This window comes from Geotrypetes seraphini, chromosome 13 (assembly GCF_902459505.1).
Source record: "Geotrypetes seraphini chromosome 13, aGeoSer1.1, whole genome shotgun sequence".
Lineage (NCBI taxonomy): Eukaryota > Metazoa > Chordata > Amphibia > Gymnophiona > Dermophiidae > Geotrypetes > Geotrypetes seraphini.
The window spans coordinates 17,760,687-18,007,362 of record NC_047096.1 but is presented as its reverse complement, the minus strand read 5'-3'; the positions used below and the strand labels follow the sequence as shown (position 1 = coordinate 18,007,362).

Sequence of the window (246,676 nt, the reverse complement as noted above, 5' to 3'; positions counted from 1 at the left end):
TGTGCAGATGAGGGCAGAGCATAGGCATTGGTGGAATGAGGCATTATGACATCACAATCTGAGCTCTAGAATGTTGCTACTTAGGATTTTAAAGTGTTTGAGGCTTGTGCAGATGAGGACAGAGCTTAGGCATTGGTGGAATGAGGCATTATGACATCACAATCTGAGCTCTAGAATGTTGCTCCTTAAGATTTTAAAGTGTTTTGAGGCTTGTGCAGATGAGGACAGAGCATAGGCATTGGTGGAATGAGGCATTATGACATCACAATCTGAGCTCTAGAATGTTGTCACTTATGATTTTAAAGTGTTTGAGGCTTGTGCAGATGAGGGCAGAGCATAGGCATTGGTGGAATGAGGCATTATGACATCACAATCTGAGCTCTAGAATGTTGCTACTTATGATTTTAAAGTGTTTGAGGTTTGTGCAGATGAGGACGGAGCTTAGGCATTGGTGGAATGAGGCATTATGACATCACAATCGGAGCTCTAGAATGTTGCTACTTATGATTTTAAAATATTTGAGGCTTGGGCAGATGAGGACAGAGCTTTGGCATTGGTGGAATGAGGCATTATGACATCACAATCGGAGCTCTAGAATGTTGCTACTTATGATCTTAAAGTGTTTGAGGTTTGTGCAGATGAGGACGGAGCTTAGGCATTGGTGGAATGAGGCATTATGACATCACAATCGGAGCTCTAGAATGTTGCTACTTATGATTTTAAAATATTTGAGGCTTGGGCAGATGAGTACAGAGCTTATGCATTGGTGGAATGAGGCATTACGACATCACAATCTGAGCTCTACAATGTTGCTACTTATGATTTTAAAGTGTTTGAGGCTTGTACAGATGAGGACAGAGCTTAGGCATTGGTGGAATGAGGCATTATGACATCACATTCTGAGCTCTAGAATGCTGCTACTTATGATCTTAAAGTGTTTGAGGCTTATGCAGATGAGGGCAGAGCTGGCAGGAAAAGAACTTGAGGGGAAAATCTGTCCCCGTGTCATTCTCTAGCTTCAACGCCTTGCTTTCCTGAAATGCGAAGCACATCAGTGCTGTCCAGTTATGCTAAGCAAACAAAAATCAGAACACTGACCCAGAATAGTTTTAAAACCACCAACTGATCAGTCCCGTCAAGAGGTTGTTGTTTTTAGCATCAAAGAAAAAAATTTACAAAGGGAAGCAAGAGAAAGATGGGCCACCTGAAGGGAAGAGGGAGCTAGAGCCAGACTGGGTAAAACGCAGATTCTACGACCCTTGTGGATCTTAACCACACAGCCTTAGGGATGAGCAGGATTCGTGAGGTGCAAGGGAGTTAAAAACAAGGTTCTCTGCAAACCTCATGTCACAGCCGCTTTAGATCTGCAGGATTCACGGGGCCTCCAGGGAGAAGGCATTTGGGACATGGGGGTGCAGAAAAGCTGGGCACAACAAAAGGGAGAACTAGGGTGAGACTCCAGTACCAGCAATCCCAACCACCCCCACTCACCCCCTGTATCCTCATCCATGAGGTCTGCACTCTGCAGGAGGTACAAGGGGTCAGCAGCCCATGGCCACTTTCTTTTTAAGGCCATTCAGTTTCAGTTCTGTGAGGTTCACAAAATCCTCTTTTTAACATCTACCCTTGTTGGCTTCTTTGCTGTTGATGGTTGGGAGTGGTGGTACTGGGGGCAAGGGTGTATAATTCTGTGTTGGCTCTACAGCATGCTGTTGTGGAGACAACCTCGCTATTGGGTGTGGATAGAATTATGAGATTTGCAAAATGTTGTTTTGTTGTACCCAGCTTTTCTGCACCCCAGCATCTCAAACGCCTTCTACGGAGGCCCCATGGATGACCTCACAGATCTTGCTCACCCCCGAGATGAGCAATTTTTAAGGGCGTGCAGTTAAGATCCACAAGGTCTGTGTTTTACCCAGTCCCAAAGGAGAAGGTCAACCTGACACAAAAATGAAATGCCCAGAATAGACAAACACATTTCACATTGCTAATGTCTGAATTATGCTAACAAATAAAAATATGTTTGTTCTATAGATCCACAGTTGCACTATATGTGCAATTCGGTTTATTGGCGTTTCCAATTTAGCTTTATCTGCAATTTCTAATTTGCTGCCCTTACTCTTAATTTTTTTTTGGGGGGGGTGTCTGTGTTTTGCATATGTGACTGAGGTGAGTTGATTCTGCTGGCATAAAATTTCAATATAGGAATCTTATAGTAATATATTAATTCAATAACATAATAGCCTTATACTCTTGGACTCTTAAGCCAGAGATGATAAATTACAAACCTAAAAACAAGACAAAGACTGAGATGCAACAGTCACAAGTAGACTACCAATGCAGAATCTAGTCCAAAAGAAACTACAACACAGGGAAGCTATTCATCACATGGTCTCCAGCTATAGAAATGCACAGCTGACAGAAGCCAGAACAGAGTTGAGAGACCCAGTTCTAAGGTTGAACCCACATTGTGATCAGGCACTACTGATGCAGTCTGAGCCCTGCTCCAAGTGACTCAGCCTCTCCTGTAGCAGAATCTCAGCTGCCTCCAACTTTAACCCTGTCCCTGCTGCAGGGGGAGAGGCAACCTGATCAGCCGCCACAGTTTTTTCAGTCATGGAAATCCAAATTATCCACTAAAAATCATAATCATGCAAAAGTCATAAAGATGGCTAAAGTGTTGGGGGAGTTTCAGAATTTTAAACTTATCTGCTTCTCTCCCATTCTACCGTCTGCATGAGTTAGCCGGTTCTGTCAGAAACACCAACAGCTAATGAGGGTTAGAATAGTGGTTCCCAACCCTGTCCTGGAGGACCACCAGGCCAATCAGGTTTTTAGGCAAGCCCTAATGAATATGCCTGGAGCAGATTTGCATGCTTGTAACCATATCACCCCTTACTATAGAAAACTGCACTGGTTGCCAATAGAAGCGAGAGTCATCTTCAAATTCGCCTGTCTCTGCTTCAAAACCTTATCTGGCTTGTCACCGATATATCTGTCCCACCACTTCGTATTCCCTGGAACCACTCGCACGCGTAATGCCAACCTGTTTACCTACCCTTCCCCAAAGGGATGCACCTACAAAAGATTCCTCAATAGAGCTCTTGCATACCAAGCCGGCAGATGGTCAAACTGCCTGACCACCCTCATCTCATCTGCCCCATCTTACTCATCCTTCAGGAAATCTCTCAAATCTTTCCTCTACGACAAATTTCTTGAACCCCCCTCATCACCAAATAATCAAATACTTCCATCCTGTAATTGATACTGGTTGTCTTCTCGACATTCATCACCCTGCATTGGTTTTGAACACTGCTTTATTCATTATAAGCCTCTCGCACTGCCTCTCCACTATATTATCTCTGCTGTATATGTACAGTCTCCTGCATGTTAAATCTACATTGTTCTTCGCTGTATAAACATCTTTTACTAAATTATGTATAGTCCTCATTGTATCTTCGCTGTAAACGTACAGTCTCTTACACTGTAAACCGCTCTGAACTATTTGTGGTACTGCGGTATATAAAATAAAGTTATTATTATTATTATTATATGCAAATCTCACTCATGCATATTCATTAGGGCTAGCCTGAAAACCCAATTGGCCTGGTGGTCCTCCAGGACAGGGTTGGGAACCACTGGGTTAGAACAAACCAGTGGGAAGGGTGAATGGGGAAAGCGCCGGGATGCTGGACAGAATCCAGGGGTCTCAAAGTCCCTCCTTGAGGGCCGCAATCCAGTCGGGTTTTCAGGATTTCCCCAATGAATATGCATGAGATCTGTGTGCATGCACTGCTTTCAATGCATATTCATTGGGAAAATCCTGAAAACCCGACTGGATTGCGGCCCTCAAGGAGGGACTTTGAGACCCCTGGAAAAGGCTATACACGGATGTGAGATACAGCTCAGACTAGTTTCCATGTAATGTATCCTTAACACTTGCCTAATATTTAATACAACATGAAAGAATAATTGTCAGCAGCAAAGTTTTCACCCACAATTATCCTTACCTTTATCATCACCGAAGCTATGTAAGGCTTAACTCACTGCAACTTATATGTAGAGCTGCCAAGTTATCTAGTTCCAAGAGAGACTTTGTGGCCAGCCCTGGTTTTAAACTTACATCTCAAAGCAGTGTGGTAGTTGTAATCCCTATTCGACCCATTGTAATCATTGCTGAATCAAGATTAAAATCCAGGAGTGTCCTAAAATCTCCCTCCTGGAACTAGGAACCATGGAAGCTCTGCATCTGACCCCCCATACATGAACACAAGAAACTAACCACAGAATCCCCAATTTCTATTAGTGACTTTTTACATAGTTGTTTAATGTTAAAATATTTTATAAAGTCCAAATAAAATTACTATTACTCTGGAATTTTATTTCTCTTCTAGTTACTAAAATTCCTGGTGTCTGGAGCACCTCCAAACATTTCTTACTCATCTGCAGCAATGCTGCTGTACTCAACAGCCAAAAGATCCATTTTACTTCAATGTAAGAAAAGAATACTTTGTTGGTTTCATTTAATTTCCCCTTCCAACGGGACCAAAAGGCATAGAGGTGTTACAAGATATAGCACACTCTACATATAGAGCAATTCACTGTGTGTAAATGATACTTTTTAACCTCCTATAAAAATACACAAGTCTAATTTATGGACTACTAGTCATTCTTGGCTCTGCGCTGGCAGAAATGCAGTGAAAATACCGTGGTAGACCAGGGTGGATACTGAAGCAAGGACAAGGTCAATTAAATTTAGAAAATATGGCAGAGCAGGAAAAACAGTAACTCAGAGATTCAGAAGATATGATAGCTCATTTCTACGGCAAGTGTATGCTTCAGAATGTGGTGGTAGATGGTAGGGTAGAAATGAGGCAGCAGAAATCAACAGCACACAAGAATTTCACATTATTTTTCAGTCCGATTTCTTCTCATTCATACTCCTGTAAACAGCATGCTCTTTAAAAACAGCACTGACTCTTGAATACATATTACCACCCAATACTAGGGCTTAACAAGGCTTTTCAGAGTTTTTCAGTAGATGAATGTGCATATAAGCTACAGACTGATAATTCTTCTGTGGCTAAAGTCATGTTTCATCTGTGCATTTTTAATTCAGCTTACACAGCAATTGAGGAAATGACCTACTAAGCAACACCCCCAACTGAGATTCAAGCCTTCCATCACACAACCTAACCCAGAAGTGACTACAGCAAGGCTATAGGTCCTACTTATTTCAGACCAAATAGTTCAGAGGGACAGATAAACAGTCAATATTTTAGAGGTTATTTTTTTTTTAAAAAAAGGCCTTGCAGGAATTCCTTCCTCTTCCCTTTGTGACATATTATACAGGCACTGTGTTAATGCTGTTAGATGAACTTCCCATGACAAATCCTTCCATTTTTGCACCCAGACAAAAATAAGGGCTCAAGAAGATTGTCAGATCTTTGGAGCTGCTGCACACAGAAAGATGTCACGGATAAAAAGCTCAAGGCAAGGAACAGGTCACTAGAAAAAAAAAAAAAAAGTGTACAAATTGTCTATAAAAAGTCTCTGGCTTTGGTTTATATGCCGATGGCTTGAAGCACTCTTCTCTCATTTTCATTCAGATGCCCTGAGAAAACTGCAAAGCATGGCTGTTGTGCAAACTGGCATAGGAAGTTTGTCAGGTATACCTGTAAAGAAAGCACAAGTCCTGAATTAGCAAAGAACGCTGAGCCACATCCAGACACAACAGGAAAGGCCCACAGACAGTAACCATGACTGCCTAAGGGTTCATAGACAACGGCGCGAAAACAAAAGCACGCGCCGACAATTGAACGCAGCGCGCGCCGCTCTAAATTACAGTTTTTAGGGGCTCCGACGGGGGGTTTTGTTGGGGAACCCCCCCCAGTTTACTTAATAGACATCACGCCGGCGTTATGGGGGGTTTGGGGGGTTGTAACCCTCCACATTTTACTGTAAACTAAACTTTTTCCCTAAAAACAGGGAAAAAGTGAAGTTTTCAGTAAAATGTGGGGGGGTTAGAACCCCCCACACCCCCCACAACGCGGCACGATGTCTATTAAGTAAAGTGGGGGGGGTTCCCCCCCCACACCCCCCCGTTGGAGCGCTAAAAACAGTAATTTAGAGTGGCGCGGCGGCGCGCACTGCGCTCAATTGTCTGGGCGCGCCTTTGTCCCGGCGCGCTTTTGACCTGACACCCTGCCTAAGCCTAAGAGAGAACCGCATGCAAATCTGGCACTAACTTTGTCAAGACCATGATTACAAACAGTACCCCCAACTGACGCCAATTAGAACATGCAACGCTGATCCCTCAGCTCCATAGCAAAGTTATCCCATACCGGTAAACCTCCATGAAGAGCACACTTCTCCCTCTGTATTCGCAGTTTCGATTATTCGCTGTTTTTAGCTTGGTGGCTCCTCCCCCTCCAAAATTACCTCAGCTTACATAGAGAAATCACTGATTCCCAGCACTTTCTTCACCGTGTTTTGCCTCTCCTTCAGGAACAGGCCAGGTCTCCTACCATGTTATTCACGGTTTCAATAGAAAACAGCAAATAAAATGAAAAAGTTGTTTGCAGTTTTTCTGTATTTGCAGTTCTGTTAATCCCCTATCACAGCGAATACAGAGGGAGAAGTGTAGTCTAATGGTTAGCACAGCGGGCTGCTAAGAACAGGTTCAATTCCCACTGTGGCTCCTTGTGATCCTGAGCAAGTCACTTAACTCTCCATTACCCCAGATACAAATGGAAGATTAGGTTCTTACCTGGATAATCTTTCTGTTAATACACGTAAGAGGCTGTACTGTAGGTGAATATCCTCTGGTTGTGAACTGTTGCAGAAGGATGTCAATCACATCTTTCAGCTCCTCCTCCTCCACCAGTAGAGTATAGTGCCCTCTTCAGTTAGACCCTGACTGAGTAACGCCATATGAACTGGTAGCTTGGAACCTTACTAGATTTGCATACCATGGCTGACAAGGCCAATCTGGGGCTACTAGGATCACAAGTCCAGGTGAGTAACAATTCTGCAAATGACCTGGCCCATCATGGTCCACACTGGAAACACAAAGCAGCTTCTCTTCTAGCCAGGGCTGAACCAATGCCTCAAAGCCTACACTTCCTGGTTCATTTCTTTGGCTGTAGAAACAATTTGCCTTCTTGCTTTTGGCTGAAGCCATCAAGTCCATCGCCGGACTTCCTCAGCATTGCACAATGAGGTTGAATGTTTTTTGGGATAGAGACCATTCTGCAGGGTGTAGAGTTTACCAACTGAGAAAGTCGGTTGTACATTTACCACTCCTGCTACATGGGCTGCAGAGAGCGCCTGAAGGTAAGCCTTCACAGACTTGAACATTTGTGCCTCCAGCAGTAACTGAGCATTCTTGTTGCCCCTTTGTCTGTTCACCTATGCTACCATGGTGGTATTATCCAAGAACACCCATCTGCCTTATCTTGCAGGTCTTTTTCCAGCACCTTTAATGCTAGCTAATCACCCACAGTTCCAGAAGATTTATAGACCATTTTTTCTGATGGAGAAATCATTGATACTGCAGCAGACACCTGCCGCATTGGGCCCCCCAGCCTGCCAAGATCACCCATGAAGAGGAGCACCCTTCGACAAGAAGTCTACCTGGAGCCACCAGTGCAAGCTGTTCCTCGCTTCCAATGTTCAGGGAAGCTGCATTTGGAGGGAATGATACTGCAGGGACTATTAGAAGAAAAGAGAATCTTGTACGCCCTCGCCCAGGGAACCATATCAAGGGTGGCTGCCATTGAGCCCAGGAACTGATGGTAATGCTGGGAAGCGAGATCTTTCATCACTAGGAAATCTGCAATCTGGTTCCTGAGCTTCTGTTTGTGTGGCTTGGGAAGAAATATACGGCCCTTTGCCATGTCGAAGCAGACTCCAAAATACTCCAAGCTTTGGGTCGTCTCTCTAGATGACACTTCTTGAAGTTGACTAACTAGATCAAATCCTGTATGAGGTTTTCCATTTGCTGCACAGCTAGCTCACCCTCCAACTTTGACGGGGCTCTGATCAGCCAATCGTCCCAAGTATGGGTGTACCTGTATTCTCATCCTGCATTCTCATTCATCATCAAGCCGCTGCCAACCTGAAGGGTAGGACTGCAAACTGGAAATGCCTTTGCAGGACATAGAATCTCATGTATTTCCTGTGGGGTGGAAAAGCAAAGTCGCTTATCTATAATGGAGGTTCTCCATAGAAAGCAGGGGAATGTAGCCACACTTTTTGAAGTCCTCAGACTAATCCTGTGTGTTGGTGCTCTCCCTTATCAATAGTAAGTCTTTGGGCTTACTGGGCATGTGCAGGGATTCCCGCCTTCAGTAGCCCCTTTCCTCTCCAGCTCAGTTTTGTCTCTAGCTGATAAAGATATTATAGTGGAGATGGCAGGAGGGTAAGTGTGGCTGCATTCCCTTACTGTCTCCAGAGAGACCCCACTACAGGTAAGCAACTTCACTTTCACTGGAGACAAGTAGGGGAAATGCAATCACACTTGTTGGTGAGTCCTTAGCTACTGTCAGCAGTTGGGGGAGTGTCCAAACCATGTCTTGTGCTGTGCCCTTGTCCAATCAGAAATTCTTAGTGAAAGTGTGAACAGAGGACCAGGTCAGAGTTTGCAGATGTCCTGTATCAGGATTGAATGGTTTGCATTGAAGATGTGATTGAGCGTAATCCGTGTGCGCTTATTGTGCCAGGATGTAGTTGACTTGCTCTTGGTGAAGCAGAAATCGATGCAACATGAAATCTATCTGGAGCCCATTGGCTCATGTCTTCTGGACATATAACAAATTCAATGAGTAATTCTTGTTCTAGATATTAGCCATTCTCATTGTTTTAGGCGATGGCTTCATCCATATCTTTAGTGCTGCCATAGAGTAGGCTTATTCTTAGTCATCCTGGGAATTTCGATTTGCTGATGCTGCAGTTCGCTCCTCCTTTGTTTGTTTTTTTTTTGTCCTGCCCTATCTGGGGCACTGGGTTGCTACATCTCAGCCTATGGTTGAGGCACGTGTCATGAGTATATGATGAGATAGGGAAGGGAAGGAGAAGTATTTTCCATATATGTGAGAGAGGCTGGGATCAGTGAATTGAATGTAACATGAGGTTACATGGAAACATGATGGCAGATAAAGGCCAAATGGCCCAACTGCTGGTCATGGTGAGCTATCACCCATCAGTGAACTGTGATGGTCTGGAGAGGTGCTAAAGAAGTTTAAACTAAGCGCCACACGGACATACCTAAGTCTATGAATGGTGGAGACAGAAAATATATCATTGTATCACAATAAGTATGCATTTTTCAACTTTTTTAAATTTTATTTTAAAACTTAAATGGAAAACATCTGGCCTTATCACCAGGAGGCAGATAGGACTCAATGTTCCAGTGGGGACCAGGAAGGCCCTCTGGCTTACTTCAACTAGCCATGGAGGGATCCCAACCAGGGAAACAGCCCTGCTCAAGGCTGGCCCACCTCCATCACAACTAGAGCCTGCAGGTTGATACTTAGGGAATTTTGCCCCAGTAGGCAGCTTAGCAATGGTAGCAGTTCGCAGACCAACATTTTAGAAGCAAACATGCCAGTCTCAACTAAGCCCCAGGGGGCTGCTCCAGAAATCCTGCAGCACCAATCCAGCATGTGCCACCATCTGCTGAAGGCAGATACAGGCAAGTTCCAGGGTTGCAGCACTCCTTATAACTGTGATGGCATCACTTAAAATGTTGTGTTTTCTTGCCATCTTCTGGCAGAGTGACGTACCCCCCGAACATCTGGACTTACTCTAGCAGGATAAGGAAAGACCAAAAGAAGCAATAGGAAACTAGTAGGACAAAAATAACCATTCTATGTAAAAATTCCCAACATGACCAGCACATTACCTGCAAATCTATTTGATATAAAGGATCTTTCAGTGCATCTGGATCATCCTCATCATCCTCTTCATAATAATCATCATCTGTCATAAAAAATGATAGGCATTATAAGGCATAGTAGATGACGACAAACTAAATTAGCCCATAGAGTTTACCTGAACAGAATTGGAGCACACCAGAACACAGCGAAGGAGAATGAAGCACCCTATGATCTCTTACTATTTAGAATGGTTTCTTTTCATTTCCTCTAGGGAAGTTATGTTATGCGAGTCTTATATCCCGCTGAATCCTGGGCGGGTTATAAGCAGCATATTGCTACATAGAATTTTGTATAGAGTTAAACATGTTACAAAAGATTATGCATGCTGTTAAGAATTATATATGCTACATGTTTATCATCAAATTGTGCACAAGTCTGATAGCAGCCGACCATTAACACTGTCTGGGCGACTTATTTTGGGTGACTTCTTTATTAGTCTGAGTCTCATGAAACATTTACAAAGCTGATTTAACAGAATACCAGCAACTACCCCCTGTGGCAATATCTCTTTTTCATTTTAAAAATTCTATACTTACTATTGTAATATTGGTAGCTGAATTTGTTTGGCTGAAAGAAATTTCAGAAGTCCAGACCTCTAGGCATACCTTTGATATTCATATGGGTTTGTTTTCTGTAACCTTACTTCATTGCAGTCTTTTGATTAAAGGATGCATTAATTGTGACTGGCATTGGTTTTTGGTCTAGATAGATTCCCTATAACCTAATATAAATAGTACACAATATGGGCTCAAGTCCAAAGGTTTCAGGGCTTGAATCTCTGGAATAATCCTCTCTACCCTCATAAAGAAAGTTCCAGCAGCAACACCTCCTTATGGAAAACCCATCACTCAAATGTTACTAGACTTTTTCTTTGTGTTTCTGCCCCCCTCCCCCCGGCCAAGTGGCATCGTATAGAACTTATTCTTACCATACTTATTCGTAGCAAGGATATCCGACAAAAGTTGTCCTGCTAAACCTTCATCTTCTTCATCCTCATCTTCCCACATGTCATTGGATTCATCTACATAAAAGAAAACCAATGGCAGAGTATGAAGCCAGTGGGGCTTGTAACTAATCCCAAAAGGCCACATGTCATTTAATACATTTGCAAATTTTCAACATGCCTACCTCCTTTCAAGCATATGGTTTTTTATTTTATAGCCATCAGTGTACAATAATTCATATAAGTGCTGGATCTCTGAGTGTAAACAAAAGGATTAAGTGATTTGCTCAATGTTTCGGTCATATAGCAATAGTTGTGTTAAGGAAAATCAGAAGGGATTTTCAAGGTCGACAGCATGTTTGGGGCAGGTTTCTCACACAAGATATTGGTTTTCTTTAAAATAAAACGAAAGATGGCTTAGTCCCATGACAGAGGAGACAAACTCAATTTACCTGTTCTGTATTACTACCAAACACTATGAGGTATTGTGCTTGAGCCTACAGATGAGAGGAAAAGACAGCAGCCACTGCTTACTGCAGTGCCTCTTAGATGGTCAAAGAATTTTTATGTATGTTGCTTGGAAATTTGATAAGCGGGTAAACAAATTTTTAATAAACTTGAATGATGCTAAGGATAATTCCTGAATGATATTTCCTTTCAGCCTTTGGACCAGCAGGGGTGTCTGTGTTCAGAAGTCTGAAAGAATATATGAAACAAAAAAAGCTTTAAAAAAAAATGCTTTAACTAAAAATGAGGTTAATACCATGACTCCAGTCTGTTGCAGCCTGGCGAGCTGAATTGGCTTCCATTACGTTGGAAAGTTCATTGATTATCAACTTATAGATCTTCACTAGTAAAGGAATGTTTGTCCAACGCTCAGGATCTAATAGATAAGAGGAAGGGAGAGGTGAGAAGGAATCAAAGCATCCTACGTGCATTACACAAAATCAATGTGCAAACGTTTGAAAAATCTGTCACCAATGAACATAGAGTCTCGATCACTAAAGCGATTTTCCTGCAGCCTTCAAGTTCACATTTAACGGTAACAATACCGGTATTTCTTCTTACTTCCACCTCAATTTGTCATGTACTGTCTTCTCTGATAAGAAGGCTGATATGACATCAGTTTGAAAATGGATGTGCTATGTAGTTTCAAATGGTTCTAATCTAAGTGATTAATCTCCACCAAAGGAGCTTTGATCATCTCAATGCAACACTGCCATTTTCCAACATAAATATATCAGCTCAAGGAACAGATATGTTTTGTATTCCAATTTTCCTGTCCAAGAATGCAAAGTGATTTACCTGCAATGGACACTTTCTGAAGACAGCAGTTTACCAAACAAAATGAGGATGAAATTTCCAGAGTTTTACTGCATATGCACAGACTTCCCACAAGGCTGCTCTTGGCTCCTGCACAGCCAAGCTTACAGAAGGCAGAAAACATGAGTAGGACAGCAAGTTATACGACTGGTGAACTGATGTCTTCAGAGAACATTAGTTATAAGTAAGCAACTTGCTTTCTAGCAAAACAAACAGGCTTCCCGTGTCAAATAAATGGGCTAAGTGTCTCCAGTCTGGAAGGGGAGAACACAATCACAAAAGGTAGTATTTTTTTTTGTATAAACCTCTTTCTTTATTATTTTAGCAACACTGGTAATTGAGAAGGAACCCCAAATAATAGATTTAGAGCTCAACTCGTTTCTCGGGACCACATATTGACAAGGCCTTTGAAGACAACCAGTTCAAACTGCTGCACTGTGGAAGTTTCATATATGTAAAGACACTTCACTTTTTACCAGAAAGCTCTGGACATATTCCACACACTATCATATGTGGTCATGTGACTGACTTGTGTAAAATGGTGAACCTACTTGTCCTCAGACAATTGTACTTATCTGTATAGGTATGATCAAGACACTCTAGCAAGCACAAAGCTTTCATCTTCACAGAATGGCATCTTACCTAGTGAACATAATATTTCTCAAAAAATAAATTAATTCCACTTTATTTAAGAATGATTGCAGTGGATAGAGATAAAGGATAAACTGGGTTGAATGCTGTCTCAGGTCTTATGTCCCTTGGATTAGCTGGGGGAAGGGGCAGTCTATCATGCACCAGTACTACCTGTCAGGCTTTGAGCACATGATTGCAAGATACCAGAATAAGCCCTAGTGCATGGCTACTGGCCAAGGACTATCAAAGCAACAACTGGGAGGGGCCCTGAAGAGGGAGAAAAATAATCCTTTAGTGCTTGTGAATTAAGGCTCATAGTGCTAGATAATAGGACTGGTTTTAATGAGCTGAAGACCAAAAAGTAGCAGGAAACCGCCATGTCATAAAAACAATGGGCTTGATGCTCAGCAGTAGTTATCCAGATAACAGTGGCCAATGGGCGGCTTAAACCCAGATATTCAATGCCAATGGAAAGATTATGTTCCTACCTTGTTAATTTTCTTTCTAGAAGATAGGAACATCAGTCTCGAAACAGTGGGTTTATGCACCTTCACCCATAGGGTGTGTGTAGAGAGCCTCATTTGCATTTTTCCACTCTGCTTCCCTTTTCCCTGGCCTTTCCTGTACTCTTCAGTTCGTGTCAAAGTAGATGGTCAGCCCTGGAGAATTAAACATAAGAGGAAGTATGGGGACTCAAACTCCTCTTACTGACCTACAAATGCACTCACGCCAGTTGCCCCTTACTATCTTTCTTCATTTATTTTCCCCTTTGTTCCCCCCCCCCCCCCGAGCTCTGCTGGATAAGTCCCTCCTAACTGTGCCCTTCTCTTCAACTGCCAAACTCCAGACTCCATCCCTTCTACCTTGCTGCACCGTATGCTTGAACAAGCTGCCCGAATCCCTACGGCGGGCTCCATCTCTGGCAGTGTTCAAGGCCCAGTTAAAAGTTCACCTCTTTGAGAGTGCTTTCGACTCCTAACTCCTCTCATCTTGGGTTCTGCATCCCCAACCCTATGTCATGTTTGTCTGTCCATTTTAGATTGTAAACTCTTCCGAGCAGGGACCGTCTATAAATGTTAAAATGTACAGCACTGCATATGCCTTTCAGTGCTATATAAAAGTGATTAGTAGTAGTAGAAGACTCTCCCTGAGAAACAAGTCTGTTTTGCTCATAACACAAAACAACTTTGAGGGAGCCTACTGCTAGGCCTTTTTTCCAGTCCTTCTTGAAGAAATGCTAGCACCACTGCAATCAGGGTTGTAACCAGATCCTCGTTCTGTTGCACATACCAGCTCTGGAAACTCTTTCAGGACTTCGCATAGGCTGACAGCGTTGTGTGCAACAGTAAGACCAAAATGCTTCAGATGTTCCAGGGCAATAAGGCCCGGTGTTAGCAATCCTAGATGACAAGGTAGCCCAAGATCCGCATACCAAGCCAAGGCTTCAAATTGTCTCTTATGGACAAAATCCAAAATGTGATCCTGCATATCCTTTAACACAACGCCCCCTTCACTGGGGAGGGAGGTATGCTTGGTAACTTGTGCCACTAGGGAATCCACCTTAGACAAGATAAGCTGTTGAAATTCAGTGTTTATGAGATACAGCTTTGTCATGGCCTTTGCTACCCAGAGGGAACCCTTTGGAGCATTCCAATGATCTGTGAGCATCCTAATTTTATCTGGGTGGAAGGGCTTTAGTGCTGCTCATAAGCGAACACTGAACCATAGAAGACTGGGGCTGCTCTATCTTTAATTCTAAGAGATTCGGTGATTACCGCTAAGAGCACCAAGGGCTTAAAAAACCTGCAAACTGTCAGGTCCTCTCCAAGATCCAGGGCCACTATCTAGTTGGACTCTGATATTTCTCAGCGAGAAGCTATAGTGCCTGCTAATAAGGACCCCGATTGGGAGAGTAACAGCATAGAAATCAAATTCTCCTCCTCCCAGTCAGACTGGCCCCCCCTGTATTTCGAGCACGGCTTTGCTGCAGGGCACATGTGTTCTGTGCAGGAGAAATCCCTGGAACAATAGTTGTCAACCCCCCCCCCCCCAGGGGGTTAATGCAGCCACTGAAATTCAAGTACACTTCGTACATCTTACTAATAAATTCCAGAGCAAAACCCTGATCAGGATGCTCTGAGGGACCCTGCATGCTCTTCTGTGTCGTCTCCTGGGGTTTCCCGGGAAAAGCGCAGCTGCATTTCGCTGCGGCTGCACTGTCAGCATTTTTCAGTTCAGACCAGGATTTCTGATCTGGGATCCAGACTATCTAGGATCACAAACCACCAGAGTGACTAGGGGAGGCTAAGCCCGTGGCTCCCCACCCACCCACGGCAGGACTGAGACCTCAACCCCTACTGAAACTTGCATGCCAGGGGGAGGAAAAGCAGTCGGCCCCAATCCTGGGCTCAAAACCACTGTGGACAGAACCTGGAGGCAAGCAAGCCTTGCTCCCAAGGGACCGGTTCTCGAGTTCCCGGACAGTTAGTGCTGGCTGGCCAAGTGGGTGCTCTGCAAAGCAGTCTGCCCCTTGGCTACAGACTCTTAACCTGAAAGATTGTGTTCTCCCACAATCAGAGATGTCCTAAAACCAGAAACTTCTAAGCAGCACTAAAAAGCCTCTTGATTGGATGATAAAACCCCCAAAAAAGAAATAAACATGAGCCGAACAGACAGGCTCCTACCACCTCACATGTAGAGAAAATAACTGAGGAGTATAGGATAGCCTAGGGAGAAGGGAGGTGAAGCAGAAAAATGCAAATGAGGCTATCTAGACACAACCCGCAGGTCATGGTGCATAAACCTACTAGTTCAAGACTGACTTTCCTATTGAACTAGAAATTTAAGGCACCAGTTGCTGCCACTGAAGATCCAAACAGAATTTTAAAAACCACGGTCAGCATTTGAAGCAGTGCTGATCACGGTGTTTAAATACCAGTGCAAGAGGCATAAGCAAATGGTGAGATGCACAAAAACAATGTGCGTCTGAGCCCGACACCAGTGACAGTGGGAGAATGCTTCATAATGCAAACACTCAAGCCCCTGTACTCTAAATTGCACTCACTTTTCGCCGTTTTAGATCGTGTGCGGATCCCCTCATCCATATTAAATATTTCTTCTCCCTTCACTTTAATGCTGTGTAGACGCTTATCATCTGCACTGATGCCATGCTGGAGAAGCTTGCAGAGTGCCACAGAGCTGCAAGAGGGTGCAAAATGAGATTCCTGATAAGATGGTCTCAGTTTTAAAAACTAGACTTCAAAGCTTGCTTACAGCGATGAACAGCATGGACATGCAAGGATTATTTGCTTATATCCTAAACCTTTTACGAGAAAAGGCTGTAAGGAGGAAGAGGAATGGGCACACCTTTTCCCTCATCGCCCCTTAACCAGTACCTGAGGAAAGCTCCTTTAGTCTCCACTATCATTAGTCACTTATCCAAAACTTGCACTCTTCTTCCTAAGCTCACTTCTTTGCATCCGCAGAATACCTTCCCACATACTAGTTATGCAATGCCTCATTTCCAGCAATTCAAGATAGCACTATGTTAGCTATTGTCTACTTTTATTTACAAAATTACATAAGAACATAAGAATTGCCATGCTGGGACAGACTGAAGGTCCATCAAACTCAGTATCCTGTTTCCAACAATGGCCAACCCGTGTCCCAAGTACCTAGCTAGATCCCAAGTAGTGATTTTATGCTGCTTAGCCTAGGAATAAGCAGTGGATTTCCCCAAGCCAACTCAATAATGGTCTCAGTGACATAGCAGGGGTTAGAGGCGCCTGGGCCCCTCCACCATCCTCTTCTCTGCACCCCTCAACTCCTTCCCCCTTTCCGCGCGTGCACACTCCTTCTCTACCCTATACCTCTTAACTTCCCCGATGTGAGCGGCATCACCAACTCTCTGCCCGCGTCAGCTCTCCCTCTGATGTCACTTCCCAGGTGCGAGACCCAGAAGTGATGTCAGAGGGAGAGCCGATGCTGGCACGAGCAACAGGTTGGAGTTGCTGCTCACACCGGTAAAGAGACAGAGATAGGGAAGAGAAGGTGGGCGCAGCGGGGGGGAGGAGTGGGAAGGAGTGAGGGGGTGGAGGAGGGATGCAGGCGCTGTTACCAAGACGGCGCCTGGGGCAGTCTGCTCCACCTCCCCTTACTATGTCACTGAATAGCCTATGGACTTCTCTTTTAGGAAATTATCCAAACCTTTTTTAAACCCCCCCAGACATGTCTATGCTAACACTATCTTAAGTGTTACAACTACTACTTAAATAGCCCATGTGAGATGCAGGTTCTAGAAACATAATTCCTTATGTGGCGACCCAGATTTTCATTTGTAAGACTGGGAAGCCCAGTAATCAAATGCTAGGGAGTACAAATACCTGACTTTGCCTTCATACTGTCCATAGAATAAATGCTGCCGGTTCATCCACTCGGCCATGACAAACTCTAGGGCAGGTTTGCCAGTGGGTCCCGGGAGACTGCAGAGAAATTCTAATAGTGGCTCCAGCTGAGAGTGAACCAAGTGAGCAAACACCATGATCAAAGACTACAAGAGAAAAACAAAGCATGCATGCAGCTTTTAAATAAGTTCTTTCAACACATAACCAGATATCAAACACCCTTCTTGTTTTTGTGGCCCAAGTTTCTTTCTGCTCATTTGGCTTCCATATTATCAAAACTGACCTCTGTTAGACTATGGCACTACAAGGCTTCACTCATGAAGACCCAGAGTTTTCCTCTATCTTAAAATTTCTTACATTCAGCTGGGTACAACAATTGTCCTTGGTTCAAGGGTTTCATCTGAAAGTCAGTCAATGGGAATAGTTAAGTCTGGCCATTGGGATGTTGCCCTCCTAAGAGCCATGACAGTTTCATCTTTTGACTCTCTAGCTGTATTAAAAACAAGAAGAGGTGCTAATTAAATAGAATGTATGTGATAATTCTAGGAGCTAATCTTAACAGCCAGACCCTGCAGTGGGGTAACCTAGGCTCTTTTTCCAAAGGAATACTCTATGCCTAGGACTTGCTTCTGGTCAGGCATTGGCCACCATACAACAGATGACAGCATCGTGAACAGCAGATAGAAGGCAATCAGCCATTATTCATTTTGCAGGTCTTTAACAGGCTCTCCCATACAATATAATGGAATCAAGATCTCCAGCATGTGTAAGTAAAGGGAAATGCACCATTGATGTAAGCTGTTGCTACTCTGGATAGCCTAAAAACAATGAAATGCTAAAAAGCCAGTTCTTTTGTTATTGCTGCAAGTTATTTCAGTGTACTTTTTTTTAAAAGGGTTCTGGTCCCCTCTGGTTCTGCTGCAGACCAATACATACACTAGAGAGAAATAAATTCCTAGTTAGTAAGTTATAAAACTCACCATCCTGTTTTGCTGCATATTCCCCAGCAGAGAAAAGCCCATCAGTTCAGACTGCATGCACAGTTTGCTATAATTTAGCTGAAATGATCCCTGTACCTGCATTACACTTAATGTCTCTGCTTGCTGCATTTTGCTGAGGATAGCTCGCAATATCTGGTCCAGGTTGTCTCCAAGTTCTCTTCCGGCTTTGGAAATCAGCGTGGATACAAGCCTACCAACAAAGGCAGCTGTAAATTCTGATGTTCGGGGGTCCAGCAACTGACTGACCACCTGCATCACATACCAGAGCCCATTGTGGCCTTGCTCATCATGCCACTGTGCAATCTGCTCCAGTGCCACCGAGACATAAGCTCGCAAACACTCACCACCGTTCTGAAAATAAGAAAACAAAACAACAACTTTGAAACAGAGTTATTTTTTTCTCCTTTGTCCCCTATTTTTCTCCTTGTTCGTCATGCTTTCCCCGGGTCACATACCTAGACCACTCAGAGGGACCTGGACCAGGCTGAGGTAAAGTTTCAATGCTGCTTGCTGGCTGCCAGGGGCAAACACACTACCAACTGTTGTCTTACTTCCTTCCCCGGTCTTAAGTAGACCACCTAGCATGCCCAATACCAAACCACCCAAACCAATGGGGAAGCTGAACCCGGATCCTATGCACTAAATTATAGGTCCAGTCTAGCATTCATGTTCAGGTATTGTTTTTAGTAATGAAAACTGAAGAGCTCTATATATCTATAGACCACAACTATATGATGGTATATTGGGGGTGGGAAGATAGATCCTAGAATGTTGCATATTTTCTATTTATTGCCCAGTGACAATTGGAATAATAAAAAGATATCGGTGTGATAAATCCAGGTTACCCAGCGAACAGTGGTGACTGATTATGTATAACAGTGTCTCTCAAACTGTGGTGTGCCTTGAAAAGATTCTGGGTGTGCCACGAGAGATTCCAGAATTTTACTTTATTTTTTTATAATTCATTTCAGGGGAAGATCATGTGATGAGCTGAGCAAGGCAGGTTGCTTTCTGTCTGGAAAACCAAAAGAAATCTACCAGAAGAGGGAGAGCAGAGAGATATAAACAAAGGCAGCTGTGGAACTAATGATCTTGATCAAAACCTTTATGCAGACAGACAATCTTGATATCCAAGGTGCAGTTCATAAAATCCAATAAAAATACACAGTAGATGGATTGTGGTATAGAGCCGACATGGTCCATGTTTTAGTCAGGAGTGACCTTCTTCCGGGGTCTGGTACTCTATAAACCACAAGGAATGAGCAAACGAATTACTGTGTATAGATGAACGTTGCCAGTCAAGTGATGTCATCTTGTCAGTAGTCCACTTGACTCAATACCAGGGATTGTACCAACAGTCTGAACGAAGGAACGTCAAAATACGCTCTAATAGTAATAAAGTATGGAAGCCCTTCTGTACCAAGGAATTGACCTGGTTCTTCATGGTCAGATTCTAAGATCACTCCTAGAATTTTAATTGTAGATTGAACAGAATAAGCTATAGTATTCAATGTCAATGATGTCTTAGTGCAATTTTGACATGGAGATGCATAAAAAAATTTAGCCTCCACCTTTCAATTATCTCAAAGACTTCAGCTATGACATGGCTGATAACAGAAATTGAAAATGAAGTAGGGATCAAGATGGTTATGTCATCAACAACTTAATCCCTAAATGGGATCCCTAGAACCGAGAGAGGACAAATATAGGTTAAAAAGTAAGGAGGAAAGTGGGAAACCCTGAGGGACCCCGCAAGGGTTACTCCAACTGCTAGAATATGTTTTGTTAAAATGTACTTGATAAGTATGCAATGATAAAAATCTTCGGAATCAATTAGAAACTTTATCATGAATGCCAATGACATCTATATACATTAAAATACTTGGGTATCCAGACTGGTTCACTGAACTTTATTGGGTGAATGTGCAGCCCCTTCTACAGGACATTTCTCATAAACTGGTATTGTGGCAACCACTTTCCCCTTTCATTGTTAGGATGAATCCATCTGTACAATATGATGATAGGTCCGGGATGGTTGTACAAATTTCAAATGTTACCTTGGTGTCTGACAGGGACCAGGCATTCTTTCACAGATTGCTCCAGAAATTCCTGTGGCGTGGTAAAAAAACTAGGCTGACTGTTCAAAGCGATGTTACCCAGGGATAAAGGGAAGGGGAGGGGGGGGAGAGCCGGGCTTATTGAACATTAGACATCTACTGATAGCTAGTCACATGAGACATATAAATGACTGATATTGTAATTCTACTAGGTTTTCTCTCACTGCTTTGGAAACGCAGTTACATTCCTCATTACATTTTAGTGCACGTTTGCATGCACTTCCAGCTCAGCTGTCTTTGCGCCTTAAAGACTGTATTTTGGTATGCCCACTATGTAGCACCTGGTGATGAACTTGCCAATACCTGCAGTTGTCACCCCAAATAACTCCTTTCCTCTCTGTAAGGAATAACCTGGACCTTTTGTCGGGCACTGACAATAAGAGCTTTCTGGCCTGGGAGTGCAAGGGCATTTGTTACCTCTTCCATGTTTTAACCTCAGAGGGAACTCTCAAATCTTTTGCAGAACTACTACAGGACTTTCATCTCAGAACTACAGATATTTTTGCCTACCAACAGCTATGGCACTACTTGAGCTCACTGCCGAAGGAACATTTGACAGAGGAGAAACAGGAGTGTTTGTCATCCTTTTATTCTTTTGGTCCACTAAATAAAGTACCTCTTCGTCGCCACCACTCTGCCATCCGGAAGACGGCACCCTCAATCTCTTATCAGCTGCTGGCAGAGACCTGGTCTGAAGACTTGCAACTTGCCATCTTAAGAGCCTCTCTTGAGATCCTATGTTATGTATTCATGCATTATCCCGGATGGTTCCCTGCTGTGGGAAATTCAATACAAATTATTCTTGCAACTGTATATATCACTGCGCCAAGCATATGTGGCTTCTTTTAGACCTTGTGACTCCTGTCCCAAAATGTCAAATGACAGCAATGGAAATGTAAACTGGTGGAGTCCCCTGCTCTCCTGTTTGGGGCTCCTGGAGGAACACAGCCTATCTAAAGGCTTGCAAAGGCTCCTTCACAAAGCTTTGGCAGTAGGGAAAAAAGTGATCCTGCTCACCCAATTGGCTCCTGATGAACCACTGTGGAGTGTTTGGCATACCCACATGATATCGCTATTGATACTGGAGCGGCAGGGTATTCAATCCTTATCCTCCTCTAAAGGACAACTGTTTCAACAGACTTGGGAACCTTTTTGGGACTCCATGCCACATGTAGCACGAAGCAGGGTTCTGAACTTTCTTTAACCTTGGTCTGTTGTCATTGTTTTGCTGTATATTTCCAGGGGTATGTGCAGAACCAGTCTTCAGGAGGTGGGTTTGGGAGGTTTAAAAATTGTAGAAATGTTGGTCTTGAAAATTAAAGTTGTGCCACACTTACTCCTCCTTGTGTTGGTACTGGTGGTTGTGGTCAACCCTCTTGTCTATCTTTGACTGCTGTTGTGACTTCTCATTTCTAATAAACATGATTGAAACATAAAAATTCCATTCATAAGTATTCACTGGAATAGAAGACATGTACATCTATTATGAGCAAAGACAGCTGAGCTGGAAGTGTATGCAAACGCACACTAAAGTGTAATGAGGAATGTAACTGCGTCGCCGCAGCAGTGAGAGAAAACACTGCCTCGTCCCTGAGTCCAAGACACCAAGGTAACATTTAAAATTTATACAACCATCCCGGAACTATCATCATATTGTACAGATGGACTCATAAGGGGGTATAAGGATACCACTGCCCAGACAAGCATCATTCTTTGACGTGATTGGTCCTTGAAAATTAACAGCAAGTAATTTTTATTTTTTATGCAGTAGTTATCCTAACTTGGGCAACAAAGCAATCAAGGCTTTGTTACCGTTTGAATCTTCTTATCTTTGCAAACTTGGATTTTCAGCTCTGAAGGAAATTAAATTGAAAGTGCAAAAGATGTGCTTGTTTTTCAGTGCAAATTAACTCAAAACGTGGCTCGATGGTATACAAGCAAACACACGTTTTGAGTTAATTTGCACTCAAAAACAAGCACATCTTTCGCAATTCTATTCTATCTAATTTAGTTTCACCATTGTTACAATTACCCATATATAGCTTAAAGAACTTCAAATAAATAATTCTCAAATTTAATTTTTTGTTGGTTGGCATCCCAAGTCCTCTAAATTTTCTTCACACTTCTATCTCTAACCCTCTGTTGTAGTTCCTATTTCTTCTACTGTAAACCGCGCCGAGCTCTACGAACGTGGAGATGATGCGGTATACAAACCTAAGGATTAGATTAGATTAGATTAGGTTTTGCAATTTTATAATTTCAATTATAATGTGCTCTGCTTAGTGCGCCACAAAAATCATTTGCACTATTTAGTATGCTGGAGCTAAAAAAAAAGTTTGAGAGACACTGGTATAACACATGGCTCTAAATAACCTAGAAGTGTCCTCTGGATGGGTACAAAAGGTTCTGCAGTGCAGTACAACTTCTGACAAGGAAGAAGAGAAAGAGGAAGAATATGACTAGCTATTCCTCTGCCATGCTCGGTCAGAAGAACCATCAGGTTTTATATGGACAGCTGAGTGTCACAAGATGCATAAATTTTGTCTAAAAACAAAAATGAGTCATTTGTCAGAGCACCGGTATAAGTTCAAAGTAAAAGCCTTCAAGCAACAGTTTCTGAAAGCACCGTACAACGGAGAGTTTGGGGGTGGAAAGAAGAGTAAAGATTTACCACTCTCTTCATTATCAGGCGACAAATGCTGGAGCTAATTTTATTCCACTCTCTCAGAGCAAACCTGGGTAAGAAACACTACACTGTGTTATCTCTGTTTTATTTACCAACAGACCAAGTTTCCAAGTTTATTTCATATTTGATATACTGCAATGGTGAATGCATCTATGCGGTTTACAATAAAAACATTTTAAAACAGCATGAGAAATGAAATGACATAATGACAATTAAAAGAAAGATGAGAGACGAGCATTAAAATAGAATTTAAATTTAAATTCTATTTTAATTAAAAAAGTAAAATTTGTGTTTCTAATTACTTAGCAAAAATCAGAGTTCTGTCTATGACTACATAGTTGAGAGCTTTTAAGCAAAGGCCTCTAAGAATAGGAATGATTTCAAGAGGAGTTTGAATTGTTTAAGATTAGTTTCTGATCAGATGTGATCAGGAAGGGAGTTCCACAATTGTGGACCATTAACCGAAAAAATACATTCTCTAGTAGACAGCATAAGCACATTCCTAAATGCAGAATCCTTCAACTGCTTAGGAATGATAGGTGATATGGATTGCCCAACACTCCTCAGCTACATTATTACTGCAGTATCACACTTTTATATTCAACTCTCAAACTAATCTAGTTTTAAGTTTTGGAAACAGATCAATGTCCCTTAGCCCTTCCTCAGTCTACCTAACATCCATAAACCCTAGAGACACACAAACATTTTTACATTTTCATGCAAAGCCATCTCCAGTTACTCTTGGATTATTTGCTCCATTAGATGTTTTTGCATGCTGTTTCTTTTGTTTACCTGCATGGTAGCATTGTCATCTGTGTGTAGTGTGCACTGTGCCACAGCAGGGAACGCCTGGCAGATGAGAAGCTCTGACAAGGGAGGTTTTGTGTTCCGTACCACTGTGGTCAATATATCAATGGACGTCTGAAAAGAAGCAAAGCAAACAGGTCAGATTTATCTTGTTCTCTCTCGTCTTCCCTGCTCTATTAGCATCGCATTACCTCATTTGGACACTGTGTCAACTGGATACGTGGAAAGACACCCACAATTCTCTCCATTCATTAAAGGCTTATAGTATTAGGAAGTAAATATTCTCAGTTCTGGCTAAAATGTACCTGACAGGTAGTTCTTGAAACATCATTTACAATTATATCAGTTGACTGTCTGCTTTGTGACTAACAAAACTTGTTTGTTCAGTTCACTGATTCCTATCTTGGAGCTGTAAAGACTTGGTAATAAGAGGAAACAAACCAAATCCCATGAGAAATTTCACTATGGTGCAGCTTCCTCAGAACAGTATAAATCTCTTGCTGGCCAAGTTGTTGCCCCCTCAGTATTCTAGGAATGGCGATGCAAAGCCAATTCACATTATATTCCAGCATCCAAACAAGGAAAACAGTCCCAACAGTGAAAGATCCCTCCTATTAGGCAGAAAACTGAGCACAGGTGCAAACAAAATCATACTAGCAATTAGGAAACTTGCTCCCTCCCAGGATTAGGGAAGGACAGTATGCACTGCAGCCACACATCCCCACAAGAACTGGAAAGGGGGCTGGGAGAGGGACCCTTGGGAGAGGGACCCAGCACCACTGAGTTTAGCCTAGGCCAGGGTAGGCAATTCCGGTCCTCGAGAGCCGGAGTCAGATCAGGTTTTCAGGATATCCACAATAAAAATGCATGAGATAGATTTGCATCTCAAGGAGGCATTGCATGCAAATCCATCTCATACATATTCATGGTGGAGATCCTGAAAACCTGACCTGGCTTTGACTTTCGAGGACCGGAATTGCCTAACCCTGGCCTAGGTTCTCGGGACCTGCCTCTGCCAATCCTAGTTCTTAAATCTGTTCCCAAGGGTGGATATAAATCAGCCCTAAAAATAAATGCTGCCTATAGCATTGTCTGGGAACCTGGGTCTACAGCTTTCCAGGGGAACAAGAGAAATACTGCGGAGCTGAAGGCAGTACCAACCCTCTATATAGGGAAAGAAGTCAGCTATGAGCTGTTTTTCACTGGTTCCATCTGCTGACAGGGGGACATAAACTATTCATCTGGACTGGCATGGATGATAAAGGTGGTCTTTTTTCAACCTAATCAACTCTGAATGTAACAGCTTGATAGAATGTTCTGAATATGTTATACATATATCTATCTATATTTAGGAGACAAATGAAAACATACTTGTTCTTAAAGTACATAGGTAACTGATTCGCAGAATATCTCTCTCAATACCAGACCTCCAGATCTGCTAAACAATAGACACTAACTATGTCAATTCTATTCAATTTGTAACATTCTCTATAATCATTGTAAACCACATAGAACTTCACGGTCCTGCTATATATAAACCGTTATTATTATTATTATCTATATAGCTACCTGGAATTTTATTTCTCTGGTCTGTATTGTACTTACAGCACACAATCCTGATGGAATCTTATCAGCAGGGGCTTGCATGATGCTGACCAGAGTTGGTATTAACCTCATCTGCATGGGGCCCTGACATGCTTCTATTTGCGCCAACTCCTTAAAGATGTCCTGAGCAAGAGAAGCAATGACAGGGTCTGCAAAAAAGGAACAGACAGCAAGCTATAGAAAGTAGCACTGTTTTTGCTTACATGTACACAAAATGAGGGGACAAAAGCATGTTATCCCACATGCCTAGGTTAACCCAAAAGGTATCCAATGCTTTAGGTGAACCTTTAGCTACAGCCCCTGGGGTAATCCAGCATCCTCATGCCCTTTCATATATCCCCAAGGTGTCCTTCATTTCTTTACTGCATCTATAGTGTCCAACATCCTCCCTTCCCCATTCCCCCAACTTGAAGTGTTCAACATCTCCTCTTCCTACAATCACCCAAGTGTTCAGCATCTCCTCCTCCCCTCCCTCTGCTAGGCTCTGGTTGATGTAGAGGCTGTTGCCAGGGCCTGCAATATCAAACCAGGCTCAGCATGGCAGGAATAGAGTCTTGAGTATTTGCACATGCCCTGTGGAGCCTGCAGATACTCAAAGCCCTGCACGAGCCACAACAAATCTTGTTTGGTCACCGACTACAATGTCAGTGCTGCCTTCAAAATTAGTCACCCTAGGGTGGGCCAGCCTTGCAGGTGCCAATGCCCAAAGAAAAAAGGAAATGATGCTTTGCTCCAATGTCAAGTGATGATTTTAAACTATACCAAAAGAAAATCATGTGAAAATAATATCTAACCCCCTCCACCACCTCCATTACATTTAAAGAAGAACAGATAGAAGCTCAGGATGTGATCACAAGTGCTGCCGTTATGCATCTACAAAGAAACAAACATATCTGTTCTCAGAATTTTAATATGGATTACATTATCTATTTAGCATGTAAAAAACCATTTTCTTTTTACAATAAAGTCATTAAAGACCTAAATTATGTTTTAGAAACAGTCTTCATAAACAGAAACCTAATTAAATAATGACTATTCTTATATTTATAATTTGAAGAAAACATAATAATCATGAACCAAACACATTTCAGCGAATTTGCATTTAGACGAGGCAGGCAGAAACCAAGTTGCCTACCTCTTGGGTGTTCTCTTCACATAGGACAAATCACCAGTCACAAATATGAGCAATGGGATTGAAGCCCAATGCTGATCCAGCAAACAGCTTTTTATTAATACTTATGAATATGCATAGCAAAAATCTGCATTCTGCCTCAATTCAGTCATTTTTATAAGGTGGAATTGGACATTCCCTTGGCTTCTGAGCAAGAAGAGAGGCAGTAAGCTTGTGTTTGGTAAACTTTAGCTCTCCTTCAATGAATAAACATTCAAAGACCACTAAATCATAAGACCCTAAGGAAGATGGCAATGCACAAGCACAGGAGGCAAAATGTAGAAATTAAAACATTAAGCAGAAAGGAGAAATTAGGTTCTTACCTGCTAATTTACTTTCTTTTAGCTTCTCTAGACCAGTAGAGGTTAATCTTTACGAATGGGTATATATCCAATCTTGACCAGCAGGTGGAGACTGAAACAAAACTGTGGGACAGTATATACTATACTCCCTTCTCTATTTCCCTCAGTCTGCCGAATAGCCAAGCAGAACCAAGAACTGGAAAACAGAAAGAAAACAATACTCCGAACAGGAGTAACAATTAACATACCCAAGTGCTGTTGGAAAATGCAGAGGAGAAATACCCGAAGGAAAATGTCCCCACAGCTCGCCAGCTAAGCCAGCCGAGCCACAGCCGCTGTTCTTTAATTCTCCCCGGCCCTAGAAAAATACTAGAACCCGCAGCAAAAAACAAAAATTGCCCGCGAAACAGCCCCAACAACAACAACAACAGACAGGGTGGGGACCTCTACTGGTCTGGAGAAGCTAAAAGAAAGTAAATTAGCAGGTAAGAACCTAATTTCTCCTTCTTTAGCACTCTCCAGACCAGTAGAGGTTAATCTTTACGAATGGGACGTACCAAAGCAGTCCCTCTCACGGGCGGGACCCCCGAAGGGCCGATACCAGAACACGCTCACCGAACACCGCGTCCCGACGCGCCTGAACATCTACCCGATAATGTCTAACAAATGAATGCAAGGAGGACCAAACCGCAGCCTTACAAATATCCACTGGAGGCAAGAGCGACGACTCAGCCCAAGAAGCCGCCTGACCCCGAGTGGAATGAGCCTTGAGAAACTCCGGAACAGGCTTCTGTCTCAGAAGATAAGCGGAAGCAATCGTCTCCTCGATCCAGCGCGCAATAGTAGCCTTAGAAGCGCCAGCCCCCAACAAGGACCCGCCAGAAGGACAAAGAGATGATCGGATTTCCGGAACTCCCGGGTCCGCTGCACATAAGAGCGGAGGACCCCACCGACATCCAACTTGCGCAGCTGCCGTTGTTCAGAAGAGCCCTCTCGACCACCCAAGACTGGGAGGACCACCGATTGATTGACATGAAAAGGAGAAACTACTTTCGGCAGAAAGGAAGGAACAGGCCGCAAGACAATCCGCTCCCTAGAAAATTCCAAGAAGGGAGCCCTACAAGAGAAAGCCTGTAGCTCAGAAACACGCCTAGCGGAAGTAATGGCCACCAAAAAGACCACCTTCAGAGTAAGGTCCTTCAAAGAACAGCCATCCAACGGCTCGAAAGGCGGGCACACCAAAACAGAGAGAACCAGATTGAGATCCCAAGAGGGAACCGAGGGCCGTAGGGGAGGCCTGAGCAACTTGGCCGCCCGCAAAAAGCGAATCACATCAGGAATGGCCGACAAACGCTGACCTGTCACCAACCCTCAAAAAGCCGACAGGGCCGCAAGTTGAACCTGGAGAGAAGACCAAGCCAGGCCTCTATCCAGGCCATCCTGCAAGAACTCTAGAATGTTAGGCAGGGAAGCGCGAAAAGAGACCACTCCCCGCGCCCGGCACCATCCCTCAAAAAGACGCCAAACCCGCACATAAGCCCGAGAGGTAGAAAGCCTCCGGGACCCCAAGAGTGTAGAGATCACCTTATCTGAATATCCCTTCTTACTAAGGCGACCCCTTTCAAGAGCCAAGCCGTAAGACAAAAGGGAGACGGGTCGAACATGGGAATGGGACCCTGCGTCAGAAGATCGTCCAAGAGAGGCAGAGGAAGAGGATCCGCCACCATATGCCTCACCAGATCCGCATACCATGGACGTCGAGGCCAATCCGGAGCCACCAGAACCACCAGCCCCGGATGGTGAACAATGCGAAGAAGTACTCTGCCCACTAATGGCCAAGGAGGGAACACATACAACAGCCCCTCCGTCGGCCACGGTTGGACCAGAGCATCCAGACCCTCGGCCAGATCGTCCCTGCGACGACTGAAGAAGCAGGGCACTTTGGCGTTGCCACTCGTGGCCATCAGGTCCATCAGGGGCTGCCCCCAAGTCTGCACTATCAACTGAAACGCCACGGCGCCGAGACACCACTCTCCTGGATCCAGGAAGTGACGACTGAGGAAGTCCGCCTGAACATTTTCTACCCCGGCTATGTGAGAGGCCGAGAGGTCCAGAAGATGGGACTCCGCCCAAACCATGAGCCGAGCCGCCTCCTGCGCCACCTGAGTGCTCTTGGTGCCCCCCTGACGACTGACATAAGCCACCGCCGTGGCATTGTCCGACAGGACTCTGACCGACTTGCCCAACAAAAGGGAGTGGAAAGCTAACAGCGCCAGCCGGACCGCTCTGGTCTCCAACACGTTGATCGACCAGGAGGCCTCCTCCGTGGACCAGGTGCCCTGAGCTGAGTGACCCAAACACTGAGCCCCCCAACCGAGGAGACTCGCATCCGTAAGGAGCACCGTCCACTGCGGGAGATCTAGACCCACCCCCTGAACCAGGTGAGGGGTCCGGAGCCACCAGCGCAGACTGCAGCGCGCCATGCCTCACAGGGGAACAGGAACATCCAAACCGTGCCTCTGGGGAGACCACCTCCGGAGCAGAGCATACTGAAGAGGACGCATGTGGGCCCGCGCCCACCTCACCACATCCAGGGACGCCGCCATCGACCCCAAGACTTGGAGGAAATCTCGCGCCCGAGGACACCGGGACGCCACAAGCAGGCGAATCTGAGATTGCAATTTGCTCACCCGGGCCTCTGGAAGGAAGACCTTCCCCAAGGAGGTGTCGAACAGAACCCCAAGGTACTCCAGACGCTGAGCCGGGACCAACCGACTCTTGGAAAGGTTGACCACCCAGCCCAGCGACCGGAGAAACTCCACCACCCGAGCCGTAACCCAGGAGCTCTCCTGCAATGACTTTGCCCAAATCAACCAGTCGTCCAGGTAGGGGTGTACCAGGATGCCCTCCGACCGCAAGGCTGCCGCGACGACCACCATCACCTTGGTGAACGTCCGGGGAGCGGTGGCCAGACCAAAGGGAAGCGCACAGAACTGATAGTGCCGACCCAAGATCGCAAAGCGAAGGAAGCGCTGGTGAGAGGCCCGAATGGGAACATGCAAGTAGGCCTCCGTCAGATCGAGAGAAGTGAGAAACTCCCCCGGCTGAACCGCCAGAATGACCGACCGCAGAGTTTCCATGCGGAAAGAAGGAATCTTGAGAGCCCTGTTGACCCCTTTCAAATCCAGGATGGGCCGAAAGGTCCCCTCCTTCTTGGGCACCACAAAGTAAATGGAGTACCTGCCTGTGCCCCACTCCGGAGGGGGCACTGGAACAACTGCCTTGAGATCTAGCAAGCGCTGAAGGGTCTGGCGAAAAGCCTGCGTCTTCCAAGGAGTCTGACATGGAGAGGCGAGGAAAAGGTCCGGCAGAGAGCGGGCGAACTCCAGGGCATAACCGTCCCGCACCACCTCCAGGACCCACTGATCGGACATGATCTCGGCCCATTTGGGGAAAAATTCGCGCAGCCGGGCCCCCACCGGAACCAAAGGGGGCGCCGGCAAGGAGTCATTGTGCAGGACGGGAAGCGGGGGAACCGGCGGAGGGATTCCCTGCCCCCCGACGGGCCCCCCGAAAGGGCTGCATGCGCTGGAAGAACCGACCCCAGGAAAACCCTGGAGCCGGGAAAGAAGCAGCCCCACGCCCAGGGCGATACTTGCGAAACTCCCGCAAACGCCCCCGGGCAGCGCCACCCCGAGACGCAGGGCGGGCACGGTCCTCAGGCAGACGGGGCACCTTTGAGTCCGTCAGAGTCTGAATCAACTTATCCAATTCCTCCCCAAACAAAAAGGATCCCCGAAAGGGAAATTTAGTAAGCTTAGCTTTGGACGCAGCATCCGCCGCCCAAGCGCGCAGCCACAAAATACACCGCGCGGCCACACCAAAGGCCATAGACTTAGCCGAGATCCGCACCAAGTCATACAGAGCATCTGAGAGGAACGAGGCAGCCATCTCAATCTTCGCCACCTCCTGATCCACCAGAGACCAGTCATCAGACTCCCGATCCAGGACACACTCAGCCCACTGAAACACGGCGCGAGCAACCAGCCCCCCACAAATAGCCGACTGGACCCCAAAGGCAGAGACCTGAAAATTTTGCTTAAGGATGTTCTCCAACTTGCGCTCCTCCGAGTCCCGCAAGGCAGAACCGCCCTCAACAGGCACGGTATGCCGCTTAGAAATCGCCGAGACCACTGCGTCTACGACTGGCGATGCTAAAGTAACCCGATCCCCCTCTGGGATGGGATACAAACGAGCCATGCTGCGCGCCAAATGAAACGGCGCCTCCGGCGTTTTCCACTGTTCCAGTATAATATCCCGAATATCCTGATGCATAGGAAAAGAGTGGGAAACGGAACGGATCCCTCGTAGCAGAGGGTCCCCCACACGCGGAGTCTCCGGCGGCGCATCCTCAAAACGCAACACCGAAGAAACCTGTTGAATCAGGTCCGGCAGCTCATCTCTCTGAAAAAGGCGCACCACTGACGCCTCTTCGCCGGAGGACGGGAAACCCGACAACCCGCCGCCAGCGGCCGTCCCCTCGAGAGGGTCCTGGAAATCCTCAGAAAAGTCCAGGTCCTCATCCAGACCGACACGCTCCTCCGACCATAAATCCTCATCCCACGACACCCGCGGACGCTTGGACAAGGGAGGAGGAGGAGGGGACGCCACAACAGACGAGAGAGGCAAAGCCGCAGGGAGAGCGGAGGAAACCCCACTCCCCGAAACCCCCTGAGCGCAACCGGGACCCCCAGCCACCTGAAAATAGGCTCTGCACAAGGAAAAAAATAAATCAGGAGAAAAACCCCCCGAGGGTCCCAAGGGACTCCCTGCCACAGCAGGGGACCCAGCAGAAACCTGCCCCTGTTTTTCCAATACAGGGGGAAGGTCACCCGAGGTGGAAGACAAAATGGAGGGGCCAGACTGAGAAGATGGCGACTTTCCCGCCAAAAATGCTCCCTCCATAGCCTGTAGCGGCTGAGAAGCCTGAACAGTCCCAGCCGCCAAAACAGGCAAGTCGGCATCAGCTGTCAAAATATCAGCTGAGAGGGAATCCCCAACAACCCGACCATCGGCGGCTCGGGGAATCCCTCCGTGGGCGGTTGGGGAAGACCGGGCTTCCCCACTGCTCCCAGCCGACTCGCGAGGCACCATCGGCGGGGAGCTCTGGGCGCCTGCAGCCGCTGCCGACGGAGCTCCTCCACCGCACCGGCCTGAACACCGCTTGCACAGGCCGGCCGCGAGTGCCTCGCGCCTGGAGCACAATGAGCACTTTTTCCCTTTAGAAGTGCTCATTGCTCCATACGCGACCTAGCTATAAAAAAGTGCCGGTTAGATGAAAAAATACAGTAAAATACAGTTTTCTTAAAGGGAAACAACCCTCCAGACCAGCACTACCTCAGGATTTATTTTTTTTTTACAGAACAGACTCCACAGGCTCTCGAAGCAATATGCCTTGCTTGATTTAGGGGGCAAGGCTTACTGCTGAGGCTCCTCTAAAAAAATGTGGGGAGGTGGAGGAAGTGGATGAGGGACCCCGCTCGAGACCCGCCGGGTTTGACACCCCCGAGGTCGGACGAACCCCCAAACAGGGTCCGCCCAAGCTCCGTCCGGCCAAAAACAGGGACTATAAACCCCCTAAACAAATTCCAACAGCCCTACCAAGGGAGATGGGTACAGATCACATCAACACCTGCTGGAGACTGAAAGAAGACTGAGAGAAATAGAGAAGGGAGTATAGTATATACTGTCCCACAGTTTTGTTTCAGTCTCCACCTGCTGGTCATGATTGGATATATACCCATTCGTAAAGATTAACCTCTACTGGTCTGGAGAGTGCTAAAGAATACAAAATGGTTTTTAAGGCTCCATGGGAGGTCTAAAAATGGCCCAATTTGGGTTGGAAAACATAGCATGGGATAGACGTTTGCTGGAAAATAAATGTAGTGGAATAAGGAATCAAACACGATGGAGTGGATAAGTCCAAACAAAGACTGGTTAACTCTGAGTATGTAACAAAATTCAACGAACATGGACTCAAATACTCAGAGTTAACCAGTCTTTATTTGGACTTATCCACTCCATCGTGTTTGAATATTGATCTTGTGGATTTGACTCTCCAGTGTTTTCCTGTGGAATAAGGAATAAAATTATGTAAAAAGAAGAATAGAAAAAAAATGTACAAAACTTTGGGATCATACCATTACTGTATTTGAGGAAGATTGCAATGGTGAAAGGACATATCTTGTTTTCTGCATTCGCCGTGAATGTCTGATCCACCGTGCACACGATGCAGAGTGTCTCCATGACCAAGTTCAGAACCTCGGAGGTAAACTGAGCTGCTAGATGGATCAGTCCATCCAGAATGCTGGGGAGGAACGGCTGCAACACGTGTGTGCTTTCCGAGATTTTCAGCTGGTCACAATAACTGGAGAGAACAGAAAGGACAAGCAGAAAATTCTGTGAAGATACTTACTGGGAAGAAACAGGGAGCTAGGAGAGAGGGAAATGCCTGAAACCACACATGGTGAAATCAAATACCAAGTACTAGAGAGATCCATCCCATTTTTGTGCAATTGGAAAATGAGATCACTTCAACAGGAGGAGTGAACAACAGTACACAGGTACTTTATTGTACCAAATAATTTTTTTTAAATAAAAGTATGCACATCCTTCCCTTTTCAAAACTACACTTGGAAATTTATTCACATTTGCCTAGTTTTTAACATGCATAAATTTTATGGGCTCATTTATGTGTATACTTGAGGAAATTTTGGCCTTACCTGGTAAACTCTTTCCTTGGGTGTCTTACCAGACTAGTCCAGAACCAATGGGTTATGCCCGTTAACCAGCAAATGGAGAGCAAGACTAATTACTTGTGAACTCTGCCCTATAAAGGGCAAAGTCCTTCTGTAACAATTAACGGTAGACAAAAACCCTCTGAATTTCTATCAGATGAGAAGAATCCAGGACTCCAGCTGAAATCACTACAGCAGCCCAAAACATCCTTCTTCTTTGTCATAAACCTGCCCCCCCCCCCCCCAAACAGAATAACTACAAACTAGGGAGAGATTCTGGGCTAGTCTGGTAAGACTCGAAGAGCAAACTTTTAGCAGGTTAAGACCAAAAATGTTCCTCTCTCATCGTTCCTATCAAACCTGTCCAGAATCAACAAAATGTAACAAAGAACCTCTCAACTGCAGTTGGCACATTCCAATGGGGCTTCCATCTGCTGCACAATTTCTTGCACTTGAAAACTTGCCGTTCAGGCACACCCATTTGCTGCTGCAAACTTCACTACCAGCACTGTTCCTGGCCTAAAAAGACTACTGGCCATAAGAATGAGCTGCTCACCAAAGCTCCCTTCAGATACACTAGGCTTAGCACCAGATGGAGTCTACCCCCACCCCCACCTGCTACTTACTGCAACACCCACATTTAGCCACTTTTGTTTTAATGTAGCTATGGGGTGGGGGCAAAAGGCAAGAAGCATAACCTTGTGTTGGGGGGGGGGGGAAGAAGGGAGGGAAAGATACCCAAACGCCTCTGGATATCCTTACTATAGAATGACATGGGGACATGGACCCTCGGTAAACCACAGGAAAACCCAGCAAATTTACTGCCAGTGCGACAGATCAGCCCCTCTATGCCTCCCTTCCCGCGCCCAACTTCCTGTTTTCTTTACGTCAGAAGGGGGGGACTCGGCCAAAGGAGTGTGTGAGAGAGTGTGTGTGTGTGTGTGTGTGTGTGTGGTGCTAGAGGGCTGGACCCATATGGGGGGGGGGGAGGGAGAGGTGCTGGAACCATGTGTATTGGGGGGGGGGGAGTTCAGTACTGGAAGTAAGGGAGAGAGGTGCTGGAACCTTGCGGGGGGTGGGAGGAGAAGTTCGGTGCTTGAACCTTGAAGGGGGGGCTGGTGTGGAAACTGTAAAAAAAACCAACCAAACAACCCACTAGCTTGTACTCTGAATTAACAATTGTTTATTAATATATCGATATATGAGGACATATACATCTTAAAAGGCAGACATAGTATGCTCTAAATTCTAAACAAAAACCTGCCCCTTATGTAGGAAATGTGACATTTTAGCTAACAAAGGGCTCACATAAATGCGTAAAAGATTTATTATCATGAGTGCATAGGTTATTCTACTAATAACTTCATATATATGGTTTATATCTTTGCGATACACTCCATTACACATTTTTTGTTAGTGCTAAAATTGGTTAACTGTTCAATACATGAATGCCCTACTAAGTTGTCCTTTCAGTCAAGCAACTTATGTCCTTGTCATTCACATTAAAGACATGAATTATGCTACATCTGGAAAAAAAAAGGTTAACCAGATGCTTACAATGTTAAAGAAACCTAATCTATCACTAGCCCTACGTTAGTAAGTATATTTCTAAGTTACCAATTTTATTTTTTATCAATTTCATTTTTTTTCCCACACTAGTGCTGGAGGGACGGGAGAGGTGCCGGACCCATGTGGTAGGGAGACTGGAGCCAGAGGGAAGGGATAGAGATGTTGGGCCCAGGAGAGGGGTTGAAGCAAGTAGAGCTGTTGAATCCATGGGAGGGGTGCCAAGGGAAGGGAGAAAGGTGGTGGACCTGCAAGGTGGAGGAGAGAAGGGAAGGGAAAGAAATGATGAACCAAGGGGATTAAGGAAGAGGGAGTGAAATATTGAACATAGCAGAAGATGGAAAGAGAGAGGGTGAGACTGACACACATTGGTGTAAGGGAGTAAAAGAGGGGAGAAGCTAGACAGGGAGATATACAAAAAGAGGGGAGATAATGGGCAGGGATTGGGAGCATATGGACAGGGATATAAAGTGGAATGCTTCATGGGGGCTATTTGGACAAAGAAGGGCAATCCCAGACATGGGAGGGAATATGGACACAGAGGGAAGATGGCTAGACATGAGGGGGGGGGGTAGAATAGAACGCAGAAGTGAGATGCTAAACTTAGGGGGGCATAGGGACATAGAGGAATGATACTAGACACAGGGGGAGGGGATAGGGATATGATGAAGACAGAGAGATGGGTAAAGGGGAAATACTAGAAAGGGAAATATAGGAGACATAGAGAAAGGAGATGCTGAACATGGGGAAAAATACATACAGATAGATGGAAGGATGGTGAGAATGGAGAAAGAAGAAATGTCAAATGGGCAGGAGATCCTGGTGAGTGAGTTAAGAGAAGACAGAAGAAAACAGCTTGAGCTTGAGACCAACATGATTTTAAAGAATAAAAACATGATTTAAAAAAATAAAAATATAAAAAGGTTGCAGATCATTCAAAATTCTGTGGTACGGTTGATCTTTGGATTGAAAAGATCTGATTACATATCGCAGTATTATTACACACTACATTGGTTGACAATAGAGGCAAGAGTGGTTTTCAAGTTCGCTTGTATCTGCTTTAAGGCTTTGAATGGACTTTTACCCAGCTACCTTGTCGATCACTTTAATTTTGCCGATAGGAAATATCTACGCAAAGTATGATTTTTTTGACTTTCCATCAGTAAAAGGATGTGTTTATAAACTATTCTTTAGCAAAATTTTGGCATATCAGGCAGCAATGTGGGATAAACAAGTTGGTACCTATATATCTATTTCTACTTCTTATCTGGTTTTCAGAAAATTGTTGAAAACATACTTGTTTGGCAAATATTTTGACTAATCTACTGTGAATGGTCAGTACTTTCTTAGTTTGTTAACAGCACAGAATCACAAGGTAGCTGCAGTATATAAGAATCTGTTATGTTATGAGACAACAAAAGGTATTTTCTATTTTGTGATTAGACTATATCAGATTTGAAATGTGTATCCTGCCAGAGCTGGTGTTAAGACATAACTGGGGACCACAAAGCCCGCTAACAGGCTGTACCTTCTTCAACTTCCAGTAGGCTTAGTTAGGGTTTTCTCTGGCCAGGGGGAAGTTACCCTAATTGCACTCCCCTAGCACTATTCCTGCCATGTGTGATCTTTGTTTTGCACAATATAGGAAGAAATGGATCTATTTCTTTGGTGTTTACTACATGCAAAGGTGTGGCTTCTTGGGATTTTGGTTTAATTTACTCCATGTTTATCATTTTTGGTCAGCTATTATGAATTTGGCATTTGTGTGTGTGTGATAGAGGTATTCTGTTAGCATGATTTTTGTATGTAGCATTCTGTGGTAATTTGGCTTGCTCAGTTTTCTCGAAAATGGAGGGGATATTTGTGACAGGGGAGTAGGGATGGGGGTTTTGCTGATCCCTGTTCTAAATTATTTGTGATTTATATAATGATAGTTGTGCAGAATATGGTTTCTTTCTATACTTTAATAATATGATTTCAATATAAAATCATAACTATTCGAAGCTTGTGCGGATGGGATCAAACAGAGTTGAAGAAAAACACTGTCCCTGTGACATTCTCTAATCCTTATCCTGTCGAAGGAAGTTCTACTGGGTGACTCAGGAGCAACACCACACCTATCCAATACTAAATTACGCAGTACAACTGAGAGTCACAAGTTAATAAGCATAACCTATTGGTTTTGGACTGGTAATGACAATGAGTATGGTAAGCACATACATCTGAAAATGTGCTTACCATACTCATTGTCATTACCAGTCCAAAACCAATAGGTTATGCTTATTAACTTGTGACTCTCAGTTGTACTGCGTAATTTAGTATTGGATAGGTGTGGTGTTGCCCCAAGGAAACCTCAACACAGTATGGGTAATATTTTATAAAAAGCCCATATGAAGAACTTTATGTACATACTGTCTATATATTTTATAACTATTTACCTGCATACACCTTTTATTTCAACAAAGATAAAAACTAATCTTTAAGATTCATGCAAAGTGTGTATGTATGTGAGAGAGATATTGGCACTTTCTCTACTCTGGAATATGTTAGAGCAGTGGTCTCAAACCCACGGTCCGGGGGCCACATGCGGCCCGCCAGGTACTATTTTGAGGCCCTCGGTATGTTTATCATAATCACAAAAGTAAAATAAAACAGTTTCTTGATCATATGTCTTTTTAGCTATAAATGACAATATTATTATTAAGACTTAGCCAAAAGGAAAGATTTATACACTATAAAGAGTTTTACTCCATGCAAAATTGTCATTTCTTTAACAAGACATTAACTATTTTTTTCTGAGGCCCTCCAAGTACCTACAAATCCAAAATGTGGACCTGCAAAGGGTTTGAGTTTGAGACCACTGGATTAGAGGCAGTTAGAAGGTAACCAAGAAGTATCTACACAAGCTTTATTCACAATGTTCATAAGGGGGGCTGGCGACCAGCAGTAATACCAACTAAACAAATGTTACAATGGCTTCAGCTGGAATCAAAGTAAACAGCTAATTCTTCTCCAGCTGCCACCAAAGCACTTGCCTCCTTACAGCAGCCTTATAGCTCCTCAATTTGACATACATCCCCCTAAAAAAGCAGCTATGAAGGGAAAGGGGATGGGATTTGATATACTGCCTTCTTGTGGTTACAATTAAAGTGGTTTACATATTATATTGTACCTGGGGCAATGGAGGGTTAAGTAACTTGCGCAGAGTCACAGGGAGCTGCAGTGAGAATCGAACCCAATTTCCCTGGTTCACTTGCCACTACACTAACCACTAGGCTACTCCTCCACTATAACTTTAATAACTTCAATCTGAGAGCTCCAACTTGCTCCCTTATCTGCAAACAGATGTAGTTCTTTAAAAGATGGAATGGAGAAATTAGGGTCTTACCTGCTCATTTTCTTTCTTTTAGTCCTTCCAGACCAGCACAGAAATCGATGGGGTAATAGCTCACCACGACCAGCAGGTGGAGACTGAGACACAAACGTTTGGCTAAAGTATAAGTGGGCTGTGCAGTCCTAACTACAATCAGTCTGCTCTCAGTCTCCAGCAGGTGGGAGTGGTAAGCCTGCACAGTCTTTTCCTGGTTTAGTGTAGGGCTGTTGGATGTTAAGTAAATTGACTTTCTTGTTCCCGTTTGTGGTGCCAGATTGAGCTTGGGGGACCCTTGCGGGGGTCCGTTTGACCTCAGAGGTCAAGTTCCTCTCCCCATTTCCCCCACCTTCCAAATTATTTTTTCTATAGAGGTGCCTCAGCTGTAAGCCTTGCCACCACTACCAGCAAGGCATATAGCTTTGAGAGCTAGTGTGGTCTGTTCGATTTAAAGTTGTATTGGGGGGGGGGGGGGAAAAAAAGTCCTAAGGTAAACTGACTGTTATTGTTAACCAGCACTTGTATTTTTTTCTTGTAGCGGTTTTCGCAATGAGCACTTTTAAAGGGAAAAGTGTTCATTGTGTTACAGGTGCACAAAGTGCACCAGCCGGCGCATAGAGGAATCCCTGCCAACTTCGGGTGCTGGCAAGCAGGGTTCACCTTCGCCAGTGCATGGCAAGTCAGCAGCAGGCAGTGGGGAAGCCCAGCCTTCCCCTACCGCCCACACAGGGATTTCCCCAGCTGCTGACAGTCAGGGAAATAAGGTTTCCCTTACCACCGATAGTGCTGGGGATTTTTTTTGCAGCTGCTGGCTTATCTGCTTTAGTGACTGAGTCTGTTCAGGCCTCTTTGCCACTGCAGGCCTCGGAGGAGTCTTTTGGTGGGAAGTTCTGCCATCTTGTCTGCAGCCTCAGGTGACCTCCCCTGTCTTAGATAGACAGGAGGTTTCTGCTGGGTCTGCTGCCTTGGCAGTGAGTCCTGCTTTGCTGCCCGGGGGGGGGGGGGGTTTCCCTACATTTTGCTTAGCCTTGTGCAAGGTTTATTTGCAGGTGGCTGGTGATCCTGTTTCTTCCCCAGGTGTCTCGGGTTTTTCAGGGGGGGGGCTTTTGCCTTCCACATCTTCTCCCATTTGGCCCACTTCAATGTCAGCCCCGGATAGCGCCCCCCCCCCCCCCCCCCGGTCTTCATCAAAGCAGTTACGGGTCTCGTGGGATGAGGATTTTTTGTTTGGGGAGGCATTTTCTCCTGATGAGGACTTGAACCCTTTGTTGTGCCCCCACGATCCTCTCAGAGGGACAGATGCTGCTGGCATGTGTTTTTCAGGGCCGCCAGCTGGCGAGGATATATTGGATTGTGCACATTTTCCAGCGGGAAGAGCTATTACCCCATCAGTTTCTGTGCCTTTCTGGAGGAACAATAAGTAAAAAAAACTTTTTTTCAACCAGATTGCTATTTTCAGTACTCCTGCTAACCCACAGTTCCTTGGTGCCATAGCCCTAGAAATGGGTTTTGATGGCTAGTTTGGTATCGCTTACCCTACAGCAGAGTTCTCAACCCAATCCTCAGGACACACCCAGCCAGACAGGTTTTCAGGACACCCACAATGAGAAATTTCAGCATACAATTGAAGCAGTACATGCAAACTTCTCTCATGCATATTCATCATTGATATACTACAAACCAGACTGGCTTGGTGTGTCTTGAAGATTGGGTTGAGAACTCCTGCCCTAGAGGGAGAAAAGCATGAAGGGTAAAGAACACACTCGGGTTTTAAAATGAAATCCCATCTACCAGTCCAGCTCTGTCTTTTCCTCATTGGAAAAGAGTGGGACACTTTTTAAAGGATGTTTCAGAAGGCAGTTTTGAAAGTCCATGTCAATGCATATAGCTGTGCTTGTGAAAAGCACACACATTGTAACCATTTCTCGTTATTGGTAGAACAGATACAGCAGTGCAAACTTCCCGCCACAAGGTCTCAATACAGAACAAGTTCCTATACACACATACATACCCCACTAGTGCAGGGCTCGACAAATCCCAGGCGCCAGGTCACCATGGCACCTAGAAATTGCATCCTAGAGCCCAGGATTTCAAACCTCCAAAATATATTTTTCTTACTTCCGCAGGGCTGCCTCAAACCACTTCTCTTGGCCACATAGTACAGAGGACTTGAGAAGTCTCATGGGACTTGAAACTGCAAGACTTACCCGACTTTCTCCATCGTGCAGCTCAAGTTTATGCAGAGCCCAATGCCGTGCAGGGCTAAGGGAAACAATCTGAGGCACTGTGAACAAGGCAGGAGCTGGAGGTGGTTGGGAGAAGGACATGAGAAACAGAATGAAGGCTGTTGGGGGGGGATATGAGAGAGAAACTGATGGAGATGCAGGCTATGGTAAGTGAAAAAAAAGAGACAATTGCCTCTTTGCTTCACCTGTCTCGAGGGTGTGCCACACAGCTGATAGCATGCTTTGGGAAGGGAGACTATTGGCTCTGCAGTTAGCAAAAAGGCATCTTAAGGAACTGATTTACTAAAATGTTTTTTGCCCACAGGCACCAAATAGGAAAAAAAAAAATCTAACAGAACTACTGCTAATCTGGGAGGGGATTCCAAAACTTCACTGGAGACAATATTGGAAGGGTAGGAAAGGAGAAAGGTCTTAAGATTCTGGCTTCTAAATTTAATGAAAATGTGTTGAGGCCTGAACTAATAAACAAGTACAAGACCACAGAAGATCATTGGTTTTTTTTTCATCTGTCCCACTATTGAACAGTAAAGGTTAAGCCTCTTACCCCCAGATAGCTCGGACTGCAGAGATGCGCACAGAAGGGGGCTGAGTCTCATGCAGGCCACTAACTGTAGCCTGTAGAAACTGCTGAATGAGTTCTGGAGACATTGCAACCGTGAAGCGACTGGCAGCCCATAAAGCTCGGCCCAGCAGGAAGGGAGACACTGCAGCAGAGAACAGGACCATATCTTAAATCCAAAAAGCTAACATTTAACAGCTTCAAAACAAAAGCACACAATTACACATTTAGACCTGTAGGTTAGCCGACAATATCCTGCCTGCAAAAAAGTGAGGATGATCAAAATTAAAATCTTCAATATTACATATTTGGTTATGGACCTTCAATAAAAGGAAGTGTTTCTGTCAGAATTGGTTGTGTATCCATTAAAACACTGACCTGGTTCATCTAACTTTGATCATCCTTACTGTTTTGCCGTTTATCTATCCTTTCTTGTAAAGATCCTGTTCTTTGTTTTTACAAAAGGAGTGCCACAGGTCAACATCTACCAGGCATAAAGCGAGGGAAATAAGCTCACCCTTCCTCCCCCACAAGTATATCACATGCTGAAAAACATAGGGCCACAATGGATCATCTCTCCATAGCATAAAGATATTAACCAAGACTAGATGTATCAGGTACTGTTGAAAGGTTATACTCCTACAGCGGTGGTCTTCATTGCAAGGCCCATGAGCCAATCCCTCCGAGACTATGATGAAGCCCACGGAACCTGTGCAGATGATCTTCCCCTCCCCTCCCCCATCAGGATCTGGCACTTTCTGTTTCCAGCACTACAATTCTTGCATCCTTCAGGAAGTATGAATGAAGTAAACATGATGCTTTCAGCGGCCTTGGAAGCTTTCCCTCTACTACTGCTTTCTACCGCAGGGACAGGAAGCTATAGCGGGGGGGGGCTGCTGAAGGCAGCGTGTTTACTTCATTCACACTGCCCCCAGCCCAAAGAGTATAAGACTGCAGCACTGGAAATAAAAAGTGCCAGATCCCAAAGAGGAGAGGAGGGAAAGGGTAAGAAGATGCCACACCTCTGTGGGAAGAAAGATGGGAAGGAAAGGGGAAGGGCAGAGAGAGGGAGGAGATGGTGCACATGGATGGAGAAGGAGGGCAAAACATGGAAACGTAGACAGATTGAGAAGGAAGCAGAAAAATGGAAGAAAGTTGAATGTTAAAAATCAATGCCAAAGATTGATGTAGTCAAAGAATACTACCCTAGTTGTGCATTAAAAATTATTTAGCAATGCTATACATATGTGAAGATTAGCTCAGAGACATGGAGGGGTACCACGGAAGGAAAACCCCCCTAAACCACCTCACCACCCAATCATTGCTAAATCTTCCATACTTTTAAGCATAAATTGGTGCCAAATTAATACCGAATTGGTGCAATGGAATTCAAAAATTCTTAACTTATTGAACTACTTAAAGAGAATAAAGTAAAATTTTTTTAGCTAAAGCTTAGTTTCTTGGTTTCACTCCCTATATTGATATTAGTAGTATATTTATACCTTTTCCCTGCACATGTTTTGACTAAAGATGGATGTAGGGCAGAAAGTGAAAGAGCGAAAAACAGCAAGTGGATAAGGTCCAGCCAGAGACTGGGAATAGATGATTAGAAAAATAAAATCACCAGACAACAAAGGTAGGAAAATGATTTTTATGTTCAATTCAGTGATTGAAATGTCAGTTCTGAGAATTTATATCTGCTGTCTATATTTTGCACTGCTCAGGAATAAATGAATTTGTTTCTATTTCTCATGGATTTAATTTATGTATATTAGTACTTTTCATTTGTGGTCCTATATTTGCACAGAGTTTATCTGTGTTTTACATTGTATGACTAAGGCAAGGTATTCTAGTAGGAATGGATGTCGAGAAGCATTGGCACGATGGCCCCAAATAGGAAGCTATGTGTCAGCTCTCCTTCAGTCCTTTTGGACCCAAAACAGCCCTTGCTTAAAAATTAGCAAAGACTGCTGTCCTACAGGGCAGGGTATGGCCCTGAACCCACTTTCTCCTCCTTTCAATTTCATTTCCGACTTCCTCAGTTTCTTATCACATATCTTCACTTACATACTTTTAGCCAGTATCTCTCATCGTCCTCTTGTCTCTCCCCCATTTTATTTCCATTTAAGCTTAACAAATATATTATATATAAAACATTTCAAATATTTTTAAACCAAGAAGGCTAACAGGTCTATATTTAGGCAAAAATAAAGTAACCAAGTGAAAAAGTATAGTGGGTCTCCAAGGATGGGTTGGCATCTAAATAAAACTTTAGGTACCAACCCATCCTGGGAGGCCTACTATGCTTTTTTTCACTTGGACTCTTTCCTCTCCTGTTTGATTAAGTAATCCCATATGACCAAGAATCAAAACAGAGCAAGCTGGTTCCTGCATGATGATCCAATGGAACTGCTGTGCATGGCCAAGCAAGATCCTTGGGTTGAATCATAACTTGCCAGCTTCTTGAACCAGCCAGGGCTGGAGATGCTGCAAACATACTGTTCTCTGGGAGTCTGTGAACATAAGACCCCAGCCTCTATGCAGAAGCAATGCCTATTAATTAACTAAAGTTACACTTGTGCCACAATCTAGAGAAAAATAACATGTGTGCCATTCAGCTATTAAAACTAGGGCTAGACAGGAAAGGATTTTTTAAAAATAGGAAACCCCCAAGTAACTCTAAATTAGAGCCCGACCAAATTTCAGTTTCAGCATTGAAAAAAACCTGAAATCTGGGTTCAGGTTTCAGCCAAAACAACCCCCCACTCTACCAATCACTGTCCACCTGGCACCCCCACTCACTACCTTTAAACTGCCTGGTGGTTTAGCGGGCTTTCAGATCCAATCTTTCTTGCCCACTGTGGGTTTCGCAGCCAAAAATGCTATGGGAGGTTCCAGTGGCCATCATCAATATTACTTACAAAAATGTTAAAAAGAATAGGCCCAAGAACCGAACCTTGAGGCATACCACTGGTAATATCCCTTTCCTCAAAGAAATATTCATTGAACACTATCCTTTATCACCTTCCACTCAAGCAGTTCCTGACCCATACCGAGGGTACCAGTGTGGAACACTGTCAAAGGCTTTACTAAAATGTACTGCACTCCCTCTATCCAATTCTTTGGTCATCCAATCAAATAAACTGATCAGATTTGTCTAACAAGAGCTGCCTCTAGTGAATCCACATTGCCTCAGGTTCTGTAATCCACTGGATTCCAGAAACTTCACTATTCTGTATTTTAAAAGCACTTTCATTAATTTACTTACCACAGACTTACCAGCCTGTACTGTGTGCAATTCTGATCACCGTATCTCTAAAAAGATATAGCAGAATTAGAAAAGGTACAAAAAAGAGCGACTAAAATGATAAAAGGGATGGGCCTATTTCCCTATGAGGAAAGGCTAAAGCAGCTAGGGCTCTTCAGCTTGGAGAAGAGATGGCTCAGGAGTGATATGATAGAGGTCTATAAAATACTGAGTGGAGTGGAAAGGGTAGATGTGAATCGCTTGTCTACTATTTCCAAAAATACTAGGACTAGTGGGCATGTGATGAAGCCAAGTAGTAGATGTAAAACAAACTGGAGAAAATATTTCTTCACACAATATGTAGTTAAACTCTGGAATTCATTGCCAGAGAACGTGATGAAATCAGTTAGCTTAGCATGGATTAAAAAAGGTTTGGATAATTTCCTAAAAGAGTTGAGATGGTTTGGGAAAATCCATTGCTTATTCCTAGGATAAGCAACACAAAATCTGTTTTACTACTTGGTATCTTGCTAGGATCTTGGGACCTGGTTTGGCCACTATTGGAAACAGGATACTGGGTTTGATGGACCTTCGGTCTGTCCCATTATGGCCATTCTTATGTACTTCTTCCTTACTTCCACTTTTGTGGAGAGGGACCACATCTGCCCTTCTCCAGTCCTCTGGTGACACTCCTGATTCTAGAGAAGCATTGAAAAGGTCAGCCAGCAGTGCCACCGTAATGTCCCTAAGTTCCTTCAGTACCCTCGGATGTACACCATCCGGCCCCATCGCTTTGTCCACCATTAGTTTAGCAAGCTCCTCACGAACACAATCCTCTCAAAAACGATCAGGGTCTACCACACCTCCATCCCTATTTGTGTTTGTCTTCTCAGTCCCGCTCCCTGCACTTCAGCCAAGAACACAAATATTTGTTAAGCATTTCAGCCTTATCTTTATCAACATCTACATATTTCTCCCTTCACCTTTTGAGTCTCACAATGCCACTTTTGCACTTCCTCCTATCACTAGTACAGTATACCTAAAAAATGTATTGCTCCCCCATTTTACCATGCTAATTTTTCTTCCATTTACATCTTTGCTTTCCTGACTACTCGACCAGCCTCTCAATTTTTCCAGATATTTTTGCCTGTCTTCCTCTTTCTGCAATCTTTTATAGTTTATCAGCTAACCTCTTTTTCTTTATCTTTTCAGCTACTACGTTTGAGAATCAAAGCAGCCTTTTTTTTTTTCCAATTCTTTATTATTTTCAATACTTACAATAAGTGTCACAGTAAATACAAACATTTTATATCCAAATTCCACGCTTAATAGTCTTATAATATCCATTTCAGAATTATATCCCCCTCCCCCTAAACAATTACAATATCTATACATAAATATCTATAATTACCCCATATCAATTATTCAAAATTCCCACCCACCCCCACCTCCCCCCATCCGAATGTGCATATTTAAAGGGAAAACACTATTTAAACGTTACAATATTTTGCTAATGGCTCCCAAATCTCCTAAAACCTCTTAAAATTTCCTTTCTGACTGGCCATTGTCCTTTCCATTTTGTACATATGACATAATGAATTCCACCAAAAATCATTTCCTGTCCGTCTTTTATTTTCCTTTCCTTACAAAATGGTTTGTTGCCCTTACAATAGCTTCTTTCAATTTTGACCATAACTTTCCTACTTCTTCCAAATGTTCCCATCCAGACAATTCCTTGATGTAATCCCTCATCTGAACAAAGTTAGTTGTTTTTTTTATAGCATAGAACAGGGGTGCCCACACTTTTTGGGCTTGCGAGCTACTTTTAAAATGACCAAGTCAAAATAATCTATCAACAATAAAATTTAAAAAAAACACAATGCACACTGTACGCTGAGAAAATGTTAATTATCATTCCTATTCCGGGGTTTTTTCAAAGAGGTCAAGGCAGTAACAACCATACAAAAATAGACAAATATACCTCCCTCCCTTTTTACTAAACCACAATAGCAGTTTTTTAGCGCAGGGAGCTTCACTGAATGCCCAGCGCTGCTCTCATGCTCCTAGGCTCCCTGCGCTAAAAACCTCTATTGCGGTTTAGTAAAAGGGGGCCATAGTGCAAAATATAGACAGCAGATATAAATTCAGACATATTTTGATCACTAAATTTAAAATAAAATCATTTTTCCTACCTTGTCTGGTGATTTCATGAGTCTCTGGTTGCACTTTCTTCTGACTGTGCATCCAATCTTTCTTCCCTTTCAGCCTGTATGCTTCCTCTCCTCCAGACCTCATTCCCTCCCCCAACTTTTTCTTCCTCTCTCCCTTCCCTTTCTTTCTCCCTGCCTTCCTTTCTTTTTTTTTCTCTCTTCATGCCCCCTTTCTTTTTTTCTGTTTCCCTTCTTTCCTTCTGTTTCCCTGCCTGCCCTCTTTCTTTCTTTCTCCCTGCCCTCCCCCAAACCACTGCCACTAGGCAGTGACAGGGCACAGGGCAGGCAGGCAGGCAGGCCTAGTGACAGGCAGGTTGGCCCCATACCCCTCACGTACCCTAAACCATCCCCCATACCCCCCAGTACCTTAAATCATCCCCCTACGCACCCCCCAGTACCTTTTTTAATCAAACCCCCTGTACTTTATAAAATCCCTCCTTCCCTCCCTAGACGGCTAACCTGGTATTTTAAACATCTCCCCACCCTCAGTACCTTTTAAAATCCCTCCCTCCCTCCCTTGATGGCTATCCTGGTATTTTAACATCCCCTCACCCCCCAGTACCTTGATGCAATCCTGGCGGTCCAGCGCTGCATCGGCCGCCTTCCCTGCTGGACAGCCGCCTAAGTCCTCATCTGCCACGGCAGTAATAGGCAGGTGTGAGCCCCGAGCGCGCCTGCCTGGTCTCGTGCCGCCCGAATTGTGTCAGCTCGGCAGGCTCCCCCATCTGCGCCGGAAGTGAAAGTCAGACGCGAGCCCCGAGCGCGCCTGCCTGGTCCCGCGCCGCCGCTTGAATGGTGCCATCAACTCCTGCGAGTCTCGCGAGAACCAACAGCACCATTTGGGCAGCGGCACAGGACCAGGCAGGCATGAGCCCCGAGCGCGGACTGGGGGAAAGGAAGGGCAGGAGGACCCGGACCAGGCCGGCTGTGCACCCCTCCAAGCCGTGCACCCGGGGCGGACCACCCCCCCTTGGTACGCCACCGACCTTCACCCCGCCCTGCCAGCACTCTGATTGGCAGGCGTTCTTCAAGAGGCGGGCCAGTCAGGAGGAGAAAAAAGAGAAGGGAAGAAGGGAACCCGCTCTGCGATCGACTGGGGTCGCCTGAGCGAGCGACCTGTCGATCGCGATCGACGTATTGGGCACCCCTGCACTATATCTTTCTTGAGATAAGGAGACCAGAATTGAACGCAATACTTCAAATGAGGTTGCACCATGGAGCGATACAGGGGCATTATGACATTCTTAGTCTTGTTAACCATCCCTTTTTTAATAATTCCCAGCATCCTGTTTGCTTTTTTGGCCACCACCACACATTGGGCGGAAGGTTTTATCGTATTGTCTACAGCAGGGGTGCCCACACTTTTTTGATTCGCGAGCTACTTTTAAAATGACCAAGTCAAAATGATCTACCAACAATAAAATTTAAAAATAACACAACCCACACTGTACGCATAGAATTGTTAATTATCATTCCTATTCCGGGTTTTTTTTCAAAGAGGTCAAAGCAGATGACTCTATGCACTGTCACCTCAGTAACAACCATACAAAAATAGACAAATACCCACCCCCTCCCTTTTTACTAAACCACAATAGCATTTTTTAGCGCAGGGAGCTGCGCTGAATGCCCAGCGCTGCTCTCGACACTCATAGGCTCCCTGCGCTAAAAACCACTATTGCGGTTTAGTAAAAGGGGACCATATTGTAAAATATAGACAGCAGATATAAATTCAGACACATTTTGATCACTAAATTTAAAATAAAATCATTTTTCCTACCTTGTCTGGTGATTTCATGAGTCTCTGGTTGCACTTTCTTCTTCTGACTGTGCATCCAATCTTTCTTTCAGCCTATATGCTTCCTCTCCTCCAGACCTCATTCCCTCCCCCAACTTTTTCTTCCTCTCTCCCTGACCTTTCTTTCTTTCTCTCTTCATGCCCCCTTTCTTTTTTTCTGTTTCTCTTCTTTCCTTCTGTTTCCCTGCCTGCCCCCTTTCTTTCTTTCTCCCTGCCCTTCCCCAAGCCACTGCCACTGCCGCTGCCATCGGGGAACAGGACCCAAACGCCACCAATGGATAACAGGCCCCAAAGCTGATGCCAACGCCACCCCATGCTCTCTCTGCTTCGGGCTGATCAATCTTCCTCTCCTCGACGTCAATTCTGCCTTCGGAGAGGAAGTTCCGCCCAGCCAGGCAGCGATTGGCTGGCCCGAACTTCCTCTCCGACGGCAGAATTGACGTCAGGGAGAGGAAGATTGATCAGCCCGATAGATCGCCAAGGCAAAGTGAGTCCTGGATGATCGACTCACTTTGCCTTGGCGAGCTACCGGTCGATCGCGATCGACCTATTGGGCACCCCTGGTCTAGAACCTTTACTTTTGAATGAACCCTCTCTACACTTGTCTCAATATTAAACTACACTATGCGATGATCACTGGATGCCAGATGATCACCCACTGTAACATCAGAAACACTTTCCCCATTTGTAAATACTAAATCCAGTATGGCCCCATCCCGTGTGAGTTCCATTACCAACTGCTGGAACACAGTTCTCCTTGTAGAGAATCCCTTCTAGAAGACCCTGCAATAGAGATCCCCCAATCAACATCTGGCATGTTAAAATCACCTATTAGGTAACACTTCCCTTTTTACAGCTATATTCTGAATGTCTACTATTAAATCTCTGTCCACTTCTCCACTTCTGTCTGTGAAGGAGGCCTGTATACCATACTAATGTAAATATATTTTCCATTCCCTCTTTCCAGTTTGACCCACAGTGCCTCTTTCTTACCCTATAGATCCTTCAATTCTGTGGCTTTAATATGATCTTTAACATATAATGCCACTCCCCATCTTTTTCTTCCCACCTTTGTTTTTCCTGAGCAGTTATAGCCTGGTATAACTATAACCCAGTCATGGTTTTCAGTGAACCACGTCTCTGTGATCGCCAATAAATCCAACTCAGCCTCTTCCATCACAGTCTCTAGATCCAGAACCTTGTTTCCCATACTTCAAATATTAGTAACTACTGTATATACTCAAATATATGCTGACCCGAATATAAACCGAGGTAATCTTTCTCCACCCAAAAATGAGGAAAAAAGGTTGGCTTGAATATAAATCAGGAATATAAATATAAATATTCCACTGCCCTGCCAGGGTCTGCACCTAGCCCCCCTTCCTCCCTACCAGGCTCTGCACCCTGTCCCTCCTCACTTCCTGCCCTGCCAGGCTCTGCACCCTGACCCTCCCCCTCCCTACCCTGTACGACTCAGCACATCATCCCTATCCCTCCTTACCCTCTAGAGCTCTGCACCCTGTCCACCTTCCACCCTTCCTATCCTGTACGGCTCTGCACCGTCCCCCTCCCTCCCTCCCCATGCCTTGCATGCCTCCTCTGGGCCTGCCATAAGACTTGGTGGTCCAGCAGTGGGCCAGGACAGGAGGGATCTCTCCCACCTCCTGTCCCAGCCGACTGTGACAACTTTTAACTCTCTCCCGCCTCCCCGTGTACCTTTCAATTCCCTGGTGGTCCAGCAGTGAACCAGGGCAGGAACGATTTTCTTGCACTCCTGGTTTGTGCAAAGCCGCTCTATGAATGGCTGCTGCGAGTTCTCATGGTCTTGCAGTTGATGCGAGAACTCGCGGCAGCCATTCAGAGTGGCTCTGCCTGAGGGAGGAGTTCAGGAAGATCGCTCCTGCCTTGGTTCACCATTGGACCACCAGGGAATTGAAAGGTACATGGGGAAGGAGGTAAAAGTTGTCACAGTCAGCCGGGACAGGAGGGATCCCTCCTGTCCTGGTCTCTATTGCTGGATCACCAGGTCTTACGGCGGGCCTGCGGAGGCTTGCAACAAGTCTGGGAAGGGGATGGGTAGGCGCTGACCCAAATATAAGCCAAGACCCCCTATTTTTGGCCCAAAAGTCAGCTTATATTCGAGTATATATGGGACTGCTTTCCAGACATTGTCCCCTTTTCCCATTTCTGTAGAGGTATTTAGTGATTTCACTTACCTGAGAGCTTATACTCACCTGAGGGCTTTGATCACCCTGCCCCAACGATTCTAGTTTAAAGCCCTCTTCAACAGGTTAGCCAGTGCTGAAGACACCCCTTCTTTGATAAATGTACACCATTCCTGCTCAGCAGCCCTTAGAAAATCATCCCATAGTCCAGGAAGCCAAAACGCTCTCGACGACACGCAGCCACGCATTCATCACCAGGAAGCAAGTTTCTCTGCCTAGGCTTTTACCCTCAACAAGGAGGATCAATGAGAATACCACCTGCGCACCAGACTGCTTCACCTTCTCTCTGAGTCACGAAGTCACAAATGTGAAGGGAAAAAGGGATGGGGTGGTGGGGGGGGGGACGGGACTGGGAGAAGCTGCCTGCACTAAAGAGATCAGGTTGTTTCTAAGGCAAAGTTAGATTTTGTTTTTGTTTATTTTAAATTTTAAAGAGCCCCTTATTCCAAGCAACAGAATCCCCTAGCAATCACCAGGTAACCCTCAAACACACCCTCCTGGTCAGGCCTCTCACCAGGCACTGTGACCTAGAAAATTGGCCAAAGAAATCTACCAGGAGGGAAAAGGAAATCAATCCAATGGACTGTTGCCCAGAAATCTCCAAGTTCTGATTCAGGCCCAGCGGTGAAAACAGTGTCTGAACACTATACTCCCTAACCTGTCTCTGCCCACTGCACCATTTAATAGAGAAAAACTGATAATTTAAAAAAAACAAAAAAACCCCAAACCTTCCTTTTTACAGATGCATACACCTGATCTCTCTATTATAGAACATACACAGTCTATCCCTTGTGTGTTATGCCCACCACTCCGCTTTTCTTTCAAAATCAAAGTTCTACCCTCTTTCCCCTCATCTATCCTGGCACTTTTAATATTCTCCCTCATTGTTTTCTATAGTATATTCTATTTTAGACTATACATCACATTGATGTGTGGGGTAGAAAGCTTTTAAGTAAACTTGAAATTTCATAAGCAGGAGGCTAAACCAGCACCCTGTGAGAGGAGTGAAGTCTACCCTGAGCTTTTTACTGTCTCCACCAGCTGGCAGGGGCATATAACCCATTTCTCTGCACTGGTTTGGCATGGATAAGGAAATTGCTCCTTTACAGGGCAAATTTCTAAAACACTCTTGCTGATACAGTCTGTAGTTTTCTAAAAGAAAGTATGGACACCCTTCTTTTGTGAAAGCTGCTTCAGTGAAAATACTTATGATATTTTCACCTGCTTTCTCTGCAGTTACTTGTAACTGACATGTAATAACCGTTCACCTTGATGCCTCACCTACACTAACACTGTCCCAGGAAAAACCTCCATACAATATGGGGAAAGTATGTGCAATCTCCCATCACATTTGTACTTTTAGCTGTGTATATGGGGGGTGGAGGTAAAGCAAGTTTTCAAAAATGGATCCTTTTTCTTTAACATAAAATGCTGTAACTTGAGCCAGTGCTCATCTCCCCTCCCCCCCACAGGGAAAAAAAAAGAATCAAAGCTCAGCATAACACTAACCCCTACCAGAGAAAATACCTGACAGATTGAGGTCTGCAAGGATAACATTGGTCAGGAATCCATGCATATCAAACTGGATCCTGCCGGTCTTCACATTGTCTGTAATTACAGATTTCACTGATCCTAGAGCCAGCATACCAGCTTCATGAATCTTCCACCTGCACAACAAAGAGAAATATTAGCTTCTTTCCAACTTGATCCACTAATTTTCTTGTTAAAATATTGTCAAGACAAAATGGACAATATTTTAACCAGGAAAATAAATCCTTGCCCCTTCTATTCTTTTGGATCGTGGCGCTTTATTCTATAAATCAAACTATTTTGATGGACGTTAACATGTTTTTATAGAATGTTCAGTGTTTTAAGACAACTGTTAACTGACATGAATGTACAGAGCTATTCTTCCCTTTTGACACATTTCTTTCCTTTTTCCTGCCACAGGAAAACTCATTCTCCTGCCCACCCCACCCCTTGCTCACAAAGGTTTGCGATATTGCTATAAGTGTCCCCAACCACATTATTTATTCAGCCTCTGACTGTACAAATGGTGTGCCCGTCAACAGTGTGGACAAATGGCTAAACCAGCAAACTGTCATCAGATATGAGAAGACTCCCTTCTGCCACTGACAGCAAACCCAAGACACCTCAATTCTAAATGTTATCACTGCCACTGAAGCTGGGTAACTTTAGGACTACCACCAATTTACCTCAATGATCCTGACCAATAACAGAAATGCTCCTTCCTTCCTCTGGAAGTGTAAAGGCAGTGCAGGTCCTGGAAATGTGCTGCCAGGCACCCACCCCTGCGGTATCAAGCTATACAGAGAATGTACTGTAACTGTACTTGCTGTGACCATGTACCTTTATAGTGTACCTCTTACTTTCAGCTCATTTCTTTCTTACCAGTGTTCGGATCCATGGTTTTTGGATTGCTCAGCTTCTTGCAAGTGTCTAGTGGCTGCTGCAGCCAAAGCAGCTGCACTCTCATTCTGGAATTCAGCAGCTACAGCCTGGAAAACAGCAAGAAGAAAAAAAAAAAAAACAACCTTCTCTCACTTGCTTTCTAACAATGAGTAGTTCATACACAGGGATGTAGAGTCCATCACATCTAGGAGGGCTCAGGATAAAAGCACTTGGGTACAGAGATCATAACTTCTAACACTGCTTCAAGTGATGGGCAAGGACACAGAATGCTACACATCCTTGGTCTCTAATCTAGAGCCACTGCAACTACTAAAAGCCTACAATAAAATAACCCTTGGCATCTGACCTGTATTCACCCTACTCTAAGATGTAGATCATCCTAGGCACCACCAATGAGTTGTGAGAGTTCCAACTCCAAGTCCAACCCACTTTCTGTCATCAAGTTTCACATACATTGGCAGTTTCAGAAAGTAAATGATGCACCTATTGAGTGCAATGAGCTACTGGACATCCATCAGTGAGAAAGGAGTATGTGGATAAAATGCTACACCACCACATACAAGACATGAATGCAAGCAACAAGAGGCCTCCAACTACTAGGGATCACTCTTGCTCTGAAGACCCACTAGATCACAAGGAGGTTTACAGGTAGGCCAGGGAGGGCCTTTGGGTGGCCCATCACAAGGTGGGCTGCAGCATTCCGCACTGACTCTTTGATAAGTGATAAACATAGGAAAGAATAATCTAAACTATAGACACAACACAGGAAAACTATCTTGGGGCTGTTCTTGTTTGTATCAAATAATGGCATAACCCCCTCCCCCCTTCATTACTGAGCCTGTGCACCTCACGAAGGCCTCCTCACCAGCAGCAGGTCCTGAGCTGCAATCCGCACCGTATAAGAAAAGGTATCATCATCTTCATCCTCAACAAATTGCTGGGGATTGGCAGTCCAAACTTTTATCTGAGGAGGGATACAGATTTAGACGTCAATTAAAATTTTTATTGAGAACAGAAAAAACAAACACATTACTTGTCATTAACATGGTGGGTCTCCCCTCCCATACAACATTCTTTACCCACAGTTGGCAGAATACCACCTCTAAATCCATCCATTCTCCTTTCCCCTGCCCTCTACCCACTGGCTTGAGCACTCTCTCACCAAACAAGCAGAAAGCCTTCCCTGCCCACCCCTAAACCCTCAGTACTACAACCCACCTTCATCAGTGTTCCCCTCCAGATATCTCACCAGAAAAAAATACTGCACTCAATGCCTCAGAAGAGGCTTCCCAGGATGGTTCTGAACATTATTAAGAAACAAGATCTTGCATCTCCTACTGTTCCTCTAACTCCATAACTGCCACCCAACACATCAATTCATTAGAGCCACAATTACAGTCCCTCTAGCTCCTTTCTCCTTAGGTAAAAATATCTGATAATGAAAGACACAATGGGGCTCATAATCTAAACTTAAATATGTCTAAAAACCACACCCAAATAGACACTTGGACGATCTAAATGACAGGTTGTCCAAGTGCCGATAATCAAAACGGCTTTTTAGACGTATCCAGGGCTGATAGGGGCAGTTTTGGAGGAGTGGTGTAGGCGGGATATGGGTTGACCTGGACCAGGGGTGTCAAAGTCCCTCCTCGAGGGCCGCAATCCAGTTGGGTTTTCAGGAATTCCTCAATGAATATGCATGAGATCTATTAGCATACAATGAAAACAGTGATTGCAAATAGATCTCATGCATATTCATTGGGGAAATCCTGAAAACACGACTGGATTGCGGCCCTCGAGGAGGGACTTTGACACCCTTGACCTAGACTTAGTCATAATAAAGTTCTTCCCTTTGTATTCTTTCTGTATACATTTTTGTTTTTCTGTGAACCGCATAGAACTTAACGGTTTTGCAGTATAATCCCCACAGGCTCCCTGCAAGTTTGGAGGGGATCCCTGCTCAATCCCTGAGGACCTGGAGGAGATCCTCATAGGATTCCCACTGTCTCCATTCCTGTGCAGCTCTCTAAGAAGCCAATCAGGGGAGATGGGAGGGATGTGAGAATATCTGCCTGCTGTCCCTGGTAATACCTGTTATGGTAAGTAACTCTGCTTTATCCTAGGACAAGCAGGCAGCATATTCTCACATGTGGGACTCCCTAGCTTACTGCAGTGGTATAGAGGGAGAGTTGGCCATTAAGAAGAAAATAAATTCTGTAATACTGCTTGGCCAAAATGACCATCTCGTCTTGAATAGGATTCTAGACAGTAGTTAGATGTGAATGTGTGAATTGAGGACCAAGTAGCTGTTTTGCAAATTTCATCAATGGGAGTGGAAAGTGGCACATAAGGCATTATTTGAGTTATATCTCTCTAATCTAGTGTTATTTTACACACCTAGTCACTCGTTGAAATCTTTAAATAACAATAGAGTAGCTGTTCCCCATATCTCAAAGGCTCACCTTGCCTCAATCAGAAATGGTGCATTTTTCTACTTGGTTCCAATATTGTGGAACATTTTACCAGTAGAGTTAAGGAAGGAAGAATCATTTCAAAATTTTAAGAGACATCTAAAAGCACATTTTTTTTCAAATGGCTCTCCTGAATTGAATAATGGAATAGGGACCGCAATCTGCCTTAATTTGTATTAATTTGTACCGATTCGTGCTGATTTAGGTTTATTTATTTCATATAACAGTTTTAGAAATGTTAATTTCTTTGATGATCTCAAGCTCTGCCAGTGACGGATCTGTGAATTGTGCTATGCTGGGAGTTGCATGAAGACCTGCACTAAAATATGACTGTTTGCTATCAGGCCACTTCAGAGACTTTTCTATCTCTTAAATTTGTTTTATTTTATTTTTAATTTTTTTATCTTCTTTCATTATTTCTATTTTCTATCTCTTTGATTTTTGATCTTGGAAATGTATTATATGTTGTTATAACATATTTTTAGTTTATCAGGTACTTTAGCTAGATTGTGAGCCTTCGGGACAGATAAGGTAGTTTTTTCTCAAGTAACTAATTTCATTTTAGTTTGATACATTGTAAACCGCTTAAGTCAGTAAAATGCAGGAGCGGTAGATCAAATCTTAAATAAACATAAAAGTAAGAAAGCTACTGATGTTGCCATAGCTCGGACTTTGTCTGTTACACGACCCTCAAGCTGCAGCCCAGCCTAAGCATAACAGAAATAAATATAGGCTGCTAGCCATGTGGAAATAGTTCTTTTGATTACAGGCTTCCCCAGTCTGTTAGGATCAAAGGAGATGAACAGTTGAGTGAAGTCCTGTGTGGCTTAGTTTGTTGTATGTAGTAAGTCAAGGATATTTACAGTCCGTGTGAAGAGCTGTTTCTACAGGATGAGCATGAGTCTTTGGGAAGAAAACTGGTAGCACAATGGATTGACTGAATGAAATTCCATGACCACTTTCGGGAGGAATTTAGGATGGGTCCGGATAACCACCTTATCATGATGGAATACTGTGAATGGTGGGTCCAACACCAATGCTTGGAGTTCACTCACTCAACAAGCAGAAGGTGAGAGAAATTAAGATGACCAACTTTCCAAGTGAGAAACTTGAGGTGAGTAGAAGCATTGGTTCAAATGGTGGTTTCATCATAGCGGCTAGGACTATATTAAGATCCCAGACAACTGGAGGTGGCTTGAGTGGAGGTTTGGAATTGAAAAGTCCCTTCATAAACATGGAAACAAGAGGATGAGAGGCCACAGATTTATTGTTGACAGGAACGTGGAAAGAATTAATAGCACCGAGGTGAATCCTGACCAAAGTGGTTTATATTCCAGAATTAGAAAGATGGAGAAGATAATCCAATACTAAAGACAGAGAAGATGGAGCATCAAGTATTGAAACATGTCATATTTAAATTAGTCTGTTTCCCTTTGATCATTGTAATACAATATTTTAACATTTTGTACATTGCTTAGAATTTTGAATAAGCGATTAATCAAATACATAATAAACTTGAAACTTGACATGTCCACTTCTGTTGATAACATTGCCGAGTAGAAGGTTTTCTGGAAAGAGCTGTAATGGCTTGCACTGCATCAGTGAAAAATGTTGCATAATACTTTGGAGTTGAGAATCTGATGAGTTTGTGACCCTTGCACATATATGGCCTTGAGAACTATGTTTTGAGCAATCGCCCAGTTCCAAATGTGTTCGGCTTCTTGACAGAGAGGGAGAGAGCCCGTTCCTCCTTGCTTGCTGATATAATACAACACTACTTGATTGTCTGTTTGAACCAGGAGGACTTAATCTGAAATATTGCTCTGAAAGATTTGTAGAACATTTTGAATTGCTCTCAGCTCTAATAAGTTGATGTTTAATGTTTTCTCTTGAGCAGACCAGCGACCTTGTGTGCGGCTGGAAGAATCCCAGTGTGGGCAGCGAGGAAAGCCCGGGCTTCCCCGCTGTAGGTGTGAGAGGCACTCGCGAAGGGGATCCCTGGGCGCCAGCACCCGAAGCCGACGAAGATTCCTCTTCGCAGCGGCCTGTACACCGTGAGCACAGGCTGGCCACATCAACCTCGCATCTGGAGCACTTTTTCCCTTTAAAAGTGTTCATTGCGCAATACATGACCAAGCTAAAGGAAAAAGTGCCGGTTAGCAATAAAAAGCAATAACAATGAACTGAAGGCTCCCTTCAGACCGGCACTGCCTCAGGATTTTATTTTTTCCTGAACAGACTCCACCGGCTCTCTAAGCCATATGCCTTGTTGGTATCGGTGGCAAGGCTTACAGCCAAGGCACCTATAGAAAAATTTGGGGGAGGTAGAGGAAAGGGGGGGAGGGACTCAACTCATGACCCACTGAGCGTGACACCCCCGAAAGGATCCCCCCCAAGCTCAGTCTGGCACCAGACAGGGACAAGGAGCACTACACAAATTTCAACAGCCCTACACTGACCAAGGGAAGACTGGTACAGTTTACCAAACCTGCTGGAGACTGAGAACAAACTGGTTATATAGAGAGAAGCATAGCTATTAGTATTACAGCCAAAAGTTTTGTCTCAGTCTCCACCTGCTGGTTATGGTGAGCTATTACCCATCAGTGAACTGGTCTGGAGGAACTAAAAAAGCCCCTTGTCAAGGCCAGCCTAAGCTACCACCACTGAGATCAGAGCAGAAAATGGCTCCTCATTCTCCTTAATGCACCAGAGCTGAAATGTTTCCCATGCCTAACTTAAGAGTAAGCTTGTTGGCCCTGAGCAGAGTAGCAAAGACTACCTCTGAAGTATCCCTTGTGCTAATGCTGCGTGCTCAAAAGCCATGCTTTAAGAACAAAGTGATCTGAATCTTCTATAACAATGGTCCCTGAGAAAGACTCCTTCCGGCTCACCTTCAGAAGGAAAAGGGGACAGCAGAGCCCACTAGTGAAGGAGGAGGGATTCAAAAATTCTTTGGCATTTCTGGGACATAAGACTATGGGCTTTGATGGCAACTTCCAACTACTGGAGTTGCCGTCAAAGCCCATTCTAGCCTATTCAAATTATCAGATGAAATGTTTTTATGCTGCTATCCTACTAATCCAAACAGCTAGCCTATGCGCTTCCACTTATCCCAAACAAATCACTGAATCTGTGCTCTCTCTCCTCTAACTACCAAATCCAGGAACCCGTGTTTTTTCCCTTCTATATCTCACCATCAGCTGAAGTGTGGATCCATTATCTCAATGCTTATTTAACCTGCTCATCCTACAGAAATGAACTGTGTAGCATTCCAGCCATCCTCATTTGAGAGGTAAATGAGTGAGAGAGAACTTGGTGACTAAGTGCGAGGGAGCGAGTGTAGAAAGGTAAACAGCAAGAAGACAGTGAACTTGGGAGTGCCTGTTATGTGCAGGAGCTGGTAGGAGAGAAAAGGGACCTTGAACTGCAAAAGTTAGCAGCCCTGCTCCACATGCCAGCATGAACAGCAGATACCTACCAGCCACACAAAACTCTACCATTTTAAACAAGTACAGATATAGCATCAGAAAAATACTACACCTGTTCCTCTGTGATCTGCATATACAGGATAATGTAGTAGATCAGTTCAGGCAGTGCCTTTCTTACAGTGCTTTTAAATTTGTTGTTTTCTAGCAGCGTGTGAACAAACTCGAAGATACTGAACACTAAGTTTTCAAAGCCAAGCACTTCACCTAGAAATGATTAAAAAAAATAATGAAGAAAAAAAAGTACAGCTGGATCTGTTCAGGCAGTATAGAAATAAATTTCAAGTAAGCAGTTTTACCAAATACATAAAGGAAAAGGGATAGGATTTGATAGACCTCCTTTTTGTGGTCACAATCAAAGCAGTTTCCATATGACATACAGATACTTATTTTGTACCCGAGACAATGGAGGGTTAAGTGATTTGCCCTAAGTCCAAAGGAGCTACAGTGGGAATCAAACCTGATTTCCCTGGTTCTTAGGCTGCTACACTAACGATTAGGCACAAACTAGATGTCAGCAGGCTGGTTTTTCAGATACAGTAACCTACATCAGGATTATTTTGTTATCATCAGCTTGCCCACTCTCTGTATCACAGCGCAGGATAGCAAGTGTAGCTTTTGAAATCAGAGACACCGGCAGGCTCAGGGATTGTCACGGGTAGCAGAAGGCTATGCAGAATCCACAGTTGCTCTAGAACAGTGGTGTCCAACCTTTTGGCTTCACTGGGCCGCATTGGCCGAAAAATGCTCCAGTAAGACACAGGAGGGAGCTGGCAAGACGGTAAACACCCAGGGGCAGCAAAGGAAAACACTGCATCGCCCTCGACCGGGGCCACACAAAATACTTCACCGGGCCGCAAGTTGGACACCCTTGCTCTAGAAGCTTTTGACACTGTAATTTAGCACTGAATGGGAACAAAGGAAGGTTCTTGCAGAGGTCCTGATGGCAACAGAGGAAAAGTGCAGGCTTAGTAACTTAGTGCACTTGGTGAGTGCAATTTCTAAGCTCTAAATAGTGTCTTTAAACTTAAAAGTGGTACAAGATGCTATACAAGACCAGCATTTGGACCAAAGAAGACACCAACTACCATTAAAAGATAAACTTTTTTTTTTTTTAGCAATTTAAGTGAATAATATTTTCTGCCCACAGCAACAGACTGCATCGATGCGGGAAGTGTTGATTCCCAAGTGTTATTTTGATTCTGCTAGGGACACTGAGGTTGGTTTGTCACTTATGAAACAGGGGCCAATGAGTGTTTTATAGAGCAAGTCATGATTAGCCACCAAAGAGCATTACTTTCACTGCAACATGTGCTCTTGGATACCACAAATACATAAGAAATTATTTATCTTCTGAAAATCCTTATACACTTGTGTAATTTATAAAACTTTTGATACCTGGCTTTGTAAATTTCCCAAGACTACACCCTCTTAGGAGTTATCATCTATTTTCACATTTATTTTGTTCTCGGCGTTGCTTGCTTTAGTACCATTTATATACATCAGCAAATGTACAGTAATCAGAAATTCAGCTTCAGAATATTTAACCCTCCATCAAATGGCATAATTTAAAATAAATATATAAAACTTCCCCCTCCCTATTCGTGGTTTCGATTATCTGTGATTTTTTTTTTTTTTGGGGGGGGGGGAGGAAAGCATAGTTTAAGACCTTTCCCCACCTTCAGCATTTCACAGATTACTCCTTACCTGGTGGTCTAGCGGGCTTTTGAGGAAGGAGTGATCTTCCTACGCTCCTGCCCCGTGTAGATCGCCAATAGGAAATGGCTGCCGTGAGCGCCCGTTGTAGTCTCGAGAGACTACAGGAACTCATGGCAGTCATTTTGGCGATCTGCACGGGGCAGGAGCATAGGAAGTTCGCTCCTGCCCCGAAAGCCCGCTAGACCACCAGGTAAGGCCGGGATGCCGGGGGGAAGGCGGAAGGTAGGCGGGTCAGAGAAGGTCAAGAAGTTATTTGCGGTTGTTCACACTTCGCAGTCTGGCTCTGCCCCTATCCCCCGCGAATACTAAGGGAGACGTGTATAAAATATATAAATAAATATAAAATATATAATTAATAATAAATAAATATAAAATATATAATTAGAGCTGATTTGCAGTTTCTCTATGAATCCTGCTAAGGTCATTCTTAATTAGGTCGTGGGTGTAGGTTTGGATTTTTATTCCTAGATTGGTTATGTTTGTATCTGGGTTGAGGTTTTATTCTTTTTTTCTTGCTTGGTATGTCATTAAAGTCCTCAAAAAACCCCAAAAACAAACCCCAACTAACCCACACATGCACAAGGATGGAAGACAACAGAATCAAGAACTCACCATCAGAATCTACAGGATCTTCTACCTCCTCTGTATCATTTACTTCCGTCCTCACGTAGGTGCAGAAATATGTTAAGGAAAATTACAGCTTACAGCTTTCCTCTGTTATTTAAACTTTCCTGTTATTCAAACAGCTTTCCTCTGTTATTCAAACTTTCCTGTTATTCAAACAGCTTTCCTCTGTTATTTAAACTTGATTAATCAAAGCATATCAATTTATTGTTTCACAGTTCTGACATGAAAAATAATTTAGGCTAAAGTGAAGCAGATCCCACCGTTTTCACAGCAAGTCTTTCAGAGCTAAGGAATGATGCAACCATTTCTGCTGATGAACTGAAGAAAACAAGAGAAGAATTTGATAGTATTTCTCCTTGGAAAAGATTGCAGGAATGAAAAACTAAGGACTTATGTCCACCTTTATATTTAGGGCTACCGTGCTACTGAACTGACTAAAGATTTAGGGGTTTCTTCCCTGAGCTGCCTTCTGAATTACTACATTTAACTAACAATTAGGAGAGATCATATGTGCCACTGACCTTTTTTCATCCTAATTTATACACAGCTTGAGCCAAAGAAAAGAAATAGATGTTTACTAGATAACCACTGGAAACCCCCCCCAAAAAAAAAAAAAAAAAAAACACACTTGTCATTAAAAGGATATAAGGCCGCACTTTCTGTTAGTGTGTTCCACACAATGGGCAGAATCTGCTGCATGGAAGAAACCATATGCTTGGGGAAATTCTTCACTAAAGCTGTTACTGCCTGAAAAAGGAGGCATATGAATGAGGAGTAAAAGAACAGATTAATGCATGAGAAACACAAGCAACTACAAGAACAATACAAGAGAGAACACTGGGGCTCAGATTCTCGAACTGGCGCCGATAGGGGCCCATACCGCCGTTAAAAATGCCATCCAAATGGCGTCTTTAACTGAGATTTGGGGCTCATACCGGCATCTAGAAAATTGGCGCTGATCGTGCCTATGTAGGTGCTCTAAGCCGCCTAAGTAGGCATTGCCAACACCAGAAGTGGCGTTAGGGCAGCCTAAAGTGCCTAAATAGGTGCAATCCACGCAAAGATAGGCACCGGAAATGTAGGCCTGGAAAACCTTGGCTTACATTTCTGGTGCCTATCTTTCGTGTAAACGCGATTCCAAAACCAGCACCGAAGCGTGATTGAAACAACCGACGGACATTTTTTAAGGTGGCCACCGATACTGGCGCGTGCTTTTCGTTCAAGAATCTGAGCCTCGGTGTTGTTTCTAGCCCTCATTCAGTGCATGAATATCGCCTTTGAGATCAGGCAAAGCTCCTTCAAAATGGTGTTCAGCAGACAAAATCTCATCGGTCTACTCATCTAATAGCTAACTTCTTTCTTCAAGTTTCCTGAGAGGGTGGGGAAGCTGTACCAAGTACCTTTCATGATTCAATTATATTAATGAATCCAATATGCACAACTAACTCTATTGTATTTCTAAAGTGCATCATAAAGCCAGCATTTACCTTTAAGACTTCCATTTTAAGTCCGCTGTCTGAAGTAGGGCCATCTGGCATCTGCAGCGCCTGAACAAAGGCATCTGTGAACTGCTGGACCACAGGGAAAATCAGGGCTTTAGCTGCACCCTAGAGAAAATCCAGATAAAAGATGCAATTTTCTGAAGTTTTGCTTATTTACTTATTTGGTTTTATATCCTGCCCTCCCAGAGGAGCTCAGAACGGGTTACAAGTTTACATACATATCTATATGTTTTTATACAGGGTGTTGGCAAACATGATATGGCAGGACATCATCTGATAAGAGATGGCAAAACAGTTAAAGCATGGTAAGATATAACATAACATGGCATAGCTAGTATTGTATATACAAGCACAGCAGAAAATAAAAATCACATTTGTATACCACAAAACCTTACAGTTCTATACAGTTTAACAAACTAAGAAGACTGAACAATCTCAGTGATTAACAAGTCAATTCTCCAGGAATTTTGCAAATAAACTAGATGTTAACAATTTTCTAAGAGGAAGAAAGAGATAATAGCCTGCGAAACTCTGTATCCCAACTGGCTGCTTGGTAAGACAGTAATCTTTGTAAAAATCTCTTATATGACCAACCATGAGCAGAAGGGAAAGCAAACAATGGCAACCAATGAAGCTCTTTATAAGATGTAACATGATCTGTTTTCTTCAAATTAAAAATTAAATGCACATCAGTATTTTGTACAAATATGTAATCTGAATAAGTAAAGTTACTTTGTGACAGGATTTCTCCATCGACAGCAAGATGAACCAGTCATACAATCCTTCCCACCTCTGCCTTATGGTTGAAGCATTTCACAGCTATACAACAGAGGAAAGGAGCAGTGGACACAAAAGCAGGGGCACTCACACACAGATGGCCCATTCACAGCATTCATGATCTCCTCCTCTCCCTAAGTGATTCCATGTGCCTATTCTATGCTTTCTTAAAATCAGACACAGTCTGTCTCCACCACCTCTACGGGGAGACTATTACGTGTATCTACCACCCTTTTTGTAAAAAAAATTTCCTTAGATTATTCCTGAGACTAGCACCTCTTAATCTCATTTTATGCCCTCTCACTCTGGAGTTTCCTTTCCAGGCTCTTATGGGCTCTGAGAGAGCTGACCTAAGCTGGTACTGTTTGATAACATCTATATCAGGGGTTCCCAGGCCAGTCAGGTTTTCAGGCTAGCCCTAATGAATATGCATGAGAGAGATTTGTATATAATGGAAGTGACAGGCATGCAAATCTGCTCCATGCATATTCATTAGGGCTATCCTGAAAACCCGATTGGCCTGAGGGTCCTCCAAGACAGGGTTGGGAACCACTGATCTATATGCAGATGATTATATCCTGCTTATCCATGGAGAAATTGTTTTGTTTTTCACTTAAATTAGGCTACAGGAAGAAAGGACAGACAATACGAGAACCGCTTTTGCAGAATTAGCTTGCCTGCTATTTTTCTTTGCTCTGACCAGACACCCCTCTTGTCAGCAGATAGACAGAGCTATAGACTCAATGATGTCATCTATAAGTATAAGGTCCAGTCACTAAACAGTCAGTATTTCAATAACAAAGCAAAAGGTTAACCATTCCCCCATAACAAGGGAACAAACTAACCGAAAAACCATTAAAGCTAAAATGAACTACTGTACACACTATAGCAACTAGAAACAAGCCCTCTCCATTTGCGAGAGAGACAATTTCATTCTTCGCTCTTGCTCTTCTTCCCAGACAAAAAAGGGCAGCTTCTGGACTGGTTTAGAAAACCAAAAGTAAAGAAAACTATTTATTTTATTTATTTATTTAAAAAATTTATATACCGCATACAACTATGCAGTTTCCATATCACATACATAAAATCTTGTTTCCCTACAATTATCACATATAACATAGACATGTCTAAACAACAACATTAATCATTTATGCATCCTTCCAGACCAGTCCAGATGTGGGGAAAGTACCAAAGCTGTGCCAACTGAGGGAGGGACTCGGACAAAGCCTGCCAACATTCTAGTTCCAAAGAATACTTCCCAGCAGTCTTGCATATCCAGCCTACAATGATGACCAAATAGCTGCCCTACAAATTTCCTATGGTAAAACAAGACTATGCTCCACCAAAGAAGCTTGACTTCTCGACAAATGTGCTTTCAACCATGCACAATGTAAGCTGAGGATATAGTTTCCTTAACCAACAGGCCACTGTTGCCCCAGAAGCTGCTTCTCCTCTCCTAGTCCACTGAACAGCACAGCCTATTAGACTGGTATTCTTCTGTTGTCTTCAGAAAACAGTGCAGCATGCACTGAACATCTAAGCAATGATGTTTTTCCCTGCAGCCTGATTCCCTGAAAACTGGAAGATACTCTGATTAACATGATGCGTGGAGGGAGAAATAAAAGGATTATCCTAACCACCATGCCTTCCTTAGATATTATTAAAAAAGGCTTTCTACAAGACAGCATTCTGAAACCTGTCAATGAGAACAAATAATCACTATGAAGGTTGTCTTGAGAGTGACATCCTTCAACAAAAGCTCCCTAAGGCTCTCAAGGCATTTGAATCAAAATCGAAAGAAAATTCAAATCATTTTTCTATCTTAGTTCAATCAATTATATTATCTCGTCTTGATTACTGTAATGCTATCTACTTCGGCATTACAAAAATTTGACTTCATAGATTACAATTAATTCAGAATACTGCTGGGAAGCTGATCTTTGGAAAACGTAAATTTGACCATGTGACCCCTTTGCTTCAGAATCTTAATTGGCTCCCGGTTTATTTTAGAATTCAATTTAAATGCGCTTGTATTTCTTTTAAAATTCTACATGGTATCTTTAATCCTCTTATTCCTTTATTTTGGAATGGAATGTTTACTGATTCTCCTTTGCAAGAGGTGTCCAACAATTTAAACTCTCCCTTCCTTCTAAAAAAGGGATTAAAGGAGTCAAGATCTTCAGTCAATCTTTGGTCTTTAAACTCTCTCAACTCTGAATGATCTCCCCTTTTTTTTTAAGGAGTTCCAGTTCATTTCAATTTTTCCGTAAATCTTTAAAAACTACTCTATTTGCCAAACATTTTGAAATTTTGCTATTATCTTCTATTGATCATTTGTAAATCATTCCCTGTTATTTAATGGCTGTAAACCGAGTCGAGCCTTCTCAGAATGATGACTCGGTATACAAAGTTAAGCTTTAGTTTAGTTAGCTTAGTTTAGGCACCACTATGTGTTTCAAACCACAGAGAAAACACACCAAATCAGCCCCAGAATCTAGGGAACTAGGTTAGATTCCCACTGCAGCTCCTTGTGACTCTAAGCAAGTCATTTAACCCTCCATTGCCCCAAGTACAAAATAAGCACCTATATATAATATGGAAACTGCTTTGATCGTAACCAAGTATGCTTTAAGCTGCTTCTTTTTAAACCCAGTCAACTCCTTGTCATTGAGTCGATAGTTCTCATCTCCATCTGCTGGTAAGACAGCACATACTCATGGGTCTGGACTGGTCTGGAGGAGTGCCAAAGAGTTCTCCATTTCTATTTTTATCCTGTTAAGGGCAGCGACCACTTTTCTAGCGAAAAGATAACAAACAGGGAGTTGGTAACTCAATGTTAAAGTAACGCTCTATACCCAATTAACATTCACACCATGTTTCACTTAACTACATATTGACAATTTCCATCTCTAACAGGCATTTCCAAAAATCCTTCATCAGAATATCCTCCTCTTCATCTGGGTGACTGTATTGACAGATCACTATTATTCTTACCTTCTCAACCTCTTCCATATTACAGACCATATGAGCACAGGTGGTGAAAATTTCTACTGCACGTGACCGTGTACGAATGCCATATACCTAAGGGAGAAATAAAAAATCATCTTTCTGCCAACATTCACAGCTACACTGTCTGTAACAAAGTTCTCACATTGCAGCCCAATTTGCTTTGGATTGGTCCACCACTGTGGTGAAGGTGGTGAGCAAGGGGACTACATTTTTGAAATAAGTTTAATAGCTTTTTTGCAAATTTTACAAAAATTGTTCTTTCCAGCTATACTATATTCATATGGTGCTATCCTTATGGAGTGCAGCAGTATAATGAGAAATGGTTAGCTGGGGTTTAGAAACAGCCTTTTAACACAGAATATTTCAATATCATTTACAGTGGTACCTCGGAATACGAGTGCACTGGTTTGCGAGAGTTTTGCAAGACAAGCAAAACATTCGCAAAATCGGAGCCTCGGAAACCGAGCATGGCTCGATTTACAAGCGCTCCCCCCCCCCGCGATCTGGCACCCTCCCCCCTGTGATCCGGCCCCCCCCCCGTGATCTGGCACCCCCCCCCCCCCGCCGCTGCTTACTGTCATCTGGGCACCGGCATGTCCTGTGCGTTGGAGCCGGTGCCCGAAGATCGGCCTCCTCTTCTTGCTGGGCCTTGAGCATCTGCGCATGCTCAAGGCCCAGCAAGAAGAGGAGGCCAATCTTCGGGCACCGACACTAACGCACAGGACATGCAGGTGCCCAGATGACAGTAAGCAGCAGCGGGGGGGGGGGGGGGTGCCCAATCGCGGTGGGGGGTGCTGGATCGTAGGGGGGGCCTTCGGGGGGGGCAATGCCGGTTCTCGTGGGGGGGGGATAGAGCAGCGCCGCTGGCCTCGGGGGGTGGGAACGTATCAAAGCAAGTTTCCATTATTTCCTATGGGGAAACTCACTTTGATAAACGAGCATTTTGGATTACGAGCATACTCCTGGAACGGACTATGCTCGTAATCCAAGGTACCACTGTATACCTATGATCATTGTCATAGCATATGCAAATTTAATAATGCCTTTAAAGTGACACTTGGACTATTACATTACATTAGAGATTTCTATTCCGCCATTGCTTTGCGGTTCAAGGCGGATTACAAAAGAATTACAAAAGTGAATTACATGAAGATATCTGGTAATTTCTAGAGGAGATAAAGAGTAGATGAGGTTGTTTTGGGGAATCGGGAAGGTATTGGGAAGTGGTATTGGGAGGTGGGAAGGAGCTAGCGTTATTAAGTCATTTGCAGGAATTTCTTGAGCAATACTGCCACTGTCCTTGTTTGATGAATGGAAGGAACAAGGTGAAGCTTAAGTGGATAGGGCTAGTGATAGGCCCAGCAGAGAATAAGTGAAGACGCCCTCTCCTCCCCCATCAGAGAAAATATATATATGAAAGATTTGCGAGAGCAGGGTTTTGCTACACTGTAAAATGTTAAGTCATGAAAATAAAATTAAATCCTTTGGAGTGTTAGGCTTGACTGTCTCCAAGAATGAAATGTTATGTTTATAATTTTCATTGCTATGTTCCTCGATAAGAAACTAGTGCTGACTGAAAACTGCTTGGACATTAGCAGAAACCTTGGAATTAAAGAGGGTAAACGTTATTAAGCTATGTAGAAACAGAATGACCTTTAGATGCAGAGTGAAATATGCAGGATTAAATATTATTTATTATGTGATGCACTAGCGATGACTCTTATGCATCTTACATCATCACATCTGATCACATCTAAATTCTGGTGCCTATGTTTTGGTTTTGTCCTCCATGGTAATGGGTTTTTGTTGACATGAAAATAGCCTGACTAAAGGCAATGAGAATTAATTTTGTATTGTATCAGATCAGATGTTTATTGATAACTGCTTGTGTAATTTTGATCTAAATCCTAATAAAAAGGCATGAGGTTTGCAGAGAATCTTCAAGACAGATCTGAGAATTCAGTTGCACTTAAACTAACCATTTTCTGCCTTCAGAAAGCCTTTGTGATTACAGTACTCCCCCGAAATTTGCAGGGGTTCCGTTCCAGGAACACCCGCAAATTTTGAAAAACCATGCATGTGGTTTAAGGGGCTGTTCGAAGGCAGGAGAGGGCAGCTGGGGTGCCGGAGGGTGCTGAAAATCATTTGCGGTATTTTCTGACCGCCTCTTCCTGGTACTAAAGTCAGGCTACACCAAATTATTTGTTTCAATTTCTATCCCATCCTCCCAGTAGCTCAGAACGGGTTACAAGCCAACATTCACAATGGAAAACATTTTGAACAGTACAAGACTATACAGCAACTTAAGTACAGGAGAGTGCAGAAAGGAGGGAGAATATAAGGGGGTCAAGGGGTAGTTTGCAGTTAGAATTTCAGTTGAAGAGGAGGGTCTTTACTGCTTTCAGGAAGGTCAGAGAGTTCTGATTTGTGGGGGGAGTTGGTTCCAGAGATGGGGGATGAAGTGGCTGTAGGAGAATTTGCGGGCGGTTTCTGACAGTAGAGACCTTCCTGGGAGGATGCATAGGCGCTTCTCTGTTTCAGAGCGGAGGAGGCGGGTGGGGGTGTACAGGGTTAGCTTGGATCCTATGTATGCTGGGGTGGTGGTGTAGATTCTTTTATGTGCTATCACCAAGTCCTTGCAAGCACAGCGTTGGTTGATCGGGAGCCAGTGCTCTGCACGGAGGGCTGAGGAGATAGAGTCATGGCAGTTGAGGTTGTATAGGAGGCGGATTGCTGCGTTTTGTACGCGCTGGAGGCGTTTGAGATCTTTTTTGGCCATTCCATTAAATAGGGAGTTACAGTAATCCACCCTGGAGAGAACATAGGCGTAGAGGAGTTGGGCTAGGTCAGGTTTGGAGATATAAGGTTTGATTCTTCTTAGTTGGCGGAGGTAGTAGAAGGAGGTATTTGAGATATGTGGGTGGATAGGGACAGGTGGCCGTCTAATGCTACTCCTAGGCTGCGGACCTGATCTGCTGCTGTTAGTGAGGTGGAATCCCAAGATAGAGTTGAGCGTGTGTATTTGGTACTTTTTTTTTATAATCCATAAGAGTTCGGTTTTGGAGGCATTCAGCTGTAGTTTGTTAGCCAGATAGCGTGTCAAAGCAGCTCCTGATGGTGTAACCATAACTTTAGTACAAGGAAGTGGCGATCGGAAAATACTACGAATTAATACTGTATTTACATCGATCCTTATGTGTATGTGAAGATTTTTCTCTCCCTTAGCAAGGAAAACAAGGACTCTGGGTTGTTTGTGTTGGTGCAGGGATCACGGAACTGACAGCTAGGAACTCTCAAGCTTTCTTTTCTGCATAGTAGGAAATAGCTTCTCCTATGTACCTCAGCCATTGTAAAAATCTTGTACATCTCAGGGAGAATAACTGGAGCAACAAGTGGCATCTGTGTGTCTGTCACCTCACGGGTAAACTCTGAAAGAGAAGAAATTGTAACAGTGATGGGGCAAAATTATCTAGCAATGTGGCTAAATTGCTCATGGATTTTATATAAAAATAAATAAAAGGTCTATCTGTTAATAATTAAATAGTCAAGATCTCAAAATAGAAAAATGCATAAAATGTTTTATTATAATGAAAGAAACTAAATTGCCAGAAGCCACCTCTACTTGTAGAAAAAGGACCATCAGTCACATATTAATGATCTGTCTTGCCTTTTTAGATTGTAAGCTCTTTTGGGCAGGAACCATCTCCTTTATGACCATGCACATTGCTGCATACTGCATACATCTCCTAGACATCTCTAGAAATAATTAATAGTAGTAGCAGCAATGATGGCTAACTAACAAATGCCTCAACACCGAGAGCATACAATAAAGGGGACATTATTATACAATTTGAATTTCAGACAGTACTTCAAAACATGGACTATGTCAGGGGAAATCATCAAGCACTGAGAGACTTGAAAAAGGTTTTGTTCTGAGGACTGGAGTGTTTGAAGATTTGTATTAGCATCAGAGACAAACTACTGTGGAGCTCCTCATTACAGATAAGTGTCACTGTCTATTTATATTTGGATGTTGGTGAAAACTGGGCAATACAATTAGAATATACAGGATAAACCACACTTTTTTTTAATATATAAAAAAATAGGATTTTGTCACAGAGTATGGAGGTTAATTGGATCAAATGATGTCCTCCTTTATGAATGCTTATGCTGCCTTATCATTAATAATGCTTAACTGATTTATTTATTCATTCATTATTTTCTTTTTAGCCCGTTCTCTCCAAACAGCCCAGAACGGGTTACAAGTTTACATACATAATATAAGTTAGCAATATGTTAGTTGAGTAAGGACTACAAATAAGGATAAGACGTATAATACAATATAGGCACAGTATGAGTTAGCGATAAAGACCGGTAGACTTTATAAACAAAGTAATACGTTAATCCTCCAGATATGAACTAAAAAATATATAACAGTAAATGACGGCAGAAAAAGACCCTCACGGTCAATCCAGTCTGCCCAACAAGGCAAGGCTCTGGTCACCATGTTGGGCAGACTGGTTGGACCATGAAGATCTTTTTCTGCTGTCTTTTACTGGGTTATGAACTAAAAAAGAAAAAATAAATAAAATATTTGGATGATTATCTTATTCATTACCTTGTTTATACAGTCCATGGACTGTCAGTTACATATTGTTAATGGCAAGGCGGCTAACTAAGGAGAAGCTGTTCAACTCCTCAATTATGTTTATAATGAAAACGCAGCATCATAAAATGCTTACTAATATAATACTTATACCTACTTTATAGTATTCCTCTCTGAGTCGATGAAATAATTTGGTTAGTGGGAACTTCACCTAATCTCCGCTTTCTTCTATCTCTAGTGTTGGGTTTTCAAGTTTATTTAAATTTACATAGAAACATGATGGCAGTTAAAGGCCAAGATCTCACGTGTCCCAAGCCCACATAAATTCAAAAACAGTCTGTCTCCACCACCTCTTCCGGGCGACTGTTCCATGCATTTACCACCCTTTCAGTAAAAAAGTATTTCCTTAGATTACTCTCTTAACTTCATCCTATGCACCCTCACATCACAGAGTTTCCTTTCAAATGAAAGAGACTTGACTCATGCGCATTTACATTATGTAGGTATTTAAATGTCTCTATTATATCTCCCCCTCTCTTGTCTTTCCTCCAAAGTATACAGATTGAGATCTTTAAGTCTGTCCCCATATGCCTCATGACGAAGACCATGCACCATTTTAATAGCCTTCCTCTGGACTGACTCTATCCTTTTTATATCTGTCTAAAAGAGGTCTCACCAAAGTCTTATACAAGGGCATAAATATCTCCTACTGGCCATACCTCCCCCTATGCAACCTAGCATCCTATTAGCTTTCGTCATCACCTTTTCAACCTTATCACAAGGCAAGTAAAATATAAAATTTTAAAATCAAAGGGGTGACATGACTTAGGACAAACAATGACAATACAAACTGATACATGTGGAGAGGGGGAAGAAATACAATTTATAATAGGAAAGAAAACCAATGAAAGGCAAGTACAGTGGGAGGGATTTGCTTTTCCTTCAATGTTATTCTTTGCAAGTAGGAGAGTTATAAAATCGTAGGCATCTTTAAATAAGAATGTTTTTAATTTGATTTAAATTTGTCAGTAGCAGTTTCTTCCCGCAGGCGGTGTGGTAGTGAATTCCAAAGAGTTGGCGCTGTCACTGCACAGATCTTTTTTCTGGTGGTGTCATAGAAGAGAAATGTTGGTATTTCAGTTTAAACTTTGCATTCTCTGTAGCTAATGATTCATAGTTAGCATGCTGAATTCCGCCAATAGGCATCATTCAAGCATGAGTGAACTGCATCTGAGCAACAACCATTGCTAAAATTTCAGCATGTTTATTATTCTTCGTTACACATCATATATATCAATGTCAAAAGACAGTCAGTCAGAAGGATCAGAAGCAAGCTACTATTACTTATTCCTACAATGCCACTAATATATACAGTACACTAATACAACTAATACACAGGAGACTCAGGACTGACATCTAGCAGCAGACTTCTGCTTTTTGGGCAACAAACTGACAAGTGTTGCTGAGGCAGCGGGCATGGTCTCAAATTGGAGAGAGGGAGAAAGAGCGCACTCCATCAACACACCAGTGACACATGCTGGTTAGCTCAAGAGATACTGTACTTGCTCTGGGTTCAAAAGGGAGTCATGGTACATACCCTTCAGCCATGAAGCTGGGCTTTGAACTGAAACTCTAAGATGTGTACAAGTGATAGCCCAACACTAGAGATGGAGGAAAACAGGGATTAGATGAAGTTCCCACTAACCACATTATTTCACTCAGAGTCAGAGGGGGATACTATAAAGTAGGTATAAGTTTTATATTAGTAAGCACTGTATAATGCTATATTTCCATTAAAAACATTATGGCGGGGGAGAACGTCTCCTTTATTCAAGACCAATGGAAATATATGTTATCCTTCATCACAAATGGACGCAGCATACAAAATAATGGAGAATTAGAATTAAAATAATACCCCATGGATTTAAAGGCATTTACTTAATCTTGGGAGTTCTAGCATAATATGCCAAACATTCACAAAGAGCAAAACTGTTTGGGACTATAAAAGCAGGACCATTTCCAAATATCTAGAAAATGTACCTGTCAGCACTCTCATGGCTCCATGAACTGCATTTAGGTCTCCGCTGACCAGCATCTCCATCAACAGATTGAAGAGCTGAGGCCAGGCCTCAGGCCAGTCCCAATGTGCAATAGCCGAAACTGCATAGGCCACGCTGGAACGCACCTTGCTAATACTTTCCCTCAGTCCATTTGGTAGAAGATGCCTAATGACTGCTTTTGCCTGTAAAGAAAAAAAAAAAAATGAAGCACATTTCTCCAAGGTAAAAAGAACAAATACTCTAATTCAACCCAGTCCTCGGGGACCACCTGGCCAGTCGGGTTTTCAGGATATCCACAATGAATATGGATGACAGAGACTTTGAAAACCCGACTGGCCAGGTGGTCCCTGAGGACGGATGAATATCACTGTTATAGACTATACTAACTTTCATCTACCAAGCAACTTATTTCTGAAGATATCTGCGCTACAATCAAGGCCCACGTTTTACACATCGAAAAGGTGCCTAACTCCCCTAACCAACCGTCCCAGGCAGGCGGGGAAAACATAAAGTTCCCAGCTACAAAACACCAACTGCCCTCCAAAGAAAGGATTATGAAGGATCATGAAGTGTGCAGAAAACAATGATTCCAAAGGCTTTTCGCATCTAATATAATAAAATGGTAAGCCGCGCATGCACATTTCCTAAGTGTGTGCCGGTTTTCCGTGAGCTGTAGCAACACATAGGAAGTGCGCATGCGCGGCTTATAATTCTTTTGAAAGACACGGCGGTGGCTACTCTCACGATCCCCGCCTGCGTCGGAAGTCCCCCCGCCGCAGGGGATCATGAGAGGAGATGGGGATCATGAGAGGAGCCACCGCCGCGTCTTTCAACTAAAAAAAAAACAAAAAACAAGGCGGATGTCGGCCCGATGGCTGGAGTTCACCGCTGAGTCCGGTGAGGAGTGCTTCCCTCAACAGGAACCGTCGGGTCTAATTCAAATACTCCCGGCAGGTCGGGAGGGGGCGGAGCAGGCTCGCACGCCTGGCAGGGACCGGACAGGAACTAGACTCCCTGCAGGAGCCAGCCTGATGACTGGAGATCACCGGACTGGACAGGGGGAGCAGGTAAGGGGGTGCTGCAGTACAGGAGGAGCAGGGAAGAGGTGATTCTGCACAGGGGGGGGAGATAACAGGAAGGGAGGCCTACTGCTGGATAGGGGAAGCAGAGAAGAGGTGCTGCTAGACAGGGGGGGGAGGAGGGGGGGGGGGAGGTAAAAGGAAGGGAGAAGGGCTCCTGCAAAGGAGAAGAGCTACTGCTGGATATGGGGAGCTGGAAATGGGGTGATGCTGAACAGGGGGAGATAAAAGGAGAAGGGCTACTGCTATATAGGGGGAGCAGGGAATGGGTAGGGGTGCTGCTGGACAGGGAGGAGGTAAAAGTAAGGGAGAAGGGCTGCTAGCACCCGTTAATGTAACGGGCTAAACAACTAGTTATTAATAACTGCATATGTTAGATTTTTCTGATAATCACTACAATAAAACATCCAGATTGGGAAAAACGTACAAATATCAATTGCTCTATTTTAGCTCAAATACTTACTCCCATGAGCGTACTTAAGGCAATGGGAGATAAGTGATTTGCCCAAGGTCACAAAGAATATCAGTGGGTATAAAGAGATTTGAACCTGAGTTACCCCCTCTTTTTCTTTTTTAAATATATAGAGGATCAGTTCTAACCTGTAAAAGAAGGGGGCAGTTTTTGAATGTGGGAAGTTTGTGGGGTTGGGAAAGTAGAGAACAGGAAAGGCAGGGCTGAAAAAGAAAAATTTCCTAACTGCTATGTTTCACTGTATACAAGTCTTGAGTCAAGAATATAAGTTCCAGGTTCTGTAGCATCTTTCGCCAACAGAAAAAGGCTGGGACTTTTTTTAGATAGGGAAACTTATTTATTTCAGGTATTCTGGTTTGATTTGGTCTATTTTCAAACTTATTACTTTACCTGTTTTCCTCACATGCCAAATTTCACCACATTCTGTTAAATGTTATTGAAGATATGTGGGCACTATGGGCATGCCCAGCTGCTATTAATAATTAGAACTGGAAAATAAATGCATGCAAGGATTAACATTAAAATCATTTGGGTAAATGAGACAGGTAAATTGTGGAACTGTCTATAAAAGGTTATTTTAAATTGGCTATGATGGAATCAAACTGAATAAAAATATAAAGGTTTTTGTAAGCTGAAGTTCTCAGAAAGAAAAAATAGCTCAGTTAGAGAGGGAAAAACATGCTAACATGCGCAAGGTTAAGACAAAGAAAAAGCTTGTGTTAAGAACTTTCAGGGGTTAATTTGTGGTTGATATAGGAAAGGTGAAATCATGAAAATCCATTGTTTATTTATAGCTGCAGAGGATGTATGGAACAAGGCATGATAGGGTTCCCAGAAAAGCGAAAACCAGGCTTGCACAGAAATGATGTATGGTCCCAGAGGTCAACACGTACAGAAGTCATAAGGATAGAAAAGTGAAATATTGCCACCTTCTGGGTTTAAAACTAGGCTTAACATTGGCAAATTTAGGTTTTACGTGTACACTTATGTAATGTATTCATGGGAAGAAGTCATGTGATCAATGTGCCATGGTATTCAAACATATGGTAATTATTACAATGATGTCACATACATTACAAATATCTTTTGTCTTGTATTTCTCCATTGGACAGAAAAATGGGTAATGTGCATGTCTCTCACCAGACATGAAAGGCATTAATAAATATGAATTTGATTATTAAGACGATTTCCTTGTCTGCTTTATTTGAATTTACAGAATGGAATCCCTTGTCCAGTCATATTGGGAGAGGGAGCCCATTCTGGTAATTCTTTTGGCCCCTCTGTTCAAGTCTTCCAGCCTGGCTTGAACAAGAGCTATTTTGTCCTGACATAGGATGGACAGATGAGCAGACATTGCCAACTCCTTGTATATTTTTTTCTAAAATCTATTAGATTTGAAAAAATGTGCAAACAAAGCAAAGTATTTAAAAAAAAAAGTCTAACCCAACATGACTATGACTGATAAAAATGGAACTCTTACCCTCTCTGTTGTCTCTGGGGGTCTGAACTTTTCTGCCTGAGAGTACCAATGAGTTTCCACATACTGTTTCAATATGACAGATGCCAGCTGTAAAACAATGTAGGTCCACATGAAAAGTGACTCTCAGAATGGCTGACAAACCTCTGGGAAAGAGTCAACAGTAAATTCAGTACATGTTTCATGGCTATAAAGACAATAAGCTGCACTAAATAAAACTACAAACTATCAAGCTGTTCTGAATTATAAAATCTTTTTTTTCCCATAACCAAGCACATTGTCCTTATCTGTTCTAGCATGATTTTGCAACAAAATTACCATATATACTCAAATATAAACAGATTTTGCGACCAAAAACACATTAAAAAATTGTATCTCCTTCCCCCCTCCCCCCATGGTGTCCAGTAAGTCCTCCCTTGCCCTCCTCCTTGCTTCAGAGGGTGGCAGTCCTTAAGCAAGTGTAGATGCACAAGGCCCTGCACTGGCTGACCCCGGAGAAGGAGGTAAGGGGAGAAATGCTTGAATATAAACCCTCTGCTTATATCAGAATTAACATGCTTTCACCCCCACCTTAGAAGAAAAAGGTTATCTTGGTTTGTATTTGAGTATATACTTTAAATATCACAGAGCTTCTGACTTGAAGAACAATTAAATTTTGCAAACCAAAAAGCCACCATAAAAACTGAATCACTTCTCTCCCCGCAAAGGCCTCCACGCTCAGCACAATAATGTTAATGAGACAGACCTTAAGTCGAACCCTCCGAAATTACAAAGAAAAACCTGGACTTATATCATGTATTTTGGGCATTTGCGGGGTGTCTTCAGATTCTGTACTTGCTCTTTGTAACTTGATTCCTTTAACTCTATGCTTCGAACGCTCTTGGATGAAATTTAAGGTGGCCCTTAAAACAATTCTCTTCACCTGGGCTTTTGGTGGCCTGGGTTAGTGTGGCTGACATGTAACCTAGAGTTCGCTGCTCTACACTTCCTTTTCCCCACACTATCTTTCCCCTGTTTTGCTTTTTTTATTCTATTATGGAGTTCTATTTCTGATTTTATTATTATTGTTATACCACCTTTCTAGATGAGCCAACAAGGCAGTTATCAGATCAAGAAAAACATAAGACATGAGGGGCAAGATGAACTAAAGAGGATCGGTAAGACCGTGTGGGTCTGCTCTGATCCAATTTTTGGCCGATTCAAAAAGAGCTATTGATGCACTAAAAAGTTTGCATGCAAATGATTTGCACGGAGGTTCGTCATAATCCCCAACTCTCCCATCCAATTAATTGCTTTGACAGCAACTCTCACACATGCGCAGAACCGGCAAGGGAAGGGGAAGTCCTGAAAGCCACCTCCTGCCACTCAGCTGGGCAGGAAACTTTTTTTAAAAAAACAGGCACAGATGCTGTGCATATTATACGTGCACAATATCTGCCCCATTAGGAAAAAAAAAACTTTCCCCTGCTGATAACAGCTCTCCCCGATGACTGCCGACAAACGCGGCACAGGGAATCCCCCATACCAAAAAAGGCAGGAGGGATGCCCACTCCTTCCTGCCAGGCCTCCCACTCTGCGGCAGCGAAATGGCAGGAGGGATGCCCATTCCCTCCTGCTACTGAAGGCCCACCCCTACGCCAGACACCCCCCCCCCAAACAACCCCTACCCTCCCTCCTTTCCCCCTCCAAAAAAAGGCAGGAGGAATAGCCACTCCCTCTTGCCATCAGAGATCCCCTGAACCTCCCCCCCCCATCCCTTTCAAGGAAGTTGGGAGCAGGAGAGATACTAAGTCCCTCCTACTCTGAGGCCTGCCTGTCCAAAATGGTGGGCCTTTCCCTCTCCGGTGCATTATGTGATGCACAGGGATAGGCCTAAGGCCCTGATTGGCTGAGACACCAAAAGCCTTAGGCTCCTCCCTCTGTATCCCAGGATGCAAGGGAGAGAGTCTAAGGCCCTGATTAGCTCAGTCAAGCCAACCAGGATACAGAGGGAAGAGCCTAAGGCCCTGGTTGGCTTATATACTTAAGATTTCTCCCAAGGGGGATACCACCGCCACTATAACCTACCAAATGGTCTCCATGCAGAAGTGCAGCACCTTCACAGCCACACTGACTGACGAGGTCTAGAATCAGTCTGAAGTTACAGGGAAATACTTTTAAAACCAATAGGAGGAAAAAAATTTTCACTCAGAGAATAGTTAAGCTCTTGAACACTTTGCCAGAGGTTGTGGTAAGAGTGGATAGCGTAGCTGGTTTTAAGAAAGGTTTGGACAATTTCCTGGAAGAAAAGTCTATAGTCTCATTGAGAAAGACATAGGGGAAGCCACTACTTGCCCTGGATTGGTAGCAAGGAATATTGCTACTCCTTGAGTTTTGGTCAGGTACTAGTGACCTGGATTGGCCACCGTGAGAAAGAGCTACTGGACTCGATGAACCATTGGTCTGACCCAGTAAGCCTATTCTTATGTTCTTAGCATTAAATTTGTATACTAGCCACAAAGGATTTTTGCATTATAGTATTATACAACACTTCATCATTGTTTTTTGATAGAAAGGGGACTCGAGAAACACACTATAAAAACTATTTGTTGCTTCAATGTTCAGTTCTTTTAACCTCCTCACTGGAACCTTTACTGCTAAGAGCAGGAGCTATCACTATTGCTGTTAGACACCATGATGTGCTGCCCCTTCTGGTATAGTTTAAGGGCACCCAAGACTGCCATCTGAAGAAACAACAACTGGTGTTAAGCTGCGACATCAAAAAATCATGCGATGGTGCTAAGAACTAAAGGAGAACTTTGCATGCAGCACAAAACTTAGGTAAGACGCAGAAAATAAGTTGGATAAGGATCATGAACTACAGGTTTGGTTCACAGTCATTCGCGCGCGGGACAAAGCCGCGCCGACATTTTAGCCCAGACAATTGGGCGCAAGACTTCAGCGCGTCGCCGGAAAAGTTCAAAGAGCTCCGACGGAGTGTGCGAGGGGGGGGGAACCCCACCAGTTTACTTAATAGTGTTCACGCTGCCGTTGGGGGGGGGGTTGGAACCCCCCCATTATAGAGGAAACAACTTTTTCCTGATTTTTTAGGAAAAACTTAAGTCTTCTGTATAATGGGGGGGGGTTGCACCCCCCACAACGGCAGCGCGAACACTATTAAGTAAACTGGTGTGGTTCCCCCCACCCCCACCCCCCGTCGGAGCTCTTTAAAATTAACTTTTACAGTGTTGCGCACAATTGTCTGGGCTGAAATGTTGGCGCGGCTTTGTCCGGCACGCTTTTGTCCCATCACCGCAGGTTTGACACTCTTGAGGTAGGGCATTAACCCAGAGATCATGACACTAGCCTCACCCTTCAATTAATCTTACAGGATTAGATAAAAGTTGAAAGACCACTTCATATCCAATGAAGAAAACAGAGCATAAAATGATATGAGAAGAGTTGAAGAAAACATGAATGTATTAGATCTACCAGCAGCTCATGCTCTTGCTTAATACATTTCACTGCAGATACTGAAGGATTACTGTGTACCATTTTATATGAAAACATGTTTGCAATCATCTTTTTCAGTGATATTCCTGGCAGACTCACCTGACGAATGGCCAAAGCTCCCTGGGGATCTACTGTCAGCTCTGCTAAATGAACACCAAACTCTAAAAAAATAGCAAAACTTGAGTGAAGCATTTGAAATTAGAGGTTAAATGCTGCATACTGTATTATATTTCCAAGATATCGGTGTTACGAGCTTCCATTTTTTCAGCTAGGTCTTGTATTTCTTTTTAACATTTTAGATTTGTTTTTCCTATAAAAAACTGAAAGTTGCCAGTTGTCATCTTTTGCTACTATATTTGACCTTTTCTAACACATCCTTTGTTTCCTTCAGTTTTATATTGTTTATAAACCACTTTGATGATATCTATTGTGAAAAAAAAAAAAAAAGCAAGCACGGGTAAGTTCCTAGGGCATCTAGAAGTTTCACCCCAGGTACATTTTGCTCCTGGGATCTTTCGCCCCCAAACATTTCACCCCCAGTGTTCACTGCTATACTAAATTGCAACATCATAATCATTACTGACCTCGAGACTAAGACGGGAGCTCAAGGCAGTCATTTCCTATTAGCAATCTACACGGGGCAGGAGCGTAGGGAGATCGCTCCTGCCCCGAAAGCCCACTAGACCACCAGGTAAGGCTGGGAGGCGGGGAAGGTCCGAAATGAAACTCCCCCCCCCAAAAAAAAAAAAAATATCGTGAATAACCGAATCCGCGGATGCTGAAACCACGGATTCGGAGGGGGAAGTGTAACTCAGTTAAATAACTGATAGCAAAAGTATCACAACATCCCGGACCCCTGAGGAAGGAATGTTTTCCAAAACACGGACTGTGTCGGGTTCTGTCTCTTCATATATGAGAACCACTACATTGTATCTTTACCAATAAGAGACTTTGTGCCTTGTTCATCTGAACATGCCATTGTAATCTTCATTCACCTGATCCACAATTTTTGACCCATTCATAAGATCACGCTATGGGAATTGGGCAGACATTGTTATAGAATAGTGCGTAGCAAGATGGGTGTGCAAAACACTGGTGCCAATTGCTGCTAATTAGCACCCAATTTATCAGCACTAATTGGTTCATTAGCCAATTAAGTTGGGCACACATCTTGAACTGGTGTCCAAATATCAGCAGCTTATATAGAATCTGGATATCTGTGGATAAAGACTACTGTTTCCATCTTTGCAGAAGACAAATTGGCATTCAACAGGGGGAATAAACTTAGTAATCAGTTGTGTGCTGTATTCAATGGACCTTAACGCCATTAAAACTATGTTACTGATCTCTATGTCCTCACCTGAACAAAGGCTGTTAGTTTTGAAAACTTTTTTCTCAAAAATAAAATGGTGCCTTTCTGTGGTCAGACAATATCAGTGTTCCTTGATATTTCTAGACCTACCCAATTGAGATGGAAGGCTTTCCTTCGCTTGAAAGCAAAACTTTTTTCTGTTGGGTGGGACTTTTTTTAAGTCCCCTTGCTAATGTCTAGTTACTTACGAGAACAAATTTTATATATTCTTAGATTCAACTCACTTAGAGCTCCTTTTACAAAGCTGTGGTAAAAGTTTCTACCGTGGGCCGGTGAGATAAATGCCCCGACATTCATAGGAATTCTAGAGCATTGGAGCATTTACCTCTCTAGCCCACAGTAGAAACCTCTATCACAGCTTTATAAAAGCCAGCATTAGAAAGCTTTCTTCGGGGCAAAAGTGTATATTTTTTTTCTTTTTTCAGGTTCTATTGGTATTGGGGATAAAAAGAATGTATGTTTCCTGCTAAATGTAAATTATTTTAATTTATTACCTTTGATTAGGTCTGATTTTTTTCTCTATAATGTGGCTTGTTTATTTAATGTGTTAAAGAAATTTATTAATTAGATCTCAAATGGTTTGCCTAACCATGAAAGACCAAGTAGATTCCTTAATCAGAAAGGGATTTTTCACTCTCTGGAAACTCAGCTCCCTTAAAGCTTATTTTGTTACATCGGTTTTTTAGAATCCTAGTCCAATCCCTCGTACTAAGCCTGCTTGACTGCTGTAACATCGCCTATTTGGCAATTTCCCCAAAAAATATGCGACGCCTACAACTGTTGCAGAATGCGGCAGTCAGACTAATCTTTGGACTAAAAAAATTTGACCACGTGACACCCTACTACCGGCAGCTACATTGGCTGCCGATGAAGGCACGCGTAAAGTTCAAATTTGCCTGTTTCTGCTTTAAAGCATTACACGGACTTGCCCCCAAATACATTACTGACCTTTTCTCCTTCTCAACCAACAGACACAAGAGAAGTTCACATTCCAACTTCGTTTCCCCCCCAGTGAGAGGTTGCAAACTGAAAAAACACCATGAATTCCTTCTCTCACACCAAGCAGCATCATGGGGTAAAGACCTAGAACAATTACTTTCGCCCTCTACTTATGAGAAATTTAGGAAACGTCTAAAAACACACCTGTTCCTAAAACATCTTGACAACTGATCTACTTATCTCTTTCCTCTCAATAGCGACCTACTGTCCTTTTGATCACTTTTCTCCTCAACAATGAATTTCCTGTCTAATTACTTCTCTTTCTTCTTCCCCTCTTGAAGTCAGTCAATTTGTACCTTTGCTTAATCTTTTGTAAACCGCATAGAACTTCACGGTATTGCGGTATATAAGCTGTTATTATTATTATTTGTTATATAGAATTATGAAAACTTAAGTTACAAAAAAAATAAAGCAACCCAACAACTTATTCATGAATGACCCAGAAAGAGGAAAGCAATATAGCATATTGTTGAGGGTACCACATGATGCAGATATAAAGATTAGGTTCTTACTTCGATAATCTTCTTTCTTGTATATGTGTCTAGTAGTCCTGAATGTTATAGTTATGCATCTGAACCCACAAGTTGCTTGCAGAATGCTGTCAATCATCTGTGGATTGACACCTCCTTCCCAGGAAGTTGCTCCTGCCCCCTCAGTTTGTACAAAAACAATCAAGCAACACTGTAATAACAGACATAACTGGAAGGAGGGAAACAGGGGAAAAAAAATCTATAACACTACAATTCTGTTCTGCCTTCCAGAGGCTTCTCTATTGCTAGCCGAATGGCTCTGAGTTCTTTTGCTGAGACAGGAACCAATGACCCTGAACTGGGTGTCCATTGCAATAAACTCCCCCAAACTGTAAAGGAGGAAAGGTGGTGAGGCATGTCATTTGCGAGAGAAGCTGTTTAAAGCCACCACCACAGGCTGTTCCTTGCTTCCAGTAACCACAGAAATGGTTGCTGAAGCAAGTCCGTCAGAGGAGACCAGTGAGAGAGGAGAGATTCTTGGAGAAGTCTCATGTGCGCTCTCGCCCAAGGGACCACCTCTATGGCTGTCATCCTCAACCCCAGGACCAACAGATAATGCTACCCCTTAGGACTCTATTAGGTATGAAATCTGCTTCTGAAGCTTCAGTCTGTGTGGCTCTGGCATATCCTAACGGGAGATCCCCCGTGCCACCACCTCCGTCACACTGAGGACCCTCAGCAGTTCAAACAGGCATTCCACATAAGGCTCACAAAATCTGAGGTGAAGCCTTGTATTGGGGATTTCAAGGACCCCAGCAGGTCCTTCTTGACTCCATAGCAACCACGCATCTGCGCATAGACATTGCATCTTCAGAGGGCTCTGATAAGGGTCTCTTCCCTTGGGATTGCACCTACAGCCCTGTAGGATCAGAGGAAGCCAAGGCTCCTGTCCCCCCTCCCAGAAGCTCAAACGCACACAGGATATGGACACTCCTTGGCTTATCATCCAGTGCAAACTTGGCATGATACAAGGATAGAAAGGCCTATGGTCATCCCTATTAATTTTAAGTAGAATCAAGGGGTTTTGAGGCTTTAGAAGAAAAAAAAAAAAAAAAAGACAGTTTAAAATCCAAGAAGGCTTCTGCCAGCAAAATTATGCCAAAAACAGCCTGTGGGGACTTCCCTGAGGTACAAAACATGCAGGGAAAGGTTTTAGAGGTGGGGGCCTTGGCTCTGGCTGCAGAACCTTCAAATTTCACTTTTGGAAACAAACACCCCACCCCTCAAGCTTAGGAGTGCATCTGAGTCCAATGAAGAAGAACTCTGCCTCACAGGTTCATGGGAAAAACTTGGTCTTCGGGCTGCCAATCCAACCTATGTCAGACTGCACCTCAATCCCCAGAAAGCCTCACGCTGCAAAGGGGGAGAGGACCATGCAGCCGGCCTACTATTAATCTCAGTCAAGCCGGGAAGGAGCCAAATAGCCTGCGCTCAAACTCCTGATAAATCAGGGATGCGAAAGCTACACAGGGGGCAGCCCCTGATCTCCACAAAATACAAAAGCAGATTGGCTAGCTAGGTGTCCCAACGGCTGATCCAGCTAGAAGACTTCCACAGTGTGAGTTTGCATCTTCTCCCAGGCAGAGGTCCAAAAAAGTGGGAACCTTTGAGCACCAAGCTTCCAACCAAAAACACACACACAAAAAAAAATAACCCAAAATAATCAAACTGCAGAGCAGAAACACTTCTGAGGGGGCAGGAGCAGCTTCCTGGGAAGGAGGCAGCGTTCAAAGATGATCAATAGTATTCTGCAAGCAAATTGCGGGTTCAGATCCATAACCCTAATGTTCAGGACTACTAGATATATTGCAGTGATCAGATGCACTGTTCAGAGCACAACCCTACAAATGGATCTGAGCCAGGTTTCTGGCATTGCTTGCCTCTCTCTATCCCCTAGTCCTGTTTTCTCCATGAAAAAGTGTCTGCACCCTGTTTCATACACTGGCCTGGTACTGCCCATCTTTTTCTGTGGCCCTTCTGTATCTGATGGACGCAGTAGTGCTTTCGGTTGGCAGTACAGTTATATTTGGCAGCAATTTTTAGGACTTCCCTTCTTTTTTCTGTAATGTAATAACTCCCCTGTTCCTTTCCACTAATGGTTAGTATGGCAGCCTGGGAAATGGGGGAACCTGATTCAGTTCCTACTGTGAGTCACCTGGCTCTCCACTACCACAGATATAAAATAAGTACCTATATACAATCAAAGTGGCTTACATATTATAACCATAGAAAGACAGTATATCAAATCCCATCCCCTATCCTTACTGCTATGATACTAAAACTAAAAGGCACCATTATCAAATAGGCACCATTGGAAACTTTATAATATGGGCTCTACATCAGGCCACTAGGCACCTTAAGGAGTATAACTCTAGCCAGTCCAGGGGCTGTGAACTCTGCTTCTGCATTATCTCCAGCAGACCTAAGGTGAAGAAAGCCACCTGAGAATCAACTAACAACTCCGCACATAGAAACATGATGGCAGATAAAGGCCAAATGGCCCATCTAGTCTGCCCATCAGCATGTAACCATTAACTCTTTCTCTCTTCAAGAGATCCCACAGGCACATGACAGTTCACACTACAGCACTTCATGAGTTCCTATGACAGACATGCATCTTTCGTAATCTAAACAGTACTTATGCCTTGTTTCCAATAAGTATATAAAGATGCTTTTGAAACCAAAACAGAAGTTGCTAAGTTTGCTCATTTGGATGGCTTAACTGTGAAATATCTTTTTTTTTTGTCAACAACTGAGAAAACATGAAGGAAAATTGCATCTCATGCTCACATTAGTAGAAACCTTATGAATCCATCAATTTTACTACCTAAGGGATAACGGGATCCATTTAGTAGGGATGCCTATTTTTGTGTGTGTGTGTGATTTCTTTAGACAATGTAATATCATGCTGAAGATGGGTGCACATTACACACCACAACACTGTCTGGAAGGGGGGCTGCATGTTTTGCAATTCTACCACACACAGGCCCACCCCTAGATAGAGGGGATGGGGGAGGCTGTGAATATTACATCCTTATGAATGTGCACTCTGCAGGTACTTCTCATCCCCAGAATGATAATAAACATTCTGCAGCTCCCATAAAAGAAAGGGGGATGGGGGAGAGTTCAGGTTACAATTCCCTCTTCCATCCACTCCCATAATAATTAAAGTACCTCCTATGCAAGTAACCTCTCCCCCCCCCCCCCCAAACGAAGCAATGCACATTCTACAGCAGGGATCTCAAAGTCCCTCCTTGAGGGCCGCAATCCAGTCGGGTTTTCAGGATTTTCCCAATGAATATGCATTGAAAGCAGTGCATGCACATAGGATCTCATGCATATTCATTGGGGAAATCCTGTAAACCCGACTGGATTGCGGCCCTCAAGGAGGGACTTTGAGACCCCTGTTCTACAACCTCCCTCAGTCACGAGAGGAAAGGGCACACAGCAGGACTGCCAAGGAGAAAGACACTTGACAGTCCATTGGGGGGGGGGGGGAAGCTGGTACTCTCTAGTCTGCCCTATACAGCAGCTCATACCCTCTGAAAAACGAATGAGGTCCGATGGTCCGCAGCCCTCCCCACTTCCCCAGCCGCTCTGGGCGGGGCCTCACTGGACTTCTATGCCGCTCAACGCCCGGTGCTCACCTTCCGTCACCTCGAGCACCTTCACCTGCTCTTCAGCCGCCGCCCGCACCTCCTGCACCGGGGACAGGATCCCGGTCAGCGTCTCCACCAGCGCTTCTTTCAGCCCCTGCTGCACGGGGCCCACGCTGTTCATACCGGCCACCCGTGGAGCGACCCGGCGACGGGAGGAAAAGAAGGCAAGGGAGGGGGAGGGGAAGAAAAACCCAAAGCCGCCGCCTATAGGAACCAGCTGGGCCGAGCCAGCCGACAGGACCGGCGTGAGAGACACACGGCAGAGAAAAGGAGGCGGGGCCGGCGGCCTCACGCACGGCACGCACAGGCGGAGAGCCCGCCAAAGGCGGCCGCACGCGCTCCGGCGAGAGGCCACAGCGCCGCCTGGCGCCTGCGTCCGTCAGTGTGGCGAGAGGGCTAGTTCGGCGGCCCCCCCCCTGGGGAAAGAGGGAGGGGGGAAACGGGTCCTTTCCGCGCATGCGTACCAGCTGCTTCCGGTTGTGAACGTTTCGCGCTGCCGGGCTCTCTTTTGACTGCGGACAAGGCTATGTAGAAAGCGAAGCGCTGTCCATCCCTGTAACAGGCCACGGGAGAGGATGGGCCTTAATCCATTGATTTGGAGCAGTTTGTCTTTAGATGAACCGAGCAACCACGGGACAGCTTCAATCGCCTCATGGAGGAAATGTGTCTGATGACAGCGCCTTTACAGCATTGCGGACGGAAGGTTTAATCCAGGGGTGTCCAATGTCGGTCCTCGAGGGCCGCAATCCAGTCGGGTTTTCAGGATTTCCCCAATGAATATGCATGAGATCTATTAGCATACAATGAAAGCAGTGCATGCAAATAGATCTCATGAATATTCATTGGGGAAATCTTGAAAACCCGACTGGACTGCGGCCCTCGAGGACCGACATTGGACACCCCTGTTTAATCGCTCTGTAAAAAAAAAAAAAAAAAAAAGCCAGGAAACGATCCTACACAGGTAGGCTCTTACCAGCCTACCTAGTTATTAAATCAAAGATGTTAAGTTGCTGGCTTCTATTTTGGTGACTCAGCTGAATCACTTTTTGCCTATTCTTCTTGGGGCTGATCAAGTGGGGTTCATTCCTCATTGCTATGCCTCAAACTTACTCAAGGCGTTGACGGCCATTCACGACTGCAGAGGGAAGGGCGGTACATCAGCTATTTCGAGCCTTGATATGGAGAAAGCTTTTGATAGTATATCATGGTAGTACTTGTTTTGGGTTCTCTCTGCATTTGGTTTGAATGGGCATTTTGTTTAGTGGATTGTTGGCCTCTACACCAACCCGCAGGCCCGCTTAATTATCAATGACAGCCTATCAGAGCCTTTTGATCTTTGCAGGGGAACTTGCCAGGGATGCCCGTTGTCTCCACTTTTGTTTGCCACGGAACCCTTAGCTATAAAGATCCGTACTAATGATGCCTTGCGGGGGATACGGATCGGGAGTGCTGAATGCCATCTTACATTGTTTGCAGATGATATTTTGCTTTTTTGGGATCAAGCCCCCACCTACCTACCACTTGCTTGAAGTCTGGTTCTAGAGTTTAGTACCATCTCGGGTCTTCGAATAAACTGAGCAATCAGAGTTGTTGCCTCTGGCTGGGAGCAGTGGCATGATACTCTTTAAATCCGTCCGGCATGTATAGAAGCAATATTATTGCTAATATTGAGAAAATTAAGGCCCTATGCAATGCTTGAAAAGACCTTCTCCTGTCCCTGCTAGGCAGTGTTGCCCTAGTTAAAATGATACTGTTACCTAAATTATTGTATCATCTACAGACCGTGCCATTTTGGCTGCTAAAGCAGGATGAATTCAAGGTTCAAGACACTGCTCTGTGCGGATTAGTTATCATGTTAATTTTTGCAAAGCGGGACACTGGGCTAGGTTTGCTTGATTTGCAAGCGTACAATGTGGCAGCATTCATACATTTTATCCATGAGGGGGTGACTGGTATGGCTCAGTTTTCTCCTTCAGGGTGGCTGACAGGCTGGTGCGCCCCCTTTACCTTTTTGAATCTACTGCATTCGCCTCGAGGTTCAGGAGGCTAGCTAATATCCAAACTTCGGTTTCTGCAACCATTTTGGGCCGCATGGCGGTGGTAGCATAAGGTTCCCCTTTTTTTGCAATTGCAGGGTAATCCTAGGGCCAGTCCCTTTGCGGAGTGGGCTTGTCAGGGGGCTGTCACACTTTATGATATGGTATCCATAGGCTCGGGAACTTTCCAGCCCTTTTCTTATTTCAAAGAGCAGTGGGGGATCCTTAACAACCAATTTTGTGCTTGCTTGCAGGCAAGACATTACTATATGACATTGCAGCAGCACCATGGAGATTTGTGGACTTGTGGATGGCTATTTATTCCAGCTATCACCCAGAGCTCTCTTTCTTTATGGTAGGAAGTGGTTCGCACCCTGGCTCCCAGTAGGCATTTAGCTACCATTCAGGAAAAGTGGAATAGAGATCTTCATGCCCATTATACACCGGCTGCCTTCTTGACACTTTTGTACATTACATGAGTTTGTTAAATATGCAGCTCTACAGGAAGTCCAAGTCAAGCTTTTTACATAGGGCATATATCACCAGAGAGAGGGGTGCCAGAATATGACTGTGGGACAACCTGCAATGAAGTAAATGTAAGCAGTCCCCAGGCTCTCTTTTGCACTCCTTTATGGAATGCCCCACTCTGACCCTATGGAACTGCTCTTTCATGCAACTTCAATTGGTGTTCCAGCGGGAGTTAGAGTGGGATTATTCCACTTTGTTGTTGGGGGATCAAACCCTTTTGGAGCAGGGCGTTTCGAACTTTATTGTTATAAACATACCACGAATCCTGAAGTCAAGGCTTATATAGCTTTGTGGAAAGTGTTCTTTCATCTTCCTTTAGTCTCTTGATGTGTGTGTGTGTGGGGGGGGGGGGGAACTGTCTGTTCTATGGGTGAGTGTTGAATGAGTGTTGTGTTGTGTTGTTCTGTTTGGGTTTCGTGAAAAGAGGGGTCTGGGAGAACGGGACATTATCTCTATGCCCTTGTTTCAGGATATGTGCAGTGATATTTTTGCTTGCCAGTGGGCTTTTCTACCAGCAAGTTTTGATGTTGCCTCTTTTGCTGTTATGTTAACTGTTATTTACCTTTTTGTACCTTTGGTGTAAGGACATTCTATGGTATTGCTGTTTCTGTTTCCCGTTGCCTCCTTAATAAAGATGATTACAAAAAAAAAAGGAGCTATGTTGTCAAATATTTATCTGTGCATTCCACGAGAGCTTCTTCATCACAGCCCCCAATGATATACCAAAGCATGCATCAATGATCTGAGTGGTATATTTGGATTCAACACAAACAGTTGTATTAGAAATATGACTCTTAACTTGGTTGAGCAACTATCCTTTCCACAATCTGAACCCAAAGTTGACCTTTTGGCACTGTCTTGCATGGAATGAAAAAAGTGGCCCCAATAACGAGGCCCCTAACTTTAGAAGAAGTTGAGATCCAGCTTTGAGACTTTGCACTTATGTCCTATTGTACTTCCACTAAAAATTTCATCAGATGGTCAGGTGGGGAGGCCTAGACCATTTGACCCAGTAGTAAAGACACTAAAACTGATAGTTATCAGGCTCTGACATAAAAAAAGATGGTGCTATGATATATCAACAAACCCAATGGCTGAGGGAGATGTTTTCCCTTCAGTGCTTTCAATGATTTGAAATGTCCTGTCTGGCACTTCTCTTGAAAAGGTTTTAGGTCCTAATAAGTGCTGACTTATTAATATATTGCAGGTTTATCAAAGGTATAAACATCTCAACCCAGGGCATACCCAGTTAGTCAGGTTATCAGCATTCACTGCCTTTTTGGTATATAAATCTCTCATTACAGATATCTTAAAACATCCATCTGGCTGAGTGTGCCCCAAGGATGGGGTTGAGAATCACTGGTATAAATGGACAGGATGGTAAATATCTAACAAGCAAGAAAAAAGTCTTTAATGTAACCAAAGGTTTATTCCACAATATAAACTGCAACATTTGATACAAGCTACCCTTCAAAACAAAAATTAAAAAAAAAATAGAAAAGGAGAAAGCCAAATACAGCTGTGGCATTTACTTTACAGAGCTCTGTCTGCTACATCACCAGCTCATTAGTGAGACTAGAGCCTAAAACATTTTGTTCTGTACAGGAACCCATGCGAATGCATCAACGCTGTTCAGAATATGCTGCCAGCCACTGAAACCAGACACAGAGCACTTATTACTCGATAAATAAACCTAACCTACAAAAAAAAAAAAAAAATTCCCAAAAAACAAAGTGAAAAATGGATTTCTTTTCTCCAAAAAAGTTTTTTTTAAAGACACTATTACTAAATAGAAGAATTCCTCACATGAAAATTTTGCAGAAATTCTTGGTGCTGCCTTGCTTTAGGCTTTACTGAGGTGCTGGTGAAATCCCAGACTGAGGTATGAAGAGTTAACTCTGTACATCAAAAGGTGTATAATTTAATGTTTACTAAAACCAATAAACCTCCCCACCCCCAAGCAAAGACGTGTGTGTCAAACCTCACACCACCACAAACAGCTCTTAAGAAAAAAGTACAAAATATGTTCAAAAATTGTTTCTTTTTTTTCTTGCTGCTTACTAAGCGTTCTGGAAAATGATCCCTTGAAGAGAGAAGTAGCACCATTTGCAAACTGGCTCCATATACCAGTCTTGTGATTTCAGAAAAGGAAAAAAAAAAAGTTAGGGAAATCGTCTCTGCGCAAGTCAGGCACAGGATCATTTCCAGCTCCGTGTGTCCCTTACAGCACAACTGATACAAATATAATCTTCTTTTTCAGCCATTTCTGGAGTAACTCCAACACAGACTTGATGAAACCACTGGTTGCAACTTCCATCACATTGGACCCAATACACCTACCATTCAAAAAGAGAAAAAATATTCAGTTCCAGAAAAACTGTATAAATACTGTATATCATTCTTAGTCATTCTACAAAAATTAGATGTTTGTGCTCTATATATGCAATTGGTAAACATCATTGGGCTGCTTGCAGTCAGTATCAATTTGCTCTGCTGTTAGCAAAGATATCATTTAGGGTTGACATGGGGGGGGGGCACTGCTAGATTTTGCGGGTACTAAAGCTGCCTTTACACTCGCTACCAGTGACTTCCTTACCCATTGTCACCCCAAACTACACTAATGGCTGTCACCCCAAAAAATGGTTTGTTCAACTCTGGCTTTGTTTACTCTGGTTATTAAAGAAAATCTGTTTAGCATCTAATTTCTTCTGCATACAGAACACAAATTCAGTTTCACAAAATGTTATTGCTCAGTAGCTTAGTAGTAAAAATTGATGATTAGGCAGATAAGAAAAAAAAACTTAAAAGCCATACTATAGAACCTATCTAAGAGTAATTCTCTTAAAGGGACATCTATATGGCATCATGGAAACTTACTTTCTGCAATCTACAGTTGGTATTTAAACATATTTTGTCCTCTGGGCAGAACCCATCAACATTGAATTGGTTTACTAACAAATGATTGGCAGATAAACTCCCAAATGCTCCATCCAGTCTGTCCAATTTAGTTTCAACCTCTTGGGACATCGCATATAAAATGTTATAAAGGCATTCAAATACCAGCTCCCTTCTTACCAATGGTTTTCATCAGACCTTTTCATGTCGCTCGTCTGATACAATTGTACTTCTGCTCTGTATAGGTTATTCACAGGTTTCTTAAGGGAGAGACTATAAAACTCTCAGCAGGGCCAAATGTACTAAAAATTGTATAACACGATTAATGCGCTAAATATTTAATGGCTTTGAAAAATTTTAATCGCGATTAACGCGATTACCTGCTCCTATAATGCCACGCTACTTCTCCGGGTTGACATCAGCATGCTGCCTGCTGGCTCTGTCAGAAAGAGAAAGTTTTGTGCCAAGTGAATGTGTGCTTTGTCCCTGTATCTCATGATAGTGCTCTGTGATTGGAAGCTGGGCGGGCAAATATGATGCGGGCTGCGAGTCACGTGTCAATCCTAGTTGCATGCACATAGCTGGCCTCACTGAGCAGTTTTCCACTGTTACAGTGCTGTGCCTGGGCTTCGAGCAGCAGGTCCTGGTCTGGGTCCATGAGCGCATTCTACTTGTGTTTCTTTTGTGCTTTTACCTCAAGAAGGAAAGATAGATGCGAGTCTGGGGAAGGAGTGCAGCGCGCTTGGGGGGGGTATAGGAGGCTGTTCCAGACCATCATCAACATGAAGGTAAGCAGAGCTCTGAAGCCTTTTGCCCAACCTCTCTGGAAGTGCTTAAGCTTTGTTGCCCTGGGTCCAAAACTTAGCATCTAAGCACAAGACAGAGAGGGACCATGCAAAAATGAATGTAAGCCACTTGGGAGTAACACAGGAGGCTCTGACCCCTTCTAAAGGCTTAAGATTAGGGTTGTGCTGCTGATCATGAGTTTGGGGTCCAAGTTCAGGTTACACATACTGGTGTTTTTGAGCAGGTACTTTTGTTTTAAGTTTTTTGTTTGTTTTAAGTTTTTTATTCATTTTTCATATAACAACAAGTGTACAATCTAAATTCATACATATTCATTAAGTCTGTTTTGGGTTTACGGGGGAAAGGACTCAGAATTTGGATCATGAAAGCTTGCATAGTGGGAAAGAAAAGTATTCTTCAATATTGGATGCAACCTATTGCTCCCTCTTTTTTGCATTGGTGGAATAAGTTACATGATCTTCTGTTGATGGAACTTAATGAGTTACGCCAGACAAACGAACGGATAGATTTTTGTCAGTTTGGGGGGTTTACATACATTTGCTCCATCCTTGAATCTGTGGGCACATTTTGAATCAGATAGGGGATCCTGCGTTCTCTGTACTGTAGGTCTGCAGAATTTTAAAAAAAAATTTTAACTTTTTTTTGCTCTACACCATCATTGATGTATGTATTTAGCTTTATCCATTCATCCTACTGGGACTATAGGGTTGGGTGGGTGGAGAAGAGTCTTCTTGGGGAGGGTTTAGGAGGGTTCTGTTTTTTGGAATTGGGCTATTAGAGCACCTTTGGTACATGAACATCTTGGTGAATGTATTTTTGAGTTCTTTGTACATCTGGATGACCTTGTTGCTTTTTTTCTGTACTTGTACTGTTTTTTGTGGTCATCAATAAAATAGTTCAATGATAAAATATCTATCACTACCACATAATGGGATTGTGATTAAATATTTTAATCTTCCTGCATCCCTAATAAAAAAGTTAGAAATATTTTAGCACAAGCATTATTCATTACTTTTTATGGATGTCTTAGATTACCATTTTTATGTTAATGGCCTTTTTACACATTTCAAATGCATTGGCCCCAAATATGATTATGTGTCATTATAGCTGTATTATTCCCTAAATTTTGTTAATACTTATTGGGTATGAAGTTTATCTGTAGAAAGATCTGGTCAATTGGCATTCAAAGGAAAGGCTAATCATGTGAATAACGGATAACAATGACACAGTATAAAATATTATTCAGACCTCATCTCCTTCAGGCTGTAGACAGCTCTCAGCTGGACAAATTGCATCATCATCTTCAGAGTCCTCTGGATCAGAAAAGGACATATCTGAGGAAAGGGAGTGACACTCAGTGAGGTACTGCGCTTCAGAGCCTCGCTCTCTCTCACTGGAGGCCTGTACCTCTGTGTTTCGCTCTCGTACCAGCTTACTACCACTGAAATCTTTTAAACAATTCACTTTAATTTTCTTCTTTTTAGGGGCAGCCAACTTCCACACTCTCTGCTTTTCACAAAAGATTCCCTCCTTCTCATGGCGTCGCTTTAGTTTTCTCTCTGAGTTGCCAGTCCCCTCTTTCTTACTCTTGCAGCACTCATTCTGTCAAATGAGAAAAAATATGTAAGATCAAGTAGAAATACTAAATTACAGCTATCAAAAATTTTAAATACAGGTAGTCCCAGGGGTAAAAATGAGTTCTGTTTTTTTAAACCGTTCTTAAGTTGAATTTGTATGTAACTCGGATCCTGTACAGTACACAGTCTATAAAGAAACAAAATAAATAAAGTACTCAAAATAAAGTACTCTGACGTCAGAGGGAAGGCTTCCGAGTCATCCGCGGGCTGTATGCAGGAGCCGCTGCTCATGGCTTTGCAAAGAGAAGTACGGCTGGGAGGAGGGAGCTGGCCAGAGGAGGTAAACACCCGCGGGAGGGAGGCACAAATTTGGAACACAGAACGGAGGGAAGGTGGAGAGGTGCGTTGGGACACAGAATGGAAGAGGTATGGTTGCATTTGGACAGGGAGGGAGGGAGGAAGAGGGGGGTGCAGTGGCACAGGAAGGGAGAGGCAGGAAACTGGTTCCTAAGTACAAGTCTGATATAAGTTGAACATTCTTAACCTGGGGACTGCCTGTAATGAAACTAGAGTAAAAAAGAGAACATATTATACATCCGAGAAAGCCAATGTTACAAGATGGAGATAAATGCGCTATTATATTATTAATTCAGGTATCTGCACATGAGCAAGTTCAATGGTTTTGAAATAAAATAATTGACAGAATTATAGTTTTATATGACTAGCACAAAATTAGAAAAATTATTTTAAAAATTAGAAATGTGGAGGCTTTTTTGGAGATTGAGGAACGAGAAATGGAACCAGAGAAAGAAAAGACAAATTATACTCCTCTGGAGTCAGCCCAGCCTGGGCATAATTGAAGGAAAATGCAATCTACTAACCAATTAGAAATAAAGCATTTACTGACCGCAGCCCCCATACTGTTTGGGTAAATAGAAAAATCTGGATGGACTTTTTATGAGCTTCAGTCTGCTCCAGATTGAAGGCCAAAGCTCTCTTGCAGTACAAAGTGTACACTGTACTGTCACCATTGTGGGAATGAGGTTTTGGAGAAAATGCTGGTAGAATAATTGACTGGTTAAGAGGGAAATCTGACTCTACCTTAGGAAGAAAATTAAAATGGAGTATACAGGATTGTTTGTTAGGTGCTATCAACTTATGTTCGAATCCTAGCAATTTGCTGAAAATCATCAAGTTTTTGTGGCAGAATACAGAAGTAGATTGCTGGGCCTCTCTTTTATGCAGTATAAATTAAATGTTGCCATTGTTGCATCAAATGTGATCCTCTGCCTCCAACACTGTCCATCTGCTTCTGCCCAGATGGGTGGCACGTCGTTAGTCTGACATCTCTGCTGAAACCTGTCCCCCTTGAGAGGCTTAGCTTTCAGCTTCACAGATGCATGCAAGCCCCAGTGGTAAGACAAGCCCAAGTACCATTACTCTGTTGGAAAAACTTAGTATAAGGTGGATCAGTTATTAGGGCCTGGAGTTCACCAACTGTCATCAAAAATAGGACTTTCCAGGTCAGGTACTTAATGGCATAGCTCAAAAAGAGTCTTGTTAAAATAACATTGATGTCCCATGACATGACTTGATGGAAGGCTTCAACAGAAGCAAGCCCTGTATAAAGTGATCTTAAGGCTGAGCAGAGATGGGTTTGATAGGGACAGACCCCAAGCTCTGAAGGTAGTACACAGCAGGTTGACTCTACAAATCCACTTGAAGCTTGTCTTGTGGAGCAGTGTCCTTTCTCAGACAGGGAACCCTCCAAAGGGTCTCCAGGCACTAGGGTCACCAAAAAATGAACTTTAAGAGACAAAAATAAAAAAGGAAGCAGAGCAGATCAGAAAGACTTATGAATGATTCGCTTACAGAAATAAAAACAGCAGGGGGCTCTGTGTTCCTCTCCCAAGTAGGAGAAGCAGAGGAGAGAAAAAAAGTGTTGGATTTCTGCAACACCCAGTTTATGGATTGGAAAGAAAGACCTGTTGTAATGACTCCGGAGTGGATGTAACAGAATCACTCAATACAGCCTATCAAGCAACTTGTTTACACATTGTATCTAAACAGATTTTTGCTCTAATACCTCGCCTTGACAGCGACTCCAATCTTGAGAGTGCTCTCTAGCCACAGGCTTCTCACTTCTTGAACCCACAGAGAGACTTCGTTCTGTATGGTGGAATAAGGCTTGCTTTGTAAACAGAATCTGATAAAGCTCTTGGATTTCAGGCAAAGAGACCTGCAGCAACTGGGCTTCCATTAACAAGTCATCCAGCTCAGCACTCAAACCTAAAAATGGAAAGAACTTTTTACTGTCCAACTTCTGTTGTTCTTTGCTAACTAATCAGGTCAACCAGTATTTCATTCAAATCACAAAACTTATGTGGGGAATTAAGGAAAAACTGTCTACTATATGTACTTAAAAGTAACAAATCTACTTCAAATACATTGCAGTCTTTATATGTTTCATAGTTATGTTGATTTTAATATCTAGTCCACCTGACCAGAGGGGTTTTTCTCACAAGACATATAAATAAAATGCTATTTTATATTAAACATCTGATATGACTAATAAACATGATGGCTCCTTCCATGTCAACTGTACTATACTTGAGAACAATCCCAATTAAACATGATAAAACAATATTAAAAGTTAAAGATTTCTGGATTAGCAATGGAAGGGAAGACTTCCAATTTAATTGTAAACTAAGATAAGAAAACAGTCTATCCCCAGTGGTTCTCAAACCTGTCCTGGGAGTCCCCCCAGCCAGGTCAGGTTTTGAGGATATCCCTAGTGAATATAGAGACAGATTTGTATACATGTCACTTCCATTATATGCAAATCTCTCTCATGCATATTCATTAGTAATATCCTTAAAAACCTGACTGGCTGGGGGTTCTCCAGGACAGGTTTGAGAACTATTGGTCTATCCCCCAAAGGGTCACCTCGGCAGCATCAGCACCCTGTTCAAAGAATTTGGGGCTAGATTCACTAACCTGCCCGATCGTGTCCAATCCGTATCCGATCCATGGCAGGCCGACTGATCCACAACGGGTCCTTATTCAAATGGGGGCGATCGGAAGAACATTGACCACATGGATCGCTGAAGACGCATGCGCAGACCATCTTCTTTGCCTGTAGATGGTCTGCGCATTTGCTTTCCCTCCATAGCAACTTTTCTTTTTTAATGCTTTTACCCTTGGTCCAGGCATTTTATGTGGAGCGGGGACGTTGAGTTTGATTTGTCCTCGGTACCAGGCAATGATTCAGGCGCCCAGGCTGTGACAGCAAGACTAGGCTGCGGTCAGTCCATAGCGAGCCCCGCCAGGAGGAAAGCGCCGGTTGGAGCAAAGGTGAAGAGGACCATGCCAAAGGAGACCGAAATGAAGCCCTTGCTGCCCCAACTCTCCTGCTCTCTGCCACCCTTCCCTGCAGTGCAGCCCTGCTTTAAACCCGCAGGTTAAAACCACAGGCTTGAACTGCGGGGAAGGGCGGCAAGAGCAGGAAAGTCAGGGCGCTGATTCCTTTCAGGATAGAGAGCAGAGAGGTGGGGTGGCAGAGAGTAGGGTTTTTAGGGTGGCAGAGAGCAGGAAAAGACGTGAGCGATTGGTCCTCAGCAGTCGCTTCTTTTTTGATCAGTCAGCCCAGTCAGTGTTCCTTAAATTGTTTAGTGAATCGCTGCCTTCCTACATTTGCATGCCATTTCCCTCATTTGCATGCGCGGATTGGGTCGGGTGCAGAAAGGATCAGCCAGAAAGTTAGTGAATCGGGTTGGGGGTCGCAAAGTGATCAGGACATGATCGGTGTTCTTAGTGAATCTAGCCCTTGGTCCTTTTAGAACATGACAAAAGTTTGGTTTACAGATAATCATGGGAATTCTTTTCATCTGATAATCATATATCACAGAGGAGTTGTTGTAAATCCCACTGAGGGATTTTCTCAACAGCCACAGTGAAATCCCAACAATTTTGATGAGATTACAGCATAACTTCATGACTCATTTCATTGTATATTTTGTCTCTCACTTTACAAGGAGGTGCTAAAAAGTTTTCAGCCCAACCAACTTCCTAAATTCTGAGCATTATTTTGCCATTAGCTGAAAAGAGTGTTATTTTATTTGGTAAAGTGACATTTTCAGAATTGCAATGCTGTGTTTTGACATTGTTTTTGATCATTGAACCATTTCAACGAAAAGTGTGGAACTCCAAGCTGCCATAAGCTTCCTAGAACTGCAGAAGAAAACTCCAAAGAAAATCCATGAATTTATGAAGCAAACATTGAGTGACAAATGGCCATCATACCACACAGTGAGGAAGTGATGTGTAAACTTTCAAGGTGGAGGTTGAGACCAAAAGATGCAGCAAGGTCTGGTAGGCCTCAAACGGTGTTCAACTCCTGAAGATGTTGAGCATGCCCATGACCTGATTTTGGCAGATTGGCAAATATTGGCTAAAACAATTGCTGAAATGCTACAGATATCCAGGGAACGTATTTGGTATATAATCCATGAGCAGCTGGCTATGCAGAAGCTGCCAGCCAAGAGAAAAAGGGAAGACTGAATGCATAGAAGAATGAATATATTAGAAATCTCGTGTCCAAGCACAGAACAAGTGGCCAACATATTTCTAACTGCCAGCTCTTTTTTTCCCCCCGATCAGGGTGCACAATAAATCTAATGAATTGTAGTACACAATTTCTAAAAGAAGGATTTTTTAGTCATTGAAAAATATATGCATCCTACAGTATTAAAAACAAAGAGACAAATCCAAACAGGAGAGCACATCCCTGTTTTTGGACATAGGGTAATTTTCAGAGACTGCAAATTGACTTCCAGTTGATGGTTTCCAAAGCTTAGAGTTCAAACCTTGAGAACTATGAATTTATGGGAAATAATTAGAATACTAGTGGTGAAAATAAATAAAAATACAAACCATGTAGGGGGATGCAATTTTGTCCTAGAGATAAGGGAGCCTGGATAGAAGTGGTTCTGTTATCCCACACATGAGGCAAACTGAATGATACAGCTACACCTGCTTGTGATACCTGTTTGAAGAAAAAATAAATCATAAAATTAATGTTTCCTGTAACAGTTATATACTATGTAGTGTTTGTTACAAGGTGCTGAAAAGTCTTTGCAACAAAAGATTATGCCCAGTGCCTCCTGCTTGCAGGCCCGCCCCTCCAAATTGGTGGGCCTTCCCCTTCCTGGTGCATCCTGGGATACAGAGGAGCCTAAGGCCCTCCCCTGGGAGTGGGCATCTCTCATGAATTTTTTTTTAATGTACGGGGGGGGGGGGGGGGTTCCTTGTGACAGGGTGGTGATTCCCTCCTGCCTCTATTTTTGTTTGGTGGGGGGGGGAGAAGTTCAACTTTTTTTTTATGGACCAGATATTGTGCGTGCATTACACACACATATCTGTGCCCATATAAAAAAATGACCTGGGTTTTTATTTTGGGTCGGTATTAGTGATCCAATCATGACATCGCAATGTTAGGTCATCGATCGGATGGCTTGTTTTAATATTAGCAACCTCATTTTAATAGTTATGAGGTAATTTGCATGCCAGATTCAGAGAATGTACAAACACACGGAAAAGCACGTGGTGGACCATTTTGTACATCGGGTCAGCAGATTAGGTCTGTCGCTAAACCAGTCAAACTGGTTTAGCGATGACCATTAGACAGTTAGAGAGTTTTGTGCATCCAATCCTAGGAGTTAAGGTGGGAAAGTGTTCAGCTTCAAAGGAATCTTGTCATTGCTTTTTATCCATGTGAGCAGTGTTTATTAGCTCTTTGACATTTGAATTGTATGAATATAATAAATGGAAGACCTTTGGTAATCTTTTTTCTGTTAATCCACGGAAGAGTCCGTACAATAGGTGTTCCCGTACCCATGAACCGGGTCTTGCATAAAGCCACACACTTTGTTTCAGGTTCCTTCCACATAACAGAGGAACATAGAACCCCCCCTATAGTTGAGTCTAAAAGCAATCGAACATCACTGGAACAAAGCATACACTGAAGGGGGAATGAGAACTTCTCCACAAACATAACACTATTTTAGTCTGCTCTGCAAGAGCCACTGCACGCGTCCCTGCAAACAAGTACAGCTGAAGGCAGGAAGGAGCAGGCTTCGGCGGAGGGGGACCTGTTTATAAATGGAATCCCTGGCAGCAGCAAACACATTGGGTGCAAGGGTGGGGGACTGTTCAACGTGATAGGGAGGGGGGGTGGTTGCTGGACTTGCGAGGGAGTGCTGCTGCTGCACACGCGATCACGAGGGGGGCTGCTGGACATGCAATTGTGAGGGGCTTGCTGACCAAGAAGGGTAAGAAGGGAGACAACTCGCAGCAGATCCTTTACTTTGGGGACAAGGCCATTCACCACTCCACAGGGTGGTGAATGGCTTTGTCCCCGTATCCATGGCAACCAGTTGATTTTTTTTTCCCCTGTTCCAGTGGGTTACTCACAGCTACCATGAGTAACAGTCACAAAGTCATTCTCTATCTTGACCAAAAGGTCCAGAAGGGATGCATTCTTAAGTGGCTCAAAAGGATCTTCAGCAAGCCCATTCAACACAACATTTAGATTCCATGTAGAAAAAGGCTGTCGCAGGGGTGGCTGCAAGTGAAGCATCCCCATGAGAAATCTAGTCACATCTGGATTAGCTGTAAGCAAACTGGAACCACTGCGCACCCTAAAATAAGAAAGGCCTGCTACCTGTACCTTGAGGGACCAGGCCTTTTTCTAGACCGGCCTGCAGGAAGACTTAGCCCACCAAAATAGGAGCACGTAATGGCTCCAACTAGTCTCTGGCACACCACTGCTGGAAACCACCATAGTAGAGGGCTTCTTGAACCTCAAAAGAGTAGCAATGACTATGTCAGAGAAGCCCCTTTGAAGCAAGCTGGACAAATTCTGGGAAAAATCCACACATGGGGACCAAAACTGATCCCTTACGGATTCTGAACAAGGCTTTTCAGAGGTCCCTGGACTCTGCACACTTGCGTTTTGCGCCATCTCCAAAACAGGTACCGGGCAGGATTTTCTGGCCAATTCCCATGCCCACATCGGTTCCTTAGCCCTAGAGGACCTGGAGAGTGGAAACCCCAAAGCTCCCACTGAAATAGGGGGTTTGGAGGTGGGAAACCTGAACCCAACCCCCAGAAACGCTCAAAAATAACTTTTTTAGAGCATTCCCCCAAATTTTCCCATAGGAAATAATGGGATGTACTCACAGTCTCTTCAATGCCTGCCTGTCAGCTCTCTCTCTGCAGATGAAGTGAAGAGAAAGGGATTTCTGCCTCAGAATCTCACCAAACAGTCCAATCTTCAGAATCTTCGGGCTGCCAGTTGGACAGACCCCGACCGAAACCTCCACCCCCTCAGAACCTTAATGCACAAAGGTGGGCAGGAGAAAGCAGCCTGTGCGCCCTGATACCCTGAGGGCTTTTACTCAGGGCACATGCAGCATGCACTTAAGACTCTGAAAAGTTCAGAAGGCAAGTTTGCTCCCAGAGGAATGGACCCCGAGCTCTGAGGTGGCACACAGCAAGCTGGCTCAACAAGTCCACCCATGGCTTGCCCTGTGAAACTGCAGTCTGGTTCTGTGGGAAACTGCTTTCTTACCCAGGCAGAGAACTCCTGAATAAGGGGTCTCAAGGCACCAAAGCCACAGAAAGGGTTGAACTTACGACGAAAGTAAGAAAAAACTAAGCAGAGCAAATCAGAAACACTTCTGCGTGGTTTGATTGCAGAAAAAACAAAACTATAGGGGGCTCTGTGTTCCTCTGCTATGTAGAAGGAGCCGAAAACATAATGTGGCTTTCTGTAAGACCCGGTTCGTGGGTATGGATTGAACATCTATCATACAGACTCTGGAGTGGATGTAACAAATGCATTTACCATAAAATGTCTTCTATAAAACAGGGTCAATTAAAATTAATTGTGTTAAAAAAATCTTGGAGATAATGTATTTGATATACTACATAAAAGTGAAAATACGGCCATTTTTAGTACCAAAATTGCCCTTGGCCATGAGAAAAGCTTATACGTGTATATATGAGATTTGTTAGAATGTTTGCTTTATTTACACCACTAGGAACTGTTTTGATTTCTAATTATACATAAAAAAGGTATCCTTCACTCAGATGCCTCCATTACCTTCTTAAGATGCTCTTACACATACAGTCAAGTTACTGATTTTATAATCAACCAATAGGTTTTAATGTTTTTTAAATGGATGTTTTACTGTAATCTGCCTAAGTTTAATATTGTGCATGGAAGTTTTTGAGAGACTGTCAATTACATTAATCTCAATTGGCTTCTTTTGGTATTAGCTCTCAAAGCAAAATATATCCAGCCCATATGTTCTCATTGCTACATTAGCATGTATTATAGGGTACTTACATACAGGAACTGCATGGGAATATAAGGCAGAAGCCAAAAAAATAATATCAAAGTCAACACAAGCTTCTGGAGCATGCACATAGCACGTGTATACTAGGGAACTAATGATTTAAACATTTTATATAAGATTATTAAAGGCAGTTCTTGATGCCATAGTAGTATATCAAGAACAATAAATCAAATCAAATTGTCTATTTTTGGTCTACTCCAGGGTGGCACACAATTTTAATAAAAAGAGAGGCAGCCATGGTATAGACTGAATTGTATATTTGTAAGGATGTTCTGAGGAGAAATGCATATAACATGACTGAACTATAACCTTTAGTGGGACTAGATGTTAAAACATGCAGCAGTCAATATCAGAGTTTATAGTGGAGAAAACCACAGGCACAGTGGAATATCATTTTGACTTGCCTCCCCCAATTCACTGGTTGACACCCTTGTGCCTACCAAATACTATTTTATAATGATGCCACTGGAGAAAACCCAAGAAGTTTCAATGTAGTAAATGTTTAGCATTGTTTCTCTTCCAGCCCCTCTGGCTCTATATAAGAACAAGCAAAGCATACCTTAAAACAAGGCTCAACAAATCCGGGCATCAGGTCACCATGATAACTAAAAATTACATACTGATGCCTGGGATTTCATGTCCCTTGATTTTTTTTGCTTTTTATTTTGTTTAGCACCACTGCAACAAATACTGCAATTTCAGTTCTCTTTCTTTGCTTGAGCCGCCCAGTGCAAGAAGGTCAGGATAGAGAATGACACGGGGATAAATTTTTCCCCGTCCCCACGGGAACTCATAGTTCTGTCCTGACCTGGCGAGTTATTTTCCTGTCCCTGCTCCATTCCTGCAAGCTCTGCACAAGCCCCAAATGCTTTAAAATCATTAGTGCTTGAGGTTTGTGTGGTTAAAAGGCTGAGCTTACAGGAATAGGACAGGGACAGCAACAGAACTCACGGGGTGGGATGGGGAAATTGAGTTCCTGCAGGGACGGAGACAAATTTGTCCCCATGTCATTCTCTAGTTCACGAGTCTCATAGGACAAACCTACCTGTACCACGCAGCTCAGGTTTACATGAGAGCTGAATCACGGCAGGGAGCTAGGAAGTAGCACGTGAGGTAAGAGGAATAAGCAAAGGCTTAGGTGGGGGCAGGTCTTCGCAAGAGAGAGAAACTGAGTGAAGGCTTGAAGGCAGACATGTGAAAGAAAGAGAGACTAGTGGGGATCCAGGCTATGGTGACACATGAAACAAAGAGGCAATTGCCATTTCATTGACCTAGAGCAGCATTTCTCAAGTTGGTCCTGGAATATCCTCTTGCCAGTCAGGCTTTCAGGATATCCAGAATGAATAGGCATGAGATTGATTTGCATACATTGCCTCTTGTAAGCAAATCTTTTCCATGCACATTCATTGTGGATATCCTGAAAACTTGACTGGCAAGGGGATACTCCAGGATCCACTTAAGAAACACTGATCTAGAGGATGGTGTCACACAGTTGATAGCATGCTTTGAGAAGGGAGACTACTGGCTTTTGTCAGTGATTTGCAGACACACCATAAGGAACTGATTTATCAAAGTTTTCTTCTGTCTCTTAGCTCTAGTGCAATGTACTTCTTACTTCTGTAAAAGATTTGGACCTCATTTAGAATATTGTGTACAATTCTGGAGATCATACCTTCAAAAAGAGATAAAAAGGATGGAGTCGGTCCAGAGGAAGGCTATTAAAATGGTGCGTGGTCTTTGTCATAAGGCGTATGGGGACAGACTTAAAGATCTCAGTATGTATACTTGGAGGAAAGACAGGAGAAGTGCGATATGATAGAGACATTTAAATATCTACATGGCGTAAATGTGCATGAAGTGAGTCTCTTTCATTTGAAAGGAAGCTCTGGAATGAGATGGCATGGGTTGAAGTTAAAAGGAGTAATCTAATGAAATACTTTTTTTAATAGAAAGGGTGGTAAATGTGTGGAACAGTCTCCTGGAGGAAGTAGTGGAGACAGACTGTCTGAATTCAAGAAGGCATGGGATAGGCATGTGGGATCTCTTAGAGAGAGAAAGAAATAATGGTTACTGCGGTTGGACAAACTAGATGGGCCTTTATCTGCCATCATATTTCTTTGTGTCTAACTTAATAAAATAAGCTTCTATTCTTTGTGGAATTCAGTAAAGCTATTCTAAAATTTGTGATCTGTTTAATCAAACATTTTACAGCAACTATTACAAAAATTTAAAAATAACTTTTCATTTAAAAAGAGCCTCACAGAGTTGTTCCATATCAGGACAAATATTCTTACCTTGCTCGTCTCTGGTAACATGCCTACTGTGACTTGCCATCTGTTGTACAACTGGCCTGACCCTGTTCTGTTCTGTATAAGTTTTAAATTCCCTGAAGAAAGCATTTGTTGGGCTCTGTGCTGCCAGTTCACAGTTCGTTCTATCATGTACCGTAAAGCATCTCCCTGAGGGAGTCTGACACGTAGGCGCTGCAGTGAAGCCAGCAGTGGAAGTATCTTCTCTAATGGAGGTTTATCTGATCTATGGCATTGTGGACAAAGCCACACCAACAACCCCTGCTGTGCACTGGGGCCCGATACACAGCTTGTATGAAAGCATTCTCTGCAGAGTTCACATTGTATCATGGAGGAAGTGGGGCCTCTTTGGCAGATGCAAACTTTCCATTCACTGTCCTCCTCTCCAGACGACAATTTTCCTTCATTAGCTGCTCTCAGGGAATGTAGGGCTTCCATCTCCTTCATTCGGGCTTCACTAAGTGTTGCCATCTGCAAGGCAGCAGTTAGGAAAATAAGACAAAACCTAAGAATCCAACAGTAAGCATAAGACAGTTGGGAGTTTTGATGACAGTCAATAGGGAAACAAGTAAAGTTGCTTACATGTTCTTTGTACAGGAACAGCAGAATTAAAAAAAAAGACACACAAGTGGGTGGCATCATTGCCTAGCACCAGAACAGAACAGCATTTTCGGAACACCTATCATCTCAATGATCTCCAGCTTAATACAGCTCTTGGGGAGGTAGGAGGGCTTGATACGCCTGATTAATCCTGCTTTCTTTGCTGACATGCAGAATTTAAATCAAGCATATAAATGGATGACTCCTAAATTGGGCAGTTCTATTATAGATAACTACTGCACTGCTAAAGAGTAGCCTATTTATAAGACTTATAGTCCACTTAAAAACTAAGTGGATTACAACCATACATACAAATAAACCTTATATAGACATGTATGTGAGGGCTGCACAGATCATCAGGAAGGCAGGTTGGTCAGTACTACTTGACTGGAATGCACTCTGAGGACTGGTCCAGTAAAGATATGAAACAAGGACCAAGCAGCAGCTTTGCAGATGCTTTACAGTAAGACTGATCTGAAGAGCTACTGTAGTTGCAGTGGCTCTAACTTAACAAGGTTTAGATTCCACAATTTAAGGAAAGAACATCTATATTTGGTAAACCATATAAAAACTTGGGAACATGTAGCCAATCGGATATAAACAATTAGGATATTTTGGTAAATTTCAGAAAATATGGAGACCATTAATAGACTATTGTAATGAATGATAATTTTTCCCAAAGTAAGATATTTGATAGAAGGGAAAAGGGTGGGTATTATTTTTATTTATCTCATAATGCATATGAATATGTAAATAGCCTCACTGTATTTGTATGAAATTCTGTTACAGGAGGGGATGGGAAGGGAGGGTTTCTATTTAATAATAATTGTTCAGATATCAGGTGTAATACATAATATTCAAGATATTATAGAATATAAGTATGTAATGAAATGTTATATGTAATGTGTTATATGAGAGGTGTTGGGTTTTTTTTTATATCTCTTTATTCATTATAAATTTTCAAACAAGTGTACAATAATTCAATTCATAATATACATTTCCACTTGAAATTATTACAAATTTCACACAAAAAGAATTATCTCCCTCAACCCCATACAGATATCTTTATAAATATCTGACATTTTTAAACCCCCCCACCCACCACATATACATAATAAATGTTATATGAGAGTTAATCAAGTGTGTATAAGTTCATATGATTTTATCTAATACACTTGTTGTAATATGTAAAAATGAATAAAGAATTTTTTTTAAAACCCCAATTAGGACATCAATATTCAAAACAGCACATGTTAAGAACTGCTACTGCTTACCTGTAACCAAGATTTTCTGTAGACAACAGGGGAATGCAACCACCTTCCATGGCGATATCTGATGGAGCCCTGTGTGCCAGAGATGTCCTCCAGCATCTCTTGCCCTTCAGTCTTCCTTGTCCATGAGATGTGTCAAGAGCTCTCCTCTGCATCCTCAGACACTTCTTCTAATTTATTCTAACTCATACGGGGGAGCAGGAAAGAGGTGCTGCTGGACAGGGGGGGGGGAGATTAAAAAAAGGCAGAAGGGCTGCTGCTGGATAAAGGGAGCAGTGAAGGGGTGGTGGTGGACACAGGGAAGGTAAAAGGAAGGGAGAATGGGTGGACAGCTGAGGAAAAAGAAAGACAGAAATACAGAAAGCGGCTAAGGAGAAAGAGAGAGAAAGAAATAAAGACAGACACACACACATATATTCTAGTACCCGTTAATGTAGCGGGCTATAAGACTAGTTAGACTAGTATAACCCTGCTGGAGAGAGTGCAGAGGCGAGCCACGAAGCTAGTAAAAGGCATGGAGAATTTGAGCTACAAAGAACGCCTCGGAAAACTGGGACTGTTCACCCTCGAGAAGAGAAGACTGCGAGGGGATATGATAGAGACTTTTAAAATACTAAAAGGATTTGATAAAATAGAGCAAGAAACATCATTATTCACATTGTCAAATGTGACTCGGACAAGAGAAGGATCAGAAGGTATAGGATTCTTCTGCTGAGAATTTTGGCAAAAACATCATCTGAATGGTTGGAAATATCCAAATCAGACTTCTCAAAGTACTCCCCGGTAGGTGAATCAGGGAGTATGGGTTGAAAGGAGTGCCAACTGTGCATCAAGGTCAATGGTCTGACCCAGAACTCCCCTGCTGAAGACGATGCATGCATCGAGTTTAGTCAATGTCAAGCAGAGGTACATGACCTTGTCCTTGATTGATGCTTTGATGAATCCTTGGGCTGAGTTGAGGCAGGCATGGAAGCCTTAAAGCTTGTAAAGATTGTGTCTGCAGTAGCCCAGAAAGCTCTTGTCTAAGCATAGCCCGGATCTTCTCCTGGAGAGATAGTGCCGGTACTGGAACAAATATCAGCATGGAAGTAGTCTGCTTGTCTAGATGTCAGAGCATGGGAGACCTCGATGTTGAGGCATGCCTACAAGGAGACATCAGCTGGATGGAAGGAGAGCAGCCTCCAGTGCTTCAATGCTTACTATGCAATGAAATTGATGCAGTTGATGCTTGGGAGGATGCAGTGCCACACTAGAAGAGAAGGCATATGTTTATACCTCTTAGCTTTCTTACATGCTGCGTAACTCGATGCATTGATGAAGATGATGTAGAATCTTACCTCTGTAAGGAGCCTAATGCCTGATGCTTGGCAATGCCAATGCCTGAGTCATAAGATGAGTGTTGGGTTACAAATCCCCTGCCATGCTCGATGCTGATGTAGTACCGAAACATTTTTCAAACTGAAGTTTTTGGGCTTTCAATGACCTCTTTTGCATGTGGGAGCAGAGGATACAGGAAATGTCTCAGTATTCAGAACCTAGATGCTGGACACACCAATTATATGGATCAGAGCCTGAAATAGTCTGATTACATTGAGAAAGTTTCTTAAAGCCACTCTGTATCCTCTTTGATATGGAGAGGAAGCAATCAACGCTAAGTCCAAGGGCTCAATGGTCTGGAGAACTTGAGTAACTAGAATGCCGAAAACGGGAGATACTCCCATGAGGAAAAACGGGCTTGGAGTGGCTCGAAGGTAAAAAAAAAAAGTTGATAAATGAACCAAAGTTGGGTAAAATACTGAAACAGGATAAAAAGAACAAATTATGAGGAAAACAATGAAAAATAAGCACAGGAAGGCATAAAAAAATAGTAAAACTTTGATGTGCTGAAGAAAAGATTGAAGACACAACTTCTCAGTTCAGCAGAAAATAAAGAACCGATGGTCTCATGAAATGACATCAGGATTTAAAGTGACACTGCACTTGGAAGTGTCCATACCAGGTTCTGTGGCTGATATCACCATATAAGAGAATATTATACCCACTTGTCTTTGGAAAAAATCGCATTACAATGGCACCAGTAATAGTATATAATAACTTCGTTCATAAGTTTATTTATTCATATCAAATTAATGACACTCTTGGGAGTGTGTCTAAATTGATTTAAGTGGTTTCAATACTTACTGCAGCTGCTGTGTCTTTGCTCTCTGATAATGCCTTTTCCAGATCATTCAAACTCTCCAACTTGGCAACCCTCTTCTTCCCATTTGGTATGAGTGGTTCTTTTAATTTCTTCTGTTTCCTTTTCAGTCCCATGGCACCAGTATCACATCTCGGGCACAACATCTACATACCATTAAAAAAGAATTGCATCAAAGCATAGGGAGCGACACTGCTTATTAGAGCAGCCATGAGCAAAATGGCTAAAAATCTATGGTCTGTGTCTGACAATATTAAATCATCATTCTAATATTCAGGGAAAAATCAATACAGCAGGATTAAATGCTTTTTCTGTCCTTTCCAACTACAGTGGCAGGTGAATGCTTGAAGAGACTGATTTAACTCTTCTTGGGGAGTGAGAAAAAAAAAAAAGTTTTGCATTGAAATCTTGTCTCAGAATTTATCTTCAAGAAACCTTCCCATGACCTACCCTGTGGCTCAAAGTCTACTTCACATCATTGCCTGAATGAATATATACTACTATTCTTTTCTACCTCAATCATAAACCTGGTTGAGTAGATTATTTCCCATTGATTCTACTGGTTCTTATTTTGTATACCTCACATGTATTAAGATAAAAATCCAGCTATAGGGGGGCCCACAGTTTACTAGGGGCCTCCACCCAGTGTATGACCAGGATGTGACCTCAGAAGGAGGAAGCTCAGGCCAGTGCTAGCAGCAGGCAGGAGATGCTGTTTGTGGCCGGTGAAGATTTTAGGAGGTATGTGGTAGGGAGTGGCTGTTAGCACGGTGGGGTAGTGTGTGTAGGGAGAACTTGCCCAGGCCACTGTAAACTGCAGATAATAGCATTCACAATTATCTGCTGTTTCATGTATCCACAGTAGGTCTTGGAACCTATTACCTGCAGATATGGGGGCCCGCCCTACTGTACATAGCTTTCTAACTAGAAACTAATCAAATCTCAACATTTCTATTCTGTTTTACCAAATTGGCTCTAGGCGGATTACAGTATGAACAAGTCTAGGACATACCCCATAGATAACAATACAGCAGTACTATCAACCCATATCTCTTAATCATTAAACTCCTGCCTACTTATTCATTAGATAGTGTGCAAAAAGATAACCCTTAACTGCCTTCCTAAATGCATAATAGCATTTAATATCTCAAATTTTAAGTGTGCAACTTATTCTTTAAGTCAGGCCACTTCCTATTAAGGACCTCCACCTAGAAGCAATTTTTCAACATGTTAATACAGAGAGCATGTTAAATCTGATTTCCTGCATAATGAAATATTTAACAATCAGATTAATTCATGAAGAAGCAAAAATAGAATTCATCCTTATTACAGACCTCTGGAATGGGTTAAAGGTCATACCTCTAGCAGGGAGAATGGTGAGTTTTTTGTCTGGAAAGTGTTTGCTGCACACTCCTTCCATGCTTGTACCTCAGACACTAGTGACTCCAGCCTAGAAAGGGGGTCGAGGTGAACAGGGATAGAACGACCTCTTGATACAATCTCCATAAGGTTGTCTAACACAGGAACACGTCCACCAGCCTGAGAATGGAAAAACAGTATTTCTAAACTACAAGAAGAATGCAAATTGATCTTCCTAATGTCATTATCTACATGTAATGATTCTGATCAAAATGGTACTCTTTGTACACCCATTTCTAAATTTTGGTGACAAAAGGGCAGTGTTATTGGAAAGAAAATGATTAGCTAGCAAAATCCTCGCTCAGAAAAATAATGCATTTCTAATATTTCCAGATTTTTCACTTGACAGGTATAAAGGATGATGAAGAATGGAAATGGAATCCAGGTAGCCTGCTTTATTACAGAAAATGTATATGCAATGTATTTCAGACCTAGTAAATTTAGAAGCTGTTTAGTATCTGCATTATAGAGCTGTCCGATTAAGGAAAAAAATTTGATTTGATTTTGTCAACTGAAATCAGTTTTTCAATTTGATATGATTCTATTTGCTTTCTATGATATAGCTTTAAAATTATTGGGGGGTGGTTATTTTGCCCTCTCCAACTCCAAGGCAGCACTGCCAAGAGTAAACAAAACAAACACTGTCTAACACTAGCTCTGGCAGGATACACATTTCAAATCTGATTTATTGTAATTACAAAATTTTTTCCTATCTTTTGTCTAGTCATTTTATTATTCAAATCATGTTGGTCCCAAGCTCTGGTTTCTGTTTGACTTCTGTTAATGCATTTGCCAAGGTCTCCTTCCCATTTGACATTTTCTTCTTTCTCCGTGCTCACCATCTCTGTACCTTCCCTTCTCTTTCTCCCTGCACCATCCAAAGGTCCAACACCCTCTCTCCCTTCCTGTCTAGCTCCAGCCTCCAGTCCCGTGTCTCTCTCCCTTCCCTCTAGCACCCACTCAAAGTAGATGGAGGAATTGGCTCAGGAGGGTTTGAGGCTGGACGAAAGGGCACCAGAGAGGGGCTGGAGCTGAAGGTAAGGGCATGAGAGGTGCTTGATCTATGAAGTGGAGGGATGGAACTTAAGGGAAGGGAGAGAGCTACAGGACCTTCAGGAGGGGGAGCTGGAAGGAAGGGGGAGAGGAGCTACACCTGTGGAAGTGGGGGGGCTGCTGGAGGGAAGAGAAGGAAAAAGGAGATGCTATACTAAGTGAATGAAGGAATAGGGAATGAAATACTGAACACAATAGAAAGAGGGAGAGACACAGGGAGGTATCAGAAACAGAGGAGAAATAATGGGCATGGAGAGGAGAAAAGGAACAGGGATACAGAGGGAGATGCTGCATGGGAATGGTACATGGATAGAGAGGGGCAATGCCAAACATGGGAAGGGGGTATATGGAAACAGAGGGAAAATGCTAGATATGAGAGAGAATAGGAGTACAGAAGGGAGATAAGTAATGCAGGATGTAGAATAGTGATGATAAATACAGGGAGATGGACACAGGAGAGATGCTGGATTATTAAAGTATAACATTGTGTCCCTTTCAGTAAAGGTCACAAAACATGAGAGAAAAATGGCCAAACAATCCCCAAACCTGTAGAGATTCCACTTCCTGTAGCCAGTCTCTGGCCTTCTGGACAGCCTCTTTCAGAGCAATTCCATTTGGAAGATATGCAGGGATATTCTCCATCTCTTTTATTGCTGATAACAGTGCATTTAACAAATGTCGAGGTCTGTAAGAAACAGTACAAGCTGACTGACTTGCATGGCAAGACAAAAAAACAAAAACCAACCAAACAAGAACTGTAGGAAAAAATGCAAAGCAGAAAGCAAAATCAGAACTGCAGTATAATGTACAAGGTGCAGGAATTTAATTTAAAAAATCCTAAAAACATGTATAACATACATAAAATATAATAAAAATCCAAAAGCTGGTCCTAGTATTCATGTGGACCGGACCCAACACGGTCCGTGTTTTGAAGAAACACTTCTTCCTCAGGAGTCCTGGATGATGGTATGTGGACTATCAAAAAGCCAGATTGGAAGAAACAAAATCGAACGGAACAGGCATTCAATTCTCCTGTGTAGGCACTAGTGCTGCCCGATTCAGAGAAAAAAAATTTTGATTCGATTCACTCAGCTCCCCCGCTGATTCTCAGTTCCCCCCTGCTGATTCTCAGCCCCCCCTGTCGATTCTTAGCCCTCCCGCCGATTCTCAGCCCCCATGCCGGTTCAGTTACTTACTCGACTGGATGTAGAATCGTGGGAAAGAGATGAGAAATGCGGAGACAGAGCCAGCAAAAAATACCCTTTGCTTCCAAGGTCTGCTGCAAGAGGTCTGCTCGCTCCCCCCTTGACACTCCCACGTCCTTTGTTTCTTCTGATGTAACTTCCGGTTTCGCAAAACCAGAAGTTACATTAGATGGAAATGAGTCCGGCGGCCGGCAGTGAAAAAAGAATGAACTTGAATCGGAGCTGAATCGGTGAGTCCGTTTTTTTTACAAAAAACGAATCGATTCAAATCGATTCACCTGATTCAAATCGGTGAACCGATTCGAATCGTGAATCGGGCAGCACTAGTAGGCACTGCTCAATTACATCCATTTATGATGTACTCCCCCTGCCCCACATGTTCAAATCACTTGTGATAAGAGAAAATATCTGAAATCTTTAGATATTTCTTGAGCTCCTCCCTTGACCCCCAGCCATCATAGATTTAAGACAGATAACCAGCTTTAGTTGCATGAAAGCAATAGAAAATATCAAGTGATACAGAATCCAAAATTTGTCTGTACCAATGTAAGAAAACCAGTAAAACAGCACATTATAAAGGGAAAAGGGGAATCCTTAACAAGAGGAAAGAAAGCCAAGACAGTATCCAACTGCACTGATCACATATTTCTAACAGTATGTTGTCATACTGTGTGGCAATGATAAGGAATGGGGTTGTTCTTTTACCTGGCCTTGATAAGACTTCTGGCTTTATCATCCCAGTGTTCTGACACTGTGAGGAGCTCTTGTAGTCTTGCCATGGCTTTCTCAACTGCCGCATGAGGAGCCAGTCCCACACCCAAATCTATTAGCCTTCTCATATCATCCAGAGTCAGAGAGTTTGAATCAAAGCAAGCCTGCTGGGCATCTTCCAACCATCGGGCCTGCTCCAATCGCACTCGCAGATCAGCCAGCTGTGGAAGATCAATGTCAAACTCAAAACTGACATCTAAGAGCTCCTGCAGCTCTGAGGCCTGCGGAATTTCCTCACATAGGACTTTCTTGCTATGCTGCTGAAAATCCTCCACACGGTTCAGGAGAGCCTGAAATAACACAAGTAGCTGTATTGAGAGATATATGTAATCATTCTTACAGCAATCAGCCTACCCAGACCTTCAACTTTGATGGCTTGTGCTGGGCTAGAATTTTAGAACCTCAAATACTGATCCTACAAACTGATAATATGATAACTCTTCTAGGGTGACCCACTGTTAGTCTTCGTAATCCAGTGATACCAACTAAATAGAAGCTATAAAAACTATAAGAACATACATAGTTCTTTTCCAATTAGGCCCTCTTCATAAATTGTACTGAATCAGCAGCTGTGTTATCTATGACAGATGCTGTAGAACTACAAAATGCTGAGTGATATCTAGATTAAAGATCAGTACAGTAAGAAACACCAGCTGGCAGTGACCACTTTCACATTTATACCTTATCTATAGACTCTAAACATATAAAATATTTGAGCAATAAAGTAAAATTACTTACCTGGTGTTCCCCAAGGATGGCAGGACACACACTCACTTATGGGAGACATCATCTGACAAAGCCTGGTGCAGAACAACTTCCTAGCTTCTTTCCAGAAGCGTTTGGATACACGCATACATGCTGCTGAACAAGACCAAGCTAATAGAATACAACTCCTAGAGGAGGTGGGTGGATATGTGAGCATGTGTTTTGCTGTCCTCAGAGAACGCTTGCTATAGGCTGATAACTTAATTTTCTCCAAGAACAAGCAGGGCAGCATTTCTTACATGCAAGAACCCCTAGCTACCACACCTACAAGCAAAAAAAGAGAACAAAAAAAAAACCTGCAGCATTTTAAACTTTTTTTTTTATTATTTGTTTGTTCAGCTTTGAACAGAAACAAAAGGGCCTAGGTGGGACAGATGTGAATTCTAGATCCCAAATAGAATCTGACTAATCAACTGTCAAAATCAACAATCTTGCTCATGGCAGTAGTGAGATCTGAATGTGTGGACTGATGACCCTGTTGCAGCTCTGAAAATTTCTATGGAGGCTGACCTCAGGTGGGCTACCAACTCAGCCATGGCCCTGACATTATGAACTGTGACATGACCCTCAAGAGTCAGCCTGGCCTGGGTATACACAAAGGAGATGTAGTCTGCTAGTCAGTTGGATATGGAATGTTTACTGGTGACTGCCCCATCCTTTAATATCAGAAGAAAAAAGCTGGGTGGAGTATTTATGGGCAGCAGTAAAAGATAGGAGCTCAGCAGTTGGTCACAGAAAGTATTGTGGCCAAATCAAAAGACTGGGCCCAATCCTTAGAGGGGGAGCTACCCTCTAGTCTAGGCAGATACTTCTTGGATACCAGCAATGCCAATACCTCAGTGCTCCTGGTCCCATGATTTGATGGAGAGCACTTCTTATGCTTCTTGGCCTCCGCCCCAATGCATGGCATTGGAGTACATTGGCACCAAAGATGACATCAAAGCCTTATATGTCCTCAGTGCAGGGTGCAGTGATGTTCAGACCTGATGCTCGAAATCAATGCAGGCAGAGATCTCCTCGGTGCTAATGCAACTCTAAGGGCCACAAAGACAGATGTTTCAGATGAACCAGACCTGTGGACATCCAATACATTTCTGTGCTGTTCTTACAAGTTAATGGTTCTTTTTACAAATGTCAGTTTACACGAAACAAAACTTAAATGTGCTGAAAAATCTAAAGCAAATTAAAAGGAATACTAGTCCTTAGCACCACTTACAAAATAAAGGAAAAAAAAGAAAACGCTCTCAACTAGAGGGCATGAGAGAGCTGAGAGAGAAAAGAGTATGTCTTCACTGCACTGTGGATGAAGAAAGACTGCCTGGTCCCAGGAGGCAGTGGCAGGAGGGAAGACACATGTAAATGCACAATGTTGTTCCAAACTTCAGGAAAAAAGCTGAAAATTCTCTGCACTGAGCTTTGTTGGATGATGTCACCATGTCAGAGATTCTGTTCTGCTTGTCCTTGAAGAAATAAGCTTTCAGAAAGCAGAATACATATTTCCAAGATCCATTGTATAAATCTGTTTTTAGAAGCTGCTCTGGAACTAGAATGTAATTATGCAGCAGCTCTTTTCTAATGAAGAGATATCAGAATCAGCTAAATTAAAGCAGCTAGTAAAATCAAATTAGTACATAACTGCTACAGTCAAACTAAAACATCAGGTGTTGATTTAACTTATTCTATAAAATGCTGTTTACCTAAATTTTACATGTCAACTGCTCATTACATAGTTTATTCTCTCTTCATGGATTCTTCTCTCTCCAAACCATTCATAACCAATGTGTAGTCTAACCAATCAAGAATTAAAGACGCACCTTCCTATGCTTTTGACCACTGCAAAACCAAGCACCTTAATATAACATTTATATTTAGCTCACACTTTTCCAAGTTCTCACAAATCTTCACAAGCCTGGTGACATGAAAAAGTAGCTCTGTAGGGAGTACTGAGCAATACAACATTTTCTGTCAAGTTAGCTGGGTGGTCAGCAAAATCAGATGGGGTAATGCATCCAGTCAAAAGATCCTGGAAAGAACACTGTGTTTATTTAAAAGTTCAAGATGTGTTACATGCATGTTCAATAGGACATTTTTCCGTCCCCAGAAGGCTACAATCTAAGTCTGTGTATAATAAGGCGATCAAGGATTGAGTCTCTTGCCCAAGGTCAAAAAGAAGCAGCAGTAGGATTTGAATGTAATCTCTGTTGTTCTCAGCCCACTGCTCTAACCATTAGATAGCTGCCTCTCCTCTACTTTAAGCCTATCAAAAATCCAGATCTTCATATTGCTTTTTATTTTGTTTTTTAATAAATGCAGAATATGAAATGATATTCCCTCTCATTGTTGCTTTAAAAGCATCCCATAAAATCTCTGGGGTTTTGATTAAAATTAGAAGAATTTTGGAGAAAAGGGGAAGATATTTTATTATTTAAGAATTGTTGAATGTAATTACAAGTGAAATATGAAGATTGTTTTATTATGTATAAATCACTTGTTGTAAGAGTTTAAAATGAATAAAGAATTAAAAAAAAAAAAAAAAGCCTATCAAAAATATTGTATAGGTTTTTTTAATGGCAAAACAATTAAAGAAAGAATCCCACTCTCCAACCTGATGTTGAAGGTGGCTATAAGGAAGACTGAAAGCAACTGTCAAAGGAGGGAGTCTGGGAGTTTGAGCTCTAGGAAGCTAGGCCCAACTTAGCTCAGCCCCAGCGATTTCACCCACTTGTCCATGGACAACAGAATCCAATATACATATACAACTATCCTTTCTCCCAGCTGCATCATATTACTGAATCCAGATTCATCAATAATTTTTTGATTTTTTTTCAAATAATACAGAACAGATAATACAAATGTGGCATATGCCAATGCAAAGAATATGCTTTGAAATTTGAAGCTTGTTTTGCTTCTTTGGACTTTCCATTCCATAAGCTTCCACATTGTCTAACCTTCTTTCATCTAACACAAAAGTCTTGGTTAAAAGGTCCAGAATTTGGCAAAAGCCAGTTGACATGAACTTTTAATGTTTTATGGCTGAAATAAATCTGTTGGTCATCTTTACTCAAGCAAAAACCTGACTCTAACCATGACAACTGCCTGTAGTAAGGACATTACCTCCTCATTAATAAGGCTGAGTAAGCATATTACCTTCAGTAATGGTGTCTGATTGATCACGCAGGGTAGTGCATATAACTGCTTCACAAAAGATCGAAGTTCATTCACAGTCAACTGATTCTGGGACTTTCCTCCTCCTGATCGATATCTAGAATGGTAGGGAAAGGAATAAAAATGTTTTGGAAGACCAGACATCAGATGATAAGTGAATGATTATGGCAGGTGACAGGCCAACTTTACAAGTTCATACAAATATCTAAGTATTTCATTTGCATTAAAAATCCAGTCAAATAGTATGTTTACAAAACAAACATTTACTTAAAAAAATGGCCTCTCCTCTATAACTTTGCACCCTTAAAAACATGTCATATGGCATGCTACCACCTTTTGTCATAATGTTAATAGAACAGAATATAATTTTTTTTTAATAAATACAACATTTTAAAATAGTCATGTGTCATTGGCAAGCTCAATTTTATAAAATATTGCCATCCATGCAGGTAAATGTACATTTATGTGTGTGAATAGTAGCAGTATGCTAAGCACTGTTTTGCAAGCTATACATCCAGGTGGCTTAGTGTACAAATGCAGGGGGCATTTACATTGGGAAGGGTATGAAATGTCACAGGTGGGTCTAACTTAAAGGAATACATTGAAGTTACTTATCTGTAAGCAGGTATTCTCCAAGGACAGAGGCCTCATTCTCATAGCTGGGTGACATCATCTGATGGAGCCCAGCATAGTGGTAACTAGCAATTTATGCAGAAGCTTCTAGCAATGCCATACTGTGCATGTATAGGTGCCTTACCACGTGAGCACAGGGCCCTCAGTCCTATTACACAATTACAGAATGTAACTCCAAGAGGAGATGGAAGGGCATGTGAGAACATTGGCCTGATGTCCTCTTAAGAATACCTGCTACAGATAAGTAACTTTGCTTTCTCTAAGGACAAGCGAGCCTCATCATCTCACAGCTGGGAATTCCTAGCTACCACAATCACCGAAAATAAGTCTAGGACAAAAGGGACTTGAAACATCAAGACCTGTACAGAATTAACCTGAGAAATAAACAAAGATGCAGCCTGGAACAGAAGAAAAAAAAAGTGGGCCTCGGAGGGAGGGAGACACCAACCAAATTCTGCAGAACTGTCTAACCGAACCAGCTGTCACACAGAGAATTTTATCCTAGGCAGTAGTGGGATGTAAATGTGTGGACCGATGACCACGTTTCAACCTTGCATATCTCCATTAGGGAAGCTGATCTAAAGTGGACGACTGATGTCACCATGGATATGACATTATGAGCTTTGACATCACCCTAAGAGTCAGCCCTGCCTGGATATAAGTAAAGGAGATGCAATTAGAAATTGTGCATTTGCCAATGGCTATCCCTAACTGGTTTGGGTCAAAAGAAACAAAAAGCTGGGTGGACTGACTATGGGTTTTAGTCTGCTCCAGATAGAAAGCTAAGGCTCACTTGCAGTAGCTTTTTGCCAAGATGAATGTAAAGTTTTGGGGAAAATGTTGGCAGAACTATTAACTGATTACTTTAAGAAGGAACACTGGAAGTGTGCAGAGAACCACTTTGTTATGATGAAGTTTAGAATAAGGTGGGTAATCTACTAGAGCCTGAAGCGACCGCCATATGAAATATCACTTTCCAGGTCAAAAACGTCAGGTAACAGGAATCAAGTGGCTCAAAAGGAGCTTTCATCAGCTGGGTGAGAACTATGTTGAGATCCTATGACACAGTAGGTAGTTTGATAGGGGGATTTAGTCAATAACAAACCCCTCATGAAGTGAACAACCAGAGATGGTACCTGAAAATGGTAAGCACTAATTATACCAAAGTGACCTCCTACAGCATTTGTTTTCAAGCCAGACTCGGAGAAGTGCAGGAGGTATTCAAGCAGTTTTTGTGTAGGACATGAAAGAGGATCTAAGACCCTACCCTCATACCAGACAGCAAATCTCTTCCTTCTGAAAGAGTAGCACCTCTTAGTGAAGTCTTTCCTTAAAGCAAGCAAGATTCGGGAGATACCCTCAGGTAGGCCCAGAGATTCAAATTCTACACTCTCAACACTGGGGCCACTGGAGGTAGAAATGCAGAAGGGATCCCTCGATCTGCATGATGAGGGTCAGAAAACAGTCCAATCGCTATGGGTTTTTGAAGGATAGTCCAGAAGAGGGGGCCAGATCTGCTTCGGCCAATATGATACAATTAGGATCATGGTTCCTCAATCTCACTAGAGTTTCAGCAAGATCTTCTCTATGAGAGGTATTGGTGGATGCACATACAGAAGAATCCATCCCTCAGTTTAGAAGGAAATACCCAATGCTGGTCTGCTGTGTGATTTGAGTTTGGAACAGAACTGGGGGACCGTGTTGGGTGGCAAAAAGATCTGAAAATGGGACACCCTCTCAGTGGAAGATTTTGTGGGCTATACCCATGTTGAGCAACAACTTGTGTAGTTGCAAAACCCTGTTCAGTTTGTCTGCCAGGCTGCTGTCCTTGCCTGCAAGGTAAGTGGCACGAAGGACCATCCTGTGAGAGCCACTGTACACAATCTCTGAAAGCCTTTAGAGCAGGGGTGCCCAAATGGTCGATCACAATCGACCAGTAGATCGCAAGGCAACGTGAGTCGATCGCGTTGCCTTTGCGTTCTTGTTCTTCCTGCCTCCCTGAGCCAGGCCAGACATGTACAAGTGCCGTGCGCACAAATTTTCCCCTCCGACTTCTGGGCCAGCCAATCACTAAAAACTGCTATCGCCATTTAGTAAAAAGGGAGCGGTATATTTGTCTATTTTTGTATAGTTTTTACTGAGGTGATGACATTGCATATTTTAAAGTCATATGCCTTAACCTCTGGAAAATAACCCCGAATACAAATGATAATTAACATTTTCTCTGCGTACAGTGTGCTTTGTGTTTTTTTAAATTTTATTGTTTGTAGATAATTTTGACTTGGTCATTTTAAAAGTAGCTCGCAAGCCAAAAAAGTGTGGGTACCCCTGCTTTAGAGCATTTCAAACAGACTTTAGCTCCAGGAGACTGATGTGAAGATCTGTTCTTGAGATGACCATTTTCTCCTGTTTGAAGCCCATCTACATGGCCTCCCCATCCCAATTTGGATGCATCTGTCATTATCACCTTGTGACTGGATAGAGTGTTCCACCAGTGAAGATTTTGTCTCAGCTCTGGCGTCACCTGGATGATATGTGCTAAGTTTCCAGTGGCTTGAGACCATTGGGACGCTAGGGTGCACTGGGATTCTCTTGCTGAACAGGAAGTAGATAGGACTTGGGGTAGTATATCATGATCCCTAGTAGCTCCAGCATTCAAACAGTTCTGCGCATGGAGTCTAAAGAATGATTTTGATTAACCAATCGTCCAGTTAGGGAAACACATACATCCACAGTCTGCATAGAAAGAGAGCCTGGTATAGTGGTTAGAGCTACAGCCTCAGCATCTAACTTAAATGGGGACAGCCAAAACCATCTCCTTCACAAAACCAGTGAGAGAGACTCTTCTCTCTTGAGGTGGTGAAGGACCAGAAAAGACTCCACATGACTCCTCTGAGAAGTAATGTGGATTCCTCATCTGAGTTCCATGAATGGTTCCAGTCAGACTCCTCTTCCAAATCTGAATAAAATGAGAAGCCTCGGCCTGGCTCAGCTCAGCGGGTCGATACTACTACTTATCAAGGTGGTACTGTATGTGTCAACGCCAACACCAGCACCCCTTCAAGGCACCAATGTCAATGATCTATCTACAGGCCTCTTATGAATTTCAGGGGGGGAAGTAAGAACTGAGCCTCAACTGATGCAAGTGCTCTTGATGCCTAAAGTAGGTTGCAGTTGAAGGATCTGTGTTAGCTCTTCTTTAACCACTCATCAGAGACAGGTATTGGCAAAGGCTGGGAAGCCAGTAGAGGAACAGCCTGAGAAAGTGTCAGTGTCAAATCTTTATTTTAAATATATCTTAATCTGGCTGCCTGGAGACTTGCACATTAGCACCTCCACTAAAGAAGGAGAGCTATCCTCTCAATGCCAATGCTTCTCAAATATCCGTTTCCGATGCCTCAATGCTCACAGCACTGTGTGTCGAGAAGGACAGATGCTTGTGCTTCTTGGGCTTCCCCTGACACTCAGAATTATGGTCTTTTGGTAACAAAGAGGATGATGTTGGACTTGAATGCATCCTTGGTGTTGGGTTTGATCCTAACTGGTCCCGGGGCTGACTAACAGCATCCAATGTTGAGTGAAGTTGAGACCTCCTTGATGCCGTTGCACTTCCAGTGTTTCCAAATGTCTGGGCAGTCATCGATGCCAAAATCAACAGACCAAACTTCAAAGAGCCAGCCAGCTTCTCATGTTGTACCTGCCGCATGCTCTGTACCCTCAACTGCATCCGCAAACAGAGAGAACAAAGAATTAGGATCATGATCAGGCCCAAGGAAAAAGATACACCAATTGTGTGAGTCTGTCACCAAAATCACCCAATAGCATTAGGCACATCTCTTGAAACCACTGGAGGTCTTCAACATCAAAAAAAGTATTAAGGCTAAATTAAATTCCTCAATTTTGTAGCAAAAATGGGCATGCTAAAATTGAGGACAAGGCTCCAGCCAAGTATAGACCCAATACTGCAAAAAAGAAAGGAATCTTGAAAAAGCCACAAAACTAGAGAAATACATGGGTTAAGTATAAAAACAGAATTGAAAACAAAAATAAAGGAAAAGGAAGGCACAAATACACATGTGAAAAAATGTTGAGGTGAGAGAACCACCAGATACATTCTCTCTGCTCCACAGAAAAAAGACTGAGGGTCCTTTGCTTCATGCATAGATAGTTATCTCCATGCCAGGCTCTGTCAGAAGATGGCAACCAGCTGTGAGAATATGAGGGCTGCTTGTCCTCAGAGAATTTAAGTTACACACATAAATGCCACAGTTAAGTGCACTTGTTTATGTTAGCCTGGTATAAATGAGCATGTCTACATTTAGGCACTACAATACCAGGTTACACTAATATTCTATAGAACACTTAATGCATGTTATTTATTCTTATAGAATAGGCTCACTAGTCTCACTATTTGGATGCCTAATATGTGGCACCTTCTTATAAAATTCCCTCCAAATTGTTCAGCAGTGTTCACAGATTTGTAAGAATCAGATATGGGCTGTGAGGAGAATGCTTTTGCTGTGGTCTCTGGTACTGATTTGAGACTGCCAGTGACCAAGATGAAAGGCTCAGTAATGCTCCAATTTCCTTGAACCATACAGTTCACCGCCACCCCAACAAGAAAAAAAAAGGGCAGGTCAAGGCAATGCAGATGTCTCCTTCAACTTCATTCTACACCTAAAGCAGATTAAATAAGAATGACCCCAAATTCTCTCCCCAGAATATGCTCAAGCTTCCTCTTGAAATATAGGTCAAATGTGCTAATTACCTAGTTTGTCTCTTGCCGTTCAGCAGCTGCTGTGCAACTGATGCACATTTTTCTGCATCTTGAGTAACTAAACGGAGATGGCGCAACAGATCATTCTCAGGAAACTTCTTCATTTCTGACTCTTCTACCAGGAGTTTGAAACTAGAAAGGCCTATTGCATTCCAAGAGAAAAAAAAACACAGAAAAAGGTTAAATTCTGCCCAACTCTAAGAAAGCTGAAATCCAGTTCACCACGACTATGCTATTTATGTCTTTGCATACTCACTGCAGGATCATAAAGCCATTTATTAGGCTAATATGTGAGTGAACAGCCTGACATCACACGTAACATGTGTACATTAAAAAGCAGGGTTGACAATATTAGAAAGGTTCTGGGACTTTGGGTGATCAATCAAAAGCAGGATTCCCCAAGGTATGAAGAATGGGAGGGGTTAATAAGACTGTATGTACCCTGTACTTCCTAGCCCAGACATCTACTGCATCATTACATTACATTAGTGTCTTCTATTCCGCCAATATTTTTCGAGTCAAATGGCTTGTCTTCTTTTCCTGCCCTTTTGCATCTTCTTTTCATGCCCTTCTGCTCCCAGCACACCACATGTAAGCTGACGTCGGAGGCAAGGCTTCAGATCAGCCACGTGGAGCGAGCAGGGCCCGCTGCCCTGTGAATAAGTGCAGTACTCGGGAGAGGTAAAGTCTTGCGGGAGCCTCGGAGGTGGACAGAAATGGCAGGGCCCATTGCCCTGCGAAGAAGTGCAGCACTCGGGAGACAGGAGGGGGGCAGAAAAGGCAGGGACCGCTGCCCTGCGAAGAAGTGCAGCTCAGTCAGTCGGGAGAAACAGGGCTGTTTTGCGTTGTGTATTCAGACCCCATATCTGGTAAGTGATCGTTTAAATGAATTTGGGGGGCTTTCCTTTAGGCTTTGTCCTTTCAAAGTTTATTGTACTTTCTCTTGATTTTTGCTTTTCGGCATTGGAGGCGGGGGAGGGTTAGCTTTCTTTAGATGGCCCATTCCGTATTTTCTGTGTGTGTTTTATTGACTTCTGACCATATGCATATCATAGTGTACTGTTATCTAGTTTTTTTTAAAGGGAAATCAGCATTTAAGAATTATTTTTGTTAGTGTGTGTATCAAAATGCAGGACTATACAAGTGCAGAATGGAAATGAGTCAACTGATGGGTCTGAAGTAATAGACAGAAGGTAAACAAAATACAATGTAAAAGGGAGAATTGGGTGTGAGTGTGTCAATGAGAGGGAAAGAGAGATGGTATACACGGGGAATGGAAGAAAGAAAAGCCTCCATAGACTCCAACTAATCCAGAATACCGCTGCTAAGCTTATCTTCTCAAAAAGTAAATTTGATCATGTCTCACCTCTCCTGTCCAAGCTCTACTGGCTTCCTGTAATCTCCAGGGTCCACTTTAAATGTGCCTGCCTAACCTTCAAGATCCTACACGGAATCCTTCCTCCTTTTATTCCATTATCCTGGAATTCCTCAAATCCAAATTCCACCAGATCCGCCCAAAAACTAAAATTATCCTTCCCCTCTTTAAAAGGCATATCCCATGTTGGTAAACTAGGGTCTTCCCTCCCCTTCAGAATCACGGAGCTCTGGAATAATCTTAGCTCCCCACTTCGTAACTTGAGCTCCCTTCAACTATTCCGTAAGCATCTGAAAACTTGGCTGTTCTCTAAAATGTAATTTTTCTTTCCCTCTCTGATATACTAAGCCCTCTAACCTCTCTTCATACTTTTTCTATAATTCCATTGGAGTTCCATTCTTTCCCAATTCCTGTAAACCGTGCCGAGCTCCACATTGTGGAGATGATGCGATATATAAACCCAAGGTTTAGTTTAGGAGAATTTTTGGTCATAGGGAGTGAGTGAGGTACAGATGATAGGGAAGAAAAGGATGAGAGGGAGAAATGTTGTGGTGGAAAGGGGACAGTAGGACAGATTGAAAGGGATGCAAGAGGGAGGAATGTTGGACATAGTGGTGAAGGGAATGGAGGGAGAGATGTGGCATGGTGCTGGAGAGGGGTGATAGAAGGAGAAATGTTGGGCAGGGGTGAAAGATGCTGCACATGGTCTGGGGGATGAGAAAGGGATAAATACTAGACCATGGTAGGAGGAACCAATGGACAGCAACAGAAGAATTTACAGAAAATAGGAAAGTGGAAAAAAAGAAACCGGGACCAACTTGATGGAAAAATAAGTTTCCAGAACACAAAGGTAAAAAACGGAATTTATTGACTAAAATATGTTAGTTTTGGGAAATGTATATGGCAGATGTCTTTGTCTTGTGTTCAAAAGAAAAGGAAATGCATTTCTGGTTTTATTTCTACAGTGTTGAAGTACTTGCTGATCCTTGCTGTGGCTGGTGGGGATCCCCAAGCACCACCAGCAGAGGACCTCCTCTAGAGACGGCCAGAACTCCCCTCCACCAAGCGCAGCAGTCGCTGGCAGCATCCATGAGCCACTGAAATGCCAGCATCTGTGACTCAGGGACACTACTGCTGCCTGCCAAGCTTGGCAAAAGGGACCCCGGCCAACTGCAGAGGAAGTCCTCAGCTGAAAGCTTGGGGGGTCCTCTCATCAGCTGAGTATTTCTATTTTATATTTACATTAGAAGCTCTGGTAGAAACCCATTTACAAAGTATGTATTCTTCCCAATTAAAATTTCCAAATTAATAAAGTATCTTTGCTTATTTGTAAATGGATCTCCACCAGAGCCTTTAATTAACTATTTCTGAAGTTTATAGGGACGGGCGGGGATGGAGGGGATTCCTCGCAGGGACGGGTAGGGACGGATGAATTCCTCGTGGGGACAGAGCGATTCCTCACGGGGACGGGTGGGATTTTGGCGGGGACGGGTGGGATTTCTGTCCCCGCACAACTCTCTAACATGGAAGCACTCCCTCTGCTTGAGTAACATTTTCTGTCTACACAGAAACAGAAACTGTAGCCTAAGCAACTGTTTTGGCGACACGATATTTCCCAGCCATACTGTGATTGCAGAAGAACTTACACCTGGAAGAAAAAAAAAGCAGAAAAATACTACCAAAGCGGCCGAGGAAAGGCTACCGCTTTGGGTGTCAGGACTGGCTACCACTGCTGCTTCGAAGGCCAGAGAGAGGTTGTTAGGATCGGCTGCCGCTGCTGCTTCGGGAGTAATAGGGACGGGGTGTTGAAAGAACCAGCTACTACTGCTGCTTTGGGGATGGAGAGAGAGAGGGAGATCTGTGGCTGCCGCTGATGCTTTGGGAGAGCTGCAGGCAAGTAAGGGGGGTCAGATCCACAATGAGAGAGGGAGGGCAGACCTGTGGGGGGGGGAGGTGAATCAAAAGTCTGAAGGGGAGGAAGGGACATGGATGCTGGACCTGCACAGTAAAGGGCACGGGAGGGGAGATGGATAGGTGCTGGAACCATAAGTGTGTGGGGGGGGGGAGGGGAGAGAAAATGACTCAGACCATAAAAGAGAGTGGGAAGGAAGGAACAGATGCTGATCTACAAGTGGGGGGAGGGGATGATAGAGAGGAAGAGAGAGATACTCAAACCAGAGCAGGGAGGTGGGAAGGGAGATAAAATTGCAATTGGAGTGAGAGAGAAAACAGAGGAGGCTGGAACCCGAGAAGGGAAAGACAGAAAGGAATTTCAGGCCTTAGGATAGGGGAATTCTTTGCTTTTATTTACTGTATTTCAATATTGACATCAAGTCAATGCAGAGCTTATGGTATGGTATGGTATGGGATATAGTATTAGTTAGACCTATTTTTAATGGTAACTCTCAAGCAACCAGAAACTTAATTTATCCGGCATCTGCCAATCTCCACGGGTGTCAGATAACTGAGAATCGCAGTCATGGTCTGCAGGAACACAGAAGGTCAATCTCAAAAGTTATTTCCCTATCCTTGGAGAACTCACAATCTATTTGCTGGGTCTGATTAAAGAATCTAAGATCTCATAACAAGGCTTGTCAAATTTTCATAATAGCTGTTAGTTATGAGATCTTAGACAAAAATAGAATAACCTCCTCACCTTAAATGCCTTAATGATTGTCTGGGGTCCAGGTTTGGTTTGAGGGAAAGTGGGAAGATTTGGGGTGGAGGTGGAGAGAGAGCTTTTCTAAACCTGTGATTGTTGTATTGTTATTTTCATTACTGATAATTGTTTTGGTATCAGTATGGTATTAAAATAAGGAACTTACTACTTTTGTTTTGAACTTTTGCTTCCAAAGCTTCATTCACCTTCAAAGCCCATTGATCATAGGACTCTGCACGTTGCTTCAAAGCATTCATCATGGGAAAAAGATCATCCAGAGTATAGCGATACCTACAAATTGTACCCAATTAAAACATTAGCACCAGTGCACTACAATCTAAATTAGGTAGTTTGCTGTTTGAGTGATGTCCAAAAAGTTGGCATAAGAATAAAACCAATACAATTTCACTTACATAATGCCTCTCTCTACTATCTATTGCTATAAAATAAAGAATAAGAATCTAGGTCAGGGGTAGGCAATTCCAGTCCTCGAGAGCTGGAGCCAGGTCAGGTTTTCAGGATATCCACAATAAATTTGCATGAGATAGATTTGCATCTCAAGGAGGCAGTGCATGCAAATCCATCTCATACATATTCATTGTGGATATCCTGAAAACCTGACCTGGCTCCAGCTCTCGAGGACCAGAATTGCCTACCCCTAATCTAGGTCTAAGCATTTTCCTTTTCTCACTGAAAAAAGGGGAACACAAGCAGCAGTTAAACAACTGTACTTTGCTTTCTCTGAAGCAAAGGCAAATCCCTCCCTAGTTAAGCACCATCTTTAACAAGAAAGGAAATAATTCTGTTAATAAGACTAAAATGTTTTACTGAATTAAATTTTAACAGGAAAACAGCCCTAAGTAAAATAAAGAGAAATTAGGTTCTCATCTTGCTAATATCTTTTCTAGTAGAAAGATCATTCTAGCAGGTAATTTCCCCATAGCCGCAAGTCTTGCAGAAGGAATCCACTCCAGATTTTTTTTTTTATCCCTCCTACTTCACAGAGGGCTCTACTGCCACCTACAGTTAGTTCCCAAGCAGGCAAGAGGCCCACTGAAAACCTAGGTGAAGTAGTGGTATGGCAAAACCTTTCTAAGTAATAAGACTGTTCTGGTTGAAATAAAACAAGCATATGAACCATCAAAAATCAAACAGGAAACAAACATGCTAACAGAAGCATTAAAAGAGCTCAATTAGCACCCCAACTTAAGCCAGTAATAGACTATGCTCCATGGCCCTAAGGGCTGATTGGCATCCAAGTTACAGGAGTTACAGGTAGTGTGGAGGGGGATAGAGATACTGGATAGGAGGGTAGTTTGGAAGAGAAAGGGGAGGGATGGTGAAACCTGGTGTGGTGGGGAAGGAGGGCGAGATAAAGGATGAAAGGGTAGTTAAGAAAAGGAGAGATGGTGGATCTAGGGATGGTGGGGTCCATCGCTGCAGCTGTGGGGATGGAGACAAAAAAAAGGAAAGATGCCAGACCTTCGAGGGAGGGAAGGGAAATGGAAGGGGAGGACAGAGAAGGCAGCTGGTTCAGGGAGAAGAGATCACTGCCTCAGAGAAAATGTCCTCCCAATGCTGAATCTTCTGGCTGCCAACCAGACCGGGGTCTGACAAACTCCAACCCCACAGACTGCAACGTGCAAAAATCAAGAAGGAAGGCGAAACACAGCTGGCACCCTGCGAGACACCGCTGAGCCTCCTACAGATGCCCAACAGCCTGTGCTCAAACCCCTGCAAGCAGTAGGTTAAACAGGGACGGCCCCAAGCTCCAAAAATGCTTCTGCAGGCTGGCTAACAGGTACCACAAGGGATTGGCCTGTCAGCTGCAGACTGCAGTCTGCTTCTTCTCCACACAGGCAGAGCTGAACCCTCCAACCAGGAAGCTCTTGGCACTGAAAACTGAAGAAAATAGCCAAACCCCCCCCCCCCCCCAACTAAAATAAAGAAAAAAGACAGAGCAGAACAAACACTCCTTCAGGTTTGCTTGCAGAAAGAAAAAAAACTGTAGGTGGCAGTAGAACCTTCTGTGAAGTAGGAGGGATACAGAAAAATTCTGGTGTAGATTCCTTCTGCAAGGCTCGCAGCTATGGGGCAATTACCCGCTTGTCCAGAATGACACCTATAGAAAAGACTATCTGATAAAGGTCCCCCACCCACCCCCCGTTTTGCATCTGCATCATTTTATATCTGTTTGCTTCAGAACATTCTGAAGCAGATATGAAATGACTTGTGAAACTATTTCTCTTGATGCAGCATTGTGAAATGGGGGCCTTCATCAAATAATCTTATAGACGGAAAAAATATTCTCGCTTTGTAGTTACAATTGTTTTCAATAATTTTCAGGAAGATGTGCATATATACTATATTTAAGTTGTGAAGTAGTTTTTGATTGACCAGTGCTTATACCACATAATCCTAGATTAGCTCACAGTAGCAGTTCTGTACTGTGTAAGTTTTGAGGTCTCTTTCTCTTTTGTACATTATTTAAGAACTGTCACCACAGGCTGAATTATAGTATTTTACCTTTTGCATTTTGTTTCCGTTTGACTAGCATTTTGTGATGTAGTTGTGTACAATAGAAATACTATTCACGATTCCCACTCAGGTACCTCAATAGCCTTGTACACTTACCCTAGTATGTACTCAGACGGTGGACAACAGCAAAGATATTCCACATGATGTAGACACACTAGTGATCCTGGTGTGCAAGGACAGTACACACCAGATACAAAGCAAGTGGTCTTGCATTTGATACACTGACGTTCATCATCTGGAAACCTCTCAAAGTTCACCCTTTCTGACTCAACTACTCCCTGAAAAAGAACGTGCGTGTAAATAAAGAGGTATTTTACATGACAGAGATCTGTGAGCTGGCATGCATGCTGAAATATTATGCTTGGCCTTTTTCTCCAGGGGCAGTAAATATAGTATCCAGTGTATTTTTTTTAACATAGGAAGCCACTCCTCCACTGATCTCAATAAGAGCAGCACATTTCAGAAATCACTTCAACACTATTTTGGACATCTAAATACAAAGCTGAGAATTAAAAGTTCTTACCATGATATCCTTGTCTAATTGAAACTTGTGTTTTCTTAAAGACACATAGAAAAGAATGATAAAGACCATATGGCCTATCCAGTCTGCTCATCTAAAACTACTAAGCTCTACAATGCCTTCCTCAGAGAGTTTCTAGACTTGTCCCATGCTTTCTTGAATTCAGATACTACGTAAACATACGCTACTGACCATAAAGGGACTTGAAACCTCAGTCTTCTGATCTGGTATGCATTAGGCCACATGGCCAACTTGTAAATACAAGTTTATAAATTAAACAGCAATATATTTCTTGACATACAATGTCCAAAACAGGAATAATAATTCAAACACTCCTTTACTTAATATAGTTATTTGACTAATTAGAATCAGGAGCTTAAAAATAAATAACTGAACAAGTAAACCACCATGCTGAGTAAATCTGCATGACTAAGTTTGGGCATCAAATTAATATAAAAGCTTGAAAGGCATAGTTTACTCCTGGTGGAATTCTTTGCGTGGAAACAGCAAACACAAACAGCTGGGTCTAAGCTGGCACAGGAGGAAGAAGTGACCTGCTGTGCAGCGGTTTACTTCTTCCTCCACTTTCTACTGCCTGTGTCTGCACTGAATTCTGTATATCACGTGCCCAAGACCCCAAGAGCCCATCTTGTCAAGAGAAAATAACGTGGGGAAGGGAGGCACGCATGCACATTCGGCAGGGAGCTCGTGCCAAATGCAGAGCCACACCGGTGCACAATTGGCTGGCGAGGCCTTTACCGCCAAAGAGGAAGGAGCGGATTGAGTGGCCGTAGCCATTGGGGTGAAAGGGGGGGGGGTACAAAAGCCAGGACTTCGGAGTACTCTGGGTTTAACAGGTCCTCTGAGGCAGCTTTTCTTTCCAGTGGTGTTGACGGTTGGGCGGCATGGTGCGGAACGAAGCACATGAGGAATTTCCCTGCTCACTGGCAACTCCTTTGATGACCAGGTGAGTGTGGGTGCGTGGGGGGGGGTGGCGATCACTCCTTCCGCAGCGCTCAAAAGCCGCAGCGAGGTCAGTGATCACCTTGGAAGTGGTGGGCTTGACTGGGGCAGGCGGGGGAGGAAAAAGAGGCTCAGAGAGGCCAAGGAAAATCAGCAGGACCCAGAACCAGGAGTGGCCTTGATGCATCCCCGAGGGGAGAGTTTGCAGTGGGGTGTGTGCAGCTGCGCCCCTGGCAGAGGCAGGGGGAGTGGAGTAGCCAGCCTGGGTAGCAGTCGGGGCAGGTGGAAGTGTCAACATGCAAGCACCAGGGATGTGGTCTGGGAGTGCGTCGCATGGGCAGGTGATAGGGCCACTGGGGTATTGGCCAGCTTGGCCGGCAGAGCAGTGGGGATCCACCTGGGGATCGGCTCCATGGCCAGTGGCTCTGCTACCATTCCCTTGCGCCAGACCGCCTCCGGGGTGGGGATTAGCCAGTGGCAAGGATGTAGAGCGGAGGGAGCTGGTGTGGTTGGTGGTAGCCCAAGGGTTTAACTTTCGCCGATACCATGCAGGTTGCTGCTCCTTATCTGTATCTTTCTCTGCAGGCCCCAGGAATAGCCGGCATCCAGCCCGGCAGTCAAGAAGTGATTTCATCGTCTGGAGAAGTATGCAGCATTCAGAAGCCCTTGGCATTGCGGTGAGCGGAAGCAGTAAGTTCAAGCATGGTGGCTGCTGGTGATGGTGCCACTGGAGGCTCTGATGGAGGAGCGGCAGTAGCTGGAGTTGCACCAGTGATGGGTAACACTGCGCAATGTGCTGCTGGGGAGGGAAAGTGGTGTAGAAAGGGGAGGGAGAAGCACAGATGTAGAGGCTGGGATCTGTCATCTTCTTTTCTTCATCCATCACCTCCGCTTTGTCATCATCATGGTCAGGTGGGAAGCTGGCAGAGGGTGCAGTTGGACAAGTTGGACAGAATAGAGAGGCACCAGTGCTCATGGCGCTCACCGAGCTTGGGAAAGTTCCTAGAGCTTTGAGGTGCAAGATTCGGAAGCAAGCCTGCATTGAAATTTTTTCGGCTCTTAGAGGGTTGAACCCATTGAAAAAGTCAGAATGATAGAAAGGAGGGAGCGCAGGCTAAATCAGGACCAATGTACTGTGACATTATTAATTGGATGCGATCCTTCATGTAATTGGTGACTGTGTGGGGCCGTGAGAGACCACAGGACTACAGTTTGCTTCTGGTGTACAGACTCTATCCTGATTGCCTATCATTGCTTCAGAGGTTGGGCTTGGCTCAACTAAGGAAGCGTTTCAAGAAAGGATGAAAGAGAACAGGCACATGTTGTGGGGCATACAGAACATCAATATGTGGCTCATGCACATGGTTTTGAAGCCTGGAGGCGTGGTTGGGAGCAGGTCGGTCAGAGTGGGGCACTCGGGTGCTGGTGGAAGTTGTCCCTCTCAAGCTGCAGTCTGTGGGGGGAGGAATCCAGGGGAGTCAGGACATCTGTTGGAAATTCAGCAAGGCGACCTATCCCTTCCTGGATTGCAAATTCTGGCACGTCTACTTGCAGTGCAGACAGAATCACTCCATGCTCAAGTGTCCCAAGAAGGGGGCGGGCAGGCCCCAGGGTCAGGCAAAGTGAGTCGAGGGAGGTTGGAATGCCCACCCCTGTTAGGGTGGCCACCCTGCGACCCTGACTTCGTGGATATGGCAACATCAGGGCTGCGGAGGTGCTGGAGCAGGGTTTTGCCGAGGATTTCCGTATACCATTCCAGGGAGCAATTGGTAACGTGCAGGTTCTGAATGACTCATTGGTGATTCCTTTGTGGGATGTGGTTCAGGCTAAGCTGCAGGAGGAAATTGCCAAGGAACAGGTAGTGGATCTATTCCACACGTGTCCTTTCGCAGAGATGCGAGTGTCCCTTCTTGCAATTATTCCAAAGAAGGAGCCAGGGAAGTTCAGGTTCATCCACAACTTCTCCTGGCCTGAAGGTAGATTAGTGAATGGCGGGATTGTGTCGGATCTATGCACGGAGCAGTACGCCTCCTTCGATGCAGCTATCCGACTCATCCTCAGGGTGGGAAGAGGGGCCCTCCTGGCCAAAGTTGACATTGGGTTGGCCTTTAGGCTATTGCCGATTCATCCCACGCCATATCTGCTCTTGGGGTTTCGTTTCGAGGGGGGGGGGCGTTGTCTGCCAATGGACTGCTTGATTCCTTGCATGTATTTTGAACTCCTCAGTACCTTCTTGCACTGGGCAGTGGTCCACAGTGCTAGCTTGGATTCTGTGGTCCACTACCTGGATGATTTTCTGTTCATAGGGGCGGCAGGATCAGAAGATTACAGCATGCTGAAGGCAGCATTCAAATGGCTGGCTGCGGAATTCGGGGTCCTCCTGGCAGCAAATAAATCAAAAGGTCCCACCATGGCCCTCACCTTCTTGGGAATCGAGCTAGACACTGTGGGCATGGTGACCAGGCTCCCAGAGGCCAAAGTGCAGCACTTATAGGGCCGTATTTTCCAGGTGATCGGAACTAAAAAATCCACCCTTAAAGATATCCACTTACTGCTTGGGTCCCTCAATTTTGCATGTTGGGTACTGCCCATGGGCTGAGCTTTTTCAAGGAGATTAGTGTGCTGCTCCTTGGCCGGAATCATGGCAATGATTAGGGTCACACAGAATGTGACTTTGTTAGAGCTATTCCTTTTGCTCGTGGCATGCAACATGTGGCCAGATAGACCGTGCAACAAGAATATAGTTTTCTGGTGTGACAATATGGAAGAGGTGGAGGTGGTTAATCGGCAGTTGGTACATTGTTTGCAGGTCAATGCATTTAGTGAGAGAATTGGTATTGCGCTGTTTGCAGCTTAATCTATACATTTGAAAAATACTGAAGGGGTAACAATCTCAGCAACTAAATTGTTACTGTTGAGTGACTAAATAGAATTACTCAAATACGAAAAAAGTCACGAAGAAACCACGCTTGGATGGCATAAGTTTATTGTACTTCACGCTATATGAGCTTTCACCTCCAGTTTAACTGTGTTTGCTTGTCGGTTCCCTGACGAAGGACCAAAACGTGGCACGTCGGAACCTGCTACTTCTTTAAAGATAAGACTGAGCTATTTCGCTTGTACACTCTAGACTTGTATATGAAGCCAAGCATAGCTATTGTAGCTAGCAACATAACAGTTAAAGAGAATGTTTCAATCTAGAGTAAAATTGCTTTGAACACTGCAATGATTGTGTGGTGAGGCGGAACATATTGCCTTCATGTCTCTGAGCAGAGTTCTAATAGCTATATAAAATATTGACAACTGCTGAATTATTATTTACAAATATTTTTCATGTAGTGACTTTTTTCGTATTTGAGTAATCTATACATTCGGGCACAACATGTGCCGGGAGTGTAGACCTGTATTGCAGATGTCCTGTCTCAATTTCAATTTCAACAGTTTCGTCAATTGGCACCCTGTGCATGAGCCCAGGGTATGTAGATGCCAGAGCATTTATGGGACCTGGTCACGAAGAGCTCTGGGAGATGTTGACGTTATCGGTGGCCCCTGCCATCTGGACTCATTACAGTGCAGGCTATCGCAGAGTGTTCGCTTCTCTTAGTTGGGTGGGATGGACCTCTAGGCCGGTGTCGGAGGATCAGCTGGCTGCCTTTGTTTTGGAGTCCCTCAGGAAGGGCTTATCCCAGGGCGTAGTATCAGGGTGCTTGGTTGGATTCACCTTTTTCTGTAAGGCACTGGGGTGGACTTACCCGACCTCAGGTTTCCTAGTGCGCAAGATTCGCTGATCCCAATTATGCATGAGCTGCGGGTATGCCTGCTTCAGGCGTTGCCTGTTGTTCAAAGCTGCCTTTTCCCTAGCATTCTTTAGGGCCTTTCGTGTAAGAGATCTGCTGCTGCACCTGGCCGATTCACAAGGTGCTATAGACCTGTTGCAACAGCACATTCAGTTGGAGGAAAACAGTGTTCAGCTGCATATAGCAAGGTCAAAGATGGACCAGCTAGGTAGGGGGCAAGCAATAGTAATGCACCAAATAGAGGGTGGAGTCTCCTGTCCAGTGGCGCTACTGCGGGAGTTCCTGGTGGTTCGCCCGGAGTTGGGCCTGGCCCTCTTGGTTCATGCCAACAGAGTTCTCCTGACACAATGCCAGAAGTTTGGAGTTGGAATGAAGAAAGGGGGAGGGGGTACGGGAGGTAAAGCAGGCCTATCACAATCCCACTGTTATCTATGTGTCCTGAGGGGTAAGGAATTCTGCACTTGCAAAATTTCACCAGGAGTAATAATTGCACACTAACTATTTAATTCCTATAATCGAGTTTCCAAAACCTTCCTTTTGAACAGATAAATGGTCACAAAGACTCTTATCGCTATCAATCTTCATCTGTAAAAGTTTTACAGACAATAGCATTAAATCCAAAGAACATCTGTTAATAATCATGTTTCACTGAGTGACAAAAGTAGAGCTATCCAAAAACATCCTGCATCCGCCAACTGAATTCCCTATCAAAAGGCAATTTTTTACTCTTACTTTTTCTCCAAATAAATTCTCTCTTCTGCATGCACATCCACTAACCTTTCACAAAGCTCTGGAGTTGTTCAAACTAGTTAAATTGCAAGAGGATTGTGAAAAATTGCAAGAGGACCTTGCAAGACTGGGCTTCAAAATGGCAGATGACATTTAATTAAGCAAGTGCAAAGTGATGCATGTGGGGAAAACCCAAACTATAACTATGTGACGTAAGGTTCCAAATTAAGAGTCACTGCCTAGAAAAAGGATCTAGATGTCATAATGGAGGATGCATTGAAACCCTCAGCTCGGTGTGCAGCGGTGGCTAAAAAAGCAAATAGAACATTAGGCATTATCAAGAAAGGAATGGAAAACAAAGATGATGTTGTAATGCATTTGTATTGCTCCATGCTACGGCTGCACCTCAAATACTGTATGTAATTCTGTGTAAAATATAACAGAAAAAGAAAAAAATAACAGTGAAGGGTGTCAAAAATGATAAAAGGGATGAGGAAAGGCTATAGCGACTAGGACTCTTCAGTCTAGAGAAGAGATGACTAAATGCCACAAAAACCAAGCTTCTTTGGTTCCACAATGTCACGCAGTCAGCACCCATGGGCCTAACCCTACCCTCTGGTGCGACACTAAACGTTGAGAAGATCTTCAGAGTCCTATGAACCTCAAATATCCAAACTGCAAAACATTATTATTATTAAATTATAGTAATAAATAAGTTACACTTTTCCCAATCTTAATACACATGTGGATTTGAGAGGGGGGGGGGGATTTCTTGTTTTTCCATTAAGAATATATAGATGATTGTCGTAAGATATTATTTTCATGTGGTATATATTAGTTGTATATGAATTTGGGAGGGGGTGGGGGTTAAATCTTCTTGGTGTATGATATTGAAAATTTTTCAAGTGATGTTGTATTATATTTGGTTGATATTTACTGTACACTTGATGTAAGTTTAAAAATGAATAAAGAAATTATAAATCAAACTGCAAAACAAACAAACCTTTCTACAGTTTAAAGCAAGTGAGACTGATCAAACCTTACTTCCATAGCAACCACTTTGCAATTCTGGTTCAAACGCAACCCGACTATTGTAATTCTCTTTACAGGGGCATAGCCTCCACCCAAACTCTAATTGATTCAGAATACTGCAATCAGGCTGATATTTGGTTTAAAGTACAATCACGTCTCTGCATATTACTGCATGTTTCATTGGCTGCCTGTAAATGCCTGAATCTTGTTTAAACTTTCCTGCATTGTACACCATGCACTAAACACCAACTCACCGGAGCAGATAACCCACCTGTTCTCCACCTCCCTCTTCACCTCAACCTGGAACACCACCACCCACCAGCTGATTATTCCCTCATCCAAGGGAATGAAATACAAGCGAATATTCAACATCCTTTTCACATATGTTGCTACAAGAACCTGGAACACCCTTCCAACATCCATAAGAACTGAACTGAACCACCTCACCTCACCTTCAGGAAAAGACTGAAAACGTACCTACTTTCTTTACAGTTCAATAACTGCTCTCTCTTCATGACAATGTAACCATCCTCCACAATGTGATATAACTACTTTCCCTCTTGCAACAAAGTAACCTTCCTCTACAATGACTATTGTCTTGTAACTTTTTCCCTTCTTGTAACAGTGTAATTCCACTACAATGTGAAGTAACTACTTCTCCATGATGCTGCATGGGCCTCTCATCTTGTAAATTGCCTAAACCAGTACTGGATTAGTAAAATTAAGAAATCCTGATTAGATCTGATAGACGTGAGCTGGAGCTGAATGGAATGAGTAGATGTGAACTAGTAGGACTATGAAGCATCCAATTAAACTACTAGGTAGTAGATCTAAAAACAAACCAGAGAAAATATTTCCTCATTCAACATGTTGTTAAACTCTGCATACTATTAATTCTCTGCAGAGAATGACAGTTAGCTTATCAGGGTTTAAAAAAGATTTGGATAACTTCCTGAAAGAAAAGTTCATAAGCCCTTATTAAGATGGACTTGGAGAAATCCACTGCTTATTCCTGTTTTACGCTTTGGGAATTTGTCGGGTACTTGTGACCTGGGTTGGCCACTATTGGAAACAGGATACTGGGCTTGATGGACCTTTTGGTATTTCCCAGTATGGCAGTTCTTATGTGAGTCAAGTATAGAATAACCAACTATTGTGACATCACTGATGAGGCTGGCTCTTAGGCATTGAAGGAATGAGGCATTATGACATCACAATCTCAGCTTTGAAATGTTGCTACTCTTTGGGTTTCTGCCAGGTACTTGGGACCTGGGTTGGCCACTATTGGAAACAGGATACTGGTTTTGAAGGACCTTTGGTCTGTTCCAGTATGGCAACTTTTATGTTCTCAACCAGGTTATTCTTCTTGCTGAAATTGCTACTGCTGCTCCACTCATTGCTATATCATATGCATCAAAGGATGGCCTGATTAAATATTTTATACATTCCTCCCAGTTGTGGAGCTTTGAGAGAATGACGTCTGTGCTGCTATGGTCAGATGTACTGTAGTCACTAAATCCTAAACTTTCTTAAAGATTGCACAAAACACTGCAACAATTAGAATTGATAGGCAGCTATTCATGGGTTTAGCATTGCATTCTGAAACATTTTCTTGCCAATCATATCCAAAAAGCTTAAAATCCTTTCATGAAGATGAATTTGAATGTGTCTTTAAATTCGTCTCTCTCTTGACAGCAGATTCTACCGCTGACTGGTGTGGTAATTGTAATTGGTTGTGGTTAAGTTTGATTCCTGGGTTGTTGCACCGAAGCAGTGGTAATCCTGCTGATGAAGAGATGAAGGGACTCATGCAACCATTCAATTGCCAATACACATTGAACACAGATGTTGTCAGAGCCAGAAAAATCCTTTATCAAGTTTCAAGTTTATTTAAGATTTCATATACCACCCAATCAGCCTTCTAGGCGGTGTACAATGTCATAAAAACATGTATTGACTAAAACATATTTAAGATAACAGCACATCAATAAAAACAAACAGGAACAAAAGGCAAAAGGGCTAGAACTACAATGATCAAGTAGAGAGAAAGAAAACAAAAGGAAGGGTGGCAAAAAAAATAAAATAAAACTATGTAGCCCCGAAAAGGACATTTGGGTCTCGAAATGTTTTTAGCTTAGTCTTAAAATAGTGAAGAATTGATTATTCCCATAAATGGGCCAGAATATTATTCCAAAGAGATGGAGCGCTGACAGAGAAAATGGTAGACCTCATTGTGTTGATATATTTCAGAGACGGGATAGATAGAAAATTTTTAGCAGACGATCTTGAGTCTTAGAAGGACTATAGGGAACAAGAAGACAGGCAGGGAATAAGATGAATTACAAGGGATCTTCAAAAGGTTTCCGCACTTTTATTATTTTTTTTTTTTATATACTGCTTATTAAATATCTCAAAGCAAATTCACATAATCACCCTGTTTTGTGATACATTTTTCCCATGACATTCTACGATACACCCTTTAACCACTTCTTCCACCCAACCATTTCCTGCAAAAATATGAAAGTGCGGAAACTTTCTGAAGAACCTTCATAATTATCTAATAAGGCATTTTTATGTTGCTTTGCCATCACAGCCATCTTCTCGGTTCAATATTTCTCTTTCAAGAATATGCCAGTTCTGAATACAGAATGAGGCTCAGGAGGAGAGCGGGATCTTTTATCTTTAGGCTGTTTTGATAACAAAAGTGAAGATCGAGTAACCAACTTAGGCACATATATTGCTGTTCATTGAGGTGCCATCAGTTACTGAATGATTTATATACTTTATTCATTATGCGTCATTGGGGGAAAATCAAACAAAAACATTTTGATCAAGCCGTTTATTCAGTGGGATTACATTTGTTAGTGATGTTCATACAAGGATCTAATAGGATGGTATTAAATGGAGAAATTTTTTTTTATTCATTTAGTAATTTCATAACAAGTTCCTTAATCTTTGTTCTTTTTTAAAATAGTAAACAACCAATTCATGTTTACCAGATCCATTCTATTTTTACAGCCATGTCTACTCAAACCCTAGCCTCATCAGCCTTTCCTCATAGAAGAGCCATGCCATCCTCTATTTTCCTAGATTACTGTATATTGGCCTGCTGGTGTGGATGATTTGTTTTTAAGTTGCACAAATATGGCAATAAAGTTGAGTTTTTAAATCACTTAAGTATTTGTGTGCCCAATATTTGAGCACTCCCCACTGGCTTCCCATTCACGTCTGAATAAAATTTGGGTTTGGCAAGTTGAGCTTTGCTTGGTGAAAAGACCGTTTATTTACAAAATTGTTTCTTTATATCAATTACTCTCCAACCAGTATATATTTTTGGAGGTAACCTCAGTGAAATGTATATGGCAGATGAAATAAATAATGAGAGGCCGAGCCTTTTTAGTAGTGGTTCCAGAGCTGTGGAACAAACTGCTTGAGCATTTTCATAGGGGACTTAAAAACATGGTTGTTCCCCATGTAAAAAACCCACGCTCGACTCTAACATGCCCAGCAACTTTAGATCTGTCTCCAACCTACCCTTCATTTCCAAGATCCTGGGAAAAACAGTGTTAAACCAATTGCACTCCATTGACAAACAAGGAGCCCTAGCCACCTTCCAATCGAGATTCAGAAAATTCCACAGTACTGAAACCATTCTTGACATCGTTGACGACTCCTGGAAACTCATGGACAAGGGTGATATCCTTCTGGTGCTGCTGGATCTCAGCACGGTGCTCGGCACTTTTGACATCCCCTCCTTGTTGTAAGGCTCTCTGAAATTGGAATCCGAGACACTATGTTACGATGGTTCACCTCCTTCCTGAACAATAGATTCCTCAGCGTACTGCTCAATGATGAGCTATAAAAACTGAAACCGATTAAATACGGTGTTCCACAGGGGGCTCTGCTATCTCCCCTATTATTCAAGCTCTACATTAGACCTGTCCTAGACATAGCCCACAAATGCTAAATACAAATTCATTCTTTCGCAGATGACATCGAACTATACCTACTGCTAGGAGAAAACCAAACTGCCCAAATCACAAAAATCCTAAACTGCCTCTCAGAAATCAAAAACTGGATGTCCGTCAACAAATTTGCAACTAAACACCTACATAACAGAACACCTTTGGCTTCGCAAAGAATTCTGCAACCACATCTGTCCCTTGCTGCACTGGGACTTGATTACCATAACTGCAAAAGACCAAGTATGCAGCCTAGGAATACTCCGTGACTCCAACCTTTCGCTTTCCAACCATATCTCTCAGGTGGTATCGTCCTCATTTTACTACCTGTGACAACTCTGAATAATAAGGAATTATTTTTCAGAGTCTAGCTTCACCTAACTACTCTATACCTTAGTACTATCCCGTATGGATTACTGCAATGTGCTATTCAACGGTCTCACGGCGAAGAACGTACAATGTCTCCAGTGTGTGCAAAACACAGAAATCTGACTTCTAAAAAACCTCCGTGCCTATGATCCTGTCTCCCAGGCTCTATTGGCAGCTCACTGGCTGCCCATAGCCGAATGTTGTGTCTTCAAGAGCCTGATGCTTGACATTGCGCCGGACTACTTGATGACCAAGCTCCCTCTGTACGTGTTGAACAGGTCCCTCCACTCCCAGGATGAAATAAGCCTCAAATGCCCCCTGATCATGTCTTTCAACTGCAAACCGCCAAACAACGTTCCTACTCCCACTTCATATCGAGCCACAGGAATCGACTGCCCCCGCAGATCAGATCCCTTGAAGAACTCCTCAACTTTAGGAAAGCAATAAAAACAGACCTTTTCACCTAACTTCCCTGCCCATAATGAAACAATTAGAAAGAAATGTACATTGGTACTAGATCCCGCTATGTGTCACATTAGGATAAAAACTTGTTATCAAAAAACCTTGCACTGTAACTATGGCAAATTTAACCAGTAAACTGTATATTATGCATATTGGTATCAAATCCCTAATATGTGTCAAGTTAGGATAAAAACTTGTATCATAAAATTTGAACTGAATCTATGACAAATTGCAACCTGTTAACTGTACATTATGTATGTTTAACCTGTAATCCATTCTGAGCTCTTTGGGGAAAACGGGACAGAAAACAAATTATATAAATAAATAAAAATGTACAGGTTCTATAGGGAGTTTTCATCACTGCCAGTTAGGACATGAGTTGAGTTTTGGATGATAAAGATTGTGCATTTTGGTTATCATGAACTACTCCAAAGGCTTCTTTGAAGCTTGTAGGCAGCAACAAACAAAGTAACAAAGTAAATGACCTGAATGATGCATCCAGTCTGCCCAGAAGGTACATGCATTTTAAATTCATGATTAAATTGTCTTTTCTCTTTGATATTTCTGGGCCATAGACCGTAGAAGTCTGCCTGGTACTGTCCTTATATTCCAACTACTGGATTTGCCAAAGCTAACTCCAGCCTATCTAAACCATCCCAAATTACTGGAGGTCCCCTCAAATCCCTCCCCAGCCCATCCTAAACTGAATCGACACATACAGGACACAGACTGTGCAAGTTTGCCCAGTACTAGTCGTTCTTCAATTTATACCTATTATTTTCCGATTAGAGATCCTTTGTGTTCATCCCATGCTTTTTTGAATTCCGTCACCATTTTCCTCTCTACCACCTCCCTTGGGAGGTTATTCCAGGCATCAACCACACTTTCTCCGTGAAAAATAATTTCCTAACATTACTTAAGTCTACTACCCCACAACCTCAATTTATGCCCTCTAGTTTTCCCTTCTCTGGAAACGATCTGGTTTTATATTAATACCTTTCAAATATTTAAAAGTCTGTATCATATCTTCCCTATACATATTCAAGACTTCTCATACGTCCTTTGGTGCAAACCCCTCACCATCTTCAACTAACAACGATTAGGACATTGTTCCTTGCTTTCTCACCATATTGAAAGCCCCCATTTACCAAGTGCAAGAAAGGTACTCTTGGACTTCCCAGAACTAAGGGGTCCTTTTACAAGGCGCAGTAGCGGTTTAACATGCGAATACTGCACGTTAAATCGCCTGCCGCGCTAGTACCTTACGCCTCCATTGACGAGGCATTAGGATTTTAGGCTGCCGCGGGGGTTAGCGCGTGATGAAATGTCTGACGCGCTAACCCCCTTACGCCTTGATAAAAGAAGCTCTAAGTTTCCATACATTGCGATCCTGTTCATATGAAAGATACTTAAAATACTTAAATGACTTGACAGTTACCGACAAGCCCAATTAACTAGCTCATTGCCAAAAAACATGCTGTCCAAGTTAGACATTACTACTGAGAGTTCTTTATTTTATTAATCTCTTCATAATTATATGATTTTAGATTTTTATTTTTATTTTTTTGTATTTAGCTTTATTAGTGAATGTTTGCTTTAACATGAATTATTTTATGCATGTTATTTTACAAACTGCTTAGTTTTTGGGTGGGATACAAAGGAGTCCTTTTATTAAGGCGCGCTAACCATTGGCACGCGCTAAATGGCAAGGCATCAATTATATTCTATGAGCACCTTAGCATTTAGCACACCTTAATTTAAAAAAAAAAAAAATTTAAAAACAGAGATCTCCTTACATTTCATCACTGAGAAATATCTAAATTTCTTACTAAAACTCTAAAAAGCGCCTTTAAGTTTCTTTACAAGCAGGCATTAGCCTATTTTACCTGTTTGCGCACACTCTCCCGCAGAGTCTTCTCATCTTCAATCATGACAGCCATGTCTTTCTGTACAGTGGAAGCCAACACAACATCCAAGACATCTGCCTTGCTAGCCATTCTGCATATCATCTCATCATGAGAGAACACACAGTAACGGTTCAAGTGTCGATAATGATCCACACATTGGCGACCCATTGGCAGCTGTGCAAAAAAGGTAAAGATTTTAAAAACTTTTATAAAGAAAAGCTATATAAAACATAAGAGTCTTCTTCATTTTGGATGGTTACCAAGTCTTACTAAGTCTAATTAGAAAAAACTATATGGGATGCATTTTGTTCAAAGACCAATAAAAAAAAGTGTAAGATTTCCTCAAGAAAATCACTAATCTGTCTTCTAAATAAATAGCAGAGTGTACTAACCCAGTGGTCTAAACTCCAATTAAGTCTCTGCTTCCTTATAAGAGTCAGGAGAGCTTGACTTCTGTCATACTTCTGGCTGACTGGAGTTGCCCAACTATTATGAAAAATACACAACCACCAGGCTTCAGAGGACTTCTAGTCATCTCAGCTGAAAACATTTAGAAGTTGTCACAGAGAAATGTGCAACCTTCAAACCACTTCCGTCTTTCACTGAGTAATCATAATCTCATTGGACCAAAAGTAATAGGCAAAGCATATATGCCTCAATTCCACTACTCAAAATCATTTTCTTTTGCTTCTCTTCAGAAGCCCTCACATGCAAATGTATTGCCACCTGAATCCACCATCCCATGTATATTTTTAGACCAGCTCAATTCTTATTTCGTTTCTACTCTTTGGTAATAGCAAATATGGCTAACAAGTCCTTTTCATATTACCACTAGTCTTCTTCAGGTGTATACTCTGTAATCTTTCATAAAAGATTACGGGTTTTTTTCTCTGTTTCTAAATCACAGGAAGTGAGGTTATTTGCCTTTATTGGGTACTCTATAGACAAAATAATGCAATCAGTCACACATACATGGGTGATGTCATTCAAAATGCCTCCAAGTTGATCCAGTCTCCCAGAGCTCAGAAGAACTCTGAGAATCTGAGTACATCTTCCTGTATGACTGTTGCTCCTCATCTTTAGGCTGTTACATAGTTTTGACAACTTCTACTGAAGGGGGAGGTAGGAGGGATGGTGTGGCTGATTATCTTGCTGCCATAGAGAAACCCTGTTACAAGTTAAGAAACCTTACATTCTCCATGGACAATCAGCCACACATACAAGTGATTGCAAGCTGAGTATACAAGGGTATTTGATTTCCTTCAGGAGACTCTTAAAACCAGGGCGTAAATACTGTGGTAGGTAGAAGTCAATAAGGAAGTTAGAAGATACAACTAAAAGCTCAGTTGGAAACTTTCAAAAGAGGAAAGCCCAATTGGAGACTTTCAAAATAGAATATGTAGAGATATCATACAAGATAAAAATACTTATAAAAGTAAATGATATCATGAACTATGTTATGCAAGAATTGAAAAAGAGGTATGAGAAACATTTATATAGTAACATGGTAAATAACAGCAGATTAAAAACCTGCATGGTCTGCCCTACAGTCACATTCATTTGAATCAAGTAATTATTCATTTAACTTGCTAAGTTCCCCTATAAGATGTCTTTCCCTACCCCCGAGACAGGCAAGACTTGTACTCAGATGATATGAATGTGGAATAAGATATGCATACTTGTTCTTGATCCATCTTGTCTCACACGAATACAGACCGTAGAAGTCCATCCAACATCAGCTACACCACTCCACTGCTGGAGTCACCATCAAAGTTAACTCAAACCTGTCCCGATCTGTCTTGCCACATACTGGACAGAGACTCGTATAAGTCCATCCAGCATCAACTTCGCTTTCCCACTGCTGGGACTTTGATTTAAGTACCACTCCTGCACATCATAAACAAAGTGTCGTTTATGTCAGTCCTGTTAGTCTTTGGTCTGTCCCCCTTAGTTTTTATTACCATGTTTGTTGACATGTTTTCATATTGTAAACTGCCTAGAAGTATGATAAGCAGTATATCAAATTTTTAATAAACTTGAAACTTGATCTGTTGAGTTTAGTGTCGATACTATCCTCTTTCTAGTTAAGGATCAATTGTATCTATACCATGCATTTTTGAACTTGGTCGCAGTTTTTTGCATCCACCACCCTCTCCATGAAAAAGTATTTCCTGATGTTATTCCTAAGTCTACCATCCCACAACCTCAAATTATGTCCTCCAGTTTTAGTGCTTCTCCGTCTCTGGAAAAAGTTTGCTTGTAGATTACTACCATTCAAGCATTTAAACATCTATCATATCGCCTCTCTCTCTTCTTTCCTCAAGGATATACATACAGTATACAGGTATTTAAGCCTCTTCTCGTTCATTTCTCAGCACAATCCCAATATCATTTTCATCACCTTCCTTTGGACAACTTCAAGTCTTCTTTTAACCTTAGCAAGACACGGCCTCCATAAATTGTATACAATATCCCAAGTGGGGCCTCACCAATGACTTGTACATGGGCACTAACACCTTACTTTTTCTGCTACTAATGCCTCTCTTTGTGCAGCCCAGCATCCTTCTGGCTATGGCCACCGTTTTGTCACATTGTTTTGCAGACTTGAGATCCTCCAACACTATCATGTCAAGGTCTCTCTCCCAGTCCGTGCATATCAGCTTCTCACCCCCTAGCATAAACAGCTCCTCAGATGCATCACACTGCACTTCTTTGCATTAGATTTTGACTGCCAAATCATAAGACCGTTCTTTCAACTTTTGCAGATTTCATGTTTTCTATTCCCTCCAATGAGTCCACTCTGTTGCAAATCTTCATGTCATCTACTTGTTTGGATTTCCTACAAGAAATACTAGTTTGAAATTGGTGCATGTGATTTAAAAAAAACCCTGAAAGGTTGCAGATAAGAACGCTTGAGAAATTACCATTATACAAACTGATGAAAAACTGAGTGAGCCTGACACCCCAGCTCTGCATGCTTCTAACCAAGATACCAGGTTGAGAATCTACTGTAAAAATGCCACTGAAGTACAGTGTCCTAAGTACGTACGCACTGACTGACACACATGAAACCTCAGAACAGAAGCAACTAAGGTAGTCCAGGGAAGAAGAGCCACCAAAATTGCACCAAAGAAAATTTATCAGAGCCAGACCCAACTTGGCCAAGTTTCAGCAAAAGCCTTTGTCAAAGTCATTAATTTTTTCCAACAGTGCTTTACACACATCATTCACATATAAAGTCTGACTGCCAAAGAACCAACAACATCTTTAAGTTTAAGTTGAGAACAGTTATTAAAATAAGGGGGGGAGGGGGAGTTGGGTCAGGAAGCAATCCAGGGTAGGATAGTCAGGTTGAGGGGTGAGAAAGGGGTGTCGCTAAACACGCACTCATCTCAAACAACCCTTCTATGTTGCCCCAGACCTAGTGAAAAGTTTCCCACACCATGTGTGATAATTATTTTCTCCCTGAGCATGGCCATGGAATATCTAATGACTGCTTTAATGTGAATTTTAATTAAATGCTACAATAATGGTTTCAGTGCGAGTTAATATCCATGTTGAAACCATTTGAGCACCGATTGGCCAGTAAAACCTGTGGCAAAAACCAGGTTAAAGCAACAATAATGCTTTGTGTATCGGCTCCGCAAGAGAACTGGGATGTATGATTCCAAGTCTTTCTTTTTTTTTTTGTAAATCTTTATACATTTTTTATTCTTACATCAAGTGAATTATAAATAATAAAACAATTTTCACAAATCACTTGTAATTACAATCATATATTCTTATAAGATAAAAATAAATACCCCCCTCTTTATCAATATTCCCATGGCCATATGATACATATTTCCCATCCCAACCCAAATATAAACTACCCATGTGCTTAAGATATCTGATCATTAGAGTAAATAGTCAATGGTCCCCATATTTTTTTAAAATTATGAAAATTCCCTTGTTGTAACGCTATCATCTTTTCCATCTTATATATGTGGCAAACTGAATTCCACCAAAATGTATAATTTAACTTAGTATAATCTCAGAGACGAAATAGCGGAGTTACTCAGGCATATATGCAACCTATCCTTGAGAACAGGGATAATCCCGGAAGACTGGAGGATAGCAAATGTTACACCAATCTTCAAAAAAGGATCGAGAGGCGACCCAGGGAACTATAGACCGGTGAGCTTGACCTCAGTTCCGGGGAAGATGGTCGCATCAATGATCAGGGAAGGTATCAATGAGCATATAGAAAAAAACAAACTGATGAGAACAAGCCAGCACGGATTCCGTAAAGGACGATTGTGCCAAACGAATCTACTGCATTTCTTTGAGGGGATAAGCAAACATTTGGACCAAGGTAACCCTATTGACATAGTATATCTAGATTTCCAAAAAGCCTTTGACAAGGTACCCCATGAGCGCCTGCTGAAGAAACTGTGGAACCACGGGGTGGAAGGGGACGTCCATAGATGGATCCAAAATTGGCTGGCGGATAGGAAGCAGAGGGTAGTAGTAAAAGGACACTACTCTGACTGGAAAGGGGTCACGAGTGGTGTCCCACAGGGGTCTGTGCTGGGACTGCTGCTGTTCAATATATTCATTAACGATCTGGAAATGGGCATGAAGTGTGAAGTTATCAAGTTCGCGGACGATACAAAACTCTCCAAAAGAGTAGAAACTGTTGAGGAATGCAAAGAATTACAGAGCGACCTGAACAAACTGTGTGAATGGGCAAAAAGATGGCAGATGAGCTTCAACGTGGAGAAATGTAAGGTCTTGCACATGGGGAAAGGGAACCCCATGTACAGCTATATGATGGGAGGAAGGGTGCTGGGGAAAGGCACCCTAGAAAAAGACCTGGGGGTTTTGGTGGATACAACAATGAAACCAGCGGCGCAATGTGCAGCGGCCTCAAAGAAAGCAAACAGAATGCTGGGCATTATCAAAAAAGGTATCACTACCAAAACGAAGGAAGTTATCCTGCCATTCTATCGAGCAATGGTGCGACCACATCTGGAATACTGTGTCCAATACTGGTCACCGTACCTTAAGAAAGACATGGCGATGCTTGAGAGGGTCCAGAAGAGAGCAACTAGGATGATAAAAGGAATGGAGAACCTTTCATATTCCGAAAGGTTAGACAAACTGGGGCTCTTTACCCTGGAAAAGCGGAGACTGAGAGGAGACATGATACAGACGTATAAAATCATGAAAGGCATAGAGAAGGTGGATAGGGGCAGATTCTTCAGACTAGCGGGGACATCAAAAACAAGAGGTCATTCAGAAAAACTGAGAGGGGACAGATTCAAAACGAATGCAAGGAAGTTTTTCTTCACTCAGAGGGTGGTGGACACCTGGAACACGCTTCCAAATGAAGTAATAGGACAGAGTACAATACTGGGTTTCAAAATGGGGCTGGATGACTTCCTGGAAGCGAAGGGAATTACTGGGTATAGATAGAAGGTTACTCTACAGGTCATAAGCGAAAAGCATATGACAGTTTTAGGGTATGAGCACTATCAGGTCTTGGACCTGAGGGGCCGACGCGTGAGCGGACTGCCGGGCTCGATGGACCTCCGGTCTGACCTGACAGGGGCAATTCTTATGTTCTTATGTTATGAGTAATTTGTTGCATGGCGACCCCTGTCAATATTAATAATAACTTGTTGTTATTTGCAGAAATCGGACTCTGAGCTCTCATTGCTGTACCAAATAATATAGTGTCATAAGAGAGTCCTACATGATTTTCTAATAATTTATTAATTTGGGGCCAAATTAGTTTCCAAAAGGCATTTACACATGGACAGAAGTCTTTCTGAAATTATCAGTTGGCTTAAGAATCTAGTGGAGTGCATCCAATTAATCAAGACAAGGTGTCCTCCAATTTGAGTAGCTGGTACCATCCACAGAATTGTAGATAGGGAAGAGTAGAAATACTAGATTTATTGTATCTTGAAGTTCTGGAGAAATCTGACTGGACTGGGAAATATGGCCACAAGGATGGGTATTTAATTTTTTTTTTTTTAAGGAATGAGCATAACACTTATGTTGGATGATCTTTCTGAGACCAGCATGAACTTAGATACCACAAGCATCAATGTTCATACGGAGACTCTGTATTAAAAATGGAAGCTGTTTGCAATGTTATGCTGAGAGCATGATTTTAAATGAGATGTAATCTGAGTCTTAGCCCAAAATCAGCACAGGGATTTCAGCTTATGTAATCACCTTAGTTATTTTGTTGATTTGGCTTTCTTTTCTTTTTTTTTAAATATAACAATCATAGTGAGTGCTCCCTGGTACCAGAAGTAGAAAGATGAAGCTATTCTATCTGATCCACAAAAAATAATTTTACTGCTTTGTACACTAAGGGCTGCAGTGTAATACTTGAGATAGGCCTCTTCACCTTCAGGCAACTTCCACAAGAAGAATTACACCAGTGTGGGAGAAAATCTGAGGGGTTTCCACCACCCCAATGTTACTGATAAGCTTGTATGTGCGCATAATTAAATGTCTATAGGATATGGACCATTTTTGCAAGTTCTACCACCAAGCATATAACAATTCTCACATTGGTTATGATCAGAGCAGGGGACCTTCATTAACCAAGCAGGTGTGGTATCCTCTGCCTAACTGCACCATTTGGTAATAGAGCCAAAAAAACACACAAGCTTATTCCTGCTATTCTTCTGCTCCCACTCTCAGCACAGTACTTGTGGTGGAAGAATATTAGCAACATCTGAACACAATGTTAATAAAGGAGAAATTACCTGCTAATTGGTTTTCCTTTATTCTCTTCTAGACCAGCACAGATGGCTATTATGCACTCCTACCAGCAAATGGAGACTGAGAACCACTGAGCTTCAACTTAGACTATAAGTGGGCTAAGCAGTCCCCTGGAAGCCAAGCAGATGTCCCTCCAAGGAAAAGGAAAGAACTACTGAACACCTCTCAAAAAACCCTATGTTACCTGAGCTGCTGTGCCTAACCTGGTCAATTCCAGTCTGGACATCCCTCCATAAAGCATTCCTGACTACATAAGTGACCACTTGATGTGTTCCATACAGAAGTAATTTGCAAAAATACATCCTTGGTGAATCTGCCAAAAAAGCAGCATTGTCACTCATATGGCCAAATTACCATTCAACCTATGTTTGTTTGATTTTTAAACTCTGACCTAACAATCAGCCCCTTGCAGCTCAGACCAAACTGAAGTACAGACGAGAAACATAAGCAGTAAAGACAAAGAACAGGACTAAAGGAAAGCAAATTAGCAGGTAAGACCTAATTTCTCCTTCCATAGCAGCTTTTCTAGACTGGCACAAATGGGCAGTACCAAATGAAGTGTCTATCAAGAGCAGGACCCCCACAAATCTGACTCCAAAATTTCAGGCCTCAAAAGCGACATCCCAACAGGCATAAACATCCAGCCTGTAATGACATGCAAAGGAATGAAATGAAGACCAAACTGCCACCTGTAGCGCAATATGAGTACAACTTGTAAGTGCTATACGGTTAGGTATCTTTGGCAGGCTGATTATTATTATCATTACTACCTAGTATTACTGCTATGAATTTAGAAAAATATTTTAGCTTTTGTACGGCTGTGATCCTCTCCGATATCAACGGGATCTGACTTTATATATTACCTTTGCTGTTTTTAGAATTTCGTGCTAGGAGCCTCAATCCTGAAGAAATGAAATTGAAACATGGCATGTCGGTGGAGGTGCTCCCTTGACTTATTATAAAGATGTCTTTTTTTGCTAAATATTTTAAAAATTATATTCATCACAGTCTGTGTGTTTGCAAAAATAATTTTTAAAAAAGGATCTGGTATGATGCACGTAAAAGGTATTTGAGAGCCTGCTGAGGATTCTACACATACAAAAAAATGTTTAAATAAAACTAAGTTTGGATATATGTATAAGTGTTAAAAAGAAATCACATTAAGTTATTGACTGGGTGGCTGGTGTTTTATATTGATATTTAAGTTTTCCCAGTTGAACAAGTAGCCAAGAGTTCTTAAAAAAAATAGACAGAGAAGGAGGAGCAACATCACTCAAATATTTTTTTCACTCAGAGAATAGTTAAGCTCTGGAACGCATTGTCAGAGGTTGTGGTAAGAGCGGATAGCGCAGCTGGTTTTAAGAAAGGTTTGGACAATTTCCTAGAGGAAAAGTCCATAGTCTGTTATTGAGAAAGACATGGAGAAGCCACTGCGTACCCTAGATCAGTAGCATGGAATGTTGCTACTCTTTGGGTTTTGGCCAGGTACTAGTGACCTGGATTGGCCACTGTGAGAACAGGCTACTGGGTTTGATGGACCATTGGTCTGACCCAGAAAGGTTATTCTTATGTTCTTAAAAAGTAATCGCACATGCCCATAAAGTTTTTCTGGATTCTTCAAGGCTCTGAAAAAGTGTATCCAACTTGGAGCCATCAGGGATGATGTATGTGTGACTGCTTATTATATCTTGTTTGTCCATGGAGAAGACATTGCAAACTGCCTTGGAAGTGGGGAGAGAGAGAAGGTGCCACCTGTAAGGAATACATGTGATGAATGCAGAAGCATGTTTTTTTTTTTAATATGTGCAAAATCTGCACAGCAATGCTGTGATATTTCTGCTTTATATTGCACCTTGCAGATCACATACCCAGTCAACAGTGCAGAAGTTTACAGCCTCAGCAAAGTTGAAACCCTGGTTAAAGCCACTGTGATAGGCTCTCGGAAAGGTGATCACAAACTCTCCTGCACACTGATTGGTTCGATATATCTAGAGAAAAGAGGAAAAAATTAGATTAGAGAAAATATACAAGATGTAAAAATTGGTATAGGTAGTAGGTCTCATCCTGTTTTTCTCTAATCTTTTTATTAGATAAAAATAAAAATATGCTGAAAATAGGAGATAAAATCTCAGGACATGAAATTATGTTGACAATACTGAATTCAAATGACATCTGAACTCTCACCAATCAGAGAATGTGATACTTCTGGGGAAGAATGTTAAGGTAATGAGTATGGCTCAATTACATGAATATGAAACATGAAAAACAGGAGATGGAAAAGGCAAATGAGAGATACATACAGGCACTCCATGAGACATTAGTGTATTTGGGTTCATAATAGTGACAAGCTGATGAAGCAGGTCTGGCTGAGCAATAAACAGCTCTGGAGCTAGCTTCTTCATTACATCTTCTAGCTGTTCAGCCGCATACCCAGGGGCTCCATACCAGGTCTTTGGTTCTCCCCTACAAAGATCAACAAAGCAATCTAAATTATCACCACACACATCTGAATACACTATACTTACATGCTCTCTTTATACTTCATATCACTAGTTGTAGCACTTTCTCAAAACAGAATCAGATCTGGACACCGTCTAATGTGCTAACCGTGATGGAAGGGAGACCGTGGGTAGTTACTTTGAAACTGTTGAAGTATGCTCATAAAATGGATATCCTCCATGCTATTCAGGCATGCGGGTCTCTTACTTAGAACAACAAGCCTGTACTCTGTTTCCAGGATCATTGTACTTGAGTTTCAGCGCCACTGAGAGCTTTCGTTCCCCTTGTGTGCAGGCCTCCACAAAAAGCATGTTCAATTTGCCCTACCGTATCCCGCGAAATTGAAGATTTATTATGAGGGCAAAAAATCACCTTTGAGTCTCCTGAAGCGGCAGCAACATTTATCCAGCAAGCAGCAGTGCCCTCCACAAGTAACATTTAATGGTGATTGGACGGCCAGTCCTTAGATATTTGGGAGCAATAACTTTTGGAGAACCACATCGTACTGGTCCATGCAAATATTATTTCAGAGAGTTGGGGGTGTTGCTGGGGTGCATGGGTATGAGTGTGGATAGATGTAAGAGTAGTGCAGTTGAATGGGTTGCCACACTGGGTATTCCTTAGGCCAGGGGTGTCAAAGTCCCTCCTCGAGGGCCGGAATCCAGTCGGGTTTTTTGGATTTCCCCAATGAATATGCATTGAAAGCAGTGCATGCAAATAGATCTCATGCAGATTCATTGGGGAAATCCTGAAAACCCGACTGGATTCTGGCCCTCGAGGACCGACTTTGACACCTGTGCCTTAGGCTTTTAAGTGCATGGGAGGGCATTCTTGCTACTACTCCCCTAACAGTTGGGGGATGCACTCTCCTGGATGGACTGAGTTGGACCGGCTGGTTGGTACATAGGATGGCTGCTGCTGTGCCATTTTTTTTCTAGGGGGTGTGTTCCACTGAGACCGGTAGCACAGAGAACTGGTAGGCTGAATGGATCCCACAGTGCCATGATGAGCATTGCGGTCACCAGTGTACAGTCTCTGAGCAACATTTTCTATCTGACTTTTTGCAGTAAGAACTGTGAAGTATGTTGTATATTGAATGATGATTTTTCTGTACAGTTGTTGAAAAATCTAAAATGAATAAAGATTTAAAAAAAAAAAAAAAAAAAAAGAACTGTGAAGTATATGAGTGCCTGGTGTTCTACCCAATAAGGCTATTATGACCAACCCACTGGTAACATACTATTTCACTATGACCCTCAGGGGAGAAAAAAGGGGGTTGCTGGGCTACGAGGTGTGGTTGCATGTTATGGAGGATAGGAAAGTTCTTAATTGTACTTTGTGCTTGTATTTATCCCTTCTCTCCGTTACTATTATAACGATGCATTTTTCTCTGCTGTAGGACAGTGTGACGCATTTAAAGGTCATTAATTCTTTGTTAGAAAATAATGTGGGCCTTTCATATGATACTGTATTATTTGGTACATCAATGAGATTTAAAAGCCAAATTTCAGCGAATAATAATAAACTTCTATTAATATTAACAGGGGTTGCCATTCAGCAGATTACAGGAAATTGGAAAGATTATACTAAACTAAATTATACTTTCTGGTGGAATTTAGTATGCCATATTTATAAAATGGAAAGGGTGCTTGCTATACAGCAAGGTAATTATAATAAGTTTAAAAAGATTTGGGGGCCATTGATTATTTATTCTAATAATCAGACATCTTAAACACCTCAGTATTGGAAAAGATAGAGGGAGGTTGGGAGTAGGAATGATAATAATTGATAATTGTTAATTATTAGTATATGGGAGGGAAGGGTGGAATTCTTTTATATTTATGTATTTGGAAGATTACAAATAAGATTGTCAAGTGATTAATTAATATATTTCTGATGGATTGTTGTACACTTGTTGTAATTTTTGAAAACAAATAAAGATTTATTAAAAAAAAAAAATAAAGGTCATTTCTTGGTACTTAATTTTTGTATTCCATTTCCAATAATACATTTTGTCTTGCTATGTTTACCTGCCTGGTATATTGTTGAACTACATCTTTGATACTGTAATCTTAGAACAGATGAATTATTATTCCTGGGATCATTTTGAGGACTCGGGGGGCCTTCTTTGGGAGGATAGGAATTTTTGGATTGGGTCAGGGGTGGGTGGGGAGTAATGTCTTGCATTATGTTCAGAAATGGATGTTTGCAGTTGTGATTTTACTACTATTTCTGGTTGTATTATTCTGATATCAATAAAAATTGTTGAAACTTAAGGGGATTGGGGCTTGTATATCACCTTTTTGTTGTTTTACAACCACACTCAAAGCAGTTTACATACAGGTACCTCAAGCATTTTCCCTGACCCTAGACAAGTCTCTTAATCCTCCAGTACCCACCACTTTGAATATCAGTTTTGAAATGCCAAAGCCAGAAAAAGGCAGTATACAAGTCCCTCATTCTCTTTCCTTATCCGTCCCTTTAGGTTCACAATCTAACGTACCTGGGGCAGTGGAGGATTAAGTGACTTACTCAGGGTCACAGGGAGCACCACGGGGTTTGAATCTACAATCTCAGGGTGCTGAGGCTGGAGCTCTAACCACTACATCATAGTGTCCTCCTCAGTTTTAGATTATCTTATCACATTATATTAGATGTAATATTGGCATTTTCCCAGTTTTTAGAAAGTCTTAATAAAAGTAAGCAAGGAAATCAAATTTTAATATTTCAAGAAAGTTAACACACTTCTTGGGTTGCTACTACTGTATAGTGTCAGCAAGGCCTACCCCAATGAACACTGTACATGCCCCTCTTCATCTGAAACCAACATTACTATTTCACCCACAAATGAGGCCAACTGCCATGCAAGCACACACCAAGCAGGCAGATGAAAACTACTCCCAACATCGTTCTTTTTGGACCCCAGTTAGGTTGAATAAATTAGATAATTCTAGATCTAATAGATGCTGGCACTGTCACCTAGACATAGGAACATTAGATCATCTATTGTTTTACTGCCCTAGAATTCTGATTTTTTAGAAATCAATTTGGGGACAAATTAATAACATTTTAAATGCTGAGATTCCTTTAACATATGAAATAATAATTTGCAGTACTATTTTGTATATTAAAGATCCCCTAGATAAACATAAAAAACCGTCTCGTTTTAATTATGACAAGTACAGCTATACAATTGATTACACGAAACTTGAAAAACTGGGATCGTCTCAACTTTACATTTTGGTGAGCAAGTTTATGTCTAATATATAATGAATGCTGCTATATTAGGGAATAATGAAAATTTTAAATTAATTTGGGGCCCATTGACGTCCTTCGTAGAATCTCTATAGTTATGGTTTGTTATTTAATAATAAGCACATCCAGGGAGGGGGTGGGAGGTAAATAAGGTTGGAAAAATGGTTGGAAAGTTTTGGTGGGGGGAGGGGAGGGTATTACTAAGCATGAATATTTGAAAAATTTTAAGTGATGTCTATATTGTAAAATGATTAATTTACTCTGTATTTCACTTAAATTGTATATGTTTTAAAAATGAATAAAGAATATTTTAAAAAAACTACTCCCAAAATAAAACATGAATATAAATATCTGACATTTGCAAACAGTTTGAATTGAACAAAGCTAGAGAGAGTCAATCATAAAAATGACTGTGAAAGATAAGTAGAAACAAGAAATTACTGCACGATTACAGCTGTAACCAGAAACTCAACAGTAGTCTCTCACCAGTGCAGATAATTGATGGAGTAGCTCCAATGATCTTCAATATGCCAACAGAAAGATGAGAAACACATGCCCACATATAACCAGGGCAATTTCATGCCACATATATCTGCAGTTATGTGCGCAAGGACAGAGGGCTCCATTATAGGCATATTGTTCAAATTCCAACCACAATCAATATAATCCTAAAAAATAAAAACCAATGCGTGAAATTCTTAAACTGCATGCAACACAGCACTCGGTCATAGACTTCTGAAATTCAATATGTGTTATATCCTTTCCTACCCCTAAAAAAAGCAGTATAATGGGGCTTCTCCATAAATAGTAAAGAAATGCAGCCACTCTTAATGGTGAAGCCATTGATCGAGCCAATGTACCAGAGATCTCCTCCATCCTAGACTAATTTTGTGGACTTCTAAGCCTGCATAGGGATTCTCGTGCCACCACATATCCATCCCACCAATCAATTTATGTCATAGTGAAGCCAATAGTGTTCACAATGTTATAGGCAGTGAGGTTTTTTTTGCTCTTCACTATTTTCATTTGTCTGTCTCCCTCTTCCTTTTTTTTATTCCTTTTTTTATTTTAAAGAAGATGGAGGGAGGATAAATGTGGTTGCATTCCCCTGCTATCTACAGAGATGGTAAGGTTGCTTACCTGTAAGAGGTGTTCTCCGTAGACAGGGAAATGCAGCCACACTCAAAGGTGACGTCATCTGACGGAGCCTCGAGTGCTGGAGCAGTCCTTGAGCTTAGAGATGTCTGAAATTGAGTGCATAAGAACATAAGAGTTGCCTTACGGGGACAGACCAAAAGGTCCATCAAGCCCGGTATCCTGTTTCCAACAATGGCCAACCCAGGTCACAAATACCTGGCAAGATCCCAAGGAGTAAAAGAGATTTTATGCTGCTTATCCTAGGAATAAGCAGTGGATTTCCCCAAGCCATCTCAATAATGAACATAAGAACATAAAACTTTTGTTTTAGGAAATTATCCAAACCTTTTTTAAACCCTGCTAAGCTTACTGCTTTCACCACATCCTCCGGCAATGAATGCCAGAGTTTAATTACATGTTGAATGAAAGAAATATTTTTTCCCGTTTGTTTTAAATCTACTACTTAGTAGCTTAATCACAAGCTTCCTAGTCCTAGTATTTTGGGAAAAGAGTAAACATCTACCCACACTACCTCGGTATTCCTCCTCCCCCTAAGTCTATCATATAGCTAAAAGATCTAAGGTAGAGTTGAGAGGATGGTGGGTAGAAGAGTGTGACTGTAGCTACCTGACTACAGAGAACCCGTTACAGGTATGGAACCTCACTTTCTCCATAGCCTTACCAGGGAAATGCAGGCACACTCAAAGGCGAGTTCAAGCTGAGGGCTACCTACAAATAGTGTTTGTCAACTGGTGGACATAGAGCTTAAATGAGTGCAGATATATACAATAGTAGTATTTTTTTTTCTTTAAACTAAGCAAGCAGGTTACATAGAACTGCTTGTCCAAAAGCTGCATCATCTGCTAAAGAATTATCCAAACAGTATTGTTTAGTGAAGGTATGAATGGAGGCCCATGTTGCTGCTTTACAAATATTTTTTTCCAATAAATTGTTATTAAAGTTTTCCAATAAACCAGCAACAATCCAATCCACATACTGGTTAATAACAAAAACAAAAAAACTTTGGAATACCAAGTGACTACAACTGGAAAGGACAAAGTAACTAACACCTGTACTCCTATGCAACCATGATGAATATCATAAGACAGTGAAAACCCCCAACATTACTATCAATAACCCCCCATTCCCCCTTCTCCCCCAACTCCATCTAATGCTCCCACACAATACAAATATATCAAAACAATCAACCAGTAACCCATCAATTTCAGTACCTACTACAATATCCTCTCACCAGGCTCATTTGGTCTATTAGCCATCAATATTCTGTAAGATCAATACCCAATCTCAACGCCGAGTCTCATATAAACCTTTCTGGGTAGCTACAATGCATTCCTGGCTCACCAACTGTTTTAGACATACAGTCCACTCAGTGATGGATGGAGCCTCTGCCATTTTCCAGTGTCGTGCTATTAAGCATTTTGCTGCTGCCAACCCCTGATGGATCAAGCAACTTTGCATTCAACAGCCCCAACAAACAGCTCTGTGGTGTGAGGGGGCACAGTACTCTCAATCCAGCTGGAAAGAGTTTGCATTACTTTTATCCAAAAGGATCATAGTCTAATACAAATCCACCAGAAATAAAGGAAGGTCCCTCAGGATCCCCACACCACCACCACCACCAAGTATCAAGTACAGCTGGGAAAATCTTTTGAAGCCGGTCAGGTGTCAAATACTATCTGGACAAAACCTTGTATGCAATTTCCTGTACCAAAACACACGTAGAGGCCTTCTGGACCTCCAAACAAATTGTCTTCCATTGGACATCATTAAATAATTGGTTCAAATCAGCCTCCCACTTTGCTTTATACCCACAAGAAATCTTCTCCCAGCTTTAAGTTAAGAATACAATACCAAAATGGGCCCGGGAACCCTCTAAAAAACCCCATAAATTTTCCAATGGAATAGGACTGTCTCTCAGCCATCCCTGTCATTGCATATAATGGTGGAGCTGCATACACTGTAAAAAAATCCCCTTCAGGAATCTGATATCTATCTTGTAGGGTGTGAAATGCAATCATGCCTGTACCCTGAAAAAAATCCCTGAAAACCCTTAGTCCCATATCCTCCCACCGGGCAAGTACTCCACTATCCAACCCCACTAGAAAGGACGGTTCTCATCTAATAGCTGCTAATGTGGACGCCTGACCACCCCTTCTCCACTAAGTCCTAAATTTTCCCCAAAGCTCAACAAAGTGGGATACAAAAGGATTATCTACTTTACCTCTAGGCGCCCAACCCACACCAGAGGCCCATATTCTCCATGTCAAGGGCTGACTTTCTGCAAAATATTGCTCCAATTGCACCCGTGGATTATCCATTATAGTAGACCAATTCAACATAAACCGTAATTGCACAGCCTGATAATACACTGTAAATTAGAAACTGCTCGCCCTCCCTGGTTATGCGCAGCCCATAATACTTTTTTCCCTAACCGTAGGGATTTACCCTCCCAAATGAATTGGAAAAACTTCCCTCTATAAAGTCTGCAATATCCCTCTAGGGATAGGTATAGGCAGTGTTTCGGCAAGACATTCATCTTCAACACAGCTATTTTTCCCCACCAGGACAACCAAAGTTCCCATCAGCCTTGTAGGTCACTCCTCACTTGCTGTACAATCCTTCCATAATTAACTTGATACAAACAGTTCAGTTTGCGTGGTAAATTTATCCCCAAATATCTGATGTGAGGTCCTGCAATTTTAAAAGGAAACAGGGCACCTATCCATTGCTCATCTTCTTGTCACCTGGAAGCCCATAAACTTTGATTTATCTATATGAATCTTGAAACCCACCAAGTTTCCATACTGCTGAAAGACCTCCAAATATGTCGGAAGTGTAATCCCTGGGTCTCAAATATACAGGAGAATGTCATCTGGAAACAACGCGATCTTATGTTCCTGAGTCCCCACCTTGATCCCCCTCAAAACCGGATGTGCTTTAATATAAGCTGCTAAAGGTTCAATGGTGATAGCAAATAATAACGGGGATAATGGGAAGCCCTACCTCGTCCCTTTATCATAAGAACATAAGAATAGCCTTACTGGGTCAGACCAGTGGTCCATCAAGCCCAGTAGCCCGTTCTCACAGTGGCCAATCCAGGTCACTAGTACCTGGCCAAAACCCAAGGAGTAGCAACATTCCATGCTACCAATCCAGGGCAAGCAGTGGCTTGCCCCATGTCTTTCTCAATAATAGACTATGGACTTTTCCTCCAGGAAATTGTCCAAACCTTTCTTAAAACCAGCTATGCTATCCGTTCTTACTACAACCTCTGGCAATGCGTTCCAGAGCTTAACTATTCTCCAAGTGGAAAAAAATTTCTTCCTATTGGTTTTAAAAATATTTCCCTGCAGAAGGTTACTAAACTCCATATGGGGAGCACGACTCAAACAGATGGTATTGGAGCCCACCAGGGATCAGGCGATCCTGGACCTGATACTCACCAATGGAAATAGTGTCACAAAGGTATCGGTAGGTGATGCATTGGTCTCCAGTGACCATAACATGGTGTGGTTTCACCTCAACAAGGGATTCCCTAAGTCAAACACATCAATAAAGGTCACTAACTAAGTCAAACACATCAACTTTAAGGGCACTAACTTCAAGAGCATGGGAGATTTTGTCTATGAGGTGCTGCAAAACTAGGACATGACAGATAGTGTGGAGGTATTATGGTCAGCTCTGAAATCTACCCTACAGGAAGCAACCAACCTCTATATAAAGACTGTGAGTAAACGGAGGAGACATGATAAAACCTCAGTGGTTCTCTACGGAGATCTCGGAACTCGTAAAACAGAAGAAAAGAGCATTTGTATCCTACAAACAATCAAAACGACCGAAAGCTAAGGAAACCTATCTGGTGAAATCTAGGACTGTTAAAGCAGCAGTCAGATATGCCAAACTCCAGATGGAAGAAAATTTGGCTAAGAATATTAAAAAAGGGGATAAATCCTTCTTCAGGTATGTTAGCGACAGAAAAAAGAACACAGACGGCATAGTGCGCCTAAGGAAACCCGACGGTAACTATGTAGAATCGGACTCTGATAAAGCCGAAATACTCAATGAATACTTCTGCTCGGTCTTTACCTTTGAGGCACTAGGTTCCAGTCCACAGCTGCAGACAAGGGAAAGCTCAGAAGACCCGTTCCGGAACTTTGAATTTACTGCCAGCAGAGTCTACCAAGAACTATCAAGGCTCAAGGTGAACAAAGCCATGGGACTGGATAAACTACATCCCAGAGTGCTTAGGGAATTGAAAGATGTCTTGGCGGAGCTGTTAGCTGCGCTCTTATATCTTTCCCTATGCATGGGAAAAGTCCCATTAGACTGGAAAACAGCTGACGTCATTCCGCTCCACAAAAAGGGTTGCAGGTCAGAGACTGCAAATTACAGACCGGTCAGTTTCACATCAATAATGTGTAAACTTATGGAAATATTGATTAAACACAAATTAGATACGATTCTAAACGACGAGGGAGCTGAGGGATCCCCACCAGCACAGATTTACAAAGGGAAGGTCCTTCCATTCCAATCTAATTAGCTTCTTTGACCGGGTAATGAAAAAGCTAGATAAAGGAGAGTCCCTGGATGTTGTGTATTTGGACTTCAGTAAGGCTTTTGATAGTGTCCCACACCATAGGTTATTGAACAAGATGAGTTCGTTGAGATTAGGAGAAACATTGACTGCATGGGTTAAACACTGGCTCAGTGGCAGACTTCAAAGGGTTGTGGTAAATGGTACTCCCTCCGAAACGTCGGAAGTGATCAATGGAGTGCCACAGGGCTTGGTCTTGGATCCATTCCTATTTAATATCTTCATACGGGACCTGCCTCAGGGACTTCGAGGTAAAATTACATTATTTGCCAATGACGCTAAACTATGCAACATAGTGGGCAGAGTAACCGTGCCCGACACTATGACGCAGGACCTACTTTTACTGGAAAAATGGTCTAATATTTGGCAACTGAGTTTTAATGCCAAAAAGTGCAAGGTTATGCACCTTGGTAGTGGAAACCCATGCAGAACTTACACCCTAAATGATGAGACCTTAACAAGAACTGTTGCAGAACGGGACCTGGGAGTAATTATTAGTGAAGATATGAAGACTGTTAATCAAGTGGAGAAAGCTTCATCCAAGGCTAGATAAATGCTGGGTTGCATCCAAAGAAGTTTTGTCAGCCGAAAGCCTGAAGTTATAATGCCGTTGTACAGGTCCATGGTGAGACCCCATCTGGAATATTGTGTTCAATTTTGGAGGCCACACTATCAAAAGGATGTGCTGAGAATGGAATCGGTTCAGCGAATGGCCACTAGGATGGTCTCAGGATTCAAGGATCTCCCATATGAAGACGCCTAGGTAAGTTGAAACTATACACTCTCGAGGAACGCAGAGAGAGGGGTGACATGATAGACATTCAAATATGTTACTGGCCGTATTGAGGTAAAAGAAGACATCTTTTTCCTCACAGGACCTACGACTACAAGAGGGCATCCGTTAAAAAATCAAGGGTGGGAGATTTCATGGTGACATCAGGAAGTATTTCTTCACCGAAAGGGTGGTTGATCGTTGGAATGATATACCACTTCAGGTAGTTGAGGCCAAAAACGTGCTCGATTTTAAGAAAAAATGGGACAAACATGTGGGGTCACTTCGAGAGAGTGTTTAGGGGGAGGGTTATTCGAGTGGGCAGACTTATTGGGCCGATGGCCCTTTTCTGCCGTCATGCTCTGTTTCTATGTTTCTATGTCCCCTAGTCTTTGTCATTTTTGACAGAGTAAAAAATCGATCCGCTTGTACCCGTTCTACTCCACTCAGGATTTTGTAGACTTCAATCATATCTCCCCTCAGCTGTCTCTTTTCCAAGCTGAAGAGCCCTAACAATTTTAGTCTGTCTTCATGTGAGAGGAGTTCCATCCCTTTATTATCTTGGTCGCTCTTCTTTGAACCTTTTCTAGCACCACTATTTCTTTCTTGAGATAAGGAGACCAGAATTGAACGCAATACTCCAGATGAGATCACACCATGGAGGGATACAGGGGCATTATAACATTCTTAGTCTTGTTAACCATCCCTTTTTTAATAATTCTTATTTTTGTACACTTGTTGTATGATTTAAAATGAATAAAGAATGTAAAAAAATAAATAAATAATAATTCCTGTTTTGCTTTCTTGGCTGCCACTGCATATTGGGTGAAAGATTTCATCGTATTGTCTATGATATAAACAACAACAACAAAAAAAATCAATATAGGAGCCATTAATTTTCAAACAGGCTTTTGGTTGAATATATAGAGCCTGTACCCAGGAACAAAAAGTCTCACCCAGACCTAGTTTCCCAATTTACTCTATCAAATGACTTTTCAGCATCTATGGCAAGGATGAGAGAGACATTTAAATACCTATGTGATGTAAACGCACATGAGTTGGGTCTCTTTCATTTGAAAGGAAGCTCTGGAATGAGAGGGCATAGGATGAAGTTAAGAGGTGATAGGCTCAGGAGTAATCTAAAGAAATATTTTTTTACAGAAAGGATGGTAGATGCGTGGAACAGTCTCCCGGAAGAGATGGTGGAGACAGAGACTGTGTCTGAATTAAAGAGGGCCTAGGATAGGAACGTGGGATCTCAGAGAGAGAAAGATAATGGTTACTGTGGATGGGCAGACTAGATGGGACATTTGGCCTTTATCTGCCATCATGTTTCTATGATAAAGGTAGGGAAATGGGCACAGGGGAAATACTAGAAGAATAGGAGAAAGGGAGATGCTGAACATATAGAAAAACAAAGAGATGGAAGATGAACGGTGAGCATGGGGAAAGAAGACATGTCAAATGGTCAGGAGACCCTGGTGAGCGAGTAAAGATTAGACAGAAGAAAAAAGAAACCGGAGCCTGAGACCAAGATGATGTGAAGTGACCAGACAAGAAAAGGTAGAAAAAATAATTTTATTTTCTATTTTGTGATTAGAATATATCGGATTTGAAATGTGTATCTTGCTAGACATAACTGGGGACTGTAAAGCCCAGACCGTGCTTGTTTAGCTTACAGCTGGATAAGGGCTCTCTGACCAGGGGGCAGTTACCCTAGTTGCATTCCCCTAACACTATTCCTGCCATGTGTGACTGAAATATTCTGTTAGCTTGAATTTTCTATGTAGCATTCTGTAGTAATTTGGTTTGTTCAGTTTTCTCGATAGTAGAGGGCATATTTGTGAGGGGGAGGAGAGTGACAGGGGTTTTGTTGATCCTTGCTCTGTAATTTATAAAATGAAAATTGTACAGAATATTGTTTCTTTTTATACTTTAATAAAATAAGTTTAATATTAAATCATTAAAAATATTAAGGAGTTACTAAATATGATACTTGTGTTAAAATGTGAATGCTGAAAATAATCCACAAGTCACTAAATTATATATTAGTAATGATAAAAAATAAAAACATATATGTATATATAAAATGCAGCAAGTGCTATTAAAGTGCAATAAATACTAATAAAGTGCTCAGTCACCAACCAATAAGTGCAAGAAGTACTAATAAAAGTACAAGTGCCGGTTGTATAAAGGGACCATCATAGCACTGTCAAAAGTCCCTTATCCAGCCTTTATAAATATTTTATACGCAGCTTTGAGTGTTCACAAAAATGTAATCAATGAACCACTTATCTTTTAAGATGGAGTAAGAAGGCGGTAAAATGTAGTTTCCTGCGCTTGTACCAGATTTCTCTATCTCCCTTAAAAACCCTGTGTTCATATAATCAAAGAGCCTCCCTTCGACTCAAGTTTTGCATTAGCGTCATCAGGGCGTTGGTTAGAGGAACAAAGGTAACCCCGTCAAAAGCAGGAAAAAATGCCTGCATGTTGCACTGCTTTCAGCAGTATATAGCTGAAATTATCAGAAGCAATTAAGGAAAGATTTATAAACTATAACAAGTTTTACCTCATGCAAAGTTGTCATTTCTTTAATAAGACAATTGCTGAAAACGCAATTATTTGTTGATGCATTTATTTGAGCATTTGACCTATTGCAAGGATTGAATCTTTCTGCTTTTGTTTTTATCTGTTCTGACCCGTTTCGTAACTTTATTGTAAACCATTTTGGAATAAAACGGTATAGAAATTTTTAAAATAAACTATTTTTTTTCTGCGGCTCTCCAAGTATCTACAAATCTAAAATGTGGCCCTGCAAAGGGTTTGAGTTTGAGACTGCTGATTTAGGCCATCCAAAAATACTACTACTACTATTTATCACTTCTATAGCGCTGCTCTGCAGCTTTATAAACAATATCCGGATACATTGTATTATACCACCCACTTGTGAGAACCGTTACCCTACTTGTCTGCTCATGAGGGTCTTCTAAGAAATGTATTCATTCCAACTTAGCTTTTATAAGCATAATATTTACCTCCTCTTCTGGTTTTACTCTTATTTTCCCATCTCTAACAGGAAAGCCACTGCCAAATTCCTTAGAAGCAATATCTGCACCATATTCAACAGTGACATCTTCTTCAATTGTGCTAACCAGACGCCAAAATTCTTTCTCAACCAGTTCTGTAGGAACCATCTAGAAGAAAAGAAAGCGCTAATTAATAATCAACTCAGTCTCCCAAGTTGTTTGCATCTCAACTCAAATACCACAATGACCAAGTCTCATAAAATACCTCAACAGAATTCCATTACAAGAACTCTTCTGATACAAAAGATTTCCTTAAACCACACTTGATTTAAATTTATTTCACTGACAAAGGGTAATGAAAGTGAATTTTTTAAAATTGACATTAAAACACTTGTAATTGTTCTTCACAAATGTAACAGTGGCTTCCAATTTGTCACACTGAAGTGTTTCCACGTCTCAAGGGGTCATTTTACAAATGTCTTCCTACATGTAAAGCCAGTTTGTCTGTGGAAAGCTAAGTTGCTTACCCATGATTCTCCTTAAACAGCAGGGGAATGCAGTCATACAATGTCAGCATCCTTATAGCTCCTGTGTGCAGGTGGTCTCCAGTAGCTCAGCAAGCTTTTGACTTGCATCCTGAGTGTGGGTGTTACCGTGCCAGCCGATTCTCCCCTTCCTCCTGTCTATAATTCAGCTGTTGGCTTTACGTAAAGAGGGATGGAGAAGGGAAAGTATGGCTATGTGGTCTATGGAGAACCTCTTTTACAGGTGTGCAACTTAGCTTTTTCAGACAATAAGCAGGGGAGATGCAGGCACACTATACGGTACCTACCTAGCTAGCTAAGGATTGCCTCATGGAGGTCTGTGTGAGATGTGATCCATAAAGACAAAACTGGACTTTTTTGAATACATAGTAACATAGTAAATGACCAATAAGAAGCATCTAATCCAACCTCTGCTCAGTCTCCATAGTGGACATGTGCAAAGTTGCAACCTGGAATTCTTTTCACATATTTGTCGCACATTATTGCCTTCAGTCTTCTTTTCCAAATGGATAGTGCATTTTGACAGTCTGTACTACAACCTCTACCTCTGGAATTACTGGTTCTTTCACTCAGAGATCATGTCAACTTGAGTAGAGGCAGTAAAAGGCAGCTTTATGGTAGCAATAATTGATACTATTTGAGACCCCACTGGAAATGGTTTATTTAGCCATCTAGTTACCCATCTATCTAGGATGTTTGGGTTAAAGGAAAACAATAATTGAGAATACTTCCATGGCCTCTGCATTTGGAAAATAGAACAAAAGGGGCAATGGAATGTTTGAGGTGAAACTCTCATACCACCCGGGGGGAAAATTTGGAAGCAAACTCTATTGGGAAAAATTGGCCATAGGAAGAATAGTGAACCAAGGCTTGGAGCTCACTCACTTCTTGCCAATGTTATTGTGGCAAGATATCTGGACAACACCTGACCCAATTTTATTTTATTTTTTTTAAAGAAGCTTCCAGTAACTGGGAGATGATGTTTAGGTCCCACAAGTGAGGGGATCATTTATTAAAGGTATTGTGTTGGGGGGACCATTTATTAAAGGTATCGTGTTGCCATAAGCCTTGCTTGAACCAGGAAACCATTGGGTGAACAGAGGGAGTAATTCTAACAGTGTGCCTACAAGCAAGGGTGCTTAGGCCCAACACTTATGCCAGCCATAAAGTTGATATGTGTGTGTGATTGTCATTGATACATGCACTCTCCCGTAGAACTGCCAGGTTATCCAGTTGCAGCAAGAAATCTATTTGGCCTGTCCTGCTGGTATTTGTAATCCCTGAATATACCCACTAAAACTGGTGCCACAGATCCCATAAAGCATCAGGATAGTTGCCTGAAATCCAAGACTGGCCTAAAATCTTCCTCTTAGAACTGAGTAACTTAGCAACTCTGTAAAAGTACAATGGACTATCATCTATAAAATAATCAAACTGAGAAGACTGTTAACATTTAAGGCCATTTAAATGCTTGCCCAGCTGAACAACCCCCTTGACTAAACAGCACATTAGACTCAAGCAGGTCAAGTTGGCTTACACATAAAGACAGAGTTACATGTTAAATGCCAAAACATAAAGACCAATTGGCTCATCTTGTCTATATACCCAGATTTTTATTTCATTGTTTCACATTACTAAGGATATATCCTGACTGCCAGCCACAGAGAAGCTTAACCAACTAGCAATATTCTATGAGGGTGACTACTGGGCAGACTGGATGGACTGTTATTTACTATGTTTGTCATTTTTATCATCTTCCTCGTTGCTTTACTAATGAGTTCATATATCTAGGCACCAGCTTTATACCCAAACTCAAAAGGCTATTTCTTCAATATCAGGCTACCAAAGATCCTCATGGGTTGCTTTCTGGAAAGTTGGTCTGCTGGTTCCAACTTTGATACTTAAACAGTTTATATCTAGATCATGCTTCCTTTATCTTCCCCTTGCTTTCTTCTAGTCTAAGGGCTCTTAAGCAGTGTTGCCCAAGAGGTCAAATAGGCCACAGAGAAGGGTCTTGAAATCTGAGGCAATTCACTGAAACTTTTTAGACCAAGTGAAGGTAGTTAGGATAGTTATTGCTAGTAAAACTGAGTATTACTGTATGTACTTTTATGGCATATTAACAGTTAACAGTTAGCAACATACTCTATGTAGCTGTCAGTAGGCAATAGCAGGCTAGTTTAGGAAGAAGGTCTGAAGGTTCACTGATTAATTAAAGGTGTATGAAAACCCAAAAAAGGTTAAGAACCCCATCCTAGTCTTTTGATGTTAGCAAAATCACCACAGCTGTTAGTCAGTATCAAGTCCTTCCTTTTAGGGATTTATTGACAACAACTGCTTCCATAATTTTGATATGCCTTTTTCGATGGGATTCACTTCACAACCTGGTTGAATAAAAAAAAATTACCCCCCAGCTAGGAAAATGATTTTATTTGACTAAAGAATTGTCCTCAGATTTTAAAGTGTGACCATCTACACTTAGATATCAAAGTACATATGCTAGTCTACACCCCATTTTGCTCAACAATAAACCAATCTTAGTTAGGCCACAAAATAATCAAGCTAAGAATATATTCCTGCTGTAAGTCATAGAAGCATGACCACACATACGATATTGCCGAGTATTGCAATATTACTATACACAGCAGTCATCTAACCTTTAGCTATAGGACTTAGCTTGTTGATTGAAGTTTGTGAAAAAAAAAAAAACAACTCAGTCCACATTTAGTTCCAGGTCATTTCCATTCACATTTGAATACATTGATACTTTTAGAAGTTACTCTAGTTCTATTTTACTAGGTTTTAGGTGTATTTCATTCAAGTGAAAGCATCTATTGGGGAGGCTCCATCACATAGGCACACACACAAAGACACTTCATAGAATCTTTGGTCACCCTAACAAGACATGTTTTACTAAAGGTGTTTTGAAGCATCTACAACACAGCTTCCCACACTGCCGGCCGGGACCCCGTTTGGAATCACAACCTGTGTGGACTCTCCATAGATGCATCATTATTCTTCACCCCAGGGGGGACTCTCACAATTATATTTAACCTCAATCATGGGGTCACAGTCACAAAAAGATTGATAAGCACCGATCTACAAAATGAAAACCCACACTGGAAAGTTAATGCTTGGTGGGTTATACGTGACTTATCTCTGGGAAAAGCAACTAAAGTAATGGATCCAAAATATTAAGAATGGTCTATAAGCAGCCTGGAAGAGTTACATATTTGAACTTCTGTAGCTTTTTCATTTTTTCACATAAAAGGATAGGGTTTTGACTGTTGTATTATAATTTGTTTGCTCTGGGCCATAGTGTGAATACGAGAAAGCTCGGAGGGCCTCCAAAAGATTTCAAATTTACACATACTACTAGTTTTGTAAACTATCTTTAACTGCTTGTTCAGACTGGGTATTAAACATTATAAATTATTACTACTATTTATTCTACAACATGTCAGGATAGATTTTTAAAACTCGCTTTATTTTGGATTGTCAACAGTAGCAACACATTTAAGAGATTTTTTGCAGTTATTATATCAAGTCGGCAAGGCTGAAATTAATGCATTTTACAGACATTGAACAGCATTTCAGCCAGCTGTTTGAAGGCCATAATGGAGGACTTTGGGGACCACCAGAGACTGCCCTATCAGAATTCAATAAAATAGTTTTTTTTTTCTGACAACTTTAGTCATCTTTCCCAGAGACTGTCACACATTAAGACAGTTTTATTGTAGTGATAGGTGAAAAGTTAGGGAGGGGGTGTTTGTGATTACCTCACGTGACTTTCAAGAATGTGCAGCTGATAATTATAAATAAAATAAATCCAGTGATTTATCATCCATGAAAACTTACATGCACTGGCATGTTAAAATAGTCTGATTTAAATGCATCTGCCATTTCACCAAATGTGCGAAGTGTATAATCTCTTCCCGCTTGTTCAAAGCCAAATGCTTCTTGAGGCTTGTTGCATTCCTGCAGTAGAAAAGTACCAAGATATGCAAATTAGTTCACCAATACAACAAAAAAAGTTCTTTCAATGTATCTGTGTCCTGAAGCATTCTGGGTTTGGCAGAATATAGATTCTGATTTATATTTTTTAGTTGGTCCTCAACTCTTTGGAATGGGTTTCTTCTCTGTGAGAAGAGGACTCTTCTATGAAATTTAAGGTGATGTTGAAAAACTCTGCTCAGGAAGGTTTTCAAATACTCGGGATAGAGGCCTATTGAGTGGTAGGGTACATTGTTTTTGTCACTGTTTGGGGTTGTTAGTTTCTGATCGTTCCTATCAGTTTTGTAGATTTTTTTTGTGTATTTTATTTTTTGATTTGTAACTTGCCTTGATCTGTTCTACTTTGGCAGTATATCAAGTCTGAGTATATGACAAATGACACATGCCAAATTTGAAAATGTTGGTTAGCATAGCTCAATCGAGTTGAAGGGCAGTAAACCAGATAGATAAAGTTCAGAGAAAAAAAGAGATTAAATTCTCTCCTTGCTAATCTCTTTTCTAGTAGATAGGTGTGCCATTCTGGACAAAGAGTTAATAACCCCATGCTTGCGAGCCATGCAGAAGGAATCCACTCCAGCTTTTGAACCCCTCCTTCACTAGAGGGCTCTGCAGCCCCCTTCAGTTTGTACCAAAAATAGCTCAACACAGAAACACATGTGAAGGAGGGGTACAGGGAAATACCCTGAACTATAATTCTATTCTGCTCTGAACTCATAATAAATATATTAAACATTGCCATTAAACAATCAAAACAAACATTTATGGAGCTCAAGTATAACTCCAATGTGTTATAGCAATAGTTCATTCTTTATACTCCTAAGGACTGACTGACTTTGATTGAGTTAGTAAGTAGGTGCAGATGATTAACTGGTAGGGCAGGGTTCCAGAATGACACACCTATCTACTAGAAAAGATATTAGCAAGGTAAGAACCTAATCTCTTTTTCTAGCGCAATAGTGTTGTGGGTCTTACCGCAGTGTCCAGCGCTAAAAACGCTAGTGTGGCTTTGTAAAAGAGGGCCTTATTAGGATTTATTTACAGTTTTTTATTTTGGTTTTTAAAGAAATTCACCCAAGGCAGTCTACAGCAAGACTAAGGCCATTAAGCAGTAAAAATATTCACATTTGGTGGGTGCTCACAATGCAGCCATTAAGATACTGGCCAAATTTTTAATTTAAAAAATTAGCAAAATTTTACCAAGAGTGCTAATGGATTTAACGCACACTAACGATTAGCATGTGCTAAATGCCATGCAGCCCATTATACTCCTATGGGTTATACAGCATTTACTATGTACTAGTCATTAGCATGTCTTGCTAAAAAGACCCCTAAAACTCATAGAATTTCATACCACCATTTCTATGTGTACTTATTAATAAATATTAAGTTTGTCTGTGTGGATAGTTAATTTTATGATTAAAGTTTTTTATCTTTACATTAGGCCTCAAGCATTCATAATACATGAGCAATGCTACCTATACTGGTGTTGCTTGAGTAATTTGAAAGATGACAGATTTATGAAGATGATTCAGTATAGGTTTTTGTAAAACCATAATAAATCTAATCTAATCTAATCTAAACCTTAAGTTTATATATCGCATCATCTCCCCCCTCCCCCTTTTATGAAGCTGTGCTAGGCTTTTTTATTGACGGCCAAAGCGATAAAAGCTCTGACACTCAGACTTATCTATGAGGGTCAGAGCCAATAATGTCATGGTCAGCAGTAAAAAAACAAACAAACCCTAGCGTGGCTTCATAAAATGGGGCTTAAGTTGGGTTCTTCATATACACATAGCTGGGTTCCCCATTAGCACAAGGGTGGTGAAATGCAATATGAAGGCTGCAAACTGGTCCAGGTTCTAGAATATCCTAAATTTTATTTTGTAATTATTTGTTTATATCTGCATTTTTAGCTAATTTGTTATTTTGGTTATCCTGAACAGGTCTTTTTGGATACCTCAAAGAAAGATGCTACATGCCTCAGTTATAGTTAAATAGTTAAAGAAAAATAAATTCCTACCTTATGTTTTTACCCAACCTTCTTTTAATTATATTTTGTAGTTCTTATCCCTTTTTTCCCTATACTCATGTTGTATTATGTTTTTTGTCTCTTTTACATTTATTTTTACAGTCATGTATAATTAATGTTTTAATTTTTGTTTTTAATATTGTAATATTAACTAATTCTATTTATATATATGTATGTTCATCGCTTTGAAAAAAAGACAAAGCGATTAATCAAAAATTTTAATAAACTTGAAACTTATAGAAGTCGGGCTCCTGCCAAATCCAGAATACTCCTGTACAGTTATATCTCATGATTCCTCTTACATTGGTGAAAGCTGATGAGGTACTGAAAAATGTACCAGGTTTTTCTAGTTTACCTGGGCAAGGCATTTGGGGCAGCGCCAGTCTCCTCTAGGAACATCATGAAGAGGTGGAATAAGACAGAATGTATGGTAACTGTCATCACAGCCATCACAAAGCAGGAGACGATCTTCATCGCTGCCACTGCCACAGATCAGACAAACATACAAATCCACCTGGTGCACAGAATACAAGATCACAATGATCAGTATTCAAAATGGTGCAAGAAACTACCACCAGCAAAACTGTAAGCTTCTCACGGGTTCAAATTCATAAGTTAAATGGGTGCATTATCTGGAGTGTACCTGAATTTCCCTGCTTTCCAGATAATTTTTTAGTCAACCTCTGACATTGTTTAACCTTACATCCCCAAATATGGAAGTTAAATGAATAAAATCTCTTGTATAAGTTAAAGATATTCAAGAGATATGTAAGCAGCCAGAATCAAGTCACATATGTTTTTAAAGATCAGCCCCTGAACTCGTATGTTTTAATGTCATCTTACAATTTTATGCATAATAGTACTTTCATATTCTGTTGTTCTACAAGAGTAAATCAAAAAGTAAAGGCAAAATATATTTAAACGGCTTTAACAGAAGTAACTGTGAGTAATTGAACATATCACTTTTCCACATAGTCCCCATGCAAGATGACACAATTGTTGAATCGTTCAACTAGCTTCTACATTCCTGCAGGGAGGTTTTTCAGCTGTTCCTGAAGCCAGGTGAGCACCGCTTCCATTACTTCATCATCAGCGGTGAATCTGCAACCTCCTAGCGTCTCATTCAGTAGAACGAAGATGTGATAATCGCCAAGTGTCAGATCTGGGCTGTGAGGAGGATGTGGTAAGACGTTCGAACCCAAGTTGTTGCACTGTCTCTTCTGGTCGCTGCTGCTGTATGAGGATGTGCATTTTCATGGCGCAGCAAAACTGTTTTGGACAACATTCCTCTTTTGCTGCGAATTGCTGATTTAAGTTCATTTTGCAGCAATGCACAGTAATCTTCACAGTTTGCCCATGCTATGTCTATACTGAGTCAATATCTGACAGTGAATTTCCACAGGTTTTACTCCCTCTGCATCATTGACGAATAACGTGTAGTAGTGCAATCTTGCAAAGGAGCATCCATGTTTCTGACTTTTAAAATTCAACAATCACATACTCCGATATTCCTGGATTGTTTTTTGATACCATATTCTCCATTTAGGGCACTCAGATCAACACAACAACATTTATTAACTATTCCTTCACTAAAAATAATAGGGACCAGGAGATCTACCATTTTTTTGGTCATAGCACCCCAGCTTTGGAACAATTTACTATACCTACGTAATGAACCTTCCTTAGAAAAATTATAGCGCTCCTTAAAAAGCTTTCTGTATAAGGACGCATTCAAAACATAGACAGCAAAACTTACCAATTACTAAACCTTTAGACCTTTATCAATCTTATGAGTAGGTCACCAAATTATCCTTTATTTTATTTTTTATGTGTTCCCACCATATATGTTCTTCCCTAAATGTTTCTTTTCTTTCTTTAAAGATTGTAGTTCATCCCCCTTGCCTTTTGTACCAGTTTGTATTAGAACGTATATAATTTGTATACAATGTCTTGTTTTGTCCTCCCCTTTTTTTTAAAAAAGTGTTATACGCATTGAAATATATGATATTGCGTAGATAACAAATCTTAATAAACTTGAACTTGAACTTGTGGCTGCTACACGACTAAAGGCCAAGCAGTTCACTGTGCGTGGACAATCTATCCAATTTTGTAATTTTATTGATTTGTTCATCACTTAGAATATTGAATAAGCGATTAATCATATTTTATAATAAACTTGAAGTACATATGTTGCATTTCGCTAGCTCCATTCCGCAGGCAATTCCGGTTATCACGCAATATAACAATTGCCTTTAATTTTTGATTCGCCCTCATAAATCTATGGTATTTTATTTATTTAATTTGTTTTCTATCCCCTTCTCCCCAAAGAGCTCAGTACATGTTAAAGGTTAACAGCTTACAATTTGCGTTAGTACAAGTTTTTTGATGCAGTTTTATCCTAATTTGACACATACTAGGGATCTAATACAAATATACGTAGTATAGAGGTTACAGGTTACAGTTTGCCACAGTTTCAGAGCAAGGTTTTTCAATACAAGTTTTATCCTAACTAGATACATACTAGGGGTCTAATACTAATATACACAACATACAGTTTACAAGATAAATTTGGCAGTTATAGTGCAAGATTTATAAATACATATGTTTATCCTATGTGACATATACCAAAGATCTAGTACCAATATATATTAAATATTTCTTTGTAATCTATTGGCCTTAGGCAGGGAAGTTAGGTGACGAGGTATGTTTTTATTGCTTTTCTAAAGTTGAGGAGTCCTTTAAGTGATCTGATCTGCAGAGGCAACTGATTCCAGTGTCTCGGTATGAAGTAGGAGTAGGAAAGTTGTTTGGCAGTCTGCAGTTGAAGGGCACAACCAGGGGGCATTTTGAGGGGCATTTCATCCTGAGAGTGGAAAGATCTGTTCGGCACGTATGGAGGAAGCTTTTTCATCATGTAGCCCAGCACCATATCATGCAAAGTTTTGTATGCTAGCATCAGGCCCTTGAAGACACATTTGGTGATGACAGAGCCTGGAAGACAGGGTCGCGGGCATGAAGGTTTCTTAGAAGCCCGATTGCTGCATTTTGTACACACTGGAGATGTTGTATGTTCTTTGCTATGAGACCATTGAATAGGGCGTTGCAGTAGGCCATGCGGGAGAGGATTAAGGCATAGAGTAGTTGGGTGAAGTCAGACTCAGAAAAGTAGTTCCCTCTTCACACTACCCACAGGCCCTGCTCTGCACCTTGAGTTCTCAAGCAAGGTCCTCGGCATCAGTATCGACTCCTCCTCTCCCTCAACTCCTTGACAAAATCATGCTTTTTCAGCCTCCACATGCTGAGGAAAGTAAGATCCTATTTTCACCGAACTCATTTCACCGTCCTTGTACAATCCATCATCCTATCCAAACTCGATTACTGTAATGCCATTTATTCATGCCTAACAAAAAAAAGTCTTCGCAGACTCCAGCTTATCCAGAACCCTGCAGTCAAGCTGATTTTTGCTAAACGCAAATCCGATCGCGTCTCCCCACTACTTGCCAATCTTCACTGGCTCCCAGTGCTTTCCAGAATCCACTTCAAATGCTCCTGCCTAGCTTTCAAGATCATTCACGGCATCCTTCCGCCCCTAATCCCCCTATCCTTCCTCGCCCTGACGCCTGCCACCACCAGATCAGCCCACAGACATAAACTATCCTTCACCTCTCTACACGGCGTATTCCATGCAGGCAAACTGGGAAGATCTCTCCTCTCCAAAATCACGGGCCTCTGGAACGATCTCACTGTCCCGCTGCGGAACCTGGGCACCCTTCAACTATTCCGAGAACAACTGAAAACCTGGCTATTCTCTAACATATAACCTCTCTTCTCTTGCTTACATCCCCTCGGTTTATATGCTCTTGTAAATTTTCCTTTTTAAGCTTTGTAAACTGTGTCGAGCTCCACTTCCGTGGAGATGATGCGGTATATAAACTTAAGGCTTAGTTTAGTTTAGTTTATTTTTTGGAGTTGTCATAGGTAGTAAAATGAGGATGATACCACCTGAGAGATATGGTTGGAAAGCGAAAGGTTGGAGTCAAGGAGTATTCCTAGGCTACTTACTTGGTCCTTCGCAGTTATGGTAGTTGAGTCCCAGCATAGTAAGGGACGGTGTTCTTTGCAGTGTTCTTTGCAGATCCAAAGGAATTCCGTTTTGGAGGCGTTAAGTTGTAATTTGTTGATGGACATCCATTGTGACCTGGGCACCACAGGTTTCTCCTAGCGGTATGTACAGTTGGATGTTATCCGCGAAGGAGTGAATCCAAATGGCGACTCCAGATGATCCAAAACATCACAATTTAAAATCATTACCAAATTCAAGAAGTTTGACCATGTCACTCCTCTCCTAAAAAAAAAGCCAATTGGCTACCAATTACGAATAGAATAACCTATAAAATAGCATTGTTAGCATTCAAAGTTCAAATCATGAAAGTCCCTAGCTTCGTTGACAAAATTCTTATACCCCACATGCCAATTAGATCACTTAGATCTACCATACAAAATCTATTGTTCGTGCCTCCTCCAAAAGTTATCAACACTTGTCGTGCAATCATATTTTCAGTAACAGCTCCTCTAACCTGGAATTCCTTACCAGCTCACCTAAGGGAGGAAAAAATTTAGACAAGTTCAAAGGGGCTTTGAAAAGTTTCCTTTTTAAAGATGCTTTTGAGCTATAATCCTATTCAGACTCTCATGCATCCCAATTTCAGATTGCTTCTGAAATAAAATACACAAAAAAGTACTCCAGTGGTGTGTTTGACTGGCTCCACAGAAAGAGAAAAACTGAGGTAGTCTCATGTAACAGTGGCAAACCATAAGTAGCCCAAATATGCACAGTGCTACTCAAAAGCTTCTAGAAAAAAAAAAATGCCAAAGCTGGAGTAGTGTTTCTTTGTGGATGTTAGCCTTATCCTGCTTATCCTTGGAGAAAAACCTGATTGATTCAGCTACATTTCAACAAAATAGGCAAATCCTGCGACTTTGATGTAGTCTTCTGCATCACAAGAGATTCAGGCAAAATTGCAACATAGTTTGCTTCTGTCCTTCAAGAATGCACAGAAATTCTCACTGAATTTTACAATAACCAGATTGTTAATAAGTGTTCACTGTGTTCTTCCTCTGTACATTACTTTAAACCTATTCAAAATAGCATTAATGAAAATATTATGAAAACCTAATGCATTACAAAATATCCGACAGTCTCTCTTTTCAAAACTGTTTTTCTAGGACACTAATATGGAAACATCTTTATATAAGTGTATGTATGTCTTGAATACAAGGGAGGTAAGGGGAGAAATGCTGAATGCTGCTCCTGCAATTCCTAACATCCTATTTGTTTCTTAGTGGCCGCTCCACACTAGAGGATTTCAACCTATCAACACCACCACCTAGATCCTTTTCCTGGGGGTGACTCCTAATATGGAACCCTGCATAATCTCGCTATAGTTTGGATTGCACATCTCTTCTGATGTTATCCAGTGAAGGAAATGGATACCACTAATATAAAACTAGAATACCACCCAGAAACCTGGTACATATCACAGGGTAGACCACTACCAATTAGAGTATTTTAGAAACTGGAGCAGAGAGCAATCTCCAAATATCATACAGATTGCCATACAAGCAACATTTAGTAGCAACTGATGGCTCTTAAAACCAGCTAGTTGGTATATGTAGGAGATGCTCAGCCTTCATTTGCTTTACTGTTTGCCTTGGTAGTTTATATACTGGTTATTTGTTCAATTTGCCTTAAAAGATTTAGCAATAATTGCAGATTCTTCTGATGTAAAAATGAGGCAGTTGGTTCAATCCACAAGTAGGTTCAATGAAATGTCTTCTGAAGTATCTGTGATGTACTACCTAGAAAATAGTCTCAAATGGTAATTGGAGGGTAGACAGGAAAAAAGCAAGATTTATTCCAAGCGTACTATCCTATGCCAACCATTTTCAATTCCCAAAGCACAGCTAAGCATCTACACTCGCTATACTTACTGCATTAATGCTTTTTTTAGATGGATTCTTCTTAGGTTTCTCTGCTTCTTTCTTCACAGCAGGTTCCCATTTTATAATTGCTGGGGTTTCTTGAATCATCTCTGCTGTTGACGGCAAAAGAAGCTGGGTTACTCGAGGCAGAAAAAATTCTACTGATTTATTCAAAATTAGTATAAGTAGGATCCATAAAAGTATGCTGTAAACCTCCTAATTTTGAAATTTCTGTACAGACATTAAAGGTCAGATTAAGACTTTCTCTCCTATCGTGTTCATGGGGAAAAAAAAACCTTTGATGAATCAGACCCTAAGGATTCAAAAGGACGCGCAATTTAGAATCATTATTAGATTATGCTAAACTTACAAAATTAATTACAGTTAACAAAACAAATCATGCTCTGTGTGTTGTTATAAATGTGTAATCTCTTTGGCATTAGCTTAGTTGTCTGGACCCTTAAAGCAGCAGATGATCCTTGTGATTAAAAGCAGAAATCTGTACATTTTGGATAAAGCAAAGTGGTTGCTATATTAGTCCAACTAAAACTGTAGGAATTCTTTTGAATTTTGGAATCAGACACTGGCAGATTAAAAAAAAAAAAAAATTACAGAACTATAAAAACTTTACAAAAAATGTTTCATAGAGATCAAACCCCGAAGAAGTTCCACAAGGTGACATTTTGGAAGATAGCTTTTGTAAAGTTAAGCTAGGTTTGTAGCTAGAAATCCATAACCAAAGTTTCAAGATGGCATGGAGCTGTAAAGCAATGTTACTTACCGTAACAGTTGTTATCCAGGGACAGCAGGCAGCTATTCTCACTAGTGGGTGATGTCATCAGACAGAGCCCCGGTACGGACGTCTCACAAGCACGTGTTGCTTGTAGAAACTTAAAGTTTCTAGATGCCCGCACCGCGCATGCGCCGGTGCCTTCCTACCCGGAGATCCGGGCGTGTCTCCTCAGTTCAGGTAGCTAGCCTGAGAAGCCAACCCAGGGGAGGTGGGTGGGACGTGAGAATAGCTGCCTGCTGTCCCTGGATAACAACTGTTACGGTAAGTAACATTGCTTTATCCCAGGACAAGCAGGCAGGTATTCTCACTAGTGGGTGACCTCCAAGCTAACCTCAGTGGGATGGAGGGGGAGTTGGCGACTTAAGAGAATAAATTTTTCAATACTGTTTGGCCAAACTGTCCATCCCGTCTGGAGAGGGTATCCAGACAATAATGTGAGGTGAATGTGTGAACCGAGGACCAGGTGGCAGCCTTGCAAATTTCCTCGATTGGTGTTGATCTGAGGAATGCTACTGAGGCTGCCATTGCTCTGACCTTATGGGCTGTGACCTTACAAGGAAGTGATAATCCAGCCTGGGCATAGCAGGAAGAGATACAAGCCGCCATCCAATTAGAGATGGTGCGCTTTGATACGGGTCTTCCCAACTTGTTAGGGTCGAAGGAGACAAAAAGTTGAGGAGTGGTTCTGTGTGGCTTGGTGCGATCCAGGTAGAAAGCCAAGGCACGTTTGCAGTCTAGAGTGTGAAGGGCCGATTCTCCGTGGTGAGAATGAGGCTTAGGGAAGAATACTGGAAGTACAATGGATTGGTTGAGATGAAATTCGGAGACCACCTTAGGCAGGAATTTCGGGTGAGTGCGGAGGACCACCTTGTCATGGTGGAATACTGTGAATGGTGGGTCCGCCATCAATGCCTGGAGTTCGCTGACTCTGCGAGCGGACGTAAGGGCTACAAGGAAAAGCACTTTCCAGGTGAGATACTTCAGAGGGGCCCTGTTGAGTGGTTCAAACGGGGGCTTCATGAGGTGGGAAAGGACTACATTGAGGTCCCAAACTACTGGGGGTGGTTTGAGAGGAGGGTTAACATGGAAGAGTCCTTTCATAAATCTGGCGACCACCGGATGGGCCGAGAGGGGTTTCCCTTGTAGGGGCTGGTGGAACGCCGCAATAGCGCTCAGGTGGACTCGTATGGATGTGGACTTGAGCCCAGATTGAGATAGGTGTAGGAGATAGTCCAGCACGGAGGATAAGGAAGCTCGCTGAGGTTCCGTTGACTTAGAAACACACCATGAGGAGAATCTGGTCCATTTTTGGGAGTAGCATTGTCGAGTGGCGGGCTTCCTGGAAGCTTCCAAGACCTCCCTCACTTCTTGTGAGAATTGGTGAGGGGTTACGTTGAGAGGAACCAAGCTGTCAGGTGGAGAGCCTGCAGGTTGGGATGAAGTAGTGATCCTTGATGTTGAGTAAGCAGTGAAGGAAACACTGGAAGTGGTACTGGTTCCCTGCTGCTGAGTTGAAGTAGGAGGGAGAACCAAGGTTGTCTGGGCCACCGAGGAGCTATTAGAATCATGGTGGCCCGTTCGAGTTTCAGCTTGACCAGAGTCTTCTGGATCAGCGGGAATGGTGGGAACGCATATAGAAATTGTTTCCCCCAGTTCAGTAGAAAAGCATCTGCCTCGAGGCGATGAGGAGTGTAGATCCTGGAGCAAAACTGAGGCAGTTTGGCGTTGTGGGGAGCCGCAAAGAGGTCTATCTGAGGCGTCCCCCATTGCGTGAAGATTTGGTGAAGGGGGCTGGAATGGAGAGTCCATTCGTGCGGTTGTAGCAGACGGCTTAGTTTGTCTGCTAAGACGTTGTTCTCCCCCTGGATGTATACTGCTCTGAGTAGGGTGTTGTGGCGCACCGCCCAGTCCCAGACTCGTAGAGCTTCCTGGCAAAGGAGGGCCGAGCCCGTGCCTCCTTGCTTGTTGATATAATACATGGCGGCCTGATTGTCTGTGCGAATGAGGATTACCATGTCGTGGAGTAGGTGTTGGAAAGCTTGGAGCGCATTGAAGATGGCTCTGAGTTCCAGTAGATTGATTTGGTGTAGTCTTTCCGCACTGGTCCAGAATCCTTGGGTGCGGAGACCCTCCAGGTGGGCCCCCCATGCGTAGTTCGACGAATCGGTTGTGAGAACTTTCTGATGGGGGGGAGAGTGCATCAGCAAACCTCTGGATAGATTCGAAGAGGTCATCCACCAAAGTAGAGACTGCCGAAGAGCAGGTGTGACTAAGATGCGTTTGGATAGTGGATCGGACGTTTGATTCCACTGTGATGCCAGGGTCCACTGGGGGATCCTGAGGTGGAGTCTGGCAAAGGGTGTCACATGTACTGTGGAGGCCATATGGCCCAGGAGCACCATCAGTTGTCTCGCCGGTAGGGTTTGGCGAGTAGACACCGATTGGCTGAGATGAAGAAGAGACTCCATGCGTTGCCGAGGCAGGAATGCTCGGAGTCGGGTGGTGTCCAGGACCGCTCCGATGAAGGGGAGGGACTGGGTGGGTTGTAGATGAGACTTGGAGAAGGTGATCTCGAAGCCCAAATTCTGGAGGAAGTAGGTTGTAGCCAAGGCCGCCGAAGTGACCTCTGGGGCTGACGGGGCCTTGATGAGCCAGTCGTCGAGGTATGGGAATACCTGTAGACCCCTGTCCCGGAGTGCTGCGGCCACTACCACCAGGCACTTTGTGAAGACTCTGGGGGACGAAGATAGGCCGAATGGTAGCACTCGATACTGTAGGTGCAGATTTCCCACCCGAAATCTGAGGAACTTTCGGGAGGCCGGGTGAATGGGGATGTGAGTGTAGGCCTCCTTGAGATCCAGGGAGCATAACCAGTCGTTCTGCTCGAGGAGGGGGTATAGAGAAGCCAAAGTCAACATGCGAAACTTCTCTTTGACCAGGAACTTGTTGAGGGCTCGAAGGTCTAAAATGGGTCGCAGGTCGCCCGTTTTCTTCGGGACGAGGAAGTACCGGGAGTAAAACCCTCGGTTCAATTGGTCTGACGGGACCGGCTCGACAGCCCGAAGCTGAAGTAAGGTTTGGACTTCCTGAAGAAGCAGGGCGGTCTGCGTCGAGCTTGAAGGATACTCTCTTGGAGGATGGTCCGGGGGGACCCGGTGGAATTGAAGAGAGTATCCTTCTCTTATGATGGTGAGGACCCATAGGTCCGTGGTTATGGCCTCCCATCGATGGTAAAAAAGATGGAGGCGGCCCCCTATGGGAGAGGCCGAGGTTATGCTCCCGGGGGGGGCGTCAAAAGGGCTGGGGAGCCTTAGGTACCGCCGGTGGCTGAGGTTTTTGCTGAGACTTCTGGGGAGGTTGTCTCTTCGCAGGCTGTCTCGTAGCAGGCGTTTGTCTGGGCATGTAACGCCGCTGGTAAATCAGGGGTGGCCTGGAAGGTCGAGACTGTTGAGGTTTGGGTTTGGGCCGCAGGATGGATTGAAAGGATTTTTCATGATCCGACAGCTTCTTGGTAATAGTTTCGATAGACTCATCGAACAGGTCAGCTCCAGCACATGGTACGTTGGCGAGTCTGTCCTGTAGGTTGGGATCCATATCGATAGTACGGAGCCATGCCAGGCGACGCATAGCTACCGCGCTTGCGGCGGCGCGTGCCGAGAGTTCGAATGCATCTAAGGAGGATTGCATCAGCTGGAGGCGTAATTGGGAGAGGGAGGCTACCACTTCCTCGAACTCGAATCGAGCTTGGTTGTCTATGAACGGAGTGAACTTGCGGAGCACCGGCAAGAAGAACTCCAGATAGGAAGAGAAAAAGAAGTTGTAGTTTAGCACCCGTGACGCCATCATGGAGTTTTGGTAGAATTTTCTACCAAATTTGTCCATCGTTCTCCCCTCTCGGCCCGGCGGTACAGAGGCGTAGACCTGGGAGGGATGAGAGCGTTTAAGGGAGGACTCGACCAGTAGGGATTGGTGGGAGAGTTGAGGGCCCTCGAACCCTTTATGGTGCACGATGCGGTATCGAGCATCGAGTTTGCTGGGGATCGCCGGTATGGAATACGGCGTTTCGAAGCACTGCATGAAGGTCTGGTCCAGTAATTTATGCAAGGGGAGCCGAAGCGACTCCGTTGGAGGGTTAGGTAAATGCATGGTGTCCAGATACTCTTTGGAGTATCGGGAGCCCGTGTCAAGGGTCACATCCAGATCCTCCGCCATTTGTCGGAGGAATGATGAGAAGGACAATTGTTCCGCCAGCGTCGGTCTGTGGGACGGGCTGGAGGAGGAGGAGGCCTCCAGGTCCGTGGACATCGGGGAGTGACAAGGAGAATCGGGCACCAGTGTCTCCTCGTACTCCGGGCCCCTCGGGGGGGACACCTCTGATGAGGAGTATCCCCTACGTTGCAGTTTTTTCTGCGGTGACACCTCCGAATGGCGTGAGGAGTGCCAGGATGAGTGTCTCGATCGGTGCCCGTCTCGGTGGCGGGACGGGGATCGGGATCGTCTGTGCATCGCATGGTCTCCCGAGGCCCCCAGTGGATAGGGCTGGAAGCAGTGGATCGCAACTGGGTTTGCGATGCGGGTTCTTGCGATGCTACCCAAGTCTGGTAAGGAGTACGGAAGAACTCTTCCTGACTATGCCCAGGGCTTCGAGTATCGATCGGAGGTCTGGTCCCATGTTGGCGCGGAGGCGTAATGGGTTCTAATGGCGGCATATCGGTAAGCGAGGCTTGCCGCGTGGGCATCGCCGCCCTCCCCCGTTCGTCCTCGTCGGTTGTCGAGGTCGAACGGTGTGGGGGAGGGGGAGGGGGCGGACCGCCCCTTTGGACCGGTACCGGGAGGTCACAATGTATGGCAGCGATGAGCCCGGGTCCGATGGTCTGCATGAGCTCAACGAATTGAGCTTCCAGCACGGACCGTAGCGAAGCCGATAAGGAGGGATCCGCACCGAAAGGGGGTCCTCCTGCACGGACATCGCGCTCCTTCGAGGCCGAGTGCTTCTGCTTAGTAGCTTTCGGCACTTTGATGACCATTGGTGGCACTGTGGAAGGAAGAGGTACCTGAACCGAGGAGACCGGGGCAGGCACCGACGTCGAGCTCGTGGATGGTGTCGGGGTGAGCGATGCCGGTTTCACCACACTCGATGCAGGAGTGGTCGATGCCGGTTTCGCCCGAACCGGGGAGGTATCAGATGAAGTGGAGGCTGAGGGATCCTTAGCTGCGTCCATCTTGAACATCGATTCCCACAATAGGCAACGCCGCTTGAATGAGCGTGCCGTAAGGGTAGAGCAAGGCCCGCACGATTTCGGGATGTGGTCAGGGCCCAAACACTGCAAACAGCGCCAGTGAGGGTCCGTGAGTGAAATCGCGCGTTGGCACTTGCTGCACTTTTTAAACCCGGTGATTGGCCGGGACATAGGCCGGAAAATCTCCGCCGCTAGGTCGAAGCCAGTGGGCCTGAGCCACGTGGCCGGCCCGTTCGACCTGCCGGAGGAAATAATCTTCTTTTTTTTTTTTTTTTTTTTGAAAAAGAAAAGAACTGTTAACTGTAATTAAAAGAAAACGAAAACGCGGACAAGGAAGGCAAATTTAACTGAATTCAGCTAGCGCATGAAGAAGTTGAACTTCTCAGCTCCGCGGAAAAGAAAGAACTGAGGAGACACGCCCGGATCTCCGGGTAGGAAGGCACCGGCGCATGCGCGGTGCGGGCATCTAGAAACTTTAAGTTTCTACAAGCAACACGTGCTTGTGAGACGTCCGTACCGGGGCTCTGTCTGATGACATCACCCACTAGTGAGAATACCTGCCTGCTTGTCCTGGGATAATGTGAATTCAGAAAATTCATATTAGGCCAGTTGGACTCTGGATACCTACAAGAAATAAATATGTTTGAGCAAAGTTTGCATTGTGCACTATGATTGTGGATATCCTGAAAAGTCACAATAAGAAGAGAAGACCCAAATTTCTACAGGAGAAAAGGGATAGCCCAAACAAATGAAACTGTGGAAATCCAATGTTCTTGACGCGTCTGAATAAAAGAAGCATCAAGAACATTGGATTTCCACAGTTTCGTATGTTTGGGATATCATGAAAAGCTACCTGGCTATGGGGTCCCCAGGACAGTTTTGGTTGGTCCTTCTTACAAAAGTAGTTGCCCCATCCCTCTAGAACTTGGCGCCGAATGCAGTAAGAGAGATAACTAACCTCGAGAAATTTAAATCTTTTCTTAAGACATTCCTTTTTAAAGATGCTTTTCAAGAGTGTCCTTTTAAGGTTTTTAAAACTTTTATCTTTTACTAGTCCATTTATATTGGACTTATTTGCTTTGACCCCGTCTTTTTGGTTTTCCCTTTGTACCTCACTTTCCTTTAACTATCGTAGTTCTTCTCCTTTCCATTCGTACCTGTTTGTCCAGTCATGTAATTTATCTTTTGTTAAGTTATGTTAATTGTATTACTTGTTTTTACCCTATTTTAAATTGTACAACCACCTTGAAATAAATGATAAGGTGGTATATCAAATCAATAATAAACTTGAAACTTGAATTATAAGCAATTAAATAAAAAAACAGGACATAGCAGAACTAGGGTTTTTGTTTCCTTGCTGCCCATGCTCATCTATTACCCTTAAACATAACATTCAAACCAAGAACACTGATGGCCACAAAAACAAAAGCAGGAAAAGTCATGGACCCCTGAATGTATAAGCTTTACCACTCTTCTTTGTGCCCCGAGTGGCTGGCTCACATATTCTTGCAACACACTTCTTCAGGCCCACACAGTTGTCTCCTGTTGTGTCTTTCTACTTACCATTCTTACACTTTACATCTGCACATCCCATTCTGCGCCTCAGATTGTGTGTTCTAACCTCTGGGTCTTCACCTGGCTCAGTTTTGATATTGATAGCCTATGCAATAATAATCTGGTTTTAAAATATAGCATTAATATCAGAGGTAACTAGTCATGCAAAGCTTGCCATCCATAATACTAGAGAGCCACAAACCAATCAGGTTTCAAAATTTTGCATGCATGCTTCAATTGTATGCAAAGTCATCTTATGCATATTCATTATGGAAATTCAGCTTCGGCCCACGATGAGGGCCTGGTAGAATGCACCTTAACAGAAATAGGAGATTGTGTACCGCAGAGAACGTAGGCTGATGAAATGGCCTTACTGATCCATCTGGAAATAGTGGTCTTGGAAGTGGGAGAGCCCCGCTTAGAAAAATGAGTCAGCACAATAAGATGGGGGTGCTATTTTAGATTTGGTCCTTAGTGGAATGCAAGATATAGTACAGGAGTTAGCTGTGTTATGTCCGCTGGGAAACAAGTGATCATAACGTGATCAAATTTGAGCTGATACTGGGAATAGCATCGCAAAAGTTTTCAAAAGGGCGACTATGATAAAATGAGGAAAATGGTTAAAAAGAAGCTAAAAGGATCAGTTGCAAAGGTTAGGATTGTAAACCAGGTATTTTAAAATGGAAGCCCAGACCAGATGTATTCTACGTATCAACAAAGGTAGAAAGAAGAGGAAACGAGAGCCAGCGTGGTTAAAAGGTGAAGTGAAAGAGGCTATTAGAGGCAAAAAACATTCTTTAAGAATGGAAAAAGGATCCAAATGAAGAAAATAAGAAGAAATACAAGCACTGGCATGTTAGATACAAAGCATTGATAAAGACAATTAAGAAAGAATATGAAGAGAAACTTGCAAAAAGAGGCAAAAACTCATAACAATTTTTTTAGGTACACCAGAAGCAGAAAACCTGTGAGAGAATCTGTGGGACCGTTGGATGATCAAGGAGCAAAAGGGGCACTGAGGGAGGACAAGGCCATAGCGGAAAGACTGAATGAATTCTTTGCTTTGGTCTTTACGGAAGAAGATGTAAGAGATCTACCTAAACCAGAAATGGTTTTCAAGGGTGATGATAAAGGAACTGAAAGAAATCTTGGTGAATCTGGAAGATATACTAAGCCAAATCGACAAGTTAAAAAGTGATAAATTGCCAGGACCAGATACTATACATCCCAGGGCACTAAAAGAACTCAAACATGAAATTGCTGAACTGCTGTTAGTGATCTGTAATCTGTTGCTAAAATCGTCTGTAGTACCTGAAGATTGGACGGTGGCCAATGGTATGCGGATTTTTAAAAAGAGCTCCAGGGGAGATCTGGGAAATTACAGACCAGTAAGCCTCACTTCAGTGCTGGGCAAATGGTAGAAACAATTATAAAAAATAAAATTGTGAAACACGTAGACAAACTTGATTTAATGAGATGGAGTCGGCATGGGTTCAGCCGAGGGAGATTTTGCCTCACCAATTTGCTTGACTTCTTTGAAGGTGTGAATAAACACGTGGATAAAGGTGAGCCAGTTGATATAGTGTATCTAGATTTCAGAAAGCTTTTGATAAAGTTCCTCACGAGAGGCTCCTGAGAAATTTAAAGTCTCATGGGATAGGTGGCAAAGTTCAGTTGTGGATTAGGAATTGGTTATCAGATAGAAAACAGAGGGTAGGGTTAAATGGTCATTTTTCTCATTGGAGGACACTAAACTGTTCAAAGTTGTTAAAACACATGTGGATTGTGAAAAATTGTAAGTGGACCTTAGGAAATTGGAAGACTGAGCGTCCAAATGGCAGATGAAATTTAATGTGGACAAATGCACAGTGATACACATTGGGAAGAATAACCTGAATCACAGTTACCTTGGGGATTAGCGCCCATGAAAAGGATCTGGGTATCATCACAGACAATACGATGAAACCTTCTGCCCAATGTGCAGCAACGGCCAAAAAAGCAAACAGGATGCTAGGAATTATTAAAAAGGGATGGTTAACAAGACTAAGAATGTTATAATGCCCCTGTATCGCTCCATGATGTGACCTCATCTGGAGTATTGCATTCAAGAAAGATATAGTGGTGCTAGAAAAGGTTCAAAGAAGAGCAACCAAGATGATAAAGGGGATGGAACTTCTCTCATATGAGGAAAGACTACAAAGGTTAGAGTTCTTCAGCTTGGAAAAGAGACGGCTGAAGGGAGATATGACTGAAGTCTACAAAATCCTGAGTGGAGTAGAACGGGTACAAGTGCATCTCTAGAAAAAGTTATGTCAGATGCTTTAATGGCAACTTAGTTCTGCAGCTCTGAGTCTCTGGTGAAATAAAAATTAATAATCATTGGTATCATGAACAGGGCTGGAGGGAGCACCATTATCCAGTAAAGCTGGCTAGAGATGGCAGCATAAGCAGATGCCAAAGAATGTACTTTGATCTATCTGTTTATCAGTCAATGTAGTGGGATGTGTATCCAGAAAAGCAAGTCTTTCCTGGGCTCAGCGACACACAACAGGACACACCCAGCCAAGTGGAGGAGGTTAGAGAGCTCATGCAATTCACAGATACAGTTAGTTTGGGTGATATGCAAGGCCATCCTGATTACGAGGACCCAAAATTATACCTTGCATTAACATTTTCTTACAAGAATTGCTTCAATAAAATTCCATAACTTCTCCCTTGAGCATGCAATATCAGACTTTCAAGCTAGCCATGTCATATGGTAAAATCTGGGTAGCACCATCTTGGGCCTCACACAGTTTGGATTTTGTGTTTCAGATCTCTGCTGCCTACATGCCGAGCATTAAAAAAATGAATTTATAGGGATATTTGGAGCATTGAGATCAAGCACCAAATTTCTGCATCTCAATGGCCACAAATTTGGTCTTGGAGATTAAAGTCTACAATGTTGGCATCTATGAGGCAAACATGGTTGTTTTTATTGCATAGAGTGTTTTGGACCCCAGTTTGTTTACAAAAAGTAGATTCTTCTAGGTCTAATAGATGCTGGCATTGTAATAAGGATGCAGGGACTTTAGATCATTTATTTTATTTCTGTCCTTGTATTAATGTCTTTTGGAAATTAATTAATTTGCTATTAGAAAACTTTGTTGCCTTGTCATATGACACAATTTTATTTGGTACTTCAATGAGGTTTAAAAGTCAAATTTCAATATCTAACAATAAATTATTATTGACAGGAGTTGCCATTCAACACATCACTAGAAATTGGAAAGACTATACAAGACTTAACTATACCTTTTGGTGGAATTCAGTATGTTATACATATAAAATGGAAAGAGTTCTTGCTTTACAGAATGGGAATTATGATAGGTTTAAAAAGATATGGGGGCCATTGATTGAATATTCAAATGATTAGACACCTTTAAATGTTTGAAATTTTATAATAAGAAGGGATATAATACATATTGAATTTTATTGATATAGGGAGGGCTGGGAGGATGGGATGGGGGGGGGTAATTTAAAGTATTTAAGATTTATGGTTAAGAATGTACAAGTGATTTTGTATATTATAAGATATCATATTGTATACTTGTTAATTGAAGTGAAAATGAATAAAGAATTAAAAAAAAAAAAAAAGAATTTATACTTGAGGCCCCAATAAGATTACAGTTTACCTAAATTCTTACAGTGGGTCAAACTATTAGATACTAGTTAAGCTTCCCAAGGCCTACAAAGCAGCAAACATTCTGGGTGTATCACAAAACTCAGAAGAAACCACCAGTCAGTTCTGTGGAAACCTACGAGCAATTTAAAAACAAAACCAAAATTTGAAAAAAAGAGAGTTTACCCACATCATTTTCCATCAACTTTTCTAAAATGTATGATTGTGATTAAAGTGTGTTTCATTTATTATTTCAAATTATTCTAATGATTAGCTTCTTAGCACAATGATAAAAATTATATATGAATGGGGTGGGATTTGATTAATTAATGGAAATATATTATATAAAAAGGGAGTGGGAATTATATTTTATATGTTATTGTATAATCTTTATCATAGTACATTTTAAATACTATGAATTATTAATGATAATATTTTGAATATGTAATAATTGATATATATTGTATGATTCAAATATTGTAAGAATGGAAAATTTATAAATAAAAAATTAAAAAAAAATAAAATAAAATAAAGTGTGTTTCATTAGACTTTTTCTCCTTCCATACTTCCAATGGTGCTGCAACCTTTGCCTTCTTTACAGGAAAAACATCCCAAACAAGTACAGATAGAAGTAGAGGTAGGTTATAGGAATAGTCAGGGACCACTTCACAGGTCATAGGCCTGATGGGCCGCCACAGGAGCGGACCGCTGGGCGCGATGGACCTCTAGTCTGACCCAGTGGAAGCAACTTCTTATGTTCTTATCTTCTTAAGTGTGCATACCCATGTATCTCACCCTATTCTTATATTGATGTACACCATGAAAAAGGTTTGGGACCCACCTCAGCTCTCATGCGTTTGGCCCGCCTTGCAGGAGTGCATGTTTCAGAAGGCTGAACAGATTGTCGCTGAGGAATATCATGGGGCTTATACTCTTTGTCTTTCACATCATTTGTGAGATTAGGCTTCTGTAGACACTAGAACAAAATACACAGTACTTGAGACTGATTTCAGCCCTTTTTGCTCAATATACTTGGAACATCAAATAAACAAATGGATATGAAATTAGTACTCAGCAAAATAACAGTTTTTGAGAGCAGTATTCCAAGATAATTTAGCACCAAAGTTTCAAAAATACACTAATCTACTCATCTGATGCAAGCAAGCTTTTACTTAACTTTTGGGGACCTGTTAACACCCCCAAAATTTAAGTAAAAGTCTTCTTTCCTTATTTTGCCATTTTGAATATATTTCTAAATAATTTATGTGAATAAGCAAACCACATTTTCTACTAAATAATTGTTTTGGCTAAAGGAGCTTAGGCTCTTGGCTGAATTGCACATTTCTGAGTGTATGTGAATTTCACTATGAAAATCAAGTGTTTGTAAACACCATAATTTAAATATATTTTGGAGATCTTTTTTTCTTTTTGTTCAATTCAATTTGATCTCATGTTTTTTGGATATTTAGTCTAAGTATACAGTGTCACCTACACAATTTTTTGAAGAATAGATCATAAGCAAGTATGCATATTTTATACCACATTGATATCACCCGAGTATAGATCTTGTATATCTCATGGGGAGGGGAAGACATCTTTTAGTAGAACTTATCAAGTAAAATTTAAGATTGGTTTGCTGATTCATCATTATCTTGATAATGAACTCAACTGTTGAACAGACGGGATGGACCACACAGGTCTTTTATCTGCCTTATTTATTATGTTACTGTGTTTTATATTGCACTTTTAAATTGTAATTCACAGCCACTGTTGGACTGGCAGAATAAAAGAAATGTGAAATGAAATATACAGTATACCAGAAGAGCCAACAGCCAATACAGTTACCAATGAAAAGACCATCACCATTACATTTTTAAACCCCATCTGCCATATTGAACATGTCTAATCCTTAACCAAGAAACATCTTATATACACTTTATTGGCTTGGTGACAAGAGGGCAAGCTAAATTGACCCTTATGTATGGAATATCAACATAAAAAATAAGAGATTTAACAGAAAGCTTAGGAAACGGGGAAATGGTTAGATTAATCCGTAAAGATAAGAAGAGCCAATGATGACAGATGATTAAGTACAGAGTAGTCTACTCTCATTTTATGATCAATTCTATTTGCTAATTTGCTAAAGACAAAATACAGCAATGTTTCCCAGCTTCTCCTCTCCACAGTGGCTGGGTCCTGTTGATTAAAGCAACCACAGTAAAAGCAGCCACAGCATACCCTTGCCACACCTCAAGTGCTTGATGAAAGAGATGCTAACAGGACCAACGCATAAATTTCTGTCACCTGGGTTACTTGATACCCAGAATTCTTTTCTTACCATGCCTATAATCTAATCAAATCAAAGATTTCTGGGTCTCATACCTATTTAGGTTCAAGGTGACTTAAAATTCCAAAAGGTTACATTATATTAAGTAGCTGTAATAGCGAATATTGGAATACAAGGTGAGTTATGAAATAGTAACTGTAGGTAAGTAGAAGAGAACAAAGAAGTTTCTAGAATTATAGTACAGTAGTCTGAAGTCTTATGTTTGAGAAAGACATTTGTTAGTAGTGTACAGGTATATATCCTTTAAGAGGAAAGTCTTCAGTTTCTTTCAAAATCAAAGGTAATTAGGTTCTGACCTGATGGCTGTTGGAAGACTGTTCCAGGGGCGTCTGCTAATAAAAACGTGGAACATGAATCCAGGATACTGCAGTGATTGGATAATATTTTTGTTGTTGTTGTGACGCAGTGTCAGAGGTAATTAAAGGTTTGAAGGTGTTTCAATTTTTGTCAGCTATGCAGGGATCTGCTGACAATAGGGGAGGCATGTAAACTGGTGGGACAATGACAGGTTCCTTGTCAACCTCCATTAGTACATTTATCATCTTTAGGAAGAAATCAACCAGTATTTGTGCATTTGGTTGGGAGATGATATCAGCCAGACCTAGTTTTGGTGGTGTATTCATGGCACACATTAGGTGGAAGGGCTTTTTTTTTATATCAAAGTTTTTGTCTTCTATTTTGTGAGAGTAGTGGGTCTTTTTTGTCTCAGCAATATTGAATTTGTATTTGCTGATTGCAGTCCTCCATTAAATTTGCAGATGACACTAAACTGTTCAAAATTATTAAAACGCATGCGGATTGTGAAATATTGCAGGCAGATCTACTCCAGAGAAGAGCGACTACGATGGTTAAGGGGCTGGAGGAGTTGCCATGCAGTGAAAGATTAGAGAAACTGGGCCTCTTCTCCCTCGAACAGATCGAAACATTCAAGGTAGTGAAGGGAATAGACTTAGTAGATAAGGACAGGTTAGAAAAATAGAAACATAGAAATAGACGGCAGATAAGGGCCACCGCCCATCCAGTCTGCCCACCCTAATGACCCTCCCCTACCTTTACCTTGTGAATAGATCCCACGTGTCGATCCCATTTGGCCTTAAAATCAGGCACGCAGCTGGCCTCAATCACCTGAAGTGGAAGACTATTCCAGCGATCAACTACCCTTTCAGTAAAAAAGAACTTCCTGGTGTCACCTCGCAGTTTCCCGCCTCTGATTTTCCACAGATGCCCTCTTATTGCCGAGGGACCCTTGAAAAAGAAGACATCTTCCTCTGCCTCGATGCGGCCCGTGAGATATTTGAATGTCTCGATCATGCCTACCCTCTCTCTGCGCTCCTCGAGCGAGTATAGCTGTAATTTTTCTAACCGTTCCTCGTATGGGAGATCCTTGAGTCCCGAGACCATCCGGGTGGCCATTCTCTGGACCGACTCCATCCTCAGCACATCCTCTCCAAGGAAGGGAGAATGAGAGGGCACTCTCTAAAATTGAACCAGATTCAGTACGAACATAAGGAAGTTCTTCTTCACCCAGAGAGTGGTAGAAAACTGGAACGCTCTTCCAGAGTCTGTCATAGGGGAAAACACCCTCCAGGGATTCAAGACAAAGTTAGACAAGTTCCTGCAGAACCAGAACGTACGCAGGTAATGCTAGTCTCAGTTAGGGCGCTGGTCTATGACCAGAGGGCCGCCATATGAGCGAACTGCTGGGCACGATGGACCATGGGTCTGACCCAGCAGCGGCAATTCTTATGTTCTTACCTTAGGAAACTGGAAGACTGGGTGGCCAAGTGGCAGATGAAATTTAATGTGGACAAATGCAAAGTGAGTCACATTGGGAAAAATAACCCGAATCATAGTTACCGGATGCTAGGGTTCACCTTGGGAGTGTCATTGTAGACAATACAAAGAAACCTTCCGCCTAATGTGTAGCAGCGGTGGCCAAAAATCCAAGCAAGGTCACAATAGCTCTTAAGAAATGGCTTAATGCCATGAAATGTTGGCATTTTAACAGACTGTTTTAAACACTCACAGTGGTTTCAGTTGCAAAATCTCTCAGTCCTTAATTATTTTAACTCAACAGCGAGTTGTCACTCTATGGAAGTTTTTTAGCCAATGATGTGGGGGGGTTGGGGGGGGAGATGAGCTTGAGCTCTGCCGATAAAACCTGAAGCTTTTTTCCATTTGAGCAGACTCTCAGCTTCATTTAAGTGGAGTTTTTTTGCACTACTTTATTTTTATTTCCCCACTTCACCTTTTGCAATATTGTAAATGTTCTTTTAAGTGATTCATAAATTTAAAAAAAATAAATCAATAAATTACTGAAGAGATTCTTTCCTCTGGCAGAAAAGCTTTGCCCTGGCTAGTGATACAAGAGTTGCCATCAAAATTAGACTGAGTGGGAATGAGACTAGATTTCTTTGTGTTTATTAGAAACACCTGTTTGAATGCTACTATGGTTGTCCGAAGGGATTAAGTAATATCCATTTAAATTTAGCTCAGTGCTTTTCAATAGTAACTCAAGTTACATTCAGGTACAATGGGTATATCTAGTGCCTCTGCAGAAATTAGCAAGTTATCAAGATAAGAACAAATACCATATATACTTGAATATAACCAAGATTTTTGGGCCAAAAAAAGGCCCACAAATTGGAGGGGGCTTTTTTATATTCAGGTCAGCAATAATCCGCCCCCCTCCTGAACCTCTGCCATTTGCCGTGGACTCAAAGCAACCAATCAGCTAGCAGCTCTGCACGGGCAGGAGTGAAGGAAGGTCGCTCCTACTACAGTTCATCACTCGACCACCAGCGATTCTAAAGGTACTTGGGGGAAGCGGGTGGGAGGTAAAAATTATTAGAATCGGCTGGGACAGGAGGAGGGAGGGATCCCTGCTATCCCAGCCCTCCAGTGGAGGCCTGCAAGCCATCAGGAGAAGGACAGGATACAGAACCTGGTAGGGCAGGGAGAGAGGAAGGCTGAGTGCAGCGACTGACAGGGCAGGGGAAGGAGTGAGTAAGGGGGCTGGATGCAGAACAGGGGGGGGGGGGAGGATGGTTACCTCAGTTTATATTCGGATTGGTTTATATTAGAGTATATATGGTACTCCTTGTTCCCTGAGATATGCCCCTGCCACTGCTAGGCAAAAGGCAAATAATCTTGGGGACTAGAAAAGACCAAAAGATAAGACACAATTAGCTGCATTGCTTTTGTAAAGAAATCTTGGTACTTTCAGTGATGAGAGCAAACTTGAATATTACATTACATTACATTACTGATTTCTATTCCGTCTCAACCTTGCAGTTCTGGGCGGATTACAAAAGAGACAACTGGACATTTCCAGGATAATTACCAAGAGACTTCTGGACACTTTCAGAAGAGTTACAAGAAGAATGGTGCAGTACAGTTTAGGGAATGGGATACAGCAGGGAAGATTGGGCTATTCCTGTGGGTTTACAATTCGGGATGCTGTACAAATAGGAGATAGTGCAGTTCCAGTATATATATATAGTTAGGGAAGCAGTTGACATGCTTGAGGCTTTGAGGAGAAGGGTAACTGGTGAAGGTGGGAGGATGGGGGGAGTTATGCTGAGGGGAATCCAGGTTAGAGTTATGACATCTGTATAAATTTTTTGAACAGATGGGTTTTGATTTCTTTACAAAAAGTTTTAAAGTCGCTTGTTGTTATCAGCAGGTTGGAGATGGTATGGTCCAGTTTCACTGCTTGCGTCGCTATAAGCAATGACAGCCAATTGTTCTGATAAATAAGTGAAAGGATATTTGAGATAAATAAGAGAAAGGATATTATAAATGCATTCGGACATCCAAGATGGGTCAGTCACCCTGACTTTGTTACTTTGAATAGAAACATATGAATATAAGAATAGCCATATTGGGTCAGACCATCTAAGTCCAGTATCCTTTTTCCAACGGTGGCCAATCTGGGTTACAAATACCTATCAGAAACCCATATAGTAACATTTCATGCTTTCAATCCCAGGGCCTTCACCTCTTTTCTATGGTGGAACTTCCTCTAGTGCTCTGGCTTCCCAAAAACTTCAAATCTTCACCTGTAGAAAGATGTCTTTAAAAAAAAATGGTGGCTTGTGAATTGACACTTCTCTGAGATTTGTGGGCATGGAGAAAATTTTGTTGCGGTTTCACAGTGACAAAATGATGCCGATGTCCCTGAAATTCTGGCACAGAGTAATTTTTGGACTAGCTGCAGTAACAGAAGGTTTTGGTCTTTTCAGTTCTCATCTGGTTGTATCTGGTTTTCAGAATACATAACAGGCATTGTATCAAAAGAGTAATACCTTGCCCATGACATGCTGACTTATTACTGAACCTTTTGTGGTTCATTATATATGTATGTACTACTGACACATATCCTCCTCAATCAGAAAAGTTCATTTATTAGTAAGCAGAGTCAAGTCAAGGAGAAGTTGCAACTTATCTATGGCTTAAGCAGCATAGAGTCTACATTCTTTCTGGGAGTTTGCCAGGTACTTGTGATCTAGACTGGCTATTCCTGAACACAGGACACCGGGCTTGACAGATCTTTGGCCTGTTCCAGGATGGCAGGTCTTGTGCTATTTTGTTGCCTGCACGCTATGCTTGATGGTGCATCACCAAAGTGGGTGTTTTCTCTAAAAGATGATTCATGGGCTACAGCAGTGTTCTTCAACCACCGGTCCATGGACCGGTGCCAGTCCATAAAGATTTCCTGCCGGTCCATGAAGAATTAGTGTCCATCTTCCTTCTGGCTTGGCTGCTCCTTATCTTCAGCACCAGCTGCACTTGTTTGCTGGGACAGCACACAGTGGCTCTTGCACGCGGTTGACCTGGGATGTAGATGGGGACCGAGTTCATGGGGACGGAATGGGGACTGAGCTGTGGGGATGGGGTGGAGATGTTTTTTTTTTTTTTTTATTACAGTCCTAGTAGTTTGCCGGTCCACAAAATAATTATTTTATTTCTGCTGCTCCAAAGGTGTAAAAAGGTTGAAGAACACGGGGTACAGGACTGAAATATATACCTTCTTTCCATGAAAGCTTCAAGCTCACTTTAGTACCAGAACAGGGCAGATGCAGTTATTACTGAAAGGAATAGCCTTGACAATGGTTTTCATAATTCCAAGACACCTTTCACAAATGAAAACTAAGGAATACGATGTTTTACAAATACCTATAAATCTGCTCATTCATTTTGAATTAGCAGGATCACATTGGTAAAGAAATTTAGTTAAATAGTGCTTATGTAACAGGATTTCTACTTCCACTGGACCAGGACTACTCGAAGACAACCATTCTGGTTTTGTACCATTGTATATATGGGAGTAGTATTTCCTGTTTCCCTCAGAAAATAGGACACCTCCCTGCATTTAATCAGGCAAAATCAAAATTCAATCAATCTCTTTGGACTGAACTGGGGGACTAGAATCCAAGACTTAACTCCTAATAAAATGCAGCTACAATGAAAATGTTCATCTCTGGGGAAAAAAATTTATTCAAGGAATCCACATTCACATTTCATTCACTAAAATTCCTCACTTAGCTTTTACCTTGTTTTGCAATGATGCATGAATGAGAACTTCTTAATAGAGAAATAACTTAAGAGTAAAGCCAGAACTGGAAAAGGAAGCTTATGTCAAAACTACAAGAACAAAGGTAGTCCTCGGTATTCAAGTACCAAATCATGAATGACTCATGGAGGTTGCCACTTGCATGATAGTTTCATCGCCTTCCCTGGTCATTCTACCTCCCAGCTAATGCTGGGTACCAAAGGTGGATTGATGGCAGAGCTGGCTACTTGACAAAATTCAGATCATGGATGCAGTAGGTAAGAAACTTATCAATGACACCAAGAGGCCAGGAATAGAAGCACACAACATTAACATGTAAAGGGAAGGAAAATACCACATGTTGAACATGATGGCTTCTTTCCAAGTGCAGTGTCTCATCCAGCACATGTAGGAAGCCACACAGACAGTAGCATGGCCTACCCATTTTTTGCCTCACATCAGCAGAAGTCAAGGAAATGGGAAGCAACAATAAAACTTGGTTCATCTGATTCTCCCAAGCAAAGAGATATTTGGCTGTCCCTGGAAAGCCATATCACTTCAACTTTCAATAAGGAAGCATCTGGGGAAACTATAGTTATGGAGCACAATGGATAGAGATTCTGTTTCAAAATACAAAAATGTGCAATTCTGTATAACAAAGCCCTGGAACAGAAAGGCAGTCACAATAATCATAGAATTAACACCTGTACTGGAAAAATAAACTTTCATGTAAAGGGTTGCTTTTTTATGATTTAAAGAAAATACAACTTAGATAAAAGAACATACCTTTTCCAGAGCTGCATGATCCATTAAATACATCAATTTGGGATAAGTGTCAGGTGCCTAATGAAAGAGAAATTGGAAAGTTACTTCACAAAGATAGTGTGATCTCCATAACAGCCAATTAAGGGTCAGATTTCTTCTGAAATTAGATTTCAATTTTCAAACAGAAATAATATTTTCTATTGGCAGCTTGTATACAGCTTTCTGCTTCTTTACAGATTTGTGAAATGCAAGAAAAAGAGTCCACCTTGAAATAACAGATCCCAAAAAGCTCAGTTTTTCCAGATTAGAGAATGACACAGGGAAAAAAAATTTGTCACCTTTCTGTCCCCACAAGCTCGGTTCCTGTCCCATCCCCGTGAGCTCAGTTCCTGTCCCCGCAAACCATCTGATCCTATCCGCACCAGCCTCTAACAGTTATTTTATATTGAACTTATTTTATTAAAGTATAAAAAGAAACAATATTCTGTACAATTGTCATTTTATAAACACAAATAATACAGAGCAAGGATCAACAAAACTCATGTCTCCCATCCCCTCCCCCTCCCAAATATCTATCGAGAAAACTGAACAAGCCAAATTACTACAGAATGCTACATAGAAAAATCAAGCTAACAGAATACTTCAATCACACATGACAGGAATAGTGTTAGGGGATTGAAACTAGGGCAACTGCCCCCTAGTCAGAGATAGCCCTAAACCAGCTGGAAGCTAAAGAAGCATGGCCTGGGCTTTGTAGTTTCCAGTTATGTCCAACACCAACTCTAGCAGGATACACATTTCAAATCTGATATATTCTAATCACAAAATAGAAAATAAAATTATTTTTTTCTACCTTTTGTTCTCTCATTTTATCAAATCATGTTGGTCTCAGGTGCTGGTCTCTGTTTTCTTTTGTCTTCTCTTAACTCATTTGCCAGGGTCTCCTGGCCATTTGACATTTCAAATTTCATCAAGCAATAATAAACTTTTATTGATCATGACAGGAGTAGCCATACAACATATTACCAGTAATTGGAAAAATTACAGTAGACTTAACTATACCTTCTGGTGGAATTCGTTGTGCCACATTTACAAAATGGAAAGCACAATTGCCATACAGAGAGGGAATTATAATAATTTTCTAAAAGCTTTGACGTATGCTCAAGTAAACAATGTGCTGAACATTAGTGGTTTTCTACAACACAAAAAATATATGAAATGATATAACTTTTTGTTTACTTTCCATGCGATGATTGGGCTGTGAGATGGTTTTTTCCTGGGGTTCACCCCAGTTTTCCCCTCCATGATTCTGAGCAAGTATTTGTGAACTTTGTTATATCATCCATATAACTCTTTGAATAAGGTCTATAGAGTGATTTTTTCTTACTTCCTCATTTGTCCTTTGCAGCAGTTCCCATCATCTTTCAATGATTTCTGTCCTTTGTTTCATTTTAAGAGGTTTTACAGTTCAGCAATACTCACCAGCAGACTAGCTCCAGCCTGGAATAAATTGTAGGGGTAGAGAATGCGCTCATAGTGTGCTCGGACATGAGATCCAACTGCCTTCCCAAGGGAAAAACCCATTTTTGTGGCTATTTTGGTCCATCTTCTCTCCCTGCAAACAATGTCAAATCCACCTTCTTCTGCAACCAGCTAAGAAAACAAAAGAACTCCAGTATTAAAAAAAAAAACCAACAACTAATGGCTTGAGAAGCATTACATGGCAAGAAGGCCCAATTTTGGATAAACCTTGATACCACTAATATTTAAATGAATTATGACTCACAAATATTTGGACTTGAAGGGAAGAGACCATTTTAGGGGTTATTAAATGATTTCTACTTAAGAACCTAGCCAAAATAATTGAAGGGTTTAGCCACAGAGACCATTTTTAATAGACAAGTATCAGGATTCAGACATTTGTGTACAAGAAGATAAATTTACTTACATAAACATATGAATTACCGTAACAATTCTTTGTTTACAGGATACATTTGAATACAGTTACATAAGAAGATACAGTTGTGAGATGCCTTTCTAGACTCCAGGGACCAGGAACCAGGGTCAGCATGGGGGGGAGGGGCAGGATGTCCCTCCCTTCTCCCTACCCTTTTCTGAAGCCCCCCTCACCTTTTAAAATGAAAAGGGGGTTACTGGTGCAGCAGCAATTCTCTGACACTGCCTGTGGCCACCTAAAATAAGGGTTTTCTGCACACCTAAGACTAATGCAGATACATGGAAGGAAACATCAACCAACAGCTGCCAACCTGGACCATTACTCCCACATGCTCAGAAGAGTCCACCCCATCTCCTGTGCCAGTGCCCTGTCCTCAGTCTATGATAAAGTAGTTAGCAGCTTCAATTTGTTTCTTCCTTCCTAGACAAGGTGGCAGAAGAGATAGGGTGCCTGCATTAGCCTGAGATCTACAGGGAACCCCCATTACAGTAAATGGTCTTGGTTTTTCCATTACGGTCCATCTAATACAGTCACACTGAAGGTGACTTTATTTTAACTGATTAGTCCACATAGGAATTATAATATAATATGGATGGATGGATATGGAAGGGGTGGGGGAAAATTTTTTTGAGAAATATATTGTTATGGAATTTCAAGTGATATTGTAATATTATGAGTTATATTTATTGTACACTTGATATATATGTTAAAACGAATAAAGATTTGGAAAAAAAAAAAAAAAAAAGAAATGTTAACATGAACAACAGTTTTGAATAGAAATCCATCCAATACAGGGTAAATGGAGCATTAAAAGTGAAGCATAAAAGGTCTATAGCACAGCATGACTAAAGGCACTCTCTAATCTGGAGATCGCGTCTAGATAAGAATGCTTATTGAAAGCATGAATAAAGCCCAGGTAGCTGCTTTGCAAATTTCAAAAGAATGGTTGCTATGAAAATCTAAAACCTTGGATATGATCTTCATGTGTTTTCATAGGACCACTCAGTTGGGAAAAAAACTGGTTATAAGAAAGGTAGCAGATGAGGACTTGTAGTCCAACTACTCCTGGCTGAAGTGACTGCAATCAAGAAGAGAGTATTCAAAAAACTTGTAGCCATGCCTCTGATAAAGGCTCAAATGGTGCTTAAATAAGTTGAGAGGATTAAAGGACAGATGGACACATTGGGTATCTGGGTACAAATTAAATCACAAGGATAGAGTAGATCAAATTGGAGGGGGGATTGCGCTATATGTTAAAGAGGGAATTGAATCAAATCAAATCAACAAACATTCTGCATGACATAGATAGCAGCGTGAAATCCGTATGGATAGAAATTCCATGTGTGAAGGAAAGGAATATAAAGGTAGGGTTTAACAGATGATAGTCTTATCAAAACTGGACTACTGTAATGCCCTTTATTTAGGGATTCCAACAGTACAGTGTAAAGCATTACAAATGATCCAAAATGCCGTTGCAAGGTTAATTTGTGGGGTCAGAAAATTTGACCACATAATATCTTGGCTGAGGAAACTACAGTGGTTACCCATGCGATTACATATTATTTTCAAGACATTAACACTGGTGTTCAAAGTCATTTACCGTGGGATTCCTTGGTACCTATCGCACATTATGGCAATCTACTGACCGCTCAGAACTTTATAGTCTGAAGGTGCGATACGATTGTCATTGATGGACTTCTCAAAAATACATTATGAGAATACGAGAACTTCTTCTATTTCCATCATAGGAGTAACGAACAAATTAACTGGACCGCAAACTATACTTTTTATAGAAGCATTCCAATAAAAGATGTTTTTGCCTATTTTAGAATGAATTGTACTGTGAGGAGCTATGAACCCATGGCTTTTTAAGATGGAATTACCCATCTGTAATTTAAGATGTTTGTACAAGTCTTGTCTGTTCCATTCTGAGTATGTTACTTTTGTAAGGCCGCCTAGGAATAGGCGGTTGACAAATTTTTTAAATAAATAAATATTACCGTCCCCTGGGACAAAATGAGAAAACAGATTAAGAAATGTTTTCTGAGATTAGGAAAGCTGGAGAATTAGGCAACAGTATAACAATGGGCAGAAGCCCATACACAGCTCTCCAGTTAGAATAACTATACTCGCCTCCCCTCAGACCCACTGGATGAAATTTGGTAAAATTTTGGATCTTGCCAATAAGGGTAAAAAATTAGAATTCCTTAGTGAAGCAAAGTATAAATTTTTGACATATCTATATTAAAACAATATCTATCTTCTTTCTATCTTTTACCCAAAATCCATAAGAATTTGCAGGACTATTAGAAAAGGTCTGCAAATATGTTGATTGTCATCTCCAGGACTGTCTATGTTCTGTGAAATCATTACTGAAAGATACTACTCACTTTCTGCAGCTGCTAGAACAACAGAATGAACATACTGATGATGTAACTTATCTAGAAACTATGGATGTGGCTTCATTATATGCTTCGATCCCTCAAAGGGAAGCCCTCGATATTTTGCAAAACTGTCTGGAATGAAGACCACGACCTTATGTGGTTCCTCCTGATTTTTGGGTGAGTTTGAGTGAAATAGCAATGACATTCAACTATTTTTTGTTTGAGGAGAGCTTTTTCCAGCAATGCTCTGGAGTAGCTATGGGAGCATCATTTGCCCCCTCAGTAGCCAATCTCTTTATAAGCCATTATGAAAATTATATGGAGTATTGGGCTCGTTTTATTGACAATATCTTCTGCCTATGGAAAGGTTCTTTAGAGGCATTACAAGAATTTGGTGAATACTTGAATGCATTTTATTCACGGATTAAATTAGAGATTCAATACGATACTAAGAAAGCTATTTTCTTGGATGTTTGTGTGATGAAGAATAACGACCGATTTGATACATCTGCACATATTAAAGATATGGACCGTAACTCCATCCTAATGTTTAATAGCATGCATCTGTATCCGATGAAGAGCAATATACCCTTTGCGCAGTTTTTGTGGTAGCAACGTATTTGTAGCTCCAAGGAAGTGTACATGGAGAATTCTACCATTTTAAAGAAAAGATTAGTGGCTCAAGGTTACTCTGTATCGATAGTGAAAAAGGTAAAGAAAAGAGCTCTCTATAACCATAGAGAAGATCTGATTAAATACTGTGACAGAAAGCAGGAGAAAGAAAGTGATACCCTTTGTTATGAAGAATTCTAATCTGTCATTCCAACTGCAACGGGCAATTTGCCCACATTTCTCAGTGCTCAAACTTCACCCTTGTTTTGATTCATCCACATTTTTGTTTTCATTTCAAAGAAATAGCAATGTGTGTGATATTCTCAGTCCAAACAGTCTACCTGGCATTTGTGAAACCTCGACTGAAACGTCTCTGGGCCATTATATTTGTGGTAGCTATTCTATGTGCCCACAAATGCTGGAAGGACATGCTTTTGAACATCCAAAAACACACATATTGTATGAATTAAAATCTCACTCCACATGCAGATCTAGTGGAGTGATAGACTGCATTCAGTGCCCATGTCTGATGTTATATATATTGGTCAAACCTCTAGGACACTGAAGATAAGGTTGCAAGAACACAAGTCCTGCCTGCAAACTGGGAGAATGGAAGAACCCCTGGTTGTGCATTGTAAGCAGGCAGGTCATGATTTTGCTATGTTAAAATACATTGTGTTGGAAAAATATTATCAGTCCCCCAGATGAGGCAATTGGAGGTGTTTTTTTACACCAAAGAGAACAGTGCTGGATATATCAATTAGACACAGTAGAATGGTCTGCATGTTTTTAAATAAGGCTATACATTGTGGGAGCTAGGACCCAGAGTGGGAGTATTATTACCAATGGACTGATGAAATGAATTATCACCTGTGTGAATGCACTCGCTATTCACACACCCATCATCCAAAAATGTAAAACGAAAAAAACTATATGACAACCTAATAGCCTCCAAAGCAGCTAAACTGGACAGACAAATCACCACTCTGTTATCAATGACCACAAGCTACAAAACCTTCAAGAAAGATATTAAAACCATACTCTTCAAAAAATACATAAAACCCATCTAGCACGACCAGCCCATACCCAACCCCCCCCCAACCCTCTCTATACCCTTAATACTCTCTAATGTTCTTCTAGCTACCCAACATAGTCTAAAATGCTTCTAATTTACCCAATACTTATCTCCTTAAGATCTCGACTTCTCTTTGGTAATTCTTTACCCAACATTTATCACCTTAAGATCTCGACAACTCTTTGGTACTTAAGTAAATATCATGACATCGCTTATGCTGTTCCTGCAAACTTCTAATGTAATTCTTGTTAACTTTGATGTAATCCACCTTGAACCGCAAGGCATTGGCGGAATAGAAATCTCTAATGTAATGTAATGCACATCAGGAGAGATGCTCAGTTTGATTGGTCGCTGGGATAAAACAGGGGCAGGGTTTAGAAGATGGATATATTTCCTGCCTTGGCATCTGTGCACACTAGCACCATTTTTTGAATCTCAGTTTGGAAACTGGGCGTAATATAGCGCATGGGAGCGCTGGTTTGTTTGTTTTTTGTGGTTCTCATTAGTCCCCCGATGCAGCCTTGACCGGTGAAATGGGGATTCCCTGTTGGGCATGTGAAGAGCAGAGACGGTGCAACCAGGAGAACTGAGGAGTTGTAAACATCGGAGCAGGACAACGTTGGAGCCTGAACTCTGGCGGCACAGATAAAATTCCTTACTGTTTGGACAGTGCTGGATTTGATCACACTTTGATAATTATTTAAGATATGGATGTCGACCGATATTGTATGATTCAGAGTGAAGAGACTTGGATGACCATTCAACTGATGGTTATTATCAGACATATTTATGTCCTTATCAGAAGAAACAGATTAGCTATATGGAGTTTTTATTAAAGCCCGTGAAGCTCTAACTGAGGCCTTTTTTTCTCCACAACTATTTTGCTGGACTAGTGCTAGTATTATCAAGACTGCCTTTTTAAGTCTGAATTCTGATATACATGTAACAGTATGGCAATCATAACATAACTTTATTCTTCTATACCGCCATAACCAAACGATTTCTAGGCAGTTTACACAGAAGAAGGCTGGACAATCAGCGAAATACAAATAGTTAAAAATACAACTGTTACTTAGATATATTCAAAGTAGAGTTTTGCTAACAATAGTACCCACGTTTAAGAAATAAATTTGTCAAACAGAGCTGACTTAATTTCTTTACGAAATGCACCATAACACAACTTAACTTCACCAATGTATTTACCCAGCCAAAATTGCTGTTTACCTGCTTGGAATGCGAGAGTCTTATCCAAAAAAGTCTTGTATCTGCAACTTTTTTGGATAAGACACTCGCATTCCAAGCAGGTAAACAGTGTTGAGCATAATGTTTTTTCTTTATTTTTGTGGTTTTGAGATTTTGTTTCTTGTTTAAACATAGTAGGATTACAATAACTGAGAAAATATGACAATGGAAAAGTGGACTAGGGTTCACAGAGAGTCAGAGACAAGAATTGTTAAATATACCATCTTTGGGGATTGATCAAGATAAGGATGACTTCACAGATGCATGGCTTGATATATTAAATAAATAACAGACAGAATCTGGTTAGGCTGGAGATGCATAGTTGACTACTGTAAACAAGAAATCATTCCTAGAGGTCTTCTTATATCTAGAGCAGGTTAACTAGCTTTGACTAGGTCTCCACACATTATGTGGTAGCATATAATTGAATAGTGATGCTGGATATCCTATCCAACTGCCATGGCATTATCTGGTTAATACTACAGCAGTCCAAGGGCAGAGTGAAGATGAAGTGAAATTACCCAGCCATCACTGTGGTGGTACCAACATACTATCCGATTAACTTAAGGCAGCAGAAAACTACCCAGTTAACTTAGGACAGCCTATTTTGTCACCTCTGAATACTGGCCATACACAGGTAACTCTTGGCAGACCACCAGGTACCCTGATAGGGGCTGACACTGAATATCACCCAAAATACATTCTGATGGCAGGAGAGCTTATTAACAAAAAAGAGAGACCCTTGGAATGCTCTCCCGGAGGAGGTTATGGCGGAGACCACCATTCCAGGATTCAAGGGCAAGTTGGATGCACACCTTCTTGCAAAACATATTGAGGGGTACGGGTAAACAGGGTCTTTAGCAGGGAACACCGGGATTGGCCTCCGCGTGTGCGGGTCGCCGGACAGGATGGACCTAGGGTCTGATCTGGTAAATGGCATTTCTTATGTTCTCATTGTTTTAATAAGAAATATATTATCCCAACCCAATGTATTTTCTTCCTCTCACACCAAAAGAGGGTTTGAAACGTACCTTGTTGAGTTGAAATAAATCCAAAATTTTCCTCTCAACATGGGGAATCTTCAGGATACATCCTTGGAGCTCCCAAAACTTTGCAATTTGGTCCAGAAAGTTAAGTTTCACCCTGGTCTGAGCCTGACAGAGAACATTTGCATTACTTACCAAGCTCATCCTATATATAAATATCAATTTGTAGTTGTTAAATCAAATGTTTCACATAATTGCCTTTAAGTTAAAAGCCATAAGCCATGCGACATGTTCATCACATTTATAAAAACAAGATAGCTCTCCCCTCCCCCCCTCACATGGTTACCAGTGCAGGCAAGTTGAAACTGTGTACAGAAGACACATAAAGAGGTAAAAACAGCAGATTTCCTCATCTACAACATGTTTTCCAAGCAGCAATACAGAGGTGATATTTGACAATGCCAATACAGACAGCATTCCCAAAAATGTGTAGAAAAGCCTGGAAGGCATTGCCAGGTATACTCACAATTTTCTGGTCAATTACTGCCACAATGGAGCCCACTCGGTCCTATATAAGAGTATCAGGAGTCTAACTCCATAGGATGTGTCATGTGGTTTTACTCTTGTTATCCTCAGAGAACATATTATATATATAGTAGAGATGATTGAGGAGACCTTGTTGCAGTAAAAGTATTTTTTTTTTCCTAAGAAGAGAGCATCTTCTAGGATCTAGGAGGCAACTAAGCAAGAAATTCGGTGCACGCCTGTGCATGTGCTACTGATTAGCATGTGCTGAATGGAAATAAAACCCATGGAAATTGAATGGTCTTCTTCTCATTCAGCATGCCATTTTCTAAAAGTTGCTGCTGGGCATCATACCAATGTTATTATCCTACTTATCCTCAGAGAAAAATAAAATGCAGGAAGCTGTAATTATGCCCTCAATACGTGAAGCCATGATTAGATGAGCTCCACCATTTAGTCACCCATCTTTGTTGAATTGTTCCATTGCCTATATGGGTGTTACAAAGCCTTATACATAATGGACGGCAATAATTTCCTTCATATTTTGGGAAGAAGCATCCCTCTCCTACGTCTAACCACTTGTTGAAATGCATCATGTCCATCTGAGGCACATTACAGTCCAGGAAACAGTCCAGATCATGGCATCCAAGCGTCAGAAAAACACTGTCCTAAATTTTTATTCCATTCTAATGATATTAAGAGAAAAACCAAAAGCATACTTTTTAGACGCTGGCATTGTAATCTTGAAGCAGGGACGTTAGATCATTTATTATTTTATTGTCCCTGTACTACGATCTCTTGGAAATCAATTTGGTCCCAAATTAATTGTCTATTAGAAAACCACGTAGCATTATCATACGATACAATTTTATTTGGTACATTAATGAGATGAAAGAGCCAAATATCATCAAACAACAATAAGCTTTTATTGATAACTAGTGTTTAAGCCTGTTACATTAATGGGTGCTAGAATATATGCCTGTCTGTCTTTCTTTAGTTATGTCTTTCTCCCTGCTCCTGTCTCTTTCTTCCTGCCTCTCTCCCTCCTGCTATTTTTCTCTCTCTCTCCCTGGCACCCTTTGTCTGTCTGTCTGTCTTCCTTTCTGTCTGTCTCTCTGGTCCCCTGTCTGTCTCTCTCCCTGGCCTCCTTTGTCTGTCTGTATTTCTTTCTGTCTCTCCCCCTCCCCCCCACTTTCCTTTGCAGAAGCAGCAGCGGTATTTCCCTTCCCCTCCAGGTCCCTGTGAAGTAGTAGCAGCATTTTCCCCCACCCCCCATTCCCTTCTCTCCCCCCCCCCACTTTCCTTTGCAGAAGCAGCAGTGATATTTCCCTTCCCCTCCAGATCCCTGTGAAGTAGTAACAGCATTTTCCCCCACCCACCCCCATTCTCTTCTCTCCCCCCCATACTTTCCTTTGCAGAAGCAGCAGTGATATTTCCCTTCCCCTCCAGATCCATGTGAAGTAGTAGCAGCATTTTCCCACACACCCCCATTCCCTTCTCCTCCCCCCCCACTTTCCTTTGCAGAAGCAGCAGCGGTATTTCCCTTCCCCTCCAGGTCCCTGCTGAAGCAGTAGCAGCATTTTCCCCCACCCCCATTCCCTTCTCTTACCGTGAGCTGTCCTGCTCCGTTCGGCCCCTCCCCCTTCCCTTCCCGCAGGCTGGCCTGCTGCTTTTTTCTAAGTTTCAAAGTACCGGCGGCTGATCCTCCTGTAAAGAGCAGCCTGCGATGGTGTCCGGCTTTAGCGAACCTCGCAGGCCGCTCTCCAACTCAGTAGCACGTTCCCTCTGACGCGATCCCTTGCGTCAGAGGGAACGTGCTACCGAGGCTAGAGAGTGGCCTGCGAGGTTCGCTAAAGCCGGACACCATCGCAGGCTGCTCTTTACAGGAAGATCAGAATCAGCAGCAGCGGCGGCGAGTTAGGGTGGGAGGTGTGTTCCCTGCTGAGGACGCATGCAGGGAGAGAGCTTGCCTGGCTTCCGTGGTGAGTGAGGGCGGGAGGAGGGGAGTGGCCAAAGTGTTCCCTGCCGCCGGATTGGTGGCCACGGATCAGAAATCACAGCGGCAGGGATCACAAAATTTCAAGAGCGCATGCACGCTCTAGGGTTTTATTATATTGAAAATGACAGGAGTCATCATACAACAGATCACAATTAATTGGAAAAACTGGAACAGACTAAATTATAATTTCTGGTGAAACTCGTTATGTCATATTTATAAAATGGAGAGAACAATAGCTATACAAAAGGGGAGTTATAATAAATTTAAAGAGATATGGGGTCCATTAACTAAATATTGTAATGAATAGATGCCATTCTTACTTTATAAGTACAATTGTGAATGAAGGGATGGGAGGGGGCGGTTTGAATTTTATTAAATGTTTATTTTAATAAAAAAAAAAAAAAAAGGGAACAAATCTTTAGATGATATTTTCGATTGAAATCTAGTTGGAAGGGAGGGGAGGGATTAAATTTTATTCAACGCTATAATTGATAGTAATTCAAGTGATGTATTCATTTTCAATTATTTAATAATTTTTACACTTGTTGAAAGATGAAAAAATGAATAAAAAATTTTCAAAAAAAAAAGGTTGGACTGGTGGGTGAAGACCAAGGAACTTTCCTCATCAAATTTACTAACAATAAATTTTAATAACAATTATTATACATATTAGGTAATACATATATTTCAGTTATTATTGTTCATAAATACAGAATAATATATTGTATTTACAGTGGTACATGAAAGGAATTCAAGTGTATGTTTTATGAGATCGTTTTAAATTTCTATGTTACACTTGTGGATGTATGAAAATGAATAAAAAATTTAAAACATAAACAATATTTACACAAAGCAAACAAATTTCCTGCCTTACCTCTAATTCATTTAGTCTCTGGATCCGAGGAGTGAAGTGAAGCTTATCGACATCGCATGCAAACGGTGGCTGCCAATCCTGGGGAAAATGTGATAAAGTTAACTTTCTAGGTTGAAAAGGTGTTAACTATGATTTGTACAGAGGGTCATGCCAAAACAGCAGATACAGCATTAATTTCTTATATTCTGCTAAAACTGCACCTAAATTTAAAGCAGATAATAAAATATTTTAAAGAACCAATGCATATAATTAAAATACAAATCACAATGTACAAAAATGTGCAAAGAATAAGCTGTTCTACCACCGAGGGCCTAAATTATAGTGTGAAGACAATGAGAGAAAATAGCTCCTTATGTAAGGGGAAAAATCTATATATAGAGAGAGTTCTCCACCAACAGTTTTCTGAAGGTCTATAAATAAATACTCCCTCCCCCCTTTACAAAAGCGTAGTATGGTTTTTAGTGTCGGCTGCGGCAATAACGGCCCAACGCTCATAGCGTGGCTGAGGCTAAAATTCACACTATGCTTTTGTAAAAAGGGAGAGGGGTAAATAAACCTCTCACATTGTGGGAATGTTACCTACAAGGGTGACCCAACAGCTTAACTATAAAACCACTCTTGTGTCTAAGGTGATGAAGTCATCTCATGTGGCAAAATTTATTTTTTTGTGAGGGGGTTGGCTTTTTTTTTTTTTTTGGGGGGGGGGTGGCACTTCTTGACTGCATCATGAAGAGAGCTGCAGGAGGTAAGAAGGGCAGGACATACCAATCACGGGCAAGACTTTTGAATGCTACCGTTTGGGCGCACTAACACAATCAGCCTTTGTCACATGGTTAGGGCAGGATATTCCCATGAATCGGAGGGCAGTCACCTGAAGCCGCAGCATGCCAAAGAAAGATAGTTGAAAAACAAGTGAAAAGTAGGAAGCAGCAGCTGCTAAGTGTCTACAGAAATTTCAACTGCATGGTCTTTGTAAACCGCTTTGACGGCATTTTGCCATGAGCAGTATATCAAATCATTAATAAAATTGGAAATTTGGCTTTACAGACACTATGCTGCCAAGCTGCTTTCATATCTTGGACAAGCTGCCAGATACAGTCTACCATATCTGTGATTTTATGAGTACCATTAAATACAATAGTGCCAACTACTGAGACTTGATTCTTGTGGTCAATCAGGACTGGGAACCTCTAATGTTCCGATTAAAGCCGTCTCACTACCAATGACTACAAAAATGATCTGAATAGATCAGACAAATGGCCACTCTGCCTCAAGCCGCCAATCTTGCCACCTGCATCTTGCTTTTCAGAGTATTGCTCGAGTAGCTGAAAATGGTTACATGCCCCTTTTGGCGGAGACCAGCAGGATCCTGAATGTGCTCATCAGTTTGCTAGAAGTGGTGCAACCATGTCTGCAAACAACAGAAGAGCAGAAGAATGGTTCAGACCCCCAAGTGGATCATACAGTTGATCGATTGTTATGGACAGTCAGTTCTTCAAAGGGGTGAGCACAAATGAACAGGTGTCTTCACGTTAATGCCAACAAATAGCCCGATGTGATGACCGCGATGGTTGTTGATGCAACTACAGTGCCAGCAACAGCACTACTGACATAGTGTGGAACAGTTAGGCTCTGAAATACACCCCACACACCCCGTCTTCTCTTTCTCTCCTTTTCCTTTCGGCATTCAATTTATTTTACTACCTCTTATTTCCAGATTTAACCCATTCTATTTAGTCTTCAAGTTCCCTCTTTTTTAAAGTCTACCAGCAGTTTTCCATCTCTTTCCCTTACCCTGGCTCTCCTATTTTACTTCCTCTTATTCCCAGTTTTTCACTAACTCTGCTCTCTTTCTCTCCTCATTCTATACTGTGTTTGCCCCTATATCTGCCCTTTCTTTTTACATCATTATCACCCTCTTTTCTGTCTCTCCCCTCTTCCATCCAGCATCTATCCCATTCTATACTGCCTCCTCTCCCATTTTCCATCAAGCATCTCCAAAGTCTCCCCTTCCATCAGTATCTCCCTTCTCTGTCTCTTCCTTCTTCCATACAATCTGCCCCCTCTTCTCTTTCACTTCCCCCTTCCATCATCTCCCTCCTATCTCTCTCCTTTGCTATCCAGGTTTGTCTCCCGTCTTCTATACAGCTAATTCCCCCCTCCCATTTCCATCCAGCATCTCCCCTCTCTCCCATCAATATCTCCGTCATCTTTGCATCTCTCCCCTGCACCCTCGATTCCACATTTCCCCTTTCACTTCCCCCTTTCCTTCATCTCCCTCCTCTCTGCACCCCACCCACTAAAATGTACCTTCTCTCTCCTGTTCTAACTAGAATCTGTCTTCCCATTTCTATACAAAATCTGCCCCTCTCTCTCCTCAAATCATTTCCACCAGCTTCTGCCCCCTCTCTCTCCTCCCACCCTGCTTTGACCAGTGTCTACCCTCTCTCCATCACTTTTTCACCAGCTTTTGCCCCCTAGCATCCCTATTGCTTCTGCTGCTTTCCTGCAGCAGCAGCAGCTGCAAATTTAAACAAACTAGCAGCGGGTCATTCCCATACATATCCAGAGCTGCCAGCTTTGCCCCGGAAGAAGTAACATTGGAGAGGGTGGGCTGGCAGCTGCAGGTATGTATGGGAAGGACCCACAGCCTGTTTGTTATAATTTGCTTTGGGAAAAGTGGTGCCGGAGGAGTGATGGTCCCGATTCCTCCAGCTACGCAGAGGGGCTAACAGTTGCACGGTCTCCTGCTAAAAGGTGCACAGCTGCACAGCTTAGAGGGAACATTAGCGCACACACTCCCCTTACTGATACTCAAGTAGGAAGAGAGGTTAGTATGCTCTCATTCTTGCTTTAGGCAGCAGATTGCCTGAAGTCAAAAGTTCTAATTAAGTTGAAGCTTTGAACAGGTACCATTAAGACTTACTTGATTATAATCATCTGAGAGAATCCACATAACTAAGGCAGTCTCCAAGCTCACAAAACGCAGCCCCGACAGTCCTTCGTGCTCCCCCCTCCCCCCCCCCCCGCACATTTGGCACCCTCCCACTCTTCTCTGGTTCCCTGCCCAATAGCCCTTCAAACCTTCAACATGTGCTGCTGTACCATGGCTGAAGGCATGTTGCCTCTCCTGCTGCCCAGAGCCTTTCTCCATAATGTCCTGGCCAGAAACAGGAAGCTCTGGCAGAGGAACACTGTAAAGAGCTCCAGGCAACAGGAGAGGCGACATGCCTTTGGTAGCAGCACGTGCAGAAGGTTGGAGGGCTGAGGTGGGCAGGGAACCAGATGAGAAGCTGAATGGACTCCATTTAAAAACATAGTTACTCAGTTACCTGACGCAGAAATCTAGATATTCATCAAAAGAGCGGAAATTAAATGATTGTAATGTATCTTGTCTAGGAGGGGCAGAACAAGAAGCCACCAAAAGAACAGACTAGTAAACTGAGACCTTTCATGCTGAGCAATTGCTTACCCTTTGCCCTCACCTGCAGAATTATAGTGAATAGGTAAAAATCAGAGGCGGGAAACTACGAGGTGACACCAGGAAATTCTTTTTCACTGAAAGGGTGGTTGATCGTTGGAATAGTCTTCCACTGCAGGTTATTGAGGCCAGCAGCGTGCATGATTTTAAGGCCAAATGGGATCGACACATGGGATCTATTCACTAGGCAAAGGTAGGGGAGGGTCATTAGGGTGGGCAGACTAGATGGGCCATGGCCCTTATCTGCCGTCTATTTCTATGTTTCATTTAAGGGTCTCCAGACACAAACTAAGTCTGAAAGCCTAGTTTTCAATGGTAGCTGAAAACAAATAGATTCCTTACAATGTTATATACCGATAAATGATTATTCCTATACATGCTGTAGGTTCTATTGTGCAAGTGCTCTGTACGAAGACACACAGTGAGCATACAGTGTGACAGCGCATTTTTCTGCATACCCCCCCCCCCAAAGGGTTTCTTGCATACACAAGGTCTGTGCTCAAAATGCATCATCATTAAACCCAAGGGGCATTTTTGCATCCCTCAATGCTCTCTCTCATTACCACTTTGCAGCCCTTAAAATGAAAAAGATTGAAGACCCCTGACCTACAATCTTTTGTTGGAATATAGTATTTCTCCCCTTAGTATTACACCAAAATCCAGACAATTCAAGACAGCATAGCCCTTCAACCAACACCTCCTGTGTGGAAGAAACACAAGAGAAACCTGGGTCCATAAACTGTTTCTCAATTCTGAAAGCAAGCCCAAATTTAGGGACAGGCAACTGTCGCTGGTACCAAATTTTGATAAATACTGGAATGACATTGCGGTTACTTAATGAGGCTAGCAATCTTTAAGAACAATTTAGCAGAGGGCCTGCAGTATCTCATCCTTCATATGGAATTATATGGCGATAGGAACCCCATATGGGAGCAGGGGCACCTCGGAGCCTGTCAGAGGGCTGCCCAACACACAGGAAAATAAAAAAGTGTGTTGCAAAAAACATTAGCATCACTAGCTATGTTATCTGAATGTCTAATGTATGTTTTTTAAGTAGAATACCGACATCGCATTACATGTTATTTGAATTTCAGCGCTATTAAAAATGTGAATATATTTGATACAGTTTCATGGTACTCCTGTTATTAAGTTTCAGTTTGCTGATTACAGGTTTACTTTGTTTATTGTGTAAGTTTCCTTGTCATCAGCAGCAGATGAATCCAGATGAGTGGGTTAAATCCACCTACCAGCAGGCGGAAATAGAGAGCACAAAGTTGAGCTCTGGCATATATGTGATGGTTTGCTCACTGGAACTCCAGTATTCTCTATCTCCGCATGTGGGTGGATAGTTTCTCTCCTGCTCCTGGTTTCATATGCTATTCAGGCTGGCCTGCAATGCTCCAGGCACAGCTCAGTTCCTATTTTAACAAAATTCTAAGTTTTATGTTAAACTGTACCGGCTATACACTGACCGCCTTAGGGGAATCTTCATAAAGACAGTTAATAAAAATCCCAATAAATAAAAGTCAGCTAGAGGGAATCTCAAACAAAAATTAAGAAAATATATATTAACTCCATACTTCAATTCAAAAAAACTCGGATGTACCATCTCAACTGTCATTTAATCCATAGGCAGCGGAATGCTTTTTTGTTGGGGGGGGGGGCAAAAGCTCCGCCTCAAACCCCACCTCCATAATAATAGTACATATACACACAATCTAATCTTATTAATACACAATCTTATTAATACATAATGGGAACCACAAAATTAAACTACACAAAGCACATTATTTTCCCCTCCCCACCACTGCCCAGCATTTCTTCCTCTCTCCTCCACCCCTATGTGCAATGTCTCCCTCTCTCTCACTCCCTTCCTTGCTGCAAAGGGAGTGGAGGGAAAAGAGAGAGAGGGATCCAGGGTGCATCTCTCCTATCCCCTCTATTGCCACATCCAACATTTCTCCCTCTCTTATCCCCCAGACTGTGTGCAGCATCTTTCACCCCTGCCCACCAGCCCAATGCCCAACATTCCTCCTTCTATCACCTCTCTTCAGCTCCATGCCACATCTCTTCCTCCATTCCCTCCACCAATATGTCCAACATTCCTCCCTCTTGCATCTCTTTCATCTGTCCCACTATTTGCTCTCCAGCACCACATCAACGTTTCTCCCTCTCATCTCTCTCTACCTCACTCCTCTCCCATCACCATGTCCAACAATTCTTCTTTCCTCCTTTCCCTCTCACTCACACCCATACTCAACAATTCTCCCTTTCTATTCCCTCCTCCACCTCAGAATCTTTTTCTCCCTCTCTCCATCCTTCCATCTTATGTCTCAAATTAGTGCCCCCTCCCTCCTTCCTTCCAGCCTTTGTCCCAAGTCTGTGCCCCCCTTTCTCCCTTCTGTGTCCCAAATTCATGCTCCTCCCTCCTTCCTTCGTCCCCAGTTCATGCTCCCTTCCTTTCTTCCATGTCTCAATGCGCCCCTCTCCCTCCCTTCCTCACATCTCTCCCTCCTGCTCTCAATTGAGTCCAGCATCTCTCCCTTCCCTCACTCCCTCTCCCAAGTCCTATATGCTCCCTCTCTCCCCCAAATCTGAAATGTCACTCCTGTAGAAGAGGCACCTTTCTACCAGCCAGCGTGCCTGCCGGTCAACTGTCTCCGCCATGTCCCCTGCCCACCACTCATATACCTTTAATTTCTTGTAAAAGCGCAACGCCGTCCTGACATAGGCCCCGGTGTCTTCCCTCTGCTGCGGCCCACTCTACCGGAAACAGGAAGTTGTCAGAGAGGGCAGGCCACAGTGGAGGGAAGACACTGGGGCTGATGTCAGGAGAAATTAAAGGTATATGCGCAGTGGGAAGGAGTAGATGTCGGCGAGGGGTTGCAGCAGAGTGCGCTTCTTGATGTCGCTTCTTTCCAACGCCTATGATTTAATCATCACATTTATGTCATAACGCTGTAAACACTCTCACCTTGATTCTTTGAAAATTCCTTGCTTTATACTTTTATTTTTTTAGTATTATTTAGAATTTAAATCAGTTTCAATACAAGCAACTTCAAAGAAAAAGATAAGGAATTCAAAGTACAAATTAAATCCACATCATTATCTACAAGCCCACATCTAAAAGGAGCTAGTCAGGTATTCATAATCTGTATCCCAATTAAACCAATACTTATCAAAAAGGAAGCAAGCACTTAAATAATTATTTAACCCTATTTATCTGTTTACAACCCTATTTACAATCATTTAGAAGATTTTTTTAGATAAAAAAGAAAGACTCCAGGTGAGATGGATCCAAAAATACATACAAATTTGTTCCCAGTGTGACCAGACATTTATATACAAACTTTAGGAAGAATGTGCCTCCCTTCATCAAATCTTTAGGCTTTTAAGGAAAGCTTTTCTATGCAATTGTGTCTGCCTGGCCACTTCAGGAAACATCAAAATTGTTAAGACCATAAAAAGATATGGAAACGTATTTTTTTATTTTTTTTTAAACCCATAAAAACATAAGAATTGCCGCTGCTGGGTCAGACCCATGGTCCATCGTGCCCAGCAGTCTGCTCACGCGGCGGCCCCTAGGTCAAAGACTAGTGCTCTGAGTCCATCCTCAACTGCATATGTTCCAGTTCAGCAAGAACTTGTCTAACTTTGTCTTGAATCCCTGGATGGTGTTTTCCCTACAACAGACTCCGGAAGAGCGTTCCAGTTTTCCACCACTCTCTGGGTGAAGAAGAACTTCCTTACATTTGTACGGAATCTATCCCCTTTTAACTTTAGAGAGTGCCTTCTCATTCTCCCTACCTTGGAGAGGGTGAACAACCTGTCTTTATCTACTAAGTCTATTCCCTTCAGTATTTTGAATGTTTCGATCATGTCCCTTCTCAGTCTCCTCTTTTCAAGGGAGAAGAGGCCCAGTTTCTCTAATCTCTCACTGTACGGCAACTTCTGCAGCCCTTAACCATTTTAGTCGCTCTTCTCTGGACTCTTTCGAGTAGTACTGTGTCCTTCTTCATGTACGGTGACCAGTGCTGGATGCAGTACTCCAGGTAAGGGCGCACCATGGCCCGGTACAGCGGCATGAAAACCTTCTCTGATCTGTTCGTGATCCCCTTCTTAATCATTCCTAGCATTCTATTCGCCCTTTTTGCCGCCGCTGCCACAACGCATTGCGTGAACGGCTTCATCGACTTGTTGACCAGTACTCCCAAGTCTCTTTCCTGGGGGGTCTCTCCAAGTACCACCCCGGACATTCTGTATTCTCTACTGAGGACATTGTTACCAACAAAGTTGATCTCTTAGAAATAGAATCCTGAGAAAACGTCAATAAGTTTATAAGATCAAGACTTTCTCCTCCTCCTGCATTTCAGTTCTAGAACCTCTTAGAAGGTAGTAAGCATTCACTATACCTTTATCAACCAGATCTAGCTGAAGAATATCTAACATATAACTTCAAAAGATAGCAAATAACAGGAATATTAAGCAGTCTTAAATTGGTTGCTCTATAGGCATTTTACAGAGTCTCCATTTGCATATGGATCATCAAATAATAGTCTTTTACCGATGAAGTTACAACAACAACTACTAATAATAATAATTATTTCTATAATGCTACCAGAAGCACACAACTGATCAACAAGTTTTTATTTGAGATCCACATTTCAATAGATCTGATTTTATTAAGAACTAGCTTTGATGGTAATTGATGAGCCGATTTCCTATGGATAGAGTTAGAGTTTGGGGCAAAAGTTGGAGAAATACCAACTAAGCTCTCCAGAGCTCAAAAGGACTGTTGTTGCTTGGATTGAGGTGCTGCAAAGGTCTTCTGCTGCCTTTGTTGCCTAGAGCACTTACAGTAAGTAGGTGCAGAAGACTGGCAATATCTTCGCCTTGGATAATAAGTAGATCTCCCGGAGGTGGTGGAATATCTCCATGGTTGCTGTGACTGGTAAGATTTCAAGGAGAGCAAGGTAGTCATGCATTCAGTATACCTCTTGATTTTCTATGTGGCCTCCTTTATACAGTCTCCAAATAAATCATTCCCTGAACAAGGAACATTGGAGAGATAGTCTTGGACATTAGTGTCGAGATCCAAGACTGTCAGGCTCATCTTACATAGCTATGGAGACCGCAGAGATGCAAGTATCAAATGTAGATGTACCTCCTGGTTCCGGGAGATCATGAATGAGATGTTGAAAAGAAGAGAAATGCTCCGATTGAATATACTGACCACAGAAAGACTTTTTTTGTATGAGAGACTTTAGATAGAATGTCATATAAAAATTATAGTTCAAGATTCTGTTTACTAGCATAGAGCTCTGAAACACTCTGACCAAACTTATCCAGAGTTCAACCTTCTCTTCCAGGAAGAGGGTTGGCATAAGTTCTGGAACTATGAGCCTTTTTTCAGGGTGGACTCTACAACCAGAGACTGGTGTTGTAACTGTGGTTTGTCTAAGCCAGGACAAGACTGAATCTGGTAAAGAACGTCAACTTTTCTGGAGCTACTGGGACATAAAGTGGAGATTCCCAGTTTTTAAACAAGGCTCCCTTCATGAGGTTGTGAAGAGGAACCTTTATAAAGTCTTTAAGCCACTCTTTATACATCAAGTGCAACCATAAGTTCTGTTGAATTGCTGAAGAATCATTTTGCCCCCAGGCAGATGGAAAATCATCATCAACCCCTTTTGTATAATTCTTTCCAGCTTCTACTGGATTGGAAGAAAGAGCTCAACCAGGCTACAAGAGGAAGAACCAATGTTCCCTCTAAGCTGCACGGCCACAAACTTTCTTTCATCATGCAGCGCACCAGTTGCTAACTGCCACTCACATGGGAGAGCTCTGCACATCCACCAATCTGGGAGAAAGAGCTGGAGCTTGATGGCCATCAAACTCCAGCTCTTTCTCCCAAATTGGTGGATGGGCAGAGCTTTCCCCGTAGTGAGCCTTGGTTGAGATCTCCCCATTCAAGAATCCCATTGGCTCAAGCCTACCACCATTCACTGCGGCTGTGCAGAAGATACAGTGCAGGAGAGACTGGGTGGCATAACTCTGCAGCTCCAGAGCTGGTAAACTGCCTCAGCACAGCAGGTACCTACCACCATTAAATATAAAACTTTTTTTTTTTTTAATTCTGCTTATTCTGCAGCAGGGAAGGGGGTGCAGTCCACCCCAGTTGCAATGCATAAGGATGTGCGGTGCTCACACGACTCCTCCGAGGGCCAGTCTCAAGAACTTCTTCAGCAGCCCCATGTTCACAGCTCACTGATCTTGTTGGCTTTGGGCCTTCTTCTCTGCCGGGTCCCTCCTTTGCAGAAACAAGAATTAGGCGGGACCCAGCAGAGAGGAAGGCCTAAAGCAAACAAGAGCAGCAAGTTGTGAATGCTTTGCTGCCAAACCAAGAGGGTGACAAAGAGAGGGAGGGATAGAGGAAAAGGAAGGAAGGAAGGAAAAGAGATGCCAGACCATACAGGGGGAAGGAGAGGTGCCAGGGCATGAAGGGAAGGACACAGATGCCAGACCAAGGAGACAGGAAAGAGGGAGGGAAAGGAAGGAAGGAAAGAAGGAAAGGAGATGCCAGAGCACGGAGGGGGAGGGCAAGATGGAAGGAGAGGAGAGAAGTGAAGAGAAATGCCAGGGCATGGGGACAGGAAAGGGAGACAGATTCCTAACCAAGGGGAAAGGAAGTAGAGGAGATGCCAGAGCAGAGTGGGAGGGAGAGATGGAAGGAAGGAGAGGAAATAGATGACATGGCCAGGGCATGGGGGAAGAGAAGGAAGGAAAGGAGAAGAGAGATGCCAGAGCATAGGGGAGGGAGTGCAGGCAGAGAAAAAACAGAGAGGGAGTGAAGCTGAAATGAATCATATACAAAAGAAAAAAGAGGCACAGTTTATGGAAGGGACAGAGGGAAGATGCTATATGGAAGGGAGAGAGGGCAGACAGTGGATGGCAGGAGCAGATGCTCTATGGAAGGGAGAGAGATAGAAAGAGTAAAAAGAAGATAATTAAAGTAGAAACAACAAAAGGTAGAAAAAGTTTTTGTTGTTGCTGCTTTAGAATAAAATAAGAACAGCCTTACTGGGTCAGACCAATGGTCCATCTAGCCCAGTTTCCCATCTTCACAGATGCCAATCCAAGTCACAAGTACTTGGCAAAAACCTAAAATAGCAGCAGCATTCCATGCCACCGATCCAGGGCAAGCAGTGGCTTCCTCCATGTTTGTCTCAACAGCAGACTATAGACTTTTCCTCTAGGAACCTTTTTTAAAGCCAGCTACGTGAACTGCTCTCACCACATGTAGTATTGTAGTTGTATTGATAAAGGTTTTTATAAACAGAAAATGGAAATAAGGTAATCATTTTATTGGACTAATTTTAATACATTTTTACTAGTTAACTTCTGGAGTCCAAATCCCATTTCTCAGGTCAGGACAGGATACTGTAACAGCAGTATACTGTACTGACCTAAAGGAGGTGGTTTTGACCTCTGAAAGCTAATAAAAAAATGGATTAGTCCAATAAAATGGTATTTTCTTATTTTTCATTTTTGTGTTATTTTAATTTGTTAATTTGTAAAGTGGTTATTTTTCATTTTTTTTTCCCAAATCTGCTATCTTTATATTTTGCATAGTATTAGGGGACGTGTCACTGTTTCTGCATACAGTTAAACACCACAGAATCTTGCATTTTGGCAGTTCAGTTTAACTTTTGACTACATATCCCTATTTTCAGTTTGTGATTACTTATTCCATACTGGGCGAGGGTGTATCTGTGCTCTGTATGTGTTAGCATTGACTGTGTAGGATTGATCTGTATTAATCTGGCTTGTTTAGTTTTACAATGGGTTTATTAATGTTCTAGTGCTCACTGCAGTGTTTAAGATACTGTCTTTTCCTAGGTGCACCCTTGACGTGCACCTAGGTTTAACAATATCTAGTGCTCACTGCAGTGTTTGTAGTACACACGTCTTTTCCTAGGTACGTAGAACTTGTGGAAGTTACTGCTATTATGGTATGTTGGAATTGCTCTGTAGGTCCTGAGTAGACAATGAGACAGGGACACATTTTTCCCCATGGGAACTAATTTTCCCATTCTGTCTAGTTCTTTTCCTGTCTCTGCCCCATTCCTGTCCTCATCTGCACAAGCCTCAAACTCTTTAAAATCATAAGTGTTTGAGGCTTCTATGGTTAAGGCAAAGCTTGCAGGAATGGGGCAGGGACAGGAACAGTGACAAAATTTGTGGGGATAGGATGGGGAATTTGGGTTCCTGTGGGCACAGCGAAAAATGTGTTCCCGTATCATTCTCTGGTCCTGGGTGACATTTGTAGTATTTGTATTATTTCACTATGCCTGCCTGCAGGCCTAGTATTGGATTTAGATCACACCTTTCTCAGTAAGGGCTCCAGGCAAGTTACATATAAATTTGACATAATTTGCAATTCACCAAGTGCCAGCCCAGCCCAACTACTGCTCAGAACACATCATGACTTGCACAGCTGCTTCTCTGGCTTAGAAGGAACATATTGGAAAGAACCAATAGCCAGTTTTGTAACAGAATTTAAAGATAACTGGGGTAGCTATACAGGGCAATGGTAGAACACTGTTGCAAGGGTAGATAGACTTGGGGTAGGAGAGATGTAATTAGTATTATGATCACCCACCAAAGCTGGTAGAGAACCAAAGTAACCATCCGATTCTGATCCGTCATCATTTACTGTTATTTAATACTCTACATTTGACATTTCCATCTTTTATAACTTATAGAAACAGAATCAAGATTCTACATTAGATATTGCATATTCGATTTTAGTAAAATGGTTGGCAGCTGGCAACTTTCTGAACCACAGATTATCCTTCAAAATTGCTCTCAGCAGCAAGCGGTTCTCCCACTGAGATGTAGTGGAGTTTTACTGATTACCCTCCATTTGGCTTAAGTAATGCAAGGCCAGAATGCTGGAGTCTGTGACACAGCATCTAACAGCACATGCTCAGGTAAGTTAATATCAAGTCTGAAGATCTGTAAGTTGTGTGTGTATATATTTATATATTTATTAAGGCATCCATCTTAGATATTCACTATCGTCTACAATTATTGAAATTTTATTGGAAAATGAAGATATATCCGTGAACAAACCTAAAAGTATATCAGCAAAACAAATATTTGCATTGGAATCAGCAATTAAATACAAGTTTACAAAGACATTACATGGCGGGTTTTTTCCATTGAGTACAAACTTCCAAAATGCATGTGTCTTGTGAGAAAGAATAGAGGCTATTCTTTCTTAACCCTACACTTAACTTTCCATTGCTAGTACATCTACCTGTGCTACTGTAGTTCCGCAGCAAAACGGGGAACAGATACCATCTTATTGCGCCCAATATTGTAGAAAAAAAATGTATCTCAATTTTCAATGCCAAGAAATGCAAGCTAATTTTACTGGTACTGGAAAGTTATCCCTCCTATTCCATGTTTAAACTTCTGCTCTTAATTAACACAATATGTTTGCAGGGTTTTAGAAGTCTCTACGGAAGATACTATTATCCGCCATGTGTCCAATTTCCCTGAATACTTCCATATTCAATATTCCAAACATCACAGTCACTAGAGCCACTTAGTTTCATACCACAGAACTGACCTGCAAGCCATTCTGTATGATTCAATGTGTCATGGTTTTAAACTTAGCTACTGGAGTTCCTCTCAACTCCTGGAAGAGAAATAGCATGAAGAATTTCAACTAGAGACACCAAGATAGCTAACTGACCCAAGATGGGCACTACTTCCCCAATAGATCACTGGGGCAATGAATGACCAGTGTGGTTTCTTCTCCAAAACAAGCAAGCCCATGTTTTTATTTCAAAGTGCACTGCTTCTTTCAGTTTTGAAATTCCATGGTAAGGATTAGACCGATTGGGGACCCCTAAAAGATTATAATCTAGCCTCAGAGATACTTCATTCTGGAGGAACGTCTCTTTTTACCTCCAAGGCATTTGGGTAGGAATTAACCCACTGCAGAACTCTTATCACATTAAATAAATTTAAGCAATAATCATTCTTCTGACTGCAGCTCATGTCAGGAAACTTCTCAGAGAGCATTCAAAGCCGGCCTTTCAGTGACTAACAAAACAAGACAAAGAAAAAAAAGGTTCTGAAAGTTGATCGTTAAATATAATTAACAGCTGTAAATCAATTTTCCTAGCTTCACATCAAAACATATTAATATATTATTTTAACATATTATACACAACTACCAAGACTGTACTTAGTCCAGAAAGCTGAGAACCTTGTGCTAAGAGGATAAGAGATTTTAAATTGACAAAAAAAAGATACCAGAAGAAGCCTGGTGCATTTCCACTTATAAAATATTTGTCAAAATGAACAACAAAATTATCCTTCTTCCTTTACAACTCTAAAATCAACTATTAATTTACCAAGTTAGGTGGATAACCAGTAAGACTGAACCATAATTATGAATGTGAAAAATAAGGCAAGGAAAAAGCATTGTCTCACCTTATTCCAAAACAGAAGACTCAAATCATGTTTAAATATTACACTATTATAGTAAGAGCAGCAGTAGCCCAATCTGCTTTACAGATGGTCACCAAACAAATAAAGCAACTAAGATGCCCACTGCAGCAATATTTACCAGAAGCTACTCAGATACATGAGTACCACACTTTCAACTATGGCACTACCCATCCCTGGCACTTCTTGATACTTTAGGATCTAAAGGTGCCCACTGGGGCTCTTCTTCAAAAGCAAAAAGTTTAAGTGCCTACTACTGAGCTCTGGCTACTCCACCTGCATAAAGGCATCTGACTGCCCATTTTCATGTGGATTTCTTTATTATATTCAAAAAGACAATAAAACCTAGTTATTTTGTCACACCACACACACACACACACCAAATATATTGTTAGAATTTCTCAGCTTTCCCCCAGTGCTTATGAACCTTACATACAGAAGTTTGAAATACATTTTATATTATCAGAAAAACTTGTGGTGCTTCATCACAATCAATCACTTGCCTTCTGCAATGAAATGACAGGATTCCTATTGCATAGTATATGAACCATTCTTATTTTTATTGGGAGCTTAATTAGGCACACCTGAGTTACTTATAGCTACAAACCTCTAAACCACTGATACAGCCAATTAAGCTCACAAGAAAAGCCAAGACGGCTCAGACAGTTTTGTAATGGGAGTCTGGTTCCCAGGTCATTTGTTAAATTCTATAACACCAAATAGCATATTTAATCTATATACATAACCTCAATTATAAATTTAGATTTGATAAATCAATTCAACAATCTAAAAAGTTCTGGATTTGGTTTTTGCTTTTTTTAATGGGGAAGAAGCCTACACAAGCATGCATAGTTTGGAAGGATTAAAAACTTAGTATCACGGCAGCTGAAATAGTGTCAGTTCGCCATTCAAGAAATAAATTTCAGAAGTACTAATCATATATAGGAATTTGGTAGTGTCCTATACCAAGAGACTAGCAAAACAGTCAGTATATAAAGGCCATGAGAAAGTATATAAAGGCCTTGCATAAGAAAACTGTTGAAAGAATGCATCTATTAATACACAGAATGATTGCCTTAGCCATAACTAATTCTATACTTATGCTAAGATGCATTTGATCTTTGCTTTTCTCCTCAGTATCAGTAAGCCAGGTAACAGTTTGGTATCAAATTTTTGTATGACCTATGACTGTGTTTAAGTATCTAGTTTTGTTCTATTCAAATGCATCTGTAAGACAAATTTAGAATAAAGCTGCAAGGAAACTGTGGGGTTCCTGCCCAATGAAAAAGCATTTCCCATCAGAAAGCACTTCCCCAGTTCACAGTTAATGAATTATCATCTATTTGGGATACTGTACTTATGAAATAAGCAAAAATATAATAAAAAAATAAATGCAGGTTGCTCGTGGGAGTTTATATTTTTCATTTCTTGCATTGGAGTACAGTATCTATCCTTCCTGAAACTGGTACAGTCCAACAATGGTAATCATTCACACTTCAATTAGAAGAAATGCTTAAGAGCTAGGTTTTAATACCAATTGTATTCAAACCCATTTTCATTGTAATAACATACATATGACATACAAAATAAAGTACAATGTATGATTTGAACAGAACCAGAACACTCAAGTCTTTCACCTTTAAAATAAATTGTATTGTTTTAGCAGGATCCAAGCCAACAAAATAGTGTCCGATTATCTCCCAGCAAAACCCCACAATAATACTCTTCTACATGTTACATTAAGAAAAGGTTACCTAATGTCAAAGTAAACTTAATTGCACCTCCCATAACTTTAAATGTTAAGAAGAAATGGACATTTTAAAAAGTGTTTGACAGATTCAATGTACAAAATTAATTATGGTGTGTACATACACTGGAATAACTGCAAACCAATAATGAGAGTTCATTCTCCAGTATGTTTTTGCACTCTCTATAAAATGGTGGCCATCTCTGCCTAACATTTAGGGAAACCTAAAGACTCAACCTTACAACGTTCAAAAATATTTCAATTTTGGAACAAAGTAGCTTTACAATAAAATAAATGTTGAATTCTACTACAGGTCTGTCAAACAGGAAATAAGCAGATGACTAAAACTGAAGAAGATCTTAAGCCCTCAGCAGCCACAATGCCAACATGGAGGACAACACCCAAGAGCCAGCTTCATTCAGGCTCTTAACACTGCAACAAATCCATTCCCAAAACACATCTCAACCACCAAAGAATGTGACAAAGTTAAAAGCTCGGTTAAAAAAAAATTAAGCTGCAAATAAAATTTGTACTTTTCAAAATCTAGCAACCAGAAGAAAAATATCCATAGCATTGAGTTGTTATTTTGTGGGATTTTTTTTTTTTTTTAATAGGTGGTGAACTGTTTAAAACATTTGAAGAAATAAACTTCAATGCCAAAACGAAGGTAGTCAACTATCAACACTAATATGCATTCCAAGTAGACGAACCCCCCCCCCCCCCCCCATTTCACTTTAACCGATTCTTTTTGTTGCAAATATGGTGGATGAACTTTGCTGGGGTGTTTGGGTTGCTTTGTTGGGTTTTTTTTAAAGCTACTGTAAAATGCATGTGAACCAGGCAGATTTGGAGCTGGAGATGAGTGAAGGGAGAGATGCCGGGGGCTGAAACGTCATTCGAAAGGGGCTAAAATGCAACAGAAGGGACAGAGAGGAGCAGCAGCAACGTCCTCCGGCTCTCGGCCACAGGGGACCCCGGTCTTTCCAAAGCAACAGCACGCAGAGAAGCTGAAGGATCGGGAGTGGGGAGGGTCTCCTGCTCGCCGGTGTGCCCTTCCCACAAGGCTCCGGTCCCGACCTCCCCCCCCCCCTTTCTCGCTTTGTTTTCATTGCAAGCCTCGGGCCCAAGTCACAGCCTTGGGGGGGGGGGGAGAGGAGTCGTTCCCCTTCCTATACCGGATCCTCGTTCGGGGATATAAGAGAGGGGGGGGGATGGGTGATGGACGGCTGTGCACAAAGAGGGGGAGGGGAAGAGGGTATAGGGGGGGGTCTCTCCCCCCCCATCACCAAAACAACCTCCAGCTGCCGCCATATTGGAAACTTTCTTGCTCCCTCAGCAACTCGTAACTTTGCTGGGAGCTCCGGCCTCGCTTGTTGCCCCCCCTCCCCTTCCCCGCCGCCCCCGCCACTCACCGGCGGCGGGCGCACCTTACAGATGCCCGTCTTCTCGGCGATAGGTCGGATCTTGTTAATGAAGGCGAAGGGGTCGGCGAACTCCTCCCAGCTGGGCTCGAAGACCGGGCACTCGGGCGGCGGGACGAACTCGGTGGCCATGGCCGGAGGGTCCGAGGCGCGCGCACTCGCTCTCGCGGGCACCGGCTGCGGGAGGCGTAACGGCCGCTGAGCTCCCTCAACGCTCTCTCCGCCAGCAGCGAGGCCGCGCGAGCCGCCCCAGCGTTACGCACGCCTCCCAGCGCCACGCGGTCCAGGTGCGCCTCCGCCGGCGTAAATAGTCCCCCCCACGCCACTGTCCTCTCCGGGAGAGCCCTGGGCGCTGGCTATCAGAGGGGGAGGGAGGTGGTGGCGGACCTCGTCGTCTTCTGTCCTGAAAGTTTGGGAAGCGACAAAGCTTTTCACGCTACATATACTGTACATGCAAAGTTGTCGGGGTTAGGGCTTGCCTATTACAGCTAGTCTTTGTTCTATCCAAGTGGTCTTGTACTTTTGCCTTAAAGTGATTAATACGGACTAACAAGACTGTCCATCTGGCAAGTGCCAAGCTAAACTGCGCAATGTGTTTGTTGATGAAGAAATTATTAGGAAAATAACTCGAAGCTTATCATCATGTCTCTTATTCCTTCCATGCTGCAGCCAATTCTAGTCAAGTCATCTAAAATACATAGTAGAATTAGAAAAAGTACAGAGAATGGCCACCAGAATGATAAAGAAGATGGAGTAAAGGTCTATACACGAATACAAAGAATACCAGACACTCCTTGATGTTACACAATATTGCACACAGGTAGAAACATTTTAAATACATAAGAGGAAAAGAAAAAAAAAAAACACATTTAAATCAGTCCACACAATAAGCTCTGCAAATTTTTGCAGGAAAATATGTCAAAAGCAGTTGATATTTCAGAAGTTTTAATAAGTTCCTAGAGGAAAAGCCCATAAATCATTATTAAGGTAGACTTAAGGAAAAGCTACTACATATGCCTGGTAGTTCTCAGGATCCTGCCAGCTACTTGTGACATGAATTGGCCGCGATTAAAAATATTTAAACTGATGGGCCTTTGGTCTGACCCAGGAAACTGCCCTGCAGTGCAGAAGGAAGGAAGTCCACTTATGCTCAAAAGATAAGTGTTATCTTTAATCTAGGAAGTATGCCCTATCATCTAATATAATAAAACGCTAAGCGCGCATGCGCACTCTTAGCCCATGCTTCCCTGATCTGTCGCGCTGTGCCGGCAAGAGTGCGCATGCGTGCTTACTACATCACCAGGACTTCAGCCGGGACCGCAGCCAGCCTCCACAAGCGAAGTACGAGAAAGCGAGGGTCCGTCCGTCTGTCAGAGCTGCTAAAAAGATCACGCGCCCCAACCCCCTCCCCCCATTCCACTCTCACGCGTCCGCTCGGTGCCGCCACAGCTCCGGCTCTTTCCCGCCCTCCAGACTTGCCGTGGGGGCCACAACAATGAACACCTCCGGCCGGCCCCGGAGCCTTTCTTCAGTCCCGTCAGGGCCCGCCTTCACCGACGCAACTTCCTATTTCCACGCGGGCTGGGTGCCACCGACTCACACCCGGCACGGGTGGACGGACACAATGTAAGCGATGCGGGAGGGAAGAGGAAGCTGGTGAGATAACGGGCCCGTGGAGGAGGAGCTAGAGAGGTGATACAGCAGCTACGGAAGGGAAGGGAGACTTTGCCATTTGGAAGGAGGATAACGGGCCTGAAGGGAAGGGGCTAGATAAATACAGGACCCATGAACGGGAAGAGAGATAATGGGCGAAGTGGACCGGAGTGACCAGACTGACCAGGCCGGATCATAACTGGCAACCATATTCTATCAAATTGTGCTTGGCTACTGCACAGGGAAGTGGGGGGGGGGGGGGGGATAGAAATGCTGCTGCATAGGGGGCAGAGAGAGACACAGATAGAAAGACAGACAGCGGGAGGGAGAGAGACAGAAAGAAAGAAAGACAGACATATTCTAGAACCCGTTAATGTAACGGGCTTAAAGACTAGTAATGTATATTGGACTTTTGTATTGCCTCTTCAGGACCCCAATATTTCAGATGCAAGAGGCAGTAAACTCATTGCAGAGATACTAAGCATAACATGGTTTTTCCCCCCCATTTTCACATAAAACAACTTCAGACTATACAAAACACTGCCCTCAGACTGATCTACTCCCTGAGAAAATATGATCATATTACAACTGCCTTCCTAGACTCTCACTGGCTACCTATGCAAGCATGAATTCAATTCAAATTCTACTGTCTATTATTCAAAGCATTAAACAGCTCCGCCCCCCCCTATCTAAACAACCGCCTAAACCAGATCCTCACCTCAAGACAAAGAAGAACTCCAAACCCTTTTGCCTTCCCTCCACTCAAGGGCACTCAGAGCAAAAAGATGTTTGATAACCTTCTGGCGACGCAAGCAGCAAAACTTAACCACTCCATCTCCAACCTGTTGACGGCAACGGGCGACTTCAAAACTTTTCGAAAAGAAATCAAAACCCTACTTTTCAAAAAAATTATCCAGATATCTTAACCCAACCCTTCCCGCTCCTCCTAGATAAATTCTCCCCCAAAACCTCCACTTAAATAATCTCTTCCTCCCCAAAACACCAACCAAGTATTCAGATCCCTGAAATGTAACGTAATCTTATTTGTACTCTAACTGTAATCTATTTGTTATATCACACAGTAATGTACAGTCAATTTAATATCCAATTTGCAAGTTCTTCCGGAATTAATCCAGGTACCTCTCCTCCCTTGTAACAAAAAAAACCCACCAAAAAACCCAAAACTGTTGTAACTTCACTGGAAATGTCCAGTTAGCTCTTTTGTAATCCGCCTTGAACTGCAAGGTATAGACAGAATAGAAGTCCCTAATGTAATGTAATGTAATGTAAGAATGGATTTAACTTCCTTCTGCCATTGCAGGGTAGTATGAAAGTTCTTATGCAAATCTTTACACTGTGATAAGTGGCCAGTAATGACCACACCTTTATTAAAAGTAACAATATCAACTACACTTTTTTCTATATCAGATCACACCAATGCATAATCAAAGCTATGTGATGACCAATACATTGCCAGTCAGTTGGTGATCTGCTGTAATGTGTCAGCCTAGGCTTTTCCCACACTCTCTGCTTTATAATCCATGTACCAAAGATTGGCATCTACCATGCCACTGAACTAGAGCTGCCAGTGGAATAACTCATATGAGCACTCTGCCATGGCACCTGTCTAACATTTCTACTCGAGTATGGCTGTGGCCATCCGCATCAGGCTTTTCTGCTCTCCCATGGGCCACCCCTCACCATTCCCCTATCTTTTCTCTCTTATGATATGGCCCTTGAAATCCACCCACATCAAAAGGGATTTTTGTTAGGCATATTCAAAACCCGTGACCTGGGAGGATGCAGTGCCAATAAGAGCCTATTGCCATGTCAGTCACCTGGCAGTTTCTGGCCTTGAATTTACTGTTACTGAATGACTGTTAATAAATGCATCTTACATGTGAGGATGTCTATGGAGTTATTTGCTTTGTAGTTATATGTTTTGTTATTTTTGTTTCTATTTACATTTATTTATTTGAATGTATATCCCATCCTTCCAGAAGAACTCAGAACTCTTTCTATAGCATCTTGGATAAAACTTTTGTTTCTATCATACTGTGACATCAGCAGCAGCTCAGTTGCGCAGGTAATGAGGTCATCCCATTGACTACTGTTGTCTTTGCAATCTATATATTTTTATTATAATGATTTAGTACAATGAAGCTCACTTGGAAAATATGAGATATGGGTCTATCCACTCATGGTTTAGCATATAGAAATGGAAAATATGAACAGTTATTTCTGACAGCTATGTGTGTCCATAAACTGTAAATTTAGGGTTTTATTTCCAGCTTAATAGTTTTTTTAAGGATATACAAAATTACCATCATCGTTTTCTTGCCCCAGATACTAGTTCTGGATACCTTTTCTGATAGAATCAAATATGTATGTTTGAAAAAGGCACAAAGCTGACTGGAGATTACAAATCCTGGGAGGTGATGTGGCGTTTCCCATTGTTTAAAATCAGAAGCCCTAAATATATTCTATAAAAAGCAAATCAGTAATTTGGCTTGGTGGGGGAGGGGGGAATTGGCTGCACAAAAGGAGAGAGTACAGTCTGCAGAAATGCAGAAAATTAGTGTTTATAACATCTCTTTTTCTCTTCAGATCTCTATGTATAAGGGGATATGGTTTGTCAAAAATACTGGGGGGGAGGAGTGGTGAAATTTGGGCCTGGCTTGGATGTGAAAACACAAACCATCTTCAAACCAGAACCGATAACAGTAAGCCTACCAGCGATTATGCCACTGGGCCTTTCAAGAGACATCATAGGAGGGCATAAACTTAATATTTGCCTCTGCCACAGCCTTTCCTCATGACTTTGGGCAAGTTACTTTATCTCACCATTTCAACAAATTGTCAAAAGCACATGGAGATTTTCTTTGTACAAGACCAGCCCTAGGGTAGTTTGACTATACATGGCCCTTTTGAACTGCCTGAAGTTATACTGCAAGACTCACTAACACCCTGGTGCACCGATTCTCTGAATTAATCCTACCTAAAGCTCCTTCTACTACCAATTATTGTTTTGTGACCAATGCTGCAGGTTTCAGCCTATAGAGCACGGAAGTGGGTAGTTTTATCTTCAAGTGAAATCAGCGAAGCTTGCTGCAGAGGTGAGAAACGCCATTTTTTCACCCTCCCCAGCAAGAAGCCTAAAAAGAAACAGACCTGCTTTGCTCGGTTTATGGGCTCTGTTTACATGTGCGGAGGAATATCTTCCAGCTGACTGCCACACCATGCTCGGCACTCGTTTTTTTTAAAGAGACTCACCATTCCACTGGATTGGCTAGGGGTTTGGGTTGCGTCATGGTGGGGAAGGAGGGGCGAACCTTAGGCTGAGCTTCATTGTCTGTAGTTCGTAGCTACAATGGAGGGGTTTGCCCACTTAAAATAAATATCCAGCCCCTCTCTAGGGCTTTAAAAGATGCTCCCGCACGTGGGACAGCCAGCAGCGGCGAAACAATAAAACACCCACCTTCGCGCACTGAGCGTAGTGCTGGAAACTTTTGCGATTACGGTCCTTGCAACTTCTGAAGCCATTTAAAACCACCAACGTTTTTACACCCCATTGTGTAGTAACATGGAAAAAGATGAGAAACTCGATAGCAACTTCAACAAAAAAAATTAGTATTTTTTATTTATAAAAGATAAGAATGCGTATTGTCGGAGAACAGGGATGAAATAAGTAGCATTTGGGCTGCCAAAGTTAATTAATACAATATTCGTAAAGTTGCTAAGTCTCGCTCCCCCCCCACCCCCGCCACACCTTACTGATGACTGTTTCTAGAGACAGATCTTGCTAACCAAGGCGAGAAGAGTCGGCGATTACAATAAATTCTTTAAAAAAATAATTTCTGCCCTGGTTCAGAGAGGCTTTAATTATGCAGATTGTTAAGAGTAATAGACAAATGTTGATTTTATCTACAGTAGCTAGAGCGGAAGGTCTGTTGCCGGCATTCATTCAGCTTTTTCAGGTCTTTGTTCCCCAAATTCCATTATTGTACAAAGATGGAAAGTGAACACCCAACCCCTCCCCCACAAATACACACACAAAAAAAAAGCATCATCATCTTTTGGGCAACGAAATTACCACTCTTTCGTTCTGCCATGTCTGCCCTTTGACTAATCTTTGTTTCAGGTCTTTCTTGAGTCTGAAACGTGACACCTTCCTGAATAAAGGAGCAGATGGAACCAATGGGTGGATGACAGATCAGTACAGGTCTTGGGGCTTGTTTTCCAGGCAAGATCGGCTCTTTAAGAAACACGTCACCCTCCCCCATTTAAAAAAAAAACCAACAGCAACCCACGCCATCGTTCGATGTGAGCCGATTAAAAATGTACGTACATACAGAAATATGAACGCCGCCCTTCAGTCTAACGCTAACGAAAGTCCCTTGATGAAGAGACTGGTGGTGGGAAGAACCCCTTGATTTGAAAATGGTAGCACGTCACAATGAAAATACATGGTATCAGCTACACACCATGCCTTTGATTCGTTTAAACCGCTCCCCCCACCCCCCCCCCACACCCCCCCCCCCACACACACACACACTTTTTTTGCGCCATAGATCTTAAGAACAAAAGGAAATAACTGCTCTAGCAAGACAACCCCTCCCAAAATAAAAAATAAAAAACCATCAACACACACACAAAAAAACACCCCATCATACATTGTTAACGTCTGCTTTTTGTTCTTTACTTGGAGGAACTGAAAGTTGTAATAATTTCCAATTATTTGAGTTTTATAAAAGCACACGGGCACCAAAGGGTTGGAGCAGGACAAAAAAAAAAAAAGGGGCCCCCGCCATGATCTTACCCATCCCTTCCTTCTACCCGGAAAGAAAGAAAAAGCAAAAAAAGATGGTTGTCTCTGAAACCTTCAGCAGCCCGGACCTTATTCTCCTCTCCCAAGACTCCAAGAGAGAGAATGCGATGGCCGTTGGTCCTCAAAATAAATGAAGCCGACCAAAGTGAAACTCCTGTTAGTGCCCCCCTCCCCCATATTCTTGCTGCGTAAACCTCCGGCCATTTAACTCGGAACTAAGCCTGGCCTAGACGAAGTGTGTTTTTATTTAACAGGAAACATTTCTTAAAATGCTAGGTAACGGGGGCCAGTTTGCCCTGCACCAGAATAGAATAGAATGGTCTCTGAAAGGGACAATAACTTCTGTAGCCTAATGTGATTCATTTCAGAAGTTAAAAAAAAAAAAATCACCATTTGTGCCTAAACACCCCCCCCTCCTCCTCCTCCTCCTCCTCCTCCTCCCCGACGCACGCAAACGAAGCACTGCAGGTGTGTCAATCTCAGCGCCAGCTCACGCAGCACAAGAAAACGGGTGGAGCCAGAAATGCCGAACCTCTTCCTCGCCCCTGCAGAGTCGGGACTGCACGTAGAGCACGTGCGCATATTACAAGCTCGCACCAGGCAAGGAGAGCGAACCACGAGCACGCGCAGGTAGAGGAACCGGTTGACTTTTGATGCGCGATAGGGCGGGTCTTCCGGTTGGTGCAAGCAAACTTCCACTCCAAAGAGCGGATGTTTGCATTTTTTGGGTAATCCCGTGCTGTGACTATTGTTTAACTTGTGAACCCTGATAATTTCGTATCCCATCTGTCTGATGTACCAGTAACGTGTACTTTTGTAGGTGCTTCCCAGTTATTATTGTTTTTAAATGGTGGTGGAGAAGATGCTAATATGTGCAACCGGTCAAACAAGAGCCCTTTGCTGCTTAATAATGGAATAAGGCATCACGATTCAGAACTGAATCTCATCAAAACGGGACATAGGTAGAAGCCAGATTCTGCACATTACTTAAATTTGGGGTTTTGTGCATCAGAGAATTCAAAGGATGTGGCTTTGAGCCACTGGAGATGTGCTGGATTCTCCTAGTGGAGAGTATAGGAACTTGAGGAGAAAGCTCCCTATTATTTCCACTGATCAGACCATTGGAGCTGTGCTGGATCCAGCTCCTTTTTCTTCTCTACCAGCAGTTTATCCAAGTGGCCCCCAGCTCCCCTGGCAACTTTTAAAGTAAAAAAAAAAAAAAAGGAAGGGTCTTCTGAATCCTCTGATCTTATGCTTTCCAGTCTAAAAGCCACTAGTGGATCCAGATGACATTTGGGTAAGCTACTGGCAGTGAAAAAGGAGTCATATCCTATACTTTCTACTAGGAGGATCTACTGCATCTCCAGATCCCACTTTAGATCTTCAAAAAGTCTGCCTTTTACATAGTCCCTTCCAAATGTGATTAAGTAGGAGTTTGTTTCACTGATTTATTCTAGGCAACATATTTTCCACTTTCAATATGAAAAAACTATTCACTGTGTGCAATTTTGCATGCAATGAGAAAAATCTAAATTTACATAGTAACATAGTAAATGACAGCAGATAAAGATTGGAACGGTCCATCCAGTCTGCCCAATAGTCACACTCATTAAACAGTATTATCTTTTCTTTAATATTTCTTTGTAAGTTCCGGCCTTAGTTTGTTTTATACCATTCATTTTCTAATTAGAGATCTGTGTTCATACCATGCTTTTATTAATTCTGTCACCATTTTTATCTCTACCACCTACCACCCACCACCCTCTCTGTGAAAAATAATTTCCTAACAATACTCCTGTCTGCCACCCCACAACCTCAATTCATGCTCTCTAGTTGTATCTGATGTCAGTGGCTTTGTGAAGAGAAGTGTGGCTGGGAGGAGGAAGCCAGTCAGAGGAGGTAAACACCTGCACGAGGGAAGTATGAATTTGGGACACAGAACAGAGGGAGGGAAGGACGAAGAGAGGCGCGTTCGGACATGGAAAGAAGAGGGTCGCATTTGGACAGGAAGGGAGAAGCAGGACCCCGGTTTGTAGGTACTAGTTCAATGTAAGTTGGACGTTATTAACCCAGGGACTGCCTGTAGCAAAAAAAAAAATTTGTCTCCCTTTTTTATATTTCTAATCTGCACTTTCACCAGACATATCTTTCTCTTGGCTTCTTTCATTTTCATCCGGTATTCCTTTTTGTGCTCCTCTTCTTGAGTATTTTTATATTTCACAAACACCCACTCTTTTGCCTTTATTTTCTCTACCATTAGTTTGGAGAATCATATTGGTTTCCTTTTGCCCTTGTTTTTGTTTATTTTCTGTACATAAAGGGCTGTAGCCATTTTTATTGCACCTTTTAGCTTGGCCCACTGCTTTTCCACTTCCCTTATTTCCTCCCTTCCTATTAGCTCTTTCTTCAGATACTCCTCCAGGACTTTTAGTTTTGTGTGTCTGCCTTCCACTTTAGCTGTTACATCAAACCAAACCATTTGATCGTCACTGCCGCCCAGATGGACACTCACTTGAACATTAGAGACACTTTCCCCATTTGTGAGCACCAGATCCAGTATCACTTTTTCCCTCATTGGTTCTATCACCATATGTCTCCATCATTTTCTCTCCCCAGCCCTCCTGGACTAGCAGCAGCAGCTCACTGTGCTCTTAACTTCCCCACACAGATGATGCTAGCATTACTTTAGCGATTCCATTAGACAGCCTCAGGGCCTTTGCTAGCAACCCACCTCCAATGATGCAACTTCCTCTTTTTTCAGAGGCAGCCAGCCTAGCAAAGGCCTTGAGGCTGCCTGATGGAATCATTCTTCAAGCCCTAACTCTTTAATCTCCCTCCCAACCCCACAATTACCCCTCCCCCCTGGGCCTACTGAGGTATCTGGTGGACCAGCGGGGGTCTTTGTGGCAGGAATGCAGCCATCTCACTCCTGCCTCATCATGGCTGCTTTCTAAAATAGTTGCCTTGACCTCTCACAGTGGCTCGCCACACTTCCTATCATACCGTGAGCTGTTGTGAAAGGTCACGGCAGTCATTTTAGAAGGCAGCCACGAGAGGACCATGCTCCTGCCACAAAGACTCCTGCTGGACCACCAGGTACCTCAGTAGGCCCAGGGTTGGGAGGGAGATTAAAGGATCGGGGCCTGGAGATGAGAGAGAACGTGGCCATGGAGTGGGGGGGGGGGGGGGATGGATGAGAAGTGCAGAGACCTGCAAGAGGTTGGAGGGGAAAGAGATGTCAGAGCAGGGGAAGGGGGAGGGAAGAAGAGAACTGCCAGGCTGTGGGAAAGGAAGGAGAGAGATGTCAGACCACTGAGAGGAGGGAAGGAAGGACAGAGATGTCAGACAAGGGAAAGAGGGGACAAATGCCAGACTGTGGGAAGGAGCCAGATGCCAGATTGTCACTCTTCTTTGAAAATTTCTAGTGCCACTATATCTTTTTTGAGATAAGGAGACCAGAACTGAACACAATTCTCAAGATGAGGTCGCACCATGGAGAGATACAGAGGCTTTATAACATTCTTAGTTTTGTTTACCATCCCTTTTCTAATTCCTAGCATCTTGTTTGCTTTTTGGGTTGCCGCCACAAATTGGGTGGAAGGTTTCAGCATATGACCTGACCTCCTGATCTTTTTCTAGGATGCTGACCCTCAAGATGGATCCTAGCATCTGGTAATAACTATGATTTGGGTTATTCTTCCCAATATGCATCACTTTACATTTCTCCACATTAAATGTCATCTGCCATTTGGATGCACAGTCTTCCAATTTCCTAAGGTCTCAGAAATCTCCCCCATTCTCTTTGCAAACCCAATTGTCTCTATTTTTCAGGTAATGAATAAATAAAGTGTAACCAGCACAACAACACAATAGCAAAAAAAAAAAAAAAAAGCAGGGATATCCTACATAACAAATATGAATGTTTAGCTAAACCCAGAAATAACACTCCTTTTAGTTTGAGAATTGTCATTAAGAAAAAAAAAGTGACATTATATGAGGCAACTTAAGTAATAAACATGATCCAGTTATCATTACAACTGTCAAGTCAGATCCACTGTGGGTATTTAAACCTTTCTTACTTTCTTCATATGGTAAGAGTAAGCATGTTTTATTAAACAATGTTAAATTATCCTGAAGCTTGTGAGAGACATAAATAAACCACAATTTAATAAACCAATCCAGTAGCAAGGGAAGGAGAATGCTTTTCCATTTTGAAGCCCCGGTGAGTTTGGTTGCCAGCAACAAGGAGCATAGCAGTTCCCCGTTTCTAAGAGTTCTCCTCCTGGCACCAGATCTACTGTATAACTTGACAGAAGCCAGTGCAAAATTCAGGGGAGTTACAGAGCTTATTGTCTTAATCTTTCCAATCGTAAGCCTGAAAGTGTGTACAAGGATCTTCTAGCGTGGTACATTTATAAGATTTTTTTTTCCATGTAAAAGCAGCTTGTGAGCAGAAATAAGCACTTTTAAAATTGCCTGGAGATATACATACATAAAAATATGTATTATCAGTACATAATGCTTAATTTTATTTTTACTTCAGATTGGAAGGTTATATATTCTCTTACCCCTCCTAACTCTCTTCACAGTGAAAAATACAATGTTTACAGATCCTCAGAAGTACCACCTAGCACTCATACAAATTCATCGTGTCAGACTTTATGTACTACTTCCTCACTGGATCTTCCATACTTTGCTATTAATTAACTATTCAGTGGTTGGGGACAGCGGCGTTCAGCTTTGGAAAGGGATATGATGCCTTGATAAAACCCCTTAGGGTGAAACATGTTGGCGATATAAATCCCTTAACGCATAACCACAAGTTTTAAGCTAAGTATTTAAACTATTTATACACTAAGGTGGAAAAAAAGTATTTATGAATTTAATAGCAAAGTATGGAAGATCCGGTGAGGAAGTAGTACATAAAGCCCGACACAATGAATTTGTATGAGTGCTAGATGGTAATTCTGAGGATCTATAAACGTTGTATTATTTACTGTGAAGAGAGTTAGGAGGGGTAAGAGAATTTAGATACCCTTCCAAGCTGAAGTTTGGGTTATACTCTTCACAGAAAATTTAACTTGAACTATTGTGCTGTTTGGTCAATTCATTTTATTTTTAATCATGATTATTGACCCATCACAGGAAGAGCAACAAAAAATTCCACAAATTCCAAGGCTGGTAAAGTTTCCATTAATAAAATGCAGTAGCTTCAAACACATATGGCCTCTTTTACAAAGCCGTGTGGCAACAGCCCCAAAGCTCTTTAAATCTCTATGGGCTTCGGGGCTGTTAGCGTGGCTTTGTAAAAGAGGATAATTTAGCATTCCCTTTGATTCACAAGGATTTGGTTGTCCCTCCCTTCCCCCCCCACCCACCCATGCTCCTGTCTCCTTGAGTCTACTCAAGTTCAAGATATATCCGTTATGAGGTATTTAAGAGTCTACTGCTCCCACACTTTTTGAAATAGGTTCCCTCGCAACAAAGAGAGGTCCTAGATGTTCAGCCACTCCATTTTCAACAAAGAAATCATACTTAGGCACCACAGCAGCTGGAGCCATCTACAAAGACAGAACTGACCCTTTTTTTTGTCATCAAAGCAGCTCATTTGAGATATCCCTTCATCCCCAGAGGAACAGGCAAAGTTACTGTAAACTTGTCAAAGAAAATAGCTGGGGATAAGCAAGGCCTTCCAGACCATTGTTGGGAAAACACATCAATGCTTACTTTTATACAGTAATCCCCAACTTTATAATCTTGCATATTTTCCACACTTAGCATGTAAAATTGCACACATAGGTCATAGAATACTGCCACTTATGTACATAACTTGATAAATTAGGTGCTAAAAATACAACAAATTTTTAGATTGAATCAGGTTGGGCAGACTAGATGGACCATTCGGGTATTTATCTGTCATCATCTACTATGCTACTATGTAACCAATAATTGGTACTAGTTAACAGTTCCATGCTTAACTGCACTTAACTGCTATTCTAGTAACTGAGCATACATAAGCTATAGGAGGCTGTTTTATAATATGGGACCACAAGGTGGTGCAATAACAAAATTTAGGTGTACCTAAGTTGTTATAGAATATTAGTGCAACCCACTTTGGAATGACAAGGATTAGGTGTGATGATTTACACCAGTGGTTTTCTAACCTTGTCCTAGAGGACCACCAGGCCAATCGGGTTTTTAGGGTAGCCCTAATGAATATGCATGGAGCAGATTTGCATACTTGTCACTTCTATTATATGCAAATCTCTCTCATGCATATTCATTAGGGATAGCCTGAAAACCTGATTGGCCTGGTGGTCCTCCTGGACAGGGTTGGGAACCACTGATTTACACCAGATTAATAGTTGGTTTAAGTCAGGGGTCTCAAAGTCCCTCCTTGAGGGCTGAAATCCAGTCAGGTTTTCAGGATTTCCCAAAATGAATATGTATGAGATCTATGTGCATGCACTGCTTTCAATGCATATTCATTGGGAAAATCCTGAAAACCCGACTGGATTGCGGTCCTCAAGGAGGGACTTTGAGATCCCTGGTTTAAGTGGATGCGCCTAGTCAGGGGTAGGCAATTTCAGTCCTCGAGAGCCAGAGCCAGGTCAGGTTTTCAGGATATCCACAATAAATATGCACGAGATAGATTTGCATCTCAAGGAGGCAGTGCATGCAAATCTCATACATAGTCATTATGGATATCCTGAAAACCTGATCTGGCTCTGGCTCTCAAGGACCGGAATTGCCTACCCCTGGTCTAGGTGCACCAATCAACAAGTGTAACTGACAGAATTCTATATGTCGTGCACACTGATTGGTAATATGCATATAGTTCACCCATGTGCCACCCACATGTATTTATTCAGTTTTCTAGCCTGTCCTCCCAGAAGAGCCCAGAACAGGTTACAAGTTTACATACAGAATAACAGATAGCAGTAAGAAAGGTCGGGGAGTGTGGTTACTTGATTTAAGAAGGTCCTGAAGACTTTATTTGTAGAGGCTTTTTTTTAATGATTGTTTGAACAACTTTTATGAAACTGAACTAATGTTTTATGTCTCCTTTTTTTGTTTGATAATTATGTATGTATTCATGTGAACCGCTTAGGTGTAAGTGGGCTAAAAGATTTGTTACATAAATAAATAAAATACTAATAGCGTCTAGTGAAAGAAAATTAAGAGTACAGATATCTAACAGTGACAGAGTGAACACAGAGTTCTTGTAGTAGCAAGACAGTTTCCATAGACAGAACAAATCCGACATAGGTGTTTGGACTTACAGTAATATAATGTCTAACAATTACTCACAAAACTAACATAGGTATTGGGACTATTTACAGTACAGGACAATGTGGGTTTGGATGTACAGAGAGTCTGGATTAGCATTGGTTTAGGGACAGTACGGTAGTCTTTGTGGACAGTTCTAGATAAAAAGATGGCTTTTTACTGCCGAATAGGGAGGGGTATAGGTTGATAGTGCTAACATAAGCAAGTGGCATGTACCTTTAGGTGCCTGTTTATAGAATGGCGCTGAAAGGCAGACACAGAACCCAAAATCAGAAGCAATAGTTCTTTATTGTTGGCCTGTTTTATTAGAGTGTAAGCCCTACTGAGCAGGGCCTGTCTTCTCAATGTTTTAATGTACAGCACTGCATACATCTAGCAGCACTATAGAAATAATTAGTAGCAGAGTGCACCTAAAAGCGAGTGGGCATGCACGGGGGAGGGACAGGTCAGGGTTGCGTCTGGAATACTGGCAATTATGTGCGCACTAACATTTAGGGCTCCTTTTACAAAGGTGTGCTAGGGCCTTAATGCGCGGAATAGCGCACGCTAAATTGCCAGGTGCGCTAGCCGCTACCGCCTCCTTTTGAGCAGGCGGTAGATTTTCAGCTAGCACACGCTATAAAACCGCTAGCGCACTTTCGTAAAAGGAGCCCTTAGTTGTAATTGTTTACACCAGCCACCGACATAGCGTAAGCAGTCAATGCTTAAATATTGCTGCATAAATGCCAACTTACACTAGTATTCTACAGTATACACACTTTTTAAATTTACATGTTTTATTTTTTCCAAGTATTTCTTTACAATCCTTCAATATAGTCTCCCTGGTTTGCAACGACTGAGTCCCAACATCCGGAAAGCTTCATTATTCCATCCTAGATACCGTTTTTGTTCAGTTGCCGAATGGCTCGGGTATGGTGGAAAAAAAAGCTCTTCCAGAGATGCAAAACAATGTCCATGCATAGGTTGTTTCAACTTTGGAAAAAGGTCAAAGTCTGGTGGACTCATGTCTGGACTGTAGGGAGCATGAGGTAACACCTCCCAGCTGTATTTGTGTAGTTTTGCCAATGAGTGGAGAGCTCCATCTTCCCCACAACCAAAAAAATTTTGACGATCTCAAACATCAAACAAATGATGATTTTTGCTTATGAACACGAAGGCATCAGCATTACAAAGTTCCATGTGGAAGAAGTGTCACAGCAGTTGCTCTTGGCTGGGCCCTCATTCTCCATGACAACGCTCGCCTGCACATAGGGAATGTCATCATTGAAAAACTATGCAAATATGGCTGGGAAGTGTTATCTCATGCTCCCTACAGTCCAGACATGAGTCCACCAGACTTTGACCTTTTCCCAAAGTTGAAACAACCTATACGTTTTGCATCTCTGGAAGATTTTTCATCTGCCGGTACCCAAGCCATTCAGCAACTGAACAAAAATGGTGTCTTGGATGGAGAAATGAAGCTTCCCAGACATTGGGACTCTTGTCATTGCAAAGCAGGGAGATTATGTTGAAGGATTGTAAAGAAATACTTGAAAAAAATAATAATAATAAAACATGTCTCAATACTACAAGGGTCATTTCATAAATAATGCACAGTATTTTTTAAATTTACATGTGTTATTATTTTTTTTTCATGTATTTCATAAATATATATATATATATATAACCATGCACTAACAGATTTAGGGCATGTTAAAAAAAAAACCATTTTATACTTATGGGTTTCCTAGCATTTAGTATGCGCTAAATCCATTAATACACCTTAATAAAGGTAAACCATAGCGATTCCTGTGTCATAGCAAATCTCATTAAGGGGATGCTAGAAATCAGGCATTCACTAAAACTAGAGTGCACTGGTTTTAGAAAATGAATGGCCGCTCCTATGGTTCAGACCAGTTGTTGCAGGCAGCAGTTTGCCTGGGACTGGAAGAGCGCTATCCATCCTACAAGGAACCTTTTATCAGTTACTGGCTTGTCCTTGAAGAGTCTCCTGCAATATAGCACAGTTACTTACCGTAACAGGTGTTATCAAGGGACAGCAGGCAGATATTCTTAACATATGGGTGACGTCACCGACGGAGCCCCGGTACGGACACTTTTAACTAGAAAGTTCTAGTTGACCGCACCGCGCATGCACGGGTGCCTTCCCGCTCGACGGAGGAGAGCGTGGTCCCCAGTTAAGATAAGCCAGCTAAGAAGCCAACCCGGGGAGGAGGGCGGGTCCTAAAAATATCTGCCTGCTGTCCCTGGATAACACCTGTTACGGTAAGTAACTGTGCTTTATCCCAGGACAAGCAGGCAGCATATTCTTAACGTATGGGTGACCTCCAAGCTAACAGAGGGGGAGGAGGGATGGTTGGCCATTAGGAAAATAAATTTTGTAACACAGATTGGCCGAAGAGTCTGAAGGCATCCAGACAGTAGTGAGAAGTGAACGTGTGAACTGAGGACCAAGTGGCAGCCTTGCAGATTTCCTCGATGGGCGTGGAACGGAGGAAAGCCACAGAAGCAGCCATAGCTCTGACCCTGTGGGCCGTGACAGCACCTTCCAGTGAGAGACCAGCCCGAGCATAACAGAACACAATGCAGGCAGCAAGCCAGTTGGAAAGCGTCCGTTTAGAGACAGGGCGCCCCAGACGGTTAGGGTCAAAGGACAAAAAGAGCTGAGGTGAAGAGCGGTGAGCCCTGGTACGGTCAAGGTAGTAAGCAAGGGCCCGCTTACAGTCTAGCGTGTGTAACGCCTGTTCCCCAGGATGAGAATGGGGCTTCGGGAAAAAAACAGGCAACACAATGGATTGGTTGAGGTGGAAGTCCGAGACCACCTTGGGAAGGAATTTAGGATGGGTACGCAGAACCACCTTGTTATGGTGAAAAACAGTGAAAGGTGGGTCGGCAACCAGTGCATGCAGCTCACTAACCCTCCTGTCAGAGGTGATGGCAATGAGGAAAAGCACCTTCCACGTCAGAAATTTGAGTGAAGTAGTGGCAAGAGGCTCAAACGGAGGTTTCATGAGGGCTGATAAAACCACATTCAGGTCCCAGACGACTGGAGGAGGCTTCAGAGGTGTTTGACATTGAAGAGGCCTCTCATGAACCGGGAAACCAGGGGATGAGCCGTGAGCGGTTTACCGAGGATAGGTTCATGAAACGCAGTGATGGCACTGAGGTGGACTCTGATTGAGGTAGACTTGAGGCCAGCGTCGGACAGAGAGAGCAAATAGTCCAGTACAGTTTCCACCGCCAGTGAGGTGGGATTGTGGTGATGCAGTAGACACCAAGAGGAGAACCTGGTCCACTTCTGATGGTAACATTGGAGAGTGGCCAGTTTCCTGGAGGCATCCAAAATGCGACGGACAGGCTGAGACAGAGTCCCTGGAGAGGTCAGCCCGAGAGAAACCAAGCTGTCAGGTGGAGCGAGGACAGATTGGGATGTAGAAGAGACTGATGCTGCTGTGTAAGTAGAGTAGGAAACACAGGAAGAGGAATGGGTTCTCTGGAGCTGAGCTGGAGCAGGAGGGAGAACCAGTGTTGGCGAGGCCACCGAGGGGCGATGAGAATCATGGTGGCTCTGTCCCTGCGGAGTTTGAATAACGTCCGCAACATCAGAGGCAGTGGAGGGAAGGCATAGAGGAACCGATCCGTCCAGTCGAGCAGGAATGCATCCGGGGCCAGACGATGAGGAGAGAAGAGTCTGGAACAGAACTGGGGCAGCTGATGGTTGTGAGGAGCTGCAAAGAGGTCCACCTGAGGAGTGGCCCACCGAGCAAAGATGGAGCGGAGTGTTGGAGGATCCAGAGTCCACTCGTGAGGTTGAAGGATGCGGCTGAGATTGTCGGCCAGGGAGTTCAGTTCGCCCTGGATATAGACAGCCTTGAGGAAGAGACTGTGGGCCGTGGCCCAGGTCCAGATGCGGGTGGCCTCCTGACAGAGGAGGGGAGATCCGGTGCCGCCTTGCTTGTTTATGTAGTACATGGCGACTTGGTTGTCTGTGCACAGGAGAAGAACCTGAGGGTAGAGAAGGTGCTGGAAGGCCTTGAGAGCATAGAACATGGCCCTGAGTTCCAGGAAATTGATGTGATGTTGACGCTCCTGATGGGTCCAGAGTCCCTGGGTGCGAAGATCTCCCAGGTGAGCTCCCCATGCATAAGGGGAGGCATCCGTGGTAATGATCATGGAGTGAGGGGGTAGATGAAAGAGTAGACCCCTGGAAAGATTGGAGGAGTTCAACCACCATTGAAGAGATTGCTGAAGAGACGATGTTACAGAGATGGGATGAGAAAGAGGATCCATGGTCTGTGACCATTGGTTGGCTAGAGTCCACTGGGGTGTTCTGAGGTGGAGTCGTGCCAGAGGGAGCACATGGACCGTGGAAGCCATGTGGCCCAGGAGGACCATCATCTGCCGAGCAGGAATGGAGTGATGAAGGAGCACCTGACGGCAAAGATGGAGCAGGGTCTGTTGACGGTCAGAGGGAAGGAACGCCCTCATCCGAATGGTGTCGAGAACAGCTCCAATGAACTGAAGTCGCTGTGTGGGAAGCAGATGTGACTTGGGGTAGTTGATCTCGAACCCCAGAAGATGGAGGAAAGAGATGGTGTATTGAGTGGCTTGCAGCACAAGCGGAGACGTAGGTGCTTTCACCAACCAATCGTCCAAGTAGGGGAACACCTGGAGGTTGTGAGACCTGTGGAAGGCTGCCACTACAATAAGGCACTTGGTGAATACCCTGGGCGATGATGCGAGGCCAAAGGGTAGTACTTTGTACTGGTAGTGATGGTGCTGTATCAAGTTTCAAGTTTAATATTTATTTGATTAATCGCTTTGTCTATATTCAAAGCGATTTACACATGAATTAAAATTACAAATTAAAAGAAATTTTAAAATAGTTAAAAACTGACAAGACACAGACAATAACTACACAAACTGGAAACGAAGGGAAAGGTAGGGGAAGAAGTTACAATGTAATTGAGCAGAGTGGGAAACCAGAAATGGAAAACACATAAGGATGGGATTAAAAATAATTGAATAAAATTTTGTGGGGAGAAAAAACAGTTAGTTCCAAGATTTATTGAATATTAATCAAAAGAAACCAATGGTGTTAGATTACAAAAGCGTCGTTAAATAAGAAAGTTTTCAGTTTATTTTTGAATTTATCTAAATTGATTTCTTCTCGTAGATAAATGGGGAGAGAATTCCAGGTTTGGGGAGCTGTGACTGAAAAGATATACTGACGGCGCGTATTTATTATTTTTAGCGAGGGGATCATTAGTAGATGCTGTTGGTCTGATCTTAACGTTCTATTGGAGGAATAAGGGATTAATAATTTATGAATAAAAGCCGGAGTTTTAAATAGAAGAGATTTAAATGTGAGTAAGCAAAGTTTGTATATTATTCTGTGGGCCACTGGAAGCCAATGGGCTTCCTTAAGAAGAGGAGTTATATGGTTGAACTTGTTAGCTTTTGAAATAAGTCTGATAGCTGTGTTTTGAATAATCTGAAACCGGAGGTAGCGACGTGAAGTCGGATTGATTGGAATGCGAGTGTAGGCCTCCTTGAGGTCTAGGGAACATAGCCAGTCGTGTTGAGAGAGAAGAGGGTAAAGCGTGGCAAGGGAGAGCATTCTGAACTTTTCCTTGACCAGACACTTGTTGAGGTCCCTGAGATCAAGGATGGGACGTAAGTCTCCTGTCTTCTTGGGTACCAGGAAGTAGCGGGAGTAGAATCCCTGACCCCTTTGGTCTTGGGGGACTTCTTCGATGGCATTGAGAAGGAGGGGGGATTGAACCTCCTTGAGAAGGAGTAGGGTTTGAGAGGAGTGAGAAGCAGACTCTACGGGAGGATTGTCTGGTGGAAGAGTCTGGAAGTTGAGAGAGTAGCCGTGGCGAATGATGGTGAGGACCCACTGGTCTGATGTTATGACCTCCCAACGATTGAAAAAAATTTGCAGGCGTCCGCCGATAGGTTGAGGAAGAGGTAACGCCGGTGAGAGACTGGCTATGCCCTGGAGAAAGGAGTCAAAAGGGCTGAGAAGGTTTTGACTGAGGGAGAGGCTT

General features: G+C 42.4%; 2 protein-coding genes across 6 annotated transcripts; both read right to left on the bottom strand.

Annotated features, from left to right (window-relative positions):
• Positions 1-4,506: 4,506 nt before the first annotated feature.
• Positions 4,507-87,174, bottom strand: IPO9 (importin 9). Of its 3 annotated transcripts, none has more exons than XM_033918453.1 (24): positions 86,702-87,174; positions 80,253-80,314; positions 76,665-76,751; positions 73,614-73,815; positions 70,307-70,395; positions 66,953-67,039; positions 63,167-63,286; positions 62,326-62,426; positions 61,665-61,723; positions 59,389-59,540; positions 54,243-54,341; positions 53,357-53,463; positions 52,472-52,611; positions 41,453-41,612; positions 33,130-33,356; positions 25,457-25,605; positions 23,837-23,965; positions 18,317-18,592; positions 17,220-17,386; positions 15,902-16,035; positions 11,645-11,764; positions 10,867-10,959; positions 9,905-9,981; positions 4,507-5,675 (listed from the first exon to the last, which is right to left on the bottom strand). In XM_033918453.1, the coding sequence occupies exons 1-24, from the start codon at positions 86,832-86,834 to the stop codon at positions 5,565-5,567; spliced, it is 3,081 nt and encodes a 1,026-aa protein (XP_033774344.1). In that variant the 5' UTR covers positions 86,835-87,174; the 3' UTR covers positions 4,507-5,564. The 3 variants fall into 3 exon arrangements, with proteins under 3 accessions (XP_033774344.1, XP_033774345.1, XP_033774346.1); XM_033918454.1 differs by having other exon boundaries at positions 76,665-76,807; positions 86,702-86,762; XM_033918455.1 differs by lacking the exon at positions 86,702-87,174 and adding an exon at positions 86,594-86,610 and having other exon boundaries at positions 76,665-76,807.
• A 3,510-nt stretch (positions 87,175-90,684) lies between these two features.
• Positions 90,685-227,132, bottom strand: KDM5B (lysine demethylase 5B). 3 transcript variants are annotated; one of them, XM_033917480.1, is made up of 29 exons: positions 226,844-227,132; positions 209,680-209,757; positions 206,327-206,449; positions 199,508-199,678; positions 198,047-198,103; positions 190,201-190,335; positions 185,708-185,804; positions 178,121-178,224; positions 172,485-172,643; positions 169,945-170,064; positions 165,551-165,709; positions 156,478-156,659; positions 152,538-152,700; positions 152,106-152,225; positions 143,434-143,628; positions 129,810-129,991; positions 127,342-127,466; positions 123,133-123,283; positions 117,714-117,828; positions 113,736-114,091; positions 112,372-112,510; positions 110,713-110,892; positions 109,338-109,499; positions 105,271-105,756; positions 99,489-99,600; positions 96,643-96,845; positions 94,408-94,581; positions 94,228-94,313; positions 90,685-91,613 (listed from the first exon to the last, which is right to left on the bottom strand). In XM_033917480.1, exons 1-29 carry the CDS (start codon positions 226,982-226,984, stop codon positions 91,499-91,501), a joined length of 4,590 nt encoding a protein of 1,529 aa, XP_033773371.1. In that variant the 5' UTR covers positions 226,985-227,132; the 3' UTR covers positions 90,685-91,498. The 3 variants fall into 3 exon arrangements, with proteins under 3 accessions (XP_033773371.1, XP_033773369.1, XP_033773372.1); XM_033917478.1 differs by having other exon boundaries at positions 94,228-94,581; positions 226,844-227,131; XM_033917481.1 differs by having other exon boundaries at positions 94,228-94,581; positions 113,736-113,962; positions 226,844-227,131.
• Between the last annotated feature and the right edge of the window lie 19,544 nt (positions 227,133-246,676).

Excerpts from the sequence above, each read along its gene's own strand:
- IPO9 (XM_033918453.1), bottom strand. The coding sequence starts at position 86,834 with ATGAACAGCGTGGGCCCCGTGCAGCAGGGGCTGAAAGAAGCGCTGGTG. Across the intron at positions 9,982-10,866 it reads CCTTGCTACGAATAAGTATG|ATGATGATTATTATGAAGAG; the intron begins GTAAGAATAAGT and ends TTTTTATGACAG. Across the intron at positions 5,676-9,904 it reads TATATCAAATAGATTTGCAG|GTATACCTGACAAACTTCCT; the intron begins GTAATGTGCTGG and ends CTTTCTTTACAG.
- KDM5B (XM_033917478.1), bottom strand. The coding sequence starts at position 226,984 with ATGGCCACCGAGTTCGTCCCGCCGCCCGAGTGCCCGGTCTTCGAGCCC. Across the intron at positions 198,104-199,507 it reads AGGCTGGAGCTAGTCTGCTG|GCACCTGACACTTATCCCAA; the intron begins GTGAGTATTGCT and ends CTCTTTCATTAG. Across the intron at positions 117,829-123,132 it reads AACGGCAAGAGACAAACTAG|ATATCGATCAGGAGGAGGAA; the intron begins GTAATTAGCACA and ends CTACCATTCTAG.